At 38.9% G+C, this 261,587-nt stretch overlaps 2 protein-coding genes across 3 annotated transcripts; both read left to right on the plus strand.

The window, feature by feature from the left end:
* Window positions 1-44,713: 44,713 nt before the first annotated feature.
* On the plus strand, window positions 44,714-161,365 carry DOCK9 (dedicator of cytokinesis 9). Of its 2 annotated transcripts, XM_086611107.1 has the most exons (54): window positions 44,714-44,875; window positions 64,540-64,656; window positions 73,584-73,673; window positions 76,111-76,193; window positions 77,278-77,347; window positions 81,343-81,438; window positions 82,086-82,220; window positions 87,830-88,004; window positions 89,298-89,365; window positions 94,045-94,119; window positions 94,218-94,358; window positions 94,698-94,898; window positions 95,041-95,163; window positions 97,533-97,615; window positions 98,060-98,182; window positions 100,001-100,080; window positions 100,164-100,351; window positions 100,476-100,541; window positions 101,134-101,226; window positions 101,509-101,632; window positions 102,011-102,132; window positions 103,517-103,603; window positions 104,228-104,317; window positions 106,212-106,327; window positions 106,462-106,531; window positions 106,670-106,795; window positions 106,926-106,997; window positions 112,978-113,124; window positions 113,857-113,940; window positions 114,576-114,687; window positions 118,453-118,631; window positions 119,387-119,503; window positions 120,936-121,056; window positions 121,670-121,803; window positions 122,466-122,639; window positions 125,054-125,168; window positions 125,679-125,745; window positions 127,990-128,037; window positions 129,718-129,854; window positions 134,966-135,081; window positions 138,059-138,196; window positions 138,502-138,684; window positions 139,324-139,437; window positions 139,578-139,793; window positions 141,503-141,560; window positions 143,410-143,516; window positions 149,794-149,916; window positions 150,301-150,414; window positions 151,906-152,052; window positions 154,590-154,800; window positions 156,308-156,498; window positions 157,668-157,768; window positions 157,977-158,115; window positions 161,243-161,365. In XM_086611107.1, the coding sequence occupies exons 1-54, from the start codon at window positions 44,714-44,716 to the stop codon at window positions 161,363-161,365; spliced, it is 6,492 nt and encodes a 2,163-aa protein (XP_086467233.1). The 2 variants fall into 2 exon arrangements, with proteins under 2 accessions (XP_086467233.1, XP_086467242.1); XM_086611116.1 differs by lacking the exon at window positions 122,466-122,639.
* Window positions 161,366-180,172: 18,807 nt separating this feature from the next.
* SLC15A1 (solute carrier family 15 member 1) lies at window positions 180,173-207,373 on the plus strand. Its single transcript, XM_086615924.1, has 24 exons — window positions 180,173-180,176; window positions 180,903-181,139; window positions 184,224-184,261; window positions 187,330-187,414; window positions 187,509-187,650; window positions 190,533-190,652; window positions 190,830-190,929; window positions 191,160-191,250; window positions 193,155-193,238; window positions 194,402-194,484; window positions 195,644-195,730; window positions 196,773-196,862; window positions 198,156-198,200; window positions 198,306-198,338; window positions 198,464-198,552; window positions 199,707-199,788; window positions 201,277-201,402; window positions 202,719-202,868; window positions 203,285-203,334; window positions 203,942-204,055; window positions 204,200-204,296; window positions 204,737-204,883; window positions 205,759-205,866; window positions 207,185-207,373. Exons 1-24 carry the CDS (start codon window positions 180,173-180,175, stop codon window positions 207,371-207,373), a joined length of 2,391 nt encoding a protein of 796 aa, XP_086472050.1.
* Window positions 207,374-261,587: the final 54,214 nt, after the last annotated feature.

The following is a 261,587-nucleotide window of genomic DNA, read 5'->3' on the forward strand; positions in this document are numbered from 1 at the left end:
CACAAGGTAAATTGCAATACATCAGTAAGCATCAATAAAATGATGAAATTTAAGCATAGTGTTCAGAAGACCCAATTAAGGAATGCATTAGGAATGCAAAATATTATGTGTAGCATTGCATAATGCAACATACTTTGCATGTCTGTACTCCTTTATGCATAGTAGAAATCAAGCACTAGCCATCTATTTCAGACTGAATTTACGTCAAAGAGTACCTTTGTGATCTGGAGTATATGCTAAATTACCCAAGATAACTATCATTGATAGCAAAAAACTTCAGCCTTTAAGATGCAGAAAATGAGTTGCGTTGTTCCATATAGGTATGGTTGTGCTGAAATTGCCTATTCTGAAAATTAAATTTTAGAAGATATTTATAGGGCTATTCAAAGGACTTTTTTCTCCCTGATACCTATCCATATTTCTCAGATATCCTTCTCCTCTTGCTTCACATCTGTATTGTCGTCCTATCTCTGTATCTTCACACAGTGCAAAGGTTATTAAACACCCGTATTTACACTCAGAGGCAAATATGTGTTTAAGGGAATACATGGCCACCCACATCATGAAGTTATCAATCAGGCCTGTAGCATAACACTGTGAAGAGATCATAGAAAGATGAAGCTTTAAGCAGTTCTCCCCAAATGTCATTATCTTATTTGTATTTGATTCAAATTCAAGCACAAAGGAATAGTCTCATTTTTTTTTCCCTAATGCTAATTACCCATATGAGAGGATGTTTGTGTTCATATCATTTTATTAAAATACAATGATCCTTCAGAATAACTTGCAAAAAGTTAAAGGATGTTAACCCTAGAAATGTATTTGCACGACGTGTGCTATAGAAATATGTACACCCCCAGGAAATAAGCATTCACGGGGTTTCTTTTTTCTCTAAAAATGTTAGTAATGGCAAAGTTAGGTGCCAAAAATCTGTGTCATACAAAAGTATAAGATTTTGCCCAGCTGCGGCCTTTAAATTGCCATCAGAAAACTCAACTGCTTTTCATTATCAGAAAGAGGAACTATTGTAAAAAAAGTCAGTGTATTGATAAATCACATTTAAGTACAGTGGAGCTATTAGAAACACAAAAAAAATGGCTTATTACAATTATTCTTGATCGTATGCTATACTTTTTCCAGCGTGGGCCATTTTCTGTTTGCTGCTACAAGCACCGTTATGCTATGGAGATTTCTAAAACTGAGGATTAGATCTAGTCTAAAATGGAAATATAAAACTAATTAAATGCAAACACTGGCATTCTCACTGTTCCTTTAGTTCCCTTCTCTGCATATAGGAATTGTTTCCTGTTTTTCTTGCTGAACGCAATTTAATAAACTTCAATATTTTTTAAAATACCTAGAGTACTTTATAAATTAGAGCTGGGGGCATTACAAAAATCTGTTTTCCTGCGGCCGGTTGTAGCAGAAGTCACCACCCGTGGCAAAGTCATCTTTCCTGGCATGAGGATGAAGTGCTGGACCTGCACTCAGCTGCCATTTTGGGCTCTTTCTCTTCTCGCTCAGAAAACCATTTTCTGGTCATTTGGCACAACCGTGAGGGTGGTTTTCCACTGAGCTCCCAGGACAGACTTGACCGGAGTGTTAAACCAGAGAAACGAACGCCAACGTTTCGTGCCATCGTAATTTTTGAAGTAAACCCCAAAATGCCCAGATGGTAAAGCCTTCGGGGGATTTTTGTGAGCTGCCGTCAGCCTGCCTGACCAGCCTGAGCTCCGTGCCTCGGTGCTCTCGGGTGGCTCGGTGGCTTCTCCCCAGCAAATGCACCTGTGCCCAGGGGAAATGAAACAGCAAGTGGGAATTCATTGGGAGAGGAGGAACTGGAAGGCCTTGTTTGAAGGGGTGTGTAAAACACAACATTAATCTTTTCTATTGTTACACACACATGCTGGAGCTCTTGCCACAGACTTCTCTGGGAGCATGGGCAACCAGCCATGCCAGGTGGCTGGAGTCCAGCGACGTCCTACCTTCTCATATACTCATCTGGCTGTTGTGCTAAGGTTGTCTTAAGGTCATTTTTGGCACTTAAGAAATAATGATGGAATACTAAATCAACTTATACTAAAACTCAAGTTTATTGTTTTGTCCCTACTGTCAATTAAGTTAGCAAGCTTTTCAAGTAGGAGAAAAATAAACCAGCAAAGTCAATAAGCTCCTTTGTACTTAGAAGACATGCATTCGCTGCAGTATTTGTTCCTTAAGTACATTGGTCTCTGAGTATATGTACTAGTAAGTAGATATTTACAATTCAAGTCATGGTACACAGGTGACAAAAAATTACTAGTACAAATATTGGTTTAATTCAAGAACACTGGGCAGGACATCACTTTTTATTAATATTATATGTGAAAGAATATAAGTAGAAGAGAAGAAAGTATATATAAGTAAGAAGAGAAGAAAGTATTTTCAGTCATTTTCCTGTGGCTTTGATTCCAGATTTCAGCGGTTAGTCCTTTCACAACAGCGTGGTTGGGGTCTCAGTAACAAACGATTTGAACATATTATCCATCAATATGAGCAGAAATAAAGAACCAGTATGTTTGTATATACAGGAGAAACAGCTTGCAAGCTGAATTCAGCATCAGTGATCTTGCTGGCAACATGTACATTTGGGGGCAAAAATTAAGCCTTTGTATCCTAGGCTTCATTTAGATGTCATACAAAACCCAGAAATTGTGCTTACTTGTAAGTAAACTGTTTTCATTTGAAACTCATTTCATAAGGTTGTGATCTTAAAGGATAGACACAATGTCCATAAAAAGCGCCGATTTTGGGCTTAAGTACCTGCATTTGATGCGCCACTTGAGATGATCTTTAAGGTCCTTTCCGCCCCAAACCATTCCATGATTCTATGTCTCTATGTGCCAGTACATTACGCTGTAAAACAGGAAGGAAAAATGTTGCAGCGAAAAAAAGAGCATGTCAGCCCCAGATGATTCGTGGCCTGATTCGAAGCACCCTGAATTCGACAGCGAGAGTCCTGTTGTGTTTTCAGCGAGGTTTGGCTCAGACGGGTGCACGTTAACCTTTGGAACCGCAGTCAGTACAGCAGTGAGCTGGGGCAGATGGAAAGTGCCCGTCACAGCCGGGATGGCTCAGGGAACAGATGGGCTCTGCCGCGCTCCCGCGTTGTTTTCGCGAAGGGAGCGGGAGGGTGTATAGCTAACGTCGGGCGAGAGGCTGCCTCTCCTCTGCATGGATGGGGATGGCGTGAAAGAAGATATAAAGGCGAGAACAAAAAGAGAGAGGAAGGGAGCGGTTGGGTCGGAGGGGAAGGCTAGGTGGAATGTGCGGAATTAGCACGGGGTGGAGCACGAGAGGGGGTAAAAACAGAGGCACGCTTGGGGTTATGCAACTTGGCAGGTCTTAAACCTGCTACTGGCGGAGGAGGAAACTGTAAAAAGCTCTGAGGAGGAGATGTGGCAAGGGGGATTGACAAGAAAGGTGACACCAATGGGATGGAGCCCAGATGGCTTGTGCAGGGTGGAATGATGACTTAAAAAAAATCCAAAGAGAAATAAAAAATGAAAAAGAAAATGAAAGAGAAAATGAGATAAAGAAAAATAGTAAAAGAAGAGTTGCTGAATTATCTTGAAGAATTCTAGTTGCCTTGTATGTATGTTGTATCCACAGAGCTTCATTTTCTTGAAGCTCATGCAACGAAACGGTTTTCTGAGCTGCACTGTCTAGCTAGGATGTCCGATATCCTGAGTATCCTCCTGTACCACACAAGGTACAACAGAGATGCAAAACGTGTCTTCCCTCTGTAAAACCTAAATGTTATAGGGCCTTCTGAGTGTGTGTGTGTAGGCAACACACAGCAAAACCCTCCAAACGATGTGCAAGTAAGTAACTTCCGTTTGGGAGTGGTTGTCAATAAGTGTTCTGAGTACATGCACATACACAACCAGAATACACAGAACTGTAATCTGTGAGTTAAATTAAGGAGGTGCTGGGAGGCCAGCTAAAGAGGTCAGGGTACTGCTCCAGCAAAAAAACCCAAAACGATTTAAAAAGTCATTTTGTCTAATTTTGGTGCTTTTGTCATGGAAAGTGCTTAATGGAAACCTGGGCTGATCATGAGGTAGTTATTTCATAGTAATCATAAGTAATGACACATGTAAAAAAGCCCAATCAGCAGTTTCAGCCTAAGAGAATGAACCCTGGCCTGATATGAGAAGAAAATGGGAAGAGATCTAATTGTGCTATGTTGGAACTAATCTTAATATAATTTAAAACCCAATTATATAGACTTTGAACTGAAATTTGATGACTCACCAGTGTTTACTACTGGTGATTACTGCAAGAGCTCTTCAGGAAGTTTCAAAGATCTTTGCAAGTAAAAGGTTAATACTTCCTAAATGCAGGGAGTATGCAACTTGGCTTCTTCCTTCTCTGAACAAAGCTCAAGGAAGAAAATCAATAAGTGGATCACTTCATTCAAATGACATTGTGTAACCACCTATAGTAAGAATTTAGGGTGAGGCCTGAGAAACACTTTATCGAGATGGAAAATTATAAAGGGTGTGTGTCTTTCGTCACGTATTGTATTTCTTCACTTTGTCTTGCTGATATAGTAACAGCCAAGATGATCCTCCCAGACATAGCCATAATTAACAAGGCATTGGCCTGGCTTCAAGATAATAGTGTTTTAGACCTTTAAGAACAGAACTGAGATCCAAAAGGGTAGAAGATCACTCACTGCTGAAAGAAGACCTTCAAGGATTTAATTAGTGCGGAAAAAAAACAGGTAGTCTTTCACAGTGGAGAGAGGTAAAGGTGGAGGTGGAGTATTCTCTCTTTTCCTGGGCTGTCACTTATCCAGCAGAAAAGCCACTATTCATGAGGAACCAACAGACGGTATCATCAAAACCCAGGTATTAATATTGTCTTGGCTAGACCACGGCAATTCACATACCTCTGTCAGCACCCTGTCTGACTTTCCCACGGATCCGAGGAATGAAAGAGGTTTGAATGTATTTGCAAATAACAATTTAGTCAAGAAAAAATGTAAGGAACTCTAGATTTTGGCCTGTCTATTTGAGAAGATTAAACAATAGCTGTTCTTGTCTCCTACAAAGGTTTATTGACTAATAACCCTACCCCCTTAAATCACAGTGTGTACAAATGGGTGTTTGGTCTTTTTTTCACGGTATGACAAAAATACAGGGTAGTCTGTCTGCTAAATCACTTCTACGCCTAGGAATATTTGCTGACAGATGTAATGCTTTCATAACCAAACTGTCTCCTGACCCAGCAGGGATTATTTTGTCTCTTCCTTGCTGTGAGAGTGCTCATAATTTGACGGATTGATTCTACACGTTCCTCCTGCCCAAGCATAAAGGACCTGGCTGCTATTATGGCTCTCCCACAATTTCTTTGTGCAGATACCCAGTTTTTCAATCAGCCATGCTGCCTTACGGAGAGAGAGAAGCTTAATTAAATTACATGGTCTCAAAAGACTGTAAATGGAGGTGTGGCCTTAAATGCCGTGTGACAAAAGTGCCAGGGGCCAAATGCCTCATCCACCCGCTTCCTATGTCAAGTGACCTTTTCTCAAGTCTTGTCTCCGTATGGTAAGTCTTGAGCAATAGGTATGAGACACAATTAGAGCTTAATAACTATTTAATACATGCCCTCTGCATGGACTTTCCTATTTTGCAAGAAAAGCTGTCTTGGGGTTTAGAATAATCCAACGCGGAATAACTTTCGCACACAAAACACCAGCAAGAGGCTCGATGCTATCACTTGGTGCACAGCACCCTTCTAGCACTCGTTATTTCAGGCTTTTCCCTCATGTAAACATGTTTGGTGGAATTTTTCATAACTTGTGCTCACCAACCAGCAATATTTATTTCTCTCAGACACTTGTCATCAATCCTAACTAGAATGTGTGCTGGACTGGTGGGGGAGCAGTCTCCAACAAATGATTTATAATCACTAGACCGCTTGTTATCAGAGAAGGACTTAAAAGGGATTCAGAAACAATAAAATCAAGAGTAACTGAATCAAGCCTGTGATGTCCATTTTAGGAAGGATTTTAAGGTGTTACATTAACCAAAGATTTGGTATTTACACAGATGAAAAGAGGGATCCAGAATGCTCACTGTTTCAAAGGACACTGTTTCTCTTAGAAGAGAAAGAGTCCACAAACCCCAGATGGTGGGGTTTTTAAGTCTCAAAGCTTGGACACCAGGAGAAAATGTCCTGTATGAAGGAGGAATGGAAGCCTAACAAGGAGGTATGCTGGGTGTTATGCTAGCTGACACATCAGCTCCTAGATAGTGCTATTGGTATTTACAAGAACTATGGAGGTGTGTGAAGACACGGATGCTGGCCAGTGCCATCTTGCAGCCACAAGTGACAAAAAAACCCTGAGGGGCATCCAGGCATCTCCGCTCTGATCACAAGAACACGCTGGGAACAAAGCAATGATGGTAAAAAGGCTGCTCTCCAGTGCAGGTTTACAAGGTGGGAATCAAATGTCTCTCTCTCTAGCTGAGGCTTTGTCCAGGTGATTCAGAGGACTACAGTACTTGCTCCTACTCCACCATTCATCAGTGCTACCACTATGAGAAGTGTGGCCTTACATGAGAGAGAGATACTGGTGCTGTACCGCTCAGATATTTCATCTCTCTCACACACAGCCCTGAACAACCTCTGACCCATGAATGTAGCGCTCAGAAGGAGCTATTTCTACCTATCAGGTCAACAGCTCAGATGGCAATACAGGGATTTCTCCTTGTCTGTAAACCCCATGACTAGATTATGTGCTAACTCTACTTATTTCATTTTCCATTTTGACTGTTCCTTGTGTAGACAAGTACTCAAAAATTATGCAAAGGTAAAGGTTTGATCCTCCTTTCACATTCACATGAATTCAGATTCAAATTTTATGCACACACACACACACACACACACACACACACACGTCCCCCTGTTTTGCTTGTCACAACTGACAGCCCTGGAGCATGGAATTATTTGTATGGAGTACATGTAAGAACAGGCTGGTAGCACTGTGTGTTTCAGTGCCCGCCTCCGCCATTCTGCCTCTGCACTGGAGAGGCTGCAAGATGAAAAAGTAGCCCAGGTGTATTACAGCATCTTGTAATTTTATTATGAGACTTACTATACTTTGTGGTCTTCTTTTAACCCCAGAGACTGAAATCCAGAGATTTCCTGAGAACCTGTGCTTTGTTTTTTCCAAAGGAAAACTTTTGAGGCCTTGACATTGCAAAGAAAGATTTGGAAAATGCGATGCAAGTTTGCCACAGAGATTCAGAAAGAAAACACCAAAACCAATAAAAGGCACTTTATTATTCAGGGAGGTTGACTCATGTGTTTTGGGAGTATTATTTGCAATATTGTGTAGGGTTACTTCTGCCCTAGTTCACCTATGCAATTGCTCGTACCAAAAAAACAATTATGAAGTATTACTACTCTTTATTTTGCCATATGCTCTGCTCCCTGGTCCAGACCAGCTATGCAAAGGACAGAGCAATGGTCTTATATTTTCTTGAACTTCTTGGGCAAGCCTACTGGTAACCTTAAAACACAGCTAGCCAACACAGCTCTTCTTTGGGGAGATCAGAAAGGGTCAGAGGCAGCAGGTCAAGTAGTGATTAATTTTAAGAAATCGATTGTGCCTGTGTACATTCAAAACAGTTGAAAGCATACAGAAACTCTGTGCCCAGACTGCATGTTCATATCTCTAGATATTCTGGGGAATACTATTCAGACATTGTCTTGGCATGCACAGCTGACATCCCTATTGCCATTTGCTCCTTCTTCAACAGAGACAGAGAGGAAAGAATTCTTCAGAAACATGTGCAATACAGGTTGGATAAAACGTCAAAAGGAAGAAGCATTTTTAAACAAAACTACCAACCCTAGGTGATAAAATACTGCATGACTGGAATGGAGAGCAGAATTGTTCAATGACATGGAAAATGAAGCAATGCAACAAATCTAAGAAAATTGGCCAAGTTTCCTCAATGTGTAAGCAAGATTGCTTTCCATACAGCCATTCTTTCTCCTTCTGTCAAAATGAATTTCAGAGTTGAAAGTCTCATAAGTTTTATGATTATAAGAGAATTTCATGTAGATCCTTAGATGGATTAAGTCAATCCAGCTCCGTCCATTCATTCCCTTGAACCAAAATCAGTTTGTTGCAGTTAAGGATTTGGCTTCTTCCTCCTCCACAAGCGAGCACTGATAGAGCTTCCTCTTACCACTTTTTACAGAAGCATCTCATCTACAAAATGTGTGAGTTTCTTGAAACTATGTTAAAGATCATTTTGTTTAAGCATGTGGTTCTCTAGCCTGAACACAATATATGCAGCAGCGATAATTTTTTTTGTGACTAATTTGCCCTCATACTTGTGGGCGATTAAATGGCTTTGCCATGTTTGGTTGGCACAGAGGTAAGCACCTTTAAATATATTGTAATTGGGCTTTAGGTTTTTTTATCTACCCTCGTTAAAAGTTAACACCTTTCTTGGAGCTGACTTCATGAACACGCAAATGAAAAACTTCTCTGAGTTGTTTTGTAAGGCACAGCTAATTAATGCAGTGAAGTACAATTGAGTTAAGTAGGAGAATCACAGCTCATAAATAAAGATGAGAAAATTATAAGAGGTGTGACTGATATGTATGTAATTACCTGCTTGGGAGGCAGCCTGATCTGGAAGAACCAGAAGAGATTTGGGAGGCAGGAAATCCTGTGTCGTAATCCTCATTCCACTCATTTCTCCTGCTGCCGTAGGCAAGTTGCCCTGCCTCTCTTTCCCCAAATGGTAGTCACTCAATGAGAGTCACGTAAGGATTTATTAATAGAATAGACAAAGCATCTGAAACACTTAAAGTGTGATTTAAGTACTTGTGAATATTACATGGAACAGATATTGTCCCAAATTAAAACTTTATTGCACCGTTCTCCATATCCTGTTTATAAGAGAGGAAATGGAGACTCATCACTTCTCAGTGGTTGCCCCTTGAAAGTTAAACAAACCTGATTTTTGTTACTTTAAGGTAATGGATTACAAAGCAGATTGTTAGAAGGGAATTACCACAGTGAGATGCATGATCCTGAAGAGAGTGCTGCCAAAAGGCTGCTGATAGCACAGAATCAAGATTTTGTGTCTCCTTCAGCCAGGAACAAAAAATCAGTGTCAAGCCTCAAAAAACAAAAACAAAAACAAAAACAAAAAAAACCCCTTAGTTATTAAAAATTAATAGCCAATAAATCTCATATTATAAATCCATAGTAATCCAGAATTTTACTCAAAAGCAATGTTTATAAAAGGATCTCAACTCCTGTTTTGTAACATCTCACTCCCACAATAGACAGAGGAAAAAAACCCTGAAGATGGGGAAATCCGAGAGGAAGTCAACTGGAGGTTGAGTCAACACTGTAACCTTGCAGTCAGAGGGTAGGTGTAAAATCCTGAAATGCGCACAACTGCTTCAGTGAGCTTTGCTGATCCAGATGCAGATGCATTTAGGCAGATGGGGGAGATTCCAGTCATCTCCACTGTGTTAATGTTCGGACAACGCTGTCTGTGAGGTGACTTAGAAACACAGCTGGAACATCTGTGCTTTGCCATGTTGCACAGCAACTGCCAAATTGTAACACTGGCATGTTTTTATTGTCTCATTTAGTAACATATAAGCTGCAGCACATTTGAAGTTATTTACCCACCTTGAGTCTGAACAAATCACCTTTCTAACCTGTTAGGGTTTAGCATGGGTCTGGTGAGAGGATTCCTGTATGAGGTCCTTCCAGGCTATTGCCACCGGTGCACAGGCTTTTAGGGCATAGGACGAGCAAACCATTTTCAGATTCCTCCTAAAACAGTCTGTAAATCTTTTCTCTTTTCAGTGTATTTAATTCAAGGAACATTCTTACCTCCACTTAATTAATTTAACTAATTTAGGCCAAATCACCTCGCATACATGCCAGACCACGGCACTGTGACTTCTCTTGCCTCTATACCTCTGTAACATCCATTCACAAAGAAGTCTTGAATTTCCTATGGGGGTGGATAACTGCACCTTGGCAAGGCTGAGAAACAAATAGGTTGATCTCTTTCATACTTTTCTGAGTCATCACTGAGCAAACAAACACTATCATGAGGAAAAGAAACTAAGAAAACTTCTGAGTGGGACAGCGGAGCTGCGCGTTGCTCCACTAGTGCTGAAAACATCAGGAAACGTAGAGGATAAGTGGGGACATTTTCAACCTTCGTCTGGGAGAAGAAATAAGAGGGGCGCCAGTAAAAAGTCAGGCTAATGAAAGGCATTTTGCCTTTTTTGTTACAGAACTTGTTTCGCCTGGATACTTGGAAGATAATGACTATAACAATACTACGACCGCAGCAAAAGGGAAACCAGCCAGGTCCTAGCTTTGTTTCTGGCAAGGAGCTGAAGTACTTAATACCTTTGATACTGTTTCATGAAACCAGGCGGATGAAACATGAAAGAATATTACAGAATGTGAAAACATAAAAGTGAATTTAAGCATATAAGGAAGCTGCTTTCATCAGAAGGTAGGGAAAGAGGGTGAAACGCTGAAGAAGGTTGACTGATGTAGGGCTGACTGTTTTGAATAGTTGACTCAGATGAGGCAAGATTGTTTGGATAAGGAACATAAGATTGGAAAGCTGGAAGACTTGAGTTAAATGTTAAAACAACTAGAATTTGTGAAACAGAGGAAGTTGCTGAGCCCAGCTGGAATGTACAAGAGGAAGGACAAGAGCCTTGCACAGATGCCAACACAGAGATTTCAGAGTTCTCCAACAGAAAAGCTGAGAAGTAGAAAGACAAGCATGGATCAAATTTCAAATCCTTTGGAAAAAAAAACCCACATAAATTAAGGAGCTATACACATTGTAACAAACAACATGAGCCAACACAATGTCTGGCATCGGGACGGTGGGGTAAGATCTGCAGAGGATTACATCACTCTGCAAGAGCTTGCCAGCAGTAGCAGGTTGCTCGCAGCAGGCTCCGAGAGATGACAGCAGCCCCGCCAGCTCAGAGGAACGCTTTGTACAAGCATCGACTGTACAGCACGCCAGGGGAATGAATGAGCGAGCGAAGCGAGGAAGGGAAGAAGGAAGCATTGTTTGGAGAACAAATAGCATATTTGCTCTCAGGTGTGCAAGCCAGCGTGATGCCAAAGGCCATTGGCTTTCAGGAAAATCTAGAGCAGAAAAAGGGTGGCGAGGGAAAAAAGTCTGTTCTCGCTGTGCCTAGCTGATGAGCAGTAACAGGGGTGCATGACCATAGCGAGAGTGATCCAGCATGGACTGAGGCAGGACTATGGGACGGTTGTAGGGAATCCGAAGTCCCTCTCTGTGCAACAAGGACCGCAAATACTGAAAGGCTTTAGGCAGGAGACCAACGGCGTGTCTTTTGATTTTTGCTGTTCTCTCTATCTCTAGATGAACTGGGAGCTGAGCTGGTTGAAAGGAAACATTCAGAGTCACCTTGGCAAGACTCTGGTCACAGATTCCTGGAGAGATGTATTTGACACCACCTGCTGCAGGTGGCTTTGCACGCATCTGCAAAGCTAGGGGTGGGAGAGAAGGCTGGTGTCCAGGGACTGAATCCAAAAATGGTAAAACTACAGGATTACCTCCAGCAAGAGGGGAATGCATAAAAGCATGCCATGAGAGAGGTGTCTTTGTCAAGGTTTGTGAGGCTACAGAAACAGTGGTGGGCCCAAGCCCTCAGCGTGAGACTAATCAGCCAGAGCTACGATTGCTGCGGACTCTGGCATCACTACACAGAAGATTTGGCTTTTCCTATATTTTCGTAGCAGCTGGCCACTCTTGGGGACCGTCAGTAAGCAGCCTCTGCACTTAAATGGATAAAATATACACAACCCATATCTGCAGTACCGTGAGTGCATTGTGTATCTGAACCGTGCAGGTGCTGCAGTTAGCTGCACTGTGACCACACAGAGCGGCTCCTCCAACCTACAGTGCTCAGTTGACCAGACTCGATCTTCATGTGTGCTGTGTAGACAATCCACACATGCTACAAGGCAGAGTAGAGCCCTTCACTACACTGCCTCAAGTCTCCAAAATCTTTACGACACCCTTAAGCACAAAGCTCAGCTCACACCATGTTCATTGTGGTGAAAAATAAGAGGGTTTTATCCAGTTCTGGAACTTTAACTTTCCAGTGAAAGCCAAGGCTTGTCCCTCAGGAAGTTTAGTATTGTGAGGGGCTGTGAAAACATAACAGGTGCCACTCAGCCCACATCATGTCACTTTTCACTAGTTCTCCACTTTTCTTTTTGGGCCTCAAGTACGTTACTAGAAGAGTAAGCTCTTAATTTCAGCCTTTCTGGTAACCATTACATTGCCTTGGAGGATAGAGAACATCCAGGATCTCATGACAACATTCGATTACATAATATTTGCAATATTTCAGTCAATCCTGTTTATCCTCGTTTCCAGCTATTGTGAAGTTCCACGCAAATTACTCCCTTCCACATCTTGACTTACTTTCCTAAACTTTGCCTTGCCCCAGAAAAGTAACACTTCAAATACTTGCTGTAAGGGTTTTCAGTTGACACAGATGAAAAATAATTCAAGGATATGCTAGTAATACTCCCAGAGGAGAGAAGGGGAAACTTTAAGAGGTTATCCACGATAATCTGATCCCAAGATGAGGCGTTTTATGGCTGACATCCTACATCTGGGTCATGGCAATCCCAGGCACAAATACAGACTGGGTGGAGAATGGATCGTGAGCAGCCCTGAGGAGAAGGACTTGGGAGTACTGGTGGATGAGAAGCTCAATATGAGCCGGCAATGTGCTCTTGCGGCCCAGAAGGCCAACCGCGTCCTGGGCTGCATCAAGAGGAGCGTGGCCAGCAGGTCGAGGGAGGTGATTCTCCCCCTCTACTCTGCCCTCGTGAGACCTCACTTGGAGTATTGCGTCCAGTTCTGGAGTCCCCAACATAAGAAGGACATGGACCAGTTGGAGAGGGTCCAGAGGAGGGCCACGAAGGTGATAAGAGGGCTGGAGCACCTTTCCTATGAGGACAGGCTGAAAGAGTTGGGGCTGTTCAGCCTGGAGAAGAGGAGGCTCCGGGGTGACCTTATAGCGGTCTTCCAGTACCTCAAGGGGGCCTACAAGAAAGATGGGGAGAGGCTGTTCAGGAGGGCCAGTTGTGATAGGACAAGGGGTAATGGTTTTAAAATAGAGGGAGGTAGATTCAGGTTGGATATTAGGAAAAAATTTTTTACCATGAGAGTTGTAGAACACTGGAACAGGTTGCCCAGAGAGGTGGTGGATGCTCCATCCCTGGAGACGTTCAAGGCCCGGTTGGATGAGGCCCTGAGCAACCTGATCTAGTTGGAGATATCCCTGTTCCTTGCAGGGGGGTTGGACTAGATGACCTTTGAAGGTCCCTTCCAGCCCTAACGATTCTATGATTCTATGATTCTATGATTATCCTCCCAGAGCGCAAGCAGAGCTCCATGTGCCCGTTCAAGCTCTGCCACCAGCCTGAATTTGCAAAGCAGGTAGGACGACTTGTGACACCCACTTACCAGACATTACTCCTTAGCAAAGCCTCTCATGTGGAAAGCCAGTGCTGCTTTGGGAACATCTTGCAGTCATTACATAGGCTATGTTACTCAGCGACAAGCCATTAGATAACCGTGTGTTACCACCAGGAACAGAACATTTCTGTTAACGTTTCTTCTTAATGGAGAAAAAAGTAGTGGTAACATTTTGAGAAGTGATACCCACACGAAGTTGATAATCCCCATTTCTTTCCTAGTGTCACAGATTCCTGCAGCTATGGGATGCTTTACTGTAGGGGAAGCCAAATGATGATTCAGTTTGCTCTATTCAGGGTGGGAGCGCAAGTTCCAGCTAACGCTGCTGGTGAGTTCACGTGCACTCCAAGAACGGAATCTGTGTGGAGAGTTTTTCAAAGACCAACAGTTATTGCAAGAAAGAATAACATTTTTTTCCCAACCACATCTGGATGTGGATGTGGATGTGGATGTGGATGTGGTCAGCCCGGATTCTGCTCTAGCATTGCCTGAAACAAAAATATTTGCCCCATGAAGCCCTGTCTAAACTCACGGTATTGCAAGTATGATAGCAAACATTTTAAAACACAGTTATTGTCATTTCTGTGACATGCCCTTGGACACTGTTGGATCAACTGCTGACAGAGTCAAGGACCTGACACCAGCCTGGATGTGGACTTTCTTGCTTTTTTTTTTTTTCTTTTCTCTTTTTACTATTTTAGTCACCTACTAGTATCTGAGCTGCAAACCAAAGCAGATGTGATTATCTCAGCTGTCATTGGGACGGAAGTGGCACTGTAAATAGATAGGATCCAGACCACATAGCACTTTAAAGATTGAATTGCAACACGCCGATATACAAATAGTGACAAATAGGAAACCACTGCAGCCTTTCAAGCATCAATGGGAAGCATTCGCAAGGACTATGACCACTGTCAGCTATTTCATTCATACCTCTGGGTACTCTTATGTAGGGTGTGCTGCAAAAGCTCCTTCTCAAAGCTGCATGTTCAGCTCTAATGAGAAAAGGAAATGGCAGGCAGAAATAAAGTAATTGAGCTGCCACAGTTATGGCAACCCTAAGAGCGGCTGAATCAATGAGAAGTGAAAAGTATATTATGGGTGATGTAGACTTTCAAAGGGAAGAGTGTTATTGAGAAGAGCAAGGTTAGAAAATCATCATTAAAGCTAGATTTAAAGGTATAAGCAAAGAATCAGTCAGTCTGAAAGAAATTATCTTCACACGATTAAGCATATACTTAATTGGACTTCTAAACCAGCTTACACTTAAAACAGTTTTCCAGTACGAGTAGTAGTTGTTCTTATCACAGCAGACGTTCTCTGAAATTTTGTGTCAGCATCCATTGCAGGTAAACCAACCTGTCTATAAAACCCAGCTCTTTTTACAAAATCTTAGGGCTTTTGATATCAGAACAATTAAATAAAACATACATTTTGCATATCTTTGTGTATTTATAGGTGACTGATACCTACAGCACATCATCTGTAGGTAAGATAGTGCTTGAACGGCTAATTAATTTTGTATTTGCATATATAGTATCGTTAAATCAAGCCTGATGCTGGTAGCAATGCTAATACCCTAACCTGCCTGACTAATTTGGTGGCCTTCTATCATGAGGTTACAGCATTGATGGATAAGGGAAGAGCAACTGACATCGTCTACCTGGACTCATCCAAAGCATTTCATACTGTCCCACATGACATCCTTGTCTCTAAACTGGAAAGACATGGATTTGACGGATGGACCACTTGGTGGATATGGAACTGGCTGGATGGTCAAACTCAAAGAGTTGTGGTCAACGGTTCGATGTCCAAGTGGAGGGCAGTGACAAGTGGTGTTCCTAAGGGGTCAGTACTGGGGCCAGTGCTATTTAACATCTTTGTTAGTGACATGGACAGTGAGATGGAGTGCACCCTCAGCAGGTTTGCAGATGACACCACGTTGTGTGGTGTGGTGGACACGCTGGAGGGAAGGGATGCCATCCAGAGGGACCTGGACAGGCTGGAGAGGTGGGCCTGTGAGAACCTCATGAAGTTCAACAAGGCCAAGTGCAAGGTCCTGCACGTGGGTTGGGGCAATCCCAAGCACAAGTACAGGCTGGGCGGATAATGGATTGAGAGCAGCCCTGAGGAAAAGGACTTGGGAGTGCTGGTGGATGAGAAGCTCAACATGAGCAGGCAATGCGTGCTGGCAGCCCAGAAAGCCAACCGTATCCTGGGCTGCATCCAAAGAAGTGTGGCCAGCAGGTTGAGGGAGGGGATTCTGCCCCTCTACTCTGCTCTCGTGAGACCCCACCTGGAATACTGTGTTCAGCTCTGGAGTCCCCAACACAAGAATGACATGGAGCTGCTGGAGCGGGTCCAGAGGAGGGCCATGAAGATGATCCGAGGGCTGGAGCACCTCTGCTATGAAGACAGGCTTGAGAGAGCTGGGGCTGTTCAGCTGGAGAAGAGAAGGCTCTGGGGTGATCTTATTGCAGCCTTCCAGTACTTAAAGGGGGCTTACAAGAAAGCTGGAGAGGGACTTTTTACAAGGGCATGTAGTGATAGGACAGGGGCAATGGCTTTAAACTGAAAGAGGGGAGATTTAGATTAGATATAAGGAAGAAAATTTTCACTGTGAGGGTGGTGAGGCACTGGACCAGGTTGCCCAGAGAAGCTGTAGATGCCCCATCCCTGGAAGTGTTCAAGGCCAGGCTGGATGAGGCTTTGAGCAACCTGGTGTAGTAGAGGTTTTCCCTGCCCATGGCAGGGGGGTTGGAACGAGATGATCTTTGAGGTCTCTTCCAACCCAAACCATTTTATGATTCTATGATTCCATAACTTTAAATTTTTTAGGATTTTTACCACATTTTCCAACAAATATTTTCATTTCAAGGGGACTTTTCAGGGAGCAAGATGCTTCTTGGGGTGAGTAGAGCTGGCAACACTTTTAAGGTAGATTTTAACAGTAACCAAATCACTGATTTTGCTAGACTTCTCTGAATATTATATGATGTTTATTTATGTAATAACTTACAGGAGTTTATTTTTACATATTCTGTTCAAAACTGTAAGTTTAAGTCCTGCCAAGTTTTTTATATATTTATTAGAACCAGAACTAGTTACAAATAGAGGTAAGTCATTCTATGATGCTTCCACTGAAAGCTTATCAACAACAAAGTGTATTATATAAACTCCCAAGTTTCATTTTACCAGTCAAATAATTGAAGTATATGTAATATAATTCAGAGCCTAACGTTACTAAAGTGCACAAAATCTGTTAACAATCCACCGAACTCTATTAATGCAAATACTACTATGGGTAATTTTCCTTCTTTTTTTTTTTCCTCTTTTTTTTAAAGTGTGTGAAACACAGACATCTGATCTAAGGACTCCCAAAGACTACACAGTGAGGGTGTTTTGTTCATGTGTATTTCTGAATACAAAACAGAAGAAGGTTTATTCCATTCTGCATCTCCGAATGAAAAGTACAAATACATTTTGAAGTGCCAAAGGAAATTACTATTCAGGGAGTTCAAATCACATTCCTGTGTTTGTCTTGTAAGGGGCACAGGTTACATGCACTATGTTGACCTCATTGACACAACTGTATCAACTGGAGGAGCTATCCTGTAATTTTAATACTGATTTTGATTGTAAAGTCCAAATATATCCCATCGGTATCCTTGTCAAAGTTTCAGTTTTACATTTTCTTCCTCCCTCAGGCTACAGCTTGAGAGAGAATCTCACACAGGACAGTTGTGGGGAGGAAAGTTAGACATCTGTACCCTCAGTAAATTTGCGGACGACACCAAGCTGGGAGGCTGTGTCGATCTGCTCGAGGGTAGGGAGGCCCTTCAGAGGGATTTGAACAGACTGGATCGTTGGGCTGAGGCCAATGGCATGAGCTTTAATAAGGCCAAGTGCAGAGGTGTAAAAACCCCAAGCATCGCTAGAGGCTTGGGGAAGAGTGGCTGGAGAGCTGCCTGGCGGAGAAGGACCTGGGGGTGTTGGTTGACTACCGGCTTGATATGAGCCAGCAGTGTGCCCAGGTGGCCAAAAAGGCCAATGGGATACTGGCGTGTATCAAGAATAGTGTGACCAGCAGGAGCAGGGAAGTGATCCTGCCCCTGTACTCAGCACTGGTGAGGCCGCATCTGGAATATTGTGCCCAGTTTTGGGCCCCTCGCTTTAAGAGAGATATTGAGCTCCTGGAGCGAGTCCAAAGAAGGGCAACTAAACTGGTCAAGGGGCTGGAAAATAAAACTTATGAGGAGCGGCTGAGGGAGTTGGGGCTGTTTAGCCTGGAGAAGAGGAGGCTGAGGGGAGACCTGATTACGGCCTATAAATACTTGAGAAAAGATGGTGGGGAGGTAGGGGAAGGGCTCTTTACATTAGTGATGGGTGATAGAACAAGAGGAAATGGGCATAAGCTTAGTCAGGGGAGATTCAGGTTGGATGTTAGGAAGTATTTCTTCTCTGAAAGGGTTGTCAGCCACTGGAATAAGCTGCCCAGGGAGGTGGTTGAGTCCCCATCCCTGGATGTGTTTAAGAATAGGGTGGATGAGCTACTTGAGCATATGGTTTAATGGGGATTAGGGATGGTTGGACTCGATGATCTCTAAGGTCTTTTCCAACCTAGAAATCTATGAATCTATGAATCTATGAATCTAAAAGATGGATATCTGTATCTATACCAGTTGCATTATACTTTTTTTAGTGCTGGTCAAAAAGAGAAACCTCCAGAGGGCAATTTTTCTCACTCTATGGTAAATGGTTGAAAGAGATCAAATGAACTGCCCTCTGGAGATATTTGTTGCTGTCCTTTATCTATATAGCAAGCTTTATGCAATTAAAGTGGGGAGATGTACTCCAACTTCAATGCCTATGTCATTTTGAAAACACGAACCGAGCCATTTAAGCCATTTAGGCCTTCACCACGTGGGAGTCGCATGCAAAGCCTTTGGTGGCAACCCAAGGTTATTGGAAATTTGCAGGTTCCTCAAGACTGCAGCAGTACCTCTCCAGGACTCAGTGTAAACCCAAACAACCTGACACTCCCTCTAGCACACACCTTCCGGCTATTGTCATAGCCAAAACGGTCTCTGGACTGTGCTGCTATCTCAGGGTATTCTGATGGGGCATGACGGGGCCATTCTGACAACTCTTTGCCACCTGAAAAATAATCTTACAACAAAAATCACAGGTATAAGGGGCTTTGTTATCCATTTGTGTGCAGGCAGCTTACATAGGCTGTGGTAGAAGCCAGTATCCGAAGCTCAGATTTTACAGTATCCAGCCATTACAGTAGGCTTTTCCTTAACATTTTTCACCAATATACCATGTCTGGCACAGCCCAGTGCCTCTTCCATAGGGTGCTGCAGACCTAATCAACTTTTCCACACTGGAGCTTACACTGCTGTTTCCAGACCTGGGGCTGATACGAGGTACAGCTTAAGAGAAGCTCAGCCTATGGAAAGGCTCTGGAGATCTGGCTGGAAATGACATGCTGTGATGGCAGCTGGTGGCCAAGGTGATCTGGTGGGAATGACGTGGCTACAGGGCAGCCATGGAGCAGTGCTCACACCCATGCTCCGGGAGCGGACCATTAGGTTTCATTAGCTCCTCTGGCTGCTGGAACAAAATACTCTTTGGAGTGGAAAGGCACAGTCTCAGTTTTCAAGGATATTCGCTTACTCTGCTGTTTAAATCAGAGTTATTAGCTCTTTTCAGTCTAAACCAATATAGACTTGTGGACAAGGGAAGAGTCAATTTTTGAAGGAGACGGTAACACACGGCAGTAGTTTTTCACAGGCCTGATCTCAAAAAAATTATATATTTTTTTTTACTGTTTGATGAATTTGCTTTTTTAAGCTCATACTGACAGGTACCTTGGTTTAAAGGTACCATTTACCTTGGTTCACTGCAGCTTTATAATACCTGGTGTGATACACTTTAAAAAATGGACTAAATTCAGACTTCAAGTTCATTTTAACAGCAAGTAAAATGTTTGGCTTGCAAAACTTGCCTTTCAGTAGGCTGAATGTGTTTCCGTGCTAGCAGCTTCCAGGAAACTCTTAGGTTACAATTACAAGAAGTTAAAATTGCAGCAGCAGAATTGTTAACTGGAAGTCAGAATTTCCTTTACACCATTCCTCTCATGCTTAGTCCTAACAGGCTAGCTTAAACACTTTGTTTCTTTTCTTTTTCTGGTACATTGTTTTGGTATTTTCCTGACTTTTTTTCTTTCTGATCCTAACTTCTAATTATTTGTTCTTCAGTCTTGTTCTTTTACCTTATACTGGATTATCTACTTAGAGCAGCATTTTCTAACAATCACTCTAAGTTATGGGACTTTCTCCTTTAAATTTATTAGGGATATGTCCAATTCTTAAAACAGGTTAAAGATATTTTTTCTATTCCTTCCCAGGCTTCCTAATTACATGGTCAGTAATTCAAAGAAGAATGTAAGCAAGAAAGTCTGTGATAAGAAAAATAAAAACAGTGTTTGCTCTAAGGAACAAACCTGATGCAGGCTTCACAAACTAAAGGAAGAGAAGGAAAGAAGGTAATGGGTGGATTCAGTTGGAAGAAAGACACGGGGATTTTTCTTAAAATAATAAACTAGACAATGAGAAACTAAGAGTCAAGATAACTAGAGCCTAACCGAAAATCTGAAGTCAGAAATGGAAACATGATTTAATAAGGCTCAGCATACCATGAATCTAGGGATGCTACTGCAAGACAGATGGTATCCCAAACAGATCTGTGCTCTGCAAACTCACATGACCCCTTTTCTTTAAATTAAGATGCAAGGATGTGACCCTGAGAAAGTGAGAAAGTGAGAAAGGACAGGGCTGGAATGCTGGCTGAGCGAGCCACAGGGACAGAGGACAGTTTGTTTGATCCTATCTGTCTGTTATTTGAACATAGATCTGAAAGATGATAAGGACTGAAGACTTATTTTTCACTGCCCAACATATTATGGATTTCTTTGCAAAATAAATGCAAAGCTTGCTGAAAGGAGTAGCATTTGTATTTAGTCAGATTTTACTCATTGTTTTCATAGGATTGTGCAACCACACTGAGAAATGAAAACAAAATTTGCATCAGAAAAAAGGACACACAAGGCTTTGTTTGCTTACGTATTATATGTGTAAAATACAAAAATAATACATATGTTTATACAGTTGTTTGTGTAGCATATGTGAGGTTTACAGACAATTTGTCACTGCTGCAGCCACCGGAACGTGCCAGTAAATCTGTGGCCCCGTGTCTCCTCACAGCTGCTTTTATATTTGGAGTATAAGCCATGTTAGCTTCTGAAGGATTTACCAGTTTAGAGGACAGCTGTGGAGTGTTTAGGAGAGAACCTAAGGACGACATGGCTCCAAAATAAATCTGTCTTTGGCTACTCCATCTTCTAACATGTGAGACTTTTCTACACAGAAAAGACTGCCTATGGAGGAGATAGAGCCTCCCAGGGATCTCCTGCGATTACTTCCCCACTCTACACCACAGGCTTTGAAGGCTGCTTTCTGTCAATTTTTCTTGTCTAACAGAAACAAGAAGATAATATGTGGATGGATGAATGGATGGAATATGTATTATTAAAAAACATTCAAAACATTCCAGGAGACACACAGATGTTATGGTCGCTACAGATAATACTACACAGAACAAGGTAGCTGTAGCTTGCAAATAGACAATAATCCCATCATTTTGTTGACAACTGATTTTGTTCACATATGCAACTAAAATTAAATGTCAGGACTGTTGGGCAGTTTTTGGAAAACAGAAGGGTAAAATCTAAGTGATGTAAATCCTCTGTAGCAAGCAAGACCTGGTAATGTAATGTAATGTAAATTTCATTTCCTTCTGCGTTTTTTTTTTAATCAACATAAATACATACAAAACAGACTAAAATGACCTTTTTCCTTTGTCCTTGCAAAGGAAGGCTGACAAATGCTCATGAGCTTCCATTCATCATGTTTCATAGGAAAATAGGACACAGTAGGCATATTGAGCCATTTTGTATTGATTCATGCACAGGGATCTTCCTCTAAGACCGTTGTGCTTAACAGCTAAGCAAATTCCAACTGCCTTTCTAAGAAATCTGAGTTTTATCCTAAGTCACATTGGTCCTTGGTCACATTTGAAAGGTTTCAAGTAATCATTTGAATGATTATTTTGATTAGGAGATGTTGCTTTTAGGTGGTATTGCACCAGCTTATAAATTCCAAAGTCTGTCACAAGTCCAGAATTGATTATGAAGTATTTATATTTATTTCTTGGAAAGACAGATCTGACTTTTGCCCTTTCATTCTGTACTAGTCATGATAATTTCAGCATTCTGTTTTACGATTTTCTTATTTACACCACATCCACAAATTCACTCTTGCAGCTGTTCCTCGTGATTATTTCTAGTAGTTTCATTGTGGTTACCCGTGTGAATAAGGCTTATTGTTGTGGTATACCATCATAGGCTACAAATATGCACAAATTATAAAGGGACAGGAAACTTTAAAACCCTTTAAATAATTTCTTTTGGTTTTGGATATGCATTCTTTTGGTTTTGCTTGGGTTTTTTGTTTTGTTTCACTTTGTTTTAAGATTGCCCTGCAGCTACTTAAAAATAGCTTTAAAAAATTTAAAAACTGCTTCCACTGATTTACTTTAAGTGAGTTAACCACAGGATAGCAAGCAGTTTGAAAATCTGTCAAGCCTTTAGCCAGTGGAAATTAGCAATTATGCAGTTATTTTTATTAGCTGCATATTGTATAAAAACATAAATACCTATACAATAAAATATTGCATAGAATATTTTATTTTAGGACAGTATATGACATTTATTTGTGACAGTATAACTGCTATGATTATTATAAATGACAGTCAGGTGAACCGGCAAGGAGGAAGGCATAAGAACCAAAGTCTAGTATTTTGGAATATATATTTATACTGGAGAGATATGCTCCTAAATATCCTACTGCAATAGATACTAGACAAGCAGGCACTATACAAAAAAAAAATTGTTTTCCTTTTCTTGCAAACAGCATATGGTGAAAACTGTATCCGGGTGCCAGCAAAGGTCTCTGCTGCATCACTTACTCTGCCATGGAGATAAGAACTATGAGCTTTTGGACTCACATATAGTGTAAACAATCACCGCTTGATTGCTTTGCTGAATACAGCTTACATCCTCTTACTTATTTCTCAGCTCGTGTCTTGGAACTGCATCTAAATTGACCTCGAAACAAGGAACACTTATCCAAATTCTTCATGTATGAAGAAGTTACCCACTCAGAATGAAGGAAATGTGAGCTATGCCAAATTAAGTGAATGTGCAGCCAAGTCAATAAGGGAGGATTTGTAGTCATAAAGACTACTTTGAATTACAGTGTCTGCAGGAGACCTTGTCAGTACTTTTATGTGTTAGGAGGTTATCTGCCATCTTCTCCATGCTGCTCTTAGTTTAAAGTGGGTGGGGCGTCACAAATATTCACACTGCAAGAAATGTGTTACTGGTTTGTGTAGTAAGGGATGTAGTCTCATAATAATAAATGTTGTACCTGAACACTGAAGAATTGAAGTACCCAAGTCATTCTGCAGTTTTAATGGAAACATCTTTGACAACATCGAGAAAGACTGATTACAGATAAGAAATCCGGGAATCAGCATATGGTCTGGCTTAGCTGGAAATCTCCATCACTGCTGAGCAGAAAAATCCTCTTCTAAAGGCTACAACAACCCTTATGCTGATAATAAAAGAAAGATGTGCCCCATGGTATGCACTTCAGCTGCTGCTGGCTGTTGTGACTTGACATGAAGCATCTCTTAATAGTACACAGCAACCCTGAACAGCAGTTCAGTGAAAGCTGTGAAAGGAAATAAACATTTTAAACTGTAGAAATTGAACTCTAAATCATAAAAAAAAAATCTGAGTTAATTGACACAAAACCTTATGCATCCATTTTTACTTTTGTTAAACGTAGCCTGCATTACCTCAGCTTAATACAAACTATCTAAACATAAATAAACCCAAGTAATCTAAACCAAAATCAGAGTAGCCACTCACAAGTTCTGCAACAATCTCATATCAAGTTTAAAAATCACGTATTTGTTGTGCTTCATCAAAAATGAAGAAATTCTGCTTACAGTACATGACTAACTCCCCAGAAGATATTACTAATACTCACGGGTAAGTTCTTACAACTAACACTGAAGAAGGAATATTATGCCAGAAGCCTGAATTAAACTGATTAATTGACTGATAAACTGAAAGAAGTGTCATAATTGTCTTATGAGTCAGTGGAAAAGGCAGGAGGTGAATTATTTTGTACCCTCCTGAACTTGCACAGGAATTTATTTCCATAAAACTATAGTTACCCTAGTTGGAGTTTAGCCAGGGCATGAGAGGTAACACCAACTCTGCTTTTAAGAAGAAAGAAGCTGTATTTATGCCATGCAGCGGTGTGGAGAAAGATTTAGTTCCTTATATTAATCCTGCAATACCTCTGCTGAACATGAGAATTACAATTGGAAAAATGAGCTTTTAGACTTGCACCTGAACAGGCAAAAAGATCACAGAGCACTTACTTGGTCCTTCCTCAAGTTTCTATTGGCAGGGTTGCAACAATTAAGCCCAAACCACAGAGTTACACTGAAACTGATTACATCATTCTGTGAAAACAGTAACGTGCATAGTTTTATGAACGGTATTTCACGCTGGAAGTCACTGAGAAACTTCACTGAGAATGGTTTTCATAAAATATGAACGGTATTTCCTAGCTGTATCTAGGAAAAAGTCAGTCTTAGTCAGATGCAGAAAAACCACTCCATTATTCCTGTTAGGCATTGGGAGAATTTTAAAAAGGAGCTCAAATGAATCCACTCCATCACATTACTCAATGGGTTAGTATGTTTGAAGATGCTAAGAAAGCCATCCACCAGCAGTATGGTTTTACTTTAATTTTTACAAGTATATAGAACTAGTAGCTCATTTTAAATTGAAGTACTGGTAAAATACTATCAAAATGTAAGTTTTTATGCTTCCGCCTTTTAGAGCACAAAAAAAAGGAATGCATCTGCTCTGGATTTTAAGATCCAGTTCTAAGCTGTTTATTATCCGTAAACCCTCCAGACTGTCTGCACATCTAATTTTTAGTGAGTACTCCCTTGTTTCCTCTATTCTTTTAGCACTTAGTCCAACCACATCATTTGTTACAATGTGGTGCCCATTAGCTTGTCAGCTCTTTTCCTAACTGAAGACCAGAAAGGTTATTATGATCATCCAGCTTGGACTCCATAGCAACATAAGCTAAGAAATTCTATAACGTGAACTTTGCTTTGAGTCCATAATTTGAGAGATGACTTAGAGCCCAGGATTTAGGAAAGATATTGAATCTTAATTTCGAATTTGAGAGATAGAGCTTAGTGGGTCCATAGGGATATTACACCAAACAACTCCTTATGTGGCTAAAAGAAAAGGATCTTGTGCTTATTAGCACATTATTAGTATAATTTTACCTGCAAGTTACTGGTTCTCACTGGCATCTTACGTGACAGATGAAAGAGACTTTTAATATTTGGAATTTTCTTCTCTTGCAAATCGTAGTACTTATGATCAAGCTTTTGTATAAGCTAAACCGATGCTTGTTCAGTCTCTCACATTTTCCTGGCTTTTCCAGTTTGTCAACTATTTGCGTCAAAAAGCAATACTGCTGTTTAATTAAGAGTTTGATGAATGCCACACATAACAACATTACTACTTCTTAATATTCCTCTGCTTTTATATCCAAGATTTGTACCATAAGCATGAATCTTTTTGAGTTGTTCATAACCACACTGCAACACCTCTTTAATTTGACTTGAAAATATTCTTTGTACTTAGATGCCTGTCTACTCATCTGTATTCATATAAGCAGTTCAGTACCTGCCTTGCAAAAAAGCAGGCTCCACTTCAGAAGTAGCATCTCCCTATAAATATTTACGGCTGCGTCTATGTTATTAGTGATTATTTTATGTTTTCTTTATATAAGTTAAAAAAAATTATGATTAGGATTGGAATAAAATGAAATCCTTGTTGTACTTTGCTAAACAGGTCTCCATTCAATGGTGGTTTTCAAGATAAAATTACTTTTCAGATCTGCTGGGTATTTTTTTTTTTTCAGATAAATATATGTTGCAAGTTTTGTATAAAAATATTTTAAATAGAATATTGGCAATAAACAGAATATGGGATAATGTCTTCACAGAAGTTCAAAACTATACAGTTACTTTTGCCAGGCGAAATACTAATCCCATTAAACAGGCCTAAATTCCAGCAAATCCTACTGATATTAGAAACTCAGTAATTCTTTCATTCCTACATGTGATTTTTACATTTGACTTTCATGAACTTGCCAAAGGTTCTTGTCATGTTATTTTAGCTCAGATAATAACCTTTTGCTTTACATCTCTAATGGGCACCAAATCAATTTCTCTCTTTCATTTCTGGAACAAACATATACAGGTTGATTATTACCCTGAATGATTCAGAATCCCATAAAATTCTGGGACATGACTTACTTAGTCATAAAAATTTAAAAGTTTTAATTTACCTGTTGCTATTTGGCATCCTTACTAAGTAACGATTGAAGAAAACATTTCCAATTATATCTGTAAAGCATTACTGCATTGTCCAGGTTTCTGTTAAAGAAAGAATATAAATGCTTTTGTACATCAGCATTGTTACTGAAAATTGTGTATTTCAAAGTAGCATGGAAACCATGCCACTGTCAAGACTTTTTCTTTCCTGATCCTGACATTTTAAAAAATGCATTGCCCTTGTCCTTTAGGCAACAAGCCAAGACGTTTTATTCGTATATTTAGCTACTATTATTCATTCTCATTGTTTCACAACTGCTAACTTACCATTTCTGCTTATTAGCTTCCATACTTTTTCTTTCATTTTATACACATATTAATTGTTGCTTTCATTTTCTTTCTTTAACTGAATGTGTTCAGCTGAAAAGAAACTTTGATGATTGTGGTAACATCATCTTTTGAGTATCCTGTACAGCCTTCCTAAATAAACTACCCTTTACCTATTTGATGTATTTTTCCTACATATCTCTACCTATATAGGTATTCAGAGTTTTCTTCAGGCTTGGAACACTGTCCCTTTTCCAGCAAAGCTGTATACTATAAACAGGAAATATTTATATATAGCAAATATAGTTAATTATGCCATTTTACATTCAAGCTATCATAAAATCAGTAAATTCGACTATAATTTTGGTCAGAATTGTCAGAATTCAAAGCGTCCGAGTGTTCTGAAAATAACATATGATTTTATTTTAGAAAAGGATGATCTATTATTTATATAAAATCTAGGCCATGTTTACTTGTGGAGGTTTGAGATCTAGACATATCTGACAGATTGAGTTAAACAAAGTAAAAAATATGATCCTATGACAGCTCATTCTAGTTACTCTAGCTAAATGTTTAAATAGCTGCTCATCTAGTTCTGTATTTGGATAATCTCTCACCATTATCCAATTTTCTGATTTATCAGCCTAAATATTGACTCGTGAACGCCCCAAGTCTTGGATTTGTGAAATCGGGAACTCTAGTTACCTTTAATGGGCCTGACGTGTCTCTCTCTCTGCACATTATGTCTTTCTTCAAGAAAGTATAAACTAATATGAACACTCAAGTTGTGACAGACATCCTACTAAAAAAACATAGCTCATGCATTTGAATAAATGAGTCTTTGAAACAGGTCTGCAAAGTATCAGCAAAAAGATCCTTCACCAACAAAGACTCCCTCGGTTGTACGCTACACACTTGTGTATTTGCACTTTTTATCCTCCGTCTTTCTGAAAGAATTGCCTCAATTATTCGGAATCTGATTAGTTACAGATGTATTTGTGAAGCATCCAAAAAAGTAGGGCTCTATCTCTGGCAGGTGTTTCTTGAGTACATAGCCTCAGATACAACCACTCTGTGATCTTTCTTTTCTCCACCTGAAAGCCACTCCTCCCCCCTTGCCAAGAGCATTCAGTTGCTCCCTCCATCAGTGGTCAGCTGCACGTTCAGTGCAGATTCAGTGGTTTTAGTTTATGTAAAAACGTGCGTTAAGAAGGTCGAGGCACGAAAGCCCTAATGCTCTCAAACGCTCCAAATATTTAAATGTCATCATTTGAATGCGATATTTAAATGTAATTTAAAGGCACCTAATGCCGGCGTACCTTCTAACAGTACTACTAACCCATCTCCGGGAAGGAATTCGCAGTAGTTAAGGAAGCTACAGCCGTGTTATGTTTTATCCAACCGAGCACGAGCGAAACTTTACCTACAAACAGAAACTGTTTGTAGAGAAGAAAACCGTACGGGGGAAAACACCAAACCCGAAGCTTCCTTCAGACGCACGAGCAGCGCCACTGGCAGCAACCACGCTGGTCCCGAACCGCGCCTGCCGCAGCTTCGCCGCCAGCCTCCCAACTTCCCAACTTTCTCGCGACGTCGCGTGCCGATACGGGCGCACGTACGTACGTGTGCGTGTCTATTCCTACAGATCCGAGCACCGACACGAGCAGTGACCGCTGGGGCGGGGCGGGGTAGGGCACGGCCGCCCCGCGCCCCACGGTTTATCCCCGGGTACCCCCAAACCACCGCCCCGGCCGCGCTTCGCCGCCGGCTCCGTTACTCGGGGCCGAACGGAGCCGCGCTCACCGCCACAGCCCGAGGACGCGAGACGGGCTCAGCCCCGGGGCGCTGCCCCTCACCCCGGGACCGCAACCCCGCCGCCGAGACGCACCACAGCGGGGAGCCGCCCCTCACCCCGGGACCACGACACCGCCACCGCCGCCGAGACACACCGCGGCCTCTCGCCACAACCCGCCCCGCCGAGGGCGGGGCCTGCCCGGCAAGGGAGGGAACTTCCGGTTCCATCCGACCCCGCCCCTCACCTTGGCCTCGGGTCTGCGTTAAGCCAATGAGGGTGGGGAATCGCCGCCGGGCAGGTAACCAGGCGCCCAATCAGAAAGGCGCCGCGGGAACAGGTGGGGGCGGGGCCTCGGCGTGCCGCGCGCGCGGCCCCGCCCCTTCGGCTCGCTCGCGGCCGCGCCAATCGGCCCCCGCGGCGGCGCGCCCCCGTGCTTCCCCACCCCCCCGCCCGGCGGCGCGCGGGCGTGCTCGGAGGTGGGGGCGCGGTGCCCCGCGGGGGAGGGGCTACCTGCCGGGAGCGGCGGCGGCGGCACCCGCCGGCGGGGCTCGCGCCCTGCCCGCCTCCTGACGGCCGCCTCCCGCCCCCAGCCGCCGCCGCGCGAGGGGCCGCCCGGCGGTCGCGCCGTGAGGGCAGCGGGCGGCCCGGGCCGGAGGAGCGCGGAGGCAGCCATGGCACTGGCGGCACCGGAGACTCGGAAGTTCACGCGGGCGCTGAGCAAGCCCGGCACGGCGGCCGAGCTGCGGCAGAGCGTCTCCGAGGTGGTGCGCGGCTCCGTTCTCCTGGTGAGTGCGGGGACGTTCTCCTGAGGAGCGGTGGCGTCCCGCCAGGCGCCCGGGCGAGGCTGCGGGCGGGGGGAGCCTCCGCCGGGGCCTCTCGGGGCTGCAGTGCGGGGGGGGCAGACGGTGGCCCCGGAGGTGCAACGGGCCCTTTGATCCTTGCTGGGCCCTCCCGGGCTGTCACGGCGGCGCGGGGGGCGAGTCGGCGCGGCCCCGTGCCGGGCTTGCGGCTCTTCGCCTCCCCCGGAGGCTGCGGCGGGCGGGGTGAGGTGCGGGTGCAGCCGCAGGCGGGGCGGGGGCGCTCCCGGCGGCGGCGGCGCGGAGGGCGCCGTGGGATGCGGCGGCCGGCGGGCACGGCCGGGCGCTCCCGCCCTGCCCGCTGCAAACTTCTCCTCGGCTTGAGGCGATGCGGGACGGGACGGGCAGGGCGGGCGGAGCTCTGCGGGCGGCTGCGGCCCCTCCGCGCCGCCGGCTGCCTCGGGCCCGGCGGAGGGGCCTGCGCGCCTCCCGTCTCCTCCACCTGTGGAGCGGGTGCAGCTGGCACTGGCCGCGTTCGGCTGGAGCGCTTTCGCCGTGTGCGAAAATAATGGTGCCGAAGGGATCTTTCGTCTTGGCTGCCGCCTGCGCGCTTTACAGCTAAACGGCGTTTTTCGTTGCGTGTGTCGTACAGAGTGAAAAACGAGTGCTGGCAAGTGCAGTGGGAATGTTTTCGTGTGTTACTTGTCCCGACTGTTTGTGCCGTGCTAGCACAGGGAAGTTGTTCCTGGCAGTTCACAACTGGATGTATTAATTTAATTTGAACTGCTGGAAGTACATTTGGGTGAAGGTGGTAGGTGGTGAACCGAGGCAGCTGGGACCGAGAGAGAGAGAGGTATGTCTTTTTGGCCTGGCTGTACCCAGGTGACGACATCTTAAACAGCCTCAGCAAGAATTTTCAGAGCTTCTCTCTTGAGGCTCTTATTCATGGTATGCGTTTGTTTTCCATGTGGTTTTGTTATCTCCAAGGGGAGTGATTCAGTAAGCACTTTAACTCTGTGTAAGTAGAGACTTTTTGGTGCAGGGGTTCCTCATACTGGAAGCTGATCTGTCTTTTTTTTTTTTTTTTTCCTGCACTCTTGCTAATGCTAAGTATGGGCTTGTCTAACTTTTTTAAACTGCTTGTCAGAACAGCAGTCTTGTCATAGCTGTGTGTTGTGAGAGTAACAAATACTGTAGCTGTACTTCAAAGACAAATACCTTTCTTTAATAAAACAATGCCTTTAAAGTTAAATTACTCTTTATTTAACTGTGGGTCATGGAATATATAATAGAAGATCCAATATATGTAGTTCAGGGTCCACCTGAATACTGACAGCTTTCCACAAGACACTGACGTGTATACATGTAATAAACATCCAATATATGCTAATGCTTCTCCGGGGGTTAAGTCTTTCCTGGGAAGAGTGGAAGAAGGAGATATATATGTGTATATATATATATATATATATTTGAAAATATTTTTTATGTTGAGGGAACATGAAAGGGATTAAGGTATTTTCATGATGCAAATAAATGTTACTTTTGCAGTAACCCTGCCCTCCCCCTCGCCTGTTAGAAGTTTTTTTTCTTAGTTCACTTATGACTAGTGTCATTGAGATGGGTTGGAAAATATTAATCCAATTCTTTAATTCATTCAGATTGACCCAATGTATAATGGGATAATATTCACTAATATTCCAGGTATTTTTGCCACAACAGCATATTCTGCAGAATTTTAAGGAGGTGAAAGAAGTGATGGTGTGAAGTGGCATACTGACTCAATCTTATTCTGGATAAGGTCTTCCAGCACTATTTTAGAAAGCACTAATAGTGACTTACCATTCATGGTGACTTAACATTCATGTCAGGTTTGTGATCCTTTTCTGTTACCTTGATGCATGGAGCAGAATCCCCATGTCTCTCCTATGCAGTCTTGTGCTGAAATTCACCTTCCTGTTTTAGCCATGTTTTGCCCTTGCTGTTATGTCTTTCCTCTTGTCACAAATACTGTTCATTTTATCACTGAACTCCTATGTTCCTTGTCACACACTGTTTAAATTGTGAAAGAAAAGGCTAATGATTGCAAGTTTACCTTTACCTTTTTACCTTTCTTTCTCTTTTGGATGTACTCTAACTCTTTTTGTTGAGCACTGTCATGTTTGGAATGAAATTGTACCTTTTTTTTTTTTTTTTTTAAAGGAGGAATTTAGGTGGGATAGTATTCTTTTGTTATAAAAGACTTTCTAAAAATATTTACTTCTATAAGTTTGACAGGTTGACTTGTTTCTTAGCTGTTGGAGTTTCTGGGCTTTATTATTTGAAAAATCTCTTGGACTGACCTGGTGAATGTAGGATTCTTACTGGTATCATAGTAGTTGTGGAAAACTTTATTCAGATGTGTACTTTTAAAGAAAAGACAGCCCACTTTCTTTCCTGAGCTGCCTCTCAAAGGTCTTCGATAGAGGACCCCTCCAGGACTTTTTTTGAACTGAGTTGTCAGCAAAACATCTTGCTTAAAACATCATTCAGCCTTGGTAACTAATGTGATCTCACTGTCATCACTCGCTCATGAACAAATACTGAAGTTTTCCAGTACTGAAAAAAGTACCGAAGCTGTTTTCCGTTGGTTAGGCTTTGCAGGGTAGAATGTGGAGCTAGGAAAGAATGAATTCAGACTAGCAGTTCTTGGTGAGTGATCTGTCCAGATATGTACAACCAAATATTGCTTCTGACTGTACATCTCCTGTAGCAGAATGTACTGAGCGTGATGCAAATCATCCGGTCATTACTTGCAGTAGCAGATAAAAGTGAACTGCTAATACCACTGAGGTTGTATAGATTCTATAACTTGTTATAATGGCTACTGTTTTAACAGTTCCATCCAAGAAAAATTAATTAATTAATTAAAAAAAGCATCTTTGAATTAGGTTTATTAGATCATACTTCTAAAAATATGCTTGTCTTTTCTGCTTTATAAATGTTCTTAGGATCATACTGATGAAAGAGAACTGAAAACATCAGGTCAGTGGGATAGCATGGTGTATCTTAAATTTTCAGGTTGCTTTTCATTGGAACTACAAGTCAGAGATTTTTTCAGACAACTGACAGACTAAATAGCTTGGTTGAGCACTAAAAAAAACCATTAAGCAGATGTGGTTAGCCGAGCTAGTTTTCCTCACAGAATGAAGCAAACTATCTTGTCAGCGTTTGACATCTCATACCTTCTTTCTGTTAGATTTAGTTTGCTGAACCAACACATACAGTTTGGTTGACTGGACTGAGGACGACTTATTTGACAATCACTTTTCACTGTGGTGTAAGACACATACTATGTATCTTGACTGTTTAGGTTCAGTTTTTGCTATTTTCTGCTTGACAGTAGTGTCCTTGCTGGATAGGTGCTTGTGCATTGCTGATGATATTTTAACTTCAGATTAGCCATGTGACTTAGTGTGATGCCTCTGGCCACCCAAAAATGCATTTATGTCTGGGGAGGAGGACTAGGGGGATGACAAATCTGCCTTTTAAACCAGCAGTCTTACCAAGAGCACTTCTCAGTGCAATTTTAGTATTACACGTAATTGGAAGCAGTCTCTTTAAATGGTGATGAATTGTCCAAAGCATGTTACATGCAGATCAGTAGCACTGCTGTAGGGTTATGTGGTGTCTTGTTCAATTATATGTTAATGATAAATTATCTCAGTGACAAAACAATATGTCCTACCTTATATTAAATTAAGCTGACACTTAAGGATAATAAGCAACTAAGAGAATGTTTGGCATACCAGATTTGGTCTGCGTTTGCCTAGCTGTCAAGAAAAATGTCCTTACCAAATAAGCAGATAATGAAAATGTTTAAATATACCAAATAATACAACAAAAGTTGTTTCCCCTCGGTTGAAATTAACATGGTACGGAAGAAGCTGGAGATATGGGAAAACAGAATGAAATCTGAGTGATTCCCAGATTGTTCTGTGCAGTTCTCCTTTTTGATTTGGATGTATACAACAGATTTGAGTATTCAAAGGCTGAAATTATCATATCTTAATACAGTCTTGGGCTTTATATGTTAACTTCGGGTACCTGGTAGAGCTCTTGAGTTCTAAAACTCTTGCAGAAATTCAGCTTTTCAGATGTGGAGGAAAACCAGAATGTCTTAAAGATAATGCTTGAATCGCCTAATGAGTATTTGATCTCAAACTTGCTGATATTCTTTCTTTCTTTTAAAGACGACTTAGTCTTGGTTTTAACATGATGTCACCTTTGCCTTTTCAATCCTGATCTCTGCTTTCTGTGAATCTCCATAAAAACAATGGATAAGAATTTCTGTAGCTGTTGGAGATAATTTGGTGCCTGTGGCTTTTTATGGAGATAAAGAAAAGGTGTAGCATCTTCAGTGCTGGTGTCCAGGAGGCTCTTATTTAGACCTGAAATTTCTGGTGGAGGTTGAAGAACTTGCCTAGTGCAGTGATCTTAAAAAATACTATATATTAAAAATGTACATAAAACTTCCTTAGTGTTTATTTTTGATTTTGAGGTTGAACGACCTCAAGTACTGCACTTGACTTAGATACTGAAGGCAAAACTCCTTCATTTGGAAGAGTAGAGTAGAAATTCATTCTCCCTCACCCCATTAGGTTGTCTGTGTCCATGAAAAGCATTAATTATGCAAGGCAGAAAAGGCATAAAGTCGCACAAGTAGGCCATGTATTACACAATGCCTTTCTCATTGAAATCTTTTTGAAATTACTTGTATCTAAAGATAAGAAACTGCAATAATTCTGACCATGTAACTTATTTTAGACCTTGATTTAGAAGATAAGTACATTTGCAAAAGGAGGCTTACGTTCTGTCGTAGTCCAGAGGCACTGTTGTACTTAGTATCTTAAGTTTAATAATCTATGAAATAGTGGTAAGTATTGCATCATGAGAAAGCTGTGGGATTTTTTATTTTATTTTATTTTTCTGTGAGGGTCCTTCAAGTTCTCTTTGTGAGAATGAAAGTAAGCCTATATTATCTCAAAAAAGAGCCTTCTGTAATACTAAGAACTGAGTAAGTTAACAGTCTTAGAGGCCTTAAAAACCAATCTGATTCACATTATGGACAAGGTTTGTTGTACCAAGTAAGGGCCAGAATTTCTTTGGTGCAATGGATTCTGCTTTGGAAAAGAGTTTACTAGATGTCTAAAGGTCTTCAGAAAGTTGAGCAGAAGGTCTGAAGGGGTTTTTATGAAGAAAGCTGTTCTGGAGCACAAAGGTTTGGTCAAGAGAAATCCAACATCTGTAGCTGAGATTGCCTTCTACGACATTCCCATTGTGACTGGTTGAGAGAAATAACAGCTTTGCTGCAGAAACATTAAGAAAATAAAAATCTTAATCTGACTGCAGGGGTGGGGGATGGGTTTCTTTATTGGCATAAGGATGAATTACTGTGTCTGTTAGAACAGTTTGTCATCTCCTCATCTGTGCCCAGTGAATCAGATATGGGAGGAGGAATGGGGAATCCATATACTGTCTTCTGCATTCTCCTGCTGTGTCCGGAGATTGCTGCCTGGTTTGGAGACTCAGGCAGTTCAAGGGAGGAAGGGAAAAATGAGAAAGAGAAATCAAGAGCCTTTGTTGAAAACTCTGTCTGGATTTGGCATGTCAGACTGGTGAAACTCACCACTCTGTTCTGTGAGTAGCGCTCTATTTAAGGTAGCGATGTTGCCTTGAGACTACCACTGAATATCCAGAATAAAAACCAAAAGCAGCAGGAAAGATCTCTCCAAGGGATGTGGTGCAAAGGGGTGCCGTGGTTCTCTCCCACAATCAGAGGCTGGTTGAGGCTGGGAGGGACTTCTGGAGGTCATTTGGTCTAACCCCCCTCTGCTCAACCTGAGCCACCTAGAGCCAGTTGCCCAGGGCTGTGTCCAGATGGCATTTGAGTATTGCCAAGGATGGAGACTGTACAATGTTCTGGGGCAACCTGTGCCAGTGCTTGGTTACCCTCACAGTAAAAAAGTGTTTCTGGATGTTCAGAGGGAACCTCCCTTGTTTCTTTTTGTCCCCATTGCCTCTGGCCCTGTCAGTGGACACCACTGAGTAGAGCTTGGCTGTGTCCTCTTTGCACCCTCCCTTCAGGTATTTATATACATTGATGAGATCCCCCTGAACCATCTCTTCTCCAGGCTGAACAGTTTCAGCTCTCTCAGCCTCTCCTCATAGGAGGGGTGTTCCAGTTCCTTCATCATCTTTGTGGCCCGTTGGTGGACTCTCTCCACTATGTCCATGGTTCTCTTTTGCTGGGGAGCCCAGAACTGGATTCTTCTGTGTACTTGTTGTGTAAGGTGCTAGTTTGCTTTTTAACAACAAAGTGATCTTAGCTCTGTGTGCTGAGGAAGCAAGCAGATCGCAGGCTGGTTCAGACTGGAGTACTTGGTGGTGTCAGTGTAAATCAAGGCCTTATCTGGAATTCTAGTTTTAAGCCTCTGGGCCCAGGCCAAGCTTTGGTTTGGGGCCCTCTCTGAATAAAAAGACCATTTCCCACTAGAAGACCAGCTAGAATTTCTTTCTGCTCACCAGCTGAAGGAAAGGATGCCAGGCAGTTTAAGAAGGAAATTTGTTATTCAACCCCTAGAATTGTTGTGTCAAAAAATAACATGAAAGTTCTGGATGATTTTTCTATCTTGAAACAACGAGGAGAGAGAAGTAAGTCAGTAGAGGCCAAACATTGTCTGAAAAATCTGATACATGGGATTGCTGTGGGAAGGTTAAACGTAAAGTAGACCTTGTTATGTACGATATTGTCAATGCTGGTAGTTCTGGAAGAAACATCGACTTTATAATTCTGAACAAATCAAGGAAACATGGTTTAGGTGTTGTTTTTTTTTTTCTCCTAACTGCTTTTGTAGTACTCTTGAAAAGTTTCTTCTAGTGATGATTCTAGGAGAGAATACTAGAAATGTTGGGGCACTAAATCAACAAAACTGTTCACTTTTCAAAATAGTACCTCACTCTTCTAAACTTGTTTGGAATTTTCAGTGATGAATGAGTTTGTGCATAAATGAGGTTACAGTCCCTACAAGGTGAAATCAAATTGTCCCTTTTGAAGTTTCCTCTACTCAGAAACATAGTTGTTCATGCAGTGGGAATATCAAGTGATCTCACGTAAAATTAACTAAGCAACCAAAATATGCTTTAAAACATAACCCACTCCCAAACCCAAACAAAAGCTGAAAAACAACTCCAACCTCCCCCCCTAAAACTATAACCCCCCCAAAAAAAGTAAAGATTTATGTTTAGTCACAACAAAGCTGAGAAGGACTAATGCTGATCCAGAGCTGCTAGAATACAGGGAAGCCTGAAATACAGATTCATCAGTGTAAATAAATAATGCTTATCTGCTGCTTTGTGTACTTTTGGGTGCAGGTATTGACTTAAAAAGAGAGAGTTTGTTGACAGATACTGATCTAGGTTTGGAAATTCAAGGCGCAGACTAAACTACTTTTAGTGCTGCCAGATACTCTGTGGATGGGAAGGAGTTTAGTGAATTCAGAGATAAGACAGGAGTTTTTTTACTATTATAAAATGAATCCTCCAACAAAGAGTGACTACACAGTATACACAGAATAGATAATGATTGCATAATTTTAAGTGGAGAAAGCATTTAAACATCAGGTTACATCAGTGCAGGATGCAATACATTGCAATTTTTGTGTTACTATAAGTAAAACGTAGTTGGCTTCAGGAGCCTGGAATTCAATGTACATGAGTTTGTGGACATCTAATTTGGTTTCAACTTCCAAGTCCAGAGCCTCCGCTGCCTTTGGATGCTTCTATTTTGTCATTAAGGGATATGAACTTGCTACCTTATAGGTTACCCAAGGCACAGCTGCTCTCCATATGCTGAAAGGAGTACTGAAAAACGAAAGCTCTGCAGAAAGAGCTGAGTGTTTTCAGTGGGAGGGGCAAAGGTTAGTGAGGTAGCTCTTGGTCTGATTTTGACAGGTTTGTGATGAAATCAAAGCTCAAATGTAAATGGTAGCTAGCATTGTGGATATTAACATGTAGAAAAGAGGCTTTGGTTTTAGGGTGGCAGAAAGGTAATCATCCATTTTTCAGTTTGATGTCATTGTCAATGGTATTTCATACTCTTTGTTCTTTAAAATTGGATAATGGTCTTTATATCCTTTGGTTGCAGAAGTACTGTTCTTCCCCAGGGTGCAGATACTGGCGGGGAATCAGCTTGCGCTTTACTTGATGCCTTTCTAGGTTTGTTTGTAGCCATGGTTGTAAGTGACTACAGCCAGGCAACAGAATAATACAGACGTGAAGCTTGGTGAAAATAAGACTGAAAGTCACCTCATCTAGCCCATTGCTCACTTGTACAGTGATAATGACAAGTGGTGTTTCAGACCTTTTTCTGCCAGGCATATTTGTACCCACTTGCACTAATACCTGCGTAGCATAATGTCATCTGTTTTAGTAGGTGGTTTAGCTGAAGATCATAGTAGTATGTTTGCCTTTAAAAATGTTCAAGGAGGCTTCACTCTTAGTTTGGTAGTCCAAGAGGGATTTTAAATTCACATTGGACCTCAAACGTCAGTGAGTTTAAAAAGAGCATTCAGGTTAATGAAGAGATGACACACGTCATAATTATTTGAAGCATGCTATTCTAGTTTCCTTCAGAAACTGTCTTGGGATTCTTGCTTGCCAGGCTTGTTATCACCTTGGAATTATTCGCCTGGTACTGCATATGGCCTTAGATGGACCAATAACATTATACATTAATTTCTTCCCAGCGAGAGCATACAGCATGATGCAGTAAGTTTTTCCTCACGTGGAAGCGGGGGTTTCTAGTAGGAAAAAAAATAATCCTGCTGTATACAGTCTTGCTGTTAAAGTTCAAGGGACAATACTTCCAGCAAAATATTTTGGCAGCTGATGGTCTGCTGGAGGGGAAGTTGGAACTTGTTCCTGGATTAACTAGGAACAAAGGGAAGGAGAAAGACCTGAATCTGAATAACTTCCATAGAGGCATTAAAAGTATAAGAGGATGTATGAGTCCTGAAGTTTCTGCTGCTCTTTGCTGAACACAGTAAGGCTGCTCAAAAACTGGTTTGTAACTTTTTTTTTTCCCACTAGTCTACTGTCCTGTTGACCATTATTTATTCTGGAATGATTTCATTAGTGTTTCTGAAAATAATAGCCCATACAGAGTGACTTGTTCTGTAGCTCTCTAATAATAATAATAATAATAATACATTTCTGTTGTGGTTTTCTTATCGGTTATTTAAAAGCCGAGAATAATCAATTCAGCTTCAGAAAGCTGAAAGTTATGTGACCACTAGATGGAGTCCAGTGAGCATATTTCAATACCAGAAATCCTACGTTATGACTTGAAATATAAAACAGTTAAAAGAGCTAGGTGTTTTGTCTCATGCTTAACAATAAATTTTCATTTGTTCAGTTTAGATTGACTTGGACAACTTCTTAAAGTTCTTTGGATTATTCTTGGTGTGTATATCTTCAAGGTACTGGAGTTAAATTTGAATTTAAGGCACATGCTTCGCTGGTAGCTCCCACTGCTCATCTGTGGATGAAAATGTGTTGTTATTTATGTAAGGATGGACTTGTGAGAAGGCTGACCTTTCTACAGCTCTCAACTGTGTGATCTAAAACTACTAGCTAAGCTATTTAGCATTTTGTAGCTAGCAGGGTTTCAAATTTGTATGCATCTCTCCATCAGCACATACATAATACCGTATATGGAAGATTTGGAATAACATTTCTTGAATTGTATCATTTATGCCTTCTTCCCACTTTGCTAAATTTATAAAAGGCATAACAGACACCAACATTCCCTTGTTTGTGGATTAAAAGAAACTTGTGAGGTAAGCCAGCTATGACAGCTTCCTTGACTAGATAGGACAGAACTACATCTTGCTCTAGTTTTCGTAAGTTCAATTTTTGACTTTTGATATGATCTTTGACATTAGGGACGTCTCATAGGAATGATAAACTGCCTCTGGTCTTCAGCCTGGTGGTATACTTAATATTTCTAATTTCACAGTAGTTTTTTGTTTCTGTTCGATGCAGATCTCTTCTTAAGGCCTTGCTGAGTGTGCAGATTCTCAGTCAAAATTACACGGGAATTCAAGCATGCTATTCTTGAGACTACCTCCTGGAGTAATTGTACCGGCTTTCTTCTGAAGGAAGGAATTCTGGATCTTTTTTCTTTCTGTGTCTCTGTGGTTAGTGTGTGGCTACCCAGTGTAATGCTAGAGAATCATGGAGACTTCCAGATTGAAAGGAGGATATCCAGAAGTCATCTAGTATAGTCCCTCACTCAAAGCAGGTCTGGTCAGAGCAGGTTGCTCAGAGACTGTACCAGTCTGGTTTTAATATCCACAAAGATGGAAATACGTTAATTCCAGTAGCTGATGATCCTCATGGTTTAAAAAAAAGTAAATGGAGTGTTCTGTGTCTGTTGCCTCTTGTCTTCTGACTGAACCTTCAATAATAGTCTGCTCTGTCTTCTTTCTACCTTCCCATTAGATAGTTGCAGACAGCAGTAAGATCTGCCTTTAACCTTCACTTAAGGTTGAACTATCCAAGGTCTCTTAGATTTTTTTCTCGTATATCATATACTGCAGCCCTAAACCATCATGATGGCTCTCTACTGGACTCAGTCCAGTATTTCAATATCTTTCTTGTACTGAGAAGCCTGCTTAGCATGTTCCACTTGCTGTCCACCAGGGTGTTATCCTTATCATCCACTCATTCAGACCACATCTGCCTAATTCGGCTACAAATGTGCTATGGGAGACTGCATCAGAAGCCTTGTTTTAATAACATGTCCACTGCTATCTTCACGTCCACAGAGCCAGCCATCTCATCAGAGAAAGCAAACAGGTTGGTCAGACGTAATTTGTCTTTGGTAAATCCATGTTGTCTACTTGGAACCACCCTCTTATTCTTTATATGTCTGGAAATGGCTTCCAGGAAGGTTTGTGTCATAGTTTTCCAGGAAACTGGAGTGAATCTGACCAGCCTGTAGTTCCCCATATCCTCCTTCTTGCTATTCTGGATAGTGGATATGAGGATTACGAAGAATAGTCTATGTTCAAGCAGATACTCTGTGCTAGTTTTGACAAATCAGGTGTGTAAGAATTTTACTGTAAAGACAGAGTGAAACTCACTGTTGTGGCCACAAAGCAGCTCTTAGCACAGTTCCTTCTTTCCGAAGAAATGTGGGTTCTTGAAGAGAATTACCTGACAAAGCTCTTCTGTGAAATTTGCATGAAGCAGTCATTGCAGAAACAGTCCTTGCAACAGGAACCAGCCCCTGAATTTCCTTCTTCCTTTCCTCTATGAACATTTCTAGTAAGTATGAACTGTTGTATATACACTTCTTTTCCTTCTTGCGGTTCTGTCCTGCAGTAAAGCTTTATCAGGCAGAAGCGAGTATGTTAACTTTGATATACTGTCGTCTGGTGGTTAAGGCACTCCAGAGTGTGATAAGTGATGGTGGTTTTCATCTCTTTGGGCTGAGGAGGCTTTAGGCCCCATCTCTAGCATTCTGAGCTGGCATACGGACTGCTGTCAGACAGGAGGTAGTGCCTGAGTCACGTTTTGTCGCTAAGGAACCAAATGTTCGCTCCTATGATGATGACATTAGTTTGGGCATGTTAAATACCAAGGACAACGTTGTAGGTAAAAATGTAAGTACTTCTAATGTTTTAAGAGATTAAGCATGTTTTTGTGGCTCTTATGCTAGGGCCTGGATACTTGAATCCTTCCTGAATTATATTCTCTTGCAGATATGGGCCTGTGTCTTTATGAAATGCTTTTTTGTAGCAATGGTATGTCCGAAGGCAGAATGTCCATGTTGTTTGTCGTAACACATTCGATTGGAAGGTCTCCCTAGTTTGATATATACTCTCTCAACTGTTCAATTTCTGATTAGAAAATTCTCATTTTGTTAATAAAAATTTTATAAGATCCCCTGAAGATTTTAAATCAATCCAGATAATTATTCTCTAAAGATTTCTCCATTCGTAAGTGTTAACCAATGTCAAACTGAAACTTGTAAACATTGTTTAGAACTGTCTGATGCCTAGCATGCATGTTTACTCTGTACCTATGTGATTATACTTGCTGGAACTAATTTGGTTGTCTAAAGGTTGCTTAAAATATTATTTGAAGTCTTCCAATTCTCAAGTGAAAAGTGATTATTAGGCATTTATTGTAATCAGAGGAGGACTGGTGGTTAGACCGTTACAGCAATTGTCTAACTATACTGTTAAACTGTTCCCAACAATGTTTTTGGAGGAGAACTAGAGCTTCTTCTTTATTACATGTCCAAGAGAGCATGTCTGAAAAAGATATGATCGTGAACAACGTGGAGCTAACACAACTAATTAATCTTTTTGTCTTTGTGACTCACAGTGCAGCCAGGACAGAGTCCATACAGTATGCAGCAAGAAGGAGCTTGTTGCTCCCCATCCGAACAGGTGGTTTGGCTTAGGGATGTAGTGTTTGCAATATATACTAACTCAAATAGCTCTTCCTAAGTCTGCATGCTTTCTGGTGCAGATCCTTCTTCACAAACCAAGAGAGGACAGACATTGGTGATATCTCCTCTTTACAACCTTCCTTTCCTCCCCTTTACTCTTCCATATGGAAGAAGGCCTTCTTATAACCCAGGCTCAGCTAAAGGCAGTTTGCAATGTCTAGCTTGCTCCTCGTACGATGTGCAGTCCAGGCTTGTTCATATGTTGATTTTTTTTGTTATGTTTTTACCATTGAATTAAGACTTTTACTTACCACAGGCTGTCCTTTAGCTCTCTTCACTTGGTAGGGAAAGTTCTCTCAGACCTTTACAAGAATTTTTACAGCCTCCAGTTCCACTTTGAGATGTAGTACTGTAATGGATAATATTACGTCGTGTCACATTTCTTTCTGGATGTTCACTGCTTGTGCAGTGTGTTTGTTTATTACAGTTTCGGGAATCTCCTTAGTGAAGCTGGAAGCTTCTAGTTTGCAGCAAGTTAATGTCTTAGGAAAAAGTCTGCTTGTTGGCAGACTACTTTACATTGCATACTCTTCAGATTTCTCGTAATATTAGTATTTAAGCATGTATTCAAGCCCCTCCTCCCATTAGTTTCTTCCCACTCCCCATGTCCCCGTATTTATCGCCCTTTCAAGCTCTATTTGGAATGCTTTCTGTGTCACTATTGTTACTAACTGTGTTGATCCAAGTCTGTTTCAGTTGCCTTTTCTAAAATAGTGTAGAAACATGGTGCTAAATTTATTCAAGATATAATCGAAATTAAATTTGCTCTTAATTGGTTGTGAATTAGAACACCTCCCAGGGTCACTTCCAACCTGAATTAGTCTATGATTCTGCCATCTGTTTGTTTTTCGAAATTAAATTTTGTCTTCCTAGTTTTCCATGTCCTACCTAGTGGTTTAAAAGTGAGGTCATTTTCTAGGCATTTGAAGGAACTCTGTAGAGCATGACAATTTGTTGTAAAATGGCTTATTTTTCTCATAGTTTCTTAAGGTACAAGCCGGTTTTTCTACTTTTTGCTAGAAACATTTACAATTATCAAGTCTGTGAAATTGCATGGAAGAACCCCTAAACAGTGCTTCCTCTTCATAATCTCTTAACTTTTAATACAACGTTTGGAACCTGAAGTTTGTCAGGTCTCTGTAATTCTACATTCCAGATGGGAGTGATGTGGATTTCTGCACTAGAAAGAGTTAACTTGAGTATATTTTTTGGGGTGCCTTCCATGCTAATTCCCAAGACTATTTTCCCTCGCAGAAATTTGCAAGAATGTCTTTATCCAACCACTGTGCCAGGTTCGTGGTTATGTATGAATTATCTTTGCCTTTCAGAGTAGAATTTATGCCAAATTCTTCACCTTTACCTTCTTTATTTCCCCTTCCCCTCCCTTAGCCAAGCTATTTCTTATTAACAGAACTGCCTTAACAGAATTTGTGTTTCTTACAATATGTGGAATGTGCTAACCTCTGCCTTTGAGAATATGGGACTGGAAGAAACTACTTGGATCACTGTCAAATATTGATTTTTTTTTTTTTTAAATCAATATGTCAGCCTGCTATTATGGTGTATTTAGGTTAGAAATGTAATGAGGCATATACTGAGATGTCTTAACTAGCCAGATGTTAGGGGAAAATGCTAATAAATCTTATATATTTATTCTAAATGCTTCATCATAGCATGCAAGTATTTCCTTGACATAAATTGATTTGCATGGAGGCAAATTTCTAGCTGATACCATTAATCTGCTTATTCTATCCCTTCATATTTCACTTAAGTCCTTTTAATTTAACTTGTTTTAACTCTATTGCAACAGTTTCAGTTTGTAAATTCACTCTTTTATCCATTTTTACAATTTAGTAAGTAAATAAGTAAATACATCTTAGTGCTTTCAGTTTGCCGGAAATATAAAACTAATCAGCAACCTCTGTCAGGGTGATCGATACCTTTATGGTGTGGATGGGGACAGTATTTTTTTTACAAATTCCTTGCCTTTAGAAGTCGTTAAAAAATTTAACACTTCTTCTTAGTGTCAATTAAAGATATTTACTTACCTGCTTGACAGATACCAGTATGTAGAATACAGTATGTAGAATAGCATCCTGTAGTGATAAATGCATCGATACAGGTGTGATTCACTATAAAACTAAGAAATTTACGTATATTAAATTTTGTGCTGTATTTGTGTTTTAGACGTGGATGTCGATCTGAACTAGATAGTCAGCTGTGTTCTTTTTTTCCTTTTTTTTATAACTATTGTCTCTTTGCCATCAAGGACTAGACAAAGTCAATTTCTGGCAGGTGGGAATTGACTGATCACTTTGCATGCGAGGAAGAAAGGAAAAAGTAAAGACAGCCTTCAGCTCCCTTGTGGTTCGCCTGAACTGATAATAGCATGCTGACAACATATAGATTTGATTGAAATAGGTTTATGTAACATTCTGGGTTGTTTGTGGTGTTTCTTTTTTTTTCCATAGCAACAGTGATTTCAGAATATTCCCCTCGTATTTTGAGGTTTTCATTTTGAAGTTTTTTGTTTTAAACACTAAAGAGCACATGTAGGTCAAGCAAAGAAATGTTTGCCAGTACGAACTCTGTGCTAAGCATTCTGGGAGAGTGCTTTCTTGCAGCAGATGAGGATTCTTTGTGGCTGGCAGCAGAAACTGCAGCAGTATCTTTGCAGTTTCCTTTCATCTTCGATCATGCTCTAAGGATCTCTGAAATACAGGAGCTCTTTCCTTGACCCTCTGGAATATCTTTTCATCTCTGCTGCGGAGCGTAGCACATGCTGAAAGCCTCCTCTCTTCTACAGTTGAAGTATCCCTTTGCTTTTCATCACCCTCTGATTTTTGTCTTCTGCGGCTGGATTTTTGGCAGTGTTTGGCTTAAGCAAATAGGATTACATTTCAGTAGCTGATGGTTTCTAGTCGAGGAACATACTAAATGTCGGACGTAATGAAGATTGTACAAAGAACTATTTCTGGGAAGCACAGGAAAATTCTTCGAGTCGAGCAAAGGAAGACATTCTGCAAATGCAATCAGGGCTGCTAGAAATGCAAAATTCAACAGATTTGGGATGGGTTGCACTACAAGCGTGATTTTGTTTAAAGGCATTCGTACAGTTTTTGAAAGAAACTGTGGTTATATTTGCAAACAGCAAGGGGAAAACAATGCCCTTGAATACACAGCGTTCAGCTTGCCAAATGAAGATTCAGGAATATTGATTCATTCATCCCTGGTAAATACAAACTTGTTTCATTAATAATTTTGTCTCCTAATTGAAAGCTAAACTAAAACCAAGATACCATGTTTATTTAACATCTGCTATGTACAGACATGAATATACCTTGTCCTGATATTGTAGGATGTTAGTGCATGTATGTGACATATAAGATGTGTGCATGCAGCTGTAATGTTAAAGCTTAGGATTCATATTCATTATATCATGTAGGTTTGTATTGATAGCTCTGAAGAATTTGCAGTCCATAAACAGGATTGTTATAGAAGATCATCTGCTGTTAGATCTTTCTTATCGTATTCTTGGAATGTATTTGGCACTTCAGTTGAAGAACAACAGATGATTACGTTATTTGTAAAGATTAAGGAGTGCATTGTTGGGAAAACAGTAACCCAGGATTTAAGGTTTATTTTTTTCAGATGAATTTGAGTACATTTCTTTTTTTTCTCTGAAATTATTCTATTTCTGTTTTCATTTACTGAAAGGCGTACAGGAGCATTCTAGAATGAAAAAAATAGTTAAAAGAAGTAATAACTGTTTTCTGAACCTGCTTTGCTCTCAAGGGCTTTTTTAGGTGTTTCCTGATGCAAAGAAAACAGACTTTAAAGTGAGACTGTCTTCTTTGTACCCCCCAGGTTAATGACGCATTTGTGCGTCAGATGTATTACATTTAGGCTTGAGGGGGTGGAATTGTAATAGCTAATGTGCACCGCTTGCTTCAGAATTGGGCTAGTTAAGGATTTAAATATTTATTTTAAATAATTTGGGGTTACTTATTAATTGCTTTATCACTGACTAGATAGTTGGAGTAAGAAGGGTGTGGTACACGGAAATAATTGGACAGATTTTGACAAGCTTGTGCCTGCTGGCATACCCACACTGTGCAATCGCAGTTATGGAAAGCCTGTAGAAATTTCACAAAGCTTTGTTGTCGTTCTGCTATTCAGATCCTTTCTTGCTGAACTCAAATATAAGAGAAAAAAAAAAGGGGTGGGTGTATGTATGTGTCTGTGTGTGTGTGTGTATATATATATGCATACGTGTGTGTATATTTATATGCACACACACATGTATGTATATGTACTTTTACACACACAGAAGCTTCCAGGAAAGAATACAGAATAATTTGAACTGTTTTCAGATGCTTAAAATAACTTATTTTTATTATAAAAAATAATGTATATTACTCTTCATGATGATACTGCATTTTATAAATTCTCAGTATGGTTTGATATTAAAAAGAAAATGGCTTCCTCTAGGTATTAGAATTCTTTTTACACTGTTAGCCATTTTTAAGTTAGCCTCATACAGATGGTTGTTAGACATTTGTTGAACTCTGGGCAGTGAATACTTCCGATAACTTTTGCACTCCATTGAATGTAAGACCTAACACTGTTACTAGTCTAAATTCTATGTATAGTTAGATGAGTGAATGAAGAAATACTTTTTTTAATGTAATATGAATTGTTGTAACTTGGAAGATGCAGTGGAAATTTTTTGCATTGTATAACTGTTTTTTTTCCTTCTTCGTTTCATGTGGTGGTGTTCCAGCCTACAGAATTGGATTGCAAACTGGCAAGATTAAGCACACAATATGCTTAGTCTGCCATTTACAATCGAAATTCCACATTTGTCACTCAAGGTTCTGGTTGTTTTGGGTTTTTTTTTCCAACTCCAATATTTCTAGATGCTTTTAAATAGTGATACTGGGCTTTTTTTTTTTTTGATTTTGCTGTATGACTTTGTCAGCTTGGTTTAACTGGAAGCAGTGGATCAAGATAAGTTTCTTCCTGGGATAAATACTTGAAGGTTTGTATGGAAGAGTGTGTGGAATTGAGAGGTCAGAATGACTTCCTGCTCATTGTACTGGACTAGTGTAGTCCATAAGAACCAAAGTCAGAATTTACAAGATAAAGAAATGGGACTTAATTAAAAGATCCTGCTCTTGATAGTCACAGTTGGCACTGGCTGTCGCTTTCTGAGAAGTCATCTGAGGCTGGGGAGCAGTTGCTACTGGCTTACCTCTGAAGGGTGGAAAGCAGGATTCCCTGAAAAGGGGAAAGATGCTGCAGTCCCGGCAACAGTGACAAGTAATTTTATGAAACTCATCTTAAGTATATACATAGAACTCTAAAGTGACATAATTTTTGTATGAGCTTATTTGGCCAGTTCTTCCTCCTCTGAAAGATGTCTTTCAGGAGGAGAAATTACCTCACTTCTCACTAAGAAGCCGTGCATAGAGGTGAAGACTACAAGAATTCTCTTCCTCTGAAGAGAAGCTATATGGCCAAGACCAAAAGAGAGTGGCAGTATGTCACTTCCCTGTTTGTTTTTTTTCATTTATTTTGGTGGTTTTTGCAACATATGCAAGAGTAGGTGTATGGCTTCACCTCTTTATTTGTCTGTGCTGTAACATTTGGGCTGCGATCTCTTACCTCTGCCTTTTTGACTGTGCCTGCCATCTGGTCTGTTTAGCTATTTTGGATCAAATATGTCATGATACAGAGCTGTCATCAGAACACCAGTTAATTTCAGGGAGTCCTTTATTTTAAGAACACATTGATTCTCTTGCAAAGTCAGTGTTGAATACCTGTGAAAAGAAAGCTCCTGGGAAGCCGTTTTCCTTGAAGGAAAAATCTCCTGTTCTGTGAAGAAATATGGAAGCAGAAGCAGTTGATTGAGCAATGTTTTTCTTACTTAACCTATAATTCAGAGGTCAGGAGGTTATATCTATAGTCTTGTTAAATCTAATTGAAGTTTTCTCTTAAACAGGTCTGCTCTTTTGCATGAAGGAAATCAAAGATAAAATGAAGCCTGAGTGAGAATGTCTTTTCAGGAGTACAATTTATTTCTATCTGTCTGATGTCATTCAAACTTGCAATGAAAATGCTATTTCTTATCTTTGGGATAAGAACATTTCTAACCTGTCACATACATGTTATTTTGATAGAACACAGAGTCTCTTAGGGTCTTTAGGTCCATGTGGGTGAAAATCAATATTTGAGTAAAAGATTATAAATTTAGTTTGAGATGCTATTAAAAGTTGCATCAAAATTCATTAAAATATATTTTCCCTAAATGTCCACCTAGGGCATATTTATTTTCTACAGGTATTGACGCATTTTAGTTTGCTAAGTTTTGTAGTCAATTGGAGGATAACAGTTTCAAAATATTAGATTGTATACTTCAACTATATTACTAGTTTGTTTTGATTTTCCTGTGATTTTTTTTTTTTAAATCCTTTCTCAGCTTGATGTTACATGTAATTTCTGCTGTGTTGCAGTATCTTGGAGTTAGGGTTTTTTTCATGGCCTTTATTTTTATATTCAAATTCCATTTTATTGGTAATAATTAGGTAACCAATGACTATCTAAGAGTGAAGCGTTACTGTATGGTTTAGGGCCTTAACAGCTGTTTCAGATGATAGACAAAGATGAAAAATGAGCAAAGGAGAATAATGTGGTGATAATAAAACTAAAGAGATTTTAGAAGTTTGGGGTTTGCTACTAAACCTGTTGAAATATTCAGTGAAGCAAGAGGCTAGCTGAGTGTACTGGCAACGCTGATGGCGGAGCTAGAAACTTCTGAAGTGAGACAGGCTGGGTGAAGGACATTAACTTTTTTTTTTTTATATATTTGTCCAAAATTGCAGAAAGCAACATGCTTTTTTTCCATGCTTGAAATGTTTTTTGCTCAGTTTACTTCTTATGGCCTATTCAGCACTGACGTTTCTCTCATTAAATTTTTAGCCTTGTACTTTGGTAAAGCTACTTCAGGTAGTTTAGTAGCTATAGCGTGTGCATGATGTAGCCTGATAATTTTAAGTAGTCTTTTATTAAATCTGATGTGGAAAATATCCTTCATTTGAATAACTGTTACTTAATTTGTGCTTACACATTTTCCAAAAAGAAATGCAGGGCACTTTGAATTAGTCTCTGTCCAGCTTTTAATAGGATAGATTAAGGTATTTGCTGGAAACAACCACCAACCTTATATTTTAGTAACTGCAATTTCTTAGTCTGTGTAACCTGTTGACTTGACACCAACACCATTAGGTGTTACTGAGGGTTTTGTGTGACTGCTCTTTCTTGTGCTATTCATGAGTCATTTGATTTATTAATAAACTGTGACATCTTGAAGAAACAACAGGGTCTGTGCATGTGGGAAGATTGATAATGACAGCGGTGAGCTATGTCATTCTGAAAATAACTCCACAGTAGACATTCAAGTTGCAAATATTTTGATTTCAGAATAATTTTCAATTATATGTATATGATTTTCAAAAAAGACTTTTCTTGATTTAACGTGTGATATGTTTAAAGTACACCCTAAAACATTCGTTTATTAAAAGGCCTTATATTAAGGCCCGTCCTTGCTGTCTGAATTAATACCAACTTGCTTATTTAAACCAGAAAAGTTTAGTAGAAATAAAGTAGAAATATATAAAGGAGAAAGTTCTAAGGAAGTCATTCTGCTGAGTAAGTGGAGGTTGTTTTTATTTTGATGGGCTTAAACAGCTTACGCAGCAATTCTCTAATGGTGTGCAGATAATTTGTATGACTTAGTCTGTTATTTCACTCTCATAACTTGCTTCAACTTGTAACTGTATTACAAGTGACTTTTATTCATCAGCAACTGGAGCATTAGACCTCATTAGACTTCTTAATAAGGAAGAAACAGACATGTTTGAGTACACCATCGAACTGTTGCATAGTTTTTCATGGGTTGCTTGCATGAGATCACTTCTTGTATCTCCTTTCATCTTCCTGCTTTGGGTGAATAAAAACCTGGCGTCTTACATGGTGGCTTGTAGTTTTGGGCTAAATCTCCTGATGGTTTCTGTAGAATTTTTTTTGTTTGATCTTTCATTAGATTCCTTTGGGAAGAATGCTTTAATGTTCATCTCTGGTATCCCTCTGCCCTCTTGGCAGGGGAAATTGCAGCACAAATTCACCAAACATGTAGTTCCTGTAGCAAATAAACTTCTTTGAAAGATGCATGTGAGAGGATCATCAGGCATAGTTGGCAGACACTCAGTGCACTGGCATGCAGAAGATAAGATTAATTTCTCCTGAAGATACAATGTTTATTTAAGACAGGATGAAATCTGAGGATAGTTGGTCAAGCCACTATGCATAAGCCATTGTTCCTCCATGACAAGATAGACTGGATTAGCACAGAAAGATCTCCAGGCCAAAGAATATGGCATTAGGCTGCATCCAGGTAGAAAACATGTTCCCTTTGAATGTAGCAGCAAGGGCTCTTGGGGGAGCTGGATATCCTGTTTTGAAAGCAAGCAAGATGTCTGGATTTAAAAAACAAAACAAAAACGCAAACAAAAAACCAAACCACCAAACAAGTGACTTTAAAGCCTTATATGATCTTGAGGAATGGGAACAAGACTTCTGTGGTGGAGAAGCTGCATGGGTGGTGCTTTCAAGACTAGAGTCCAGACTTTGAGCAGAAAAGTAAACTTTCTGTGAGTTCACTTTCTTCCTGGTTAATATTTCCTTCCACCTGCTGTAAGAACAGCCTAAATTGTAATTTGAATTAGATGCAAGCATCCTGTTCTGGCATGAAATTAAATGTAATTAAAGCTGAGAGCTAACTGCTAACTCTTGCAGTGTTCTTGTTTCTTAGAACTCTACATTGTGAAGTCCGAGACAGGTTTGTATTTCAGTTTAGAGGCAAACCAGGATGCACTCTTACTTCAGCCCAAGGACAGAGGTGAATTAACAATCTCCTCAAGGTGCAAATCGCTCCTGGAAAAAGTCTTGTAAGATTGGTGTTACACAGTGGGAAAACCCCTACCTCAGTCTTACTTGGCACAGAACCACTGCAGTTTGAGAAATCTTCAGACTTGGGGTTTTGACTCACTTTTTGTCTTTGGTTTGGTGTCTATGCTGTCATATTAGTTTCTGATAATTATAAGGTAGTGTCCGGGTGGGGAAAAAAGCCATCTTTAGTCCAGTACTGTTCTCACAGTCAGTCTGCTTGTGCACGTCCTGTCTATAAGGATGTGCATCAGACTGACAGTTAAATCCTTTAGCAGAAGTGTGGTTTTAATCTTGAAGTCTTCTATCCTGGCTAATTTCTACTGATTTTTTTCCTTTTTAATTCTTTCTTTTCTTTTACCTGGGACCATATGAAAGTCAGGTTTTCCCTGAGAACAGAAAGGTATCTACTAAGATGGTGTGAAATGAATAAGTTGTCAGTAAGTCAAGCAAGTGCACCTTGACACTTCATAGATAACAGTATGCGGAAGTATGACATGAACAAGACTTAAGTTAGTCTATATTTTACTTAGCTGTGATTTTGAACTTTTTTTAGTTTGTATTTGTCACAAAGTGAGAGTGTCCAAACTAAGGTACTGTAGCTTATCTGACAGATAGTAATGTCTGGCTGAGGGATATTAATGGGATATTTCATGCTGGTGTTAACAACTTTAGCCAAATTCTTACTCCAGGAAATAGAGCTCTTAAAAACGCACTGTACAAAAACATTATGGACTCAATAAATGCTGACTGTGAGAATCCTTTAACTTTATGATACTACTAAAACAGGCAGATCATTTTTTTTATTCCAGCTTCTCGGTTAGTAATACAGACCTGTATGTTGGTGTTATCCTACCTACTTGTGATAGAGACCTCTTCTGTGCAGTATCTCAGCATCTTTGTCCTGTCCAGGCTGCTTGACTCGCTCCTTAAAAACAGTGTTTTCAGAGTAATTTGAACTGTAATCCAAAATTCGAGATTTGTATGATTCATTTTGATATAAAGAGATGCCTTTCTAAAGAGGAATTGTGATTCTACCTATTCCAATGGACTTAAGTCAGTGAAATGGGAATATCTTAGTTATAACATCGATAATATGAAAAGTTACATAATATGTAGCACACTCATATCTGTGTCTTATACTTTCATCTTTTTTTCCTTTTTTCTTTTTTTTGATAATTTTGTTGCAAGAGAAGGTACTCGTTGTTGGTGGGACTGCAAGTTAACATGTTTGCAGTGTTTGCCGTAGGAAGAGTGAGTCTTCCTAACTAATTTTCTTGGGACTTTTTGTATTTCATCTGAGTGTAATGTGTATAGCAGGTAATTGCCATGTGAATTGCGTGCTGTATTCCATCTGCTATCATCTGGCTGAACCTTTCTCTTGAACTTGTGAATATATTTTTCCAGGGTAACTGCGTAGCTGTTGGTCGTTTATGAAACTTGGTGGTATTGAGATATGTATAGTTGCAACACTGAATCTTCCACTGACATGTGAAATTTTATGCCTTTAATACAGCTGCAAGGCAGACTGCCAAGTGTGGGAGGGCAGTGCTAGAATATCTTTTACTAATACAGATGAGAGCAAGAAGTATCTGCTTTTAATGGTGCTTGTCATTCTGCTAAAGCTCTTATTTTCATATGAGCTACTGCCTTATAAACCCAAACCAAAAAACAACCAACCAAAAAAAACCAAACCAACCCTAAAACCCCCAACAAAACAAAGCATCAAAATCTCTCTGGTCATTCATCCTTCTACATTTTTGGAAGTTATTTGTTAAGAGATGCTGTGAGTTGCCAGGGAATTTAAAGAGCCACAAAGGAGTAGAGAACTGAGGTAGAGTTTTAGTAAATGATGTCAAATCCTGCTGTTTTTACGTATACAGGACATGCAAGCCTACAGCAGGATTATTCCTTCCTCCCCTCCTCCCTCCATTTGCAACAGTTCTTTCCCTAAAACAGCTAACAGACAAGTTTGGTGGCTGAAATTACAGCTGGCAGATTTAGCGAATGCAAGTGTTGGCCACTCGGCAGGGTTTAGCGATCTTGATGCAGATTGTAAGTGGGACTTGGAGCAAAAGAAGTGCCATTAAACCAAACCACTCAGGTTTAGCTTGTTCCTACATTGAGGCTGGGTAGTCATCTTTTCTTCCATTGAAGTTCAGAGTAAATTCTCATATGCTGCCTGTTCCCTTGCTATCACTTACTCTTCATTATATGGTATTATGCGTTAGGAAAGCAAGGTCTTGGAGTGAAAAGTGATTTGAAGGAATAAGAGGATTTATGTGGGGAACTTGTTTGGGCAGCAGATTTGCTGGATGAATCACTGAGGTATGTTGGAAATACTGAGAACTTTTTTTACCTATGTTATTTTGTAATTACATAGGTAATTCCTTAAGGGTGATGCAAGCCAACTATTTAGTTATTGGAAGTAATATGGAAAGCACTGTTGTTAAAAGTACAATGGGAAGACCTTCAAGCCACTGTGTTTGTAAAGAGATGAAATACATTGTTTCCATAATAATCTGAATTATTTTGCAGATAGGTCTCTCTTTAGTTAGTAGTTTCCTGCAGTTTTGGGGGCCATGCGGGAAATGCAGTAAAATAGCTTTTGCACAGTGACGTTCTTTTTTAATTCTAGTGAAATGGTTTAAAACTGCAGGTCATGTAACAAGATGATGGTTTTTCAGCATGTCTTAAGAGTCCCGTTTTTCATCTTTCACTTTTTGAATCAGTGTGTTATTGGTAAAAAATGTTAATATACCTCTTTAATAAAGTAACTTAACTCTTTTGACTGTGTGGTGCCTGGGTAAGCAGTATCTCATGTGTTTAGGTGGTTTTTTTTGTGTGTTCGTTGTTTTTTTTTCCTCTAAGTATTTTTTTGTGAATTAAATTATTGGGATTATCACTAAGTCCTCAGCAGGAAATAAATGCTGGAAGTGCACCTCAATCTAGCAATTAACGTCCCTTTCATGCAGGATATAGCTCCGGAGGTGCTGCTTCACACTTTTGTTGTTGTTAAATAAAAGAACCTCCTCTAATGTTACATGTGTGTTAACGAAATGCAACCTAGAAATTACATTAATTTAATAAAATTAAAAACATCTTCTGTATCTTTAAACTGGTATTATAAAAATGTTGGCTTTTTGGCTTTCTTTTTGTCCCTCATTGTGTTTTTGAGAAGAATAGAGAGAATGATGGGGGAAAAACAGTCACATTTATATTGAATTAAAGTAATCCATATGCATTCAGGAGAAGTACCTGATAAGGATAAAACTATGTTGCAGTTTAGAAATAGAATCCTTTGTTAAATTGACCAGAAGAAATACTATTTAAAGTGTATAATATTTTAAAGTCTTTATTAGTGTGAGTGTTTCCAAATGCCTTGTGCATAATAAGGTTGCATATTTCAGGTTGCAGTTAAGTATAATTGCAGCCCATCTCAATGAAACAAGTTCCTGTTTGGCAGCTGCATCCTCAAGTAATGGTATAATTTAGTATAAGCTGTTCTGTACTTCCGTTTTCTGAAAACAAAAGGGGCTGGTGCAAAATGAAAGAAGTGTAACTAAATGTTCTTGAACTATTGTCTACCTTGATTTACACAGGAAGATCTGTTTTTGTAAATTTGACTAAACTGCTGGTTTCCTTCTTAACTCTTAAAGAAGCTTTATAGAGTGTTTTCTGAAGTTTGATGTCTATATATTAGAGAGACTGCTTAAAAAGTGAATGCATTGAACTTGCTTTTCCTAGAGAAAAAGACAGAAATATAGTAAATCATTGTCCTAACTAATAGTAAATTTTATTGTTTATTTCAGTCTGCTCATTAGAAACGTACTTGCATTGTGGATGGGATGGGCAAGCTCTTGGTCAGACTCAATTTCATGATTGCAGAAAGCTGAAATAGCAGTATCTTATGCGGGTGTGAGAGCTGAGGGAAGGGGGAGAGAGAGGGGTAATTAACATCTTATGTTAGGTCTGAAGGATAAGAAACCTGTGCCTGAAGTTGTGCCTTCTTAAAAATACTGGCAGTAAAAGAGGATATTTGAGCTTCTCCGTAACTTGATCTGCTTTCTGCAGATTAAGGTGACTTTCTCTTCTATTAGAGAATAGATAAAAATTTATGTCAGGTTAAATTTAGGTTGTCAGTTATTTTGAAGTGAGATAATTAACTGTCCAAAGAAGTGGAGCAGAGTTGAGAATTGAATGAAGGTGGTGGCTCAGTTTCCACAGCTGTCTGGCTGCTCGAGTGGACAGGGATTCTAAAATAGGGATGTGCTTCTCTGGGGAGTTGAATTTTCTCTTGGATGTGTTTTTGCTTGCTAAATACAGCCAATGAGGTTTGTGCACTTGGAGGTTGCAACTCGTTGGTGTTAAAAAGAAGCAAAAGGAAAACCGAAATACACCTCTGGAAACCTGGAGAAAACTGCTCATCACAGTTCACTTTTTTCAGCAGGAATTTAGCATACGATCATACGCTAAAACTACTGCGCAAAGTTGAAGCATGACTTGAGTGGAAGTTGCAGTTCAGGACAGGAATGGAAGATGCTGACCACTGGGCACTGCGTAGCCGTGAATCATGAGGCCAAGAGACACTTCAGAAAACTGTTCACAAGGTGGGGGAGACACCCCCTGGTGTTATGTACTGTCAGCAAGAAGAAAATCCTGTGGAAGCCAAAGGCAGCGAGTGATGGCTGGCTGGTCTTGGTGGCTGGAGAGCTGGGGTTCTCTCAAGTGACTTCAGTCACAATGTGTCAAGGTTTTGTTGTGTTGTCGTCTTATTGGTGGCTTTTTTTTTGGAGGATGATCAGTGATGGACATCTACAATGCGGGAGGGTTCTGAGGAGGGAGGAGTGAGCTGGGAACACTAATAATGTGCAAGACAGAAGTGAGCTAACTGGTCAAGTGAGGAAAGAGGCTGAGGGAGACTAGTAGTTTACTTGAAGATTTAAATGCTTAGAAGTTGAAGGTATAAAGAGGTTTTTATAATTTTGTTTTTTGAGTTAGTATCTTTGTAGAGGATGTAATATTTTTATTGGGAAGACAATTTGATGTTAAGATTTTTAATACAGATTTAGCACTAAGATTAAAAAGAGCATCTCCACCCTACCCCCCAAAAAAAGCAATGCCTGTGTTTGAGGCATTGGTCCTGGAGAATGTACTTGGTAGTGGCTGGTTGTTGATAGTACCTGAGTAAGTGATATTAATGTTAAAAAAAAAAGTAACACTTAGGGTTTTATATTTCTGAAGAGGCTCAGTTATCAATAAGTGGCTAATTTTTACAATAAAAATATTTTAAAATATTGAAGCTTTGATTTTATAAGTGCTGTAAAAAGACTTGGACTGTTTTACATGATCATTTTAGAAATGCACATTGTCTTTTGCTTGACTCGTAACCTTAAGGCACTGAAATGGATCCACCTTTTTTTTCCAGAGGAATACAACATGCTTAGGGGCTGGCCTTTGTCTGTCATGCGTTCCCACCATGACAGATTTAGCAAACTGCAGCTGAGAAGTTAAGCTAGTTTGTACTTTGTGCTGCTTGTGCTGGGGAAAACGTTATTGTTGGATCATTGGCATGTTGATTACTTTGATGCCAAAAAGCATATGGTTTTGCTGCTTTTTGTATTTTCAATCAAAGAATGCAGGCAAGAACAAACAGAAATCCTAAGAAAGAGCTTATTATAGAATCTCGGCAGCAGCGCAAGGATGCAGGTCCTTGTGAAGTGGAAGTGGAGAGTCCTGTGGTAGTGCTGGTAAGAATTGTTTAAACAAGCTATCTCTTCCCTTTAGTAATTCCAGTTCTGTCTGCCAGTGAAAAACTTATTAATCTGATGCTAATAAGTTCCAGCATTCTTAGTTGTAAAGAAGGTGTGTTTAAAATTTGGGTTTAATTCTTTGTGTGTTTTCTGCCTTTTTAGTTACTTTACCAAATCTTTAGTTCTCTCTGACTGACTTTGGAATTTGATTTTCATACCAGCTGTTTTTCAGTATCTGTTCTGTCTAGCATAGTTGTACGGCTCTTTGAACCTAGCATATAAACTTCTTATACTTTAAAATCCCTTCTAGCACCTCTATTTTTTAACTGCCCAGCATATCTTTCGATTGAAATATATTTGAACTCTCTAAAGACTGTGTGTGTGACGATTAAATTTTACTTAAGTGTTCTAAGAACTATCCGAATAATTCAGGTGTATTTCTGGTAAATAGTCTATTTTTCAATGCACATTATTTAGGAATTTAAAGTTTTGAAGTAGCTTCCAGTGTGGAAAAAGTGAATATTTCAGTATGTGGGGGAGGTAATCAAATAAGAGCATTTTTTTTTTATATCACTGCATACTTAGTTCTGTTGGAATTTTAATAGTACAGCAAGAGAACATAATAAGCAAGCTGTAATGAATCCACCAACTCTCTCCAGCTAGGACAATAAACCTTTTCAAATAACAGAGAAGGATTGTTAAACTAATAATTTATATATCAGTAGAAACAAGTACTTTGATAGATCTTACTAAAATTCCAATTTTACTTAGTAATATTTCATACTTAATTGCTGAATTAAAGGATGATGATCTCTTTGTCTGGCTGTGGTTGAAGTTAATGGGAGCTGTGAACCTCAAATTATGTTGTCCCCCCCTTATTTGAGCTCCACACTACACATTTAAGAATTGAACTAAAACATTTGGGCTATCTATATTTAGTAATACACATCTGTAACTTTATGGGAATTGTTACTGTATAAAACTGGAAGCTTCCATGTGTGTTAGTAAGACAATTTTTCTTTGCCTTCATGCTGTTTTCTGTAGTTTCATTCTATTCAGAGCAGTTGTTAGTAAAACATGTTTTTTTTTTTTTATATGGGTGTGTTCCCATTTCTGGTCCAGATTTTCATCAGTACAATATGAGCTAATCTTGTGTGTACTTTCCTGCCTTTGGAATGTTTAACTTTATTTAGAACTGTTTTTATTCCCTCATGAATACTCAGAGAGGATATTAGTGTTTCTGCAGATATTTAGAGTGCTGCAGTTGGTCAGCAAGCGTATATGCTTACTTAAAAGTATAAAACATTACTGTGTTTACTTATAACCATTACTGAAATATGTCCTTATAATTTTCCAAGTGCTACTTAGTTTAATGTTCATGGATTAATATACCTCCAGTATTTGCCTTCTCTTTTTTCAATTTCAGATGAAGTGGGTGTGTTCAAAACAAAGGTCAATATTTCAAGGGAAGAACATTTAGGTTCCACATAGGTCATGTAAAAAAAAAAAAAAAGTCTTCACTGTTGTTTCAGTTGCTATTTTGATCTTAATCTGTTACATATATAGACAGGTGTATGTATGGTATATAATTATAGATGGTATAATATCCCTTTTTGCTTCTGCTTTTGTCTAGTTTATTGAGGAAATCTAAATGAAATGGTGCAAGGACACTTTGCACTAAGTGTACTGCTAGGCGCAAAGCAAAAAGTAGCGCACTGTTTCATTTAACACTGCCATTTGGGTCCATTTTTATTTCATTGAGTTGTGATGCTGCAGTAGATTCTTACTATACATAGTAAAAAATACATAAAGTATACTTTATATAAGTAGATATCTTACTGATACAGGGTGCAGTAAGGTGTTAAGTAAGACTCATGATGTTGCTAGTTGGTGTAACAAAATGTAAACAGCAGAACTTCTTCTTGTCTGAATTAGAAACTTTAGAATTGTATTAGATAGCGATCCTCAAAGGAAAAAAATTTGGAACAGGAGACTTCTGGTTTACGCTAGTGATACTTCTCATTGATTGTTGCCCATAACATTCTTTCTAATGTGGATATATTCCTTTCGTATGGGCAATTATGATGTGATTTACCTAGCTCTCAAGTTTTGTGAGTACTCTTCATAAAGATGAGACAGAATCAGTTGTCAGGACTTCAAGGAAGTAACAAGTTTTTTGTGATATTCATTTAATTCTTTTAAATGTAGTTAACAGAGTCTGCTGGAGTATTGAGGGAACTGGGTATTTATCTGTAAGCATCCCAAGTGATACTGAAACATTTGATTTATTGATTATTTATTTGATTTATTTGATTGAGCCCTGTGCCTGAATTAACTTTTCCTGGATAGGTGAGTAGGTTCACAAAAAGAATGATGTGCTGTTTTCAGTGCCAGTACATTAGCACTTGTTTTCAGCACAGTACATTAGCTTTCTTGTTTTCCTGCTATTTGAATTACGTCGTGTCATAACTTTGCTTTTGAGGTTAGCAAGCAAGAAGAGCCCATGGAAAAAGCATTTAGATTTTCCAGGCGGTGCCTCAAAACCTTACTTAGGATGAACTGTTGTAGAAGTTAGCAAATTAGTTCACATGCTGTCCTGTTGCACTCTGATAGTCAGAAGTGGTAACTGTTTGTCAGACCAGATGATATTTCTGGAAAGTTGTAACTTCTGGAGGCCATCTTTCTGCTCAGAAACACACTGGCAGTAGAAAATGTAAGACACGCGAGCTCCTCTGTCCAACAGTATTGCTCAAGCCTGACTCTAGTGTTAGAAGCTCCTGTGCTGATAAGAGAACTTCGTAGGACACAGCATGCTTACTTTGCATCCGAAGGCAAAGCAAATCACAGAGGTGGCTAGAAATTAAACAACTGAAACGGCATCCGTATTAACAACTTGATGTAAATACTGGCAATACAGAAGGTCTTATCAATACGTTTGAGCTCCAAAAGATGTTCTTGTGTTTAAACGGTCCTTGACAAATTAATTAAATACTTCTTATAAATAAAAGCACAATGCTTTGTAATTTAGACTGTGTTCATTGAGTTTTGGAAGCCCCCACTCTTCTGTTACAGCCCTCTGAAGATTTGGGTGAAGAACAGAATTAGAATGACTTTTCAGGCTTTCGGGTTAAACTGGGAAAGAGGGGAAAAAAAAGGAAAAGTTAATTATGTTTTTTTTAAAGAAATACTGTTCAAAAAATACTGGATAACTGTCTAGTCTGTATGGCTCACTCTGTGTCTGTAGCCCTGGTAAGCACTTCAGGTCTGTTTATATGAGCATGAGAACAGGTGACTTAATGCATTTCATTCTTTCAAGTCCTAGAGACTTAAAAGTTTTGAATTTGTCAGTGAAAGCGTATTGTTTCTCAAATATATGCATAACGGTAGTTTTTTACATAAGCCTATAGCAGCTTATTCCCTCCCACTGCTCCAAAGTTTACATCACACGGTTAACCATACCTAAGAATGGGGATAATGAGTAATGCAATATTTAAGAATAAGCTCTAGGTTGCATATAACTTTTTGAATGGATTTTTAAGTTGATTAAAAAATAACGCGACTTGAGCAATTTATTTTGAGTTTATTGTGATTGTGGGACAATAAGATATGGAGAGCTGTTACCCATGTTTAGTATTAAGTAGTCTTGTTATTTGTCTAAAGTGGCTTGCCCCAGGCTGATACTGAGAAATATGTAAAACCATATATTAATTCATATACTGTGTTACCTGCTAGTGCTTGTAGCTCCATTCTACTCTTTATGGGGATTTGTTAATTTGCAGACATATGTGCCAAATATGTTATTATAAGGAAAACGGATGTTTTGTAGCATAAGACTAACAATACCCAGTGTGCTTAACCTGGCCATCTTTTGTTTTGTGAGAAGACAAGAAGAAGATGACATTTGTATCGATTTAAACAAACAAGAAAAATAATGTACTGTATGATTTTTTTTCTGTAATATGTAATGTAAGCAATCATTGAACTCCTAACTTAAAATTCTTTTTATCTGATGGCTTTTGACACTGTTGATCCAAATATATAAACCATATTCTGGCAGATTAAAATGGTTGCCATGTGGGTGTCATGACTGCTGTTTCGAAATACTTATTTCTGATAAGTTTCTATACCTATAATACACTGGCAAAAAACAAAGTGATAAGGCTGATGCTTTGCTGTTTTATCTTCCTACACATACAGCATTGGCTAGCTTGAGTGCTGGAACCCCATGAAGCCCTATGGTCTTAGCATTTTCTTAGATTATGGAAGTAAAAATGTTGCTTATTGTAGATTAATAGGAAAAGTTAAACCTTGTTTGAAAGGCTGACTTTTAGTGCCTGTAAACTTGATTTTGCAGTTTTGACTGGGTTGAGTTTTCTCTGTGTCAGCTGGTCCATAAATCATTCAACAATCCTGTACCTATCCAGCATCTTTTATTTTATATTACATAAAATAATAAAGCAGAAAATCTTTTTTTCTGAAGAAGAGCGTGAGGGGGAATCTGCTTCCTTGTGATGTTGTAGGTTTGGCTAAATGCCAATGTCTGTACTGTTTATTGTTTTCTCTTTTCATGTCTGGTTCAAACTGATAAAACATCCTCTTCCTTTTGAATCTGACAAATGACTCAGAAAAAAAAGAGTAACAGTTGGAGAAACCTGGGGAAGCAAATCCTTCTTGAATTTTTACAGAAGTGATATTTCTGCAAATCAAGTACTTTACTGATTAAATAGGAAGATGGTGTGGTTTTTTGGTACCGTGACCTACCTCTGTGTTCCATTGACTTAGAAGAGAGGTGTATAATCAGGGCCTCGGCTCCAGGGAGCTTTAGATTCTTTAAAAGCTTCTAATGCAGGAGGATTCTTTTTTAATCTTGTGTTTACAGTATCTAAGCAAAATGTGAGTGAAACTCATTTACTTTTAAGATTATTTTTATCAATTTTATAATTGTGGTAGACCTGTTTTGTGGCTAAAGGGTGGACACGTGCATTTACAATGAACTGGATGCTTTCTCAAGCGGCAGTATATGCATCTTTGGCTTTTGAATTAGCTGTGCTAGAGAAGTTTATTTTTGGGTGTGTGCGCCCATGAAATAATTTCAGTTATGCTGTTTTTAAAAGTAATCCTTTTTTTCTGTTTTTGCTGGTAAAATGAGAGGAGCCAGAGCTAGTTTTCTTCCAGCCTTCACCTGTTGCTTTCCCAAGAGAATTAATAGGAGGATGGACATAGCTCTTCGGCACCAGGGAGAATAGGATGAAAATGCTGATCATGTGCAGCACCACATAAAAAATCCGTTACCCATTTGAGGTGACAGTTTTCCCTTGCTACCAGTTAGTGGAATTGGTGCTCTGATCTATTTGCTTGCTAGTTCAGATAGTAGATGTCCTGATACATGAACCTTCTGACTGTCTTGATCATGTATATGTTTCTTCTTTCCTTTAAAAGGCTTCTCAAATTGCATTTTAAGTATGTTAAATTATGTGGCCTCAATTAATCTATTTTTTAAGGACATTTTAAAAATTGTGAGCTACATTGAGTAACAGAATTCAAAAATGCTTTTGCAACAACTTTTAATAAGGATGGAGTTTTGTGTCCTGTTTAGTAATCTGAACCTCTCCAGCTTCTGAACTGGTCCCATCAGCTGTGCTGAGAGAGAAAGAGGGTCTTTGTAGTGTCAGCCCTCCTTCCAATTAATTTAAGCCAATTGTGAAGCCAAATCTTTAGTTAACAGAAGAGACTAATTGTACGTACAACTCAAATGGTCTTTCTCCTCTACTCATTTTTTAGGCCCAGTTTAATTTGGGGTATTTATTTTTGTTTCTCCTAAAGATCAGTCATCCTGCACCACACTTAAATCAACCTGTCACTGCAGCACATTGCATATCATTCCTCATTACAAACTCTTCACCAGGAATGGTCATGGGGTAAAGACCAATTTGACCAAATGAACTGACTTGACCATAGTACTTTAGTAGTTTCTAAATGTTGTTTTAACATGAGAGTATACTGTACAAGAGCTCAAGCTCAGTGATTGACAGGTGGGCATCTTGCTTTCTTGGGTGTTGAGATCTGTCTCATTTGAAAGTGAGAGAAAGATGACCAAAGTGTGTCTTGCTTTCTGAATGATGTGTTGTCTTGTACTTAATTTAAAGAGCAGTGAAGTTTGAGGGGCTCATCATACTTTGTGTTATCCCTGTCTCATATGCTTAAGGAAGCAAATTTATACTGGACAGTTACTGCCTTGTTGAAGAGTTGGAGAGGATAGGTGAAGTTACTGGAATTTCTTTGGAATCAGAACTTGTAATGCTTCCTACTGTCCAGTCTAAACCTCCCCTGGCACAGCTTTGAACCGTTTCCATATGTCCTATCACTGAATCTGAGAGAGAAGAGATCAGTACCTCCCTTGTCCACGTCCCCTCCTCAGGATGCTGCAGAGAGCAATGAGGTCACCCCTCAGCCTCCTTTTGTCCAATCTAGACAAGCCTGAAGTCCTCAGCCACTCCTCACAGGACATGCCTTCCAGCCCTTTTACCATCTTTGTTCCTCTCCTCTGGACAGTTCAAGGGCATTCACATCCTTCTTAAATTGTGGGGCCCAGAACTACGTACAGTACTCAAGATGAGGCCATACCCACACTGAATACAGCAGGATAATGACCTCTTTTGACCAGCTGGTTATACTGTGTTTGATGCATCCCTGAATATGGTTTGCCCTCTTGGCTGCTAGGGCACTCGCATGAGCATGCTGCCGACCAAGATCCCCAGGTCCTTTTCTGCAGGGCTGCTCTCCAGCCACTCCTCTCCACATTCATACTTGTGTCTGGTGTTGCTTCGTCCTAGGTGCAGAACCTGGGATTTGAATTTATTAAATTTCATTCCATTAATCAGAGCCCAATGGTCCAGTCTATCTAGATCCCTCTGCAAGGCCTCCTGTCCCTCAAGAATCAACAGCACCTCCCAGTTTGATATCATCAGCAAACTTGCTAATGGTGCATTCAACTCCTGCATCCAGATCATTGGTAAATGTATTGAATGGAATAGAATAGAATTGAACCCTGAGGAACACCACTGGGGACTGGTCACCAGCCATATATAGCCCCATTCACTACAACCCTTTGAGCTCTGGTAGACATGAAGATACTTATTCTGTGCAGTGCAGCTGGCATTTGAAAGGTTATTAACATAATTTATGCAAATTTAAATATATAAAAATCTCATCTCGTCTGATCAGCTATAATGATGGCATAAACTGGCCTTGCTGCTATTCTTATGTTTAATATACCTTACTTTGAAATTAATACTACTGCTCTTAATAAAGTATCAATTGAAAAGTCTCTTGTAATTGTCACTTGAGGAAAAAAATGTGGTGATTTTATATCTGATACTGTGATACACAATTTGGTCACCAAAAGTGCCCGCTAGATCGTAACTCCAGCTTGGCATTAGTTCACTCCTTCTGAGACAGCGCTGCCTGATGGAGAGCGCTCTCTAAACCTGCTTTGCCATCTGACCACCTAACAGAACGCTTGGCGGGGTGAAGGTTTTTCTGTCTTGTTGTGCACAGCCAGCTGTAATGCCTCGACAGCGGAATAGGGTTTCAGTGTTGAATCGGTGCATAGCAACTGACGAAAGCCACTCTTGCAATTAAGAGGAAGCTAATGGCCTATGGGAATTTTGAAAAAAAACTATAGAGAAGGAGAAATGCCAATTAGCCTACTCCTACTGCAGGTTACTACTGAATTAAAAGAAACTTCAGTCTTGGCTTTAAATGAAGATTGTTTTAATCCCTTCTAAACCCAGACCAGAGCTTTCTGGGCAGTATCAAGCAAAAGGTAACCATCAACGTAAGTGACTAGTAATTTCTTTATAATTTTTTGGTGGTGAAAATACGTACATGATTACTCTGATAAGCTATGACTTTGTTTTGAGAAATAGATCTGCTTTTTCCTTCTGAGGCAAATAGCATGGTTATCTCTGTAATTATCAGTTGCACTTATAAGTCTGCATTTTGAATACTGCAAGTTTTCTTTGAAGGTGAAATTTCGTTCTGCCAACTTCTTAAAGAGTAGCTTCTTAAAATGAATCAACAATTGTAATATTTCCTCAATATACTTAACTTTATTTTTCTTTTTTTTTCACCCTAGGCAAAACCAAAGCTCATAGAACCAATAGACTATGAAAATGTCATCGTTCAGAGGAAAACACAGATTTTGAATGATGCGTTACGTGAGATGCTATTGTTCCCTTATGATGACTTTCAGGTAATTTAATGTTCCCCTCCTTTTTTTTTTCTTTTTAAAGAAAAAAAGATTTTCAGCAGTGGTGGTTGTGAGATAACTTCCCATTTCTTTGTTTTTTAACTCTCTTTAGCTACAAAAAAATAATCTCTGCCATGAGTCCCTTTACACTGCTCGATTTATCCTGGCAGGTTACAGAAGAAGAAATAGCACCACTTCTTCATCTGTTCATATTGTGAAGTCTGCTTCTGCAACTCAGCAATTTTATTGCCTTTTGAAGTAAATGATCAGTCATATTTAGATATTTCCCCCACTTTCTGATGTAGGAAATCATGTGATGCTTGTTAAAAAAAATAAATCTTTTTGTCAAATTTTAATTCATAAATTGATTTGTTTGCTGTTTTGTTATTGCCTTGCCTCTCCCTCCTTAACAGTGAAGGGCATGAACCTGTTCAAATCAAAGCTACTGATGTCAGCCGCCTGTTACCAGCCAATATTGGGTTTTGGCAAAATAACCCCTACATAACAGGACTCTGACTTGATTAATCCAGGCTTTACCAAGATTTGTGATCATCTTGATACCATGATCAACCATGTTTATTAAATAGATAGTTTATTTAAATACACTTTTTTGAATCTTCTTGTAGATCCAGTTAGGATAACCACCAAACATCTTAAAGACTGGAGTTGGTGTAAATAGCGAAAAAAGTCTCTCTTTCACATGCCCATACCTGCAGTCAAAATGTCTACCTATATTTGAAAAGTATGCAGGTATCTGAACTGTCTGTAAATTAACTACTTTTGGGGACTATATCATAGTTGAATACCTTAGAATTATTCTGCAAAAACCTACCTGAAAAACGGAGCACTTTATTCAGCCAAGTTGTTGAAGCTAAGTTCATGTTTGTTATGGGGAAAGCTGATGATAAATTGGTGTGTTTCCACAGAAAGACATATAAAGTCCCATAAATTACACACATTGAGTTTTTCACAAATTCTCTCTAGCCTACTAAAGTTCTTACCTGAGTGCACCTGGATTCTGGTTTTAATGTAATCTGTGTGCTTCGTTATCACTGCTTCTTACATGAATAACTCTACTTGTAGCCATCCACTCTAACTCTACTTGTAGCCTTCCCACTCTGAGCTAAAAATTTTGAGTTTTAGCAAGCTACAGGTATTTAGACAGTACTTTGGACTTCATGTGTTCTCAGCCACGTATGAAAGTTTTGAAGGACTGCAAGAGTTCTTGTAAGAGGAAGTCATACTTCCTATGAGCACAATCTAATGGTACTAGCATTGAAACGCTTGACGACTCATGATCATGTCCTGCACCAGGTATTGGCTTTGGGACTGAAAAGTGTGTGTGTGGCTATATCAGCTGAATCCCGTTCTACGGTGTTGGCTCTTCAGCATTGCAGATCAAGAGGAGTCAAGGGTACTTCTGCTAAGCTGTACTCTTACCTGGACTAGCTCATTTAACAGAGGTCATTCTGGTGAACAGCTCTGAATTATCAATGAAGAAGAAACAAACCTATCAAGAATATCCTCAGGTGTTTTGAGCAGTCTGGGGGATGTCTGAAGTGTTTAACTGCTGTTTCAAGTGGCCTCTTCTGTAATTCTTAACCTCAGGCCTAGATGACTGAAGCTAGTCCATAGTTCTCAGTCTGATCCTTTGAAGGGAATTACTGAATTCTGTTGAGAAACTGTAATGCCTTTTGTCATCCTTTGTTCAAATTCTATAATCAGATTTTCATCAAGACAGTCACTAAAGTGTGTGTTACATCAGAGGATTTCCTCCAGGTAGTCATGAGTTTGGAATATAGTCAGATTTCCTGTTTCTTTATCCCTTAGCAGTGTACTATCTGAATACATCTTCTGGGTTTCCCCTATATAGTCTTTAGCAGAATCTCATTTTATGCTTGATTTATATGAACACTGGTTTGTACTATCAAACTTTATAATTATGCTATCAAACTTCTATTTCTTTCTAGAATTTGCTGGCACAGACTTACTCCAAATGTTTTTATTGTACCTATGACTCTCCAATACTACTTAGATCTATCTAGTTTGTTTTCAACAGCACACAGTGCATTTATATCTGTCGTTCAATGTTTTAAGAAAATATCAAGTGAGAGAACAGAAATCCTCTATTTTTTTCAAGTTAAGCCTTTTAACCTTGTGCAGTTTTTCATAATCATGTTTACAGTTTTGAAACCATTAGTCTTGATATGGTTGCCAATGTAATTTGAATCATTTAAATAGTGGCATATTATCTGTATTTGCCATTCTGCTTGATATAGATTTTTTTTTTTTTTAAATTCCTTTTTCCTAACTTCTTGTTGTCACATAATGTGTGGGCAGCTCTTGAGTAAGCCTCATCTCAAATGTTTGATACTGCCCTCATCCTCCACAAAGTGAGCTTAAAATAGTGAGCTAGAGCGTTTGGAACTACGTGTATGCACACTTAAAACAGTTTATAGGTGAAAACTCCTACCATTGTCTAAAAACCTGTTCAAGGCATTTCCTCTTAGAGCGTTTAGTTTTTATTTTTACAAAGTTTTTTCTCGTGCTTAGGTTAAACTGATTATAATCTAAAAAACACTTGCCTAAGAAGGAAGCCAAGCCCTGATAACTTATAAAGACATCAAGAGTAAGGTTATTTTGTTACCAGCGTGGCCTTAAAACTAGCACACTTAAAACAGCACAGAAAATACTTGCTTTTCAGCACTAGGTATCACTTTTACAATTTTCAGTAGTTACAGAAGTTTCATAGTTTCAAAGAGGCAGATTGATAACACTATTGAATTTGTGCTGAAGTTGAAATTATTTTGTGAGAAATTGGAGACAAATGTTTGTGCATAATTTGGATAACTTTTTCAGGTAATGCAGTTAGATAACTGAAATGTAGTTTAATAAGTGGATTTTTTATATAACTAGTAGCAATGCTTGCAGGAATTGAAAGGCAAGATTTTTGTAACAGATGTTTTAATGTCTTTTTCCGTAGTCATAGTCAATGCCAGATTCAGTTTGTAACACTTAACACCTCAGAGAAGCTAAATACTAAAGAACTGATATGAATTCTTAGTCCATATTAGAAAAGAAAGCTTGCACAGCAGCTGGCTTCTTTGGACCTCATATAGCTTGCTTTTCTTTATTTCTCCCAGTGAAAGTGATTCACCTAGTGAAGGAAATGGGGGGGGGGGTGAATAACCTTTTTCTATTACCTGCGACTGTTCTCCAAACATGCTGTCAGAAGTAGCTCTAAGCTCGAACCACTAGCAAAGAAATATTTGAGCAAGGATGGAGAAGAAAATGCTCTGCTCTGGGAAAACTCAAAGATTGAAGGATTATTCTTCATCCAGCTCATCTAGTCATGTGAAACTTGAAATGTATTTGCCTTCATCCTAATCTTGGTTAGCTGATGTTATGAATCCTGTTTTTTCTCCTTTTATATCTGGTTGGTAACAGCTCATTTACTTTTCAGAAAAGCATTATTTTTGTCCTGCTTCATGCTGATCTTCAAACTCGAATAAGTAGGCTTGTAATATTTTTTCTTTCTTTTGAGTTTCTACATTTTCCTTGATGCCGTCATATCCAAATAATAGCAAGATTTACTTTTCTCTGGTTTCCAGAAGAGCTTTTTATCAACAACTTTCTCTTCACATGTTGGGTCATTTTCTAATGTACCATTTCAAGATTGTTTCAGTTTCACAAGATCAGATTCTGAGTTTTCTTCACTGGATTCACTAATCAAGTTATTCCCTTACTTGTTCTCATCAAATTTATAGGGGCAGTCATGTTGTGTTTAGAGATGCTTTTTACTGTTAACATCGCTGAGTTTGCTTTCATTCTTAGTAATTGGGCTGTCTAAACTTTCAGTACCTTCGTGCTTTGTAGTCTGTTCGTTTCTAGCTGCTACTTTGTCATTGTTTCATTTTCATTATGTTCTCTGTATAATGTATGTGTTTAATTAAGGTGATAGAACCACTTTCGTGCCCTCCATCAGAACATCTCCTATTAATGTTCTTGCTCCTCTTAATTAACAATACTGTCACTCATTCAAGGGTATACTACTTCTAGACTGGTGCTGAGAGGAAAGAGCGTCTCTTTCATAACCTTGAATGACTATATCCATTGAGTACTCTTGTATCCAATTTTGTGCCTCTTCATGACTTGTCACAATTATTCCAAGTCACCTGAATATGAGTAATTTACTCAATAATGAAATGGCTTTGTAACTAAATAACGTTAGTTTAAAACAGACCACCTTCATGGATCCCATTAAAATCATATGCTCAATGACTGCAAAATTGATGATCTTTACATTAACTGCATAGCAGGTAAATTATTAAAAGAAACCTTAACCCAGATCTTGTACTAGTGATTACTTTGCAGTAAGACACCTTGTATCTAAATGCTTTTGTTTCAAAATACCTAACTTTTGAGTACTGCCTCCATTCTTATAGGAAATATTTTTCCCAATACAGGGTAAGTTTACTTGTTGCAAATACAATGTGGGTACATTGTTACCCAAATTAAATATGCCATTACAAAATTATCCCACTGTTATTTTGAAGGCATTTTGGTGCCTAGCGTGCTAAGCTTTGACTTAAAGCTCTCAGCTTTTAGTCAATATGAGTTAAGTGCCTCTGAAAATAGATATTATGCCAACTTTGCAGAAGTAAAAGTAACTTATCTTGAAGTGTTCAAAGAAATTTCACTATGATTTTTTCTTTTTAAAATCTATTTTGTGGTTTTGTTTTTTTTTTCCTCCTCAAGTCTTTAACCAATTGTTCTAGATCAAGGCTTCAATTTAATTTGGAAACTACCTCGTTATACAGCTTCTGATACTTCCTGTACAACTGATAAGTCTCTTCTGGCATGTAGTAGCTTTAAGGATGTGATTTAACATACAGCATGCCATCTTTTCCATCAACATTTTTGTCACTGTGACATCAACAAATTTCTGTCACTGCTTCTTGAGTGTTTTCCCCTCTGTGTACGTTGTCTAAAGTAAGGGTGGCCGGGGTATGTGACTGCTGAATTGAAATCCTATACTTTTCTCCCTGTTTTTTCTGCGTTTCACATAGTCCCTATTTTGCCAGTAAGATACAGGGCTTTATTAATAACCTCCATTAGCTATATATACACACTTACACACTGTTGTGGCTTTTTTTATTCCTTTACCAATATTTTGAATAAGCTGTTAATAACCATAATTTCAAGCATCCTAAAAAGGAATGTGGAGGGGAAAGTGGTTTTGGGGGAAAATTTTAGTAGTTCATATTCCACAGCCAACACTGGAAAGAGCATGTAAAGAGGAAAAAAAAACTTTTAAAGCAGATATTGGAAGTGAGTATGCGATGTCAGCAGCCGTATTTTGTACTTTCTCTATTCGCTATAGCAGCCAAGATTTGTAGAGAATAAGATTACAGCCACTAAGTGGACATTGTCACATTTACAGAGCAGGAAGAGAACCTTATCAGATGACAGAAACTGCTTGAACACCTCGAAAGTGGAAATAAATATAAAACACCCATGTTAAAAATGCAGGAGGGAGAAAGGCAAAAGCTAAGGAATAAAAAAAAAAGGACATGTCTGAAGACAGGTCAAAAAGACTTGAGGAATGTTGTGTGTTGGCTGGTTTCTGTGTCTCACCTACATCTACTATAGTCCTTTTTTCTAAAATACCCACTTGTGGACCTGCTCAGTGTAGAATTACTGAGGAAGATACCTTCCTATTCTAGACAAAGCACTGGAAATTTAAGATCTGACATTATTTGTTGATATAGAAACGTAGGTGTTTGCATCTTATTTCCCAAAATGAAGTGAATAATTTTGAGAACTGTTTCTTTGTGGGTTTTTTTGAGTTTAGATTTTTTGAAAAAAATTATTAAATATTTTGTATGTGAAAAATTTACATATGCTTATTTTTCATCTTGATAGAACTGAAGACTGATTTTATTGATTCATACTTTGCAGCATTGACTTTTGTAAGTACTGAGACTTGGAAAAAGGCCTACCATAGCTATACATTTATACGTTCATTTTAAATACTTAAATACACATTGTGCTAAGACATTCCACTACAAAATACTTGACTGTCTTTTGGCAGTTCTTTAGTGCCACCTTCAAGTGTATTTGTCTTAAGAACAACCCTGGCCATCTTGCTATTACTTTGCCCTAAAACAAGGGTATGAGGGACTAGGATGACTCAGAAAATTGCATGCCAGATTTTAACATCACTAAAATACATTATTTTTTTTAACCTCAGAAACAGAGCCATTTGCTAAAACTGTCAAGAACATGAAAACACCTTCTAGCCTGAGATAAGTAAAATGGGAAATCTACCTTCAAATCTGTTATGCGTTCCCAAATCTTACGTAACACTGAATCTCACTAGCAAATACAACCTTGTGACAGGAAGAGTTTGGAAATCTTAAACTATAGCCATCACAGTCTGCACTGATTGTGGACTATCTGTATTCCATCAGGTTTCAAGTAGCAAGTACTCTTTGTCTATGAGACTTGGTGAAATGTCCTTTCTGCTGCGGCCTCCTCTGAAACCTCAGCACATAGTGCGACTATCCTAAATCCCTGAGACTCGCTCAGAAAGTAGTACCAGTAAAAGTCTGTTAATTGTGTGCCTTAGTAGTGTGTGTGAATCCTGGCTAGTGTTACAAGCTCTCTTCCTTAAAGAAGATAAAAAACCCCTTTCAATTACTGTGCTGTCAGACAGTAATTGAAAGGTTTTTTTAGCTTCTTTGAGAGTACGAGACAAACAATTTGGAGTTCCAAATGCTGTGACTCAAACCCGGAGAGTTGAAGTGTTTAACTTCTATGAAACAGTTCAACCAATGTAGTTGTGAAGAAAGTGTATAGAGAAGACAATCCTTCCTTCCTAATTTTTCTTTTGGAATATAATGTACATGTATGTACATGCTTCCCTTTTAAAATATTCTTGTGCTGTTGATTTAGTAATTATTTTTAGGAATTTGCTCTAAATGAAAAGCTATTACTCATGGCATTTCCTGGTTCTCTGAACTCCTGCAGCTGATGGATGAGCTGAGAGAGAGGCAGCGTGCATTGGCAGTTACTAATAAAGACAAAATCAACAAATTAAATTCTTCTGTTTTGTTACTGATCTTGCTAGACTACTAAGATAAAAAATCTTTTTATATGTGAAAGATTAGAAAAAAACCTTTACTATTGTATTGATAATTATGTATCAGGATAACAGTAGCAGATGTTCTAGAAGTATGGACTGCTAGTTCAATTTTACTGAGTTCCACTGCAGTGGTAGGACTTGATTCATGAGTTCATCTCTTTCCCATGAAAAGTACCTGGAAAGGTGCCACCCTAGTCTCTGATTGTGGGTTGTTTTTTTTTTTTTTCAAATAATACCAATTTTTTAAAAAAGCATAGTCTACCTGCAAGTTTATAGAAAATAGATTACATAAATTATTTTATTTATATATAAAGTATAAATAATTTCCTATTAAATATCAAACTATTTCAAGCTGAGAAGAGGATCTAGACGTTTTGGCCTTTAGCTCTTATAAAGTAGCTTAATGCTCTTAATCTTTCTTCCTGTTGCTTGTGAAAACAAATACTTTGAGCTCAATATGGTTTGAAATAAGGAGTATGTTTCTAGAATTCAGAAAATTTCATTCTTAAATGCTGTTAGCATATGAGTGAGTATCTTCTTGCAGGCTTTTTTTTTTAAACACAAATTATTTTTGCTTTTCTGGTTTTTGCTTTTAATACCTTCCCATCTCTCCCACCCACACAGTTAGCATTGTCGATTTTCAGCAGACTTCTAGACTTACATGAATGACTTGACCATGAGTATGGGATAATTATTTTTTTTCTTTAAACTTTTATTGTACTTGAATATTCTAACTTCAAATACCCTCATCAGATAATGAGATGAGGTGAGACTTTGGTAATAACATAAATAATCACCTTATGGTTCAAACTCCCAACAGAGATAAGGTAATGTACTTGTGTACCCTTTCTTTTTGACTGTTGATATGTGGAGATTTTTTTCTTTTCACATTTTCCTCCCATCCTTCCTGCTGCCGCGATGTGTGGAGTATAGCTAACAGGTGAGGGATCACAACAGTCCACAAACACAATTCCACATCCAGGCTATACAAACTCTCTTGTCCATCTCTGATGACCTAAGCTGTGAGATTCTTTTCCACATGGTACAGAACAATTTCTGTTGCTGTGTAGTTGTTTTCGTTTGTAGTGCTGAAGATTTAGTAAAGTTTTCATCTTTTATACTTAACAATTTGAAGTACCCTAAGGCTTACTTTAACATTGGTCTGAGAAGCAGAATTTCATGGTCACAGAGAGATTTCCTGCTCTCTAACAGCCATTCTGTGCCTCTCTGAACTCTGGCATAGGATAGGAATGAGTTTTGACTTGCTACGCATCCTTTGATAGCCTGAAGTGCATACTTGAGTGATCCAGGCCTTCTTTCTAAACTTTCAGTTTAACAGTGCAAGTCTCATTTTTTGCCAGCTAAGATCTGCAGTTTAACTAATCTTCTTATTTTGGTTTGGGTTTATTACTTTTCTTGAGTAGTAGTTTTCATTTGTAGCAATAGCACTACCCTAATGCCTGCCTTCAAAATGTCGGAGCTATGTTGTTATGATGGAATTATTCTTACTAGTATTTTCTTGCCCATGTTAACAAAACAGAGGAAAACACTTTTCTGTGGCATCCGTTTCTTACTGATACCAATCTTGCCCTTGCTATGAAAGAAGGAACGCGTTGCTAGTCTTTGAAGGAAAGCAAATTCTCCTTAATTGGCTATTCACAGGGTGTTTTCTACTGAGCTTCTTAGTTATTTATAGTTTTATAACTGAGTGTTGCAGTGTTGCCTTAATGTGTCGTCTTTTCTTTAATTGCAAGTTTCATTAATTGTTTTTGTTGTTTATCAGACAGCATTATTGAAGCGGCAGAGTCGATACATTCGTTCAACAGTTCCTGAAAATGCAGAGAAGGAAGCACAAAGCTTGTTTGTAACTGAGGTAATATTGGAATTGCTTTATGTCTGTGTGTAATAGCAACATTATACCTGAATTGGTTGTCTTCTGCTTCATTTACTATTTAGAAAACAGGAAAAAATGTCCAGGAAAAATTATTAAATATTTATTGCTATTTACTTGTCAATCATTTCAAAGGAGAATTTCCAATAAAACAGTATTTTTTCCGTTGGTGGCCAGAAGAGAAGAATTACAGGATAGCTTTGCATTATTTTGTTTGTGTAAATGGCTTTTGCGGGTGCTTCTCTCCCACCTTCTTTATACTTTTGGCTTTCCTAGATGAACATGAGTGATTTCCATACATAATATTGGGAGCGATAGTAAATCTGAATGAATCAATGTGACTTTTTTTCCTGGTAGTGTTTCACACCAGTCATTCTTAGTTTGTTCATAATATTCTTGTACTGTTCTTGCTGGAACAGAGGTATTCATAACTATGACACTTGTACAGGCCAAAATTCATTATGACTGCTCAGTTTGTGTGCTATATGTAGAAGAAACATCCTCAAACCTGAAGTTTCTCATAACTGCTTGCTTATGTTGGCATTCCTTTGGTTCTGATTGTGATGTTGCATTTCATTTAGTGTCTTGTTGAAGCCTTTTAGTAATGAAAGGTTTAAAAGTTTTTGTCTTTTTTATATTATGTGCTGGTTTTCTACTGATATGCTTTAAGCTGATACTTTAACATCTGAAACAAGTAAACATCTGTTGTAATTCCAAGAAAACTGCAGGAGCTCCAAATAGCTGAATCTACCTTAAAACCTCAAAGTGTTTTGTCCGCAGTGATACATACCCTTAATACCCAACCTAAACATCTCTAAGATAAATTTGAAGAAGGTAGATAAGGAGGGGAGAGTATAATAGGTAATTCATTGAAGCTTAATGAGTTTCTGCAGAAACAATTGCTTCGCAAGTGTTAACTTTGTATTTTGAAATATCAAGAAAATATTTTTGAGTTATTAGATGCTATGTTTGTGTGCATGTCGTGCAATTGGGTCGTGGCAATCCCAGGCACAAATACAGACTGGGTGGTGAATGGATCGAGAGCAGCCCTGAGGAGAAGGACTTGGGAGTACTGGTGGACGAGAAGCTCAATATGAGCCGGCAATGTGCTCTTGCGGCCCAGAAGGTCAACCGCATCCTGGGCTGCATCAAGAGGAGCGTGGCCAGCAGGTCGAGAGAGGTGATTCTTCCCCTCTACTCAGCCCTCGTGAGACCTCACCTGGAGTATTGCGTCCAGTTCTGGAGCCCCCAACATAAGAAGGACGTGGACCAGTTGGAGAGGGTCCAGAGGAGGGCCATGAAGATGATAAGAGGGCTGGAGCACCTTTCCTATGAGGACAGGCTGAAAGAGTTGGGGCTGTTCAGCCTGGAGAAGAGGAGGCTCCGGGGTGACCTTATAGCGGTCTTCCAGTACCTCAAGGGGGCCTACAGGAAAGATGGGGAGAGGCTGTTCAGGAGGGCCAGTTGTGATAGGACAAGGGGTAATGGTTTTAAAATAGAGGGAGGTAGATTCAGATTGGATATTAGGAAAAAATTTTTTACCATGAGAGTTGTAGAACATTGGAACAGGTTGCCCAGAGAGGTGGTGGATGCTCCATCCCTGGAGACATTCAAGGCCAGATTGGACGAGGCCCTGAGCAACCTGATCTAGTTGGAGATATCCCTGTTCCTTGCAGGGGGGTTGGACTAGATGACCTTTGAAGGTCCCTTCCAGCCCTAACCATTCTATGATTCTATGTATGTCTATTCATGTAACACGTAGAATTTTGTACTGTATGTTTTCTGGCAACAGATTTTTGTCAGTTTTATGTTACTTCAGTCAAAGCCAAGATAAATCAGTACTTTTATGTTGTAGCAATATGGGTGGAGTAAAACGGTATTTCCTGTGATCTAGTCCAGAGCTTAATGACACAATTGCTTTTCAACAGCTGGAAGCATGTAGTTTAAATATTAATTTGTTTGCACTAGAAGTATAAATTTAAGGAAAAGATGGTTTTAGTTTATCTGTATCTGTACATGCAAAATTGAATATTCTACTTTAATAATGCATCTGTATTTTAATGCTGAGTTTTCTAAAGGCTCAGTCACGTTTTCAGCTGCAGTGAAATACTGCTTTACCACTTCAGACAGCTGAAGGTGGTAATCCAGATGCTGAGTGTATTCACTGTTTTCCGGTTTTATAAGCTAAATGTCTAGCAGATGATAACATCTTATTGAAACATATCACTTGTTACAAAAAAAAACTGTATTGCACTATACTTGCAAAAGAAGGGAAGTGTACGGAATTGTCAGACATTCCCATGTAACCATAGGAGATCATAAGCATCCGTATCTTAAGAGGTTTTTTGTGTGTGTGTGTCTAGGCAATCCTGTTAATCCTCTTCCAATTAATAGTGATACTTGGTTTTCATTAAAACAGTGCATCAAAACCTACAATTCAGACTGGCATGTTGTTAACTATAGATATGAAGATTACTCAGGAGAGTTTCGACAGCTTCCAAAGTAAGTAGGTTATGTAGTGGTATAATAAAGATTTTGAATTTGTGAAGGAACTCTTAACTGTATTTAATATAAATGTATTTATTACAGAAATGTATTAATACATGTAATACCTAACTTGAAATTTGCTTTATCAGTGTTTAACAGTCAGTAGAGATGATAGAGATTTATTGGATGGAATTTATATTGTTGAACTTGAAGGTATAAAATCCTGTTAAACCATTTTCTGGAAAGATGTTGTAATAATGCTGCCATATTAATAGGCAGGTCAAAACAAGAAATTGTATCACTGACAATGTGAATGTAAGCATTGTAACTAAAACAGACTAGTGTTTAGATGAAATTAAAATGGTGATATCCTGTTTTTGTAGCTTCAAAGGCAACTTTTGGAACTCTCTTTGGGAGCTTAGGGAATAGAACCTAACAGAGATGGTTAGAGCAAGTGTTTGAACTAGTGCAGATTTTCATAAGATGATTCAAAACAAAAGCCCAATTCACATATATTACAGACTTTCTAAACCATCTGCTAGAGGAATCTCTTCCAACTTTTTCAGTATTTGAGAGCATCTGAATACTCTGAATCCCACGACTCTGGAACCAGAGATCTATGTCTTCCCTAACTACTCCCTGTACCTGTCAGTTAAGAAATAGCTTTCTTTTCCTGTGAAAAGTTCTGATATACTCACAGGTTTTGTAAAAGTCAGTGCCTGGTTTTTACTTGTCCTGAACAAACTGTGCTAGTTAGTACGAATTTAAAATAAAAGCATTGTCCTAAAGGGAGCCGGTGGTTACAGGTATGAATTCCTGCTCCAAAGATATAACAAGTGAAGTGAATGAGAAGGCATTTGGTTCTCTCCACTTACACATAAGGACAGTGACAAGCAGAAGAAAAGAACAACTGGCCAGATGTGCAAATTAGGAAAATTGCTGGCTAAGAAATACATTTATTGAAAAAGACTTGCTTTTACTCAGTTTTTCTTGTGCTTTTTCCTGTTTGGTTAGGAAAATAACGTCTTTATTTTTGCAGCTATGTAATATGTAACTGTTCACAAAATTTCTGGTATTTTAGAAACTTTTTCTTTCATAGTAAAGGGACAAAATCGGAGAAGCTTCCAGTTCATTTATATGAAGTGGATGAAGAAGCCGATAAAGATGAGGTGAGATAATAGTAATTCTTTCCTTTCTATTGCTTTCAGCGAAGAGTGTTCAGAAAGAAGAGGTTAAAGTTGGGTTAAGTGTTGAAGTCAGTAAATGAAAACAGAGGTTATCTTGAGCAGCCTCATTCAAAAAAATGTGGTTATTTTACCTATCTCTGTTCAAATAGCCTCGTACTCGTGAGATCTGTTGTGTAAGTAGAACAAGTTTTGACAGATGGTGAAATTGAAGTTTTAATATTTGGTGACGTATAATTCTTCAGCTTTCATAAAATCTGCCTTGTCTTATACTGTTACTGTATAGATGGGCATATAGAGTATTTCATGCAGTTTGGCTATGAAGTCGAGTAAAATGATAGGTGAATCTATTCCAACATGACAGTGCACACACTTAAGCATGCATGACAATATAGCATATGGTGTGAGTTAAAAATAGTTTGTCATAAATTTGAGTATAGCATAAGAGCTGGAGATCTGTCATGGAAAGAAACGCTAAAAAAATTGACTAAAACGCTAAGGTGTATTCTTTTTTGTCATTGGCTTAGGGAAACCAGAGATATCTAGAGCCTCAATCAATTTTCAAGTGTGTTTCAAATGTCAAACTTTTTTCAGTAACTGCTTCTGTTATTTGTGCAATTTATTTAATTTTTACCACACCCTGTTTCAAAACACAGTTTTTAAATACCAGGGTTTTCTTACAAGTACTTGAACTCTGCATCACAGAAAAGAATTAAAAGAAAATAAAATGTTTTTTTTGTGGTTTTTACCCTTTTACAATTACTTTGCTTATAAATTCCTTCTATTCAGAACTGCTGCATATGAAATAAAAATAGTTTGTTACAAGTTTTCCTGAATTAGATGTGGAAAAAATAGTCCAGGGAGTGCATCTGAATAGGTAGATTCCTGAACAGATCATCATCATCTCAGGATGCTGTTGATCCGGCGCTGCTATTAGTCTGCTCTGTGATATTTGGACAAATAATTTCATGCATCTATAGCCAAATCTTCCTATTTGTAAGATGAGAATAATTATGTTTTCTATTGTAATGAAATTAAAAAGACCTGGCAGTATTTACTGTAATGTTATTTCTGACAACAGAAGCATTTTATAAAACAGCGAATTAAACATGAAAAAAATTAATTGGAGGTATAATTGACTGTGATTGTTACTGAGAAAAATAGTTATGGCTAGAGTTAATTAAACACTGAAGAACTATAGCTTAGCTATTTTCAGGTGTTATGTTTTGTACTAGGAAATATAAATGGGAAGGACTTCCTGTTTCTTTCTGCCCAGTTTCCTGTTAGAGCAGGCAGGAATGTCATACCTCTTTCAGAGGTAGTGTCACTGAAGGAGAAGTCTGCTACTCTTTGAGGAACTTAAAATATAAACGTGGGAAAAGAGCATGCTAGGAAGAAAAGGGAGCTGAATTGGAATGGGGGACGGACGGACCATAAATTCTCTCCTCAAGGGAAGAATTAATGCAAGAGGCTTTTCTTTCAAACATTAACATCTTTGTATGCCAAAAAGCAGGTATGCAAATCTCAGATTAAAAGATGTTTGGTCTTCTTTATGTTTGTGTTTTATTAAAGAAAGCTGATTTATTAAGAGAAGGATAGGAAACAAAAAGCTGCAAGTGATTAAAAATTGAAGGAAAACCAGATAAAGATTAGTTTAATCTTGCGTCATTAAAAAGGAGAGAATTACCTATCCAAAACTAATTCGGGCTATCGGGCCATCAGGTTGATGTTTGTGAACGGAATTTTTAAATCAACCTGGGGTATGGGATCAAGATAAGGGGTTGTTTTTGTTGAAACAGTTGCTGTTGAAGTAGATTTTGGAGCCGAGTTTGTGGGAAAGATCATTAAAAAAATGAAGCACGGTGTGCAGGAGTAATAATAAAAGTGAGGAAATTAACTTACCAGTTGGAAACAGGAAGTATGTTTTCAGTGTAAAAGTTGTGTGTTAAAAACTTGGTTCTGGGTTCCTTTGTATTAACAGATGGGTGGCTGGAAAGATTCAGTAGCTTTTTTGGCTCTCTAGGCAGGAATTCTGCCAGAGAGAAATAAATGGTATAACTAGACAGGCCCAAATGACAGTCAGTTTTATTGATAGAAAAGAACATTCAGCTCAATGGAGTTGCAAAACAGTGCATCTCAGAGACTTGGACTTGGAAAAAGAGTCTTAATAGAGCTAAATGTTAATTTTCTGTTAACACAGGTAATGAAGGAATTCTTGTCATGTCAGGTGATCCCATGTACGTTTTGTGAAATTGCCGGAAAGCATTGTCTTTGTGACAAGTTTTGATGACAATCATCTATTCATCGTCTAACACTTGCAAAGGCAATTTTAAGCCATCCTTTCTTTGGGGATAATTCACACCAGTGGAGGTGGAGAATCATAGTTGGAAACCCAGTGTTTTAAGTTGTCATCTCTGTATCTTGATTGTTGTACAAGAAAAATGATTATCTAGGTAATAGAAAAGGGATGGGGACTAATGACTTGAAAAGATGAAACAAGTAGACTGTATTGCTTGGACAGTGAGACTTACTGAAGTGTATGAAAATTTACTGAGTATGCTTCTGATGGGGCTTTACATCAGATGCTCTGATAGTTGGTAACCATGTCATCCTTACTGGGTCTAACTTCTGTAGTATCAAGCTGACTAGAATTTTTGAAGGAACAGATTAATGCATCTTTTGCCTTCTGTTTGCAGTTTTTTGAAGTTCACATGTGAATATGCGTACGAATATGCAAGCTAGACAGTCTACATAAGCTGTAAATAAACTAAATAATAACTTTTTACAGAACGTTCCTTGATTTAGTTCCAGAAACTAATTCATATTATTCCAGAGTTTGGTTTTAATGTTCAGTTATTGAACTAATAACTCTGTGCCCCATACGTAATCACGTTTTGTTGTATGTTCTCTTAATAGGTGAGAAAAAGAATTAGACAAAGTAGTTTAGACACTTGAGAAAGTTTTGTGCTTTTGTTTTCAACTGGGTCCTCAGCTAATTTTGAATGTTTGAATATTAACAGGAATATTTCTCCTCTAGACAGTTGAATATCTTCCTAGATGTCTAATTCCTTAATGTTTTTGTTGTGTCAAAATGGGTTACATGAACTGGAAACCATGGTAAAGTCAGCTTGGTACTGCTCTAAAAGATTACTTGAACTGGTGATTTAATATTTATTCTGTGGCAATTATAAATCTCATTTTGATCAGTTTTGATAGTAGAGTACTGCTTTTTTGGTAGTTGTTAACATCCTGTGGGTTTTGATGTAGTTACTAAGTTACATCAGCTGGCAGATGGAAGTGGTGTACAGGCAGTGGGTGCGACGCATGCGTTGAATCTGCTGTTTGTGAGCTTGCCGTTACTGCCCAGTTTGGTCTTGTTCTCTTTAGAAAGCTTTGATTCTGGTCTGTAAAAGGGCAGATCCAATTCAAGAATTCCAGACTTAGTTCTCTGTAAATTCTTAAGTCACTCGTGTCTTTGAAGTAATACATATAAAGCGAAATGGTTTGAGAAATGTTGACGTTTTGGATAACCATGAGTTTACATTGTTCTTTTTGGTAACAGAAATAGGTAAAAATTCTTGCACTGGCAAATTAGAATATATGAAAAAACACACAAAGTAAATGTAAGTAAATGTTTTGAGTTTTGAGTTTTCCATCTTTCCCCTATTTCAGTGGGATTTATCTTCACGAATATTTAGCTATCCTGCTGGCCATAGAGAAAGCCTATATAAGTGGCCAGGTTACCTAGAGAAAGTTAAATGAGGTCCATCTCATCCCTGGTCTTTAATTAAACAATTGGAGCTAGAAAGCTATAGAATTTCAGCAGGAGTTTATAGTACGTTAGCAGCATTACATTATGAGCATAGCTATTCCATCTTTTAGACATTACTTCTGAAATTTTCTGTAAACACAACAGTTTCCAACTGCGATGCAAAACTTTACTTCCCTGCCCCCTCACATCTTCCTTTCTTCATTTCCAGGATGCAGCATCTCTTGGGTCTCAGAAGGGTGGAATAACAAAACAAGGATGGCTGTACAAAGGCAACATGAATAGTGCAATTAGTGTGACAATGAGAGTAAGTTTAAGAATGTCCTATGTGTGGTAAAAACTGAACACCAATATTAAATATCACTGTGCCTTTGAGAAGTCAATTTGTATGTGGTTTACTTCTGAAAAACAATTGTGTGGGATGGAAGAGGGAAGCTTGTATATAGTTTACATCTGTGAAATCTTACTTTCCTTTTATTCTACTTAAATCAGAAAAAATGTATTAAAAACCCAGTGTGTGGGGAAGTTCAGTGTTTTAAATAATTTTCCTAATTGGACTCTGGTGTTTTATTGGTAGAAAAGGGACTATGTAATCTGAGTTTTTATTTATATTGTTTCTTTACTTATAAACAAACAAGTTATTTTTATTATTATCTCAATAAATATATATTATGTATAATATTGTAGAGTCAGTTTTAAATACTTTTCAATAGGTCAAAAATACTTTAAAATAATATAGTATGATCTTGTTGTAGGTTTTAAGTTAATTTTTTGTTATTATTATTTTTAATTAATGATTTCTGTTTTATTTTCTGAGTATACTGTTTATGCTGTGTGTAAATAAAAGCTCTTTTCTATAACTTACTGTGTAAATAGCACAGGTTTTGTAGTATGAAGCTGGTTAATACTGGTGTTGTAGTTGGTTTTTTTTTTTTCCTCTTTTCTTTTCACTAGTCATTTAAAAGAAGGTTTTTCCACTTAATCCAACTTGGTGATGGATCCTATAATCTCAATTTCTACAAAGATGAAAAAATATCAAAAGAACCTAAAGGATCAATATTTCTAGATTCATGCATGGGAGTGGTTCAGGTAATTATAATTATTCTGCCTGTTCTCCAGATAATTCTGTATTTGATAGTAAATGGATTTTTTTTTTTTTATATAGATAACTTCTGTCAAATGTAGATAAGTACCTATGGTGCAGAGGAACAGTTAGACACGCTGCATCTTGCAAAAACAGTAAACGAGATTTTAAAGGGCAGGAGGCTGAATTTTAAAAATCTTTTCGAAAAGAACATAAATCACTAGTTGATGACAAGTATTTATCAAAAACATCAAACAACATTTTAAGGCAATCTCAAAAAAATCCCAACCTTAAATCATTGCAAAGTAGTGACAGCATAAAATTGAAGTTCCTTTCAGTTACATTTTGTGCTTACGTGAGCTGTTAAATGTTTTGCATAGCTTCTTGTGTGGGATTTTTGTTGTGGGAATTGTATTAAATTCAGTCACCCTTCCAGATGCTTTCATTTGACCTTTATAATGTTACTTTTATGTGCTTTTCTTTATTTTAAAAAGTTAAGGGTTTTGGTTAAATGTTTGTCAGTAGCAAGTGCCAAAGAAAAGATTATATTTTTTTCTTGTGATTCTGTTATGTATTTACAGTACAGCATGTAATTGTTTTGTTAGGCACAGCATACCTGGAAAAAACTCTTGGGTTTTAGGGTTTTGTTAACTTGGATAGAAATAGGCAAAGTTTAATAAAAATGTATTTCTTAAATAATAATTTTTTTTTAATATAAAGTTGGTTAAGATTTATGCAGAGAGATACAACAACTTTACAGAGGATTATTTTTTTCTGAATATTGTAATAATGTTTTTGGATACACATTTAATAGATACTTCACATGGAAAGTCTTATAACTGTAATAACTTTAATCATATTGCAAGTTCTATATACAGATTTATACAAATTGTTTTGCCTTAGGGGTACAATTCTGGCCAGCTCCACTGAAATGAGTTTGATTTGTGTTTTTAAAACAAACCAACAAACCAAAAAGGTGGTTCCTAAACAAAGTTGTAATCTTTGTCTTGCACTTAAAACGTATCTTTCCTTCTACTCCTCAGTTTCCTCTGCTTTGGCATCTCTCTCTCTTTTGGGCTGTTTCTGGCCCCTTTTGTTTCCTGCTTAGTTGATGGCTTGTTTCTGGTTCTCAACTTGCGGCTCTGCTACAAACTATTGTGGGCACTCCAATATTAGTTTACATCATCAGAAAACATTAAGATTTTTTAGAAGTTAGAAATGGAAGAAGGGCACTGCAGCAAAGGGAGGTGCTAAGGCCTGCAGCTGGGGAGAACAACTGGTACTTGCTGGACAGGCCGCTCAGCTGGAAAGCAGTTGGCAAAAAAGGACCTGGATGTTGTTGTGGACACCAAGTTGAACAAAAGCCAGCAATGTGCCCTTGCTGCAAAGGTGTCCTGGGCTGCACTGGGGGAATGTTGTCAGCAGGTTGAGGGAGGTCATCCTTCCCCTCTGAACAGCTGAATAGCACTGGTGAGGCTACACCTGGAGTCCTGTGTCCTGTTCTGGGTTCCCCAGTGTCGTGGGTTAGGCTGACCCTCCCACACAGCCGGTCACTCCCCCTCCCCCACCCCCAGGAATGAGGGAGAGAATTGACGAAGAAACGGGAAACCCGTGGGTTGAGATAAGAACAATTTAATACAGATGATTTAATACACAGGGTAGATGCTCACCACCCCCTTGTATGCGAAGCCCGTCTCGTCCCGAAGCTGCAATCCCAGACAAATGCGAGGCCCCGAAATAGAGAGGGGCAGAGAGGGAGAGATAGCACTCCAAGAGTGGGAGCAGTGGGAGAGAGAGAAAAAGAAAGAAAAACAACAGAGCAAAAGCGCAGCAAGCGCAAAAGAGCAAAAGCGGCGAAAGAGCCAAAGCGCAAAAGCCCTTCTTCCCGGCTGACCCTCACTTTTATACTGGGCATGACGCTGCATGATATGGAATACTAATTGGCCAGTTTGGCCCTCAATCTTAAGTTCCACCACAAATCACAAGGCGAATCGTGTCCCCCTTGTCCCAACTATGCTCCCCCCTTATCCCGCCATGCTTCTGCACTCCGGCACACTGAAAAGTCCTTGGAGTTTCACATCCAACCACAAACATCAACTTGCTATCAGCATTCTTCTCAGAGCAAGCCTCTGAGTAAAATCAAAACACGGAGCTCTTCTAGCTGCTAAAAAGAAGAGCTAACCCGGTCCCAGCTAAAACTGGGACACCCAGTAAAAAACATGGATATACTGGAGAGAATCCAGCAAAGGCCTATGAAAATGATGAAGGAATGGAGGATGGAGCATCTGTCCTATGAGGAGAGAGTGAGGGAGCTGGGACCGTTCAGCCTGGAGAAGAGAAGGCTCAGGGGGATCTCACCAATGTTAATAAATTCCTGAAGGGAGAGTGCAAAGTGGACGGAGCCAGGCTCTTCTCAGTGATGTCCAGTGACAGGATCAGAGGCAATGGACACAAAATGAAATATAGAAGGTTCTCTCTGAACATCAGGAAACACTTTGTCACTGTCAGGGTAACCAGGCACGAGCACAGGTTACCCAGAGGGGTTGTGGAGTCTCCATCCTTGGAGATATTCTGGCCCTAGGTGGCCCTGCTTGAACAGGGATGTTGGACTAAATGACCTCCAGAGGCCCTTTCCAACCTCTAACTGTTCTGTGATTCTGTGTTTTTGCTTTTTTAATCCTGAAAATCCCCTTTTTTCTAAAACATCTTTTCATGAAGTAGTTCCATACTTTTTGTTCCATCAGTTCAAGTAACCTGAAACTTCTTCAGTTTCGATTCAAGTAACCTGAAACTTTCCTTGCTGTTTCTTTGTTCTACTGCAAGTAAGATTTTTGGCTGATTCAGTAGTCTTTAAGTAAAACTGTACTTTGGATGCTTAAAGTTTATAATTGGCTTGTATCTTTAGTGCTATACTGTCTTCTACAATACCATCAGTGTTCATTTTGGCATCTGGATATTCAGAACTACATGCAGAAATTTGAGGCTAGTTATGGATCAACATCAAGTGTGAAACCAAAATCAGTTAATGCTCACTTCTATGAAGCCAGAGAGTCATTCAATAGCTAGAATAAAGCAATTGGAAATAGCTATTTTCTTCACTTGTATTGTTGGTGAGGGGCAAGTAAGTGAGATTTTGAACTGTAAAATATCACACCTAATGGTCCTATTCAACATGAGCCGGCAATGTGTGCTGGCAGCCCAGAAAGCCAACCGTATCCTGGGCTGCATGAAAAGAAGTGTGGCCAGCAGGTGAGGGAGGTGATTCTGCCCCTCTACCCTGCTCTCGTGAGACCCCACCTGGAATACTGCATTCAGCTCTGGAGTCCCCAACACAAGAAGGACATGGAGCTGCTGGAACGAGTCCAGAGGAGGGCCATGAAGATGATCTGAGGAGTGGAGCACCTCTCCTCTGAAGACAGGCTGAGAGAGTTGGGGCTGTTCAGCTTGGAGAAGAGAAGGCTCTGGGGTGATCTTATAGCAGCTTTCCAGTACCTAAAGGAGGCCTACAGGAAAGCTGGAGAGGGACTTTTTACAAGGGCGTGTAGTGACAGGACAAGGGGCAATGGCTTTAAACTAAAAGAGGGGAGATTTCGATTAGATTTAAGGAAGAAATTTTTCCCTCTGAGGGTGGTGAGGCACTGGAACAAGTTGCCCAGAGAAGTTGTGGATGCCTCATCCCTGGAAGTGTTCAAGGCCAGGTTGGATGAAGCTTTGGGCAACCTGCTGTAGTGGAGGTTTTCCCTGCCCATGGCAGGGGGGTTGGAACTAGATGATCTTTGAGGTCCCTTCCAACCCAAACCATTCTATGATTCTATTCCAGATGAGTGATTTTATTTTCTTATATGAAATACTCTCTGGCTGATCTTATTTTATTCATTGTTTTACTGTTACTTATTGGTGTTGTATTAGCATCTAGAGACTCATATGGGGAAAAAAGTAGTCTCTAAATAGTAGAAATTGCATTTCCATTTAATGGAAGAGGAAAATAAAATAAAAAAATTGTAAGGACCCCAACTGCTGTACTTTGCAGTAGTCTGACTTGGAATTCATAGAAATGATTGTTCTTCTTAGGTAGACATGCTTACAAACTTTTCTTCTCAGAATCAAGCTACTTGTTTCAGAGTAAGTCTTTTTGGTGATGGGGGATTAGTTCCTATTGATTCATATAACATTTCTCATTTCTGTTTGAGTTCATTTAGTCCATGTGCTTACTTATTTTTTTAAAGGCAATAGATGCACAAGAGAGAAAATTGCGGATTTTACTGACAGACATTAAAGATAGAGCAGAATATCCTCCTTCATCAGTACTTGTATAAGAGGAATGCTGAATATGTGCAATAGGGGGGTTTTGTGTTTGGTTTGGTTTTGTTGTTTTTTTAAATTATGTAGTTTTTTTTCCCAAAAAAACTTAAAAATGTTAAATGAAAAGACAGGAATTTCCAAAATCCTATTTAGGACTTTTTTGCTTTGGTTTGGTTTTGTTGAGGGTTTTTTTTTTTGTTTTATTTTAATAATGAAGTATATTGAGAATTTTCTGCATCACAATGAAGTGCAGTCACATAATGTATGCAGTGTATATATTCACACCTACAGTCATATATGGGCGTAGTTACTCTAATTCAGTGATTTGTGAAAACTGAGAAGCGTGATATGTACCACTTGTGTCGAGGTTTTGTACTGTGAAAGTTAAAGGTTACTATTCTTAAGATTTATTTTTTTTATTTGCTTCGGTACTGATTTTAATTGATGAGATTGCCTTAGATCTGGAGTCCATACATCTGCTTGTATCTTCCTTAACAGAAACTCATGCTTGGTAGGAAGCTGACTGTTTTGCCAACCAGTAGTTGGTATGTTAATTGAAAAATCTGAGGTATAGCAAAACTAAAATGTAATTTGGCATTTAGTTTAACTTAAAACAAACACAAAAAAATCCCCCAGCCATTAAATCTGTCACATTGCTTATTTTAATGTTTACCTCATGATTTATCAATTTTTAAAATTAGATTGATAATAATACAGAATTTTTAAATTAAGACTTGTGAATTCATGTTCTCAGAAACATGAATCAAGCTAGGTAGCATTTGAAGCCTCGATTTAAATTGTGCAAAAAGGATCATATAATGATTGAAGAACAAAGGAGGAATTGATTCCCACTTATATATTTACAAGATTAGCAATATCAGGACATTCAGGATTGAGGTTGGTTATGATTTAACCTCTGGTATAAAATCCCAATGTGGAAATGATTCTCACTCAAATATTAGTAGAGTTTCATGCCTTTTTTATTAATAGATCTTAGTTATCTTCACTTCTAGATGATCTGAGTATATGAAGACTTGATATTTGGAAATTGGATTTTTGTTTTTTAAAAATGATTACAAGCAAAATGATGAGGGGGAAAAAATGAAAAATGGGCTGTTATCTTTCATACTTCCACTTGTTTCAGCCGTACAAATAACTTCAAAAGATCCAATGTCAGAGAGGAAAAAGTGTAATAATATGCTTCTTCAAAATATCAAACTGTATATTTTTGTTAAAAGATCTGGAATACATATAACTTCCTTTGAGTAGACAATATGTAAAAATATTATAAAGATCCTTTATTTTCCTACAGAACAATAAAGTCAGACGTTTTGCGTTTGAGCTCAAGATGCAAGACAAGAGTAGTTACCTTTTAGCTGCGGATAGTGAACTTGAAATGGAAGAATGGATAAACACTCTGAACAAAATCCTTCAGCTTAATTTTGAGGCTGCAATGCAAGAAAAAAGAAATGGAGAGTCTCACGAAGGTATGCAGGGTTTCTAGCAATGCTAATACAGTTGTGTGACAACATTTACATAGATGCATTTGGAAAGAAAGACTTCATTGCCACTAATTTTTTTTGTTTAGTCTTGAAAATTATAGACCTTTTCACTGTTTTGACCTTGTAGCATAAAATAACACTGTTCTGTATTGATTCTGATTGAGTTAAGTCCAGAAGAGAATGATGAGACTGATCAGAAGTCTAGAAAAATAGAACCCACAATGAAAAATCAAGACCAAGACAGTTTAAGGAAAAGAGAAAACTTAAGAGGGACTTGTTCTGAAGTGTGTAAAATGCTGCTGAAGATGGAATAATCTGTTCTATGGTCACTGTAGGTAGAAGAATAGGAAATTGTGGTTGCAGTGAGGGACTTAAATTTAGATGTAACTCCCTTGACCACAGATATTTCCCTTAAGTCCTGAAATAGATTGCTTGGGTGTAGAATCTTTTTTCTGTTGGAGCCCTTTAAGAATAGATAAGGCAGATATCTGTAAGGAATGTGATGTAGTTGATAGTTTGGTGACAAAAGGACAGTATAGATGTCCTTTCTTGCATTTTTTCTCTTGAGAGTAGATGGGAAGGGCAGCTGGTATGCGACCAAGTGTATGCATATCCAGAAGAACCTGGAAGAGATTATAGAAGGTTGTTCTGCTTATAAATAGCATAATATACCAAAAGGGATCATTAGAGTTTAAAATGAGATATCAGTCTTCGGTGAATATTGCCAGAATTTGTTTATGATGTTTGCAACAAAAGCAAATAGGAAAAAGAGAAGCCTGTAGCTCTGTGAAAGACATTTTACTCAGTGGTCCCCAATTGATCTTAGACCTGTAAGATGCTTATAGCTAACTGAATGGTTGCTTTGTAAATCCAGTAACCATTGGAGAGTAGAGCTAGGAACCTAATGAACAGAGGGAACTTGTTTTGAGATCAAGTTACAATGCATAGTGGAAAGAGTAATGTAAATTTGTGCATTGAGTATCCCCTTTCCCCATGCAGATATCAAAATTTAATATTAAAGCTCTTTCCTGGGTAAGATCAGAAATAACTGCAACGTTACCAATTTATGCAACTGGTTACATCCTCCAAGATGTCACTGCATCAAAATGAAATGGAGTTGTCTACAACCTGTTTATGTTCACAATTGTCATTTTTGAAAGAGTAGGAGTTTAAAAAAAAAAAAAATCAAATATTTTTACTATGAGTTTTGTGAGTAGTTTGGGTTTTGTTTTTTTGTTTGTGTTTTATTTTTTTTTTAATGTGGTTTTATAATTTCAGATGATGAACAAAGCAAAATGGAAAGCTCATCAAGTAGTTTTGATAACTACTATCCTGAAATTGCCAAGGTAATATATATTGTAATGCCAACTCGGGATATAAAATACTAAGCATAAGTTAGCCACATGAATTTTCAGTAAAGGTAAGGTATTGGCTTCTAGCTCCTCGTCAGTTTGTGGTGTTTTGAAAGCTTAGAAGCTTTTTCGTGAATAGACATGGTTACTGAGCTGCTTAATTTTCTGCTTTTGGAAGCAAACTAGCTACTGTCTTAAAGTTGCTTATATAAATCTTGACATACTGTTTAAAAGTGGCATGTTTTATTACTGTATTAGTTTATTGTATTTTGAATGTTTTGTGTTGTTTTGTTGCATGCAGGTAAGTGCTCTAAAGTCAAGTTTTGTTTTTATAGTTAGAGGAGCTTAATAGCAGTGATGATGTGAATGTATTTTAAGATACTTGCGTTTGTAATGAGCTGGCAAGTTCATGAATACTTGTCACGTTTTGAGGTCAAAAGACCAGTCTATTAGCTCCCAAGTCAGGCGAGACCCTTGGGTCCGACTCCCCCTGCCTTCTCTTGGCAGCTCAGTGAGTCGGGGGGTGATTCGCCCACTTATTAGGGATTGTCACTAGTAGTACTATGGGCCAACTCCTTATAATAATTCAAAAGTTTCCGGAAACATGCATATATATTTTATTTGTGACAGAATACAGGTTCGAGGATAGCCGGTGATAGTGACTGACTACAAAAACAACTTTAATTGAAATACTGCAGTGATAATATAAAACAATTACTGATCAGTGATAATATTAAATAGCTAGCAAGATGTTAGTAAGTGCACATAACACAGAGTTCTTACCCAATAGGCATCCCTATAGGGGGGAGAAGAGAGGTTCAGCCCGTCGGCTGATCCCAGATGTTCCGATGGGGGGCTTCTCCCTAACATTCCCTTTGTTTGCTGCCATTTTATACTTTTTCGTTTCTTTTAGGTGGAGCTCGAGTGACTCTAGTCATACATAACTTTTATTAGGATTGGTGAAAATTTCTCTCGTGAGGGGTGTTCACAAATTAGGATTGGTGTAAATTGCTCGTTTGAGGGGTGGTCGCAGCTCGGAGGCGGGTGGTGGTGTGACTTAGTAGCTGAAGGACACAATTTCGCCATCACTGCTGAGGCAGCGGTTGTGATTCACTTTCCTTGATGGCATTTTTATGGTTATCTTTACCAGGCGCCTCTCGTCCCCGATAACAGGGATGAGCCATGATACCTTCATATCACTCTACTCCCCATTTCAAGGATATTGAGGCCTTGTTTGTTCCTGGGAGCAGCAGCTGTGCTTCATGTCAGAGCTGCTCTAATATTAGCTGAATTCTGGGGAACAATATTCTCCCATTCCCCTCCAATTTCAGTCATTTTCCCACAATACTTCCTGTACTGCCATAGTTCCTGCTTTTCAGATTTGTTCATACAGAGATGTGGTAGCAATAGAAATAAAAATAAAATAAAATAGAAGTAAATAGAAAATAACAATAACTCTTTCGCAGCCCATTCGCAGACTTTATTTCAATTAAATCAGTGACTCGTGTGTTGCAGTAAGGGAGAAATTTTTGTTAACTCATCTAAGGACTGGAGCTGGTGACCTTTTTCTATTGAAGTTGCAGCCTCCAAGCTCCTTCCCGTGACTTCCTTACTCCTCCTTCTGTGCAGTGCAGCCTGCAGTCTTGAAACTTTTCTGCTTAACCATGCTCTGGAATGCTCTCCTCTGCTTTTCTGGGGATCTGTCTGACCTAGTAACTGTTCCTGGAGGGAGTGCAGCTTATAAACCAAGAACGAGCAGTAAAACAAATTATATCTGTTACAATAGCTAACATATCAAAAGATCCAGTCAGAATACATTAACAGGCTGTTGGCACCCAAACTGGTTGGCTGACTTAATTCTTTCTGTTACTGCTTTGTAGTCAACTTAGCACATGTACACAAAAAGCTATTATGTGGTAATGTAACTCCAGCTACAGCTGTATTTGGAAATTAATTGGGATTGTGGTGCATACAATCAAGTTTTCCTTGGAAGAGCTGTAAGCATCAAACAGCATGCTTTCTGAAAATTTATTTCAGAAGCAAATATAAAATTAGATGCTTTCATTGTATGGAAGATTTTTTTCTTTATAGTCAGAGTTATTGGAATGCTTAGGTTCCATATGACTTCCAGAGGCAACTTTTATTCAGGGCTGCAGCATCTGTATATAGTTTTAGTACTACAAATGCTGCTTCCTGCTTCCATAACCTTCTGATCAGAAGGATGCAGCTCTTAAAGCTATGTATTTTTCTAGTGTGTCATTTTTCTCATCTTGTTAAGCATTGGATTTTTTTATTCCATGGTTATAACCCATTTAAATTTTTCCTTCAAAATAAGTTTGTTTTCCCATTCTAGTTCATCTTTACTAAATATACTACCTTTCAAAATAGTTTGCTATAATATATTTTTCTAGCCTTTTTTCCCTGAGGAGACCATAGAGGAAAAAATCTGCCCACTTGCATTAGTACACTGTTTGTGCCTTAACTTTATTACTTTAGATGTGCTGTTTGTTTTGAGGATTTTTTTTTTTGTCCTCTATTCTTTCTTGCATTCGTTTTTCAGCTTTTATTTGGGTTTGAGTTTGGTTCTTTTTCCCCAGTGAAAGATTTACAAGGCGTTGGAGCCTTCTTTTAGAAGTGTTTATAGTTACTCTATTATTTTTGTTGGTTCTAGGAGGAGATATTGACAATAGCTGACCTCATATCCTTATGAGGAAAGAGAAATTCCTTCAGGGGTGATTGTAGAGCACCTGACAATAGGGGAAAAAAGCTTTCCTAGGAAAGGTTTAACCCTTGTGAGTACATCTCCAAGCCTTCATTTTTCTATCAACAGCTGTTAGTTTATAACACAAGCTAAATTAAATGGTATTGTGTGCTTCAGTGCACAGATGTGTGCACATAAACCTCAATCTGTCTTGCCTATTTCATGTTCCTTTTATCTGTAACTTAAGTATGGAGAGTGAATGTAGGGGTTTTGTTGTTGTTTTCTAATCTTCAGAGAAAACAAATTAGATCTCTATCTTAAAGAACTGTGTGACTGTCGTGATCAGTGTGCCAAAGTACCTCCTTAGCCATTACGGGTCCTAGTATATCTTGAGGTAGGAAAACATTGTCCATGTTTTACAGATGAGGAAAAGAAATGACAGAGTCACTGCTGTGCTGTAGATGGAATTGACGAGTACATACATTTTCAGTTCTTGACTTTTGACAGACTGCCCCTGATCTGTCAGTCAAAAATGCGTATTTTTGACTTGTCTTTAGTGCACAAAACACCAAAGAATCTAAAACTATTCAAGATGCTTTAGCAAGCTTCTGTCTTGCTGCTATGACTAGATCGTCTTCCTCTTCCATTCTTGCCACTGGCTGTTCCCTTTCCAAAACTTACATACAACATTCTTGCCATCTTTAAACTTCTTCACAGTTTAGTCCTGTATTTCTCAATCATACCAGCTGTTGAACAAGCAAATTCTGCCAATACTCTGCTGATATTGAGTGTCTGGGTTGTCTCTTTCACCGCGACTCTTGTCTTTTCTCCTGTGTTTGCTAAAGATAACAAAGTAAATGAAATTCATTAGAGCATCTGTACTCAAAGTCACACCTCAGAAGTTCCTTTTCTGTAATGCGTCCTTTAATTCAATTTTTTTTTTATTATCAACCTGGAATAGGATTTTGAGTTCTTAGAACTGATTTTTTTTTGTGGTTTGTTTTTATTTTATTTTTCTTGAGACATAGTAAGAGTTTCTTCAACTTCCAGCAAAGCAGATGTAGACAGTATGTCACTTCCAGTTGATGGTCAATCATGAGCATTTTGGGTTGGTAACTTCTTTCAACCCGTACAGACTGATCCAAAAGTAGACACCTGTCTGTAATGTAATATTTTTGTTACCCTGTTTAGCTAGCTACTGCTTTGGGATTGGCAACTCTCCTACTTAGGTAATTCTGCTGCGTGCATATGTCCATTTGTCATGTCCTGTGACTTTAAAAATCAAAGAACACTCTTTAAATAGCACCTTTTTTAATGTATACCATCAGTTTTCACATTCTATTTTGTTCCACTTTGCTTTTGTTTTACTGTCAATAGGTAGGTATCCCGAAATCCCAGGCAGGGTAAGTGTACAGTGTACTCTGCAAAGTAACTTTTAAGTGTGAGGGTTTTATTTTTTGGAATTTTCTGGGGGGTTTTCCATCTACCTGCAGGAAAACCACTTCTTTGGCAACAGAGCTCAAGGGAAAAAAAAAAAAAGAGCACGTTATGATGGCGTTTGTTAATTTAGGTAACCTGTTATTTCCTGAGCAATCTTATGGCCTGAGGATAGCTCTGAGCTTTAACCTACATTCATACTTCTTTTTTTTTCTAAAAGCTTTTAAGGAGGCAAAGTGCTATATGAGCTACATTGGAGTATACTTCCCATGAGCTTGGAAGGTTATGTGTCGCTCATGTAGATTTTTGTGTTTCTAGGCCTGGAAAAATCTTTAAAGGAGAGGAGTCTTCTCTCACTTTTTACTTGGACATAATGGAGCAATTTAAACTAAGGAGTTGCAAAGCTCAGTTAGGGAGAAGAGTGCATGAATTAAAAACATGTAAAGCTTTGAACATCACAGAAAAAGGAATTAAATCAAAATCCACTTTAATTTAATAGTGTGATACTAAGACTTTTTTTTCTTATTTTGAACAGAGTACCAGAGAAGCAGAAATCAAGTTGAAAAGTGAAAGCAGAGTTAAACTATTTGCCTTGGATCCAGATGCACAGGTTGGCCTTTTTACAAGAAAACATGTTATTTTCTTTTATGTTGATCCTTTTGAGATGAAAAACCACTCACCTTTTATTTTTCTTTTCTCTTTTTAAAGAAACTTGACTTTTCTGGTATTGAACCAGAAGTGAAGCCGTTTGAAGAGAAATTTGGAAAAAAAATTCTTGTGAAGTGTAATGATTTATCTTTTAATTTGCAAAGCTGTGTTGCAGAAAATGAGGAAGGACCAACAACAAATGTAAATAATTCATCTAATTATTCTTTGTTAATATGGTAATGAATGTCTTAATAGTTCATTGACACTATTCCTAGTGGCAGGAATTGCTTGCTGTGATTGTGGGGTTTTTTCTTACTCCTTCGAGTCAAATGGAGAGCTTAAATCCTATGAAAAAGTAACTTTGCTACTAATCTATTTGTTGGGTTTTAGAAAGTGGAATTTTTGTTTTACATCTTATCAGTAATATCTAGAGTAATGGCCATGTGTCTTTATAAAAATGTTACTCGTCTTTCTATCGTACACATTTTTACAGCAATACAGATGCAGCAATGACACTTGATTCTTTTTTTAAATGTCTAGGTAGAACCTTTCTTTGTCACATTATCACTATTTGATATTAAAAACAACCAGAAGATTTCAGCAGATTTCCATGTTGATTTGAACCATGCCTCAGTAAGGCACATGATATCCAATGCACCTCAACAAATGATGAATGGCAGTGGTGACAGCTCACACAGAATTCAAGACATTCACGAAACTGTGTTACAATATCCAAAACAGGTAAGAACTAGTAACCTGAAGAATTACCAGGATTTTAGATACAAGTAGAGAGTTTTCCTGCATGCTTCAGATGGCTTTCTATTATGTGATGTAAAATGGGTGTGCATTTTCCTTTTATATTTGTCTCTTGATTTATTTCTAGGGAATATTCTCAGTCACATGTCCTCATACTGACATTTTCCTCGTGGCTAGAATAGAAAAAGTATTGCAGGGAAGTATTACACATTGTGCTGAACCGTATATGAAAAGTTCAGATTCTTCAAAGGTATGTTATCATCTTCTGTGGCATGGAGAAAATGCTGAGGCAAGGCTGGTTGATTTCAAATTAATAAATATCAATCAAAAGCTTAGTTCTTTTATAGGAAATTCAGATAACAATGATTTGATTTAGTAAGTTGTAGTTAATACTAGTAACTATTATTAATTGAAATGTTATAGATAAAGTTTAACATATTATTGAGAAACATTTATTTAGCTTTTCATGATTGTGACATAATCTATAGTTTTTATAATGACTTGAAATGAACTGATTTGACAAAAGGATGTTAGACTTCAATGTGCAAGTTAAATTGTTCAACTATGAAATATTAAATATGGGTCAGGAAGAAACTGTGTGTCTCTCTTAGTTAATGCATCTTATTACTGTATCATTATTGTTGACTTTTCCTTTGTCTCACTTTTTAATGACCATAGTTTACTGTAACTTTATCCACACTCTGCCTCTGTTTTTATGGATAAAATGCTTTGCAGATTTGATAGAACTCCAAATCACTTTTGGAAATAAACCACTGAAACACCTTGTTTGCAGGAGTCTAGGATGACATAACATTTTGATGTTTTCTGAAACATATCTACAAGAAGCTTTGTCAGTTGCTGCTTCTTGTTTCTTGCTGAAGAAATAGTTTTAGTTTTGTTGATTTAGTTGTGTTTAAACAGTTGGACCAGAATACTAGGAGAAAAGTATTCTTTTTTGTAAGTAATATCCGCTACTGTTTTGATATTCTTCCTGTTTTCAGCTAGTGAAAGGAAAGAAGGAAGGGTTAACTTTAAGTCTCTGCAGAGGAACAGTGTTCTTTCCTACTGATTTAATGCTGGCTAAGCTATATGTGAAAAAACTGTATTTTTCACTTCATCTTAATTTAGATCAGACTACTGATTTGCTTTTCCAGGAATACTTGAGATTGTTTTTCAGCTATCGTTGGAAAACAGCAGCTTTGCATTTTAGGAGTCTATTTTTGAAGTGTATGCTGACTGTTACTGAGTTAAAACAAACCTGAACTGAGTAACTGATTTTGGTGATCTTGGGCCTGAGCCACATGGGAAGGTTAAGTAAGCCCAAGTGTTCCCAGATTTGATGCTGAGTGCTAGACTTGTGTTTGCCTGTACTGCAGGAGTAGCCAATAGGAACATTCATGGTTATATTAACTTATGCTGTGCGTTTCTGGTGTTCATTTGCTTATAATTTTATGCAATTGAACACTTAGTTTGAATTTTTTTCTGTTCTTGTTCTCTGGGATTACAGTGTATTAATTTGAAATAAAACAGAACAGTACTACCTATGTAGGCCTCCATATGTGTCAGTGCAATGAGCAAGTTCCAGTTCCCTGCAGAATTACTGCTCTGGACAAGAAAAAGGGAAAATGGAAGCAGTAAATTCTATAGCCAAGAGATCACTTTTTCTCCCCTTTAACGTTGAATACAGTGAATTAATGATAACCATCAAGGTTCTATGTTTCTGAGTGCAATTTCCCCCTTTTTACAGGAAAGGATAATGGAGAGTTGGCTCAAACAACACATTCATAGAAACAGCTCTTCATAATGTCAACAACATAGATTAGGGATAATATTCAGGCAGGTTTTCTTTGTGGCTTTTTGCCTCTGGCAAGTAATTTTGCTCTGTGTAGTCACATAGGAGAAGCTGGTTTCTGGAGAAGAGAAGCCCATTACTCTGTTAGGAGCTTCTGCTTTAGCTGTAGTGGTTAAACTCGGTGTTGAACATCTCAAACTGGTGGGTTTCTAGCTCTGATTGTTATGCGTGTTGATTCTATATAATGGAATTGTTTGTTCACTTAAAAGTTAACAAAACCAAAACTTTAAAGTTTTAATGAAAGCAGTGTTGCAATGTCCATACATAGGATTGTCCATGTGATCTTCAAACAACTCATCCCCACGTTCTGTGTGTACTTGTAATACGAATATTGCAGAGTATTTTACTATTTACTCTGCAGGAATGTGTTTTGGTACATAGAGTGGGTGGTGAATAGGGAAGCAAGTTGGGGGGGAAATGTTTTTATCTGGAGTCACAATTTTCTCTTAAAAACCAGTTTTATTTTGCTCTAGCTTCCATATGAGTTTTGTGTATAGCTTTTTTTTTTTCTTGCTTAATTAAATATGTATATATGGGTCTATGTTTTCACCCATGAAATACTATGAAATCAGCAGGCTCTCCTTAACTCGAAATGAATTGTTAAGAGATATTTTCGTTTGTCTTTTGCTTGTGTACTTAGGATTAATCTTCTAAAGAAGATTTTCCAATTCATATCAGTGTCAATATGTGTTTGGTTTTTTTCTTATATATTAACAGTGCAAAAAATGTAGCTTTTAATACATGAGTATTTCTTACATCTCTTTCAGGTTGCACAGAAAGTTTTGAAGAATGCTAAGCAGGCATGCCAGAGATTAGGTCAATATAGAATGCCTTTTGCCTGGGCAGCTAGGTAACGACAGATCTTGTCAATCTGTATTTTTTCCTATCTTTAACATTATTTTCTATGCCTCACTTCACGTAAAACTTAATGTGCTATTTAAATTATTTATTGTTTTACTTCCAATTAACCAAAGATTTCTGACAAACAAACTTACACTTCAGCTTTATAGTAGGAAAAAGTTATAAACATTCATTATATTATTATTAAAACCATAGAATATTGCTAACTGTTTTCTATTGTCAATATTTTTTTATTTTACTGAGAATGAAATGATTCATGCTTGATTTGTTAGACTGAGCTACTTGTCATTGTAGGTGAATTTTAATGTATAAGAATATTAAATGCTTAATATGAAGGATGGTGCAGTATATTCTAATTTGTAGTAAAGAAATTTCCTGGAGTGAATTTCAACACTTTCGTGAACTTAGCTGAAAGCAAGATTTTGACTTTCAGGACGCTGTTTAAAGATGCCTCAGGAACCTTAGACAAAAATGCAAGATTTTCTCCTCTCTTCAGACAAGACAGTAATAAACTTTCAAATGAAGACATGCTGAAGTTGTTGGCAGATTTCAGGAAGTAAGTCTAATTTCCCGACTTAAAAACCAAACCAAACCAAACCTCACAAACAAAAAAAAAAAACCAACCAAACAAATGAACCACACCCCACTATCCCCCCACAAGCCTCACAATTTTTTTTGTGATCTTTAACTGGATCATCTGATCTTTTGATCTATGTGTTTATATGTTTTTCACTTCGAATGTAAAAGTTGTATAAATATAATCAAGGCTTTCATACAAGCTACAGATCTTTCCTTTGCAGTGTTTGAGGGCTACAAGCAGAACTGAAGCATTATCTAACATGCAGTAAGCATCATATCCTGAAGAGACTCTGTGTTAGGAGTTATGCTTACGTAATACACTCTTCTAATTCTTAAAGGAAAGCAAGTATGGCATAAATCATATGTTCCCTGACCTTGGACAGAGAATACTAACTCTCAGGGAAAGAGATTCAAGCCAGTATCCAGTCTGCCTTCCTGGGAGTGCATGTGGCTCAGGATGCCACAACAACAGAACACTGGTCATCCTTTTTTGCAAAGTATTCCTAAAGGCTGCATCAGTTCATGCACAAGGCTTAAGAACCTCCTACTGACAGATGACCTTATTAATAAAGTAATTTTAATCCCCTTTCTTATTAAATAGGATATAAAATACTAGAGCAATCTTTGCTGATTTGCAAAGGCATTTCCACTTCTGTTATGGTTCAGTTAGTTGGAGCTGTATTAATTTGGACAATTGCTAATCTCAGAAGGCTTGGGCTATAGTTTCTTTATTTTATTCTTGCTTACCAAATCTGATAAGGAGATGAAGTTTGTAATAGGTCTTTTAATTCCATTTTAGCAAGCTGCTTAAAGTTTTGTTCAAGTTTACATAGCATTGAAATTGCTATGTATTGATAGTCCTTGCCATAAGCAATATTACTGAAACTGATACAGAAAATTAACCTGCCACATTAATTTACTTTGTAAATTAAGGAAACGCTTTTGGTTATTTCAGCATCTTGTTTTTGGAATCTTGTACAGTAGTTCACAGGAATTTTGGTAAGAATGTCTAAGGTTTAGCTGTTGGAATTAGAATCCAGACTCCAACTAGAAAAAGTTGTTTGCTTCACAGCACAGGATTGCATTTTGGGAAAATTTTGCATCCTCTTCATCTGCAATAATTTAAAGTCATGCTGCTGGCTATCTTTACTAATAGAGTTCTGCACTGGTGTTTTAACATGAAAAATAGCTAATTCAGAAGTATGATTTGAAGAAAAGCTACAAGATGACATCTAAGAAATTTCATAGTAGGGTAGTTATTAGTAAATATTTTGCAGGTGTGTTTACTCTAGAAAAAGGAGGAGGTAGGAAAAAAATTACTGAGTAGAAGATGCATTTTGTCAACTTACTGATTTCTCTCCCCCGTTGCTCTTCCCCGAAGTTTACTCCATTACCATAAATGCTTCTTACAGGCCACTGGGATTTAAAAAGCTTACTTATAGGTCCCCTATTTGCTGCAAGTGATAGTGAGTTATTACACAGCAAACAGAACCTATATTTAACAAAAATTTTCATTTTGATTTAAAGAAAGAATAACATCATGCTTTTTCTTAACGTTTTCTGCGCTTGGGTATAAAGCTTTACTTTTTTTTTTTTTTGAGATTTTAAAGGAGAAGAAAACTGTGAACCTAGGCAAAAAACAAGACCAGATCAGTCATCCACTCCCAAACCACCTTTCCTCTCATACTCCTATTTCAGGATATTACTTTTGCCTCTGTTTCCTATTATCTCTTTTCTCTGGCAACTGATAGTTTTGCATTTAGCCTGACTTTGAGGTTTTTTTTCCTTCCTATAGACCTGAAAAGATGGCCAAACTTCCTGTTATTTTAGGAAATCTGGATGTTGCAATTGATAATGTGTCACCAGATTTTCCAAGTAAGTACTAATAAACATTGTTAAATGGATATGCAGGCTTTTTCTCTTCAGTTTTTTATTGTTTTTTTTTAATGTATTTTCAGATTATGTTAACTCGTCATACATTCCTATGAAACAGTTTGAAAACAGTACCAAGACACTAATAACATTTGAAATAGAGGAGTTTGTTCCCTGTATACCAAAACACACTCAGCCTTTCACGATCTACAACAATCATCTTTATGTTTATCCAAAGCACTTGAAATATGACAGTCAAAAGTCTTTTGCAAAGGTGAGTACAGAAAAAATTGTATATTCTTCTTTCTTAGATTTGGTTAAGATTGTTTACATATTGTATTTCTGTGATGATCCTTATGATTAAATGTTTGGCTTTTTCTTTTTAAATACTACTTTAGGCTAGAAATATTGCAGTATGCATTGAGTTCAAGGATTCTGATGAAGAGGATTCTTTGCCTTTAAAGGTTAGTCTTTTGATTTTTTTTTTTGGTGACTGATAAAAGAAAATAGTGAACAGTTGGCTAAGTAACACAGGATTACTGGATTAGATTATCTAGTTTGGAATGTCATCTTTCTGTCCTTTTGCATTTGGCATAAGAGTAACTTCTAGATGACTTGCTTGGTTTTGATATAGAAGATTACTAAAGAACCCTCAGAGCGTTTCATTTCTTTACGTCAACAAAAATTCAAGAATAAACTTGCTGCAATGAAGGATGGCTTATGCTTACTTCACAGGAAGAATTCTTTAAGTTGAAACAGTAAAGTTTTAGATCAACTGCAGAGCCAAGTTCTGTGTTTATGAGCTACCACAGTATATAGACGGTGCCTGGAAAAAAAGAAGTAGACAAACATATAGGAATCCTGAGGTCAAATCACAATGTCGGCTCTACTGCTCAGCAGGCAGACTACGGATCATGTTATCCACTGTCTGTGCAAAGGAACCAAGTTAAACACAAGTTGAAATATTTTAACTCCTAGGTGAAACAGTTTCTAAGCTGAGAGTGAAAATGGGTCACAGGGGATTTTTTGTTCTTTTTTCCTTTTTTCTATTATTAGTGTATCTATGGGAGGCCAGGTGGACCAGTATTTACTAGAAGTGCGTTTGCTGCTGTTCTGCATCACCATCAAAACCCAGAGTTTTATGATGAGGTAAGCTACCTTTCTGAGGCAACTTTTACTGGTTTAGATATTATGTAAGTTTCAAAAATGCAAGAAATGAATTTGAAGAGTGCAAAGTACTTGATTATGATTTCAGTTAAATTAGACCCCCCCATTTCACTTTAAGTAAATTTTTGGAAGTTTTGTATGTATGGTTCTTGATTTTGCTTCAAATAACATGTAACCTGGAGTTGCTTTTATGTGTACAATCAGTAAGGCATGTCATTGCTCTAGCTGAAGACTTCTACGGGGTTATGATTCTTTCCCTTTCAGGTTAAAATAGAATTGCCCACTCAGTTACATGAAAAGCACCATTTGTTGTTCACCTTCTACCATGTCAGCTGTGATAATTCAAGCAAAGGGAGTACAAAGAAGAAAGATGTTGTTGAAACGCAAGGTTTGTATGCTAATGCTTTACTTTCAGTAACTGCTGGGGAGATTTTTGTACGTATCTGGTAACTTATGATTTTTATGATCCATATAATGCTTTCTAATTACATTATACTGACTGAAAGATTTCATTAAGTATTTATTTTAATTCAAATGTTTCAAATGTTGTTTTAGAATGTCTATCAAATGTATGTTTTTTTCACTCAATGACAATTTAATTGCCTTTTTAATTATTTCTAATAATTTCAGTTCAAATCATTTGTCCCTTACAGTAACATTTTCTGGTTTATGAATTATGTATCAGAAGTGTACAGTAAGACTGCTGTAAGGGTTTATGTAAAGATTTGTAACATATTTAAAATTACTTGCCTTTCATGTTCTGCAGTTGGATATTCTTGGCTTCCTCTAATAAAAGATGGAAGAGTGGTGACCAATGAGCAACACATCCCAGTGTCAGCAAATCTTCCGTCAGGCTATCTTAGTTATCAAGAAGTGGGGGTTGGAAAGGTATGTTATATGAAATTGCTCTAATCTTTCAAAAAATATGTGGAGAGAAGGTTTGGTTGTAATTCCCCAGTCAGATAAGATTTAAGTCATTTTCTAGTAGAAATTTTTTTCTTGCATAATTGAAATGGAATGCTTTGTAAAAATTAGACATGTGACCTAAAGGAAACAAACAAACCCAAACAGAAATGGGAGACAAAACTTATGACTAAATTCTGACTTTTACAAGAATTTGAATCAACCTGTCCTAATACAGTTTTTCATTTAAATTCTTAAGTACTTATTTCTGTTATTGTTTAGCTGATGTACTTCAGAAATGTTTACGTTTCATTTTTTGCAGTAATAATTAACAAAAGGTTACAGTAATTTTTAAATATATTAAGCTATTTTGAGTTTATGAAGATATGCAAATAATCTGAAGTCCTTTACTAAATTTTTTTTAGCATTTCATGCTGTCTCCTTTCAGTAAGTCCTTTATTCCTGAAAAAGTTTTATTCTCACATCTTGATTTTTGTGATCCTTATACTTCACTAGTAAAATTTATGGTTGTATTTTTCAAAGCAGAAAGCTTGCAAAATTGTAGTAATAAAAATTGTACCGAGGAGGCTACAAAATGTGAAATGCGATAGGGGATTTGACTAAGAAAATGAAATGCAGAGACAAAATTGACTCAATTTGGAGGACCAGGCCTAAAATCCAGACCAAGAGGTGCTGCTCTCCTCCTGTTCTACCACCTTGTCTTTTTCAACTATACTGTAAGCTTTCCAACCATCGTCTCCTTTACATCTTTCATCTTTTCACATTGTAGGTGTATTCTTTATGCCTCTGCTGTTTGTCTCTGCTCATGCCCATGGGTAGAATTTAGGACCAATATGACTAGTTGTAGATCTAGCAGTAAAATCTCTCCCTAACTGGTTGTCAGGGTAGACAGCTAAGCATTCCCGTTCTCAGCTCTTTGGAAATGGGATGGGAAGGAAGCACTGGCTGCTATCTATTGGTGACCTATGTTAAGGTTTAAACTCTGTCAGTATTTGTGGAAATCCTTGTGTTATTTTTCTCAGAAAACTAGTAGATATTTCTCTCTAGTCTGAAGTTTCTTTGCAAAGTTGTAGAAGAAACATGAAATCTGTGACTTACAGAAAAGCAATTTTTTTTTGCCAGTGAGGAAACTATTGTGGGACTTTTAAAGAACATTTTAAGCTTCATAAATGCTTTTGGTAATATTGCCTGTATAATTTTTCTTTTTTTTATGACTTTATTCATTGTACACATTTCTTCAACCTGTATTTTTTTTTTTAATAAATTTATTTGTGGTTCTATAAACAAATTGTTTTACTGTAGTATACTGCTACATTATTTTACTTTTCCTCCTCATGTATGTGTGCAGCATTCTGGTCCTGAAATTAAATGGGTAGATGGAGGCAAACAACTGTTAAAAATATCCACTCATCTGGTGTCGACTGTGTATACACAGGTCAGTTATAAAACAAATTAAATTAGAGAAAGTTTTAGGAATAATGTATGTTTGTTATATGCATGTGCAATATTTGGGAAGATTCTTAAACACCATATGCTGATCTCTTACTTTTTTTGTCTCTTGGACACTCTGCCTGGTATGTTTTTCACATCAGCTGTGAAAAACAGCAGATCTTAAATGGAAGCTATTCAAAATGTGAGCCTTTTGCCTAACATATTCATCCATTCCAATCTGAATTTTTCTGTTAGATGAGAGGTCATAGATGTCTGAAAGTTATTTACTGACATGTGTACAAAGCAATGAGTCCTGTTATAGCTGCTTATAAGATACGTATCACGATCGTTTGGGATAACTAAAATGAAGTATGCTGTTTTCTGCATGTCATTTGGTTTGAAGCAAATATAGGTGGTGGATGGGAAACTTCTTATGTGGGTTAAAAAAATAATTAATGTTACATGTAGACTAAAGTAGTCTTTGGAGTAGTGTACTTAAATTATTTTTGAAAGTTGAATCTGTGGACATGTATATGGATTTCTATATACAAATATTTTTAATGTGTTCTGTTTTGGATTATGGATAGTAATGTTAAATATTGTTTAATTTGTTGTTTCTCCTTGACAGGACCAGCACTTGCACAATTTTTTTCAGTACTGTCAGAAAACAGAATCTGGAGCTCATGCACTAGGAACTGATCTTGTAAAATATCTTAAGGTATAAAATGGCAGTGAATAACAGATTCTATTGGTATTCAATTTCCTCCCATGTTATATCAAAATGCAAACAAAGGAATCATCCAGGTTTTTAGAAGTCCTAGTCATAAAAGGCATTTTTCTCATTGGTGCAACTTTGATTGCCTTCTCCTCTGGTTTTGGTTTTGAGATCAGATGGGACACCGAACCTTTATCACTGGACTTAACCTGTGGTTTTTTCTCTCCATATAATAAATATGGTATGTTCTAAGGAATCTGTCATCATGAATTAGAGGTCTCAGAGTCTGATCATGGCTCGTTGAAGCTCTTTAAGATTGTCAGTATAATTTCCATCACTTTTTTTTTTTGGTATGTTCTAAGGAATCTGTCATCATGAATTAGAGGTCTCAGAGTCTGATCATGGCTCGTTGAAGCTCTTTAAGATTGTCAGTATAATTTCCATCACTTTTTTTTTTTAAGCGATGTAGCCTTCCTGCTACTCGAGGTGCCAGAGAAAATGGCAGGTGTTTTTTGGTATCAAGAAGGGAAGGATTGTTGCCTATACTGGACCTCAGGGAGTTGAATATCTTTATTCATAAGATCAAGTGAAAAAACAGAATTCACCATTTCTGGTGCTGTAATATAAAGCAGTTGATCTGGGAAACAGACAGATGTTTCATAGATTTCATAGATTTCTAGGTTGGAAAAGACCTTAGAGATCATCCAGTCCAACCATCCCTAATCCCCCATTAAACCATATCCCTAAGTAGTTCATCCACCCTTTTCTTAAACACATCCAGGGATGGGGACTCAACCACCTCCCTGGGCAGCCTATTCCAGTGGCTGACAACCCTTTCAAAGAAGAAATACTTTCTAACATCCAACCTGAATCTCCCCTGGCTAAGCTTATACCCATTTGCTCTATGCACACAGCTTAGTGTTGTCAGCAAACCTGCTGAGGGTGCACTCGATCCGACTGTCCATGTTGCTGACAAAGATGTTAAACAACACTGGCCCCAAGAAGAGACGCTGTAGCGTAGGACTGCTATTTCCAAGAAAAATCACACATCACGTAGGATGGAAGACTGTTTCGAGTCCTGAATAGTGTTAATGTGCAGACGGGCAAACATTCAAAGACAAAACAGCTACTTAACACTGAATGGAAATGTCTGAAATGTGTTCTCTGTATGCATGTTCAGCAAATATACTTTTTTTTTTGGCCAGACTCCCTTTAACTCCAGGGAATTTTGTGCACAAAGCAGTGTAGGATGAAATACCATACATGGCCTTTTATGTCAGGGTGGTTATGTCTGTCATGTCTTCTGCATGCGATGGCTGCAGATGGCTTACCGTGAAGTTGAGGGGTTAGTAATTCGCTGTCTTCAATTTCCAGCATTAGTTAGTTAGGGATTATAGTTCATTCTGGTTTTTTAACATATTAGTTTATTGTTTTGCAGTAACTAGTATATCTAGTATTGCACTTACCACAGGTAAGCAATGTGTATGTTTTTGTGCAACTTCTGTTTGCTAAATATCTGCATTGGTGGTTGTAATAGTGAAGTATACCAGAGTGTCAGTGTCAGCTTGCTGTGGTGTACACAGGTTGTCTTTTTGTTGAAACATTATTTAGAGTGCCTTTCAATGGAAAAGTACAAATGACTACTTCTAAAATCCTTTTAATAAAGCATAATTTTTATCCTGAATTTACTTTAAAGTAGAAAATGCTTGCCAAACATTTATAATGGGAACTATTCTCAATTACTTTCTGTGCAGTTGTATTTCAGGTAATTAACACCAAATAGTGCAAGCAGCATGTATCTTTGGAAAAAGACTTGCATTAAATTTCATTATTTCAGAACCTGTGATTTAAATGCTTGTGTTTCAAGGGAGTTGACAGTATTACTGCTTTCTTTTAGAGCCTTCATGCTATGGAAGGCCATGTGATGATAGCTTTCCTGCCAACTGTTCTAAACCAGTTGTTTAGAGTTCTCACTAGAGCAACTCAAGAGGAAGTTGCAGTCAATGTGACAAGGTAAAGAATTTTAAGCGCTTCATAGAGTTAAAGCGATGACTGGGTTATCACATAAATCTGTAACTGAGTAGTATTTTTGCTATTGCAATCATAGCTTTCTTTGTAGACTTATTTGGTTTCTGACTTCTGTTTAGGGTTATTATCCATATTGTTGCTCAGTGTCATGAAGAAGGCTTGGATAGCTACCTGAGGTCTTATGTCAAGGTAGGTAAAAGTAAATGAAATGTTTCCGTTTTTTAATTTCTCTAAAAAGAGTATATTTAAATTTAGTTGCTTCTGTTTAATTTCAATTGTTTCATATTATGTCATCATTTCATATTATATTGTTTTTTCCTCCACAAGTATGCTTATAAAGCTGAACCCTATGTTGCTTCTGAGTATAAGACGGTACATGAAGAACTGACAAAGTCCATGACGACAATTTTGAAGCCATCTGCTGACTTTCTTACAAGCAACAAGCTACTTAAGGTATATATGGAACTGTACTTTTTACTGTATGTTCTTAACCTGATCATAACTAAAGAATAGGAATTAATTGTATTGAAACAGTTGTTGAATGCATATGGCAATTTTACAGAATGTTTTCTTTTCTCTACAGTATTCATGGTTTTTCTTTGAAGTTCTGATAAAATCAATGGCTCAGCATTTGATAGAAAACTCTAAAGTGAAGGTATGTCAACTTTTGGAAAAAAAGTTATTCTAAGGAGAATTTTTATAGCCTCTTCTTTCTCCGATCACATATTTTTATTGCATATTAGAAGAAAAAGTTTTCTGTATACATGGTTACAATTTACATATAGTAACTATTTGTAAGAAAGGGAAGGAAAAAGCAGAGCAGCAAGATATATCAGTTGAAATATTAGATAGAAGAAACTGCAGGGCTAGATTCAATGTTATTGTAAGAGAATAGAAACCCCTTAAAATCCATACAGTAGATCAGTGTGTAAATAATCAGACTCCTTAGTAAGATTTCTTAATACTTATGGTACAATGAAGCTGGAAACAATAAATATCACTGTGGACTCAAAAATATATGGGCTTTTTCCTGAGCAGTACAGTAGCTGTGACGTAAAATTATGTAAAATTAATGAACAGTGAATCATGCAGTTTATAGTCCTTCTGTATGCAATAACAAGTATCCATATTTAATTCTGTGTTGCCTCCTACGCTGTAAGGAGAATGCTAAAACTTTAGAAACAGGCGTTTTTCTGCCAGCTTGGCCTATAAGCAGTATTTTTCTTACCTTGGTGACAACTTTCTAGTTTGTTTACTTCTGCATTAAAACAAATCTTGAAAGTAGTTTTGAGTATACAAAATAGTGCCAGCTGAGTAACATGCCAGATTGATGTGAAATCTTTATCACTGTTTTCACTGTGTATTTAGAACATAACTGTAAGTCTGAAGTACATGGGGGACGAATAATTATTTGGACAATGATCAGGAAAAAAGCTTCAGAGTGCTACACTTAATACTGTTCTGCTGTGATATGACCAGTAGAGTTTGAGTCCCAGTTCAACTTACTTTGTGTCCGGACTTTTCTATTTCAATTGTTTTCATCTTTAGAGAGGCTGTTGATTCATTTTTCGTTTAAGCAGCATGTTAAACTATGCCTTCTACTGAAATAAATCATACAGTAAAGATACCAGGCTTCAGCATTGCACCCTTTGTAGAAATAGAAGGATTTTTTTTTTAAATAATAATCTATATTAAATAAGGAGAAAAATTTGTAGCATAGGTAACTTATTTTTCCCACTGCTCTGGAATGCAGGAGGACCTCAGTCAGTTTGTGAGGTTTTTCATTTAGTAGCAAAATTGGTTATGTGTTTTAAGCTTAAATTCCCCCCACCTCAGTCTGCCCAGCTATGTTTTATTCTGACTTTCAATTTCTATGAGTGGATAAAACCTGCAAAGAATATCTGACTTTATCCTGTTATTTTGCATTTGAAGAGAACCTCAAATTTTTGCTTATCTTGTCACAAGATTCTTGCTGCTGTGTTACATGTTTATATAAGGAAAAGGAGCTGTCTCCATTTAAAATGTCACAAAGAGAGTGATCTCTTTTCTGTTACTAAAAAGAAAGGATGAAATAATTTTGTATTTTAAATAAAATTTCAGCTTTTAATTGGAGCAGTGGTTCTTGAAATTCTGGAACCTTTATTGTGAGATTTTTTTAAAACAGGTTGGACAGTTGTCAGGAAAGATGCATTTTGCGCAAATACAACCTGACACACACTAATATAGAAACATAAACTTTTACTTGGTGTTAGTAGTCTACTTAATCTAGAAATAGGTCTTTAGTTTGAGGTAATGGGAGGAGAAGTTGAATATTTAAATGGTACAAGTACTAGAGATTCAAGTAACTTCTTAATTGTGAAAGAGGGCAAGTTTTAGTGATAAATTCTTAAACTGTCTAGGGAACTGACAGCTACCATTTGTTTAGAAGTTTTTAGGATACAAATATATGTACAAAGGGTTTGCTGAACATGTAGTGCAGTTTGTCCTTTCACATTTAAGATGTCAAACTTTTTGCTCATGTTAACAGCTCGTCAGCTGTTTGGGAATTCCTAAAAATTTCTAGCAAAAAGAAAAGACAACTTTTTCTACTCCTAATCATTAGAAATACTGTTAATGCAAACCAAAGTAAGAAAAATATTCAGATGGATTTTTTTCTGTTCTTCACTTTTTTCTGTTCTTCACTTTTTTCTGTTCTTCACTTTTTTCTGTTCTTCACTTTTTTCTGTTCTTCACTTTTTTCTGTTCTTCACTTTTTTCTGTTCTTCACTTTTTTCTGTTCTTCACTTTTTTCTGTTCTTCACTTTTTTCTGTTCTTCACTTTTTTCTGTTCTTCACTTTTTTCTGTTCTTCACTTTTTTCTGTTCTTCACTTTTTTCTGTTCTTCACTTTTTTCTGTTCTTCACTTTTTTCTGTTCTTCACTTTTTTCTGTTCTTCACTTTTTTCTGTTCTTCACTTTTTTCTGTTCTTCACTTTTTTCTGTTCTTCACTTTTTTCTGTTCTTCACTTTTTTCTGTTTCATAGTGTCTGTTCAAATAATTCAGGATTTATGAGCTTAAATTTCCGTTATTGATTTGATTTTCCTTGAGGAAGGAGTTTGTGCCTCTGTTCACTCTGTGAATGAAATATTTCTTACTTCACTCCACTGTTTTCAGCTTATTATAATCAGTTAAATTTTTGTATTAATTTAATTAGTTAATTCAACTGAAATGAACATATAATCTTGTAAAGGAGAAAACACTGATTCTTATTTAAAGCTGAAATTTTCTAGAGACTTCTAGAATTGAAATAAAATTTCATAATTTAAAAATTATATTGAAAAAACCTGAAATTTTGTATCAGTACTTACCTGACAGTACTGGCAGTACTTTTTATTTTACAGTATTCAGCTCTGTGAGAAGATACAGTTTTTCTAATAACAGAATGTGGTGCGTCTGGGCAAGGTTTTCAAAACATAATGTGTGCAAAATTTGTATAACTTAAGGATGGATTTGGTAGGTGATACTCTGAAAAACAAAAACATGCTGTTTTTACTGGGCTAAACAAAGTTTATTCAAATTTCCCTGATTTTAAGAAACCTACAGAAATCCTCAAAGTTTGGAAACAACATAATGGTTTAAAAAAAAACTTCAAAGAAACCACTAACTTGCTGTTATGCAAACCCATTTCCTTAATTTAATTATAACTTCCTTACAATAGGGATTACATTTTTAAATTGAGATCAGATGGTGGCCAAAACAAGTACAGAGAATATAATCTTTTTTAAAGCCGGAATCTATGTAAACAAACAAAAAACTCTCGTGTAATCTACATCTCTTCTACAGTATGTTATTCTACCATTGGTTAGTATTCACATTACTACTAGTTCTTGATTTTATTTTTTTTTAATTATTATTGCTTTCCTCCACAAGTGCTATACTGACTCATTTGCTCAAAGCTGATGTGTTTTTACTGACTCACGTAATCCTAATAATAAAATATATTTGGAGAGCACTAGCATATACATCTGAGGAACAAATTCCATTGAACAAGACTTTCATTTTAGGGAAGACAAAGTTGTTAAAGGAACAGTGTGTCAGTTACAGATGCTCGAGACTGGCTTGATACCTGATGTTATGGAAATAAAGTGTGAATTGGGGTAGGCATAACCATTACTATTACTCAGAAAGACCTCCATCTCTTTGATATCTAAGTGACCTAAGTAACTATAAGAGAAGGCACTGATTGTTTTCTTTTTTTTTAGTAGCAACAACCAGTAGCTGAGACCTAATGGCCTCAGGTTTGCTGTACTTGAAAGACTGAGCAGTTCATTTTGTGATTTACTATATGCTGTAAAATACATGAAATATAAACTGGTCTTCTGAGATCGATTTCTAAGGGTTGTTATAAGTAAGCTTAGGATTTTCAGTAAAATGTACCAAAAGATGTAGGCAGGAGACGATTTGAAGTATGCTTATATTTCTGAAGACTGGTCTAGGAATTATGACCTTTCTTTAAGTAATATTTTTACATTAACTTGTTGCCTCAAATTTTGTCTATTACATGGAGTTAAATAATCATATAAACTCTGAAAAAGTCTTGTTCATGTTCATAATGATGATGGTAACAGTTCACGCAGAGATTTTTTTATGCAGCATTGAAACTACGAAAATGTTACCACATTTTGTGTTAGGACTTTCAGATATAGAAACATGCAGTAGTTCTACCTAAAGAGGGAAAAAAAAAAACCAAACCAAAACCCCGAAAACCTCACCGCCAAAACCCTGAGCTTGATACTGGAAAACGAGTGTCTGGTTTCTATTGATGTCCCACTCTATTGAGTGTTCTGCATACTAGGTATACTCCATTTACTTCAAATTAATATTTTGTTTGGTTTTAATAGTATCTTCAAAAGCAACCCCCAAATACGAACTGTTGGATTGTACAAAGGAAAGAAATTATTTTAATATGCACCTTTAGATGCTAGTACTTTGCTGTGTATCACTGAACTGCTGTTCTTTCTCTTTCCCCTGCAATAACATGAAGTAAGGTTCATACCTTATAAAATGTTAGTGTCTTTTTAGGACAGATTTTTGTTGTGGTCTCCACATTTCATGCTAAAAAAGATGTTTCCACTTTTAAAACTACCCTCATTGTCATCATCCTTGTGACATGAAAGAAAAAGGAGCAGAACTCACCTCTTGTTTGCATGTATCGTCATTCCTGAACATGGCTTCTTGATTTACAAGCTCCTTAAATATCAAAGAAATTATTTTGCTAGCTTTTTTTCCTGTCTCACTGGGTAAAGTAATGAATGGAATATGCCTTTAGATATTTCCTACTTATGAGATCTGATGCATTCCTGAGTGCATCAAAACTATTTCTATAGCAAAAATTTTGTGGTATTTTAAAAAATACTTAATTCCTGTCAAACGAAGACTGAATTACAAGAATATGATAGGACACTGACTGGCATGCCCACCAACAGAATTCTAAATTTTTAATTGTTATTTCATTAATGAGTACTGTTGATATTTATACAGGGATCTTTTTCAACTTTAATATCTATTTTTTAAAAATAGAACTGGAGATTTTGGAGCACAGTTCAAACACAAAGGGAGCAAGCTATGTAATCATTGGTTGATGCAGGGCCTTGACAATGACTTGTTCTGCTTAGGAATGTTACGTTCAATATAATTCAAAAAACTGTTTAAATAACAAAGTATTCAGAGCACTTGGATGTTTTTATTTCAGTTTTCAGAAAGAAAAGACACAATGACTGTACAGTTGAAACAGTTTTTGTCAGTGTCAACATCTTCAGCCTCACACCACTTGTCATTAAGTCCCTTCAGACAAAAGACAGAATGTTTATTAGAGGTCGTAAGATATAGAGAAATAAGAGGCTCTGTAGTGCCAAAAAGCTGAAGAGAACTTACTGACCAATACTGGTCAGAATGTACAAAATCATTGGTGAAGGTGACATAGATGGTGAGTGGAAAGGAGGAAATTGTGAACGTAGGAAGGAAAACAGTTCTGATTATGGAAACTTAAAAACGTGGAGAGTAAGATTCTGAAGCCTGGAAGATCTGAGATTTGAAGTTGCTGATGAACAAGAGAAAGAAAGAAGCATGGATGAGAATTTCCATAATGGAAAAAGCCAAAGGAGTTATTAAAAACATAGTTGCAGAGCAAAAACTCAGCAAAAACTTTTTTTTTTTTTTTAAGACAGAAAAGAGAGTCTGATAATGCAGTTACTGTATGTGAACCAGCTGATATCTCCTTTGGAAAAGATGATACATGAAATTAAAGAATTCCCTTTTATTCTTAGCTTCTGTCGTCAAGTTTATTGTAGTGTAGAAAATATTAATGCATTGCATTTACAAACTCTTATACTGTGGTTTTGTCATCAGACTGCCTTGCTTGAATTTTAATAACAGATGTTAGTGCATGTTGTAATATTTTAACCATGAGCTTCTTCCCCCTCAGTCTAGAAAGTTCAAGAAAATCTTGAATTTAAAGAAAATGATACTTTAAATGACAAATGAGAAAATTTGAAAATTTTCTCTGTCAGGTTATCTGTGTCTTATCTAAAGTAAGCTTTCTGATATATTTTACTGTTATAAACTATATTAACTATCGTATCTGAATTTGTTTCTAGCTGTTGCGAAACCAGAGATTTTCCGCTTCCTTTCATCATGCAGTTGAAACAGTTGTTAATATGCTGATGCCACACATCACTCAGAAGTACAGAGACAATCCAGAAGCTTCCAAAAATGCAAACCATAGCCTTGCTGCCTTTATAAAAGTAGGTACACCAGTGACTTGGGCTCTGTGATTACTTCTCCAATAATACTGCTTCCTCGTGAATTTTAAAGAATGTTAAAGCCAGCTCATATAAAACTAAACATACATAATGCTTTTTAAGTATAATTCTATGTCCAAGTCAAAAATACATTAAGTATAATTTACGTATTCTGTAATCAAGAAGACACCTGTTCAAAACTTTTTGGTTTGTTTTTTTGTTTTTTTTTTTTTTTTGTTTTTTTAAATGAGTGTGTATTTTATCCAAAATGTATTTTGATTTGTTTTTTTCTTAAAAAATATCATTTGGGTTACCTTCTAGTCCTACAAAAACTTCATACATTGAGTGGTGTTTTATTTGCATGCATTTTATGTAGATAGACTTTCAGTGTCTTTCCTTTTTCAGCCACTGAGACCCAGTAGGGAGAAAAAAGGATGGGAAATGAAATGGTAGATAAAGCTGCTAGTGGCATGTCATTTTTGTTTCTGTCAAGATAGAGTTCTCCTCAAACTGCTTTTTGTTTGCAATTTGTTCACATTCAGCACTCTAAGGGGAAAACTCGGTATTCGTATATGTACACATATATTTAGTTTGATAGTTTTACTGGGTTTTATATTCAAACTGAAATATCAATAATGTGTTTGGAAAATAAACTTGTTAAATACAGAAATATAATTACTGAGCACTGAGACAGTACTAAATCAATTCTATCTTGGTTTTGCTTGTTTTTGCCAGAGGTGTTTTACTTTCATGGATAGAGGCTTTGTTTTCAAGCAAATCAATAACTACATCAGCTGCTTTGCCCCAGGAGATCCAAAGGTACTCAGTGTTTTCAGACAAACTATTTTTAGGAGTTGCTTCTTCTTGATGCATGTGGATAGAGTCCTGCAATAATTCTTCAGACTTCTTCCTAGTTACATTAAAAGTCTCCGTGCTGTGCCTAGAGCATTTTTTTTCCATCGAGTCATTTTTCATAATTTGATTCCCATCTTCAGGTGCAATGTTACCACCCTAGAGCCTGTGTATTGCGAGAGTGGTGGGGCGTGAGGGTGCAACAGTAAGCAAAAATTTTAAACATCAATGTGAGAAAGGCTAAAGTTGGAAGAGCTGATATCTGATGCGTTTATGTATATTTAGTGTAACCATGAAAGCATGTATCAGATTTCCAAATAATTTCTTCTGTGGGTCCAAACTTTTCTTACGTCAATACGTAATATGCTAGTAAGCTTAAATAACTTCAGAGAATGGGAACAGTAAATAGAACTATATCTAGTTGTGAAATATGAATTATGCTGGAATTAGTTTATACTGATATATGGAACTTTGACAGATCTGTATCCCTCATCCTCTAAGACTAAGAGAAATCAACCTTTTGTGTTAGAAAATTGTTTTTAATGTGGTATTCAAATCACTGCATTGGTTGTTTAATTTATGCTTTAAAATTATTTTTGCAGACTCTTTTTGAATTCAAATTTGAATTTCTCCGGGTAGTCTGTAATCATGAGCACTACATACCTTTGAATCTACCAATGCCATTTGGAAAAGGCAGAGTTCAGAGATACCAAGGTAAATTCTTCCAAAGAAGTGTATGGTATATTTCTTGGATGTCACCTTTTTATTATTAGATGTGTAGACTGTGTAACTTCAGGACTGAAATGTTGAAAACGACAAAATTGTTAAATGGAAGCCTAAAGTTATAATCCTTTCATTTAAACTTTATGGAATAGTTTAAATATGAGAGTAATCTATCCAAAGTATCTAGTCACTGAAACGTGGTAAACTGCATCCTTGACTTTGCCTCCCTTTGCTGCTATGATTATTATGTTTGCTTTTTTTTTTTTTCATGAGTTAGCTTTTAATTCACTAGCTGTGGAAGCCTGCAACACTCCTGTAGGTACGTGTGCAGTGTGAGGCTTGGTGTACTTTTTACTTTTTCACATACCCATTCAGGTTAAAAGGAACTTCAGTAGGTCTATAGTCTAACTCTCTGCTCAGGTAGCCTCAAGCCTTCTGTTCTCCAGATGGAACAAGCTCATCTCCCTCAATTTCTCCTGATAGGGCGTGTGTTCCAGTCCTCTAACTACCTTGGTGGTCCTTCGCTGAACTCAAGTTAGCATCTTTCTTGTACTAAAAGACCCAAATACTACACACGGTATTATAGATATGTCTATACAAATGTCGAGTAAAGGGGAATAAACACTTCCCTTGATATACTGGCCACCATCCTATTGATACAGCCCAGTATGCTGGTAGCCTTCAATGGGGCCAGGATGCTGTGCTAACTCCTGTTACAGCTACTGTCCACCTGGACCCCTAGGTGTTTTTCAGCAGAGCTACTTCCAAGCTAGTCATTCCACAGCTGGTACCTTTACAGGAAGTTCGTTCATCTCAGGTGCAGAATTTGGCATTTGTCCTTGTTGAATGTAATTGCTGTTTCTGTTGACCTACTCCTGTAGAACCTAGATTTCTTCTGAAATGCAGACCTGCCCTTGAGCGTATGGACTGTACCCCATTCACTAACTTGATGAAGGTGCACTCCATCTCCTCCTTTAGGTCATTGATGAAGTGATATTAAGCAGGATAGACCCTGGGAAACTCGTCTTGTAGCTGGTCTCCAAGCAGAGTACAAACCATTAACCACCAACCTTTCAGCTCAATGATCCACCTGGTTCTTTTGCGCATATTTAGGTTATTCACCTAGACTGTAATGTCTCAGTGTCATGGTTTAGCCTAGCTGGCAACTAAGCACCATGCAGCTGCTCACTCACTCCTCCCCTGCCCAGTGGGATGGAGAAGAGAAAATACAACAGCTTGAGGGTTGAGACAGGAACAGGGGAGGGATCACTCACCAATTATGGTCACAGGCAAAACAGACTGAACTTAGGGAAAAAAAAAATCAATTTAATTTGTTACCAATCACATCAGAGAGGATAATGAGAAAACAAAGCCAGATCTTAAAAACACCTTCCCCCCAACCCTCTCTTCTTACTTCTACCTCCTTCTCTCAGCAGCACAGGGGGACAGGGAATGGGGGTTGCAGTCGGTTCATCACACATTGTTTCTGCCACTCCTTCCTCTTCAAGGGGAGGACTCCTCATATTCTGCTGCTGCTGCTCCCACATGGGTTCCCGTGGAAGATAGTCCTTAATGAACTTCTCTGACATGAGTCACTCTCATAGGGTGCAGTCCTTCAGGAACAGTCTGCCCCAGCGTGGGCTTCCCACAGTGTCATGGCTTCTTAAGGTGCAGCCGCCTGTGCCAGCATGGAGTCCTCCATGGCTGCAGATCTTCACAGACTGCCTCACTGTTAATCTCCAGCTCTATCAAGGGCTTCCCGTGGACTCACAGCCTTCTTTGGGTGCAGCCACCTGCTCCAGCATGGACTGTTCCACCATTAATCTCCAGCTCCAGTGCAGGCTTTCTACGGAGTCATGACTGCCTTCAGGTGCTGAAGCTGTCATGAATGCCCTGTTTAGCTCAGCTGGGCTCCTGGTACATCTAGCCTTGTGCCAAAACAAATACTACATTAGCTATTGTGTTTGTGACTGTGAAGGTATTATTAGTTTCTTCCAGGCATTGAACTATAGCAGACATCAATGAGCAGAGGAGAGTGCTTTTACAAGTAACAAGTAAACCTGCCTAACGCTTATATTTTTGTAGATCAGGTTATTTTTTTCTGATATTTATTCAGTAGACTCTGCTGGTTTAGTAAAGTTGAATATAACTAAAGCTTTCATCAAGGTGGTAGAACAAGATTTGGGACTAAGAGCTGAACAACTGTATAGAACTCGTTTCTGTCTTCGGCTTTTTTAGCCTTTTGGAGTGTCTTGGACAATAACACTGCATAAATATTTCCATATAAAAGCGACTATGAGTTGTTGGTTATGGAGTCCTAAGAAAAGAGGAAAACTAGAGAAAATAGTGTTTCTGATTACACAGTAAAGAAAAGTGTAAAATGTTACTCCCTGGTGAAGTAGAAGTGTTTCTGGCTCTGTTTGGCTGTCTCAAGCCAAAGAGATCTTGGGTGACATGTCTGGCTCTGAAGTGAGTTGCAAGAAGGCCTGTAGAACATCTGTGCTGGTTTATCTATGTTTGTTTCTGACTTAATGGATTCCCTTACTGGGAGAGCTCTTTGAAAAATTGAAGTGCCTTTGAGATTAGCATCTGGTTTTGATTACTGTATTGAACAATGACAGTGAATATGAGAAAATCTTGAACATCTCAGCTGAAATTTTAAACGTATATACATTCTAATAAATAGGATCTTCAAGCTAAAGTTTCTCTTAAGTGTCATAAGGGGAGCAGTTTGACTTTATTGTGTCAGATGTGCTGGGTTTTCGTGTGTGTGTATGTGTCTATAATATCTAAATATCTCTGTGGGGCTTAGTATAGGTTTCCGGTTAGTTACTACTAGAAATACTTTATGAAATAAAATTGCATTGCAGTGGCTTAAGCACAAATATTCAAATAAAACGTTCTTTAGTTCCAGTTATGTTACTTAACACTGTAGAAATATTTATTGAAAATATAGTATTGTTTAATTGTAGCAGAAATACTGCCTACTGTGTTACAATGGTCTAATTTCCACAGATTCATTTAAGTTATCTTATTTAAGTATTGTTGTGTCCTTTTGTGTTCTGATACATTGAGAAGAAATTGCTTAATTTGGACGTGTGTGTTGCAAATGCAGTATCTTCATTATGCTTCTACTACAGACTGCAAATTTTTGGGACCATTTCCTTAGAGAATATCAATTAACCAAGATCACAGTTGTTAGCAGGCTTTATAGTCTATATTCATAAGATACATGTGTAAGATAAAGAAGGAACTTCAAACTGCAGTACAGAAATCTAAAACTTAATCCATGCTTTGCTTGCAGTCCTTCAAATTTACTAACCCAGGACTGAACCACAAACTAAAAATTAAATTCTACTTCTACCATACAACTGAATTCCTGAAAGATAGAATGTGCACAACCTTTGTGCACTCTGTGTGTTTTCAGTGCCTGAAAATGGATTTAAAATTTTAATTTGGAGATGTAAGATGCTGGTCCAGGTAAATTTAATAGGAACACTTTTGAATATTGGACAGTATTTAAATTATTTTTTTTAATAATGTATTTAGATTTTTTCAGCTTCTGTTGATTGAATGTACATCATCATTGTCAGTGCATTAGGCTAAAGATATATAAATAACTGATTAAATATTATGTATATATGAATATATATGAATTTGCCAATAATTTTTAGTTCACCTTCGAGTTAATTGATAGATTGATAAATTGATTTAAATGATACCGTTCCTTACATAGAACTTATACTTTATTTCCAGACCTTCACCTGGACTATTCATTAACTGATGAGTTCTGTAAAAATCACTTCTTAGTGGGACTGCTTCTAAGGGAGGTGGGCAACGCATTACAAGAGTTCAGAGATGTGCGGCAGATTGCTATTAGTGTGCTCAAGAATTTGATGATAAAGCATTCTTTTGATGATAGATATGCTTCCAGAGTAAGTGTATTGCTAAGCTAGTAGTACAAAATAATAAAGATTATGTGTGCACGTGTACAGAAAGTTTCTTTCTTTCACAAAAAAACTTGTTAATTTGCAGCAGTGCTATTTCTGTTCAGATGTGATAAAAATGTGTGTGAAAATTTTACCAGATGAAAGCACAAAGCACCTTTTAACATAATGACGTATGTTTATTACGTTTTGGCACAGTGTAAGCTAATTGTTAGTCTTGAAGTAATCAGATTTTTATGAATGTTTTTAAAGCTATTCTTTTCATTAAACATTAGCTCTTAATATTTGTCAGCTGTCTTTCTATCATCTATTGTTTGTAAAATGAATATAAGAATCCTACAAGTCATGGCAGTAAATTTTGAGTGATTTTTAATTTTCCTCACTTTTTTTTAACATCAGATGTGCTGTGGAGAAGACATAAAATTTTAATGGAAGATATCATTAATTTATCAAGCTAACATAATATTAATTTACTTGGTTAGTCTTAGCTAAAATCACATTAATTTAGGGTTTTTTTCTGCTTTATATTGAAGCAGCAAATAAAATTCACTGATCTGTAAATTAGAATGAAATACACTATTAATCACTGCTTTTGCCGTTTATGAACTTAGAAATGTGAGCTCTGACTTGGCAAATATTTATTAAATGCTCATGTGTTGTAACTTAGGAGTGAATAGCTTAAAAAAAAGGTGATTAAAAATTAAATCTGTAATTCGGTAATGAACTGTTAAACTCTGGTTTAGAGCCATCAAGCAAGAATAGCCACTATGTATTTGCCGCTCTTCGGACTGCTCATAGAAAATGTTCAGCGAATCAACGTTAAAGATGTGTCTCCATTTCCTGTTAATCCTTCCAGCAATGTGAGTGACCATCTCTATTTGATATTCTGAATTATTTTCATCATTATTTATTGATAACATGTATATGAAACACTGCATACTTCTGGCAAACAGTTTTGTAAGCTTCAGAGTTCTGTGAGTTTGTTCTCCTTGCTTTTTGTAAGATTAAAAGCTTAGTTAACCGTACTTCTGGCTGCAGTTTCTCTGGTCCAGCTAAGTTATGCCTAACATGATAATTGGCTAGTTTGGTCCTACATAGAGGTTACAGTGCCTTTATTGATCTTTACTTGAAGCTCTATAGATTTTTGGAGAATGCTAGGCCACGGATTGCCACAGCTTCATTCTAATGCCTTGTGATTATACTGCCATGTAACATCTTGCTTTTGCTGTATCTCTGGTGCATGTGGCTGTACTTCAGTATAAACTATAGACCACACAGAATTGGGCCCACTGCATCTTTTTGAGTGTACTAAAAAAAGCAGCCAAAGCAGCTGAAGGAATAGTGTATTAGAAGTAAAAAATACCAGTTGTTTCCGCGATTTAAGGGCCTTCCTTTTGTATCTGTTAACCAGTTTTGATACACTTTCTATGAGAGGAGATTTCATTAAATTGCCTCTGGTTTTCACCCAAAAATTACACTTCTCTTAAGTCTAAGAATTTTTATGACAGTTTGCCTCTATTCTTGTAAATTCTGGCATTGGAGGCACTTGTATATACTTAATTTTTATGCAAGAGGATACTTCCCCCCATCTAACACATAGAGAATTAGTTACATTCACTGAAGTCCCAACAGAACCCCTAGCTGCTGTTGCTGTGCAGCAGAAGAGATTGTGTATTGGTGGTAGATTTTTTTAATCTAATTTTCCAATTCAGTCCAACACTGAAATAAATGAACCACAAAAAAAAGGCTAATTTTCTAGAAATTAGGAAAGAATTTTTAACCTTAAAGGATTGTGCTTTTTGAACAGCTGTGGTGTAAGAGGGCTACAGGAGAATGAATTAAAATGAAATTTGTGAAGACATATGTTGATATATTATAGTTGCTTACAATTATTGAATCCAAGATATAATTATTAATGTATTTTATTTTTGTCCATATCTTGCTGTGTTCCATTTGATATTAAGAAAGGAATTCACAATACCCTTCCAAGAAGAGACATGTCTGGGTGTTTGAAATAAATGTAGTTTTGGAAATACCTGTTTTATAGTGTTGAAAACTCAATGGAATATTCTTTTCTTCAGTGTTTCCTGAGGTATCTTAAATTTCAGGCTATCCAAACCTTGTGCAAATACCTAAACATATCATTCCATCCTTTTGAACATATTACATAGAAATTAAAATTTAAGAAAGAAATATATAACAAATACTGCTCTCAAAGATAAGGTATGTCATATTCACTAAATCCATAATGTTGAAAAATGATAATCACATTTTCCTTTCTTTTCCAAACAGAGTGCAAAGGATGATGCACTTAATTTGCCAACTGCAAGTCAGCTAGTAACGCCACAAAAATCAGGAAACACGTTGGATAACAGTCTTCCTAAAGATCTATTTGGTGTTATCTCTGGCATTGGTAAGCAATTAAAACATAAAATAAAATCAAATCATTTAAAAAGGATACTTTTTCATTTGTTAACAGAAATAATTGTTCTGTGTCCAACTTTGGTTGCTTTCTGCATGTATACTTGAATGTTATTGCTACTTTCATTAACAGAACCCTAATGCAATCAACTGGTCAGCGTGTGCCAGAATTCACATCCTATACATGAAGTCTTTCTTTTGGGATCTTACTGATTTTGCTTTTCCATTTGAAACTAAAGCTTTTTCCTGGAAAGAGATGCTTTGCCCCCAACCACTCAATCAAAGGTGATAGTTCTTGCCTTGCTGCAGAGAAACAGGAGACAAGACTACCCTTAGTCACTTATGGCAAGAGTGCTTTTATGTACGTATGTATGTAGTTGTACATAAGTCTGTGTGTATGTACATACATATATACTTTGCTGAAACTCTAGAATAAATTTGTCTTCATTAAAAGTAACTAAATGGAATTAATTATAATTAATTATAATTCTTAAAAATATATACGTATATGGTGGGTTTAGAAGTCTGACTAAACTGTGGAGTGACTTATTTCAGTATATGTATTATTTGAGATTTTTATATTGTTTTGGGTTGGGTTTTTTTAGCTTCTCCATATACCACATCAACTCCGAATATTAATAGCGTGAGGAACGCTGACTCAAGAGGCTCTCTTATAAGTACAGACTCAGGAAACAGTCTCCCAGAAAGACACAGTGACAAGAGCAATTCCCTTGACAAGGTAAAAAAACCAAACAAACCAAAATAAAAAACCCAAAGTGTATTCCTAAAATTTCATCTTGATTCTCTTAACAGTTAACTTCTGTGATCTCCATTGGGAATGGGCTTTTTAGAATAACTGTAGAGCAGAATTTTGCATAGTTTCTTCTTTTGCAAAATAATTATCATATGAACTCTTTTTGCACTGCGTTTATTAAGTTGTTTTGCAGAAAATAGAAAAAGATTTTCGATGTAGAGACATAAACAAGCAGTTGTTGTTTCCTTTGTTAGGAACTAGATGTTTCCTTTGTTACACTAGATGAAGTGTATTGAATTTCGCTTGAAAGAACTGGATTCTAGTTAGGACAGCTTCTTTGATTTTGTGGAGACCTTTACTCCATCCTGTTCTGTACACAATATATGTAGCATTTTTTAAATGTTTAAGAACCAGTTTGTGTGCTTTCTGTGGGTGATTTCTTTTATATTAGCTTGACTTTTCTAAATCACTTCACCTTAAAGCGGTTACAAGTTAGGAGCTCTGGCTGCAGTAGCTATGAGGTATTCAGTCATGTCTTTCTAGAACTTGTGTTGATACTGATCACATCTCATTTTCTCAGATCTTGTTGTGCAAGTCACAACGTGTTAACTTTTTCCCCTTGACTCTGACATGCCTTCGTGTGGCAGAGAGAGAAGCTTCTCAGAAGGCACTCTGCTCATGCTATGCGCCCTAACGGAGAAGAAGAAGAAAATTCTCACCCTGCAAAGAAAAACCGTGTTACTATGGATTTTTCACTTCTGACAATTCCAGCTTTGCCAGAGAAAATTTTGCATGCTGCTTTCTCTCTTCAATTACAAGAAGTATTTGGTTTTCATGCTTGGTATAGTTGAGCTTCTGAGTGAAGTGTGTGATCAGTAGTTTTGCCACTTCTTTGCAACAGTTGAATCTCAAGGCAAACGTGTACAATGTAACCATGTAAAATGCTGTTAAATACCACACCTGGAATAGTTCATGCACGTGATTTAATTTAAGCATAAAAATCCGATCAGCTTAAATATCAGCAGAATTTGAGTCTTAGAGTCTTTAATATAAGTACAACTAAAAAAAATATTCTTTGACATTGACCAAGTAAATAAAGAAATATCTTGTGCATACACTGTTGCTAAATGGCAATGCTGTCATCTATTACTTGGTTGTCCTGTTGTTATTAATAATGTGTAGTGTTTTAACCAAGTAAAAGAGTTTTCAAAGGAGTCAACAGCCTTTGAAAATTCTACTCTGGTCTGCTGATTTAGGTAATACAGGATTTATGTTTTGCATGCTATTAATATTTTCCCCAAATAATACCTAATCCTGGCTTCTTATTCATTGCTTTCCAAACTTTCTTTCTAGTAGATCAGTTGTTCCATGCACGTTACCTTTGAATTTTTGCTCGTTGCTTGATACCATTACTGAAGAGCCGTGTTTTTGTTCTAATTTTCTTTCAGAATAACCTGTAGAACTATACTTGTGGAATCAAAATTAGCTGGAAGTATATAGGTTTCTATTATAATATATGCATACTTTTATTATTGACTTTATTATTGACTTATTATTATTGAAAATCATGTTATTGACATGATTTTAAATTAAGCTTGTGAGTAGCTATAGTCTTAGTTTTATCCATGTATAGGCTCAGGAAGTATTATCTAGTGGTCTGGACAGTATCTGAAAGTCTAGAAAACTCAAATTCTATTTCTGCTCTGCCACCTATGAATTACCTGCTCTATTTCAGTATCTAAAAAGCTGTATAGTAGCACCTCCTTGTTCACTAGAGGTATTTCAAAGATAAACAGTTTGTGAGATCTTTAGAACCTGGAATAATCAGGCTTGTATAGGTGTCTGTTCCCTCCTAAATTACAGTAACTTCTGGCTAGTATTAATGTAGTTTCACATTCAGTTTCACTGGACATCCATTCAATGGCTCGTATGTGACAGATTTACACAGATGGGTTTGGGAGAGCAATTCTTTCCTTTGACATTGAGTGTATGAAAGGGCTCAGCAGTCAATTGATGTGTATGCTGTGAAATGTTCCCTCAAGGATTAACATGTCTCCTGCTTTCAGTGAGGAGGGTTCCTGGAAGGGTTATTCTACCCTTGAGGTATTGGCATTTCTCACATTGGTTGTGAAACCAAGTGCTTTTCTCCCTTGAGTCTGTTATAATTTTTTTTCTAATTTTGATATGAAGGATTTCTTCCGTTACTAGTATGTGTCCTTAAAAAGGTTGTGGAGCCAAAACGATCCAACTTTCTTGTAGACACCAAAGAGTTGTACAGATTAATTGTACCAGACTGTTGGCTTTACAGAAAACTTACTAAATGTCTGGTTCATTTTCTATTCGCATAAGTGGACTCATATTGAAAGTGAGAATTAGTCACTAAAAAAGGTATACTTTATCCTTTACACAAACCTTTATGTAATATATCGATAAAAGCCTCAGACTGAGGATTTTGTAACGCTTGATTGTGTGGAAATGATTTGTTAGCAGATAAGTCTTTGACTAAAGTTCAATTTATATATTCACAGTTTTATTTTTTTTCCTTTTTTTGTGATACACGTTTTGAAAGATCAGTTATGTGGTTGCTTTCTATTTTTCTTTTTGGACAGACTTTATTATTGAACACTGCTGATTAAATTCCCACAAGTGTAGGAATTATATAAAAAAATGAAGCAGAGGAAAAGATTAATTTATTTATTTTTAAACAAGAGCAAGCTACTCATCAGTAGCTAATCTTCCAGAATTCATATTATTGCCATTCATGTATGTTTTCCTTGGGGTTCTTACATCTTTCAATGGAAATAATTTTGTGGAGGCAGATCTGTCTACAGTTCAGCTCTGTTCAAAAGCAAAGAAGCATATAGGTATCACCAGTAGCATTTATTTTCAAAGTATTTCATCTAAGCAGAAGGAGCATGCCTGATTTCTGTAATGTAGATATCTATGTATGATTAAGTTGATTAATAATCAGTTAGGTAACTTCCTCTTACTCCTCCCTCTGGGGGAAAAGAATCATACAAAGAAGGAAATAAAAATAAACAAAGGCGAAGAGGGTTAATTTGGTATACTTCATGTGTGTAATGTATGTTTTAGTAACTTGTCTCTACATGAAACATTTTTGTCTCTGTTCTGAGGTCCTTTTTCTGTTGCAGGAATTAATAAGGCAATTTAAAACATTTTAGTTTATTAGCAGTTTAAGAACTCGTCAGCCAAAATATGTCTGTTTTATTTTCAGAACCAACAGAGCAGCACTTTAGGAAGTTCTGTAGTTCGGTATGACAAGCTTGACCAAGCCGAGATCAAAAGTCTGCTCATGTGTTTCCTTCATATTTTAAGAAGTATGTCAGAAGGTAAGTAATTCCATCTATTTTTCATAAAGTTGAAATCGTGTATTGGATTTATGCCTGTGATTTTAATACCTTTTCAAAATCAGCAGAATATTTTAGGTGTAAGTATCATGTTATGCTGTGTTTACAAACATGTATAATTGATCAAATTATAGGAGTAACAGTCCAAAGTATTCTGAAGTCTTGTCTTTTTAGAACACTGTAGTCACTACTGACTACACAATTATTACTATTTAAAATATGAAATTGTATGAGAATATTACGGATTATTTAAAAGCATATTGTAGAAACTCATTGGAGAATTGATATGTGCATTTTTACATTCAGCTTCAAGGAAAACTTTAAATAATAGTAGTTATCTGTACCCCACAAGCCATTTTTAGATTTTCTGAATCCTCATTATCTGAATTATCTCATTATCTCATTATCTAAGAATTGATGTTAACTCTGCTACATAATATTTTTATGTGTTTGCTACCTTGGTCTTGTTTTTAATGTTTTTTGTTTTCCTAGATGCATTGTTTACATATTGGAACAAGGCTACAAAATCTGAACTCATGGACTTTTTCACAATTACAGAGTAAGTTTTTGTTGAGCTTATAATAAAATCATATGTTTCGCTATGCTGCTAAAAACATAAGTGTGGATATAAGTGTGTATATACATTTTTATTTGTTTGAAAAAATAATGCCATCTTGGACTGTTTAGAAGTTCTTAACTCGATGCACACAATTGCGTTTCTGTCCAATTCTACGATAACTTTCTGGAATTAGGCTATCCAGAAGTGATCTCAGGAAGTTCCTAGACAGGGAGTAGTGCTCAGAATATTGCTATGCTCAGGGAAGAGGGACCAACTGTCTTGTTACCTCTCTGCATTAAAATGCATCTTGTAACGCAAGCTGCTGAAATATATGGTTGCATATTGAAACTGATTGAATTGCATAACTTCAGAAACAAAGCGATATGAACCATCCTCCTTGCATTCCTCTTGTGTCTTCTGCCATTCTGTAAGGGAAAAGATATAGGATGAATACAGTATTTGTTATCAATGGCTACACTCCATCTGTATGCACACTTAGTGTGTTTGTTCATGAGAATTGACTGATAAATTGATAAAAAGTGAAGAAGGCACTGTTTGCTTTAAGTGGTGCACCACAGAAGCCTTTCTGCTTGCTTTGCTCTTTCATTGGACTGCTTTCCTTTTGTTTCTGCAGTAGAGGCTCAATCAATGTAATATCTGTCATTAATTGTGTTACGGAATGTGCTACTCAAGGTCTATTTTAGGAATATATTGTAGGTGGTGTTTCAACTCGTCATTTGAGTACATCTGGCATGATATTGATTGTGTCAGAGACAGAACTGAACAAGTAAATGAGCCTACTTAACAGACTCTCTGAAGCCTGAGGTGTAAAATGTACAAAATCAGCGGCGAACAGTGTTTTGCCATTACAGACTTCTTATTTATAAGGGGTGGATAGAATTGATTTGTGATCAAATCAGTAATCTCAAATTACTGATTATCAAAGAACATTTCTATTACAATAGCAGTATATGGAATACAGAATAAAGTTTGGAGGAGGCAAACATCATTCTGACTCTGCAGTTTGGAGACAGCTAATCTACTTAAGGTCTGAGGACAAAACGGAGCTGACTTGAAGAGACTATTTGCCAGTCTTCTCCCTTATTCACAACTGGCACAGGGAAGAGAGAGCCTGAAAACTGGCTTTCAGTTTGGATTTACACTTTAAAGAAGAACTTTTATAATAATCTTACCTGAGGGACAGGAGAAGTTGCATTGAGTGTTCTGAATTAGTAGGATAATTACTTACCATGGGAAAAGAGTTAAATAAAATCATTATTACAGCCTTCATTCACACCATTTTTTCCTGATGTGAAAGTGTGCCTTCTAGTTAGTCATCAGTGTTGTGTACTTACCAGTTGTGAAGACAGCGAAGCAGAGGCACCTGGCAAATTAGGTTATGCTTTGAACTTTCTTGCTGGATCTGAACCAATAGTATTAGATTTTTTTAATGAAAAATTATTTTGAGAGATTTGCCTTTATCATGACCTGCTTGTAAAAGCAGATTCCCTTTACAAAATAGTTCTGTCAGAAACCTTGTAGTTCTTACCCTGGAACCTGGAGACCTTAAAACCAAACCAAAAAAAACTAACCTGTAACCAAGAGAGTTTAGGCCGAGGACAAAAAAGCAAAATGTATTGCCATCATTTTGAACCCCTATACACATTTTTCAAAAGATGTGTATATATGTAATGTGTGGTTATCTCTGTGCTTCCATCCTTCATGTTACTTGTCCTGGATTGCTGTTCATTTGTAGATAACTGTGATGGTGGGCCTCATTTCACGTAATGAAATTTTGTCCGTGACAATTGAGGCTAAACATTTCTTCTCTATAAGTATTAAAAATCTATACAAGATGAAGCACTAAACTCACTGTTTACTCTTTTCTAAGGTGTTCTGTTTTTTCACGGTTTGTCCCTTCTACCTTGTCACTGTTAGACTCCCACTAGCTGTTTTGATTCAGAGTGTTGAGATAGGTGTGCTCTGGAGGCAACCTTATGTGCCTTCTGCTGTTAATCCCAGTTTGCCCAAAACGACAACCATCTGTGATTGATTGCAGAACAGCTATGTCTGCTTTTTCTTGGCTTGGGGACTGGAAGGGAATTTTAAGGGTGGGAGAAATAAAGAAGTTTTATTATGTAAGAGTTTAAAGTTAAACAAAAATAATAGTTGAGTAATTCCAGCGTACATAAATCTAGAAGAGATTGTTTAAAGTGTTGCGTCTCTGACTTGTGTTCTCTGCAGAGTATGCTTACATCAGTTCCAGTACATGGGGAAGCGTTACATAGCCAGGTACTGTGTGGAATTTAAATTTTGCTCTCTTGTTCACTAAAATTAATAGTGTGTACAATATGCCTTGAATCTCTATGCATGAGTAAGAAGAGTTATTGTGAAATGATACGTAACTGGTTACTATATTAACAAATCTGTATCCCATCTGAAAGTCTGGTATCTGTTTAAGAATGACGTGTGTATGTTGTGTTTATTATCAATTACTGTAAAATCCACCCCTTAGATGCTATCTTTTACAGTATTTTTTTTCCTTGAAATAATGTCTTTGGGAAGAAATGTTATGATTTCTTTTGTTTATTCACTTGGCCATAAAACCATGTCCGTCTAAATGTTTTAGAAATTTTGTATGTAGTGTTTTTACTGAAAGGTGAGTAGTGAACGTTCCAACTCCGCTGTTTTTCAATTTGTGTGTTCCCATTGAAGGCTGTTTAGGAGAAAATCTGTGGGAGTCAGAAATATCTACTAAACTATTTAAATATCTTCGCATTAATATGGTTTTTAATGCGAAGTAGTTTTTTAATAGAGTAAAATATAGCAACTTGTTTAGGCCTTACGTGGCCCTCTTGAACTCAGTGAGAAAGTTTTTGCTGTCTTTGGTTGGTAAAGCATTTGAACTAAAATGTTAGTGAATCTCTCTACAAACAATCTCCTTGGAGATTTTTCAGAAAAAAATCTCACCTCTGTTCATATATCCCCCCTAAAAAATCCAAGGCCAAAGTAAATCTGGCCTTCTTAAGGTTTCAATTGTAACCTTTTTGTTTAAATGTACTTCAAACTCTGGATTTACAGGAGTCTGTAATTTTCAGGCTTTTTGTAAAAATTCTTCAAACTAATTTGTTTGACTGGTTTGTAGAGAAGATTACCACGTTTCCTTTTTGTTTACTGATCACTTAGCCTCTATACTGCATGTTAACACTAAAAACGTTAAGCTATAGAAATCATCTGGTGTTCTGCAGAGATACTGAGTTTTCCCAGTAAATGTAGCTTTCTGGTCTTTCACATTGTCATTACACTGAAGTATATCACAATCAATGCACGTACTCTTAAAATACACAAATGACAGAATGAAAGGGAGCAGGGAATTCTGTAATTCAAGCACTGGTGTTCGTCTTTCATCAGCTCTGGTGGTGGTACACGATAGGAAGTCAGCCTGTACCGATTGCTAACACAAATCACTTTTCTGTTTTCTTCACTTGATTGCCGCAAATTTAACAAAGTATATGGCTCTTCTCCCTTCCTGCTTGGGTAAGATGTCCATGGTAATACCTCAGTTAATTCCCGCTCTCCTGTTGCATGTGTGCTTACTAATTTTACCACTGTGTGTCCTTCTACCTTTTTTCTAAAAATTTTTGCGATCAAAATAAAGAATCAGGTTTTGGGTTCTGAATATTTTCAGAATATTTATGTTCTCAAACATTGATGTTTTCAAAAGCTCTGAAGTTAATTTAGCGCTTCAAGAGCGACTGCTTGTGTGCTTTTGCTTTCATGCTTTGAGGTTTTAAGAAAGAGTTTGCTATGATGCTTTTTTAAGCTACCTATTTCTGGTTTATGAATAAAACCGTAAATAGGTTGCATTATAATTCTTTCTGTAAAACTTCTTGTGCTTAACTAACACTTCCTGTCTTGCTGCAGTTTGACATGTCTAACTTTTGCTTCTATCCCATTTCACCCATCTTGCAGGAACCAGGAGGGGTTGGGACCCATAGTTCATGATCGAAAATCTCAGACATTGCCTGTTTCCCGTAACAGAACAGGAATGATGCATGCCAGATTGCAGCAGCTGAGCAGCCTGGATAACTCTCTCACTTTTAACCACAGTAAGTCTCATGACATGATAACATTTGTCATCCTCAACCAGTACCACAACACCAGAGACAGGTCCCAGAGCCACACCAGTGCATTTCAGTGACTTTTATTGTTCTAGGTCAAACGAATAGCTGTAATCAGTTGATGGTCTGTTCCCTGCTTTATGATACAACAATCAGTGCTGGCTGATGCCATAACATGGAGCATGGTTAATTACAGTGTATCTTAAAATTGAATTTTAGGGTTTTTTACTTATATGCACTTCAATTTTTTTCTACATATAATTCCAAAATTTACTTCTTTTTCCTGTTTGCTTTATTAAGCTTCACTTTTTTTCCCCACTTGATGTTAAAAACGATTAGTCTAATAGTAGAAATATGTACTGTGACCATATCTCCATGTTTTGACATCCCCTAAGGAGAAATAAGTTTCTTAGAATTTCAACAGAGATTGTGAAGCCCATGATTTGGTTTGTCTGGAAGTGAAAAAGCGTCCAATAATGAAGTGATTTTTCTGTTTTCAGTGTGAGAAAGATATCAAGTATTCTTGGAATTTCTGTAGACAATGGTAAGATTTAATCAGGTTGAAGTCAGCTTGTATAAGACTGCTGTATTGAAAACTAGATCTGCTTGTGGCCTATCTTTTTAAACATGCTGCTCCTAAATTGCAAAATATACTGTATGTAAAAATATTCTGAAGCACTGTTTTTCGATTTTCAGCTTCATAGAACAATTAAACTGGTTGACTAATCCAGTAAAATACAACACTGGTACTGAAAAGAATTGTGTGCAGTAAAGCAATTATTCGAGTTAACTGTATGTTCACTGTGTTCATCCTTTGTGTTCATCCTTTTATTTCCCCAAAGCATATCTAACTGTCCCTTAAAATCTTTTAGCTCGTTATCTGTAACATAAAGCAGCAGCTGGCCTAATTGCTTAAGACTTACCTCATAGTCTAGTGGAAAACTGAAAAAAAAAAAATCCCACCAAACCCCTCTGTTTAAATATAAGAAATGCAGTTCTTTGATTTTAAAAACATCAGAAAACTACGTAACTGCAAATTAATATTTTTTTTTCTTGTAATCAGTCCGCTACTGCTGTATCAGGATAGTTTTGAAGTGGTTTTTGATACACAAAAGAAAGACTTTATTTTACACTATATGACTGCACAATTCAGTAAGGTAAAATATTTTGTAGATAAAGACTGATTGGTAAAAAAATCTCTGAGAAATAAATAACATGGCTGTTTCTGGACTCTGTGCAAAGAGATTTCATGCTTCCAGAACTTGGCAAAGTTTACTGATTTTTAGGAAACAGTGAGCTGAAAGATTTTAATAAATGCATGCTTATGTAAAAAGAAGCTTTCTGTTCTTTTCCACCTGAAGGAAATTATGAAGGAAGGTGTCTCCTTCAAATAACTCTGCATAAAGTGGTAATAGTTTTTTTTTAATGTTGGACATTTAATGAATATTAGGATATTACACCTTGTATTGACCAAAGTTTTACAAGGTGAAAATACGTTGCTAGAAAAGTGATGTCAAATGTGAAATTGATTTTTATATCTTTGATCTTGTTCTTCTCTAACTTTTAGTTTTGTTTAGTTGTCAGTCTGCCTGTATCATGTAGCCAAAGTAGTCTTCAGAACTTGTATGAATCTTACAAGTATCTCTTATGGGATACATACAGAAAGGATGTATCTGGTGGAAACAGTTGCTTTACTGGTTTCTAAAGTCATGATTCTTTGTCTACAAATGTAAATTATAAACTTAATTTCTCCCTTTCTAACCATTTAAGCAAGGAATAGAACTGAAGTAAAGCTGTAAGGGATATTTCACGTCTCTGAGGAACTTCAGAATAGTTTTGTGGTTAAGTATGAAAGAAATTAGACCCTTTGTTCAGATTTCTAAAGCATCTCAACACAAACTACAAGAATGTAGATATATGTGTGTATTGTTAGGGCTGGACGAGGCAAGGACGCTCAGTAGAATAGTGACATGCAAATGTGCTAGAATACAAGAGGTATACTCTGATATATAGTAGTATATGATCATTGTCAAACTCAGTCATTAGAGATTATCCCATTTTAGTGTTCTTGGATGGTTTTAGATCCAGTTACTCTGTAGTAGTGTGAATTTATGGGTGCATGTTCATGTATGTGTCCAGGCAGATTTCTGTATTATATGTTGTAATTGTAGTTCCTTAGGTTCTTGTTAAATTACATATGAAACATAGAATCCAGTACATTAGTTATACATGAGGAATATAATCATAGCTTCTCTAAGATAACAGCAAATTTAAACACGGACAATTTTTACCATGTATATGGAAAAAGCACTGTCGTGGGTTAGGTTGAAAACTTCCCCCCCACACAGCCGGTCACTCCCCCTCACCCACCCCCAGGAATGAGGGAGAGAATTAAAGAATAAACGGGAAACCTGTGGGTTGAGATAAGAACGATTTAATACAGATGATTTAATACACAGGGTAGATGCTCACCACCCCCTCGTATGCGAAGCCCGTCTCGTCCCAAAGCTGCAATCCCGGACGAACGCGAGGCCCCGAAATAGAGAGGGGCAGAGAGGGAGAGAGAGAGAAAAGAAAGAAAAACAGCAGAGCAACAGCGCAGCAAGCGCAAAAGAGCCAAAGCGCAAAAGCCCTTCTTCCCGGCTGACCCTCGCTTTTATACTGGGCATGACGCTGCATGATATGGAATACTAACTGGCCAGTTTGGCCCTCAATCTTAAGTTCCACCACAAATCCCAAGGGGAATCGTGTCCCCCTTGTCCCACCGTGTTCCTGCACTCCGGCACACTGAAAAGTCCTTGGAGTTTCACTTCCAACCACAAACATCAGCTTGCTATGAGCATTCTTCTCAGAGTGAGCCTCTGAGTAAAACCAAAACACGGAGCTCTTCTGGCTGTTAAAAAAAAACTCTGTCCCAGCTAAAACTAGGACAAGCACTGCTAAATCAGTATTTTAACTCAAACCAGTGAGTGTTCCTGTAAGTTTGCATCCTGCCTGAAACTTCTGTCTTTAGCAATAATGCAGAGTAGTCAATCAATGGTCTGTTTATTTATTTGTTCTAAATTATTTATGTGAAGAACGGTATTTTAACTGTTTGGAATCCTGTCCCTCGATAACAGTTTTTACTTAGTATTTATGATAAACTTTGCACCTTTCTTCTTAGCTGGAAGAGCAAACAAATTATTTCTTTAAAGAATATTTCCCCTGTCCTCAATGCAGTTCTCAAAATAGTCATCATCTCTTGGTATCTTCAACATAACCAAAACCTAATGCTAACTTAAGGATTTCTTGTCACGCAAACGTGATTACTATGAAAAAGGATTTTTCTTGAAATTCTTTAAGAAAAAGAATGTTTTTAGTAAAAGAAAAATATTTGGCAAATGGCTGTTGCGTTAAAATTTTCTTCCAAATGCCAGTTGTTCCTTTCAGTCATTAGAGGTGAAGGGTTTAGCTGAATTGAAACCACAAAGAAAATACTTAGGAGGAGAAGTGGAGGCAGAGAGAATGCAAAAGATGATAGGAAGGAGGTGTATACTTCTGTCATGGCTTAACCCCAGTCGAAACTAAGCACCACGCAGTCGCCTCCTATGGGTGCTCATAAGCACCACTCCTCACCCCCAATGGGATGGGAAGGAGAACTGGCAAAGAACCTCATAGGCTGAGATAAAGACAGTTTAATAGGTCAGAGAGGGAGATAAAATAATAATAGTAGTAGTAGTAGTCATAATAACTGATAATAAAAGAATATACAAAACAAGTGATGCGCAATACAATTGCTCACCACCTGCTGACAGATGCCCAGCCTGTTCCTGAGCAGCGATCACCTGCCCCTGGCCAACTCTCCCAGTTTATGTACTGAGCGTGACATTATGTGGTTTGGTCATTTGAGGTCAGCTGTCCTGGCTGTGTTCCCTTCCATCTCCTTGCGCACCTGGTAGAGCATGGGAAGCTGAAAGTCCTTGACTGCTTAGCAACAACTAAAAACATCAGTGTGGTTAAGAATTGTTCCCATACTAAATCCAAAAACACAGCACTATACCAGCTACTAAGAAGAAAATGAGCTCTATCCCAGCCGAAAACAGGACAACTTCCTAACAGAAAAAATATATCAATCCAAAGAAAGTGTTGGTTATGGATATGCGTGCATAGTTCAGCCAGGGAAGCAAGAACGTAGAAAGAAGTGGCCAGGTGTCATTATGAAAGAATATGTACCTTCTTCTGTTCTTTTCTTGGTCTCAACAAGCTTGTCATGCTTGTCATTGATTTAGTGATGCTAGGTTGACTGTAAATCTAATGTATAAACATGATCCAGACCAAATTTTTGTGAAGCAATCAGGGCACGTTTGTCAATCTGGTTCTTTTAAGATCAATGTTAGGGAACATAAACAACATATAACCAGTGCTGAAACAGATAGTGTTTTTTTAAATTAATTAAATACAGTCTGGAGTTAGAGGCGATAAATATTTTGATTAAATATGGAATTATTGCATGATATTACTACAGAGCAGAATTAATTACTTGGGTCTTCAGCTGCATATAAGTACATGATTGTATTCCTTTAACCCTTAGTGTTTTGTATTTTTGTAATGATTGACTTATGATTGACTTTGAGATCATTATAACATCGCTAAATTACCAATATATATTTTCAGCTGTAACTCAATCCTATTGCAGTACTTATTTTAAGAATATATATTTGTATATATATAACTGTGTACATTTATATATATACGTGTGTATACATAAATACACATGAAACATCAGTCATCTATTGTTTTAACTGCCGTTTAGTGCTTCTATTGTTGACATTTGTACTTACTATATTTTATGATCTTGTGCAAATTGTGTTAGAATAATTATATGTTCGTATTTGAAAAATATTTAAATCATAGAATCATAGAATCGTTAGGGCTGGAACGCACCTTCACAGGTCATCTAGTCCAACCCCCATGCATATGAATTATTTTTCTGTATTGCATACTAACTTCTGTTGGGCTTTTTACTTCTTAATCTTTTCCTAGTTCAGCAAGTCTTTTGGAAATAAGAAACATTTAAATTATTATATCCAGCACTTACATTTCATTTGAAATTTCTGTAGGCTATGGCCATTCAGATGCAGATGTTCTTCATCAGTCTTTACTTGAAGCAAATATTGCCACCGAAGTTTGCCTTACAATTCTGGATACGCTATCGTTATTCACAGTGGCTTTTAAGGTTTGTTCTTGACTCGATGTTAACATCTCCCATAATTATCTTTCAGACAAAATATTTTTTAAAATAGTTTTAAAATCATGTTTGTATTTTATAGTCTAGTAATATAGCATTGTAATTTTATCATTTCTAGCATGATATTTCATCATTGTGTCATATAAAAGCTGATAGCCTCTTGCAGCAAAATGCTTTGGCTTCAGTTACACATTGCACACAGATTCCTTGCCAATCAGCACTAATCTGTGGGAAAAGCTCCTTCCTCATCCTGTCTTGCTAAGAATATTTCTAGAAACTTTAGTGTTTACCTAATATTGGTGCTAAAACTGTCTTTTAAAGGCCATATGGGTGAAAGATCTATTGTATGGCAAAACTATAATTCATAATTGGACACTATCAGACTTTTATATTGAACTTGGCTTCTTATTTGAAATCAGTCAATAATTAACAGCAATTTGTGCATGTTCCTTTTCTGTAACTTTATTTCTCTTTGTCCACTAATAAGACTTATTTTTAGTTGTATCAGTTACTATAGCTCTCCTGTGAAATCTTTTTATAGCATGCCCACTTGCATACCCCTCCCGTCTACTTTTTGAGCTTTTCCAAAAGGTAAAGTTAAAGCTATAAAAAGTAGAGATAATGGCTCTAGCTCGTTTCTCACCTAATTAAAGCAGTAGACCTCTTTAGATCCAGATCCTTGCTTGAAGATTCAAATTTTGTCTTATCTTTAATCTAGTTATGAAAACATGAGCTTATTTGAGATTCCTTTTATTAGTAATTTAATTAGATAGAGTTTAGAACCAGTTCTGTTCACAGACTTCATGATAGAACTGAAAATGAAGATACCTAGTTTTCAAGATTTAAACAAGAATGAACACTAATCTTTTAGTTATCAGCTGCCCATCACACTTAGAATGACAGTCCTTCAAGGTTATCTCTAAGTGGTATGTTGAGAAAGTAGCTAAGAGTATACCAGAATAGTCTACAAGATCCAAACAAGACAGGTAGGAGGAAAGGGAGCATCTATTCAATCAACTACGCTAAATTACTTAAAATCATGGAATCATAGGGTGGTCTGGGTTGGAAGGGACTTTGAAAGATCATCGAGTCCAACTGCCCTGCCATGGGCAGGGATGTCTTCCACTAGACCAGTTTGCTCAAAGCCTCATCCAACCTGACCTTGAAAACTTCTCAGGGCAACTTGTTCCAGTGTCTCACCACTCTGATGGTAAAATAAATTCCTTCTTATGTCCAATCTGAAGCTACCTTCTTTCATGGTACAATTTTAATTGATCCTGTGTGAATTCTTGCTGCTCTAGGTGGTTTTAGTAAACTACCTACCTCTGATGTCGGGACATCTGAAGAAAAGATATATCAATTTCCTCATAAGGACAGGGCTTCGTAAGACTAAGACAATATTTCATTATTTTGCTATAAATTTGGAAGTAGTAAGCCTTATAATCTTTCAGAACTTGCAGTTAGGTGTTTAGGTTTGGATCATCTATGGAGATTTGTATACTGTTCCAAGAGCTAAAACTTTTTCCTGTGACCAAATAGACCGACTGGCTTATATCCAACCATTTATGTCTAATTTCCTCTAAAATGGCATGCCTGCGGTTTCACTGCATAGCATTTTCGAGATCTTTGATCTACTGCAAGCATTTGTATTTATCCACCACACTGAGTTCTTCTGGTCTGCAAGTCCCATTATCAGAAAGGCTTTTGATGGAGGACTGCCTCCTTCAATTTTTTAATATTGAAGAACACTTGAAATACCTAGGGCTATGATGAAATTCTTTAGCCTGAAGAATTTCTTCTGTGTCTCCCTGAATAGAAAAGGAGACATCTGCCATTAGACGTCTCTTCCATGTTTGAGAGGTGTTAAGGCATGCTGCAAGACCCCAGGTCTATTCTGGGCCTCAAGAATCTTTTTAAAAAATTTATTAAACTGGATTCTTTGGGTTAATATTTCCTCAAAATTCACTTGAGATAGTAATGGAGCTGCCTTGCAGCATACCATTTGGATGCCTGTATATAGTAATGACAGGGAAGAGCAAATGGAGTGTGCAGAGGGGAGTTGAAGAAGCTGCAAGACCTAGTGGAATCGTGTTGGAGGGCCAGTAGAGTCAGAGGGAGCAATACTTAACATGGTCCTCTCAGTTCTGGACTCTCAGAACTGGATTGAGCAGTCCCTGAATTGATAAACTTACGTTAGTGTTTTGTAAGAGGAGAGACCTGGTTTTGTCCTAGAGTCGTATAGGAATGCAGTGGATATGCTCAGTGGACAAATGGAGAAAATAGGTCCCCAGACCAAAACAGAAGCAATGTGAACTGCTAAAAGTATATGCACAGCCAGTACCTGTGCTACAGAAGTCGGTAGAGACTAAATTTAAAAAAAAAAAGTTTGGATGGAAGGCAGCTGTTGGTGGTACAGAAATCAAGAGTAACCGTGTATATGACATGCCTCAGAAGGAGCTTTTGAATATGGATGCAGGTAAAACTTCAAAAAGTAACTAATATCTTTGTCCTTAATAGCCCTTTTAGCTTCAGTTCTAGGTCAATAATGAAAGATGAGGAGTGGGTGGGGGTTTAGTTTGGGGGAAGTTTTTTTGAGAGCATTCTAGTACTATGTAGTACTACTGTGAGAAAATTCCACTGAGCTGCTAAAGCCCATTTAACCAAAGTGTGTTAATACTTTGAGTGTGCCTTTCAAAGAACTGTTAATAGTAATCGACTTAACTAACAGCTGTTAAAAATAATTATGTTCTATAAGTCTATTCAGAAACCAATGCTTTATAAACAAGATTAATGAAGTGTTAGAAATATCTAGTTAAAATTCAGATATGTTTGTATTATTAAACATCTTGGTAATACTATGTAGATTATCTTTTCATTTCCTGCTTTTGGATGGTCTGTGTATGTTCTCAGAACATTATAAATGTATCACTGTCTAAACTCCTCAATTCTCACTATCCATTTAAAGAATCAACTACTGACTGATCATGGGCATAATCCACTGATGAAGAAAGTGTTTGATGTGTACCTCTGCTTCCTTCAAAAGAATCAGTCAGAAACAGCATTGAAAAATGTCTTCATTGCTTTAAGGACACTTATTTTCAAGGTAAGAAGTTTAAAAATAATTAATCTTCAAGTACTTATCCAGTTCTTTAGTTAACAATATGCAATTTAAAAATTTAAGAACTAAAATCTCAAAATTGATCAATAAGAACCAATCTGATCCCAACAGTGTGGAATACTTGTCCTTTGAATTGCTGTAAAAATCATTTTGTGTCATGAACTACTATAGCTATCCATTTTTTCCACAGTTTGGGAATATTTATATATTTGTATTTTTCTTGGCATGCTTATTTTATCAATAACTGAAGCTGTTGTAATGAATAACTTCTTTTTCTACTCTTTCCTCAGTTTCCTTCTACGTTTTATGAAGGTAGAGCTGATATGTGTTCTGCACTATGCTATGAAATTCTGAAGTATTGTAATTCCAAACTGAGTTCAATTCGTACTGAAGCTTCACAGTTACTGTACTTCTTGATGAGAAATAATTTTGATTACACAGGGAAGAAGTCTTTTGTTAGGACACATCTGCAGGTTAGTATACTTGAATTTTTGGTTTTAAAATATTGTATTTGTAGATGCACAGTTGTATACCAGTGTGCAAAGCCCTGTCAGATAAAGACATAAAAGAAATTATTTTGGGTTCAAGCAAGGCTGGTACTATTCTAAGAGTAAGAAGGCAATAAAAGTATGTTCAGTACAAGGAACTACTTAGAAACAATTAGATGGCCCTGTGTTTTATAGGAAATAATTTTTATTTGTCAGTAGCAAATGTTCTCTTTTGTAGTTGTTATTTTGATTGTTAAAATGACATACTCTATTGCATCTGAAGAAGAAAATGCAGCAAGAAGCATGTAAAAGTCTAAAATAAAACAAATACCTAGAAAATTGTGTGTTCTGACAAAGCTGGGAACAAGTTTACTACTTTTACGACCTCTGGGTAGTTCACCTAGCAGTCAGTCTTTAGAGCAGAGGATGCGTGTGCATTAAATTTACACTGTTTTTTTTTTCCTGTGTTATTGCAAGTACCTTTGAAAATAAATCAGATATGATATACTTAAGGAAGCAATCTTTAAATCAAAAAGAAGAAAACTTTCTTTGTAATCGCTTCATAGGTACACCTCAAGGGTATTTCATGAAATATGTACTAACAAGACATTTGTTTCTGTCAAGGTTATTATTTCAGTAAGCCAGTTAATTGCTGATGTTGTTGGAATTGGAGGAACTAGATTTCAGCAGTCTCTTTCCATCATCAATAATTGTGCCAATAATGACAGAATTATAAAGGTCTGTTTTTATTCTTCTTTCCATACTGTAGAAGGATGCTTGAAAACTCTTTCGTAGCATCCTTTGCAATTATGTTTCAACTTTTTATTATGCAAAGAATAGAAAAAGATAGTAGTTAATCTAACTTTTCCATGTTTTAGCACACTACATTCCCTTCTGATGTTAAGGATTTAACAAAACGGATTCGTACAGTACTGATGGCTACAGCTCAGATGAAGGAGCATGAGAATGATCCAGAAATGCTTGTAGACCTCCAGTACAGTTTGGCAAAGTCTTATGCTAGTACACCTGAACTAAGGAAGACGTGGTTAGACAGCATGGCAAGGATCCATGTTAAAAATGGAGATCTTTCAGAGGTAAAACTAATTTTAACTTCATAATAAGCGTAAGCTTATCTTTCTTGAAATGGAATGTACTGTATGTAGTTGTTAGTGTGTAATATAATAAACATTTTTAATAAATTTTGAATTGTTAGTAAATTAGTTTCAATGTCTAATATTTTTTTTGGTCCTACCCAAGTGCATCTGTAAGTCATTTCTTGATTACTAACATAAAATATATGTTTAACTACTGTAGCTGACATGCTACTAAGCCAGCAATGGTCAATGCAAACCATGGAAGACACAGACCACCTACTTAGCAACTGATAACAAAAACATTTTTAAAACACTTAAAGCCACTCCTTGAATTCCTCTCCAGTTGCCTTTACAGAATTAGCTTGATTCTGTTCCAGACTGCTTATTAAATATCTCCTAGTGTTCTTAAAATGGACAAATTACAATTATTTTTTTTGTTTGGAAAAAGAAAGCTATCTTATCTGTGCTGTTAAAATAGTTATTTCTAGCAAAAACAAGAATTGGGAGTGTGCATTTTTATCTGTCTTGATGTAAGTATTTTGTCGGCATACAGAATGAATTTTGTCTCTTTCTGGAAGTTTGTTCCATCTGAAAGTAAATCACATTGCATCACATCATTGAATTGCATAAATATGCCTGTTAAACTTAGCATCATGTAAGCAAGTAAATATCTCCAGGAAATAGTAGTTGCTATCTTACTTATGTCTTAGTACTAGCACTCTTCTTTTCTTTTATGTGGTAGCAATGCAGAAGGCATATACAATACTCTGTTATTCACTTGTATTTTGAACAACTTCAGTTCTCTCAGAAGACAAGCTCTTTTAGTCCTTTTCAGGTCTGTTTTTAATTTTTTGATTAAAAACTTGGAATCTTTGATTCTATGGCTGGATGAGGACCTCTGTAAATCGCCAAGCCCAACCCCATGCAAAGTATAAATTAGAGATAATTTCTGACAGATACTTACCTTTTGCCTTCAACTCCAGTGTTTGAGATTGTCCATATGTAAACTGTTCAATGGCCAATTACAGTTAGAATTAATGCTTTGCTGTAAGCCTAAACCTTTTTAGCAAAAGAAGAATCTTTTTTGTCCATTCTGTGGAGAAAAGTGATCATTGTTAATTTCATAAAACATCTCAAATATTTGAAGACAACTCTGTCCCTCTTCTTTTTCTTCTGTTCTCCAGACTACACCAACCAAATTCCTTCAAACTCCATTCATAAGCCAGATCTCTCCTCTTTTTCTTTTGCTGCTTTAAATGGTCTGTCACCATTTTTTTCTATATCTTTCTTGGTCTGGAGCCAAAAGGCAGACAAAACAGGTTAGCAGAAGAACTGTCAAATGTGGAGTAGAATAATTAATAGCTCTTTTGTTTCACATAACACTTAAAATCCATCTCAAAGAGAGATTTGCCTGGTTTTATTATAGCGTGGCATTCTTAACTTTTAATTTGTGATCCGTGGTCACCCTCAGATTGTGTACTGCTGTCCATGCTACTCAGTGCTCTGGTGAAAAAGGGGTGCTCTTGCGCAATCACTGTTTTCCATTGATGAGGTGGAGAATTCTTACACCAGTTACGGGACATCTCTTGCAAAGCAGCAAAAAGGAAAACCAAAGAAATTCTCCCAGGCTAGGGCTCTTCGTACATACCTTCTTTTCGGTGGTTCCATTATAATTGTAATTTATGAGATTGTTACTATTTCTGTTTTAGGCAGCAATGTGCTATGTCCATGTAGCAGCACTGGTTGCAGAATATCTCACACGAAAAGGTATGATTTTGAAATCTTACTTTAATGTTTAGAGTTTTTCATTACATTTCCTATAGTTTAGGAAAAGCAATAGTTTCCCCGAGGAGGTTGTAGGTGTTTCAGTGTTCACCACGCAAAAAATTCCGACCTGACCAGATAGCATACTCACATATTTAAGAGCATATATGCATATCTAAAAGGCAGCATTTCAGATGAAGATAAATTAAAATGTTTAGGAAATTAAAATTTTTCGGCAAGTAAAAATTTTAATTTTACACAGGAGCTGCTGATAGCTGAAGTGAGACCCTTTCTAAAGCAAGCTTATCAGTGAATGTTCTCGTTCAACAAGTCATCTCTCACTGCATATAGGGAAACTTGGCATTGCCAGAGAAGTCAAAATAAATTCATACAAATTTTCAGATGCCGAGTCAGTGGTAATAGTGCTCAGAATGCTTCAACTGTCTTAGTAGACAGCTGCTAGCACAGAACACCCGCTTGAGATAGAGTAGAAAACTGTCTTTCATCTATAGGATCAGAGGAGTTACCAGGGATTTCAGACAATAGAAGATTACATGGCTTTTATTAAGAAAAATAGATCTCTATAATAAAATTTCAAAAATCTCTTCAGACTGATTACGATGTTGAGGTAGTGTTTTGGTTTTGTAGACAGACGAATTCATGTTCACAGCTTTTTAGCTTTGCCTTTGCATGACAGTTCAAAATCAAGCCAAGTCATGGGTCTACAAGGTGCCTTTTGTTTTGTGCCTCTTGACAGGTACTTGTATAGCATATAGGCTGTCCTCCCTGCCCCAGTGATTTCAGAAACTTCTCTGAGACCAAATCTGAAACTAAGTTGCCTGTCAAAGTTACTACATCCTCTAGCAAGCCTGGTAACAGCTAACTGATAACTAGTGATAATCTGTATTAATTTGTGATTCCTTTGAGTGATCTGCTATTTTTGTCTACTGTCATACAAAAGTTATTTCCTCTCGGTATTGTAGAGAGTCAAACTTCTACCTGTGGTATTTCTGGGAGCAAAACAAAACCATGCATTTGAAGCAATCATACAGTAAAACATCTGGTGGTCAGACTCCCATGTGAGCAGAAACAATCTTTGTAGGAATGAGCTGTGAAAGAAATATGTGCAAGTCCTTGTGCTTCTATAGTATCTACTGATTGCTCTTGAGGCTTTAATTAATACAGTTATGGATCAAAAATCCTGATTTCTTAATTCAGCAGTCCGATGTAATAGAAAAGAGCTAAACAGAATGGGCAGAAGAGATAGGCTTCATGTTAGAACATTTTAAAACCCATTTTTGCTAAATATTTCAGTAAAGGAAGTTAGATTGCTGGAAGTTTTTTCTCTTACTTGTAGACTGACTTTCTGTATCTTCAGCTGAATAATCTGTATTGCCATCCTCTGATCATTTTGTATGATTGATGTAAGTCCATTCATATTGTTCAGACTGGAGAAGCTGATATGTCACGGCCTGTTTATGTACACAGTTCCAGCATGACCATGCTAGTTTAATTAAATACTGTAGAAGCTACCTTGATTACCTTAAACTCGACATGAGGTAGATTAGACATAGGTTTAAGATAAAAGAGGAGGATTCAGATGCACCTTATTTTGGTGGGTAGGAGTCCAGGTACTAACATTTCTGGTTTTTTAAAACCTATTTATACTTAAACAGTAGTGTGAGCTCCAGCATTTTAATCATGCAGTGGGAGGCTGGATTTTTTTTTTTTTAATTAACTTGGTGGTAAGTACATTTAAATATGACTTCTGTGTTATCCAGCATTATAAAACGGCCTAGTGTTATCCTATTGGAGAAAAGTAAATTTGTCTATTTTTCTTTTTCAATGATAGGGATGTTTAGGCAAGGTTGTACTGCTTTCAGAGTAATCACACCTAACATAGATGAAGAGGCTTCAATGATGGAAGATGTTGGAATGCAAGATGTTCACTTCAATGAAGTAAGTAAGCATAAGAGTGTTAGAATTGATGCACGTTGAAGTGTTGGTTGTTTTTCCAAGTTTTGTGTTTCAATCCTGAGGCTGACTACTATGACATATTATAATTGTTTTCTTAGCCACTGTTCTTATCCTAAAACTGAAATAAAAAAGTTCTGTGAGCTGTCCCAGCTTTAGAGTATTTACTATATACATATGTTTTTAAATAAAGCACTAGCACATAAACATAACACCACTATTAAAATAAAAATAAGCAAAATGGGCTTTTAAGCTAGTTGACAGGATGAACACTAGTGTGGCTTATTTATTAGAGTTAACAAGGCCTGTTTTTTTTAAACTGACTTCCATTTAGGTTGTTACTACACCAGCAATCGTAAAAATGCATTCACTGTTTTTGCTGGTTTACGGAGTTTCTCTGAGCAAATACACCATAACTATGGAAGTGCTTTTATTGACACCAGACTTGCATCTTTTTTTTTTTTTTCTGGCTTAAGTTTCACTGCTTGTGTCTTCATTGATCTGTGCTGGCTGTACAGTAAATTTTACTATTAAGAAGCCTATACAAAAAGATTATGAATAGTCTTGCTCATGAAGAGCTTCATCTACGACAGGTATTTGCCAGGATAGGTGGTGACCTACTGCAAGACCAGTACTTGCAGTAGCTGTGTTGGAAAAATCCCTGGTGTGTAAGCATAATTGTACAACAAAAAATATTTTTCTTCTGTGGTTTAGTTTGTATATGGTAAAAGCATATGACAAAATTATTTGACTGTGCAAATTGAGTCTATACTAACAGATTTAGGAGCAATAGATAAAAGATTTAGTGGTTTAAGCCTGGATTTTGGTACCTGTGTTTTACTCCCAAGTTCTGGTACTGCCTTGCTGTATAGTTTTAAGTCAAAAATTGTTGACTTACCTTTTTCTGGGAGTTGGAATTACTTGAAATGAGAGATGGAGTGCTTTTCATTTTCAAATACATGCAATAGCAGATTGCCTTTTAAAAAAATATGCGCTATACTCTGAAACACAGGATTCTCACGATCTGTCATGGAATTTAGCATGTTACTTAAAGCGAAATGTAAGCTGCTCTAAGTGAGTCAAGAGTTGGATTTCTCGTTACTACTATTGATGGAAACTTGTTAGAAACTCTTGTCAGTGTCTACCTGACAAACCATTTGACAAACTAAATTCTTTTGTATTTTTTTTTAACTGGAATGTCTTTATTCTTTTTCTGATTTGTCAGTCTCTACAAAAAGAATATACTTCTTTTTTGGGTCATTGAACCCTGCCCAAATTTATTTCTATCTCTCAGTGTTTCCATGGAAAGAAAGTAAGCCAAGAGTGAAATTATAAGCCTGTGGAGTTTGCAAAGGGATGAAAGCTTGCCAAATTTCATTTTTCTTTGCATGCAACCCTTTTTAAACTTAACCATGTAGAAGTCCTACTGATTAAATATTGAAAAAAGTTACTTTTTTCAGATAACTTCCTATAATTCACCCCAGGAAGAGTAATAATAGGAAAGAACTGGGTATCAATAGACTGAAAATCATCGATAAATTAAGATGACTAGTATTTTACAGAAGTACTTTAAAACATGTAGTCTAGTTGCTTTAAGAATGGGAACCTATTAATATATGGAGTGTTTCTTCAGTACATTCTTAAGTAAGCAAAACTGTATTAATCTAAGGAAAAAAATCATGGCAGATCAGTTGGGTACAGAAATCAGAAAGTAGAAACAAATTTCCAGCTGTACTTTACTACTATTGAGCAAAATGATGTTCTGATGGGAATTCATCCTACGCTTGCTAACAAGGATCATGTGGAATTTCTTTCTTAAATGCTAGTTGCTAGTTACTTTAGAGTTAAATCTCCAAAAGAGTTATTACAAGTGTGAGAGGGTTGGGGGGTGAGATCCCTCCATGTTTCTAAAAGGGGCAAAACATCTTTTATATTCTCCGGTTTATATAGTCTTCCCAATTAAGTCAACTCTGTCTTAAGACTCCACGTAGTTTCTCATTTTAAAATGAAATTGTTTAAATTCTCAATTTAAAAGAATTGTCTCCCAGGCCAGGTTACCCTGACTCATTTCCTAAACTAGCCCGTTAGAAAAACAAAGTTTTTGTTCAGATTTTTTTTTGTTATAACTAAGTTATTGTGTGTATTTCATATATATATTGTGTATATTTCATTATAGCGGAGACAGATAGCCTGGGAGGAATACAGAGAAGCTGTACGAGTGACCAGGGATCAAGTGAGGAAGGCTAAAGCCCTGAAGGAATTAAATTTGGCAAGGGATATAAAAAGCAATAAGAAAAGCTTCTATAGGTATGTAGGGGACAAAAGGAAGTCCAAGGAGAATGTAGGCCCCCTCTGGAAGGATACTGGTGCTCTGGTTACCCGGGACATAGAGAAGGCTGAGGTACTCAATGACTTTTTCGCCTCAGTTTTCACTGATAAAGCCTCTTGTCTTACTGCCCAAGCTGTGGAAAGAACTAGCAGGGACTGTGAGGATGAACCACCGCCCACTGTACTTGAAGAGCAGGTTCGGGAACATCTGAGGAACTTGAAGGTGCACAAGTCCATGGGACCTGATGAGATCCATCCGCGGGTCCTGAAGGAACTGGCGGATGAAGTTGCCAAGCCACTGGCTATTGTATTTGAGAAGTCGTGGCGATCTGGCGAGGTCCCCGATGACTGGAAGAGAGGGAACATAACCCCCATTTTTAAAAAAGGGAACAAGGAGGACCCGGGCAACTACAGGCCGGTCAGCCTCACCTCTGTGCCTGGCAAGGTCATGGAGCAGATTCTCCTGGGAACCATGCTAAGGCACATGGAGAGCAAGGAGGTGGTGGGTGACAGCCAACATGGCTTCACCAAAGGCAGATCGTGCCTGACCAACTTGGTGGCCTTTTATGATGGAGTGACAGCATCGGTGGACAAGGGTCGACCAACGGATATCATCTACCTGGACTTGTGCAAAGCTTTTGACACTGTCCCGCATGACATTCTTCTCTCTAAACTAGAGAGGCATGGGTTTGATGGATGGACCACTCGGTGGCTGAAAGAGTTGGGGCTGTTCAGCCTGGAGAAGAGGAGGCTCCGGGATGACCTTATAGCGGTCTTCCAGTACCTCAAGGGGGCCTACAGGAAAGATGGGGAGAGGCTATTCAGGAGGGCCTGTTGTGATAGGACAAGGGGTAATGGTTTTAAAATAGAGGGAGGTAGATTCAGGTTGGATATTAGGAAAAAATTTTTTACCATGAGAGTTGTAGAACACTGGAACAGGTTGCCCAGAGAGGTGGTGGATGCTCCATCCCTGGAGACGTTCAAGGCCCGGTTGGATGAGGCCCTGAGCAACCTGATCTAGTTGGAGATATCCCTGTTCCTTGCAGGGGGGTTGGACTAGATGACCTTTGAAGGTCCCTTCCAGCCCTAACCATTCTATCATTCTATGATTAAAACAATTGTTCACTCCAACAGCTTAATCAACAGCACAAGTCAAGTTGTTCTTGCAGAACTGAAATCTTCCGGGTGTCAAAAATTGAAAGGTGTAAACCTAGAACCTGATACCCTTTCCATGCTAGACTTTGCTATAAGCAGTCCATCTGTGAGAGATCTGAGCTATGGCTAACAGGCGTGTGGCAGGTGCCAGATTCCATGCAGATTCAGGTTGGAAACAATTTCATTCAGATTTCTTGGGGTTTTTTCCAAAAGAAACTCTGCCAGAATACAACTGCACCACAGATATTAAGTCAATCTCTACCTTCCTGTTTGCTTTTTCTGGTCTTTTGTTAGCTATGACTTTCCATAAGATTATTTATTTTAACTTGCAGATTGGAAAATGCAGAGCTTCACAACTCCAATGGTACTATAGAATCATAGAATGGTTACATAGCTCTTGTAAGTGATCAACATGCAGTGTCATTCAATATGTTAAAGTACTTCGAAAACCAGAAATGAGTAGCCAAACATACAAGGTACTTAAAGTATGGTGGTGAAGGCTGGTATTCTTCAGGGATGCTCAGGCTGATATTGTTTAACATCTTCATTAGCAGTCTAGGTCATGGGATACAGTGTATCATCAAGTTTGTGGGTGAAACTAAATGAAGGCGGAGTGACTGATACGCTGGGGGGGTGGGCAGGGCTCTATTTAGAGTGACCTCAAACTGGAAGAACACAGAAGCCTCTCAAAATTCTACAAAGACAAGTGCAACCTCTTGCATTTGTGGAAAAAAATCACCCAATGTCTTGGTAACTGCTGGGGACAGACTGCCTGGGCAGCAGCTCTCCAGAAAGACCTGACAGTTCTAGTGGATAAGAGGTTGAATGGGAATTGGCAGTGTAGCCGTGTGGAAGCAAAGGCCAACTGCATACTGACTTGTATTAGAAATAGCACAGAGTGGAGAAGTGGATTCCCCTTCCTACGTGGCATTTGTGGTGCCCCATCAGCAGTCTTGTGCCCAGTGCTGCCCCCGCAAAGTCAAGGGAGATGTCAACAAACTGGAAAAAGTCCATATACTAAGGTGGTTAGGGGAAGAGCCAGACTCTTCTAAGAAGTGCACAATAAAAGAGTAAGAGGATGTTCTCACAAGTTACAAGGAGAACTCTGAGTATATGGAAAAAACCTCTTCCCAGGAGGATGGATAAGCGCTGAGACAGGGGCCCAGAAATGTTTTGTTCTTTTCCTCCCTCCTGTCAGCTCCCCCACATGAAACTTTTGCTTTTTATATTTTTTTCCTGTGTGCAAACAAGATTTTGCTGTTTTACTGCATTTGGATGCCCTCTGGTGTCTGAGTGAAGATTCTTGTCAATAAGCAGTGGTAGTGGACAGCCCTTGTGGTCCAGTAACGACACTGATCTTTCAGTTCTCACCACTTGGTTGCTGAGGATGGAGATATTGGAGAGTCTATACGGTCCCATAATGATTAGGGAAAAGATGATGTTTTAGGAGTCGTCGTGGCACACAGATAAGGGTAGCATTTTTCAGTCTTTTTTTTGCTCTCAGTATTGAAGTTGGATTTCTTAGTGATGTCTTTATGCTATCTCAGTTCTCTACCAAAGAGAGGGGGAATTGAGTAGCATTGGATCCCTTCTAAGGATAAAAGGAGTTACTTCCAGCCTCTGGCTTCACCACTATGATGCAAGAGTGGTACCAGAAGGTCTCAAGAAGTAGAAATATCATGTCTTCTGACACCTCTCAGTCTCAGACTTGGATTCTTGTGGAGGTGCTTGGAGCTCCAGACATGTTTGAAGTCAACTGAGATGTGTTAGGGTATGTGGATGGGAGTGGACTTTTTCACAGTGGTTCTGTCACACTCAAGCCGTGACACACTCAAGTATGACAGCTTCGTCACAGGAGCTATAAGCTGTTCTATAATATCTGTAACATTGTTTATTGTAATTTAGTTAATGGAGTTAGCTGGGTAATTTTGAATTTATAAAAAATAGAGCAAAGTAATAATGTTATCTTAGTTTTATTACACTTATTGAAGTAGAAATTAAATCCATGGAAAATAAAGTATTATGACAAACTGAAAGAATGGGCTTCATAATTATGATGTGACTGCCCTAATGCAAAATGCGTGCTTCTATTTTAATGTACAGGTAAGCATAGTTCCTGTTTAATCTTAAATAACGACCTGTTTGCTACCAGAGTATTAGGACCAAACCCAGTAAAGCCAAGCTGTTTTCTTGCTTGTGACTCTGTTTTGACCCTTCAGGATTTCTCAGCTTCTCTAACTGTTGTTGTATGTCTTTTCATTCTGGACCAAGTGTACCAAATTCAACTGTTGTACCTTGATAATTACTTCTGAGTACAGATTTTGGTATTGTATCTTTTTGTTCTGTTGTTGATGTAATTTATTAGTTTCCTTCAGAACTGTTACAGTCAAGTGTTTGTATAGTTGCCTTTTTAAAATAACGTTCTTTGTGCAAAACCCAAAAATCCCGAGGAAACAACACTTTGAAAAAAACTGTTACAAGGTAAGACAAGTTTGAGCCCTCACACGGGTGTCATTGGTAGACTTAAGAGATCAGAAGTATCTGAAAGGAAAATGCTGTTCATGGTAAATACAAAAAGTACATGTGTACATTCAGACCTTTCTGTTTTGGTTTGTTTCCTTTTAGCAATTTTTGATTGCCACAATAATTTAAATTACTATGTATAGGTAATTGTGTTTTGATCTCCCTTCTCATTGGGAAGAACTTTGGTATGATTATTTGCCATGCTTTTCATGAGTACTGAGTTGGTTTACTTTTTCAAATGTGTATCCAAATCTAGGATGTGCTGATGGAATTGCTGGAGCAGTGTGCTGACGGACTCTGGAAGGCAGAACGCTATGAACTAATTGCTGACATATATAAACTTATAATACCCATTTATGAAAAAAGGAGAGATTTTGAGGTACTAAATTAATCATAAGTAAATTTGAGCAAGAAAAAAAAAATCCTAAGTTTTCTAATCTAACTGCATGACATGTTGCACATAACAGGAGTATTAAAATCGTAACCAAAATATCAATGTGTTGAAATTTTTGTTGTTTTAATTTTAAATAATTAAAATGGTTTTATTTAAATAAATGTAAATAATTAAAAGTTAATCTTGCATATTGTCATTCTGATACAAGTGCTAAACCTATTCCTAACTATGATAGAATCTATGATTCTATGATTCTAACCGTTCAATAAAACAATGTTTTTAGTTATTAACTACAAGGATATCATTCTTTGTTGTTTTAAGATAGGAGAGTTCTACATTAACCCCTTGATTGTTTTGTTTTATTTTTAGAGACTTGCTCATTTATATGACACTCTTCATCGAGCATACAGTAAAGTAACAGAAGTTATGCATACAGGCAGGAGACTGCTGGGAACATATTTCAGGGTAGCATTCTTTGGACAGGTGAATATTATTTAACTTTCATTTGTCTGCTTTATGCAGGAAGAAAAACCTGAATTTATTTTACAAGGTACACTATTTCATCTGTATTGATACTGTGACATAAAAAGCACATGGAATGTCTGTAAGAAATAAACTTCATCAATAATTTAGTTTAAAACATTTATCAATTCCGATACAATTCTTCCTTGTTTTCCTCAGTAAATTTTTTGCCTTTTTTTTTTTCTTCTTTTATTTACTACCTTAAGGCAGCGGTAAGTTTTCTATAACATCAGTTCTTAGCAATGTATTGACTTAATGTCTGTAGTGCTACAGTGTGGTTTGCAAGGCTGCTTCTTAGATTGATATGCATTAATAGCCATTGCAATTCAAAAAAAACCCCATTAAGTTCCATTTAGAGAACAAATCACTCTTTTCTATGCATCAGTATTGCATGCTTCAAGCAAAAGTTCTGGCTGTGTATTGGGCAGCTTCACATCCTCTAGTATATGTCTAGAATGCGTATGTATCAGTGCGGTATCACGCAGTATCAAGCAATACACGGTCTACATGCATAGCCCAGTTGCTAACTGTTCAGCTGAGCATGGAGAATTGTAAAATACTCTGAGCAGTTTAACTTTACATGTATTCTGTTGTCTTTTATAACTTTATAGCAATACCAGTTTACAGACAGTGAAACAGATGTTGAGGTAATTACAGTAACTGCTTACAAAACAAGCAATGCAGTAAAAGCTACTGCATTTCACCTTAGTTTGATGTGGGTATTCTTGTCAGTCTAGCCTGTGTTTATACATGATATGTTGTGCTTTTCTATTTTGTCTGTTTCATTTATGACAAAAATAATTATCTTCTGATTTCAAACATGAACTGGGACATGGCTTGTTGTTTTAAACCAGTGACCTGTTTCACTTTCCACATGTTCTGTATTGCATTTAGTTATGGTTTTAAAACAAATGCTTTATGTAATTATAATAAAGAATTATATGCCAATATAGTACAACATAAAATTAAGATTTTTGCATAAATTAAATTTTATTTTCTGGAATTAATTTTTTATTACTAAAGAAATCTTTCAGGTCATTTTTATGTAAACCATTGCTAAAATACTCACTTGTGAATTGAATAGTCCTGTTGGGCAACAATATTTCTGTTTTGGCAAGTGAAACAGTGCTGAAAGTTCACTTTTAAATAAAAGTGAAGAAAAGTTGTCTTAAAGGCTTGGCATACCATAAATTTAAAACAAACTTTTAAAATTTTAACTGTATGTTTCCATTATCTTTCACTCATTCTGTAGTAGAGAATTACATTTTCCTGGTGTTTTTTTTATTGTCTTAGGAATCCTTTTTTACTTAGATTTTTATTTCTCTTTTTTTACATTTGCTTGAATCCTGATGTTAAGTGTTGATATTTGTTTTGAACCACACACATTATGTTCATCTTAATCATTGTCTTATGTGTTTTTTCCCAAGCGTTTGATTACTTTGTTTTTTACAGGGATTCTTTGAGGATGAAGGTGGAAAGGAATATATCTATAAAGAGCCTAAACTCACGCCTCTCTCAGAAATCTCTCAGAGACTGCAAAAACTCTACTCTGACAAATTTGGATCTGAAAATGTCAAAATGATCCAGGATTCTGGCAAAGTATGATCTTTATTCTCTTTAAAAAAAATTGAATATATTACTTTCACTAATCCACCTGAAATACTGTGGAGTCACTATCTGTTACTCATTTGGTACACAAACATGTGTCTAAAAACTCTACTGTTTAAAGGGCATGGGAGAAGTATCCTCTCCTGTTAAGAACAAATTCATAGTATTCCCTCTCAAAATAATAATTGTGTCTTAGAACAAATTTGAATTATGATCATATCCTGTGTTATCTTTAGCTGTATTTCTTGCTAGTTCATGCACAGTCATTCCTTGGAAGTTTTTTCCCTTTTCTGCACCTTGAGAGCAGAGTCCAAACTTCCTTCTGAAGTAAAGAGCAGATCCCTCTTCTGAGAAAAGTACCATATGTAAATAACATTTTAATTCTATATCAGTTGTTCTTGTTATCCTTTGCTTATGTTTCTGAGCCTGTAATGCTCACACAAAGTCACGTGGTTAAATCTGGATTTGTCATAGGAAATGCTTTACTTTGTAATTGAAGCTCAAAATTGGTGAACTGAAGAGCGTTACGGTATCCTGTATGCTGAGAAGAACAAATACTGCACAGGCTGCCTCTCTGCATTCCTTTTGTTCCCTTCCTCAGCCAATTTTTAACTTGTGTTTGGATTCAGCCTTTATGGTGATTTTCTCTTATTATAACTTCCTGTCTCTTCTGTTCCTCGATTCTACCAGTAAGATCACAAAGTTCTGTGCTTCTTGGCCTGAAAGTGCAGCAATGGTAGACTTTTCAGTATTGGAATTTTAAAAGGAGAGGAGGACTTATGCAAGGGCTAGATTTCATGCTGTAGAAGGCAAGAGATTTATATTATAACCTCAGATTTTCACAGCTCTTCCAGTCTACTCTCCTGAATTCTTTACAATTAATTGTAATGCGTGTGTTTGTCAGCATTTGTAGGAAGCGTTTTCTATCAGCTGTGTCAGAATGACTACATAAATTACTACTGAAGTTCCAGTCCAATAATCTTGAAAACATTGCAGATTTAAAAAAAAATAAATAAATCAAGAAGCGTATTACAATAAAAATGGATAACAGCAGGGAGACCTTAGCTCTGTTCCCAGTTAGCTCCAGGACTTACGTGGTGACTTCATGTTTGTATTTGCATTGTTATTTTTCCACTTAGTTTATAGAAGTGAAATGGCTCAGAGACAGGCAGAGATGACATGAATATTTCACACAGGACTAAAACGGCAGGCAACAACTTTTGGAAAGATGCACAGGTTTAGGGTGCCCTCTTTATCCTATGGCTGGGGGAATATACAAAAAAAAAAAAGAAAAATCCTGGATTCATTTAAGGACCCTTTTGGGCAAAGACTTAGGAGGCCTTATCTATCTGGAGCCCCCAACATAAGAAGGACATGGACCAGTTGGAGAGGGTCCAGAGGAGGGCCACGAAGATGATAAGAGGGCTGGAGCACCTTTCCTATGAGGACAGGCTGAAAGAGTTGGGGCTGTTCAGCCTGGAGAAGAGGAGGCTCCGGGGTGACCTTATAGCGGTCTTCCAGTACCTCAAGGGGGCCTACAGGAAAGATGGGGAGAGGCTGTTCAGGATGGCCTGTTGTGATAGGACAAGGGGTAATGGTTTTAAAATAGAGGGAGGTAGATTCAGGTTGGATATTAGGAAAAAATTTTTTACCATGAGAGTTATAGAACAGTGGAACAGGTTGCCCAGAGAGGTGGTGGATGCTCCATCCCTGGAGACGTTCAAGGCCCGGTTGGATGAGGCCCTGAGCAACCTGATCTAGTTGGAGATATCCCTGTTCCTTGCAGGGGGGTTGGACTAGATGACCTTTGAAGGTCCCTTCCAGCCCTAACCATTCTATGATTCTATGATTCTATTGGTACTGGAGACTAGTTGCTGCTTTTTCCACATTAAAGATTTGCCAGTCCATGAGGCTCTTACTCATCCAGTTCTATAAACAAAATAAATGGAGTAGTGAAGCCTTTTATTTGCCCTGCTCCCACCACTGTATTCTTTGGAACTCTTGTAGGGTGTCACAGTTGAGACAGGTTGGGAGGAGTGCCTTCTGAAGGTGATATCTGAACTATTTACAATGTAGGGGTTTATTTTTAATTATTAACTTTTTTTTATCACTAGCAATTTTTGATCTCCAATCTACTGTTGCATCAGCTGTCATGGAGGACAAGTATTTGTTTCTGGGTTTTCTGTATCTGTGCCTTCCAGTGTTAATCATGGGTATAAGTCTGTATTATGTTTTTTTTTGCAGTTCTACATACAGCTATTAACGATGGTTAAAAAAAACCAACCCCCTCCCCCTGCCAAAAAAAAAACAAACACAAAACCCACAACATGTTGTAATGCATCTAGCTGTGTCGTGTCCCTAGTAAATAGAAACTGAATGCAGAGAAGTCCTGTAAGCATTAATGTTTCCTGTGTTCTCAGTAATTTACAGGTTAAGAGACCAGATTTATTTTCTGAAAGTTATGTGACTACAATTAAATCCACTTTATTCACAATGTATCTGTTTGGGGGTTTTGTCATGTTTTTAAGGTAAATCCCAAGGATTTAGATTCAAAATATGCATATATTCAAGTTACACATGTAATTCCATACTTTGAAGAAAAGGAGTTGCAAGAAAGAAAAACCGATTTTGAAAGGACTCACAACATTCGTCGCTTTATGTTTGAGATGCCTTTTACTCAAGCTGGTAAAAGACAAGGAGGAGTAGAAGAACAATGTAAGCGACGGACTATTTTGACAGGTACTGATTGAATGGAAATTTCCTTTAAAAGAAAACTGCTGTTTTGTTTTTTATACTTAATTCTCGATACTAGGTTTTTCTATATGTTATGTATTTTGTCAGGAAAGTCTTCTAAAGAAGATTTCACACGTGACTGTTGAAGGTGACAAGAATTGCAAAGTATACCAAAATACTTTTAGACAAAATACCTTCTTAAGATTAGTACATACTTGAAAATAATACTCAAAAATATTAAATGTATATCATTATGTGATTTCTTAACCCTTAAGTATTGGAAAAAGAGAGTAAAATCTCATATTTGGCTATGTTCTAACTACCCTTCACTTTTAAGTCATTTGAGGTTTTTTTTAATAATGAAACATCAGTATCTCTCCCTTCACCCTTCCCTGTGCTCACCTCTCTTCACTATAAAACATCAAAGAGTGGGGGTATTATGCTTGCTAGTTTGAGTATGGGGGTTTTCAGCATTCTTTCAGGTTTTGGATTTGTTAAAGGCAGCATTAGTTCTTTTGGCTAAAAGCAGCTAAAAGACCCTGAAGGCAGATTCTGGTTTGATTTCCAGCCTCTAATTCCATTGTGACTTTGGACTAATCGCTGTGCTTTAGTTTCCCATTTGTTAGTTTTAGAAGGGAGAGAGAGTGCTCATCTATCTCTCCATAGACTCAAATTTTAAAGAGGTTTAGTTCAGCAATACAAAACATTTTATTATAATTTTAAGGGGGATAATTAAAAGTTATGGTGCATTTGGTGATGTTTCTGTATAACATGTAAATCTGAATTTGTGAAATAACAAGTTGCCCTTTGACTGGAAGTTGGAGCATTAACTGAAATGATGTAATTCTGTTCTGTACAGATTTTTCCATTTCACCTACTTAGTCCTTTATAGCAATCAGCTAAAATACTTTTCATATTTTTAGTGAAAACTAGACTTTCAGATTGGTTTCTTCAAGGAATAATCTTCAAATAATTTTTTTGTCTTTTTTCCTTAAGCTTCGAGAATTGTGAATCTGGAGTCTAATTTTCCTTATTCTTAGAAAAAGACTGTTATGTATTTTGTCTCTGTTAAGTGTGATCTTCTGTATCACTTAATATAGTGATAAAACCAGATAAATTACTTTATAATGTCAGCTGTCCAAAGCTAGTACTTATGAGGAAATAGAAAATATAACCTTGCTATTTTTGATTCTTCTCCTCTTTGAGATACGTGGGTGATAAGCAATTCTTTTTGCAATTCTGATATGGATTAAATTCCCATGGTTTGTTTCTTAGTTATTAGTAGTAGCAGTAATGACAATGATCTTTCTTTCTTTCTCATTTTCTTTGTATGCATATATACATTTTCAATATTTTCTTTCCTTGTATATTTGGTAGTACTACTGATTATAAAATATGGTATTAAATTGGGCACCCAATTACATCAAAATGAGATTTTAACATAAAATTCTATCAAAACACACCTTATTGAAAAACCTTTTTCTAACTATATTGAACTTGTTTCCGTCCATAGCTATACATTGTTTCCCATATGTGAAAAAGCGCATTCCAGTAATGTACCAGCACCATACTGATTTAAACCCAATCGAAGTAGCCATTGATGAAATGAGTAAAAAAGTTGCAGAACTTAAACAGCTTTGTTCTTCTGCTGAAGTAGATATGATCAAATTGCAGCTGAAGCTGCAAGGAAGTGTCAGTGTTCAGGTAAGACCACATACTTGGCCATTCAGCTATTTTGCTGCTTCTGTCCCTGAAAAATTACATAAAGTATCTTACCATTGGTTTCTATTCTGTATATTCAAGAATGTCCTGAATTAGAAACATGCTAACTGTTTGCAGTTATTTCCAGAGTAGGAAAAGCAGTAAGAGTATTTCATGAAAGCACTGATCATGGGCATTTACATGAAAGGACTAAAATTAATCTCTGGAATCTACGGTGGTCCAAGCCCCACCAGGTTTTGGTGTAAAGCTGAAACTACCATAAAATAGTGACTTCCCGTATGAGGTGGAATTAGCAGATTTTGCCTAGATGTAGGTTCAAGGTGGTCATTATTGCTTTTGTATTTTGGTAAGATCTCTGGGGAGATGAAGAGGGAGTGCCAAAATATAGGACGGTAATAGTAGAAAATCTCTCTGTGCAACGTTTTGTTTTACCTAAGGCAAGGACTGAATGTATAAAGAAACCATCAGATTCACCTAGAGGCTGCATCATGCAGTTGGTAACGTACAGATCAATATGGTAAGGGTCTTAAAAATGATAGAGCAGCACTTCTGTCATTGCATTCTTAACAGATTAAGATCAGTGGAACACTAAACACAGTCATCTGAATTGAACTGTAGTCATATTGAAGAGAAAATTAAAAAAAGAACAAACCAAGGTTCCAGAATCAGCAAGTTGTCAAGCTAGTGCCTGGGATGAGAAGGGAGGGACTTTTAATTTGAAAGAATGATAGAGATGAGTCAGAAATCCTTGAACCCACTTTTTGTGTGGCTGCCATAATAGCACAATTAAATTTCTGCTAATTATTGCAGAATTTCCAGCTGAGAAGAATGTTTTCAATAGATAAAGAAACTAAACAGTAGTAGATGTATATTTAGCTCATTTTCTTCATTTTCCCACCCTGATTTCATAAACAGAGATGACAAATTGGCAATATCAGCAGTTACTTTGCCACACGATCAAAGTGGTTTCTTTGTGCCAGGACGGGTTCTTACAGAGTGCTGGAGAGACCTCTCCTGCTCTTATGTCCCAACTCCAGCAGTTTTCTTATGTGTTCTCCTAAGAGAAGCAAATCGGACACCTGTAGTACCTGTTATTGCTAAGACAATATAGCAGAGAACTGACTTTATTTTGTAATTCTTGTGCTTTTTAGGTTAATGCTGGTCCATTAGCATATGCAAGAGCTTTCTTAGATGACACAAACACCAAAAGATACCCAGACAATAAAGTGAAGCTACTAAAAGAAGTTTTTAGGTATGTTTTTCAAGGTGGGGGGGAAAGACCTGTTTTTTGGTTTCCTTTTTTTTTCTAGACTGATAAGACTTTTTCTTAACACTTTTAACTTCTATGGTGTTCTGACTGCTTTAAAAACATACTTTAGGCTGGCATTTTGAAGTAATCTTTTGCATTTTGTATTCCTGATAGAGATTTTTTTTTTTTTCTATCTTTTTATCTAAATCAGGCAATTTGTTGAAGCTTGTGGGCATGCTCTGGGTGTAAATGAACGACTTATAAAGGAAGATCAGTTGGAATATCAAGAAGAAATGAAGGCCAACTACAGAGAAATGGCAAAAGAGCTTTCTGAAATAATGCATGAACAAGTACGTGCTGAAATTAAATTGTACATATCAGAGTTCAGAACGTAGCTGTAATGTGAACCCACTAGGAAAAGTGTATGTAATGTTTTACACAAAAGGATTGCTGCTTTTTTTTTTCTGTTGGAGTATAAGCATATCATGGAATTGTGGAACTTTGTTGTTTTTCTGTTTGTGGATTTTCTGCAGATGCTTTCTTGACCTTCAGAATTAAATGTTCCTCATTAAGAAAGTAAATCTGTTTGGAACCAGACTGTTTTTTTGTAGGAGAAGACGACTACAATAAATACAAAATGAATTTAATGACATGAATATATGTCATTTATACTTCATATGTGTAGTTACAGGAGTATCTATTCATTGACCCAAAATACTCATTTTAGTCTATACTTTCTGATAACTGTAGGGGAATTTGATCTGCAAGCTTAGCCCTCTTTTTTTTTTTAGATTTTGGAGATATAAACATTTACTTTTGCAATAAAGAGTTAAACATCTTTCAAGAGGTATTCCAACACATTTTCTTGAGGGGAATCCGCTACAGGCGAGCTGGAGATATGGGAGAAGGAAAACCAGAACTCTCATGACATGAGATGTAGGACCCTGCATCTGAGAGCAATGGTAGAAACGTCTCTTGACTTCAGAGGCAAGGATGTTATTTCCAGGAGGACAGGAAGGGCTGAAGATTCATGCTTGATTCTTGCCTTCTTGAGATTTTGTTCATTATATTTATCACTTTAGGTTCCTTTTTTTTCATCCACTGTTACCTGTATAATCTTTTCCCAGAGCCATAGAGTGTCTGAGAGTTCTTAACTCTGAAGACTTGTATTTCTGGCCCACAAGAAATACCTGTGTTTTCTGATAATATTTTACCTTGTAAATACACAGGTCTATGTGACTTCTTTAGATGTATGACCATAATAGCAACTTTCCTTAGTCTTAAGAGCCAGTGCATCCTGGTCTGGATAACCAGTTAATACAAGGAGGAACTCTGAGTTTCTCTTGTCCATACAAAAACCACAGACTTCACTGAGAAATCAAATTGTAGAGGAAAAATCAGACTTGAGACCTACCTAAGATGTTCATCTTAACTAGTTAAGATTAGATTAACTAGTTAATCTTCCAGGTTTTTTTCAGGATTGCATTTTTTTAGATGTGCAATGACTTTACCCATTTGCTGCTTTTTGACATCTCTAAATTACTCTTATTACCCAAGAAATACTTGCTCAAAAAGCTAGTCAGTTTGCTGGTGTAACAGCTTATACATAGGCTTATCTAATAAAGGTTTACCTTTATTCTACCCTTCCTTAGATGGTATCCAAAACTTTTATGGCATTTTTTTCTGTTCAAAAATTCATTGAGTGTCTGAAGTTCACTTCACGTGTTTTCTTGCTCTCCATTATTTCCTGATATGTTTTTTTTTCAGGTACTGTGCTATGAGTAGCAATGTGCTATGATATAATTAGAGAAGCACAAGAATACAGCAAGTGCATTGGATTTATTTTCTTTCTCTTATTCTTGTGTTATAATATCACAGGGAAAAGCTTACCACAAAACTAACTTTTTTTAATGACCAATGAGAGAATATTGTGAAAAAAGGTTTGTAGGAAGTGATACCATTTTGTCAGAATCCATGTGGTGGTGTTTTGTTTTTTTTTTAAAAAAAAAAACAATGTCTTTCAGATACGTACATAGAGGAAAACAGTTTTGAAAGATCCCTGGAACAGGAAAAGAAATTGCTTAGCTGACAAAAATGACACAGTTTAACTGTGTGTCAATGTGATGTACTGAAAAGCAGAAAGCAGTGGAGGGTTTTAGACAGGAGGACAACTGACTCGACAGCTGATTAAAATGAACGAGGTATATGGGAGAATTAGATGGGTGTACAGAAGACCTTCAGAAAAGAGAGGAAAATGTTTCAGTCAATTTCATAGTAAGGATAATAAATGAAATATTAATATTCCCCTGGCACAGGAAAAAGTAAAAGGGTTATAATGACAGTTTGTACACAAGAAAAAAATATTTTGAACTCAGTGCAAGTGCAAGTTATGTATGTTTAAAAAAATGCTCAGGCATGTGATTTTTTTCCAAAGATTGACGATAAGAAAAAGCATGTAATGCCTGAAACTTCAGGAGTAAATCACACTGTTTAAGAGTAAACAAAGAGAAGGAGGAGCAAACAACTGATACCTGTAAGATAGTATGAACAGAATATGAAAGTACAGCACTGACTGCAGTGATGTGTACTATTAGCCTGCCACTGTGTTCTTTTTATATAAATGTAGTTAGTTGTAAATAATTAAAACCTGCTGTGTTGTTGGGTTGTTTGTGGTTTTTTTTGAATTAGATTGATCAGTCCTCTGAAGGCTCAGAACCATGAGGCTCTTCACTGAAATCTTTAAAAATGTCAGCTTTGTGTGCCTGCCTATTGCCGTATTTGGAAAAAGAGCTTCTTGCAGTGTCTGTTCTAATGTAATTGAAAAAAAAAAATTAGCTGTCTTACAATAGTGTGGATTTTAAACAATTGCAAAAATTTTGTATGAAAAATATAGACAAGAATCTTAACAAATTCTTCTTTTTTCTCCTCTGCTGCTTGCCAATCCAATATGATCAGATGGGATGGTAATTAGTTTTCTTTACTTCCGCTCTTAGTTTGTCTAACTGTTATGTAATTCCTTTCTTTCCAATATTTATAATCTTAGCATCAGTAAATTTATAGCTCTCAAGAATAAAATGTTTTTGGTGCTTTGATAGCTTTTGATGAGAAATACTGGAACCATACCTCTAAGTCCAAAAAAAGAAAACAAATAAAAAAGGACAAAAGGCAAGCCTATTGTACTTGCGAAACTCCTTTTGAAAGTTAACAAGAGAAATGAGAGAAGATATTCAAGCTTCTTCTAGAAGTAATAGTGTAATACCTGAAGTAGGAGGACTGATGTTAGAGAAGTAACTACTGCCCTCCTAAATCTAGTAGAGGATGACTAAAAAGAGTAATCATCCCCAAAGGGTGCTGTGCAATTGAGATAGTCCTAAAAAGCTGAGTTGATAAGCAGCACATTATGAAATTGGTTACCTGTTTTATAAATGCTTCTGTTGTTTTGTAACATTTTGGTAAATACATGTTTTCCATTTTAAGATTACTCCGGTTGAAGAAAAGGCCAGTGTTATGCCTAATTCACTACACATTTTCAACGCCATAAGTGGAACTCCGACAAGCACAACAGTTCATGGGATGCCCAGTTCTTCTTCAGTTGCATGATTTGTTTTGTAAAGGAAAGTATGTTCGTGTTTTTTTTAAAGTATGTGGATTTGCTTCATTGTGCGCAAACTCAGGATGATTTTGAAGCTAAAGGTTGGGCACGTGCAAGCTGCGTAATTCATACAAATGTTTGAGCACACTTAGCAAATAGCAGTTACTGGTAGTAGTCTTTTAGAGTAAGGGAGACATATTTTTTAATCTTGCTGGTAGCATTCAAAAGTATTCACAATGTCATTGCAGAAGTGCGTGTTGGAAAATTATGAAGTTGAAGTTAATTTCTCTTTTTCATTAGAAAGTATTATTAAAATGAATTGCACATTACAAAAAAAAGTGTTGTGGGATGTAATTTTGCAGATACGTAACATTCAGGTGTTCTTTTTGTGTATGGCACATAGAGATTGATTCCAAGTACAAGAACTATTTTGAGGCTAGACAGAGACACTAGTTTTTTGGGTTTAATGGAACTGACGATAGTAGTTTTTGTACCATTTGGCAAATTGTTGTGCTTTATTTTATACCTTGTTGCATTTTGGAGGTATGTGAGCTTAAATCTTACTAAACAACTAAATACAACCAAAGGTCTGTATTAATGAACACTGAGTTATACTAAAATATCAATAGTAGGAAGTTGTTATGTACATATTGTTTGTTAATACAGTCCATACAGTCTGTACATAAATGTATTACATTTCTAAGCATTTTTTAATATTCATACCGGCTCTTATCCTTCTGCGTTCAGTTTATTGTGAAAATTTGCTCATTCCAAGCATATGCAGACTTTACAGTTCATTTATTCCTGTATATAAATAAGTGCAATATAAATATAAAGATGTATACAGTCTTTGCTATGTTAGGTTTATATGCAGTTATTAAAAGAAAAAAACTTTTTTGCCAAAGCAACGGAGTATGTAATTGGTGATCATGGTTACTGTGGTAAATGGTGGTATAATTTAAAGCTTTTTTCCATATTCTTATTCTTTTAAGACATTAATTTAGTAATTTTATATTTGGGGAAAATAAAGGTTTTTAATTTTATTTAACTGGAAGCACTGTCCTGCTGTAATTAAACATTCTGTACTACATCTATATTAAAAGGAAAAAAGTAGTTACTTTTCTCACTGTGTGCTCTGGTTTTTATTTTAGATACGTCCCTGAGACTGGGGAAAAATGAAGGCTTAATCAAAAAAAAAAAAGGCTTTTTTCAGCTTAAGTATGAGATAAGATATAGACACTTCTAGGGTGTAATTCATATTCCTTGCCAGTAAAGAGAATTTGGGTTATTAGTTAAGACATCAATTTTGGACCCATCGTGTTTTACTCAAGTAGCATGTAAAGTAATGAAAGGTTGTTACTCAGCAGTACAATTCATATGAGGAAGTCTTCAAAACTTTTCATCAAATGACAGTAGGAATCATCTTTTCCTTATGATTTAAGGTTTACTGTTATTTTCTGCGGCACAGCTTGAAACTCATATGTTGCCATTACTCATCAAAGATTTTTGCAAAACATAGAATCATAGAATGGTTAGGGCTGGAAGGGACCTTCAACGGTCATCTAGTCCAACCCCCCTGCAAGGAACAGGGATATCTCCAACTAGATCAGGTTGCTCAGGGCCTCATCCAACCTGGCCTTGAACGTCTCCAGGGATGGGGCATCCACCACCTCTCTGGGCAACCTGTTCCACTGTTCTATAACTCTCATGGTAAAAAATTTTTTCCTAATATCCAACCTGAATCTACCTCCCTCTATTTTAAAACCATTACCCCTTGTCCTGTCACAACAGGCCCTCCTGAACAGCCTCTCCCCATCTTTCCTGTAGGCCCCCTTGAGGTACTGGAAGACCGCTATAAGGTCACCCCGGAGCCTCCTCTTCTCCAGGCTGAACAGCCCCAACTCTTTCAGCCTGTCCTCATAGGAAAGGTGCTCCAGCCCTCTTATCATCTTCGTGGCCCTCCTCTGGACCCTCTCCAACTGGTCCATGTCCTTCTTATGTTGGGGGCTCCAGAACTGGACGCAGTACTCCAGGTGAGGTCTCACGAGGAAAACAATTCATCTTGGTAGTGAAATGCTGGATAACTCTGCTTTTTCCAATTATGTTTCTGAAACAAAATTCCTATTTGTTTAAAATACTTTTTCTAAAAAAAAAAAAAGAGTGGAAAAAAGACCCCAACCCTGATAAATACTTCTAGTCAGTGAACTCAATGCTGTGGTAAGAGACAGTCCACTTTTCCACCTCCACCCTATATGCTTTCACTTTTTGTTTGTTTGTGGAAATGGGTGTAGGAATACCTTGTTACGTATCAATGTAGTCAGTCTGGAAAGGTATTTCATTATCAGGAGAAAATATCCTGTAAAGTTTTGTCATTCAGGAAGACTTCTATATCAATATATTAATAGAAATTGTGTCCACCATGATGGCTTCTTGTAATTACCCCGCTTTTTCTAACTTTCCCTTTGTGCTGGGAGCAGAACTGACAGTTTCCTACAGTTGTACACCACCTTTTGCACTGAGCCCTCAGTTTGATGGAGTTGTACCTGCTAACCAACCTGTAAATGTAGTATGTATTCATAATTGAATATGTATCTGTATATTTATGTACATCTAAATATACGTGTAACTGTTTTGCTTACTTGCTGCAAGTTGGCCTATGCAAAATAATGAAACGTTGTTGACAAAAGGTTGACGTAGTTTTACATAGGATAGTATTCATGATTAGCACATGTTCAACTCTAAGCATACAGGTATTTTACTTATGATCTTATATGATGCATTTATATGTGAGAACATGCCCTTTAATGTATTATTTTTGTTTTAGATATGCTCAGATTATAATTATTGGGGTTTACCTCCTGAACAATCCATTCTGTACCAGCCTCCCTTTTCTGCTGTTACTTCTGTAACATGTAAATCAAGTACCTAACATGGATTTTTTTTTTTTTATAAAGACTTGGGCTCTGTACTGATTTTGACTGGGATAGACTTAAATTTCTTCACAGTAGCAGATATGAGGCTATGGTTTGGATTTGATGAAAACAGCATTGGTGACACAGGGATGTTTTAGTTGTTGCTGAGCAGTGCTTACACGCATCAAGGCCTTTTCCGCTTCTCATACTGCCATGCCAGTTAGCAGGCTGGGGTGCATGCAATAAGTTGGGAGGGGACACAGCAGGGACAGCTGACCTCAACTGACCAGAGGGACATCCCGTGCTCAGCAACAAAAACTGGAGGAAGTTTGCCAGGGCAGCAGTTGCTCAGGCTGGGTGTTGGTCAGCTAGTGGTAAGCAGTTGCACTTGTTGCATCATTTGCTTTTCTTGGTTGTTTTGGGTTTTTTAATGTATTAAACTGTCTTTATTTCTACTCTTCTGATTCTCTCCTGTAGCCCACTGCAGGGGAGCGAGCGAGCAGCTATATAAAGTTAAACCACAGCGGTCCTTTTTGACACTCAATGTGGGGCATGAAGGTTTCCAGGTAGCAGATTTGACCACAGTGTGTTCAAGGGAACTTAATAATTATTATCTCTTTAACAGTTGCTGATCGCAGTGTTGCTTTACTTGTTCTCGGCATTGGTTTATCCGATCGATGCCATGCTCCCTTTTTTTGGCTGCACATCAAATCTGAGAGCTCGTTAAAGGCTGTATTTGACTTTTGACATTTGCTGTGCAGTGTAGCACTTGGTTGTGCTTTGCCTGGGAAAGCTACGATAAGAGCATTGACCTTGAGCCTAATCTGGTATTTGGGCCCTGCGTTGTCGCCTTCCCTTCAGGAATCGTCTCATGAAGACAATTAATAATTGCACTTTTTTCCCTTTTCTCCTCCGAGAACCAGTTGGTGGAGGGAATGAAGAATGGCACCTGCCCCTTCTTTTCCTGCAGATTAGGTGTTTTCTCCCTTTTTACAGTAACTCTTACCTTGATCATTCTTTAAGAATTTACATAAGGTTTAACCAGCTTTACACACACATAATTGTCAAATTAATGAAAGTGAGACATCAGATTTTTTCAAGTGTATGAGGAAAAACAGATGTCTACCAGGCTAGAGCAGTTATGAGACTATATACAAGAAAACATTCAGAACCCCTGATTAAGTAAGCTTGAGCTGGCATTTAGTGTTTGAAAAAAATGAGATCAGAAGCCTGGAAGAAATCTGAACAGAAATTGGCTGCATCATTTTGCTCTAGTCAACCTCATTAGCACAACTACCAAGAGAGAGCTGAAACTTCTGATAGAGCTGTTAAGTAATATGATATTTTATTTTTTTTCCAGTGGCCTGAACTGTAAATGGAAGAGATAAGTTCCCAAGGACGTACAGATAACTAAGAGAAGTACCTTAGTTAAGCAAGACTTCTCAATTCATTGCTCATTCCGAAACTCAGAGCTCAGTGAACATTGCCTGGGGAGAGACAAGTCCAGAGCTGTATGTCATTTAGTGAAGCTTTAGAAGCCACCTTAACCATAGTAATCAATAATAAGGCACATAAGGAGACAAATGCCTTTTATAATTGGTCTAATAAAATGGAAGAATTGTCATCGTAACTATTTAGGCTTTGAAAAGGCCTATAACAAGAAAGAAAATTTCTGTCCATCCATCAGCAGCCTGTTGAGGGTTTGTTGGTTTTTTTTTTTTCAGATTGCTTAAAACTTTTCTCTCATCACCACTAGCAATAGATCCTTGTTCTGCATCCATAATTTGAAACAGCGGAATATTTTCTCATCACAGTGTGCTGGAAAACTGTAAAAATACATAAAAAAGCCTTGAAACAATTTATTTAATTGTGCTTAGAGCAATTATGTGACTGGGATTTTTTTTTTTAATCACTTATTTACTTGAGAAAGATAACATGGGTAAGGTGACACCCTAAGCTAAACTTAACTGTTACCTGTTTTGGAGATACTGATAACTCTGAACGATAGGAACCGAAATAGAAATGAAGGGATGCACAGGCTGGTAAAGCATGAGGCAGCAGCGTGTCTGCGAAGAGCTGTGTTGCTAAAGCTCAGACATGGATGATAATTTGCCGTGCACGTCTGCGGGGGAAGATGACTCACAGCCAATAGTAAAATATGCTTATTACAACATGCTTGTAGAAAACCATTGTTCTGAACAATTCACTGCCTGTTGGGATTATAGATTATAATAATTCGATAATTACCATACTGAATTTTGGTGCATGGCTAGGAACCAGTGATCAAAACTTGACAATATTTGTTACTAACTGGCAGAGAGAACCCTAAAATGAAATTTACATCTTGTTCCAAAAAAAAAAGTAAATCTGTTCAGCTTGTTAATGAAACAAATTGGTAAAAAATGAGAAGCTTTAAAAAAAAAAAAAAAGTTGACTGAATGGGCACAGAGCTATGACAGCAAGAGAGGAAATACTTCTGCTTTTTGACAAACTGAGGCTAGTGTTGAAATACTGACACTTAAAAACCCAAATATTGAAGTGGAAAGAAGAGGATATAGAAATGAAAGTACGGACAATTGCTAAGGAATTTAAGATGCTGATTGGAAAAATCTACCTCATCCAGATGAAGATATTAAGGCATTTTTCTGCAACGCCTTTTCGCTGCAATATAACCTCATTACTAGGCAGGTGGTCAAAGGTCAGATTGTTGTATGGAGATATGTTCCGAGTGGTTAGGCTCTGTACAAGCAGTGACAAAAGCGTGTTTTTGCATGATGTATTTCATAGCTCTCTTGCAATCCAACGGGAAGTTTGTTTCTATCAGGTAAGAGAAAAGCATGTGGTATGATGATATGCTTTGTTGCCATGGTACTGGTCTATCACGAGGTCCGAAGACCAGACAAATAAAATAGGCTTGTACAGAGAATAGGTGTGGTCAAACAGCTGTCCTCCTTCTTTGCCGAGACTACAAATTTAGAGACTATTTTTTAGTTCGTTGACTGTGTGCAGTAGGAAGTTAAAGTGACAAAATTCAACTCAACCACAAGGAAAGGGAAGGTGGTATAGATTTCAAACAAAACTGGTGTCAGTCACTCACGTTGACACTCATAGATTTCACCCAGTCATATTCTCACACCCACGTGCTCACAAGCGCCAAGAAGCCCATGTCCAAGTGGCCAGGCCAGGCAGGCTGGAGATCCCCATGGAAGGCGAGGAATGGTGGCTCTTGAGTAAATGCCACATCACCAGGAATCTTTGTTGACAGCGGAAAACCTTCTCAGTGTGCTGATTTTGGCTGGGACAGAGTTACATTTCTTTGTAGTAGCTCGTGTGGAGCCGTGTTTTGGATTTGTGCTGAAAACAGTGTTGGTAACGCAGGGCTGTTTTAGCTGTTGCTGAGCAGTGCTTGCGCAGTCAAGGCCTTTTGTGCTCCTCACACCGCCCCGCCAGCGAGCAGGCTGGGGGTGCACAAGGAGTTGGGAGGGGACACAGCAGGGACAGCTGGCCCCAACTGACCAGACAGACATCCCAGACCAAATGACATTGAGAGGTTGGCCAGGGCAGCGGTTGCTCAGGGCCTGGCTGGGCATCAGTTGGTTGGTGGTGAGCAATTGGGCTTTTGGCATCACTTTTTTTTCTTGGTTTGGGTTCATTTGTGTTTTCTCTCTCTTTGGTTTTTTTTTTTTTAGGGAGAGGAGTATTTGGGCTGTTTTGAGTTTTTTTGTTTTAATTATTAAACTGTCTTTATCTCAACCCACAAGTTTGTCACACTTTCACCCTTCTGATTATCTCCCCCATCCCACTGGGTGGGGGATGAGCAAGCAGCTGTGTAGGGCTGAGCTGCCAGCTGGGGTTAAACCACAACAATCACCCAGGTATTTATATCCTTCAGCTTATTACAATGTGACTTTTCCTATCATAATCTTGCTTACCTCATCACCCATAAACCGTAGGGAAGATTGCTACCTGTTGTCTGTATTTCCTCCTTTGCCTATCTTTATGGCTACAGCTTTCCTTCCTGCTGGGATAACAAGAGGCGGACTGGCACATACAGAGCATGTTGCAACCTACCGCCATCCTCCTGGTATCGGAGCTCAGGTCTTCTGCTGACAAGTCACCCTGCTGTGGCCTTATTACAGCTCAGGCCTCCTGATCTTGATGTAAACAGCACATTCCTCAGTGTTTACCAGTTTAATTGCTGTTAATCGCGTCCTTGGTTAATAAATTCATGCTGTTCCTTCACCTCAACCCATGCTGCTGCTCGTGCTTTCACATAAATAATTTCCACTCATATTTGATTCAAACCAACCTTAATGTTTCTGTTTCAGCTCCCTGCAGCACCAAGTGATAGTTTGATACAAGTGGGACATTATAATAGAGCGAGTGCCTAAATGCTGAAGTGCAGCCTGGCTGATGCTTTTAGAGCCCATTGATGAAAAATCAAATGGAGATGCTTTCTAGAAGACTTCACAAAAGTATTGATGCCATACTGGTGCTATTCATCATTTTCACTGGTGTTCCAGAAACAAATTAAAAAAAACAAAAAAACCCTGCCAACTTAAATTGCCTGAAAACAAAGATCAATCTCTCCAATTGGAATTGCTCCAAACTAGGACCTTTCAACATAGCATGCTAGTGTTAAAGTCATGCTTCTAGGAACAAGAAATTAAAATTAATTGTACATATTGTCTCATGGAAAATAGCACCTGTGAAAAGGATCTAAGGATTGTTCTGAACATCTAACTTCCCGTAAGCAAACTCCTGATGTAATTCCGTGGTAAAGAGAACTAATGCAGAAAGTGGATGTAAACAGAATGTATCGTGGTGATTTTACCCCCTGTCCTCCTACAGCACCTGTGAAACCACTGTGCTGCCGGGCAGACACTAAGGCTAATCTTTTAAAATGTTGAACTGCGGAATTTAAACAAGAGTGACAAAAACTCAAGGAATAGAGCAAAATCTTATATGGTGGGAGATCTAGGGGAGAGTGTTTCGACTTATCAAGTAGAAAATCAAGGAGTGTATAATACAAAAACAATCTCACCAAAGAGCACAGTGCATGCTGTGAGGCTTTTTGTATTCAGTTAAGGAAGACGTAACAGAGTTTGCATGCTGAAGTTGGGCAAATTCAGATTAGAAATTCAAATCAGACTCTTAATCCCCATTGACCACTACATTGAACACTACCGATGGTGCTGAGTTCCAAAGATCTGGGTGTCTTCTGTCAGATATTCTTTACAGTAAGGGGATGTTATTTATTTAATTACTCTTTTATTTCAGGTATAGTTAACCTGTGGTACAAAGCTCAGGCTGTGTTCATTGCTAATGGTCTCTCTTGGGTCTAAGTGCTGAAGCCAAAATTTGAAAGAGAGTATGAAATCCTTAGCTGTAAGCTAATGTTAGTTACTATTAACTTGTTCTGTTTTATGGCTATTTTATAGCAACATTCTGGAAAAACAGGTGCATTCAGTCTTTAACATGATAATTTTAGGAAGTGGTCTTATTGTCAACTGGGGCTTTGTTCAGGACAGCGCGTTGGTACTTGTCGAAAGACTTGTGTTCAGCTGCCAGACTTCAGCCAGCTGCTCGTCGCAGCGGAAGCTTGTACTGCAAGCACTAGTGAAGCAGTTGACAAGCAATTATATGCTCATATTTCTAGTGTTTGAAGTGATTTGAAATGCTTGTGAGTGAAGAAATGTCTGCGATGCTTGTTTGAGAGAACAGTGTCAGGTATGAATGACCTAGAACTTCAGTTTCGTTCCCTTCGTCTGCCTCCACCTTTCAGGCAGCAGTGAGGAAGTTACTCTTTCTCAGCTTTGGGTGATACATACCAGCTTCTACAAGACAGTTAAACCATTTGGTCCATGCAGCATGAAAGATCGATTTTGTCTAATCCTGTTAAAAGAAACAAGGCCCTGGGTTGAAATTCTGAGAACCCACAATTGCTCAATCTAATTTCATACACGAGATGTATGTCCTAGTTTGTCATTTTTAAACCGTTCTGACTTCATATAACCATTTGATGATGCACTGGGAACAGCTACGGGTTTAAACCTCATTTCTTGGCTGACAGCTGTTCTCACTCGAGTTGCAGATATCTGACTGGAGTTCTACTGAAGATTGAATTAATTTAAATAAATAAGCATGTGAAAAATTTCACAATATACTTTGTCCTTATTAAATGCAAAAGTTGTTTTTCGAGCTGTGGTCCTCCTGGAGCTCATAAGTTTTTCATTTTGGCTTTTATTTCCTTTTCCTTATACCCATTTGCAAGGCGCCAACATATGATTGGAGTCAGTGGTCAAACAGTTAAATATTTGATAGCATTTCAATTTGAGTTGTTTCAACCCCCTTTTTCTAATCTACTTGTCTTGTTGGCCTATTTTAATTAATTTTGATTCCTTTCAATTAAAACATTAATGCACATCAGCTTGACTCTATCCTTAGCTAATTATATCACTATATGTAAATGAAGACAGGAACAGATCTTCCTCTTTTCCCAGCAGGATGTGTTATGTTGTCATTGAAGCTTACAAATTCTTGCCAAAAACCTGCACTAAATTGTTCTTCCCCTTTTTGTCTGTATTGTATGCAATTTATATGTAAAGTTGTCATCAGAACCATTTTTCAGATCCTGTATTTAACAAGAATTTACATATATTTTATTTATTTATTGGTGATAGAAGAGGGGAAAATCTTAGGTGAAGTTACAGTGCCATCCAGCTTCCTCACCTTGCCTCAGGCCCAGCTTCTCCCTTACTCAAATCTTGATACTTGAGAACCTCTTCACTAGAACTGAGCAACTGAATAAAAAATCGGCTGTATTTTATCATCTCTTTTCCTTCTGTCTGTCCTGATTACAAAAGATGCCGCTACTGTAAAAAAAAAAAAAAAAAAAAAAAGAGTTACTACAATGAAAGTTAAATAGCACCTCACTATCCCAAATAATTTAGAAAACAATTAATATGATTCTAACTTCACCTCAATACAAAATATGGCAACATCTCTTAGGAGGATGTGGCAATGGTTTCATAATGTATGACTGTGTTGCACAACAGCAGAAATGAAAAATACATGTTTGATTGTGAGAAGGGAAAAGATAAGTCAGGTGCAGTATATCCCTTCTGCCAGGACTAACCTTTCAACCTGACTTTTGTGCCAGTTAATTTTTAGCTATTTGACTGCCGAGATACTGTTGGTGCTTGGTTCCACCTATACCATAGCTTCCTTTAGATAACGTCTCCCTTTAGGGAGACTGCACACTGGTCTTTCTCCTTGCCAGTCCATCTGCAAGGCCCACTCTCTGAACACTCCTCTTTGGCCATTTTCCATTCTCTTCAGGTCCAGTAGCCTTGTTCTGGCCAAAAAAAAAAAATAGTTGTCTTCCCTGCAAAGAAGCCATTTAGCCAAAGTCCTTCACTGCATTCAGCTCCTCTTTTGTAGCATGCATCAGCAGCATTCAGGCACAGAAAACACTCGTGGTCAGTATCAGACAGAACATCTTCTTGATCATAGTTCCCATGTCATAGTTCAGCTCATCATGTTTAAGGTGAGCCAGGCACAAATACTGTGAACTGTGCATGTGTACTACAATGGTGTCCTAAATCTCATCGCAATCCATCCTTATCAGGGTCGTCTTGCACCAAAGATCTGTCTTCCTGTTCATTAGTGACCCCAAGCAACAAGGTGGGGTGTTAGTGAGGATCTTTGGAGGAGCAGCATCCATCTTTGTACAAGCTTTCTGAAGATACTGGATTTTTTTTTCTGTAGTAGGCAATGTTTGCCATATGAAAAATGAGTGGTCTCAGCTGAATGCAATCAGACACCTTTTCTGGAAGGTTTTGCAGAGCTCCAGAGAAGCACATTAAGAGTTACTGGTTGGAGTATTTCAAGTCTCAGGCAGATATTCGGTGTCAGCTGTTTCCAAGTGAACCATAAAAGAAAATTCAGTGTGAGTATTAAGGAAACCAGCTATAGCTGATAGGCCTCAATATGAGTTTGTGTTATCTGATAACAGAAAGAAAAGGAAGTTGTTCTAGTAGGATGCAAAACCAGGAACTGCTCGTTGTCTCCAGGAGCTGTAAGTGAATGGATGCGTCAGCAAGATGATGTGTTGTTCTTTGACCATGTTTTTCCATCCACTTCTAAAAAATGTTTTCAAAAACATAATAATATTAATCTTTTTCAATATGAGGATGAATATGTCTGTGGATACGTCCTATTGGAACACACCAATAAGTATTAGAGAGGTTGTAATAAATAAGCAACTCGATTTTATCAGAAAGGAGGCCGCAAAGTACAAAGCTGTTCCATGTGTACACCGTAGTGAATCGGGTGTCCCTGTTTCTTATGGAGAGGATGTAGATAAACCTTTTCTGTTTGGACAGACTTGATATTTTACCATAAGCAAAAGACAGGTATTACTGCAGCAATAGAAGGGCTTGGTGAAGAAGCTTCTGGTCAATATTACATTTGAAAAAAGGAAGATAATAATGTACTAGAAACAGATATTAATTAATAAGAGCTGCTTTCTAATAACAGTATACAAGCTTAACTTTTACATATATATAACTTAAATGCTTTTAAGTTTAACTTCAGTATTGAAACAGATGAACGTGGGCTCTATTCTAGTACCTGCTTCACCTGAAGCATCTGCAGTTCTGGAGGGATAAGCCTGGATTGACTTCTGATACACAAACTGATTATGAACCCCTCCAGTTTGAGTGATTTGTGTACCTTATGCTATATTTCTTCTCTGGAAGACGATTGTATAGCCTGTTACTAGAACACTCAAGTGTCTTAAGGCCTTTCCATAATAACGAGCCTTGCCATTTTAGGCTACTATTTTTTTAGAGCTTTTGCCTATAAGTAGCTAGGAGTATTTTAAAGAGTTTTGCTCTTGACCAGATGTAATTGCTTGTTTATGTTGCAGGCTAATCTGTTCTGCATCCGTTTCCAAACAATTGCAATTTAGAGCAATTTATTCTGCTTGCATGCCTTTTTTTTTTTTCTTTTTTTCTTTCCAACATAGATGGTAGGGAAACATTGCTCCATGTTTCTTTTGCATCATGAGGGACTGTTTCCTTTATAGAAAAAAGTTTCTCATGTATGTAGTGTATCTGTTGTATAGGTTGAGCCATCTGAAATCTTTGAAAAGAAAGATTTTCGTGTAGCAGATGTGTGGGATCTCAAGACTTCCAATGTGCTAACTTCATGAACTCGTTATAAGAAGACTTAGGCAATTTTGAATGCTGAGTATCATCATAGTATATAGCATTTTTAGGGTAAAGAAGTAAAAAATTTTCTGTACAAAAATCTGATTAATATCTACAAAGGTTCATAACTGTTATGTTTTTACAGACAGAAAAACGTGGGAAGTTTAGATTATTCACTGAAGTGTCAGTGGGTCGATAACAAAGAATTAAAGCCGTGAACTCTGAATCCCTGTTTTCAACCCATTAGAATCATAGAATGGTTTGGGTTGGAAGGAACCTTAAAGATCATCTAGTTCCAACCCCTCTGCCATGGGCAGGGAAACCCTCCACTACACCAGGTTGCCCATTAGGCCTGTTATCCTCTGATTAATAACAGATCTTTCTGTAAAACTCGCTCATTTATAACAATTTGCACTAGAAAAATAATTGCAAACTCCATAAATGTTTATAGTTAAGACAGCAGTGAAAATTAACTATTGGCCAATATATTGGGCAAGATATAACCTTTGATAAGACAGCACATTATTTTTAAACAATTTCATTTTCTGTATAGCGAACTGCTGGTGTTCGAATAACTTACAAAGTTTTTTGAAACTTCAGCTATATCTTCAAATGTCTTTTTTAGCACAGGATAATCAGAATTCTCAAAATATAACATCTGTGACAGCAAAAAATATATGCTGCTGCCGTATATCCAGAGCAGAAAAAAGTCCTAGCATTTTGAGCAGCACTTGCTAAGCTCCCAGGCTTTGCTTTTGGCCTGACCTGAAAATATGAGAATGTGCTTCTTGTTTTCTACTTCTCTCTCTATTTCCTCCTGGAAGACAATAATCTCCTATTTCTTGGAAAACTCATTATGTTGAGGGAAGCAGCAAGTAACCCAGTAACATATTAACGCTGACACGCAGGACTAGGTTATTTACGTGGTACAGTTTCAGTTTATGAAATCTATTATGTAATTTTGGGTAGTTTATGTACTGTTGTCTTGTAACCTTCCTCTGTATGGAATGTATTTTACCCAGAAGTCTTTTCAGGAAGCAAAAATCTTTTGCTGGTTGGTTTCCTGTTGTTTGGTGTTTTTTTATTGTGGTTTGTTTTGTTTTGTTTTTAGTTTCTTTTTAAAATCTCTCCTTCCCTTAAAGGAAAAATGTGCTGAGCTATTAGCAAGAGGCGTAGGCAAATCCAATTAATAGCAAATTCTGGGCTTTCCAAGCCTCAGAAGGTAAGGGGACATCCCTGTTTTAAAAGCGGAAAGAAGAAAGTAACTGAATAGTGTTGCGCTGGGAATCAGTTGCTCAAGAGAGTGCCAAGAACAAAGAAAATAAGAATATAACTACATAGGTCAAGAGCAAGATATTTTTTTCTCATTTGGACAAGTATTAAAAAAAATAAGGGGGCCAGCTAGAGAAGGTTAGAGGTGCTACTGGAAAGACCAAAGAGAAGCAGAGAGGTGGGGAAGCCCTCGGAGGTACTGCAATGTGTAGACGATGCTTTTGTTGCTTCATGGGCAAAGCCGTGTTGTCCAGCACCATCCCATTATTTCTCGCTGCCGTAGACCAGACTGTTTTGCAGGAGTGGGGGTCCAGGTGAGGGCCTGAGAGTGCAAAAGAGGGAGCAGAAGGGGTGAAAGGAGTTTGGAGGCTGGGAGATGCTTCGCAAGGGAAGATGACAGGAAGGGTTTGGGATGGGTGTTCACAGCCGGTGAAGGACCTGGGAAGTCTCAAATGAATTTCATTGAGGCTGTAGGCAGCAAGAGCTTCTCTTTTTAAGAACCTCATTGACCACCTACCCAGGTTAGCAAGCTACAGACATTCCTGCTCCTCTCTTCAGACCCTACTCCTCACCAGTGAGGGACCCCCACCATGACACCCTCTTCTAGCCCTTTCCTGCACTACACTGTCCTTTCCACCCAACATCCCCTCCCACCGCTGCTCAAAACAGTGGCCTGAACTAATCCCATGGAGCCCTGAATGCTTAGATCTTTCAGAAGCAAAAAAACTGACCGAGATTTCTAAAATGAAATATGAAAATTGACTTACGGCGACCTCAATAGAGAGCAGTGAGATAAATCATATAGAATCATAGAATGGCATAGGCTGGAAGGGACCTTAGAAATTCAATGACTTATTAAATTCTGTCAGATGCTGCTGGTAAAGTTTTCATTTAAATCTGAGTGAGATACAGCAGAGCTATAGGTAATGGAAAGAAGGAAGCTTTGCACTCTATGGTGAAAATATGAATGTCTGCATAAACAACATGAAAATCCATTTCAGGAGGGATAAGTCCATCCGCAAACTTGTAACTGCTGCAACAGCTAGACAGTGTCAGCTTGTGGTCTCCAGTTAGAGAACTTCAACACCAGAAAATGCATCTCTAGAAAATTATGTCATCTTGTCCTGTTACCTGAACTCAAAATACATTATTTCCACTGTGAGTAGTGATGTCATCTGAAGTCATGTATGTTTTGTAAAGCAGTACTACCTCTCCCACCCCAACAATTATGTACAAAGTCAAAGGATGTTTTCTCTTGGAAATGTGAGCATCCAGTCTTACAGGATGGTTTATTTGGGGGCAGGGAAGTGTGCATCACTTATAAATAATCATCTATCTCCACAAGTTAAATAAAAATCACACTTCAGTTCCTAAATATTGGGTCAGTCAAACTCCAGTCTTTTAATGTGTGCTTGAGTCAAAACACAGATTGGTCAAGAGATGACACTTGTCCTTGCGTTGTCCAGTCAACAACATGATTCATTTTGTAGGGCTGGTTGCATAAGTTGACAAGATGATCCAGCCAGCCCTAGCAGCGGCTGCACTGCTAAGACTCTGATGAAAAAAGCAAAGTACAGTTTGTCTGAAAACGTGCTAGTGGGGAAACTTCAGCAGACACAACGCAATGAAAAGCTGAAAAGCTGAAAAGTTCCCTCGAAAACATTGGGTCTCACAACATCAATCTAAAGTTTCAGAAGAAGAATATCAATGTGGAAGTACAAAGAAAACAAACGAACTGTCAAAAAGACGGTTGGGAAGTTTCAATATGCTTTGAACAATGTCTGGCAAACTTGTGTTGCCTTAGGTGAGAGAGGGTGATGCGATGTATCAGGCAAATTCAAATCTAACATGAAGAAAGGAGAGGTACATAATTCAGAATAAAAAAAAAGCTTTCACCACCCAGTGAAAGGCTTGAACCTAACTGAGTGCAGGATACTTACACCTTTGTTGTTATCTTTTTTTCTTAAACATGATTACTACACGCTTCGAAGGTGCATGTTTCTCTGTAGTAGAAAGGGATACAGAAAGGCTTTACATAAGAACTCTTTTCTTCTGCCCTACTTTGCTTACCATCTGCCCTTAATACTTCTGCCAACACTCCTATTTTTCTATCCCACATACCTGCTGGGAGTGCCCTCACTGGGCAGGTGAGACTCTCCCAGCCTCAGGGGTGGATTGCACAAGGACTGACAGTAGCTCAGCACCAAAACTGGGATTACGACCCGTGTTTCTGTTCTCCCAGTCTCGCACCTGATGTGTTATTGCACAGGCTCAACGCCACGCGTGCTCTTCGTATTTATTGACTGCGGTGTGCGGTACAAAGGTTAAGGCTGAAGGTTGGTCCCACAAAGGCATTTCAAGGCTGGAAGGGATGGTCACACCTCTGTCCAAAAATCAAAATTTTTAACACCTCCTTGCAACTGTCAGCTAACACTGGTTTCCATACAGACCTGCCCTTCCAGAACTGAAGTTCCCTATTAAATTCAGGCTTTGCACAAAACGCCATCCCATCGGATTCCCCGAGGGAAAAACTGTGGAGGAAAAAAGCAGCAAAGGTGGTGTTGTGGTGGAGACAGATAAAAAGAGGAAGCGAACAAGGGATAAACCCCAGCCCAGTGGGGACACTCCTAGCCCCATGTGATGGATTGCATCTACTTTTGACAGATGTCTGCGTGGGGCTTCCTTTCCTTACTGGCGACCCATCCTGTGCTCTTCTCACCACTAAAAATACAACTGAGTGTAACTGGCTCTACTGAGAAAATGGTGCTGTCAAACAGAGGAAATGAAGCGGAAATAAAACACTCTACGATTTATTTACCTGAAGTTATATTTTCAGCAAAATAAAAAAAAGCAAACCACTTTTTGGCAGAAGCGACTTCACAATGTATTGCTTACCATTAACGCGTAGGTCTGCATCTGCTGTGTTAATTTTGCATGTTGCCACAGGCCCTGCTAATGAGCCAAAGGTTTTTGGCATTGGTCTGGGGCAACTCCAGGTAAATAAAGTTTACTTAGTTATTTTATCTGTGTACAGGTCTCTGCTCTAGTTCTCGCTCCCCTGCTTCCCCCTCCACCCACACGTTCAGTGTTGAGTGCAGACAGACCTGCCAGAGAAGCCAGGTTCCTTCTGGGCCACGGAGCATGAACTCTTTTCTTTTTTCTGGGGAGGGATACCAGCCCAAAGCTGCTGAGCTGTGCCAGCAGGCTGGGTTGCTGGAAAACTTCTCTTTCTCTGCATGTCTCTGGTCCTTCTGTAGTGGCAAGTCCATACGTTTTGGGGCCGAAGTTGATCTCTGCATGGAAATTGAGTGAGCACCTGAAATACCAAACCTAGTGTCATTTATGTGACTTCATGGCACCTGGCAGCTCTATTGCTGGGGGTTGAATGCAGCTGAACTGCTGCAGACCCCTTCTCCGAGAGCCCTGGTGCCCCCCCTCCCTGCGGTCCTCATCTCCTCCAGATCATCCCACCAGTTATTTGCTCTGGCAGCAACTTATATCCTCAAGAAACAAAAGGAGATACGGCATGTGACCTGTAAGAAAGGTCACAGCAAACAAATTCTGTTTTCTATCTCAGCATTCCTGGTTTTCAGCAGGATGCCTCGACTACATTAGAAAGTGCAGCTCCTCCATGGAAGGCTTTTGTGTGCACCAGCTGATTCACTGATCACTTTTGCCCCTCAGATCCCTTATGTGGAAGTTGGGGATAAACTTCTTTTCTCAGAATGGTGTGTTATCTTGGGAGGAGTAGTTCTTGGGAGGTGAATAATGTTAGTCTTTGGCTGCTACCCTTGTGAAAGCCAAATAAATTGTGGTTACAGAGCAAAATCCACTAGTCCATTCATAATGGAATTAACGAACTACCTAAATAAATTTTCGGCATCCTGCCCACTACTGGCCATCCCATGATGACCTGCACACCTTTGCAATTTCTTTATGCTTATTATTGTTTGTCCATTTTAAAATAATGAGTTGAAAACATCTATTAAGATTTATAAAATACACATATTCTAAACAAATAGTAATTTGTCTTCATTTTCTTTAAGATACTTCAATCTCAATTCTTAGGTTGTCAGGCCTTAAATAACAAATAGTTGTTATCAACTATCCCATTTTGCAGATTCACCTCACCAGCTTCTCTGAAATGATCGTGTTCTTCATACTTATGAGACACAAGAAAACAATCTTACTGACTCCTTTCTTTGACTGAGTAATATTTTGTGGCATTTAACTAATGACAAAGTAAGGTACTTGTCAATTAAAATTTCGACCCCTACAGCCAAACAGTGCTAGGATATGGTCTTGGAATAATGTGTCGTTTAAACCTGTGCAAAAGTCACATACTGTGCTTTCTAATCACCAACTGTGGTTTATACTTAATTATTTAAAGTTACGTTGCCTGAGTTTTCTATTGTACCTTGAAAATGCACTCCTCTGAGTTCAGAGCTTTGTAGAAGAAAGCAGAATCACATCTTCATCTTTGTTCACTGAATATTGAACAGCAGCCTCTGTGCTCTGAGCTCTCCTAGAAAGTGCAAAAGATGGTTGTCTGCTGCAGGCAGGCTGACGTGACAAGCGAACTGGGTTACAGAAAGATAGACTCACAGCATGGTTTGGGTTGGAAGGGACATTAAAGATCATCTAGTCCAACCCCCCTGCCATGGGCAGGGACACCTTCTACTAGACCAGGTTGCCCAAAGCCTCATCCAACCCGGCCTTGAACACCTCCAGGGATGGGGCATCCACAACTCCTCTGGGCAACCTCTGAGAAGCAACAGTCCACGGGAGCTGCAGGTCGGTCATCGCCAGAAACTGAGTGTAAGCCACCAAATTGGGTTTTCTCTTGTGTTTGGCAGCAGCAGCCGGGAGAAACTCCGTCTCCCTGGCTGGAAAGGAGGGAAGGAGGCAGAAAGTCACCCTCTCTCTGCACAGCGGGCAGTCTGTCCACTCACTCACTCACTCACTCGGGCAGTTTTCCATCACGCCGTTGACATCGTGACAGGACAACGTGCGGCGTGAGCATCGCGCCGCGCTCGATTCAGCTTAGAGCATCGGCTCTGAGCTTCCTCCCAGCCACGGAAAGAAAAACCAACACAACAAACCAAGCAGAAAGTTACACTTATTTACACAAAAGCCGCAGGCGATGAGAGGGGCGGGAGCGGCTGCCAAACCCTCCCCGCTGCGTCGGGGGAGGGGAGCGGCGGGTGAGCCCCGCCGGAGCCGCCCCGACGATAAGCGCCCCTCATCCTCTGCCCCGCATCCTCTGCCCCGCGTCTGCGCTGCCGCGCCGGTAGGAGCGGGGCGGAACCCCCAGCTCTCCTTTATTAAACCCCGGCCGCCTCCAGTATCCTCCTTCCTTCCTTCCTTCCTTCCTTCCCTCCCTCCCCTAGCGCTCCGCCGGGACCGCGCCGGCAGCATGGGTAGGTGCTGGGGATCGGGCGGTGGGATGGGGTGCGGGGTCCCGCAGGGGTGCCGCCGCTGGGCTGGGCTGGGCTTGGAGGGGCGGGGGGGAGCGGGTGTCGGGTCCTCAAGCCGACTCCCTCCCGCTCGAGTGTCCGTGAGAGCTGGCAGCGTGGCCGAGGGGTCCCGGGGCTCGACTTCCCCTGCTCAGTGCAGGTCTGAGGACACCGGCCACCGCTTCTTCACCAGCCCTCTTCCCTCACCTCCCCCCAAGCAGTACTACAGCCAACCTCATAGGAAGCTGCACCGAAAGCCTAGTGAGAGCCAAGTGGTGTTGCCTCAGCCTCTGCGTGTTTTTTAAACTGGACCCCTAGCTGGTGAGGCTTATCTTTAAACTTTTAAGGTGCTTGGAGTTTTAAATCCTAGCGCAAGTTAGATTTGGTGCTTCTCATGGCTCTTAAATAATGATTTTTCACCGGAGAGTTTACCTAGGGTTGACCTGATCAGTGTTCTTTAAATACATAGAAACACAGCTGAAAGACTCAGATAAGGGTGGAACCAGTTAATCCTGAATATTAGTTCCCATCTGAGCTGGAACACCGAGTAGCAAAGGCACAAATGATGCTTTTCTGTGGCCTAGCTCTCCATCGCCTTTCACTGGACCCTCAGTCCTGCAGTGGCTGAGCACGTTGGCCTGCCTCTCCTAGCAAGTGGTTCCTGAGCTGGGGAAACCTTGTCTTTCGTAGAGGAGGAACCTAACATAGACAAGTACCGCTGCATCTTCAGCAGGCAAATCTGTGCCCTGGAGACAGGCAACCGTAGCAATGAGCAGGCACAGATCGGCAGTGCTGCTACCCAGAGGGGCACCAGGGTCTCGCTGGCTTGGGCAGCCAGCTGGGGAAAGGGAGATGGTTGTGGGAAGAGCAAGAAGAACCTGCTGCAGCTGGGTCGGCTCATGTACCATCAAGTTTGCTGCATTATAGGTTTGTTTTGATGGTTTCCATGTCAGTGTCTTTCTGGAAGTGTAAGGTGTGAAGCAGGGACTCCTGGAGTCACTTGTCCTGATGGCAGCAGCATCCTCGTGTAGGTGCTGCAAGGCTGCTCCAAGGAGCAGAGGCAACAGGCTGGGCTGTGACAGGAGAGCAGGCTCACTCTGGAGCCAGGATCATCCTAGGTGACAGTCTGACTGTGTACGGATTTAGCCTGGCTGCAGACACGAAGTATTTCAACCAGGTAAAGTTGCTGTGGTGGCTCCGTGGAGCAAGGCAACGCGTTCCCATCTTGTGTCATTGACCATGACCTGCAAGAGCTGCAGCACCCCACAGCACATCTGCGACTGCTGGGAACCGTGCTGGTGGGAGCTGCTGGGAAAGGGGTCAGAGCTGTAAGCATGCCCCCCACCTTGCCAGCAAGTGTGGGAAGGAGAAGAGTGACCCACCGAGAAATAACTATTTAGATTCAGTGCTCAAGCTAAGAACTGAGTGCCTTCTGCCTTTACACTGTTTAAAAAACATTTTAATATCTTAAGGGAGAACAAAGTGCATAACTGCTTAGAGGTTTGTTTTGAAAAATGCAAAGCTCTTCAGTATTTTGTGGTAAAAGTGAGCACTTCTGCAGGTCGTTCTTTGTGGGGAGAGAATGAGACGTACCAAGGGTTGCCCAAAAGAGGGAATACTCTGATATGCCGCTAGCAAAACCCAGATTTATCCCTGAAATTGATGTAAAATGCTAGATGTTCTGTGCTTTTGTAGGTCTAACCCTGAAGCTGCCTGACAGTGGAGTTCCTCAGACAGTGTAGGTGCCTGTGTTGAAATGTTGGCTTTAATGCCGTCTGGAGTTTCCCGACTGTCGCCGTTAAAGGAGGCAGAGGGGTAAAGTCAAAATGGTTGAGAAATAAGTGTGTCTCTTAAACACTGAAGTGGGTCAATCTTGTCTGGAAAAAATGCCTCTGCAATGTTTTCTGTGTAAGATTTCTTGCAGAGGTGTGATACTTTTACCCTCTGGAACAGGCAAAAAAAAAAACAACCAACCAACTGCAAGTTCCTTGATATTTTTTTCCCAAGGCTTAGCCAACAGAGAGGAGTGAGCTGCTCAAACAGATGTGAAAAACTGGCAGTATGATGCATGTGTGCTGGAAAGGTCAACAAGGGGAAATAATCAAGGCGCTGTTATGAAGATGGTCTCTCAGTAATGCCTTGGTATCCTTCAGTGTATCTACTCATGCGAGCCGTGCAAGGGACATTACCAACGACTTTAGTGACTCAGGTATCTGCTGGTGCCCTGAAGTTGACGTGTTAGTACTTCCTGGATGTTACTTGTTTTCTAGCAAAATGTATTCTTGAATTAGCAGCGTGATACTTCTTCTGTCTCTGTTGTGAAGGAAGTTGTTCGTGGCAGTGAAGGAAAGAATCAGATTAATTGGTTTTAATGATTTTTGAAAGTGGCTTTATTCAGTATTACGTCAAACACTCTAGTCTTGCTGTCAGCTGTTTTCATCTGTTGTGAACTATGGACTAAATAATGACCTTGGCAAACCCATTTTTGTTATCGAGATCTATTATGGGCACACTCAATTTGCAAGCAGGGATTTCAAAGTCCACATCTTGTACTTGGTCTTATCTTAATGATAATGGTGGTTTTATAGGAAATGCTGACATCCACTATGTGGGCACAGGGCCTTTACCTGAAACAGTGCGAGCTTGGCCTCCGAGCCTGTCACACAGAATCACAGAATGTTAGGGATTGGAAGGGACCTCAAAGGATCATCTAGTCCAATCCCCCTGCCAGAGCAGGACCGCCTAGATTAGATCACACAAGAACGCGTCCAGGCGGGTTTTGAACATCTCCAGAGAAAGAGACTCCACAACCTCTCTGGGCAGCCTGTTCCAGTGTTCTGTTACCCTTACTGGGAAGAAGTTCTTCCTCATGTTTAAGCAGAACCTCCTATGTTCCAGCTTATATCCATTTCCCCTTGTCCTATCATTGGATGCCACTGAGAAGATCCTGGCTCCATCCTCATGACAGTCACCCTTTACGTATTTATAAACATTAATGAGGTCCCCCTTCAGTCTCCTCTTCTCCAAGCTAAAGAGACCCAGCTCCCTCAGCCTTTCCTCATAAGGGAGATGCTCCACTCCCTTAATCATCTTTGTGGCCCTGCGCTGGACTCTCTCAAGCAGTTCCCTGTCCTTCTTGAACTGAGAGGCCCAGAACTGGACACAATATTCCAGATGCGGCCTCACCAGGGCAGAGTAGAGGGGGAGGAGAACCTCTCTCGACCTACTAACCACACCCCTTCTAATACACCCCAGGATGCCATTGACCTTCTTGGCCACAAGGGCACATTGCTGGCTCATGGTCCTGTCCCTTGAGCTGAGCCAGCCCTGCTGGACACTGCTGGGGGGCTGCCAGGGGTGAGCAGCTGGAAGTGACCTCAGGGCTGCAGGCAGCTGCCTGCTCATGCTGACCTCAGTGGGAGCCCTCCTGTGCTTCCAGGGCTTCCCAGGTTAATCTTCAGGTTATGGGAATGCCTGCTAATGTGGATCGCTCCATTGGGCCATATATTCAGCCCTCTATAAGTCTCAGCTATAGGAAGTTTGTCCCTTTTCAGGGCTTGGCATCCACCTTGGGCAGGGCGTCTTGAGTCTGGTCCTTACTCTTGACTTACCTTTTAAGGTAACATCCCTGAGAGTGAATTGAAACAGGGTTCATCTTCTGCAAGTGATAAGGTGGTCCACCACCACCTTGAATGATGTGTGGTGAGCAGCCATGGTAGGAAGAAATGCTTTGTGTCGTCCATTTTGATTTTTTTCCCTGGGAGAGCATTTTCCTGGGAGTCTATGCATAGCCTGAAAAACAAAAGGCGATCAAGTGAAGTTTTTCCTAATCGCCTTCTTGCGTCATGAGAAGTCCCCCTTTAACAAAGTGAAAATTTACTCATCCTGAACAATACTGTGTTTGTTTCATAGTTTATTTCAAGCTGAAATTCTACGTTTTCCAATGGTTTTAGTGGACAGTTACTTGGTAGTCTCCATTAACTTGTTGTTGCTTTTTTTCTTTCTCCACAGGTGCAAAAAGTAAGAGTCAGGGCAAGTCGGTAAGTACTGTCCTCTGTCACAAAAAATTGCTATACTGACTCTCTTTGGGTTATGTTGTCTGGGTGACTTTAGCAGTGCATAAAAAAAATCATCCTATAAACATTCTTTAAGAGTATAAAATAATGCATTATTGGCCAACAAACATGAAACAGCCTAGTAGCTCATTAAATGCCAGCTAAGCCTTAGTGTGCTCACCACTCTGATAAAACATCTAAAAAGCCTTTGCTGACTGGGCAGACCTCGGTTGGGAGGAGAAGGGTCCCTTGAGGCCATCCTTCGTGTGGCTGAGTTGTCATCCTCTACCTACTCTCCCTTGGGACTCTTTTACCTTTTGGTGTTAGTTTTTTTCCTCTTGAATCTTTGGACTGTTAATGACACCTATTTCAGCAACCCTACCTCTGTCTTTGCTTTTCTTATCTCGCAAGGTTTTACTCTGCAGACTTTCCCGGAGCTTTCCCACATCTTAGTGACCTCCTTGGCAGCCAGAGTCAAAGCTGTGCCATGCAGTGGTGTCAGACCTGTGCCTGGCATCCCCAGGGCAGGGGAAGGTTACGGGGAGAGCAATAAAACATAACCTTCAGGTACCTCTTCATTGGTGGATCCAGAGTTTTCTGGCCAAGGGGGATCACAACAGAAGATGTTTCTGTAAATGTGTGTGTGTGCACGTGTATAATGCACCAGAGGTTTCAGGGGACAGTATGGTGCAAAACAAGAACAGTATAGGCCATATATTGTCAAGGTATAACTGCATATTTTCTTCTTCCTTGTATCTTCTTGGAAGAACAAGAGGTCTATTACTCTGGGAAAGACTCTAGCTTGTTCCTGTGTGCCCCTGCTTGTGCTTGGCCGTGGCTGTGACCTGCAGATCTTCACCAGCTTGGAGCCAGCAGTAAAAACTGACCTGTGGCTGCTGTGTCAGAGTGTGAATGCAGGACGTCTCTGCCAGGCACATCAGTGCTAGTGGCTTAAAACAGAAACCCAACCTTGGTGGAAGTTTGTTACCTCCTTGGGTCAGCACATAACACCACTTACACAATAAGCTGTGGGATAGCGTGATGGTGTGACACTGGGGAGGTTTGAGAACCCCAAGAAGGACAAAAAGGTTTTAGTGAAGTTTTGTGAATATCTGGTGAGCATAGGTCCTACCAGGGTTGCTCTGTCCCTTTTTCCTCTGTAGGCAGGTCAGATGCAGGGAAGGCTGTCTCCTGCTTCAGATGGGGACATCCTCTGTTCCCCAGCTAGGTTATAACCAATTACACTGACAAAAACCATCTGCACAGTGTGGGTTTCTGTTTTAGGATCTGACCCAACAGCTGCTGAAATCTAAACCTTTTGGGTATGTCTATGGGTGCTGAGACAAACCTTCATGGGGTGGTTCCCCCTCTGCCTCCTCAGAAGCACATATGTTTGTGTGGTTTAGTGATGGTGCATGGGCTGGGCTGGGTGGCATTCTTCTGTATGAACTCCAGTCCACCAAAACCTGTGTCCAAGCTGAGGCTAGTCATCTAGGGCTCCTGCTATCTTTAGCCGAGGGAAGCAGGCACCTTCAAGTGAACTTTTTCTAATTTTGGTATACGTATGGATGGTCTTCCTTTGGAGGCACTTCCTTCTGCCCATGGAAAATGTGATAAATCAAGAATGACAAGTTTCTATTTAGGCCTCTAATTTCTGTTGCTCTGAAGCTAGATGAGTCCCAGCTGGCACTCATCTAGCTGATGTCAGATTCTTTCAGTGAAGCTTGCTTATCAAACCATGGGTAAACATGTGCCATATACTCAGTTCAGCTGATAATAAAGATCGATTGCTGTTCAGGCTGCTTGGACATCCTCATGCCTGAGTCAGACTAAGTCAGCAATACTCTTGCCACTCTCTCTTATTTTCATTTCTCTTGCAGTGCTCACAAAAAGCTTATTATAGGATACAAATCTCACAAAGTGCTGTGTTGTCCATTGAGGCTTTGGCTAGAGGCTTTGCTGGAGACGTGGGCTCTTTGATTGACTCATGTCAGGCAGAATTTTCCCACATCAGGTTTATTTCCTTTAGATCTACAGAGTTAATTTTTTCCTGTTTCACGTGGAATATGGATTATCTTGATTCCTAAACGCTCATAACATGAAGACAAATAATGCCATATTTTTTTCTTGTCCATGCTTCTGAAGTTTCATAACTGTTTTACCTCTGGGATGTTCTGAGGCTTATTAAAAATCTGATTTTTGCAACTAGCAGAATTAAAACCATAAAAAAGGTAAAATACAGAGAATTACATTCAACTTGCATTTGTAGTAATTTTAGTGAAAAGTAGATGACTAGAAGTTAAACTTCCAATTCTAGAGATCACACCAGGATTATATCCGATACGTGTTTTTTTCCTTTGTCCCAATGGCAAGAGTCACATCACAAACTGTGTGATGGTGACCATGGACATGCCTATCGCAGGAGTTGAAGGTTCGGTAAATCTGGCAGTAAATGCCATGCCATTTTAGGTTAGGAGCAAAGTCAGTGCTGTCAGCAAGTCTGAAGAAATGAAGGATTCTTCATCGAGCAGAAGGACAGGGAGCTTTCCAGATAGATTTGTGTGAATAAAATGTTTAAACATTTATCTGTCTCAGCTAGAGGTATTTAAAAGTAACCCCAGGCTTCTAACTTTGGGGTGCTGTGGAGGTTTAGCCTGTGGTGGGGTTTTTGTTGGGTTTGAGTTTTGATTGCTTTCAAAAATAATGGCTTCTTGCGTATTTTTGGACACCAATCAAGATAGCTCTAAGGGTTAGGTGCTGAAGACTTCAAATGTGCATAATGCTACACTTGAAGGTCAAATATAGCATTGCTAAAGATCTCTTGCAAAGGTCAGATATGAAGTCAATAGAGTTCTGGGGACCAAAAGGGGAAAGTGAGAATTGATGCTTGGCTCAGGTAAATCGGTGGCGTTCCACAAGAGCCCATGCAGCCTCCTAACGCCCCAGTACCTACTCCTTCCCTCTGAGTCTGTCTTGAGCTTGCTCAGGCTGTGGGTCACAGTGGGCGATGTTAGTCTGTGTCACACAGCTCTGGGCTCACCCTGTCTGTCTTTCGCCTCCAGCCAAGCTGCTTTGGCTACCCCTTGAGCATCTTCTTCATCGTCGTCAATGAGTTCTGCGAGAGGTTCTCCTACTATGGCATGCGAGGTACGTCCTGTGTCCTCTGTGTCCTCATGCCTACCATTACTCGCCCAGTCCTGACTTTGGTTTGTAACCTGTTGTTTTGGTCATCTTCCTACAGCGGTGCTCGTTTTATATTTCAAATATTTCCTGCAATGGGATGACAACTTGTCTACAGCCATCTACCACACATTTGTTGCTCTCTGCTACTTGACACCGATCCTTGGAGCGCTCATTGCAGACTCTTGGCTGGGAAAGTTTATGTGAGTCCTACCTCTGAAAACAACTGAAAATCATGAAAGCTCAGCGGAGCTCAGCGGTACTGACACCATCTCCTAAAACAGCAGCTCAGAACGACAGCGTCAGAGCTGGTGTTGGTTACTCCAGGATTATTTGTGGGTTTTGTTTGGGGTTTTTTCCCCTCAAAGCTTGAGGTTTAAATTGATTTAGCTCAGACCTGAAACTCCACTCTGAGATAACAAATGTTACAGTTCTGCTAATCATTTAAGAGTAGTAGCTCACTTTCCAGATGTGATGAATGTTTTTTCCCTCATCTGGACAAATGTAAGCTGAACTAAGGAGAAGTATTCACTACGCTGTGAAAATAGATCCTAGAGTTTGTGATTACGTTGGATTGAATCTTTACCTATTGCAGCTGGCCAGTGACGTTGTGAAATACTCTGTTATCTGGTATTAGCTGGGACTTTTGGAATATATTCTAAAATATTCCCTAATTTCACTATTAATTTGACAGCTCAGTGGGAGGCTTTACTGAGCTGCAACTCCTTCTTTAAATGATGAATTCTGGGTTTTTACCTGTGTGCTAGTTGCTCAGAAAAGTACTGCTGAGTGAAGTGGTTTGAAATGTAGCCAAATTATTTCCAGCAGCCTGATCGCGCTCTCCTCTACTGAGGTCGTGATTCTAATGGTGTTTACTTTGCCGGAAAAAAAGCACAATAAAGATTTTTATGGGGGGATATGAGTCAGGAATGTTAGCTGACTTGTCAAAGGTCTCCCAGAGATTAGAGATGAAGCTGGCTGCACAGTCGGTCGGCTGCAGGCTGCACCATCTTCTTCCACTCTGTTGACATCCCCTGGGAGACCAGGGCTGCAACCACTGTCAAGTGTGCTCTGTGGACCCGGCTTTATCAGTATAAGCCATTGCAGATAGCTTGGTGTCACCTAAATATATGTGCACTCGCTTGTTCAGATGTTATGATTTTTTTAAACATTTTTTTTTTTTAAATCTGTTTTGGTTTTTACCTGCTTTATCAGATGAAGCTTTGCAGACCTTGCATCCCTTCTCCTCTGGTACTCATGTATACCAGTGCCACAGCCACAAGCCCCTGGCCACCAGACTCTTAACAACAGCTCAGCAGGATGGCTCAAGGCTTAAAACTGGAAATTTAAGCTTGACAAGAAAAAATATGCTTTTGGAAAAAAATTAAATAATTTACTGGGTTTAATGTATAGATGCCCTAAAATACAGCAGGGTGCCATGAGGAAGACTTAAATAATAATTCATTAAAAAAAACTATAAAAATGTATAGATGCCCTAAAATACAGCAAGGTGCCATGAGGAAGACTTAAATAATAATTCATTAAAAAAAACTATAATGATAAGAGCAAGAGGAGGTTACCCAAGCACTCTTATAGGAGAGACTCAAACCTTACACAGTCCATGTACTTTGTTCAATGTCTGTCAAGGAGCATGCTGAGACCTGCTTGCATACTGTTAGATGTAAAGTTCTTGGCGGGGGGGGGGAAGAGCACAGAAATCACTTTTTCCTAATTGGGTACCGTCTGTGCAGTGCCAATTAGGGAATTGTTATCTTCACAGCATGCTTATGAGCCTCATAAATAAAACCCAGAAGTTTCTCTCCTGGTCAGCTCAGGTTTAACTTCCATTGGAAACTTTCTCCCAGGCTGTTAAGCAACTGAAGTAACTCAATGGAAGTACTATTTAAAGAAAAAATAATTCTATTTTATCTAATAGCAGATTCACTGTTCCCCACTTCGTATAGCTTTTTACCCTGCTACAGGGAAGAGCATTTTAAAGTCAGAAAAAACTTGTTCAACTTTCTCAAAGTGAGAAAAACTTGGTCAATGGTGTGAACGATGCTTCCTCTGCCCCTCTTATAGCAAGGTGCTCTGAGCTTGCTGTGAGGATCTCTTGCCTTCCTCAAACAGACTTGTGTTGTCCTAGATCCCTGAGCCTCACCCTTCACTGAGTTTAGGACTGCTGCTCTGCAAACTAGGGTTTTAAATAATCTCACATTATTGCATCCTATTTCTCCTGCTTCTCCTCCAAACCAGAGTCCTGGGTCTGTGCCTATTGAGTGGAGCCCCAACCGAGGAAGCAGATGAACGTGGGTTAAATGATATTCATATGCTTAAGTTCCAACAAAGTTAAAATGGACTATGTTCTTCCATACGGGAAAGAGGAATGGGCCCTAAAGTCACGGGAGGAGCTGGTGATTCTGTAGTATTACCTTCCTAGGCACCTCCTGGCAGAGGAAAGTCAGGTTGAAAGTCTGTGGTTTGTACTCTTCAGTGCAGCTCTCACTCCACTCTGAGTTTAAAGATGCTGGTAAACTTGCAACTGAGAGAGCTGGGTAATAGAGTTGTTTGCAATCATGTTTCTGGGGGAGTTTCCATGTTTAGAACAGATTTTTAATAATTTTGCTTCCTTGCAGCTAAATATAAAAGGACATAGAGAATGTTTAAACAGTATTAAAACAGTGTAAATCACATACTTCAGTGTTGTAGAGTAGTGCATTTGAACTTCACCATGTATGAAATATGATAATGGCATTCTCGAGTTGGTTATTAAAAAGGCAACCACTGAAGACATCTAAATGTCCTGTGACCTGGTGATATCTTACAGAACCCATTTGTCATCTCACCTTAATTAAACAAGGCTAGCTAAAATAATAATAAAAAAAATAAACGGAATAGCAATATTGTGACAGAAGTACACAGACAGATTTTTACAGTAGCTTGTGATAAGTTGAGTCCATAACTTGTTATATCTATGTTAATTATGCTTCTTTATTAAGCATCTTTGAAACGATCAGAAGTCGTGTTAACTCTGTATGTAACGGTGCTAACATATATAAAAAATTGTCTTCTATTTTTATAACAGGACCATTATCTCCCTCTCTGTTGTCTACACTATTGGGCAGGCGACCATGTCTGTGAGTTCCATAAACGACCTGACGGATCACAACCGGGATGGCTCTCCCGATAACATGGCAGTGCACATGTGAGTTGCCTTGTACATGGGGTTTTTCCAGGTTGATGAAGAGTGGGACAACTTGTGCCTTAAACTTATGCTACTTGAATTTCAACTGCCTTACAATCAGTCTCTTAAGTACGTTTTACGTAAGAAAGCAAAGTGATTTATTTTTGTTTCCTTTTTCTCTTTCCTACTTTGTCCCAGTGCTTTGTCCATGATTGGCTTGATCCTCATTGCACTTGGTACTGGTGGGATCAAACCTTGTGTGTCAGCGTTCGGTGGAGATCAGTTTGAAGAAGATCAGGTAACAACATCTTTCAGATTTTAAATCGCACAAATACTCTTACTCCTGTAATACTTCAATAATATACATATTTAGATGCGTGCATGACTAGTGTTTCCTGAGTAGCTGAAGAAGGAGCTAGATGGCTATTTGTCTTGAACTGTGCCAACAGACCTGCTGATGGTTTGATCTAGGCTGGTCAATGTGGTTCTGGCTAAGCCTTTCTAAACATCTCTTTGTTTTTACTGTAGGAAAAACAAAGAACTAGTTTCTTCTCCATCTTTTATTTGTCCATTAATGCTGGAAGTCTCATATCTACTATAGTCACTCCAATTCTCAGAGGTAAGGCCACAAATTTCTTTATAAAATATTTAAGCATCAATAAAGGATGAGTGTCAGACTGCAGTTCAGTTAGGTTTAAATGAACAGTTTGGCTCCCTCTGTTCTTTGTGGAGTTGTCTGGCAAATAGTTTTCAAGTTTTCTTGTATGTCGTCCAGCTTTTTGCAGATGAGGTACTGTCAAAACCAAGACAATCTGCGATCTGAGTTGCCTTCAGATCTAGTACTTCTGATCCTAAAGAAACATGCTGAAGCCGTCGGCTTTTATACCTAACATATCTTCTAATTCCATGGAGATACAAATATGGCATCTCTTCCCATGCCTTTAAAACCATCACACAAGAAAGAATTGTGCTCCTTGGTGGAAAAGGAAGAGGGAAGAGAGCCTTCTACTCTGGAAATGGAGGCTATTCTGAAGTGTATCTGTGCAAAATATAGAAGCATCTGCGCTCATGCAAAACCATCAATCCATGTGGCAAAGTAAATCATGTTTTTAATGGTTGAAGGAGACAGTTATTTTCTCTTCTGCTTATAATGAATAGTGTGATCCTAAACAAAAAGCAAACAATTCACTGATCCATATCCATATGGATTTTCATGGCAAGCTTACACAGATGGTGCTGTATGGATGTACTCGGCAGGAGTTTAGGGAAGGCTGTCTTTCTCAAAAGAAAGAAAATAGTATGCGAGTTCTGGAATAAACCTAAAGCACTGGGCCGAAATTCTGGCCTTGGGATTTCTTGACCGGAACAGACTGTGTAGAAGCATTTTAGGTGTTTGCTTAATGCAAATTCTATCCTTTCCCAAAATGGAAGGAGATATGTGTAAGGCACAACATGCAGTTTACTTTCATGCTGGTACAGAGTGAAAACTACTATGGAAAAATGGACAAATTCAGCTGAGGAAAGTGATACCATTACATCCTGCATGTTGCAATGTAAAGATTTAATTAAAAGGCTAATACAACTAAATCAAGATATTAATAGCTGCATGCTAGTATTTTTTTTTTTCAAATCAAACTTTCTAATTCTTCTGTTAGAAGAGGTATCATGAAAAAGGCAATAATTTGTTCAGTCTTTCACTTTTCCCAGTTAGTAGCTATGTCCACACTTGGAGCATCGTTTCAGGATGCATGCATGAACTGTGTAAAGTCAAATCACTGACTACTACCAGGGGGGTTTTTTACTTGCTAGCTTTTTTAGCAAGCTACACGTTATATTACTTATATCTTTGTTTATGAACTTGTCAGACACCTTTTGTAGTCTAGTTCCTCTTCCACCAAGAACATCCATTTGAGCATTCTAGCAGCATTCTTCTTTCCTCAATGTTAAAACTAAATGTAAATCTTGTGTAAGGAAAGGCTGAGAGAGCTGAGACTGTTCAGCCTAGAGAAGAGAAGGCTCAGAGGGATCTTATCAATATTGATAAGTAACTGAAGGGATGGTGCAAAGAGGACAGAGCCAGGCTCTGCTCAGTGACAGGACCACAGAAAACAGTCACAAACTGAAACACAGGAGATGTTCCTCTTTTTACCGTGACTGAGCACTGGTACCGGTTACTCAGAGGTTGTGGAATCTCCCTCCTTGGAGGTACTGAAAAGCCCTCTGGACAGGGTGCTGGGCAACCAGCTCTGGGTGACCCTGCCTGATCAGGGGTGTTAGACCAGATGACCTCCAGAGGTGCCTTCCATCTCAACCATCCTGTGATATTTTTGGTTTTTATCTGATACATAATTCCTCCTCTCAATAATGAAAGATAAATTGAATAATGATCAGCTACTCTGTCAATAATGTCAGCAGAGATGTAGTTTTTCCTTGCATCACCAATGAATGCAAAAAACAGAAACCCTATGTAAAATACTGGCAGCGCTCACTGGGACTTTTATCTAATGTTACTTTGTACTTCAGCTCAAGAGTGTGGTATTCACAGCAAACAGCGATGTTACCCACTAGCTTTTGGAGTTCCTGCCGCCCTCATGGCTGTCTCCTTGAGTAAGTAGAACTGTTCTCATCTTGCTGCTTCAGTTATAGATGTCATTAGATGATATTGATCTCAGAATATTGAGGAAGTGGTAGAAATCTCCAGATACCAACCTCTGTCGATACCTGATTTTGTTCTGTAATTTTTTACTTAAACTTTTTTCTTATGTGGGGATGGGAGGGCGGAATTAACCTGAAGCACTTGTTTTGCAGAAGAGACTGATATACCAGTAGAGACTGGTGGTACTGGGGACAGGCACAAATATGCCATTGAATTCTGTACATTGTATAATTTACTGTCTATGTTTCTTGAACTACTGAGATGTATAACTAAGATCATTTGAATGTAGTGGGAGAACTGTTGAGAAAACATGTTTTTTCGAAACTATCTGTAGTCCAGGATAGTGAAATGTAGAAGGTAATTGCCCCTGCACTGGAGAAATGCTGATCTGTCAGTATTTCTCAAACACCTGTGTTTTTACTAGCTGCACTACAGGTCACTTGACAAGTCTCTCTGCTGCAGCACAAAGACCAAGAAACTGGAGGGATGTCACTATGTACCACAGATTCCCTCGTGGTCCTGGTCCTTCATGGTTCTGACCGGGAGCCCACTCAGGGTGGGTCTCCAGCTACTGGTGACCTCATTTTACGTGTACACCCGACCTAGAGCAGATGGCTGCTGCGAGGGTTTGCTTGCGTCCTGCCCCACACATGGGAGGCTGAGACTGAGGAACGTGCCTGGGTGTGGGAGCTGAGGACACCTCGGTGAGTCCTACAGTTCAGGCAGAGCCTCACATGTCCCTGCGTGATGTGAGCTGCAGGATCCTGGACTCCTGAAAGCGAGCCCATAAAGCTGTCTTCGTCTGGTGCAGCAAGGCCAGAGTCGAGGTCCTAAGTTGTCCTTGTTTTGACCACCTCTCAAATAAGCTAAGGTCCCACTGAGGACTTACTCTAAGAGTTTCCAGATTTAGTCCTTTGCCTTAAATAGTAGCAATCTGCTGGTACTAATTCAATTTCTTTTTTCTGTATGATAACATGCCAATAGGCATGTTCATTGCTCCCTCGGAGGCTTATTCCCACCCTGATACAACTCCTTGACTGTTACGGTTTCCATACCAAATTATTTGTCACGACTTTCAATTAATCTTGAGTCGCTTTCTGTTTGCATATTGTAGTTGTGTTCATAATTGGAAGCAGGATGTACAAGAAAGTTAAACCTCAAGGCAATATAATGATTCAAGTTTCCAAATGCATTGCAGTAAGTACTATTTGTATTCCCAAAAACCCTGACAGCAATGTTTAAAACTGTTCAGTGTATTCGCCTAGATCAGAAATCTGTCATATTATTAGAAGAACTTCTGAAATTTTTTACTTTTTTCCTCACAGAAGGCTTCTTACTGACACCTCTAGATTTACAGTCTGCCTTCTTATTTCTCTATGTCTTGGTTTATATCTGAATTTATGCACAAAGAAAACAAAGCAAGATGTCAATGACATGCAAAAGCTTATCCTAACTCCTGGGAATCATTCGTCTCTCATTTGTGCACCTTTATGCAGCCCTGTAGGGAAGAGACAAACGTGCATTGACCTGGGTCAAGAGCAGAGCTACTAGTATGTCTTATCAGGAAAAATTTATGGCTGATTAAAAGAATGCTATTTACAACAAAGTATATTGATCCCCACTGTATTAAGGAGGTGAAGGGAGTTACGTGTCAGTGCAAGCCTGCAAGGAAAGGAGCTAAATCTGAATAAACAGCACTACATGTCCCAACTTTGTAGTGCTTCAACTTTGAGATCAGGGTATTTTTTTTCATTTATGGGCTTCTTCATTCCCCATGCAGATCTGCCAGCTTGTTATGGCTCAGACCATTGCTTGTCCTTGTACGCTCTGTCAAAACCAAATCTCTATAGGTGACTTTGGCCATCGCTTAGATTGCTGCCCCTAAGGCCCAGCTTAGGCTTAAATGTTATTCCATGCAGAATATCTTATGAGTTCTTCAGGACTGTATTGGCATATATTCAGCGTCAAGGTATGAGGAATATTTGCAAAGTGCAGCTTCTCATAGTGAAATGTACTCTTGCAGCCACTCAGTTCTGAAAACCTATGCATATGCCATTCTTCTGTTCATTGTTGTACGTAAGTTAGTCTAAAGTAGGCAGGTCTTCAAGTTCCTAACAGCAACCCACATTGAGAGAGAGTACTCTGAGCTGTTTGGTGCACCTAATCCCAAGTGCACGCTCCACTGGATATGCAGTGTGAGTTATTAAATGCAATATTCCTTTAGATGCCTAGGGCGGTTAACAGATACGTCACCTTTAGCACCCTCTAAAGTAGGAGTGTCATCTTTAATGACAAAATAGCTTATAGCATTATAAATATTTGTAGTGCCATTAAACAAAATTCTGTTTCTCCTCAGTTTGCCATCAAAAACCGGTTTCGGCATCGCAGCAAGGAGTTCCCCAAGAGAGAGCACTGGCTAGACTGGGCGAGTGAGAAGTATGACGTAAGTATTACATGACCAGTTCCATACTGTGACATCCCCTGACTCTCAGCTTCTCTTCTGGCTGCTCTGATCCATTGCCTCAAGCACTGCATGAATATTGTTGGGCCCTTCAATCGTTTAGAAGCTAATGATCTAGCCAAACTTCAGTGTTCCTCTGGGATTGCACGTTACCACCACAACTCCTGTGGAACAAAGCAGAGCTGTGTATGAGTCAATGCTCTGTGTGACCATAGGTTGCCCGGGGAAATTTGAGGGAGATGAAAAAAGGCTGCTTCCCTTGTTGAACAAATAAAAGCACCTATTCATTTTAGAATTAGTAAAATAGCAAGCATTATCCCTGTCAACTTTTAGTTTCTCTCAGTAAACCAGCTTCAGAACCAACTTCAAATGAGAATATGCTGGTTTAATGACTGCAGAAGGAAAAAAACAGGCATGGTGTTAACTGTCACGGTTAATGCCCAGGGCCTTAACGCTTGTCTCGAGATCAAACTGCAGATTAATGCCTAAGAATTTCAGCCAAAGTGGATAAACACTGCATCCTCCTGGCCTCAGTAGAAGCTCCTTACCATTACTTTGAGAGCCTTGTGTCCCATGCCCCCATCCACCCTACTCTGTTGTCAACGGCAGCACAAACCGTAGCCTGTTCCCTTTATTTTCCTTTTGCCTATATGCATTTTTCATGTGTGAAATGCATTCCTCAGTCACCTGCTGTTCGAATGCCTCCTTCCTGGAAAAATAAAGCAGCGCTAAGTGCTGAATCTCATGAGGTCATCAGTACACATGCCAAGAGGTGTGGGTTTCTCCAATATCAGTGTCACCTTTAGCCGGCAGCCCTTCCCACGCCCACAAGCCAGACCTTGTGCCTTTTAACAGAAAGCAGTGAAGAACCCACAACATGCAAAGTTCAGGAAGTGGGTAAACATTACACGAGGTGTCTTTATCTGTTGCTGTACTGCAAATAGCAGTCTGAAATTGTCTCTTTTTTGTTTTGTTTTGGGTTTTTTTGGACTAATTCCTCTTGTGTAATTCTTGTTTGCTGCAGAAACGATTGATAGTTCAAACGAAGATGGTGTTGAAGGTGCTTTTCCTTTACATTCCTCTCCCCATGTTCTGGGCGCTTTTTGACCAGCAGGTAAAGAAGAAATGGTTTGGCTTGGCAATAACAGCTGTACGATGTCATTCTATGTACTCTGAGGTCACCAGGCATAAACGGTGCCTATGGGAAGGTGGAAAACAATTCTTTGCAAACTCTTTAACCTGGTTCTAATGCGAAGGGATAGTTATTCTGAGTCATGGCAGTATGGGATGTTCTGCAGGCAGGGGGATTTTGTGTTATCTGGCCATGTCCAGGACTGATTCAGTGACTGAGGCCTCCCCAAATTGTGCATCTGCCAGGATTTGGTGGATGAAACAGTAATTTAAAGCTTTCTCAGTTCTAACTCTTCTTCCACTCTCAGTTGTGAGATGCCATGTAGAGTGCTAGTGTAAATGCTCTGGAGAATCAGGGCTGAAATGAGCAGGATGCCAATCTGCTTAATCACTCAAACTTGTTATAAATACCTCACATCTTCAAACAAAAGTGCAAATCTATAATTCCCCTTCACTTGGTGGACTGAGTGCTCAGGACTCATGAAAGCAGGCTTTCATAATTAAGTATTGAAGTATGAACTTGGGAGAATGCCTGAGAGCACCAGGGGCTGAAAGCTTTATCCGAGGCAGAGCGTAAGAGGTTTGGTCCAGATGGCCTGGATCATGCTGCTGTAGTCTAGAACCAGTAAACTGCAACGGTCAGTGTGACCTGTCACAAATAGGCAACCCTGCTGTGAAATTCAAGACTAAATACTCATTACATGAGCAATGACATCTATCACATCTGGCAGTGTTACATCACGGGTGGTTAAAGGCTCTCGCTGCCCACGCAGCCATGCACTTGCCATGTCTCACCTTAGGCTCAGGCTGAAAGTCAGCCCTGCTTGACCCGGCTATAGGCAGGTTTTCTGGACAGAGGGCTCACAGCAGGTCCAGCCCTGACTTGGCCACTCACTGCTGGACTGTGTGAAGGAGGGATGGACACGTCAGTGGCACAGGGCCCTTGGGCTCAGGCAGGCGGCACAAAGGCACTCGGGTGGCTTCCGTGCACAGCAAGTGGCGGTGCTCTGCGCAGGATGTCCGTGCCATCTCTCTGGCTAATGTCTGCATCTAAATTATTTTCCACTCTATTGCATGAAACTAGTAAAGTGTAATTGGCCACAAGGATCACTTTGTTCAAATGTTTACATTGCAGAGTAAGAACACTCCTGTAGCAAGCTGGCTTTGTTTTTATTGCATCGCGTGTCTTTCCCACGCTTTGCTTATGAAAACAATTCAAGAAGAACTTTAGAAGATTGATTTACTGTGGCATTTAACTTTCTCTTCTTTTTTTAAGGGGTCAAGATGGACACTGCAAGCCACAACAATGGATGGGAATTTTGTAGGTTACTTTTATTGCTTTTTTTTTTCTTAATTAACATTTACTTTTTATATCAGTTTTATTTGTTGTCATAACATTAAAACCCTTTTTTTTTTTCTTCACTAGGGAGATGTTCAGATTCAGCCAGACCAAATGCAGGTACAGTAATCTTCTGTCTGCCAATTCTAAGTACCTCCCAAAGATTTTTTTCTTCTAAATTGCCCTTCATTAATAAAAGGACTTGGAAAAATATTCTCTTCCTTTCTTATGTTCGTCTTCAACAGACTGTGAATCCAATCCTGATTATTATAATGGTCCCAATTGTAGATGCTGTGGTTTATCCTTTAATCAAGAAATGCAAGATCAATTTTACGTAAGTTGATATACTTACCTGACTTTAACAGAGGCTTATTTTAGTGGTTTCTTTAAACTTCTCTCCCAGCTCTAATGTAACAAGAGCAAGCATTCAGCTAAGGAGAAAACAGTAGTGTATTTAAAAGGAATAATATTTTGAAGAAATTAAAATAAAAAATATAAAATACTGCAAGTGATATATACAGGCACCACAGACTAGAGGAAGACAATCTAATAGCAATGTAACAATATTTTCCCTTTAAGGGCAAAATCTTTTGATTGCAGGAGAGATGCTATTTACTGTTTTCCACTTCGCCCATGTCTACCCTCTCTCTCTCCCAAAGTATAAGAAGTAGGAATACAACATACATCCTTAGCAAGTATCATGTTTTGGGCTTAAAACTACCTGAGACATGTTTCCCCCTTTAGTCTCAGTGAGGAGTCTGGCTCACTGGATACTTCTAGGTGTAGCTTCAGAGAACATTGAATGCTACTTTTAATGTTGATAATGAAGTGGCTAGCACTTGTACGTTAAAGAGGCAAAAGAGAATACAGTTCTTAAAACAATTTTTACAGGCTAAGATGCAATGCTGTTCTTCATCTATTTATGAAAAATTGAGGGGGTGTGTTGTGATGGAAAACTGTCATTTGTTTGTGGACACTCTACATCTGACAAATGATGCCATAAATAAAATATCTACCTCAAATTTACCCTTACAGGTTACTTGAATGTCAGTAGATGTCTCCTAATTCAACATATTTCCCTGACTTTTTTTTTTCAATATTATTTATTTAAACACAGCAGTATAGACACAAGTTGTTACCCTTTTAAAAAAGGCATGACTTCTTGTCTTTTCATTGTTTTAAAGCAAACAACTGTACTGGATTGGGTTTTTTTCTTGCTGCAGATCAGACTTTTCCAGAAACCTAATAATTATGGTTAGTTGATGTTTGAGCCCAGTAGATGCAGAGTTACAGGTTATTGAGATGTTGCAGGAAATATATAGTTCCCAGTAGTGTAACTATCTATAACAACATCAGCCCTTCAAATGGTGATAACATGCTAGTTGTGGCCACTTGAGTTTCCCACCATGGAAAGAAAACAACTAACAGCTGAAACTTTCAATTAATATTAGTCTTAAAACTCACTTGTGTGTTTTGTCGTTGCACTAGGCCCCTGAGGAAGATCACTGTTGGTATGTTCCTTGCATCTTTGGCTTTTGTTGCTGCTGCCCTTGTGCAAGTGCAAATAGATGTAAGTTCAGCCACATGCAAATATTTACTATTAATATGTAGTCATTAATACAGACCAAAGTGTCTTGACGGGGAAAATGAGACAAGACTCCTAAATTCAGAGACAAGCATATGAGCGCAGAAGTAGAGGGAGAGAAAATATTAAAATATATTGCAATAGTGTCATTAGCATGATAAAATTAACGAGTTATGAACACCATCCTGCAAAACATCTCACGTGCCATCAACATAAATCACGCATTAAAGGCAACCTCAGGTCTCGAAACTGAGACTAAAAGCTGAAAAATAGAGATTTGTTTGGCCTACCAGGGGGCTGCTTCATATCTCTGATCTCTTCTGATGTTTAGACTGGAGGTGAAGCGTGACAGTCTGGGAAGCATCATCACAGCATGAGCAAAGATGATACCTGTTTAAGACAGGATTCTTCACACCTAACTTTCCTTGCCACAAGGGAGGTGTCATGCCTGAACTAAATGTAGGTTTTCCCTGTAGCTTCAGAGTCACCAATACCTCTGGGAGGTAATGCATTGCATCCCAAGATCTGAATTGCCATCCAGAGGTGCCTGCCTGTCTTCATGCACTATCAAGCTGAGATGCTCAACTCTTAAATAGCTTTAGTTAGGAATGAGAAATTCTCTCCTTAATGTCTGGGCCTGGCAGCAAAATATCCAACTTTGCCTCTCGGAGCTGGAAGTAAAAGGTCTGGCCTTCAGCTGATATAGACACGTCCAGGCTGTCTCCCTGCATGCTCTGTTTGGAAGCCCAGAGCTGTGCACACATACCTACCGGCAGTGGGCAGAAGCTTCATTAGAGCTGGTAACTTCCCAGACTGTTGCACAAGAATCTCCTGCAGAAAAGTAAAGATGGATCTATTTTTGTTGTGTAATTCAATCTCTAAAAAGATTGAAGCTGACAAAGCATGGGAAAGAAGATAAAGTTGAGGCAGAACTGAAATAGAACTTTTGCAACTCTTGATGCTAAAGTTCTGCTTGATAAAGCAGAATTTATTTACTGTTAAGTTTGGTGGAAAGTGGAGTTTCCAGAAGTTCAGTTTCTGTGGGCTGTCACATCGGGCAGTGCCCATACGTGCTTCTGCTCAGTACAGCAGCACCAGTGCTGCAGGGAGCAATGAGTCAGAACACCATACAAAAACTCAGGAACCCAGGCTGCCTTAGTATGTGGGAAAATCCCATTCCTTGAACTGCGGAGTTGCCTTGGTAGTGGCAGCATGCTGCAGGACATGATTACGGAGGAATCACATCTGGCCATGGAGGCATTGTGGATGAGACGCTTCTCTCCTGAGGCAGCAGTAAGGCAGCTTGTGAGACTAGTAACAAAACTCATTATTAAAATTGCATCCCACTGACAATCATAAATTGTCAGGCAAGTGCTGATCTTTATCATGAGATCATTAAGATCACAGTAATTATAGTACTTTTTCCATGTGACTTAGGATAGGGCACTGATTTTACCTTTTTCTGTCCTACAGAAAACTCTACCAGTTTTCCCTGCAGCTGGGCAATCCCAAATCAAAATAATAAATCTTGGTAGTGATGGTGCAACAGTTTTGTTCGAGCCTGAGCTTCGGAGTGTGACTGTATTGCCTTTGGAGTCAGTAAGTAAGGGGAGACAAGGAATAGCAAGCTTGAAAAATAAATAAATCAATCTAATGGAGTAAGTCGAAGTGGTTCTTAACTAACAGTTCAAAATTGATTACTTTATAAGTTTGGTTTTTTTCCTCTATTCATTTGATTTTTTTTTTTTATTATGGAATTAATCATTACTGAAAACACAGTGAATGAAGAAATGGTAACTATTTCAATATTCTAAGTAATACTAATTTGTTTTGGCAAGAGTTTTTTTAAGAAACTTAATAGTGATTTTGAACTAATTGAAAAACTCACTCTTGCTAAAAAGGTGCCATTTCTTAACAGCAAGAACACTCTCTCCTTCAATGAAAGTCCATTCAGCTCTTGTAAGTCACTGCTCTTACCGTGAGTGACTCCTTTCTTGAGCAGGGATTTTTCTGTGGCTACATCCCATATATTGAGCTTCAGATTTTTCTGTCAAAGAATGTTTTCAGCTTCTATTACAGCACAACCTTGATAGGCCTATTGACAGAAAACTGTGGTGAAGCTGATGGACGTTTTGAAAAATGGATGTTAGGAAGTTTGTTCTCTGGTAGTCTGCAGTCCTGTTTCCATGCAAGAGGAGAAACTCTGTTCCATCCTCCTCCAAATTTGCCTCACATGAGAACTGAGCTGTGAGGAAAGGAAAGATAAGGGCACTCAAATTGTATGCTGATATGTAATTGATATAACCATGATGCACACCTGAAAATGAAGGGTGAAAAATGCTCCACTCCCTACTATAGACATTTTATAATCCAGATATTTTGGATTACTAACATGTTTATTAATGTTTTAAGTATTTTATGCTGATGAAATGTATTTAGAATATTTAAAACTTGTCCTGGTAATAGTCACTCCTGTTATGCCAAATCCATAAAGATCCAGCTTGTGTTTGCATCTCTTAGGAGTTGTTGCCATTTGGAAAATGCTGCATCTTATGCTACTGCTGTCTCTGCAGCTAAACAGAATTTTATGTGGCGGTGGTGATAAGCCTGATCTGTGTATTTCTTCCTCCAGACAGGAAAATTTAACAGCTATTCCATAACGCTTGTGGGAAGCTCATGTTACTTTGAAGCTTGTGTACGGGAAGACATTAATAAAAAATAATGGTCAAACTAAATTTAGTTCTTGATGTAGAAAACCTAACACAAATGAAAGTTGGGAGATGCTCGTAACCTCTGGCACTTCAGAAGTAACAACCCTGTAAATCGCTGACCCCCTGAGTCCGTAACACTCCCTCAAAGGTGTAGACAAATATGCAGTTGCATGGAAATTCATAAAGATTCATTTGTCTTTGTAGACAAGCTACATGACGTTTGAGTCTTCTCAGTTGCAATCAATAAACATAACCTCTGGAAATAGAAATACAACTGAAGAAATCAGCTTGCCAGGGGGAAACCGTCATACTCTTGAAGTTAAAAATACTGCAACAGGCATTTTTGTTGAATTGGTAAGTGTGCTTAATTCTCAAGATATACATTAATGTCTGGGCAACTATCTACACGGAGTGTGTGGAGCTAAGAGGACAAGCTCTGGGTAGCTTTTCCTTTGTCTTGTTTTCTGTCTCTCTCCCTCTCTGCTGTACTAGTAAGACTAGTGAGCTGTAGAGTGCAGGGCAAGATGTTTAAAAAACAAGAGTAAAAAAATGATCAACTTAGTATTTAACTTGACAATTACACTTTCACCGAGACTTAAATGTGTGGTCATACAGCATTTTCTAGTAATGTGTATCTTAGTAGGGATCCTAAAAGGAAAGGTCTGGAGTCTTGCTCTGAAGCTTCTGTTTAATTCTCACTGCTATACAATAGTGCACATTTAAGCTGTTTGATGCCAACAAAGTATCTTGATAATGGTCTCTTCCACCAGCTGCTTGACAATGTCACGTCAAAACCAGAAGAAGGAAATAATCTCATCAGGTAGAGTTTGTTTGCTCCTAAATTTTGGCTGTAGTGTGACTTCAGTCTGCCTCTTCAGTGGACTCTTCTTGCTTAACATAGCTTTCTATACTGTAGGAAATCTCCGCTTGCTGAACACCTCACTCGATGTTTAGGGGGTGTAGGAACTTCTGGGGCATGATTCCTCTAAGCTATCTTGCATATCTGCTTTGGGTATAATTTAGCTCAAATTAGAAGTGCATGTTTTGCTTCATTGTCTAGACTTTTTTGTACACAACCAGCACAGATCATATGTCTATACCTCCTTTTTAATCTTGGGTAAGAAGTATCCTACCACTTCTAGTTTTCTTCTGCATCTTCCATTTGCAGATGTATTTGTTACTGGCTGTAGTTAAGGCTTGCTTTTGATGTTCTCCTAAGCAGGCAGCGGGCTGACGTGGATCTAGCTTGCTTCTTGCATTAATCATGCATTAAGAAACGGAGAGTTCTTTCAGCAATGTTTCCTGACAAAAATGAAAGGAGAAGACTTGATGCTTGTTGTGCTGCCAGTATATAATTAAAAATGAAAACTGTTTTCTTTGACTTAGGCATATTTTGTTTAGTATTTCTTCACTCTTGCATTTTAAAGGTTCATAAACAATTTGCCCAGTACTGATACTATCAACGTCACTATGGGTGACACTTCTTTTGGAACACTGGCATATCTTTCTGCCAGTAATTACAGCCTCTTTTCAGGAGGAAGGTAAGCATTTTTCTTAAAATAATAAATCTAACCACTTAAAGAAAGACATACTTGTCCTTGGGAAAAGGACATAGAACTCTTTTATTGTATATAATGCACACAATTGTCTATACCTATTGTCTGAACTGTTTTTTCTTTTTTTAGAAAAGATGAGATTACGGTTACTAGTAATTCAGTGCTTTGTTCAGTTACTTCACAATCATTAGGATTTGGCAGTGCCTATACAATTATCATTAATGGGGTAAGTTGCCACTGCTGTTGGATGGACAAGACAGAATTATTTTTCATGACAATATTTTCTTTAATTAAAAAAACACTTGTAGAATTGTCCTTCTTGCCTTTAGATATGCATATGATAGAACTCTGGTATGTTAAACAGAACATAAAACCGTTGTTAACTATAAAAATAGTGATGGGTGTGATAATGATATAATGCAAGAGTGCATGTTGATCACTAATGGCCTTAAATCTTTAGCTCTACTAGGTATTATGGATTTGCATGAAGTCTGCTGTAAAATAACTACCACTTTATAACTAGGTATGCAGTGCTTCATACACAAATTTCTTACTTATCCAGGAATTTGTGTATGTATGATTATAGGTAAGATACAGAACTGCTTAGAGTGCCTTTGGTGTACAGGCTCTTTATCACTGTTCTTAACGTGCTGTTTTAATTTCCAGTGTTCTGGAGATGCTCTTAATGTAACATATTCTGAAGATATCCCACCTAACACAGTCCATATGGCTTGGCAGATCCCTCAGTATTTTATTCTTACATGTGCAGAAGTAGTCTTCTCTGTCACTGGGCTGGAGTTTTCATACTCACAGGTAGGTTTTGCCCTTCAGAGCTCTCATCGTGTTAGGAGTCTTGAGTCTTTACCCTGGTACAAATGAAGATCTTACTGGTTTTAATTGGTGAGTCTGTATTGCTGCTTTGTTTGAACGACGATGTCTTCCAGAACTCCCTAGTAGGACCATAGGCTGGTGCAAGTTGGCCTTGTTTAACTAGCATTCAGTGTTTTCCATGAAGCTATGCTGAATTATATCACTTGAAGACTTGACCACCAGTCCTCAAATCTCCTTCTCACGTGACTTTCCATTGAAAATGAGTGGAACTGTACTGCTGCTGTAAAATCAAACTGGAGAGCCCTCAAATATAAAATGAACAAGTACTGACACCTCATCTGCACACAACAATTTCCTCCATACAGTCTTTAGCAGCATTTAATTATACGTTCTTAATTCCTTTGTCCTCCAACTCTGGTTTGTATTATTATCTGTGTGTATTTCTTCCCTTAATTCTGAGTGTATAAACTGCAGTGATGGGAACACCGCAAGATGTGGCTTGGTAGACTATGATGTGCTCAATTTCTTCATTTAATGTGTACCATGTGCCACTGAGTCAGATGTAAAATGTGCCTGTTACTCAGTGTGTACAAAGTAAAATGTGTTACAGTCAGTATTAGTAATCTCTCGCTCCTCAAAGCCTTCCTCAGGCCTGTTTGGTTCTCTAGCAATTTTTAATTAAAAAAACCCAAAACAAACAAAACCAATCCAAACCACCAAAAAACCAAACCAACCAAGAAATCCCCCTCCTCCACCCCAGAGAACCAGTGTTTGTTATAATGTAAAGAATGCAGTAAACATCAGAAAATAAGCGATAGCAGTGTTTGACTAAAACTTAAGTGCCCTTATTTCTATAGGCCCCATCTAATATGAAGTCAGTGCTGCAGGCAGGATGGCTGCTAACGGTGGCTGTCGGGAACATAATTGTCCTTATCGTGGCTGGAGCATCCGGACTCAATGAGCAGGTAAGCGCACAAGCAATCGGCGTGCTTTTATATCGCTCTGTGAGACAGCAGCTCTAACACAGGAGGGAGTCATGGCTGGTAATCCTCAACCACAACTCTTGAACCATCAGTATTACGATGGATTTGCATTTATAATTGGAATGTAGGAGGTTCGTGTTAGCTATAAGAGTGTACTAGTCAGTTGTAGAACTAGTGCTTGACTGAATCTCATTAGAGTAATGGAGTTATGAATCTTTATAAACTATCTGGATTAAAATTGGCATTGAAGGCTATGACAACAGGGTGGTAAATTGTCTGCTGGAGCTGCTTCTAAAGTTTCTGTTGGTCTTTTTGCCCGGCACTTTTCCAATGTGTGTACACACATACATATACAAATTAAACAATTCTAACAAATACTACTTCAGCAAATGTTTCTACCTCTTACCTGTTATTTTTCATTCCTAACTCTTGCTCTGTCAGGCTCCTTCTTTTGCAAGCAGCAGTTTCTAGCTTCTCTACAATAAAACGCTTCTTGTGGTGCGGAAATGCTGTGAACTTCTGGGCTGAAATTCTAGAATAACGGGATTAAAATCTACCAAAACTCTGTTCACTGCTAATGAACCTTCACCTGCATACCTCAGCCTTGCCATGTCTCTTCTTCTGGCTCCATTGGTTTCAAACCTCACTCCTTGGGGCATGAAAGCTGTGGTTCTCCTGGTGAAAAGCACTTGGGTAAGACTTTCTTGGACTATTTGTGGCACTCCGTAATGAATCAAAAGGGATGTGTGAGAGAGGGGAGAGCCTGTCTTTGAAACGAGTCTGGTAGTCCTGGTTTCAGGTAAATTATCCAGAAAGAGCATGAAACAAAGCTGTTGAGGCTTTTCAGGTAGAGATAGCACTGTGAAACCAAAGTTCCTTGTCTTGCTCTCTAGCCAGATTTGTGGTCAGTAGAAACTTCACTGCTGACCTAAGTGGAAGCAGGATCACTGCCAGCCCGGTTAAAAGTGAGATTACCTTGCCAAAGGAGGGGCTGAGTTTCTTTTTCAGGCTTTTGCTCCATTCCTGTGTCTCCAGGAAAAGGACATTGTAGAACTTTCTGGCATTCATAGAATTTTTGTCTCTTCATTGAAGATAGAACCGCTGAAAGGGTCTCAATTCTGAGTTGCTTTAATATGTATTATATACATCTAATAGTTAGTCCTTTAAGTCATATGGTACTTGTTAGATGTGCTCAGTTTCGCATTCTGAATTAACTTCATTCCATGCAAACAGTAAAAAGTGTAATTCTTTCGAGGAACAAATACTGATGGTTAACTTACACTTTTTTTTTTTTTTACAGTGGGCAGAGTACGTGCTGTTCGCTGGCTTGCTGTTGGCAGTTTGCATCATTTTTGCTATCATGGCTTCTTTTTATACCTATATTGATCCAAATGAGATTGAAGCCCAACTTGATGAGGAAGAAAAGAAACAAGTCAAAAAGAATCCAGTCATCTATGAAAACCAAGCTGAAACTGACACTCATATGTAAAAGGTGTATTGAAGGAGTGTTTGTAAATTGTGGTATCTCATTAACTATCCCTGCAGTAAGAGGAATCAAGGTATTTGTAACACCTCGGGATAATATGTCCAATGGGAGAAGTTAAGAAAAACTGTTTTAACTTCAAATGCAGATTCTTGGAAAGCAAGAGGAAAAGATTAGTCTCTCTTGTACTGAACATGGTATCTTGAAGAAACTCCAGCAGATTTTGCACTCTTTATGTACCTCAACCCTATAGCATTAAATAATGATTTAATTAATAAATACTATAGCACTAAAATATTGAAATTGCACTCAGCACTATTAGACCCTGTGAAAAGATGTATTTTTATACTGCATTTCAATTTTATATCATGAAAGAAATAAGTATTGTCAAGAAACAGTAATTGAAGCCAAGCTGTCTGCATAACCCTTCTAGCCTCACTGTTACTTGAAATCAGCAGGTCACATGTGCCTTAAATTCTTTTATACTTCCTTATGGACAATGGGAGCAAAGCTCTGGCATTGCTCAGATTAAAACGCTCCGTATGGCAGTAATTTGGACATGTACTGTAATATATGCTTTATGTGCCTGTTAACTACCCATGTAACACCTATCATGTTTTTAAGTAAATATATCAATGAGGTGTCCACTCAGGTAAACAGACAATGGCAAATGACATCTGGGATAAACAACAGCAATAAAACTTGTAACAAAATAATGGTAGTGGTGTAAGAGTATGACTTAGAGTTGCACGTTAACAAAACTTGATATCATCTCTCTGCAGCTTCTTCATATGTGCTCCCTCATGTGAAGCTAACGGATCATTGTCAGTGTGCTGGGTCTATGTGGTGGGGTTTTAGTAGCAGGAGAGGGGCTACAGGGATAGCCCCTGTAAGAGGCTCCCAGAAGCTTCCCCGGCTCCAAGTCAGACCTGCCTCTGGCCAAGTGGGACCTGCCTCTGACCAAGGTGAAGCCAATCAGTGACTGCATGAATTAGATATGTAAGAAGGGACAAAGAAACCTGTGCCATGTAGGACGTGTAGCACAGAGTAGGGAGGAGGAGGGAGACTGTCCTCTGGCCTCCTGTGTGGGTGGCTGTCTGTGCTGGGCCACTGCCACTCAACTGGTGATGGCCACCATGGTGTGGCTTGGAGCACTCCAAAGCACCTTGTTCTTGGCAAAGATTGTCCTGTTGGGACTGCCAAGGTTCGTCAGGTCCAGCACGGCTGCAGTGGAGAGAGAGACTGAGATCAGAGAGAAACAACCCTGCAGACACAAAGGTCAGTGAAGATGGAGTGGGAGGAGGTGTGCTGGAGCTGAGATTCCCCTGCAGCCTGTGGTGAGACGGCAGGCAGCCCCCCTCCAGCCCGTGAAGGTTAATGGTGGAGCAGAGACCCACCCATAGCCTGTGGAGGACCCCATGCCAGAGCAGGTGACTGCACCTGAAGGAGTTTGTAGAGGACTGTCTCCTGTGAGAAAGGACCCCACGCTGCTGGAGATTAACAGTGGAGCAGAGATGCATCTGCAGTCCATGGAGAACTCCACACCAGAGTGGGTGGCTGCACTCTAAGAAGCCATGACTCCATGGGACAAACCCATGCTGGAACAGTCTGATGGGTAAGGATTGCAACCTGTGGGAAGGACTCATGTTGGAGAAGTTCACGGAGGACTGTCTCCTGTGAGGAGAGACCCCATGTTGGAGCAGGGGAAGAGTGTGAGGAGTCCTCCCCCTGAGGAGGAAGGAATGGCAGAAATAACATGTGATGAACTGACCACAACCCCCATTCCCCATTCCCCTGCACTGCTTGGGGAGGAGGTAGAGCTGGGAAGAAGGGAGGGGTGGGGGAAGTTGTTTTTAAGATCTGGCTTTGTTTCTCATTTTCCTCTCTGAATGTCACTGGTAATGAATATTTGTCCCCAAGTTGAGCCTGTTTTGCTCATGGCCATAGCTGGTGGGTGATCCCTCCCTGTTCTTACTGCAACCCTCAAGCCTGTTGTTCTATTTTCTCTCCTATGACTCATGGGGGGGAAGGGGTGAGCAAGCAGCTGTGTGGTGCTTAGTTGCTGCCTGAGGCTAAACCGACAGTCAGTCTTCTCTATCTTAATGTACCTGTAACACTCGTCAAATTTATAGTAGGGAAGACTAAATTTCGCTGCTTAATGGGATTCTGTAGCCTGTGAACCATGTTAAGGAGTGCTGGTGGCCTACATATAGTTTTGGGAATTCCTATATTTAGATCCACATCCTATACTTTCTCCAGCAGCTGGCTTGGACTCCCTGGCAGTAGGCTACTCTCCTACTGGTCAGCTTGGTCAGACTTACAGCTGCTTTTACACCTGGCTCCCAATACTCTTATCCTATTTTACAGCAAGTCTAGCTTGATATTTGCAAGTGATCACACATACCTATTCAAGCAACGTGCATGTTGCTGGCCCTTAGACTTCCATGTACACATGTGCATAGAGAAGGGAGTCCATGGCCCATGAAAACGATCAGAAATGGAGTTAGATAAGGCAAGTCCAAGGTGCTCTTCACCTGCATCCAAGTTAGTCCTGTACCCCATAGGCAGTAACCCCTATAAGTCTCTAAGGTCATCTAGGGAAAGCCTTTCCCATGGATTCAAGATGCTGGGCGTTCCCCCAGCCCATGGGGCTGCGGGTTTCCTGGGACAGCCCCAGGAGGAACTGGCTGCCTGCTACCCTCTGAGAAGCTAAAGAGGTTTTGCATCAGCTTTACTTGCGGTAGACTAGCCAGTCTTTCCCTTGCCATGCAAGTTAAGCAAAATAAATTCTCTTAACTATATGCCTACGGGATACCATCTCCTGTCTACTATTTTGCCCATACCAGGTGAAATGTTTACTTAACATTTTAACATTTCTTTTTTTCCTTTGATATGCAGGTGTGCTCGGTTGACCTTGGCTGCATGCTAGGTGCTCATCAAGATGCTCTATCATTCCCCGCCTCAGCAGGACAGTGGAGGGGAGAAAATGACTCATGAGGTTTTTTTCCATGTTAAGATAAAGGCAATTCAATAAAGCAAAAGCTATGTGTGGAAGCAAAGGAAAACAAAAGATTTACTCTTTACTTCCCATCAGCAGGCAATGGAAAGCTGGAGAAGGACTTTTTGCAAGGGTGTGTAGTGTAGATATGACAAGCGAAAATGGATTTAAATTGAAAGAAGGTAGATTTCTATTAGATCTGATGAAGAAATTCTTCACTCTGAGGGTGGTAAGTCACTGGGGAAAGTTGCCCAGAGAAGTGGTGGATGCCCCATCCCTGAAAGTGTTCAAGGTCAGGTTGGATGAGGCTTTGGGCAACCTGATCTAGGGGAAGGTGTCCCTGCCTATGACAGAGTGGTAGGAACTAGAAGACCTTTAAGATCCCTTCCAATCCAAACCATTCTGTGATGCCTGGCCACTTCCTGGGAAGCGGAGCTTCAGTGGACATAGTGGTTGCTCCAAAAGAAAAACATTGTAATAATGAATACCCCTGCCACCTCCTTTCTTTTAGTTTTTATTGCTGAGCAGATGCTGTATGGTATGGAATATCCTTTTGGTCACTTTGGGCCAACTGTCCTGGCTCTGTCCCCTCCCAAGATCTTGCCCACCTCCAGCATACTGGTGAGAGGGTGTTGTGGTTTAACCTGGCCAGCACTAAATCCCATGCAGCTGCTCACTTATCCTCCCCCACCCCCAGGGGAATGGGGATGTGAATTAAAGGGGAAAAGGGAAGGAGACTCCCTAGGTTAAGATAAGAACAATTTAAAAATAATAATTATATAAAATTAAAAGTAGCAATAATCATAGTATATATATTATATATGTATAATGATAATAATATGTATGAACAAGTGATGCACAGTGTAATTGCTCACCATCTGGTGATGAATGCTTGTCCTGTTCTGGCAAGTGATCCTGAAACACGTAAATCCTGCCACTGCAATCCCATCTGAGTGAAAGGCCTGAAAAGACAGAGACAGAGAGAGAGAGAAAGAACTCCAAGACTCTGAGAAAAATCCCCAAAAGAGAGATTCCAACTTCCTTGTTAACCCTTATCTATATACTGTGTATGACATTGCATGATATGGAATATTCCATTGGCCAATTTGGCCCTCAATCCTAAATCTAAATTCAAATTATAAGAGGAGTTGTGGGCTCTTTGTCCTGGTCATGCCAGGTTGGATGAGGCCCTGAGCAACCTGATCTAGTTGGAGATATCCCTGTTCCTTGCAGGGGGGTTGGACTAGATGACCTTTGAAGGTCCCTTCCAGCCCTAACCATTCTATGATTCTATGATTCTATGTTTCCACCCTGCCATGCTCCTGCACACTTGCAAAACACGGGGAACAGAAAGGTCTTTGATGTCTCAGTGCCAACTATAAACATCAGTGGCTATCAACATTCTTCAACATTCTTCTCATAACAAATCCCATACTTACTCCAAAACACAGAGATATTCTAGCTGGAAAAAAAAAAAAAAAAGAAAAATTAACTCTGTCTCTACTGAAACCAGGACAAGGAGGAATGTTGGGGAGACATTCTGAGTATTCCGGCAGTAGCCAAAACACTGATGTGTTATCAACACCTTTCTACCTACCAGTATAGAGCACAGCACTACGAGAGCTTGAGGGCTGCTAGAGTTAATTTTCCCCATGTCTCAGCCAGCCCAATACAGCAGGTCACATGTCGACTTTTTATATCATAAGCTGTTAGAAGTTAACACTTTAGCAAACCCACTAACTTGTCTACCACTTGGTAGACAATTAGAATGCCACTAATGTAAAAATTAGTAAAATCAGGGAAAGCTTTCTGATGAGGAGAAAACAAGCTCCCCCATCTCTTCAGCCTTCTGAAGAGACGTTAATTGACGTATTGACGTAATTAAAGTTGAAATATCTATGTGCTTTCTCATCCAATATTTGATATGAAAAAAATCAGGGAACCTTGTATAGATGCCTGGGCAGCTCTTATCAGCATTGCTGTGACTGTCTAGAAGCCGTGTGCAGGGAATTGGTCTTCAGGCTGGAATCAAGTGTTTCCAGTCTCTTAGTTTTGCAGATTAAAGAGGTAAGGTTAACTTCCAGATCTGACAGTGTTTAGTTTTGTGTGCTGCTGTCTAGACCAGCAGACTACTGAGAGGGTCTTTTGCATATCTTTTTCTGTTGCAGAGAAGATACCCTGAAATCAATCAGATTCACAGTTGATCATTCTAACTTCAGTTCTTATTTAAAACAAATGAACAAAACCTTTAAAAAAATGCAAGAGTGGTGAATTACAAAAGCCTGTTCTGCACTCATGTCTGGTCAGGTAGATACAGGAATGTGTACATCTGTATGCTTACTAATATTACAAATATACTGTACAGCTTCCATGTTTTTCTTACTGCTTGTTAGATCAACCTAATGACTGTTGACTTAAAACTGTTCAGATTCTGCATGAATCCAGTCCCTACCATTTGGTGTTCTTGAAAATGGACCTTTTAAAGACTTCTCTATAGTTTTAGGCAAATGTCTATACAAAGTTATTGAGATTTTTAACTCCTGGAATTAAATTCCTGGAAGCAATTGTAAGCCACCTACACATACTGTTACTCTACAAATTAATTTTACAGTTTTCATTCATACCTTGATGCACAGTGCTTCAGCGTAATATGATTGACTATCTTGCAGAGGTTAGACTACTGATAATAAAATAATTGAACCACTTCTTAAAGAGTGAGAGACAAATTATCAAAGGGAAAGTAACAACTCCTGAAATCACCCTACTCCACCAGGAGGTGGTTCAGGACATTTAAGGATGCCCCATTTCCAGCCAAATTCAATCCCTGCTGTTCCTCTAGAGACATTGCTGCAGGTAAAGCCCTACTCTGCCCTCGTGAGACCTCACCTGGAGTATTGCGTCCAGTTCTGGAGCCCCCAACATAAGAAGGACATGGACCAGTTGGAGAGGGTCCAGAGGAGGGCCACGAAGATGATAAGAGGGATGGAGCACCTTTCCTATGAGGACATAGGAAGAGAACATGAAAGAGTTGGGGCTGTTCAGCCTGGAGAAGAGGAGGCTCCGGGGTGACCTTATAGCGGTCTTCCAGTACCTCAAGGGGGCCTACAGGAAAGATGGGGAGAGGCTGTTCAGGAGGGCCTGTTGTGATAGGACAAGGGGTAATGGTTTTAAAATAGAGGGAGGTAGATTCACATTGGATATTAGGAAAAAATTTTTTACCATGAGAGTTGTAGAACACTGGAACAGGTTGCCCAGAGAGGTGGTGGATGCTCCATCCCTGGAGACGTTCAAGGCCAGGTTGGACGAGGCCCTGAGCAACCTGATCTAGTTGGAGTATCCCTGTTCCTTGCAGGGGGGTTGGACTAGATGACCTTTGAAGGTCCCTTCCAGCCCTAACCATTCTATGATTCTGTGATTCTATGACAGGATTTGGTGGAGTTTAACACAGTACAAAGGTAACAGGGGAGCCTGCAATTCAGTGGACTCTCCATTACAGTTTTGAAATTTTATCACGTTCCCATACTCATTTCTAATCTGAGTCAAAGCTCTGCATGAAATACCTATTGCCCAAAGGTGAGTAACCAGTCCATGTCCCAGGGAGTTTAACAGCTGATCTGATTGCATATGGAGGAGAGAGAGGAGAGAAAGATGAGCAAAACAGGACCTGTGTTTTTCAGAGAGTAACTACGTGCTTACCTGAATCATTTCAAATCACAAGCATGTTTTAAGAGGCTTATGTGAAGATCAGAGGCCACCTGCTGTTGGCACCTTCCCCATCACTTGGAAGCTCTCAGCAGCATCCTGGTGCAATGACTCTATAGGAGGATGAAGACAGGCAATATGGAAAAAACAGGCAGGGTGTGGGAATTGGTTTGTCACCTTTTTGGAGAGGACGGGCTGGGGTATGTGTTTTGTAAGTGCAGAGAGCTCAGTAAAGAGCTGGGAGAAGGTCTTTTGCAGCAGGGCCTGAGTAAGCTTGGACAAAATGTAGGGCACAGGCAGTGCACCCTCATGGGTGAAGCCCATGTCGCGGCAGGCACAGATCTTCCTTGTGTAGCCTCCATGACTGCTTTCTTGGGTACCAGCTGGACTGGACGTAGCCACTTGTGCTTTTGTAAAGGGTTATTTTCAATAAGATGGAGAGCCCAAAGACTTTTGGCAATCAGACAGCTCATAGAAACTACACATTTTTATTATTTCCTTCGCACTGACATACCAAACACTGATTTGACAATCTTAAGCGGTGTTACAGCTGCTACTGACTGCATCCTAAAGGGATCCTAATCATTGTAGAAGCTAATCAGGCAGGTTTGCCTTTGCCTGTAGATGTATTGGAAAGAAAAAGCTGGCTTTCCTTGCAATGCCAAAATGGCCATAAGGCCTTCTGAAACACTCATGAGGAGACATCTGCATTAAAAGGGGCTCTGTCTCTGTAACACTATTGCTGTATTTTGGGGGTGAGAGGAAAATAGAAATTGAAGCTGTGGAAATGCATAGCTAAATAAAAAATGAATAAAAATGATGCAAGAGCTAGGCATGGAATAGAGTGAGGCACTTTCACAGCATGCACTCTCAAGCTACTGTTACAACCCCTTGTTTGACCCAACTTCTGCTGTTAGCGGCGAATAAAACCCTCATGAGGTTAAGATGAAATCTCAGCTGTCTGCTTCTGTGAAATTGAGTTTGTGCTCCTCCTGTGAGATTCATCTGACTTCAATGTATATCCCTGTCAGATACTGACTTCAACATATGTCCCTTTCAGTCACAGCCAATATAGGGCTTTCTTTACTCCACATTGAACATCCAGTCCTTACAGCTGGGAAAAATACTTTATTCAAGCCTGATAAACTTTTTAAAAAATCAGTGCTCGTGGAGCCATGCCATGCTTCCTGGGTAGTGAAAATTGGTATTGTCTTCTACTTAGATGGGAGTCCTATTTCCTAAAGGTCTTACCTTACAAAAAATGTTTCAAGTAAAGGTTAATTCAATTGGTGCATCTCCTCCAGGCTGATACTTTGTGCTTCGACAGAGTGCCTGGGATCAGTTCTGTAACCACCTAACTGAATTAATGTTATCGAAAGCATTTTTACTGAAATCTGATCGCAAACACCAAAGGGTAAGGGAGACACTGCTGCATGAGTTCACTAAAGTTAGAACCATGGATGTCCCATGCTGGCAGGGCCTGGCTGAGTGCTGAACCTGTTGAGGGGGCATGAGGATGGGGGAAACACTCTTGAGAAACTGAGCATGAAAATGAGGGAGCCAGGAGAGGACTTCTAAGTCCTCTACATTTGCACCCTGGACTTCTGGTGCTCTGCAGGGAGCAGGAACATGAGGCTAATGGTCGTGGTATCCTCTGCCGCAGCAGGGCAAGAAGTTACTGTCACAGACCATCTCTTCCTCCTGTTGGGGACCAGGTTGCGGTCGATCGCCATCACATCACTATTTGAGCTACGGAAACTCAGTCTGTGATTTGCCATTGGTGGTTGGGTTGTGGGTTTTTTTGTTTGTTTTGGCTCTTTATTTCCTGCGTTCATTGCAAGCGCGAGTCATCATCTCTCCACTACATCAGCTTCAGAGCAGATGGATGCCTCACACCTGGTGGCTACGCACAGCTGATGAGCTTGCTCCCTCTCCTAACTTGCTGCCACCCTGGTTGTGGGAAGAAGACCCCAAAGTCCTGCTTTGTGCCAGCTTTTTCCAGCTCCGGGAGCCTGGCAGAAGCAGCAGGAGTCAGAGAAGTCCTGAGCCATTTCTGACCTCTGATAGGAGGGATTTATTCACAGATTCATAGAATCATAGAATCATAGAATGGTTAGGGTTGGAAGGGACCTCAAAGATCATCTAGTTCCAACTCCCCTGCTATGGCAACCAGTCATTATTACCCAGCTGGATTGAGTTGAGATAATGAACTAATTACTAATCAGCTCAAGGTACTGACCCTGCCTACAAGAGGCAGGCCATTTCCTCCTGGCTATGGAAGATGCAACAGCGTCCTTGGTGCCGCAGCCCAGGCTGGTGAGCAACAACTGGTGACCCCGACGTGATACATCTGAGACCCTAGGAAGCCCTGACTCCCTCGCCGGAGCTGAGAGCCCGAGCCAAAAGAGCGGGAGCCTGAGCGAGAGTCCTTCTGAGGAGAAGGTAAAGCCGCAAGCCCCGACGTGGTATTCGCGGGAGGGAAGTGTGCTGGAGTTGCATGAATGGGCCGGGTCTCTGCTCACCTTAAAGCCTTTGTGAAAACAAAAAATGGTAAAACAAAAAGGGGGAATTATGGCAACCAGTCATTATTACCTAGCTGGATTGAGTTGAGATAATGAACTAATTACTAATCAGCTCAAGGTACCTATCCTGCCTACAAGAGGCAGGCCATTTCCTCCTGACTGCGGAAGATGCAACAGCGTCCTTGGTGCCGCAGCCCAGGCTGGTGAGCAACACCCTGCCATGGGCAGGAACACCTTCCACTATACCAGGTTGCCCAAAGCCTCATTCAACCTGACCTTGAACACTTCCAGGGATGGGGCATCCACAACTTCTCTGGGCAACCTGTTCCAGTACCTCACCACTCTCAATGTAAAAATTTCTTCCTTATATCTAATCTAAAGCCACCCTTTTTCAGTTTAAAGCCCTTGCCCCTTGTCTTATCATCATATACCCTTGTAAAAAGTCCCTCGTCCCTCTCCAACCTTCTTGTAGGGCCTCTTCAGGTACCAGAGGGCATTTTGCAACGAAGCACCAGTCTGTGACTACAGATTCCAGGTAATATCAATAGGGATGAAATATGCAGCACCTCTCCTATCTTTATTTAACTTTTTTTTTTGATTCCAACTCCAGGCTCCTTGCTCAGCCAAAGCTTCCCTGTCAGTCCGAGGTCTCCAGCAAACCGCCCCTCGCAGCTCGGGCGCGGCGGGTCGTTTCCCACCACCAGGTGGCAGAAAAATACATGACAGAGGCGGGAAAAGGTCGGGGAGGGGTGGCGGTGGTGGTGGTGTGTGGGGGGGAGCCCTCCCGGAAAGCCCTCTTGCATCCTTGCCTCAACAGTTTTTCACTCGCAGTTATCGCAAGCTCTAGGTTATCCTCTGAAAACACGTCGTGTTTAGAGCAGCATCGCTTTTGAAGACCATAGGCCAGCTGTATGTTTAGGAAAACAAAAATATGCGGGTAGATTTAGGCAAGCGCTGGCCCCTGGCAGAGCTGTTGGAAGTCATCTCTCTGTAAAACTTCTAAAAGCTTGTTAAAACTGCCAAAATCTTACGTGATATTATATAAAGAGACTTGCATATTGAAGAATAATAAAGAGCAAGAATAAAGCTGACTGTTCTGCAACACCCATCACTTTTATGCTAAAAGATGACAAAATCACTGGATACAGCTTCATGTTGAGCTTAAATTCAATGTAACTGCAGGACTTAAAACCCAGGCATGAAACCCTGCCCTAAGAAGCAAAGCCACAAGCAGGTTTGGGGGAATTTCTATAACTGAGCAAAACGTGAGCCAGACAAAGCAAAATTTGCTCCTGTGAGCACAGCAGACTGATCCATAGAGAAAATGGTACCATGTTAAATACAGAGATGTATAGACACTCCAGCAAAAGATCATTTTGAAGTGGATGCAGAATTTGAGCTGATCTACATTCGATCCTGACAGACTAAGAATGCACTGATTTCAGATTCCTGCCTCCTGGGTGACTTCCCAAGACGTTAAACTGTTGTACAAACCCTCAGCCCAGTCCATGTCTTTAAAAAGAAAGCCACCATCACCACATTAGGTAGGGGAAACGACTCCCTTAGATGGCAGCTGGTGAGGCCATGACAGCTAGATGCAGTCCATTGGGAGATTTTGCTGGAAGAGCATCTCATTCCTGAATGACAGTCAGTTTTAGACCTCTCCTAAACACTGCTCTTTTCACACTGAAGTCTTCTCGAGCATAGGCAGAAGCAGATTTTAAGCTATCCACTGAACTTCAGGGTCAAATTTGGGCATGCTCAGGTAACAGATCTGGGTATAGGGCTGTTATAGTCCTTGGGAGGGTTACAAGGAGCCTCCCTAGCCTGTGGAGCTGTGGATTCTGCTGCTGCTGCAAGGGCTGGGAGGATTGTGAGCAATCCCGATGGACCCTGATCTGGTTTCAGCTGGGACAGAATTCATTCTTTTTAGTAGCTAGAAGAGCTCTGTGTTTTGGTTTTAGTCTGGGACTTGCTGTGAGAAGAATGTTGATAGTGCACTGATGTTTATAGTTGGTGCTGAGACATCAAGGATTTTTCACCTTCTCATGGCTATAGTGTCAACCTCTATATAAGTGAGAAAGGAAGATGATGAAGATGTGCTATGGGCTGAGGAGCCTATGTACCACCTAGAAACAGCAGAAATCAAAAATCCAGTGAAGCTGATAAGAGTCTTTCCACTGATATCAGTATGCTTTGCCTAAGCCCCTCAGTGCACATAACTGCAGCAGCTTTTCCATATCTGATATGGGTGGGTGGCACATTGGCACTGGAGAGCTTCTCAGGAGAAGGGAGAGGAGGGCCAAGATTTGCACTGAGGGAGTTTGGGAGGAAGGTACAGTTGGAGGCAGGATATAGTTTAGGTGCAAGAAGCAGAATGAGCAGAACTGAGCATAGACATGTAAGGCAATCGCAGTATTAAGATAAGAAACTAGAATCTGGTCCAGGAAGAACAGACCATCTATGTGAGTTCTGCACACTGAGTGTAGCAGAAATTTGCATTTAGCCCAAGTAAGTCTGTATACAAAGCATCTAACAGGGTTGTTTCTGTACTTCGTGCTGTATTCAGAAGATACAGAGTCAGTACAGATAATTCTTGGTAGCAGATTCAGGGGCTAATCTGTGTATTTCTCACTTAAGCCTCATCAGAAAATAAATGTAGATTTGTGGCCTCCTGCAGTTCCCTCTGACCAGTTCTACAAGTAGCTATGGTGCTGAGGCAAATCCCTCTGCTATCAGGAGACAATGGGATGGGAAGTCTGTGCAGCTCTGTTACTCCATTGCAGTGTTAATACGAGCCTGTAGCCCATCACTCCCCCTGTAAATTTACTTTTGAGCAGGGAAGAACACCAGTGCTTATGTGGAGCAGCAAAATCTGCTCTTCTTTGCAAGTAAAGCATCAGATACTCACTATGTCAGCTGGAAGAAGAGATACGCTCAGTCCAAAATCCCCAGGAAGCCTGCTCTCATGAAAAAGATGGGAGGAAAACCAAGCTGGCAACTGTAGATGCCAAAGGAGCGCGAGGCTTTGGGACCTTGCCAAAGGTCTGGTGCAAGTGGGAGGCTGCAGCAGATTTTTGTGAATGAAAGGAGGTCTGCAGGAGGAGGTGGAAGATTGCTGGAACATGTCAGAGCACTGCAAGCACTACAGGAACTTACTGGGTAACTAGTTTTAGAAGCCTGTGGGATGGGAATGATGGGGAAGGTGGGAGAGCACATGCACAGGACCTCCATTTTTGCGGGGGCATAGTTATTACAGGCTGTAACTGTCCCACACACATACTTAGTGGGGATGATGGTAGGTTCAAATGTCGGAAAACAGCCTACAAGCTGTAATTTATTTTCCTGATAGAAAACCTCCCAAAATAACAAACTTGCAGTTTTGGGGATATTTGTGATTTCTGGCTTTTCTCTCCTGGGTGTTAAATTCTGGGCTTAGGAAGGCTGCAGACTGGTGTTCTGAAGTCCTGAGGGTCTCTCGTTACCTAGCCAAGGGGTTCAGTATCAGTCATGGCAGCGAAGTCATCCCTCTGCTGTTTGCTTCTGTACCTGCTCTGCAAAGACCAACCACTCTGGATACGCAGCTCTGGGCTTAAACCACGGGTGGGAGTGTTCACTGCTGCAAACTGAGAAGGTGGATTTTGTGGTATTCGAGAGCTGGAGCCATCGTTCCACTTCATACAGGGCATTCTCGATGGAGTTTCACCTTCTACCTCATCTGAGCTGACTGTGGGCTATCAGTGCATGGGATGGGATGGGCTTCCTCCCTCCCACACACACAGTGTCCCTGCTGTGTGACTCCCAGAGACTGCTGCCACAGGAGACTAATCCAGCAGGATGTGGATGCATTTCCCGTGGGATCAGTGAACTGATCCAAATCACTGTGCGGGCATGTGATTGCTAATGGAAGGACAGGAACCAGGGCTGGGAGAACAGAAGAGCAGGATCAGCACTTCAGCAGCAGACCGCAGTTAGATTGGATTAAGCGCAACATGAAGCCGTACCCTAAAAACCCATCACATCCCAATGATTTTCATTTGTTACCAACGCCCCAGACTGGCAACTGAAACTTGCAGGAATCCATAGGTTTTTGGGTTCAACAGATGAATACAACAGTACGCAGCTTTTGGTATACCACGAGATTAATGAAGGATAAAATGTGATAATTCTTGAACTAAAATAGTGAAATAGTGTTGTCGATTGTAAGACCACTACTTACCAGTTATCAATGAGATAAAGTGCAACTTTTTCTGCTGGGACAACTGTAGCCTGCAAGCAAATGTTTTAGATTTGTTATGACATGGACTGCCTAGGGACATAGTTACAGGTTAGAGTGTCTCATCACGATTACAGGGTCACCCTTAATGGATCCATTTGGTCTTGAGATTTTGCTCGTCTGCTGTGTACATAGGCATTAATCTGAGATAAAAACTGATGTCTCCATTATAAAATGTGAAATGTGAGAAGAAGATAGAGAAGGCGTGTTTTCTTCTGTTTGCATATGTTTAGTTTGTGCGACAAGGGGCTAAGAGAAATGTTTATAAAAAGCAAGATTTAATGAAATGATGCTCTTCAGGGGCAGAGGCACAGTGCAGTATAATCAGTCTCAAGTTTCTTAATGAGCTCTAGGTCCCTATCTAATTTTAATTGTCTGTCTGGAATACTAAAATACTTTCAACCACTTATATTCTGCTCATTATTAATAAAGGGCATACAACACTCGAGATGTTTCTTCCATTTCCTGCCTCATCTCAGCTTAGCCATTATGATTCTCAGTACTACAAGAAAGTGAATTTTCTCCTATTAATATGAATCTCAAACCCCTGCAATTTTCTATGAACAATACAAAGTACATCACTGCAGAAAGTAAAATATGTATAGAACAGCATCTTTTATACAAACATAGCAAAATACTGGATTTTTCTTTGGGGATCTTAATTTAACAGCCAATTTTTTTTTCCCCTTCGGCATTCACGAGACCTAAAGCAGAACGTCACTGTTTGAACTTCAGACTCTGCTTCTGTAATAGACAAAATCGTTTTCTGTCAAGATGGCTTGTTGAACCAGAACTTAAATGCACAGCCGAGTCTAGCTGTAGAAGGTAATGTCTTTCCACCAAAAGGAAAGGTAGAAGGTAATCACCTCTCCACCAAAAACTGAAACACAAATTTTTCAAATTTTGGTGGAAACACAGAAAAAACCCAATGTTTGGTATGGGTAACATTTAAACACAGTTTGAAAGCACACTAGAAACTAATCTGAAACTAATCTTGTAGAGCAAACACAACTAAAGGTAGGAAAAACACCAGTCCTGAGCAACACAAGGATATTTTTTGTTACTAACAGGGAAAGGAGCATTTCTCCTTCAGCACAGTAGAAGAATGTCAGAATATGGGTGTTGTAAATATCCTTAACTAGGCCCTCCAGAAAACAAGCTTTCTGGGTGAACTCTATAAACATGAAATTGCTAAATCAGTGCATGAAAACCCACAGTTATAATTATAGCTTGTTTCTGCACACTGAGTCATCCTGACTATGGGTTCTTATTTCAGAACAATGCCCAGTCCTTTCTGCTTTCCCTTCTGAGAGGTCTGCTCAAACAGAGACTTATTCTTCCATGGATGAGCCAAAGAACTGGACAAGAGTAGGAAATAATTTATTTTTTTAAAAAATATATTTAGTGCTAAAAATGTTTCCAAAGAACTGCTAGAGGGTGTAAATTCCTGTTTCTGAAGGCAGTTTTGGTTCAGGACCTCATAAAACAGTCTCAAGCCATCAACAGTTAAGCAGACCATTTTAAATCTTGATTGTAAAATTCTTGATGGAGAGTGTAGTGAGAGAGCTGAACAGCCGGTGAGTCATTTATGAAATGCAAGAAGAAAGATACAGAGGGCAGCCTGGGGAATAATCCTCTTATACCTTGTGCAGCTGTAGGGGAGGGATGAAGAGGAGCCTGCTATAGGGACTGTTACCTAGTCAGTCCTCCAGTAAGGTCAAGGCTGCTCGGAGTTATTGCTGGCTGACCTCCATACACTGTTCCAGCAGAAGGTGACTCCCTGGGCCTGTGGGATCCAGCCATTCACTTTTGCATAGCTTGTTAGCAGACCATAAACCCAGCCTCGTAGCTTACAAGTTCCAGTGAAGCGTTCCCCACCAAACCTCCACCACTGAATAAAATCCCTTCAGCCACGTCCCATTTAAACAAGGGCAAATTGGAACCTGAATAAAATCTGCAATGCCAGACACTCAGCATTTCTATCTATTCTCCAATTCCGAAATGGTTCACAGAATCATAGAATCATAGAATGGCATAGGCTGGAAGGGACCTTAGAGATCACCTAATTCAACCTTCCTGTCATGGGCAGGGATGCCTCTCAACCAGATCAGGCTACTCAAGGCTCTGTCCAACTTGGCCTTGAACACCTCCAGGGAGGAGGCATCCACAACTTCTCTGGGCAATTTATTCCAAAGTCTCACCACCCTCATACTGAAGAATTTCTTCCAAAGATCTAATCTAAATCTGTTCTCCTTCAACTTAAACGCATTTCCCCTTGTCCTATCAGTGGACACTCTTGTAAAAAGTCCCTCTCCAGCCTTCCTGTAGGTTCCCTTCAGGTATTGGAAGGCAGCTATTAGGTCCCCCGAAGTCTTTTCTTTTCAAGGCTGAACAAGCTGCAAATGGAAGGCAGCAGAGGCTATGTGGCCTTTCCAGTGCCTTTGACTTGGCAACCTAATATTCTGCAATTATCAAAAACAGAGCTCACACACGAAGTAGTTACAACAGTTTATTGTAAAAGGAGAATGAGTTCTAATAGGGAAGACAGTGATACACACGGTGTATAAGAACAAAAGAACAGCCATGCTAGATCAGAACAAAGGATCATCTAGGCCACAACACTTCTACAGCAGTCGAAAGTGAACATCTTGGGAACAGTGCAAGAATAGACAAGTAAATAGCAGTATTTCCGAAAACACTCTTCCAGTCTCCAGCAAACTGACAGTTCAGACACTTTCTGAGCCAGAAATGGTGCCTTTATACTTAACAACCTTTCTTTTCTGTTCATTTGTCAAACTCCCACTTAAATGTAGTTAAACTTTTAACATTTCTGGAAGCAAGAGACGGTGTGAAGGTCAGCTATTAGGTCACCCCAAAGTCTTCTCTTTTCAAGGCTGAACAATCCCAGCTCCCACAACCTGTCCTCATAGCAGAGGTGCTCCAGCCCCTGGATTATCTTTGTGGCCCTCCTCTGAACACGCTCTAACAGATCTATGTCTCTTTTATGGTGGGGACACCAGAATTGGACGCAGTATTCGAGGTGGGGTCTCACAAGAGCAGAGTAGAGGGGGAGAATCACCTCTCTCGACCTGCTGACCACGCTTCTCTTGATACATCCCAGGATGCGGTTGGCCTTCTGGGCCACATGAGCGCACTGCCGGCTCATGTTGAGCTTCTCATCTATAAACACCCCCAAATCCTTCTCTTCAGGGCTACTCTCAACCCACTCTGTGCCCAGTTTGTATTTGTGCCTAGGATTGGCCTGATCCAGGTGAAGGACCTTGCATTTTGACTTGTTGAAGCTCATGCAGTTAGCACTGGCCCATTTCTCAAGCCTATCAAGGTCCCTCTGGATGGCATCTCTTCCCTCAAGGGAGTCCATGGCACCACACAGCTTGGTGTCATCGGCAAACTTACTGAGGGTGCACTCAATGCCATCATCCATGTTGCTGACAAAGATGTTGAACAGCACTGGACCCAGAACAGACCCCTGAGGGACACCGCTTGACACTGGTCTCCATGTAGACATCGCACCATTGACCATAACTCTTTGAGTGTGACCATCCAGCCAGTTCTTTATCCACCGAGTGATCCATCTGTCAAATCCGTGTCTCTCCATTTTAGAGACAAGGATGTCATGTGGACAGTGTCAAACGCCTTGCACAAGTCCAGGAAAATGACATCCGTTGCTTTACCCATGTCAAGCAGCGTGGTAGCTTTGTCGTAGAAGGCCACTAAATTAGTCAGGCACGACTTGCCCCTAGTAAAGCCGTGTTGGCTGTCACCAACAGTTTTGTTTCTGAACTGTAGGTAAACAAACCTTTAGCATGCAAATATATGTTATTTAAACTTAAAAGTTTCTAAATGGTAATGTGCCAATTCAGCGATAATTATTATACCAATTCAGTAGTATCAGGGTCTAACCCTGTCCTCATCTAAGTAAAAAAAAACAGATTCTGACAGCTTATTTATCCTCATTCAGAGAAATTCTGTTCTTGGCATTGCTATAAAATCCACATGAAAAGGGATGGGACCCATCTGGCTGTATGAGTAGGTGATTTGATTATTTTGCTGTTCAGAGACACTGTATGTGAAGTTTAAAGCCTGACTTTCTCTCTTCGATTTTCATTACTCCTTAGTGGGGTCTCCAGGCTCCTGTTATTTTTTTCCACTCCTAGTAGACTAACTTATCAAAAGTTAATACTCTATTTAATTTGTCTTAGTCAAGTCTAGAGATTGACACTGGGAATTTAGGAACAAGTTATTTCTAACATGTTGCTGTCATAGGAACAATTCTTCTGTGAATTTGTCAGTTTTCTAAATGAAAATATTTTTCTTTTTGGCCCCCACTACATCTTGTGACGGTGAGCTCCACTATTCATTGGTGATGTTATCTACTTTTTTCTATTTTAGAATTTCTGTCTGATAACTCTTGATATGAGAGTGTACAGTCACTCCCTAGTCATCTTCTCCAGGCCATTCATGAGGTTACAGAACTCTATTGCCCTCACAAAAAGTCTCTTTCCTGTTCTGAGGAGTCATAACGTATTTAATTTCTCCATCTAGAGAAATTTTTCTGAGTCTTTGATCACAATTTTCTTCCCTTTCTGGTATCTTTTTCCTATGCTACAGTATCATTTTGGAAATGAAAGATATAGACAGCCCACAGGTCCAGCATGGATTTATAATGAGGCATAACAATGTTGTCTCCCTATTCTTTATTCCTTTCCTAATAACTCCTGACATGGGAGTTTTGACTGATTTGAAATCAGTGACAGCCAAGATTTCCTTCTTCATTGGTAGGAACTTCAGTAAAGTCAAAGTCTTTTCCTGTATACTTTCCCCCTGTATAGTTTTCAGCACTGAACTCCCATCTGCTTGTATGTCACTCAGCAGTCACTCACTCTGAGATTCTTTTGCAACTCCTTGTGCTTCATTTTAATTTTTACCTCATGATACTTGGCAATGTGAGACTATTATTTTGTCATTTCTTTTTAGTCCCTTTTCTAGGTCATTCATGGATATGCTTAGCAAGTCTGGACCCAGATGGATTCCTGTGACAGTGTACTGTTAACACTCTCCACTGTGAAATGTTTTTATTTTCTCTTTCCTCTATCGTCAGTTACAGATCCATGTGAGTACCTTCCCTTTCACTCCAGGAACACTTAAATTCTTTCAAGATCCATTTGTGAAGAACTGTGTTAAAGATGCTTTGCATTATATGATACAAGGAAGTGCCATACATTAAAAATGTAAGTGTTCAAAATGGAGCCTCACTGACAAACCATCAAGAATTTGATCTTGAGTACTTAGTCCGTCAGGCTATTAACAGGGTAATTAAAAAAAGGATAAGGCTATGGATATGCATCCAGCTGGTATGAATTTGTAATTACGTAATTAATTAAGGTTTAGGCCCTTCCTACAAAAGGCGGGCCATTTCCTCCTGGCTGTGGGAGATGTGACAACCTGTCTTGGAGCTGCAGCCTATGTTGGTGAGCAATATAGGTGACCTAAACTATACAATTAAGAGAAGAAATTACACATTTGTGCAGGTTCTTAAAACAGTTTACTAAGAAATTGATCAGGCAAGAAACTGTAGAAATAGGAAACGGGAAAGACAAAAGACAGTGGTTGATAAAGATGATAAGGAAGCAAGGAAAGAATCCGGCAACAAGCTGAGCAGTGAACAGCATGGTCCTGTGATTTGGTTAACTGTTCTACAGCCCTCAGGTCAAGGATGGCTGGACACTCCTGCTGCCACACAAGATGGACAAACTCAACCCTATCTGCATGGAGGTCTCCATAATCCCATAGCTATACCTTACTGGAACCAATATTGTCATGCATTCAGCCCCTTCATTCTTCTCTCTTCCCCAGGTAAACTTGTGCCTGCTACTTATTCACCACTACATTTCTCATGTGCTAAATTTTGTAGACAAATGGCCCACCTGTTACAACCCATGGTGCTTTTTCTGTAGTGTATTTATTTCAAGACAGGATTATTTGTTAAATCATTTATCTAATAATTTAATTATTTATTTATGGTATATTGCAAGTTCTAAAAGAGCTAAGTTTCTGGTGCACCTTTCTTCTTAGAAAACATCAGTGGTCTTACATTGCTCATTTGAGAAGAAGTTTCAGTTTTGGTTGGTAAGGAAGATGTTTACTCTTCATAGGTAGTTTATAACCAGAAGTTCACAGTCACCGCCATTACAATGATATAATAATATTTTTCTTTTGTAAATTTTAATTTCTATAACCAGCAAAGCAGAAGATCTCTGCATATCCAAAGTATCATTTTAAATCGAAAGCAAACTAGGTATTAAGAAGTCTACACATAAAATAAATTGATTGAATCTTCGCATGTTGGAAACATTTGGCTTCAAAAAATGCAACAGGGAAGCATCTTAATGACAAGAACTGTTTATTTTTGAAGTCGCTGTCATTGTACTGGGATGGCAGGCTATCATAACATGCAATCATTTTATTTTCAATAAAGGTTTCTGCAAGAGCAGCCTTTCTTCGGAGTATAATGCACAAAATCTTTTCTTTTTCTCAGAAAAGGTGGAGAAAAGGAAAGGAAAATTTGCAAGGCTTCTGTTATTTAGCCTGTGGGGATGAAGCTGACTGAAAGAATAGCATTTACAAAATTAACAGCTAGCAGAAACGTGTTCATTATTTTAAGATTACATTCAAAACTATTTTGGTTAAAATTTCTTCAAGTCTAGGTGAGAAATTGGAAGTGTATCAGAACAGAAACTGACAGAAATTAGACATTGTAAATTATTGTCCTGACTTCATCAGAACTTAACCAAGACTAGTACCTGGTTTATGACACAGAGTTTGTATTTTGAATCTGCTCCTTTGTTTCCCTGCATGTAACAAGTCAATCTGCTTGTATAGCTTATTCCACTGGCTCAAACAATCATCTTTCAGGCACAGTCTCTTGTTGAACACGTAATGAAGATCTTTGAAACCATGAGATGAAATAAATGCACCATCTTTACTCAATGGTGGTGTACAAGCAAGAGAAAGACCTCACAGTGGCCCTAGGCTAGGAGCTCACATGGGGAAAGTTACTTCAGAGCAGCTACCACTGGGAACTTTTTTGTGCTCATGTGCCTTGAGCTAGAGAATCTACAAAGTAAATGTAGAAAGGAAATTAGCAAGATAAAACATAAACAACTCTAGCAAATCAAGTATACCTTCCTTACAACAATTATTTAAGTCCCAAAGAATATACTAATGGACAGAAAAGAATAGCTTTGTATCTTTCCTAATACAAAAGACAAAACTTGGTTTCATACCTTTTTTATTTTCAGTCTGCACTGAATGTGCAACTGCAGAAAAGGAAAGCAGCTGATAAAATCTGTATCATAACAACCCTATAGAAAAGAGCAAAAATAAAGCTGCACAGGCAATGGCAAATCTGGCATTTTTCTCCATGAAAATTTTTAATATTATGTGAGGCAGTGAAAGCTCAATGGTATTCATGGAACAAAGGAAAAGGTTCACTTGCACTCCATTGACTTTCTTTCTAGCAAGCTAAAAAAATTTACTGCAAACAGTGGAGCAACCATGGAGATACTAAAGCTCTACTTTTTTTTTAAAAATGATTGCAAAATGCATTAGAAAACAATATAAAGTTTTGATACCAATTCTTGTGACTGTTATTTGACTTTTGACTGAGGTAAAACTCGAATGGAAGCTTTTACATTTCTTAGATAATTACATACCAGTAAACAGTAGAAACATTCTCATATTTCCTGAAGTAAAAAAACCCCATAATTTAAACTCCATTCTAGCATTAAGGAAACTAGAAACTCCTTAATGAACAACTATTACAGAATTCCAATAGTTCAATTTTCTACACAGTTTCTACCCTCAGTTCAAGAAGGACAAGGAACTGCTTGAGAGAGTCCAGCGCAGGGCCACAAAGATGATTAAGGGAGTGGAGCATCTCCCTTATGAGGAAAGGCTGAGGGAGCTGGGTCTCTTTAGCTTGGAGGAGACTGAAGGGGGACCTCATTAATGTTTATAAATACGTAAAGGGTGACTGTCATGAGGATGGAGCCAGGATCTTTTCACTGGCATCCAATGATAGGACAAGGGGAAATGGATATAAGCTGGAACATAGGAGGTTCTGCTTAAACATGAGGAAGAACTTCTTCCCAGTAAGGGTAACAGAACACTGGAACAGGCTGCCCAGAGAGGTTGTGGAGTCTCCTTCTCTGGAGATGTTCAAAACCCGCCTGGACGCGTTCTTGTGTGATCTGATCTAGGTGGTCCTGCTCTGGCAGGGGATTGGACTAGATGATCCTTTGAGGTCCCTTCCAGTCCCTAACATTCTGTGATTCTGTGTGATTCTGTGATCTTTTCTGTGTTTCACTGTACTGAAGAGCTGGTGTATTTAGTCTAATTTCTCAGTGAAACAATCAGCATGTGTGTATTTGTTTGTGTACACAAATAAAGCTGTTAGCTAATTTTATTCAAATCTGACTGAGGGGCAGAAATCTTAAGAGAGATTTATGTTGCTACAAGTTTCAGGAAAACAAGACTGTGTGGCATCACCTCAGCCCATATTAGACGACAATGAATATTGTAACTGTAAGAAAAACTGAAGTGGGAGTTCTAACCATGTATCAATAAGACTATTTATTTTAAAGTGTTTCCTGCAGTGAAGAGATTTGTACGAACTCTCTAGTGAACTACCTGCTGAAAAGTAATTTATGCTGCAGTGGACACCCACCCATTTCTTTCAGTTCAAAAGACAGTGAACCACTGTCCCGTGGATTCCAAACCCACTGGCCGACAGGTTTTGATAATTTTAATTCCCATGAAACTATTTAGCTTTTCGTGGGGGAAAAAAAGGGGAGAACCTCAGGGCATTCCATAGGGCATTGGAAATTGTGAGACGGAGGTCTCGAATCTCAGCTTAAATAGGCCAAATACGAGGAATGTAACATTGCCAAGTTCTTGGGGGCAGGGGGGGTTGCATGGGTCTGGGGTTTCTCTTGCGTGTGGGAGAGCTGGCGGCTGACCCGCTCTTCTCCCATTGTAAGAACACGACCGCTTTTGCGACTTCCCCGACAGGAAGTCAAGTGCTTCCTGAAACCATATACCTCAGCAGAGCGATAGCATGGCCGTGACCTTTCTTAAAGCGCCCAAGCGGAGGGGAGGCAGGAAAAGGACATACCAGGCAACGTCTAGGGTTTCTGTCATCCTGACCCACCGCCTCACCCCGGTTTCCGTATTTCAAGCGAGCAGCCTCCGAGCGCGGCGCTCGCCTCGCTTCACCTGCTCCGCCTTACCGGCGGCCGGGAAGACGCTCTTCACTCGGGCCGCGGGAGAGGAGGAGCAGGTCTTGAGCAGCGGGCTGTCTCCACCGAAAAGGCGAAGGACGAAACCCGACGAAACCCAACAAAAGGCCGCGGCCGCCGTTCCGGCGCGGGCTCCGCCGCTTCCCGACCCGAGGACGATGCAAGCCCGGCGCCCGGGAGCCGGCAGGGCCAGAGGTGCTCGGGGCACTCGGGCCTCGGACGGCGGGTCTCCGTACCCCGCGGTACGTACGACTTTCGCCCCGATGGCGGCGGGATGGAGGGAAGCGGGCGGGCACCGGGCGGGGCGGCGCGTGCAGGTAGCCGGGTAGGGGAGGCGGGGCGCGCGGGTGCGTGCGCTGCCGCCGCCGCCCCGCCTTCCCCCGTCAGGTCTGTCATCGTGTCGCCGGCGGGGCTCCGCGCGGCCGCCTCGGTAACGGCTGCTCTGCGCGCGCGGCCGGGGGAGGAGGAGGAGGAGGAGGAGGAGGAGGAAGAGGAGGGATGAGGAGGCCGCTGTTGCATCCGTGACGGGGGCCTGAAGGAGCGCGAGCTTGGGACGGCCCTTTTCCCACCGCCGGCGGACAGGCGCGGCTTGCTCGGGGGAAGGGCGAGAAGGAGGAGGACGATTGTGTGTTTGTGCGAGCGTGGAGATGAGCTAAGCCCTGTCTTCTGGAGCCGCCTGAGGAGAGCCGGCTCCCTCCCTCCCCTCCAACGCCCCTGCTGCCGCCGCCATGGCTCACTCCCCCGTACAGACGGGCCTGCCGGGGATGCAGGTGAGCGTTAATTACCTCCTCCAGGGCCGCCCCGGGCGGCCGGAGGGGCGAGCCTCAAGGGCAGGCACGGCCGCGCCGCCCCGGCGGGGGTGGGAGCGAGGGGTGAGCCCGCTCCCCGCGAGTGGGGATGGGGGTGAACGAACGGCGTGAAGGGGCGCGGTGCGTGTCGGTGAGGGGGTTCTGTGGGCTGAGGGACGGGGCGAGGGGAGAAGACGCCGCCTCGCTCTGACTCGGCCCCGGCGGCTGGGCTGGGGGGAAGGAGCGGGATCTCGTCACCCGTGGAAACGAAACGTGCTGTCAGCACTTCGCGTAATGCCCAGCGAGGTCCCTCCGCGCGGGGCGTCCCTCCCGCCCTTTCTCCTTCCTCGGCGGCCTCTGCTTCGGTGGAAGCGTGCGAAGCGGAGGGGTGCGCGGCTTGTCTCCCCCTCCCCCCGCCCAGCCGCTCTCCTGGGTGTTGTAATTCATGAAGCGCAGCGTATCCCGACGGGCGATTTTCGGTCCTGTTGTTTTAATGCGGTTAGGGGAAGCGTACGTAAAAACGGGGCCTGAAAACGCTGACCTTCAGCGCGCGCTGCAGTGCCCATCGCTGTGGCGCTGGCGAGCGGGAGTGCTGCCTGGGGTGGGTGGGTGTTCGGGGGTCGTGTTTGGCTCCGAGAGTTGGCTCGCTGCTGTTGTTGTACGGTGGAATGTGCTGGTTCTGTGTCGTAACTATATTTTTGAAATAACCGTTGTGGTTTTCTGGTGACTGAGCTGGCTTTTCCTCTGTTTTTCTTAGACCAAATGCAAACTACTGCCAGAAAAACATTAAGGTCGTTGGTGTCTGTGTGGTGTTGTTATTCTAGTGTTTCCCACGTCTTATTAGGAACTTCCCTGCCTCAACCTCCAAAAGAAGAACTTATGAACGACATGTAGAGTTTTTCTCAATTTATCTCCTGGATTGAAAGTTTTTGTGCTTCGTTCGGTTTAAGTATTGACTCACTCTGGTTCGTTTTTCCATGAGTCAAGGCTCTAAGTCATGAATCTCTTTTTCTTTGCATAACCTGAGGATTTGAATTTAAAATGTTACATGCTTAGACATCACATAAATTATATGCTTAGGCGTAGTGCTGGGTGCCAAATAGAGTGTGTAGGCCCTCACTCTGAACTGGTTAATTTATTACTCTGTAGGTACTTCTGTTGAGTGTTCAAGTTCACCTTCCAAATACGAGCAGTTTACCGATTGCCAGAGACAGAGAAGTAAGGCTTTCTTGCTTTGGCTAGTGCTAGGTTGATGTTGCATTTTTTTATCCTTTTGAAACTCGTTAGAACCAAGATGACTATCTATTTACTTCGAAACAGAATCTTTAATGGTTTAGAATTAAAATTAAAGTTAATTAAATTTAAATTACAATTAAAAAAGTAAGATTTGTAGCTGCTCAGAAGTGAGAGAATGAAGATTATTCCAGAAATACGGATATGCTGCTTATGTGTGTCACTGCATGATATCTCTAAGGACCTGTGTTTTTTATTGACTTGATTTGTTACTTAGTTTGTAATAACTGTTAGCGGTACTAAATGGGTAGATATTCAGGGCTTTTGGTAGCCCACATAATTTGGGAGTTTACTTCAAATCTCCTTCTATTCAGGACAGTGTTATTTTTCTCATGAATTTTTATTGTATTATTATGAGAGTTTCTCAAGTGTGAACTTTAACAGTTTGAAAAACAAACAAACCAAACACCAAAGTAAAGACCTGCTGATAGGTAGAGGCACAAAGTCTGTCAGCAATGTGAATACTACTCGCTAATTTTCTGCACGCAGTTCAAGATGTCTATATCCGTATCCATGCTGTCAAAGTATATAGCAATTTTATAGTGGTCTGTTTTCAGTACACTATTCTCTTTGATTTTACTTTGAGATTAATGTTCAAAGAGTAAGGCACATGCAGTGTGTGACATCTACTTAAGTAAGACAAAGCTTATGATTTGCTACTTTTTTTTATGTAGAACAGAGAGGAATAGAGCTTAGTTCTCTGGGCTATAATTAAATTGCCTAAATCACGGGACTATCTATTCTTTTTCTGTAGTGTGATCCCTCCTCCCCACCTACCAGCTTCTGCAACAAACTGTGTAAGCACTTTGTCAGTGACAAGTTTTGCAGCCTTCTCCTACATTCTTTGCTGTACTTACACAAGAGAGCAGTCAGTATCCTAGTGTCAACAAAGGTAACTTCTTGACCCTCAGAAAATCACATGCGAGGACAATGCTTTATTAGTGCTGTTTGGCGTGAACAGAGTAGTGTGTAAATAGAGCAGAGGAATGAAGCATTAATGTATTTCTCTCTGAACAACATATCGATGTTTGAAGAGTGATGCATAAAAAGTGAGTGGGTAGAGAGTGAGCCAAAGGAATAAAAAACTGTGGAGGAAATGTAGGATGGTGCTGGAAGGTTGTCAAAACCTGAGATTCGCCGTCTGCTGCGAAGTGGGCATGTTGTAACCTGAATAAAAACAGAGTTGGGTTTTGACCTAAATTTCTGTGCTTGCAAATTGCAAGTTTGGACTCAAAGTTTATGCTGTCCTTGGTTTAAGGGCTTTGTGTAGATGTGAGTTTGAGTGTGTGTGTGGTTGGTGTGAAGGTGTATAATTTCTAAACTTTATGCTTTATAGAATTGGCCTGGGAAGAATGCTTGTTTGTAATGCGTGAGATTTCTGCGAGGCTGGCACAGAATAAGCGTATATGACCTTGATTTTCAAACTGGCCTGCATTTCAAGGCTGTGGTAAGCTTCTATAGCTTCTTTATGGAAACTATATTTGAAATAATAAAGTACTGTGTTTATAAATTTATGGTAAGGGTGCTTGGTGAACTGTGATGTATTTTGAAGCGTGTTAGGAGTGTGTTGAACTAAAAAGCTCAGGAAACGTAGGCTGACAGAGAAAATCTTAAGGGATGAAGCTGCAGAACATAGTACTGCAGTATATTAAGCCGTTGGATATGTGGCAGTAGCCGGTTTCAAGGCAATCTTTAACAATAAAATGCTAAAATGAATACTGATTAAATGTCTTTCTCCTCTCTTTACCCACTTAAAAAAGTTTTGGGATTAGACTACATCTAGTTTCCTTGTATTTTTGTTTGTTTCTTACATCAGTGAACCAGAAAAGCAGTTTTTTACCCTGACTTTTCTGTGTACTTCTCTCTGTGCGAAATAACTATGTAGAACAGATTTTACTAACCTACTTTAAAATGAGCCTTAAGTTATGGTAATAACAATAAGAATACTTTTAACTCCTCCTGAGGGAAGATAAATGGCTCCGTCAGCTTCAGCTCCCAGAGAAGTGAGAAGAAGCCACAGATTTTTTGCCTTTTTGGAGTTAGCTGTGTTTAGGCAGTACAGTACCACAGTTAGAATGGATCTAGGTATGACTTCTAGTTGTAATTCTAGGTGCTTCTATAGGAAAGATAATTAAAAGCTTCAGATAAATAAGTGTTTCAAATACACTTCTGTGGCATAATGAATACTGATACTGATGGACTGTGGAGTTACTGGTTAGAAATAATTATTGCCACCTTCTTTTTCCTGTTTGTTTCCTAAAAGGGGGAAAAACAACAAAAAAACCCAACCCCACCCTCCCCTAAATGCCCTGAAGCCCTGAAACCTTTTCTTTTTTTTTTATTTCCTTCCAGAAAAGTAATTTTCTGAGAAGGTTTATGTGTGTTTTTAGGTGTGCCCGTATGTCAGCTTCGTGAAATTCCTAAGGTGCTTTTTAAAATTCCATCATCTTTAAGCCAAAGCGTCTTCTGTGTGATAAAAACCTTTATCTTCCTCCCTTTCAGTTTTTTTTTGTAACAATAACAATGTTTATGCACTATGTTATTTTTATCCATTCTTTGTTGTTGTTTTCAGTACAAGAACTACAGGTTCTTAATCAAAAATGTAAATAAGCGTTGACCTTCACACCGTCTCTTGCTTCCAGAAATGTTTAAAAAAGTTTAACTACATTTAAGTAGGAGCTTGAAAAATGAACAGAAAAGAAAGGTTGTTAAGTATAAAGGCACCGTTTCTGGCTTAGAAAGTGTCTGAACTGTCAGGTTGCTGAAGACTGGAAGAGTGTTTTCGGAAATACTGCTATTTACTTGTCTATTCTTGCGCTGTTCCCAAGATGTTCACTTTCGACTGCTGTAGCAGAAGTGTTGTGGCCTAGATGATCCTTTGTTCTGATCTAGCATGACTGTTCTTTTGTTCTTATACACCGTGTGTATCGCTGTCTTCCCTATTAGAACTCATTCTCCTTTTACAATAAACTGTTGTAACTACTTCGTGTGTGAGCTCTGTTTTTGATAATTGCAGAATATTAGGTTGCTAAGTCAAAGGCACTGGAAAGGCCACATAGCCTCTGCTGCCTTCCATTTGCAGCTTCTGCGTAAGAGGTTAGTTTTCCCCAACTTGAATTTTTTTGAAAGTTTGTGCTCGCTGTTACTGTTTAAGTTATAGTTTGATAAATACTTTGCAGTAACTTACAGCACTTAATTAATTATTTGACAGATCCTTAGACAATTATGATCATGGCTAATCTGTTTCAAAATATCCTGGGGGCAGATATCGTGATTCTGTGGCATGTTACAAGCTCAGTCCTTGAGTACAAGGACAGAAGAGTTTTAATTTGTGAAAACAGAGTCGGGGTCTTGTCGCTTCTGTAGGCCATAGGCTGTGTCAGGGCTACGCGATAGATGTATGGAGCTGTTTTAGAGAAGTAAGCTCTTATCAATGGTGGAACTGTTGATACTGGGAAGTCACTGGGAAGTGAATATGTGGATACTAAGCTTTTTTTTTCCTCCCAAAATCTTACTATTAAGCATGTGTGGAGGAGTGGGAATTTGATTATTTTGGACATGCTACTGTGGGTGATTTCTTGGTGGTGTGTTTTACCTAACTTCCTAGGAAGTCATTGTTGCAGGAGGAAGCTTCAGTTTGCATAATGTTATTAAATCCTGGTGCTGTTAACTCAGACTGTGCAGTTAAAATGACTGCAGTTCTGTTTTCTCAGTTTTGAGGCTTCTTTGTTCTTCTGTGGCCTTTGCAGGTCCTTTTCTTTTAGGTGGAAAATAACCGGTAATTAACCATCATGCAGAGACTGCTTTGTCTTTGGGGAGGTACTCAGTCTGTTAATTTTTTGGGTTGACCCTATCACTTCATGAGTAGCTGAAGGATTTATTAGGACAGCTTTTGGAATAAGGATTGACAATAGTGAATCCTTATTTTTTGTGAATCTCCATGTTACGTTGTATCACCTTCTGTGGTTTTGGAGCTAGCATGCTTTCTGGAATTCTATTTAATTTTAAATGTTTGCATAGAGGTAAGGTGGGCTGTTTATACAGAGGTAGAGGAGATAAGGAAAGGTACTCGAATTTCCAAAGTCTCAGCTTATGTGCTGAGTTAATGTGGTAGCGTATTGGTAGCAGGGGAGGGGCTACAGCGATAGCCCCTGTAAGGAGCTGCAAGAAGCTTCCCTGACTCCAAGTCAGATCTGTTTTGGGCCAGGTCGGATCTGCCTCTGGCCAAGGCCAAGCCAATCAATGACTGTGAATAAACATATTTAAGAAGGGCACAAAGAAACCTGCACCATGCGGGACCTGCAGTGAAGGGACGGGGGAGGCGAGGGGGCTGGCCCCTGGCCTCCTGCGTGGGTGGCTGCCCATGCTGGGTGGCTGTCACTCGACTGGAGATGGCCACAGCAGTGCAGCTTGGAGGAGTGCCCTGCTCCCAGGGTGCCTGCTGGGCAGAGTTTGTCCTGCCAGAACTGCTAAGGTTTGTCAGGCCAGTTGGGCCCAGCATAGGTGCAGCAGAGAGAGACTGAAGTCTCAGACTAACAACTACATGGATACCAAGGTCAGTGAAGGTGAAGGGAGTGTGGAAAGGAGGTGTGCTGGAGCTGAGATTCCCCTGAAGCCTGTGGTGAGATGGCAGGTGGCCCCCCTGCTGCCTTTGGAGATTAATGGTGGAGCAGAGACCCACCCATAGCCTGTGGAGGACCCCATGCCAGAGCAGGTGACTGCACCTGAAGGAGTTTGTAGAGGACTGTCTCCTGTGGGAAAGGACCCCACACTGCTGGAGACTAACAGTGGAACAGAGATGCGTCTGCAGTCCATGGAAAACTCCACACCAGAGCAGGTGGCTGCACCCTAAGAAGCCATGACTCCATGGGACAAACCCATGCTGGAACAGTCTGATGGGTAAGGACTGGATTCTGTGGGATCGACTTATGTTGGAGAAGTTCTTGGAGAGTTGTGCTATCTCCTGTGGGAAGGGACCCTACACTGGAGCAGGGGAAGAGTGTGAGAAGTCCTCCCGCTTTACGGAACAAGTGGCAGAAACCACGTGTGACGAACTGACCACAACCCCCATTCCCCGTACCCCTGTGCTGCTGGGCAGGGAGGATGTAGGGCCGGGAAAAAGGGAGGGTGAGGGGAAGGTGTTTCTAAGATCTGGCTTTTGTTTCTCATTATCCTCTTTGATGTGATTAGTAACAAATTAAATTGATTTGTCCCCAAGTCCAGTCTGTTTTGCCCTGGGGCCATGGTTGGTGGGTGATCCCTCCCTGTCCTTGTCTTGACCCTCAAACCTTTTGTTACATTTTTCTCCTCTCCATCCCACTGGAGGGGTGGGGGGAAGAGGGAGTGAGCAGCTGCATGGTGCTTCGTTGCCTGGGCCTAAACCATGACAGTTTACAAAATCTAGTTTTGCATCTCTGCTCTGGTATCAGTCACATCCAAGATGGTTGGTTGTCCTTGTCAGTTACTGAGTGAGGAATGTCAGCGTTCACCTTTCTATCTTAACTGTTGTCTCACCATTAGTGTCAACAGCCTCTAAACAGGAAAAACATATTTCCATCAGTGATCTTACAGAACAGGTAAATAGATTCTGCTTATGGCAACTGTATCTTTCAGGTACCCTTATAGACCACTCAGGCTAGTCATATGTCATGGCAAGTTTCATGTACCACTTTGTTTGAGTAAGGTGCCCTTTTAGTCAGCTGCCATCTTTGTTCCTCAGAGAGAAAAATTACTACTTGCTGTAGTGAATACGTTTAAATATTGAGGCTTGTGTTATGAGTGGTGTACAAAGCTTTGATATAAACTTTTATATAGTGGCATCTTTTGTGTTTCTGAGATAGGAAATGGATATATGTATATCTTGGCTGCATTTTAAAATTTTGCTTAAATTCTTTTAATGCTCCCTTTCTTTGGCGAGGAGAGGAGGGGATGTACCAAACACTGATGAACAAAGCCAGCAAGGCATCTAATATAAAAATACTGCATCCTATAATAATTTGTCCTGGCTATTGCTTTTGTGACGATGCACCTGCCTGCATTGGTGGAACGCTGTTTAATCAAGTGGTGGTGTGTGGATGCAGCTAAATAATCAAAACCTCTTTCACTTGTAAACTATTTCAACTGAGGAGGTTGAGTTTGTCCATATGTATCTGTTCATCGGGGGTAAGTTTCCGTATGCACCTGACAATTAATAACAGACAATATGTCAGGAAGCATCACCTCAAGGTACTGAATTTGAGAAGTAGAGGCAGAAATTCTGTAAGAGAATATTTAGGTTTATGAGAAGAAGATACAAAGATAATAAAATGACTCTATAGTATGTGAGAACAGTCCCTGAATAATTTTAATCTCGGGTTTCCTAACCCATTGTTACAATGATCTCGCTTTCCCTGTAGGGAAAAGGTGTTTTCTTGTTGTTTTCAGCTTCCATATTCCAGTTCTTTGGTACAGAGAAGCTTGACTGTGAATATAGCAACTTGGCAAAATTGTTAACTCCTTTCAGCTGTTGTTTGGGTTGTATGCCTAATTGAGTCTCCAGCCATGATCAGTACAAGGTGGTGATGGCATTTATAAGTTAGTTGATACCAGTAAAATCTGTTTGTTTTCCCAAGCTTGTTTCAAGCTTTAGTATATTACCTGAAACTAAACTCCTTGATATGTTCAAGATGTGTAGTTCCAAAATCGGATAAATGTAGTTTACTTTTGAAGAGATTTATCGAAGATAGTCTTTTTTAGTGAAATTGCTTTCATAAGCCAATAAATACTTTGTTTATTTGAAGTATCTGTTCATGGAATTGTTCCCTCTTAGCAGACAAGAACAGATCTGAGAGCAATAAATGTTTAGGTGCACAGGCATCAGTCTGTTCCATGTGTTGATTCTACATTAGTATAGAACTAAGAGTCTTCTACAGTGTAACTATAGAAAGTGAGGCTTGAAACAGGAAAATTGTGGGAATGCTTGTACTCCTCTATTCCATTTGTAGTTGTGCTGTTAGGCAGCTTCTTAAGAGACATTTAGGTTTTCTTGTCAGATAATAGAATTGGGTGCAAGAAGAGTCTCCCCTCAAATTGTGAGATTGCTATAGATCCTAAAACTCCTCCTTTTTCTTCTTTTCCTCGTTTAGTATTAATGTAACATAAATTTCTAAATGCCTCTATTAGCACTGTTTATTCAGTCATTTGTCTTAGTGGCTCTTTGGAAATTCCCACCATTACTTTATTTTTTTCAATGGCTTAGCTAATTAAGAGTGATTTTTACCATGTTTGATCTTTTTAGTAAGTGGAAACAAGTGAGAGACATTGTTCTAAAGCTACTGTTTGGGACTCCTCCTTAGCTGCTGTCTTCTTAGTGTCTAAAACACATTTTGAGTTTCACTGCTGTGCTATGTGTCTACTGGTGATGCTTGTTTGTTGTTTCATTGTGTGCTCAAGGCTTGGAGAGATTTTTCAGTTGCAGTGATTTATGTTTTAGAAGTGTAATGGATGGAAAGGAGGAAGTCAGATTATGAAAGTTTTTAGTGATGTTATATTAAAAAAAAAAGAGCCTGAGAAACTATTCAGAAATTCAACATATTTAATTGGAATTTATTCTTTCTGAATGCTTGTAAAAAGCAGGCTATGGTTAGGTAACTGTTAGTTTTGGTATTAAATTATTAAGGTTGTACACTAAGCAGCTTTCTGATTGAAAATCTGAATGAAAAAATATCATAAAATTACAGTGTGATTTGTGCAGGGGACATTGCACCCAGAAGATGGTATTAGTTCACTGGGAATTTGAAAGCATGCTTTGGATATCCATGTTATTGATAAAGAACTGAATGTTCTGACTATGTTTCTGACTATGTTGAAGCTTTGTGTTCCTGGAAGAAGTTTTTCCTGATGTGAAACAATCTTATATGGGTGTTTTGGGGAAATTTTTTTTTTTTTTTGGCTATAGGTTTGGGGTTTTTGGTTTGTTTGTTCTCCCCCACCACTTTTATAGCCCAGGCTTGTGAGAGGGCTGCATAGTTTGAATTTGTGCATTTCAACCAAATCTACAATATACCTCCACTGCTGCCACTTGTTCAGTTAGCTCTGTGGGGATAAAAATAAAAATGAAAGCTGCTTAATACTGGTCTGTGTTGAGGTGAATAGGCTTTAGATGGTTTTTGAAAGATTGCAAGTGATGATATGGGAAAACCTTTGCAGTGCTGCTTCCGAAATGGAGAGCTGTGTGAAGAAAGATGACATTAAATGTGCCAGCTGTTTACTTTGACTGGCTTTTAGGTTTGAAGTTGTCTTGAGCACTTGAGAAAATTGCTTGTATGAACTTGTCTGCTAGATTTCTGTTCTCTGGCCTTTACAGAAATTAATTTAAAATAAAGAAATTATGTGCCGCAATGGTGTCACTTTCCAAAAGAAATTAACGTATTTGCACAGTAGTTTTAACAGTAAAAATAATTCTTGATGTGATAGAAATAGTGTAGCACAGAATAGCTGAGATTGGAAGGGACCTTTGGGGCACATCTGGTCCACCTCCTGTTCAAAGCAGTCAGCTAGAGCAGGTTGCTCAGGACCACATCCAGCCTAGTTTTGAATATCTCTAAGGATCCACAACCTGCCTGGGCAAACTATTCCAGTGTTGGACTACCCTTACAGTAAGAAAGGTTGAGATTTTTCTTCTCCCCCCCCCCTTTTCTTCTGAAGTTTAAATGGAACTTCCTGTGTCTCAGTTTGTGCCCATTGTATCTTGTCCTTCCACTGGGCACCGCTGAGAAGAGTGAAGAGTCTGGCTCTGTCATCTTTCCTCCTTTCCATCAGATATTCACACACAGTAAGATTTCCAAACTTCCAGCCTTCTCTGAACCAAGCTAAACAATCCCTGCTCTCTCAGCCTCCCCTAATATATCCGATGCTCCAATCTTTAACCGTCTTTGTGGCCCTTCACAGGTCTCACTCTGGTATAATCATATCTTGTACTGGGGAGTGCAGAAATGGGTGCAGCAGTGCAGATCTAGTCTCCTCAGTGCTGAGTAGAGGGGTAGGATCTCCTCCTTTGACCTTCTGGCAATGCTCTTCCTAATGCAGCCCAGGATACTGTTGCTGTTCTTTGCCACAATGGCACATTGGTGTCTTAGGTTCACCTGGATGACAAGGACCTCTCTTGTGAGAGGCCACTTGTGAGCCAGTCAGTCCACAGCTTGTACTGGTATATGGTGCTACTTCTCTACAGGTGCAGGACTTTGTATTTGCCTTCATTGAATTTAATGAAATTTCCGTTGACCCAATTCTCCAGACTACCAAGGTCCTTGTGAATGGCAGCACAAACAACTAGTATATTGACTACTCCTGCCTGTTGTGTGTCATCGGCAAACTTGTTGAGGGTGTGTTTTGCTCCGTTGTCAGGGTTTAGTGAAGATACTAAACAGTGTTGGCCCTAGTATCAACTTCTTGAGTAGTGAGTGGCCTCCAGCTGGACTTCATGCCGTTGATTTCCTAGCCTCATACCTGTACTCTTGGACAATGTCTCTGTATTGCTCCTGAGTTGCTTGACCCTGCCTCTACCTCTTGTATGCTTCCTCTTCATGGTTGAGTTCCTTGTTCAGCTATGCAGTCTTCCTGCCACCTTTTCTTGCATTCTGGTGTGTGAGATGGATCCTTCTTGAACTTGGAGGAGGTAATCCTTGAAAATCAACCAACCCTCCTTGATCACTATTGTCTCTAGGACTGTTTCCCCTGGAATTCTTCCAAGCAGATCCCTGATCTTTCCGCTCTTCCTCGAGCTCTTCACCGGTAGGATTAAGGAGAAAACCACCTGGACCTCCATGCTCTTGACCCTCACCCCTAGGGCCATGTAGTCATGCTTGATATTCTCCAGGTCTCCTCAGGCTATTTCAGTTGTGCCTGGTGTGGAAGAGTAGCATGGGGTAAGGGTCCAAGGGATGAATAAGCCTCAGCAGTCTCTCCAAAATGTCCTAGATGGGAATCCCTGGCAAGCACCAGACTGTCCTAGCCAGCAGGTCAGGTCAACAGATTGGGAACTCCATCTCTCACAAGGAGGAAGTATTCCAGTACTACCACTTGCAGCTTCCTGCTGGTGTTGCCATAAAATTGATTGTGTGTATGCAGGTTTATCTGCATGCATGTGAACAAAGTTCAGAACATATTTTTTTTTTCCTTCAAGTATGGTAGCAGACAGCAGTAGTCACCAACAATCGCAATTCTGTTCACCATGTGGTATTTTATTTTTACCAGAAATCTCTGAACCTGTTCAGATGATAGTATTTTGGGCTCAGTCTTGATAGGGAATGAGGATCGGACTGACTCATTGGAAATTGATTTGGTGAAATTAGAAGTATACAAAAGGAGGTGTTGAAAGATGGTTGTCTATTTCAAAAGAGCAGGCATAGAGATCTGCAAGTAAAATCAGTTGCCCAAATAAGCTTGAGAACTTGAATATGGAGATGTCTTGTAATTCTTGTAAGTTAAAGAGAATAGTTTTTTAACCCTTTTCTACAATAACTGGATGAATAACCCTTTGTAAAAGGAAGTCAGAAATAAGAACTGGAATGAAATGCAGAAAAAGACTGTTAAAGCTATCTCTTAGGTCAGAATGGTTACGGAAAAGTTAGAATTGCATATTTGATCTAACTAGTTTGAATTTCAGTAACATTTTCTGTTGAGCTGGGGCAGTTAGTGCAAATGAGAGAGTCATAAAAATAAATACATAAGACATGTATAGTCCTGGCTATGAGAAGAGTGCTGGAGAGGTGATGTCAGAATGGATGTTACTACTGTTTTCTTCAGGATTGTTCTTGGCAGTTGGTGACTGAAAAGTGACCTTAGCATAAAAAAAGTCAATGCACGTTGATAAAATTTGCTGATGGCACAAAATTTAAAGGCACCCGTTATACTTGAGAGGCCGTTACAGAAGAACTACATGCCCTTGAGGGTTTGAATTACTGAACAAAATAGCACAAAGGGCAAGGTATCAAAAGTATGAATTATTACAGAGAACTTTTGCAATAGGCTGGGAGCTCATTAGTTGGAAATGCAGAGGATTAGGAAGAGGTGTATGGGCTTAGTTGGTCACAGCTGAGTTTGAGCCATGAGGCCAAATTGAACAAATAGGATGTGAGAATGTATTGGACTATCTTTATTCTGTGGAAGAGGGCAACAGTGATGTTTGGTAGTGAGAAGAGTTAAAAATTTTAAGTGCAGTGTGTTTTTTCTGGCCAATTTAGGTCAAAAGTAATGAATCCAATGTGAACCAGTACAGAGGAGATACTCAGATTTTTGGGCGAATGGTAGCTCTGCTTATGGTGAAAAGTAAAGGACTTTGTTCTGCCTGGCCAAACAAGCCAGAGACTGAGATGGGGTGGTTGTAATTAGTGTTCAGAAGTGTGAAAAACAGTTCAAAACAGAACTCAAACTAGTTTAAGTGGTTATAGAAATTGAAAGTTCTATAATCATTAGATCCAAATGTTCCAGAGTTTGTTTTCGTTTGCCACAATGTGTGTTCTGTGACACAGTTTGAAGGAAGTGTTTTAGTAGTAGAGATCTAGCTCCTGATCAAACAAGGGGATTAGCTTTATCCTTTTGCAGCAGAGGTTGCTGTTCTATTCTGTGGTTTCTTGCAATATTTGGTGTGCTCAGTTACACGAGGGCTCTTTTATTGGTTCCCTTTATTTTAATATTAGTAGGAAAAAGCTATATGCTTAATGAAAGCTTGCAAAGAGTAGAGTCAGCAAAACTGTAATGACAGAATCTATGGAAGACACTTTCTCTATTCAGTCATAAAGAGAGAATATTTATAAAGCAATTTGATTATTTTGGCTATGTTGGAAGTATTCACAAAAATAAATTTGGTGAGAATCCTTTCCAGACGTGATCTTGGAAAAACGAATGGGAATTGGCCATTTGTACTTCAAATTCAAGCAGTTTGTTATGTATCTGGAGGCCTGATCTCTCAGTGTTTCAAATAGAGCAGCTCATTGAAGAGAGACCAACTGGTAGTTTTCCCAAAACACGTTGCCAGTAGTTTAAGGCGCTCACTTCAAACACCTGGTCTCCTGAGAATAAAGTTCAGACCTTCTTACACAGTAAGAGAGCTTTTTCTTTTGTTAAAAAAACTACTACCTTCAGTTGCTGAGAACAGGAATGGCAACTTTTAAATTTTAAAACTAAGAAATGAAGGTACAAAAGTTCTGATTTGGGAAGGAAAAGTTTTTTTTTTTTAATAATTAGTAATTTCACAAGGAACTCGAAGAAGGAGCTATTATTAATAATAGTTTTAATTATATTAATTCCAGCTATTATTGAACAATTAACATTTCAAAACGGCTGCAAAATTTTGATTGTGAAAAATGGAACAGGAACAATTCTTCCCTGTTTCTCAGGACTTGGAACAGTTATCTTCCCTGCTTTTCTGGAATTATTAACACAAAATGACTGGGAAAATGTTCTTTTATAGTTGTTTTATAAAACTGTCAGCCTAATACCAGAATCCCAAGACCCTGACACTGTAAAAGTGAAGCTGTGAGTTCTGCAAATCTCTGAAGATTGTGATGGCATAAAGTAATGGGCTTTAAGATACGATTGTAATAGATGTTTGAGAGGTTGGGGGGAAAAGGGACAATAGCGGATGAATGCATATGGGCAACAGATCTTGAAGAGCTGCTGTCAGGCAGCCCTTGTGTTTTTCTCCATATGAACAACTGCAGTACACTGCGACTGAGCAGTGCTGGCGTTTTAGTCTCTGGAGGTGAAACATGGAATTTGTTAGGCAGCTGTGACTGGGATTAGTTTGTGACTTACCCAAATGCTTTTGTGATGATGTAATGCTTAGATTCCTATGGCTAGTGAATGGAACTAGAAGGCTTGTGTACAAGGATTAAGCGTGCACAGCTCTCTACAGCACGTCATCTCAAATTCTAACAGTATATATGAAAGTTTAGACTGATAGTTGTCTTCCACAAGGGAGAATATCTGATGCAAGTGTTAAGGTTATTTTTATTCATGAAGAATTCTCAAAGACTGCTTTGAATGTTGAAAAAAGAGCATTCCGTGGGGCACGAGGAGAACCACTACAGCAGAGTTTGATTCTTAGTTTTGTGACCTCCTATAAATGTACTTGGAAGCATTAGTAGGGGCTACTGTATAGCTAAAGGATAACTGCACTGCCTGGAAAACATGAAGTGCCCTGATCTGGTTTCCAAGTTCGAGATGTATTAGCGTATTACGCATGTAGTATTCAATAGCGTGTAACACCATGTAATTCTTGTTGCATTAAAATTAAAGGAGGAACAAGCTTCTTTTGATAGAAGGGACTTGTATCTCTTGTTCTGTTCCTTTCAATGGCAAAAGGGTGATAACCCAGGTCCTTTTGTTTGTTTCCTGAAACTGACTTTGGATAGAAAGATGGATCAATAAGATGTAAATTGGAGAACTTCTTGGTTCTGCTAAAGTCTTGCAGTATACTTAGAAGAGTGTTTTTTCTTTGGACTGATGTTGCCAGTGATCTATTCCTGGGATGATTGTCTGAAAACTGTGATGTCTCATAGCTTACTTAAAAGTATCAGTAATAGTAATGTACTTGCAATTTGTGCCATGTGATGATAGAATCCAGACTGCTCCACAAACACACTGCCTGCAGAATTGAGTGGGTTTATCTCTGGGCTCAGTCAGTCACAGCTAGCTGGTCCTCGAAACACCTAATGTAGCTATGCCATTTAGATACCTCTGGCCAAACTAAAATGTATTCTAGACTATCTTCCTCTCAGAGCTGCATGGGTTAACTACCTAACCTTTGAGGTGTGAGAACAGACATAGCCAGAAGTATAGGTGGGAGATGCTGTATAAGCTAAATTTGTTAAAGAAAGAATGTTCGCTCAGTGCTTGTTGGTGGCAAATTAGAAATTTTCATTTCCCTCTTTATGCTTCTACAAAGTTTGGCTAAGTAAAAACTGTGTGGTTTTATGCGTATTTAGGCATTACTGAATTTTTCTTGTATGAGCCTTTTTCTATATCAGCAATATATTTTCACTTAGTTGGTATGAACCTCATCCTTTTAAGAACAATAACAAGTCTTTTGAAATATGTTTTATTTCTTAAGGGAAAGATTCTAAGTAATCCTATCCTATTTTCTTCATTTGATGACTATTCAATCTACTTATGATTTTCCAGTTTAATTGTAATTTATACATGTTTTTGTTACCTATAAAGGCTCCTTGCTGTTAGATAAAGAAGGTGCACAATCGCATTTACCATCCCTTCACTGAGAGTGAGAAGTCTAAGAGCAGCGGTAGCTAAATGAATACTCGATAGTGGAGAAAAAACCAAATAAGGCAGAATGGTCTGCCAAGGTCTTATGTTCACATTGAGTGCTCGTAGTTTTCATGAGACTGTTCAAGATACTTGGAACAGCATGTTTTTAAGAGTGAATGAGTTTACCCAAACTGAGAGAAGAAGAAAAATAAAAATAAATCCTGCTCCAGAAAACCTTAGAGTCGGGGATAAGGAGGAGGCACGGCAGTTTGTGTAGGTGATCCTCAGTAGGAGAAAATTGAAAAGGATTGCTGGCCACATCAAACAAAAAGAAATAGTAGTCTGTGCGCTGAATGAAGAGTGGGAACAAAATCCTTGAGAGGATCAGATATGTGAAAAATTCAAGAGTAGTACCTTGGGTTCTGGAAAGGAACCAATGTCAAGAGAGAAGGGTAGACAAAAGGTTTATTTTTATTGGTAGTGGTATTTGATCTATTTTGGTTTTAATAGAAACCAAATCTTTGTAAGGATCTTTCACTCCTGATGCCTGGGTGCAGTTTATTGGCAAAGAAAAAGAAATTGAGATAGCAGTGCTTTCTAATGCCAGATAGTATGAAACCTTGTCACAGGGACAGTATTAAATTTGTACTTTACGTACAAGGAAGCATAAATGTTGCAGTGTGTGCACATAAGGGATGTAGGAAGAACACGTTATTTTTGGAGACAGAAAAAGAAAAGCTGAATAAATAGGAATGTGTAGAATATGAAGTGTGTGTTGCCTTTAAAATGTCACGGTTTTTTTTAATGTTACAAATACTAACTTTTCTCTTTTTTTTAATAGACTCTGAAGGCTGATCCAGAAGAACTGTTTACAAAACTGGAGAAAATTGGTAAGGGCTCTTTTGGTGAAGTTTTTAAAGGAATTGACAATCGGACTCAGAAAGTGGTTGCTATAAAAATTATTGACCTAGAAGAAGCAGAAGATGAAATAGAAGACATCCAACAAGAAATCACAGTGCTGAGTCAGTGCGACAGTCCATATGTAACTAAATATTATGGATCCTATTTAAAGGTAAGATGCTCACGGATGATGGTTATTTGATTTTTATAAGTAATTCTTTTCCAAGTTACCGAGTCATGCCTGGTTTTGTTGGCAAGGTTTCAGTCAGATCTCAGTTGAAGAAAAATACTTTTTTGTCCTTTCAATTCTAAAGAAAGAATGAGTTACTATATTTTGTGAAGTATATATTTTTTGGCAGTGTTCAAGGCCAGGTTGGATGAGGCTTTGGGCAACCTGGTGTAGTGGAGGGTTTCCCTGCCCATGGCAGGGGGGTTGGAACTAAATGATCTTTGAGGTCCCTTCCAACCCTAACCATTCTATGATTCTATATGACAGAACTTAATAGAACAAAAAAAGCAGGTATCTTTTTGCTATTTCTGTACAAAAATTAATTTAAATAACATCAATTTGTTAAGCTCTACGTAATATTTTAGATTCTCTTAATATTATGAGAAGATAACTCTAACTGTTGTTTTAATTCAGAATATATAATCTAAGTCTGCATTTGAATTGTCAAAACTTTAAAAACAGTGTAGTATCAACTGCTTGTGAAGCTTGGAAGTTTTCGTCAAGGTTTGCTTAGTGCCAAAGCTTAGGTTGCTTTTTGAAGGAGACTGAACCTAGTCTTGATCTGAGTAATTTGAAAATTTAAATCTAAAAGTTAATGTATTTGCACATTAGCAAACAACGCATTAGTCGCAAGTGAAGTTAATGGAGAGGTTTCCATTAGCTGCCTTTTGAATCTGCTTCCCTTCCCTCCCTCTGCCATATGAATTAATTTCAGGGTTCAGTTTTCAGTGTGCCAAATACAGCTCTGTGTGTGTGGTTTTATTGTTGGTGTGGGTTTTTTTTGTGTAGGTTTTTTTTTTTTAAATTGGATGGATTTAGTGATCTGTTACCTCTAGAAGGCGGTGAAAATACCTGGAAGCTTTTGGTACTACTTTATTTCTTTGGTCAGACTTTGTTCCCCTCTGGGTAGCTCTTTCTTTTATGACAGTGAGATGGCAATCTAGATAAGAGATTCACAAGGTTTGAAGTTACAAGTAGGCATAATATGCTTAAAATTAATTTTCAGTCTGCTTTTGCTTTTGTGGAAACATTCTATTTATCAGCAAAGACATGAAGGCTCTGAAAGGAGGACACTGTTTTATCTCAGATTTTCTGAGATTGCCAGCTAGTTTCCAAGAAAAAAAAGGAATTTTTCTGAATCCAAGAGATGCATTACTGAAGGGACAGACAGTTTTTCCTTTTTCCTTCTGCTCTGAACTAGTTTGTTTGGACATCTTATCACTGAAGGCTTTGTGAATGGTTGCAGACCTGATAACCTGTCACTGGTACTGGTCTCGAAAGTTACGTATAGTTTAGATCTCAGAAGCCTCAGGAAACACGTAGTTGAGCACAGTGAATTGGTTAAATTTTTCACCATGGCTTTTATTACTACTTTTGAAATTTCTCAGTCTAGGTTAAGTGAAGTATGGCAAAAAGGCAAAAGCGATATTCCTCTCTTGGACTGTCTCTCTGCTTCAAATATGTTCATTTTAGAGCAGGAACAATAAGATCTTATAGGATAAGTGAAATAGAATACAAGAAAAGTAGTTAGAAGTTTGATGGAAATGCCACTTAATAGTTTTTAAAATATGTAGTAGCAATGTGGCCAAAAAAGAGAATCCAGTGTCCAAATTGGAACTGAGTGAATGTAAAAATTTTGTGAAGAAAGTATGGCAACTGTTGCTTTTCCTAACTGAAGGAGAGAGGAGACTGTAGGGCTGGTAGCCTGAATGGGTTTGGCTGGATGTGTCATTAGTGATGTTTGTGCTTATTGTTGTGAGGAGGACCTTCTGAAAATACTTGCACCTTCTGCATCACTTGTGTCCAGTGCAATAACCTGTGAATTTACCAACTTGTGTCAATTTATAAGATACTGCACTAAGAGTGGCTAGGTATGACTTAGTTACTTTTGGAGGAAAGTACAGCTCTCTGTGCAGCTGGTAGAACGTACAACTAGTCATGTTTATTCATTGCTTCAGTTCTTCGTGAATGTATGTTGGTTTGCAAGACACTTGGCTCTACAGAACTTTTAGTCTTCAAGATAAAAAACTGATTTCTTTATGCTGTTAAAAATTAATACGTGGTGGTGATTAAGTGATGCTGAAGTGACAGAATCTTTGCAAAGGAAACAATTTGCAGTTCTACTAGCTTTCTAAAGTAACGGTCAGGTCTTGTTATTGGATAGTAATTGTATGTGTGTATGTGTCTATATATAGAAACATGTACATGCACTCTTAAAAAATGACCATATTAATGTTTAAATGAATTGGTTAATATTCTTGGCTAAGAATTTAGGTTTATTTGCTGCAGATCTTTGTTGTGTTTGTGTGCCAGGACTGCCATATGTAGTTCTAAGGGTCTGACTGTCTTTTAACTCTGTTTCTGACAACGTGATAGTCCATCACCACGAATGTTCAACACTAATTTTCCACGTCTTGAGTGATTAGGAGACATTATTTCTTCTGTGATTGGACAGTTAGCTCTAATTACAAGAAATTAATATATTCTCACACAATGAACTTCTTTGGAATAAGCAAGTGGGAAAGTGATAGGATCTTAGGTTATATTGCCAGCCACAGCACCGATTATTCTCTAAAGCCTGTGCAGTGTGATGTGTGCTGACCATGCGTCTGTTGGATCTTGGATAGAAAGAGGTACTGTTTATAGAGAACTCTTAAATTCATTTTCTGTAAATTATTTTTGGCAGACAAATAGAAATTCCAATAACAATTTCAGTCCCTCATTATTTTTTTTCCCCTTCTAGCTCTAGATCAGTCTTTGTTTCCCTGAGTTTCTTGCATATCCTTTTGTGAGCTGAAGAGGTGTCTTCTTATGTAATAACTTTTGTCCTAAGTACTCCCATGTCAGTTGCTGAGTAGGAGTAAGTATCTTTTATGAGAACTTTTTGGTATTTATTTATTATAACAAGTTTCAAGATACTGGAAAAGAAAATTTCTATCCTATTTGGGACACTGCAGACCTGATGATTAATATTTCATGACCCTTTCTAGAACAAGTTTATATAATTGCAGAACACTTGCTCTGACATCCTTCAAAAAATTTGACAGATTTTAAGAGGCATTCTGTATTTTCAGCAAGGGTGGTTGATGGGAATTGCCATGAAGACTTCTATGTTTTTGAAGATTTTCTGGATAGCCAGAATGGTTCGGGGTTTGGATTTTTTTTTGATTTCTGTTTTTTCTTTTCTTTCTTTTTTTTTTTTTTTTTTAAAGCCAGCCCACATCTCAGTCATCCATCTTTGAGAAATCTGCGTATTGTTCTTCATTGCTGTTATTCCACATCTGCGTCAATTAAGCTACATGATTATACATGCCAGTGTATTAAGGGACCTATTGCTTGAAATTTTAGAAGGCTTATATAATCCTGCTGTATTGCCTGAGGCCTCTACCATCTTCAGGTGATCGTGAGAATAGCTTGTCAAGTTCTTGGTGTCCACTGCATGACAAACATGGATATACAACTTGAAATTATTGTCATCTAATGAGTTAATGGCAGTTACTTTGTCCTAGAAATTTACATTTAAAAAATAAATTAATTTGTAGCTACTTTTTAGAGTAAGTAGAGTGATGAACTCAAATGCCTTGTTAAATTTTCTTACTCTAAATTTTTTTCATCTTTTGAGAAATATATTTACTTTATAACAATTTTTTCTTGTCAAAAGACTGAGCCATATCTGTTCGTGTGAGGCGTTACTGCTTTAACACAGAGAGTCTTAAATAAAAAGCAGCTTATTCCTTGCATAGAGCAAGTCTTCAGTTTCCTCTGGACTTTGTTCTTCGTGTCTGTTGTTGGAGGTTTGTGCGTAATTGCTGTGGTCAGTGTTCGTTCAAATAGAGCAATAAGCAGCAGTTTAGGTTGTCATCCTGAATATAAATTAATTTACGGAACATCTTTTTGTCAGTAACTGTAAGGTCTTTATATAAAATGAATTCACATACTCCTTTCTAAAGCCACATTTTAAAATATATCATCTTCATGTTCCCATTCTGTTGAGACAAAAGGCTTTTGCCTCCTGTGGGAGATAGTAAGTACCTAGAACGTTGCTCTCGAAGCATATCGCAGTGACATGGTTTGTATGGATGCCTATATCTAGAGGGATTTCCATTGCTCATCTGCCATGATGTGTTTCCAAACTTGTATCCATGTTCCTTAATGAAGTAGACTTAACAATATGGGTAGTGACTCTGTTACCTCTCTGCTCTGGGAATCATATCTATCCTTGCTGTCTTCCATACGAAAGGTTCATCTGTTCCACTGATCTGATTAAATTCCTCTAATGATAGAGGAACTATAGTTCTTTTTACATCTTTATAAAATTCATCCGTGAAACTTCTCTGGGTCTGTTTACTTCTTCAGATTTTAGTAACAGCATCTGCTGCCTCCTTTGTAATGGAATAGGGATTCTTTGTGTTTCTTGTTAGATTTTTTTTTTTTTTTATTTTTCTTATAAAATTGTCTAAAGTTGTTTACTGTCTTTTCAGAGTTTTTCCATACTGTAACTCTTTAAATTCATTCTAAAAGTTTTTCTGTCTAGGAACTTGTCAGCTCTGCTTTTTTCATCTTACTCTGCTTCACCAATTTTTCAAGAGCTTAGTTAGATTTGGTTCTGAAGTTGTTCCTCTTGTCCTTTTTAGGCCAAGTTGTTTGGAATCTGTTTTATTTCCAAGATTCAGATGCCTCTCTGATAATGTTTCTTCAGTTTTGTTAATAATTTTAATTACTGCTTTATTATAACTTCATAACACTTTCATATTTCTTTGATATTGCATTATTATTTAGAAATATGAGGAGATTAATTTGTTTATATCTTCAGATGGTTGAAGAAAAAGTTTCTTGGCTTTTTTTTGCATGTATGTATATGTATGTCACTCAAAGGTGAGGTTAATGTATGTATATGGACAAAAGCTGAGATCAATGTTCTATATGTATGTATGCATTAAGAAGTCATTAAATTCCTTTTCTTAGGCTTCTATGCATATGAATATAATAGTAGAAGAAATGATCACTAAGTAGTTTCAACATCCGATATAACTAGGTACAAGTGATACTAAACTGATACTGAGCTTGTCTTGTAGTATGTATTTTAAAAAATATTGCTGTCTCTAAGCTCATATTTTTTCATCCTTCAGATGTATTTTTCTAGCACACTTTGTAGCTTTTGAGATACCCTCTTTTGAACTGTTTAAACTTCTTGACTGAATGAGAATATGATTTCTGGTTTGTTTCCCCCTTTCTTTGACCCAATCAGCATCCCATTCTGTAAAAGTATTTTAAAAATTCTTTTTTTTTTTTTTTTTTAAATTAAAGTTTATAAGAAGAGCTGATCCTGATAAGGTTCATGAAGGATAGCTGCTGCTAACTTTAATTTTAGTCTTTATACCTGTATGGGTTTTTTTAATGTCTAGAATATAATATACCTACTGCTGTAAGTCAAGCTGGTGTTTTATATATACTGCAAGAAAACAGAAAATAGCTTCTGGTTAAATTTCATGAATGACAGAATATACCCTCATGAAAAACCTGTGCCACTTCATAGAAGTTTGTTTAAGCGAGCTCTGTAGAACGAGTTCAGGCAAATGAAGTCTAGAAATAAAGATTTACTTTCAAAATCACTTCTTTTCAAAAATAATGTATAGTTTATTTTAAGTGGTTGGATGAACATGAGATTGGTAATTAATGCTGTACCTGAGCCAAAGTAAATCTTGTATTGGCTAAGGCTTTGGTGTGCATGGCATCAGTGAGGCCATTCTAGGAATAATACGGCCAGTTCACTGTGCGGCTGGAAAACTGTAATGCGTTCAGTAAAGAGCTTCAGGAACAGTTTGAGGTTTGGAAAGCCTTTATTCCAGAGAAAGACTGATGTTCAGGCTTGATTTTTTATTTTTTTTTTTAATCCAAGCAAAGGTTTGGAAATGACTCTACGTATATATTAAAGCTTTTCCATGTTTAAGTGCTGATAGCTCAGTGCTTTCTAATCTGTTATGCCAAAATATGACAAGATGTAATTGTTGAGTGGTCAAACTAAGCAAATTCCATCTGGTAATCACACACGCTATTTTAAAGGGAAGATGCTTAAATATTGGAAAAGCTTATATGAGGTGTATTTTATGTCACTTGCAGTTATTTTTTTCTGCAGTGTTTGCTGAATTTAAAGAAGCTTAAGCTTGCATGCCTTAGGAAACTCAAGGACATTAATGTGGATATGTTGAATATTCTTACCATAGCAATCTAGGTAATATAATTTTGAATATAGGCATTTATATGTGACTTCAGTAAGTTTTAAGTCAATGTCCTTTTGCTTTACAGCTTTAACTGGTTTGCTTTTGACATTTATGAGCATCTCTGAACTGTTGTGACCTTAAGTGTATGCTGTGGGTCATCGAGAAGTTAATGTACTTGGTGCATTTTGTCTTGATTTGATATAACAGGCAGCCTGTGGCAGGTTCTATCGTGCTTGTCAGGGTGGGAGAGCAGAGCGGAGATTTTCCTGCTTAATGTCAGGACTGTAGAATCCACTGCAACAGGGACTGCAGCATAGGGAAGAGTGAAATATGTCCGTATTTTCTTGATGCTCTGTCATTTGGGTTGTGTGCCCAGCCCAAAAGCAGCAGCTAGTGCCCTTTCAGACTTGACTTTTGCCAGCCACAGTCACTGAAGTTGGGATGGGAGTTACGCACACTGACATGAAAAAAAGCTATGACTGTCTCTGTGTGCCTGCTACAGTTGCAGCCATGTTGTCATTATTGCATTTTGTCAAGGGTTGAGACAATGGAGCGCCTTCGCTGTTCTCTTGACCAAAGCCAGCTGGAATTGCCTTATCCTGTAGGAATTTCTGCAGCTGAAATAGGAAGGTCACTGGGACTGCAAATTCTCTCTTGCCGTGACAGCACAGATTGAGGTGCAGGTTCCTCTGAGGCAGTCCCTATTCTAGTATGCTTACTTTTCTGACACGACATCCTCTGTTCTCACCAGGCAGCACTAGCCTCCAGAGGGCTTGAACAGGTGTTGCCTTCATTTGGCCATAGTAAACGTGGAGCTGACATCTGACTGGAAAGCCCTGAAAGAGGCAACAAGAGAGTTTCTGAAATGGTTCTGCTTTAAAGAACAGGTTGAAAGCTTCCATTGATGCAGCCCCTAACAGCCATAAATAAGACAAAGGCAAAAGGGTATGAAAGAACCCATGAACTGAGTCTATCTCTAGCACAGGCGGTTTTGCTGTGAGGCTCTGTTTTCATGTTTAAAATAGTTTGGTCTATTCTTATTTTAGAGCTGGTCACCTTGCATCTCTGAACCTTTGTCAACCATAGTCTTTACTACTTGTGTCTTTCCCTGTAGTCATTTGCTGTGCTGTTAATGAGAATAGAGTGCCTTGTTTGCATTGTCTTTATTAAAAAGTATTGTTTTGAATTGTGCCTTCAGAAACTTTTTATTCAACTGCTTTTCTTTATTAGTCCAAGGAATTACTATCACTTTCTGGAATCTGCATCATATTGTCTTATTTTTCTGAATCTGTGAAAAATCAACCTAGTAAGCAATGGTGACTTCAAGAATTTCCTGTTTTGTCAGTGTAATCAGTTCCACACCGTTAGTCTTTTATGGCTAAATAGTTCTTAATGTATGAGCCTATCAAGATTGAGAGGCATCACAAGTATACCTCAAAGAAAACGAAGAGTTTGTAATAACTATATTTTGTATTACCCAATGTTTAAGTACTTAACTGTGTCATGTTATTCTGATCTTGTTTTAAATAAAAATTTAGCTTAATGGGAAGCTTAATGTAAAATATAATTTCTTGGAAGTAATTTGTGTTGTACTACTTGTGATGGCCTTAAAAGCTGTCTCTGTACTGCTCTGATTGCTGGCTTCTGTATGGTATGAAATATTGTACGTAATTTCACGTCTTGGTATATGCCTTTAGGCAGATCTAACAGCTAGCTGCTGCTGAAATAGGCAGCAACAATATCTCGTTCCCCATCCTGCTGTCATGTTCCTGCCACTTGACTTGCATTGGATATGTTGACTGCCCCTTCTGCAAATAACCTGGCTCTTGAAAAGAGCCCTTACAGACTAGTAAGGGCTTTAATCTGTAACCCTTACAGATTAGCTGGTTCAGACCTGTGGCTTCAAAATTACTAGGTCTGGTTAAAAAAGAAAAAAAAAAAGCCACTATCAGGTGACTGCCTGTCTATTGATCTGATGTTCTCATGAACCTCTAAAACATTCGCCATTTCAGTTGAAAGCTTCTCTCTTTACACACCTCTGTCATAATCTTTTGCTCTTACGCAGTTACTATGTTTGTGTCATATCTCTAGTGTGAACCTTAGGTAGTTTGTATTGCTCAGTTAACTTTTTTTACTTCAATATACTTTGGCATTTATACAGTTCTTTGGGTCAAATGAGTTCTTCTGGGTCTTCGTGTGATCTGTATGGAGATAGTTGTATAAAAGCAGAAAAGTCACATTCTTTATACATATAAGGGAATATTACCACGTGTTACAGAGCATGTTAATAAGCATATTAAAATGGTGAATGTAGAACTTTCAGAAATAGTTATTGGAAAAAGTTGAAAATACTGAACTTTAAAAGCAAAGTTCCACGGTGAATAAGTTTATGGACTGTAGTAGTTCTAAAACATTGCCATTCTTTTATTCAGGAGCTGGTGTTTTCAACCAAATTATTAAGGTTCTTTCTGTCTAGTTTTTTCATTATACTACTAAATTTGTAAGCTGTTGCATAACAGTTGGGATAAAAATCATCATCTGGAGGTACTGAGGCTTTCTTCCTCTCTTTCTTCAACAGTTCCTTGAAACAGCAATTTTTAAGAAGGAAACAAAACATGGGGGAGGAAGGCAGAATGTAAATGACAGATGTGAATAGAAAGTGTTTTTATCAGTAATTAGAGGTCAGGGAAAGAGTTGTAAAGAGAAAAGTGGAAAGTAATAAAGAGTTTGCAGAAAAATTGTTTTGCAGGGATTGGAGCGATGAGCTTGGCAGAAGTTGGAGTTGAAGATCCTGGGCAATTCTAGGGCTGATACATGTAACTTCATTAGAACTAAGAGTTTGAAGAAGGACTGGCCTATGAATATTGTGTAAAAGAAGCAGTGGGATTGAATAGCGATGTGAATGCAAAAGGCGAAGGGGGAAAGAGGAATAAGGATTTGCAGGCTGCAGAGCAGGGATGAGAAAAAGATCTTAGAAGTCATATATACAAGTGGTGAAAAAAGGATTAAACTGATGGGTGGATTGGTATTTGTGCGAAGAAGTAAATTTGAGTTGTAGCTTTTTGGATTTCATTTGATGTAATGGTAAACAGGAAGAGATGTAAGCATTAGAGCAGTTTTTTGGACAATGGAGGTGACGGGGTTATTGTGCCTCATATTTTCTGTTGGAGCTTTGTCTCTGGTCTAGAGAGGGGGGTAATTCATAAATCTCCTGAGTGTTATTGATGTGAACTACTCCAGTGAAAAAGGTTTAGGATATGTAGGTGCAAGTAGGGTGACATTTTTTTTAAGAAAAAATTACTTATCTCAGCATCCATGAGATGCAAGGTTCACTTGTTAGTTCTTGTTTTGTTGTAATGCAGTTTATCTGGATGAATGAATTCGGTAAACTCATGCTGATTTACTTTTGCTTGCAATTGCCCATTTTGAGACTTTGTATAGTTTCTAAATAACCATTTGATGTATCTCTTAGTAAAATTCAGTTCCACTGGGAGCTTTGATTGTGGGTTACATTTTTATGTTTCTTGCCTTCTCGGTGACTGTCTGTTAAGAGGTGAATAGATGAAGTGTTGGGATTGTCAAAGAACCACTTAAGTTACTCATTAATCTTTGTGTGCCTCTTTAAATAGACTTTTAGTTTTTTTCCCCGTCAGATAATGACTGGATGGTTGTGGTTATGAAGTAGTTATTTGCCTGGTGGACAGGGAAGGGGGGGAGTGACTATCGTCAGCCCTACTAGGTAATAAAAAACAGTTAAAAGGATAGTAATTGTAAGGCACAGGATATTTCAATCTCCCACTGCTGTTTTTTGAAGCAGGAAGACAGGAAAATGGGCTGTAGGCAGGTGCGGAGAGGAAAAGTATGGACTCGCTTACACTTAGTGTTCCAAAGAAGTGGTTACCTAGTCCTTTAGGAGGTGAAATGTGTACAGTTCTTCAGTTGCATAAGTTTCTTGTGTCTGCTAGCTAGGAACGGGTTTTGCAGCCAATACAAGAAATATGTGTGTGTCTGCTTCTTCTATAATATACTTTGTAGAAGAGTTATAAACGAAGATTGCCCATTAGTTTGGAGCTCAGGGAAATCATGTGCTTAGTATGGCATGCCTAGGCTTGTGACAGCTGGGCTATAAAAACTCATTTCTATGGTGGAAGGGCATGTGCCCAGGAAATGTGCCAAAGAGGCTGTGAATATGGACACTGTTAGAGATGACTCACACTAAGGAAAACGTGGAGCTCGTGTCTCTAGCATGTTGGCATGTAAACACAAAAGTCTGCTGAATGTTCTGCAGAAGGAATCTTTCCTCAGTACTGTGACAGAACTTTCATTGTTTTTTTCCTAGCAAGTGGCTCTGCAAGCTCTGTTACAATTAGCTTATGGCAAAAAGAATGCATTTGAGGATTAATTGTATACTGCTGTGGTAATCGCAAGAGGTAATTGTTGAAGAGTGACTGCTGCATTAGATTGTAGAATACATTGACTAGTATGTATGTCTAGAAATGAAAATATGACATTTTTTCTTGATCTGAAGAAAGCCAGATTTTCAGAATGTTGGAAAATTATTCCAAAGGCAAATAGTTTTTTTAGTGTGTCTATATATACGTGTATAAAATACTGTATACTGAGGTGGTTCTGCTTAGTTTGAAAAAGCACGTTGCCTTTGTTTTTCATGGAGTTCATAGTGTCCAAACTGGAATGAACAATTCTCTCTTTCTGTAGCCTCTGTTCCTCATTGGCTACCAGCAGATGTGTTTATTTTTTCCTTTGTGGTTGAACATGTTAGATGGCTGACAAACCTTGATTAAAGGACGTAAATGCGCCACATGCAAAACCACAATGATTTCTTTGATTGCAGGGACCTTTTGGCCAGCTTGCAGTAAGGACTTGTGTTTAGAAGAGAACCTTTGGGCTCATCTGTATCTCCCTCCCCTCAAAGGGATGGCAGCCCGAGGACAGCTAGCATTCATCCTGACGCCAAGAGACTTCAAAGGAGGTAAGCACCTCAGAAATGCTCCCCAGACAAAATACTTCTCATCAGTCCTGTACCCCAGCGTGGTAATATTCTTTAGTACAGTATTACCATCTCCTAAAGGTTTCTGTTCATGACTCCTTCATGAAAATTTTTTGAGAATTCTACAAGGCCTCATCAGCTGGTTGCAGCCCCCTTAAGATTCATGGAGATGTCCATTGCTGTCAGTAATCCTTGTCCATTTGCTTAGGAATGTGCCCCTAGCGTAAGAGAAAAAGGCATTTTATGCTTCCTGGGTTTGTACTCAGACATATGCTCCCATCCTTACCGTATTTTGTTTTTCATGTTTTGGATGAGGTTCAAATTTCTCGGTTCATAATCTGTAAGGGTCAAGTCAGGGAAAACCAAACACTGCTTGCTCCACACAGTTTTAAAAGACTTTTTTTAAAATGGATCTCTGAATGATTCCTTAATATTCAGATGATTTCCACCTAACCCTTTGTGTGTTCAAATTTCTAGTGAGCCTTATGTGAGGAAAGTTCGGTAGAAACAAATTATTTCATTTCATTCTCCTGCAGGGAAATACATCCTTAGGAGTGGGATGCCACCTATATGCAGCACAGCTGTTTGTCTTCCGAATTCCTATGGAATAATTGTTTAGTAGAAAGAGCAATTTAAATGATACAAAAATTTGCCTTGACATCAGATTTAAATGCAAAAATCACATGTTAGCTTTTTAAATTTATTTTTATTTTTTTATAAAATCAGGCTTTTCAGGGGTGACTTCCATCCCTTCCCCACCCACCTTCACGTCACTTGTACGAATACTGAGCTATAGATCTTGCGTTTCTTGTTCTTATTCCTGTGAACATTATATTAAGTATAAATTAAGTATAAACCCACTAAGAACATGACTGGAAACATAAGGAAGAAACACACTTTCTTGGTGTGTGTGTGGCTTGGTGTTGTGTTTTGGTTTGTTTTCAATGGGAATATTTGGGAGTGTAGTAGACCATTAGTAAATATGAGTTACATATTTGCTGGACAGATGTTTTGTGGGTGTGGTGTTTTTTTTTTTCTTGAGGATGTGGATTCAGAGAGCATAGTAAGCACTCAGATCATTTAAGCTTTATCTGTTACTAAGGCCTGTATTACTGCGGGTACCTTGTTTTTTTCACCTCATGATGAGAGTGTATTATTTAGTTTTACTTCTTTAAACCTCACTAATAGCTTTCTGACTATGTAGAGTTCTTTTAACAACTGCTATCTAGCTAACTACCTTATTGGGCTCTACATTATAAATAAAAAGGTTCTGTAGATTGTAACTTAAATATGTTGAGGTAGTAAAGAAGTGGGTCGTCCTATAAAATAGTATCCCACCTAAATCTATACTTACATAGCTTTGGAAGAGATTTACCTATGGATATTATGAACAACTTGCAAACTTATGTTTACAGATCCTGGCTATGTTAATAGGTTAAATTAGCTTGGGTTTTGCTTCACTTCATTCAAATGATTGGTGGTTGTTTTGGGTTTTATATCTTTGGTGGATTTTTGGGGGTGGGGTGGGGTGGAGTGTGTGGGGGGTGTGTGTGTGTGTGTTCCCCCCCCCCCCCCTTTCCCTAAATACTGAAACTTCTTTAACAGTAGTCAGCTTCCCTAGTTTCATCAGAAAATTTGCTTTTGTAATCTTAGAATCATAGAATCATAGAATCGTTAGGGCTGGAAGGGACCTTCAAAGGTCATCTAGTCCAACCCCCCTGCAAGGAACAGGGATATCTCCAACTAGATCAGGTTGCTCAGGGCCTCATCCAACCGGGCCTTGAACGTCTCCAGGGATGGAGCATCCACCACCTCTCTGGGCAACCTGTTCCAGTGTTCTACAACTCTCATGGTAAAAAATTTTTTCCTAATATCCAACCTGAATCTACCTCCCTCTATTTTAAAACCATTACCCCTTGTCCTATCACAACTGGCCCTCCTGAACAGCCTCTCCCCATCTTCTACACTTCATATGTCGTATGTTGTTCAACTGTAGAAATTTGGATTTTTTTTCTTAATATATAGACTTTTCATGATGTGTTAGTTCTATACCCCTTCTTACGGTTTTCAAAGAGGCAAAACAAATATTCAAATTCAAAGAAAGAGACTTTCAGAAAACTTCAAGACTTTTTCTGGAAATTCTAGGGAAAAAAGAAGTATTAGAATACAGTTCTTTATTTCTACAAGGTATTACTGAGTGTGCCAAAATGAGCAGTAGCACACTGCAACTCATGTAAATCTTAACAGGTTCATTCTGTTCCTGTAAGACAAGCTAGATCGCAAATACAATTTATTTTTATTAATGGATTGCTCTCCCTTGCGAGCAGATGAGAAGGAAACAAAGGCACATTGTATTTCCTTCATTTGAGTGGCGTTTTAGAGTCAGTGAAAGTGGAGGTGGTTTTTGTATTGTTGTGGTCGGTTGGTTGTTTTTAAATAAATTTTGTGTACTTCTCTAGGAATTAGAAAGTAGAAACAGGGCTGAGAATTGCTAGAGTTCTTTCTACTCTAAAATAAAATACCCCTTGGTGGACGTACATTGTGATAAAATGAGACCTAGCTATGGGTGGTAAGTGTTATGTTATTTGGAGGCTCTGGAATTCATTAAATACTTAGAGAATTCCTTTCAAAGATAAACCTAGTTATTGCTTCATCAGTTTTTCCTGGAGGGAACTGATACTCAAAGCAATATTCTCTCTTTAGAGCCTTTCAAATTGAT

Source organism: Tauraco erythrolophus, chromosome 1, assembly GCF_009769465.1.
Source record: "Tauraco erythrolophus isolate bTauEry1 chromosome 1, bTauEry1.pri, whole genome shotgun sequence".
Taxonomy (NCBI): Eukaryota; Metazoa; Chordata; class Aves; order Musophagiformes; family Musophagidae; genus Tauraco; species Tauraco erythrolophus.

Bases quoted from the DNA above. Each gene is read 5' to 3' on its own strand.
- DOCK9 (XM_086611107.1), top strand. From the start codon at position 44,714: ATGGGTTGCACTACAAGCGTGATTTTGTTTAAAGGCATTCGTACAGTT. The intron at 103,604-104,227 runs GTCAGTTATAAA...TCTCCTTGACAG, and splicing joins TGTCGACTGTGTATACACAG to GACCAGCACTTGCACAATTT. The intron at 128,038-129,717 runs GTACTGTGTGGA...CCCATCTTGCAG, and splicing joins GGGAAGCGTTACATAGCCAG to GAACCAGGAGGGGTTGGGAC.
- SLC15A1 (XM_086615924.1), top strand. The intron at 204,884-205,758 runs GTAGGTTTTGCC...TTATTTCTATAG, and splicing joins TGGAGTTTTCATACTCACAG to GCCCCATCTAATATGAAGTC. The intron at 205,867-207,184 runs GTAAGCGCACAA...TTTTTTTTACAG, and splicing joins CATCCGGACTCAATGAGCAG to TGGGCAGAGTACGTGCTGTT.